General features: G+C 38.6%; 8 protein-coding genes and 1 non-coding gene across 13 annotated transcripts; 4 read left to right on the top strand and 5 right to left on the bottom strand.

The window, feature by feature from the left end:
- Nucleotides 1–17,735: 17,735 nt before the first annotated feature.
- si:dkeyp-72h1.1 (uncharacterized protein LOC799956 homolog) lies at nt 17,736–28,916 on the bottom strand. The gene is made up of 4 exons (XM_046836599.1): nt 28,716–28,916; nt 19,243–19,339; nt 18,097–18,262; nt 17,736–17,973 (listed from the first exon to the last, which is right to left on the bottom strand). The coding sequence occupies exons 2-4, from the start codon at nt 19,318–19,320 to the stop codon at nt 17,927–17,929; spliced, it is 291 nt and encodes a 96-aa protein (XP_046692555.1). The 5' UTR covers nt 19,321–19,339; nt 28,716–28,916; the 3' UTR covers nt 17,736–17,926.
- A 4,494-nt stretch (nt 28,917–33,410) lies between these two features.
- On the top strand, nt 33,411–33,492 carry trnas-uga. The gene has a single exon. It is a non-coding gene; the product is annotated as a tRNA-Ser (tRNA).
- Nucleotides 33,493–35,630: 2,138 nt separating this feature from the next.
- Nucleotides 35,631–92,359, top strand: cdc42bpb (CDC42 binding protein kinase beta (DMPK-like)). 3 transcript variants are annotated; one of them, XM_046836055.1, is made up of 38 exons: nt 35,631–36,657; nt 52,261–52,352; nt 60,900–60,983; nt 61,449–61,544; nt 61,704–61,852; nt 64,210–64,303; nt 66,883–67,083; nt 68,922–69,170; nt 69,466–69,709; nt 69,968–70,087; nt 70,315–70,448; nt 72,590–72,832; nt 74,421–74,531; nt 75,018–75,265; nt 76,351–76,456; nt 76,550–76,674; nt 76,797–76,902; nt 78,847–78,995; nt 79,139–79,236; nt 79,456–79,535; nt 80,207–80,257; nt 81,176–81,259; nt 81,708–81,785; nt 81,894–81,999; nt 82,099–82,235; nt 83,027–83,166; nt 83,245–83,326; nt 83,417–83,633; nt 83,723–83,785; nt 83,867–84,463; nt 84,552–84,649; nt 84,768–84,852; nt 85,809–85,929; nt 86,016–86,160; nt 86,622–86,816; nt 89,748–89,856; nt 89,963–90,033; nt 90,357–92,359. In XM_046836055.1, exons 1-38 carry the CDS (start codon nt 36,483–36,485, stop codon nt 90,483–90,485), a joined length of 5,412 nt encoding a protein of 1,803 aa, XP_046692011.1. In that variant the 5' UTR covers nt 35,631–36,482; the 3' UTR covers nt 90,486–92,359. The 3 variants fall into 3 exon arrangements, with proteins under 3 accessions (XP_046692011.1, XP_046692008.1, XP_046692010.1); XM_046836052.1 differs by lacking the exon at nt 86,622–86,816 and having other exon boundaries at nt 35,641–36,657; nt 86,016–86,133; XM_046836054.1 differs by lacking the exons at nt 80,207–80,257; nt 86,622–86,816 and having other exon boundaries at nt 35,644–36,657; nt 86,016–86,133.
- Nucleotides 92,360–95,062: 2,703 nt separating this feature from the next.
- On the top strand, nt 95,063–105,867 carry vipas39 (VPS33B interacting protein, apical-basolateral polarity regulator, spe-39 homolog). The gene is made up of 18 exons (XM_046836917.1): nt 95,063–95,167; nt 95,381–95,473; nt 97,310–97,412; nt 97,500–97,631; nt 97,713–97,739; nt 97,832–97,953; nt 98,970–99,062; nt 99,163–99,196; nt 99,290–99,392; nt 99,580–99,607; nt 99,991–100,064; nt 100,152–100,227; nt 101,444–101,566; nt 101,648–101,689; nt 102,685–102,861; nt 103,322–103,411; nt 104,989–105,093; nt 105,539–105,867. The coding sequence occupies exons 2-18, from the start codon at nt 95,381–95,383 to the stop codon at nt 105,557–105,559; spliced, it is 1,443 nt and encodes a 480-aa protein (XP_046692873.1). The 5' UTR covers nt 95,063–95,167; the 3' UTR covers nt 105,560–105,867.
- Nucleotides 105,868–111,928: 6,061 nt separating this feature from the next.
- LOC124377152 (BEN domain-containing protein 5-like) lies at nt 111,929–121,274 on the bottom strand. Its single transcript, XM_046836511.1, has 7 exons — nt 121,035–121,274; nt 117,144–117,253; nt 116,645–116,957; nt 116,373–116,509; nt 114,568–114,781; nt 113,804–113,934; nt 111,929–113,470 (listed from the first exon to the last, which is right to left on the bottom strand). Exons 1-7 carry the CDS (start codon nt 121,072–121,074, stop codon nt 113,429–113,431), a joined length of 987 nt encoding a protein of 328 aa, XP_046692467.1. The 5' UTR covers nt 121,075–121,274; the 3' UTR covers nt 111,929–113,428.
- Nucleotides 121,275–126,749: 5,475 nt separating this feature from the next.
- psma8 (proteasome 20S subunit alpha 8) lies at nt 126,750–132,106 on the top strand. The gene is made up of 7 exons (XM_046836867.1): nt 126,750–126,965; nt 129,308–129,434; nt 129,646–129,770; nt 130,012–130,134; nt 131,142–131,261; nt 131,348–131,410; nt 131,822–132,106. Exons 1-7 carry the CDS (start codon nt 126,864–126,866, stop codon nt 131,912–131,914), a joined length of 753 nt encoding a protein of 250 aa, XP_046692823.1. The 5' UTR covers nt 126,750–126,863; the 3' UTR covers nt 131,915–132,106.
- A 1,361-nt stretch (nt 132,107–133,467) lies between these two features.
- taf4b (TAF4B RNA polymerase II, TATA box binding protein (TBP)-associated factor) lies at nt 133,468–146,510 on the bottom strand. Its single transcript, XM_046835912.1, is given in 17 exon segments — nt 133,468–133,942; nt 133,945–133,976; nt 136,104–136,220; nt 137,064–137,120; nt 137,707–137,832; nt 138,448–138,578; nt 140,037–140,206; nt 141,392–141,414; nt 141,468–141,493; nt 141,988–142,114; nt 143,069–143,251; nt 143,335–143,424; nt 143,514–143,636; nt 144,882–145,019; nt 145,107–145,433; nt 145,565–145,698; nt 145,779–146,510. Coding segments are annotated over 17 exon segments (2,472 nt in total). The 5' UTR covers nt 146,356–146,510; the 3' UTR covers nt 133,468–133,851.
- A 1,457-nt stretch (nt 146,511–147,967) lies between these two features.
- On the bottom strand, nt 147,968–171,559 carry kctd1 (potassium channel tetramerization domain containing 1). Of its 2 annotated transcripts, none has more exons than XM_046835676.1 (5): nt 171,373–171,559; nt 156,287–156,474; nt 151,094–151,238; nt 149,689–149,994; nt 147,968–148,797 (listed from the first exon to the last, which is right to left on the bottom strand). In XM_046835676.1, the coding sequence occupies exons 1-5, from the start codon at nt 171,436–171,438 to the stop codon at nt 148,633–148,635; spliced, it is 870 nt and encodes a 289-aa protein (XP_046691632.1). In that variant the 5' UTR covers nt 171,439–171,559; the 3' UTR covers nt 147,968–148,632. The 2 variants fall into 2 exon arrangements, with proteins under 2 accessions (XP_046691632.1, XP_046691631.1); XM_046835675.1 differs by lacking the exon at nt 171,373–171,559 and adding an exon at nt 158,270–159,762.
- Nucleotides 171,560–175,193: 3,634 nt separating this feature from the next.
- On the bottom strand, nt 175,194–181,765 carry aqp4 (aquaporin 4). Of its 2 annotated transcripts, XM_046836922.1 has the most exons (6): nt 181,470–181,765; nt 179,920–180,346; nt 179,052–179,216; nt 176,660–176,740; nt 175,382–175,671; nt 175,194–175,253 (listed from the first exon to the last, which is right to left on the bottom strand). In XM_046836922.1, exons 1-5 carry the CDS (start codon nt 181,514–181,516, stop codon nt 175,408–175,410), a joined length of 984 nt encoding a protein of 327 aa, XP_046692878.1. In that variant the 5' UTR covers nt 181,517–181,765; the 3' UTR covers nt 175,194–175,253; nt 175,382–175,407. The 2 variants fall into 2 exon arrangements, with proteins under 2 accessions (XP_046692878.1, XP_046692877.1); XM_046836921.1 differs by having other exon boundaries at nt 175,200–175,671; nt 181,470–181,764.
- Nucleotides 181,766–254,192: the final 72,427 nt, after the last annotated feature.

Raw genomic sequence — 254,192 nt, 5'->3', positions numbered from 1 at the left:
TGTCAATATAGTCAGCTCCCATGAGTAGGAATAGGATACATTCACAGTTGTCTATTAGTCAGTAAAAAAAACAGCTTACATAAGCAGTTAGGCTATGCTGCCATGATTTTGCATAGATTAATGACTGTATCTGCACACAATGCCCCCCTCTTCTTTGGCAGTACAGCATGTAGCGACAGCTGAGTGTCGGTGAAGAGGGATTAAAGACGGGACTGATTCACAACGGTTGTAGTAACAATTTTGCAGATAAAAGAAGACTCACTTCAGTTTATGACATTCACTATAGCAGGAATATGATATCCACTGCATATGGATGAATGCACAAAAGAGCTTCCGATCTGGAAAAAAATGCTCACTTTATTTCACCCTTGAAAAGAAAAAAAAAGCATATTTATTATGACCTGAAAAAATCTATAAATAAGCAATAGTCCGAACATACCATTGATCATAATTACCAAATAAGTTATACATTTGTCTCAACTGTCTATTTAGAACTAGGACATTGTCCCAGAAACAATGTGGACCAACAGTTTATTTTTTATTATTTTATTTTGAACATTGTAAACAGTGAAAAACATTGTGAATTGCAGCGTTTCCCCCTAATCCCAATACCAGAACCTCATCCCAATTGTTAAATGGGAGCATCATGGATTCATTTAAACCTATTGAGGCATAAAAGTCCGATAACATAATCATTTCACATCACCAAGTGCTGAGAAGTAGACGAATTTTAGAACATTTTATAGTTTCCTATCCTAGTTTTCTGTAGTTACATTCAACCTTGAAAATTCATTTTTCATTTGCATATGCATTCTGTTAAATAATTAATGTTAGGCTGGGAGAAACGGAGGCAGAAGCCGTTTATGGTTGAGTTTTAACAAGGAAACAATAGCAATAGCAATGGTGGAGTGGTGAATGTTTAGGCTTGTTTTGCAGCCACTGGACCAATACAAATATTTTAGAGTCATATGTGATTAAATCTGTCCAATGGCTGAAGCTTGGCTGAAATTGGGTAATGCAGCAGGCAGTGAACTCAAGCACACATTAAATCTACAACAGGATAGCTAAAAAGAACAGAATCAAGGTGTTACAATGGTCCAAGTCCTGACCTCAACCTGAATTACCCTGACTTTAAAAGAGCTGTGCATAATTTTTATAATAATAATTATTATTATTATTCCTATTATTCTTATTATTTTTATAATTATTATTATTATTCTTTAATGAACACCAAACTGAAATCTTTCTAAACATTTACAGCATTAGCATTAATAACACATGACATATTACTAAATAATATTAATATTTTTTAACAAAAGGAAAGCAAAAATGGAAAAGCCATATTTAAAAAAAATGTACACACTTTTACTGTCTCCATAGGATTAAAGAGCATAAGTAGCAGCCAGGTGCTACTATTCAAATACTCTTCATTAAGTGTCAACAACTTCATTCATCAGCAACTGTGACCACCTCTATAAAAGCCCAGGTTTAGCAGTTTGCTGGTCTGGAACATTCAGGTGTGTGTTAACACAACAAGGATGAAAGACATCAGCAATCTTAGAAAAACAATTGTTGCTGCCCATCAATCTGGAAAGGGTTGTAAGGCCAGTTTCAAACAATTTAATGTCCATCATTTTAAAGTGAGGAAGATTATTCACAAGTGGAAAACATTTAAGGCAGCTGAATAGAGTGGACGTCCAAGGTCAGACTATGCAATGTTCAAAGAAATTACAAAAACCCAAGAGTTACATTGCAGACTCTATAGGCCTCAGTTAGCATGTTAAATGTTCAATTTCATGACTGTACAATTGTTCAAAAAAAACTGAACAATTACTGAACTGGTTTGTTTGGAAGGGTTGCCAGTAGAAAAACTCTTCACTATGACAAGAGCACAACTTAGGTTTACAAAGTTGCATCTGAAAAAAATTTCTGGAACAATGTCCAGTAGACAGCACTACATTCTTCTTCTTCTTCTTCTTCTTCTTCTTCTTTCGGCTTTTCCCATTAGGGGTTGCCACAGCGGATCATTTGTCTCCATACCCCCCTGTCCTCTTTCAAACCAACTACCTGCATGTCTTACTTCACCACATCCATAAACCTTTCCTCTCCTCTGCACGTCCAAACCAGCTCAATCTCGCCTTCCTCACCTTGTCTCCAAAACGTCCTACATGTGCTGTCCTTACAATAAACTTGTTTCTAATCCTGTCCATCTTCATCACTCCCAATGAAAATCTCAACATTTTCAGCTCTGCTACCTCCAGCTCCACCTCCTGTCTTTTACTCAATGCCATAGTCTCTAAACCATACATCATCGCAGTCCTATAAACAATGCACTTCACAACATAATTCACTTAATGAATTTCTTATACCAATCTTCATGCTCGGTGGTGGAGTGGTGAAGGTTTAGGCTTGTTTTGCAGCCACTGGACCTGCACATCATGCAGGCATTGATTTGGTAGTTAACTCCTCTATATAATATATTCAAATATATTATAAAAATAAATACATAAAAATAATGCCCACAAACCTGAATGAACTAAAGCAACAGTGTAAAGAAGTGTGTGCCAATGAGTGATTGATAAATGACAATGCTGCTAAATGTGGTTCTACAAGCTATTAAATAATATGCTGTACTTAATATATATATATTTTATCAATTTTGAATTGATCTGTATAACAATAAATAATGACAAAGGTTGTCCAAAAGTTGTATAGTTGTATAGTTGTCCTAATTCTAAGACCTGATAAGTAATGTATTTTTAATTTTCATATGACTGTATGTGGTTATTTATGGTTATTATTAGTTATATCTTTACGCTTTAAACAGTTTTGTCTGCAGCTTGTTTAATAGTTACACATAACATACACATTTTCCTGTCTACTGTAGGCTCCACCAGAATTAGGGTGTTAGTATTGTAGAATAAATACTGGTATTACTAAAACTGCCCCAAAATGACTTATTTTCTCACTGCAACAGAAAGCAGGGTCCCAGCTTCCCCTGTTATGATGATCTTGGAGCATAATATATGTCCCAGATCGCCTGTGCTCCTCCAGCCTGGACTCACACAGGCTGTACAAGGCTGCGTTTGGAAATCCCTCTTCTGGCTTGCCTGCTCCATAACAATGATAATTGCCTTGGTAACCAGGGGCAGGACCTAATCAGCCGTCCCTCGGCTCATCTGCAAGCCGGCTGAGACCGAATGCAAATGTGCTCATTATCACAGACCCATCTGAAGGACCTGAGCTCTATTCTCTCCCTGTCCAAACAGCATGACAGTGTTAGTAACAAATGAAGTTGTGTGTATGGGCTGTTTATCCTAAGCCGTGTTTTGCCACATTTCATTGTCAATATTATTTCCATTTTAGTGAATGGTGTTCATACTGGGTTTGATTGCTGAGTGAAACGTTGCACAGAGAGATTTAAAAATGCAATAGAGATTACAGGGTTTATCATATGTGTCCAATTTCATTACAATCCTTTAAAATGTACTATGCAGACATTTACAAAGGATTAATAGAACTAGCCTTTGATCAGACAATTGATTTAGTGTTCCAAAGTAAAAAATAAATCAAAATAAAATGAATGTAAAGTAGGATATTTTATAGTATAAAGAATTAAACCATAAATGTGAATACAATAATGGCTGTACAAGAATCACAACCAACCAACAACCAACCGAGTTCCACAATGTCGATATTGTCTTATTTTATTATTATATTATTATTACTATTTTTGAGGTATATGAGGTTAAAACAGACAAAACTCACAGGCAAATTTAACCCCATTTCTAAAGGCAAATTGCACAGTTGCACACTTCCAATTTCTACTTAGTTCTGCTTTTGTTTTCTGTCTCTTTCACTAAACTTACAAGGGATGTATTTCAATTCATTGCCTGCATGAACTTTCCTTACGTGCATAAGAGTTTTCTTCTTAAATTCTCTTTAAGCAAGATGGAGAAAGTCTTTGAACTTTGCATTGAATTTATGTATCAATGTGTTTCATATTTTCATATAACTCATATAAACTCCTTATATAAATAAAGGAATGATAATCACCTGAAGTTGTTTTCTCTGTGTACGTACAGAGGTAAAAAGTAATGCATGAGAGAGCAGTGAGAACAGCATGAGAACAATTTCAAAATGGAAATGCATCATAACACTGGTTTCAAGAAACACGTTTTACTGCATTAAACAGAATAGGTAATTCAAATGTTAGGTTTCTATTTCTGCATCATTTTGTTTTTGTTGATTTTGCAATATTTTGTGATTAATTCTGAAATGTAGGCTCTGTGTATAATGGGGACAAGAGCACTTTGCAGATTGCTTCATGCATTGTGATTTTTAGGCTTGTACACTCGTCTTATACTAACACTCAATAATTCATTTTCTGTGCAGAATGTGACCTCATTACACCTAAACTAGGCTCGGATGGCTCAGTACGTTTGGCCTAGTGCATAAAAGAAAGAGAGCAAATATATAAAAAGTAATAGTTTATAAAGAATAGATAATTGTGTTATAGTGAAATGGCTTTATATATGAATTAAATTTTTTTTGAGGGCACTGTAACTCATTGCTACCATTAGTAGATATGTAAGTTGAGGGGGGGTGGTGGGGGGGGGGGTGTTGGTTTGTAGGGAGAGTGATAGTGGGTTGGGTTAGGGGTGTAAGAATTTGTGTACGAAAGGTGACAGTATGTGGGTATGCTTGACATGGTTAAATTTAATGTTCTGATTATAGTGTATGAATTTTAATCTCGCCCAAGCGCTCTCTCTCTCTCTCTCTCTCTCTCTCTCTCTCTCTCTCTCTCTCTCTCTCTCTCTTTGCTTATTCCTTATATTTGTTTTTTGTCTTATTTGTTCACTGACTCTTCTACCGCCCAAGCACATGGGGTTGGGTATTGCGTCTTCCACTTCTGCGATATGAGTGTGATGAAGAAGCATGAATATCAATGCGTGGTGTACATACTGAAGTACTTCTCATACATGACCCTGAGCGTGCGCTGAATTTGTTCCAATCTGTTAAAACCCCACTTACAAGTGATCAGCAGATACATAACCACAGTGCTAAAATGCCACAGTAAATACCTAGTGCCTGGAAAGACTTATAATGAAGAGGATGCAAGTGGGCACTGCAACTCTTATGCAATAGGAAAGAATTTCTTCACACCCATTACTAGTGCCAACTTGGCTAAACCTCGGAAGCAAATCTCAGCCCTGGTGAGTGCTACTGCCACAAATATCAGTGAATACTATACTGCAAATCTGTTTTACGGATATTTACTACGTTGGGGTTTTGCCACTTTATATGCATCATGCTCTGATGCATATAAAGCAGTGGTAGACAGTAATGAAGTAAATGTAATTCGTTATTGTACTTAAGTTGATTCTTCATGTATCTGTATATTACTGAAGTATTTTCATTTTGGGACACTTTAACTTAAATTCATTACATTTCAAAGTCAAATATCGTACTTTTTTACTACATTTTGCTAAATAAGTCATTCCTTTTTCTTAATGAGTGAGTAATAACTTTAGCGGTCAAACACACAGCAAGTCACCAATGTTTTATACAGTGCTCAAATTGAGGGGGAGCTGGGGGGATCCGGGACCCCCATAAGGCATTAGGGGACCCCCCATGAAAAGTAAAAAATAGACTTAGGGGGTCCCTAAGATTATTTTATATAAAATATATGAATTACACATCTGATTAAATTCAAGCAGTTAGGATATGGTACATTTCATGAATTATTTGCAATCATTCATGCGACATAAGCATTTTTATTTAAATAGTTGTCATGTCTCTTTAAAATGCAAACACCCCCACATCTAAAAACCGCCATATGTGTGATATCATTTACTGCTTGTTTGGCGCTGTTATGTGACGCTAGCTATGAAATGGAGAGTAATAACCCACCTCTAGCCTATATTTGTGGAAAGAATTTGGCAAAAATCCAGTACATATTTGAGTTTGCACTCAAAAGATGGCTATCGGCTATCAACTGCAACCAAGACAGGAAGGCAAGCACAGACAAAACCAGACAGACCACCATGGTCTGTTCTAGGTGGAAAAGTTACGTAAAACATGTATTCTTTTCCTGACATCGCCTGATACTTTGCCATTCTTTTGATGTTTTAATTAATCAAAAAGGTCCTTAAACACTTTCACAATGTTTTGTGTTACATTGTAAATAGCTGAATCTGACAGAAAGACCCCCCCCCCACAAACCCACCCTGACAACTTATGGGGGATAAGACTTCACTAAATTTGAGCACTGGTTTTAAACTTGTTTTGATTGCCGCTTGGTGGTATCTACTTAGCAAGAAAATACAGTTCTGCCTCAGTTCAACAGCAAGAAGAAAATCTTTAGAGGAAGAAATGATGAGTGAAAATCCTATCTGTTAATATATTGTGTATATTGTGTAATATATAATATATAGTGTTAATATATTGGTGTGCTAAAAGTATCAGAGTCTTTTCACATAAACTGAGTTGATTAAGCAACAGAAATAATAAAAAGAAATAATAATAATCATATGACTTTGGATACTTAAGTACATTTAAAGGGAAATACTTTTTTACTTTTAATCAAGTGAAAGTTTATAGGGAGCACTTTTACTGGACTACTATTTTACTGAGTGTATCTCTACTTTAACTCAACTACATGGTTTATGTACTTCATCCACCATACCAAAGACACAGCATATTTCCATTCCACCCTCCACTTCCTCAGCCTAACCTGGAAAGATCCACTTTGAGAGACAATCTCACTCCATTTTTCTTTCTTTCCTTCTGATGCTTAACATCTCTATGATGAAACATACTTAAACGAGCAGACTTTAGACTTACTCAACAGCAGCGCAGCCAAACAAATTTCCACTCCATTCAAATAAATAAACTCTTGCTATCTTTATCCAGAGAGATGCCATGGATAGATTATAAGTGTTTACTACTGAAGATATTACACATGCCAGAGAATTTGCTCAAGGCAAATACAGTCAGTAGCAATTTTAACACCTATACCCCTGAATGTATTCAGGTAGCTAATCAGTTAATCATGTAGCAGCAGTACCATCCATGAAATCACGCAGATAGTTAGTGTATTATTTAATTAAATATCAGAACGAGGAAAATGTGATCCTTATGAATGTTTCCTGGATGTAGGTGCCAGCCAGGCTGGGTCAAATATTTCAGATAGTGCTGTTCTCCTGGGATATTTATGAACAACAGTATCAAAAGTTTGCATAAATATGTTTTAGCTAAGATAACTCCAGTGGCCACTCTTTAAAACAAAAGTCAAAAGAAATGCATTTCAGAATGCATAGCACACTAAAGATTTACTGTAAAATTGTAGTTTAAATGCATTAGTCAAAAGCCAATTTTTTAGTTAATTAATAATTCAATTATATTTTTTATATAATATTGGAATTATATTCATATTTTATTATATTTTTGTATACTTCACCACTGAGCAGTTAGTCATGAGAAGATAACTGCTGATATAATTAGACAATTCTCAGAAAACACAGGTTAAACATTTGATTGAATTTCAATTTATTTAAAGAGTAGATGGTGAAAAGATCTCCTAAAGACGATATTTAGGAAAACCTTAAGAGAAACCAGGATCAAAACGGAACCCAACTGCATCGGGAATTGCAATAAAATACTGCAATTATAATAAAAAAAAAATGTATCTATAGGTGTGCACTCTATACATAAAATCTAAAAATCCAGTTGGCTAATAAGCAAATGTATTCATTCATAGTTTTAATATTAAATATATTTTCCTGAAATTATAAACTGTTCAATGCTGGAGATTTGAGAGCAAAACTGTTAGTTGTATTTGTATTCGTAACCATCGTAGTAAAAAGGTTTGTATTAAATGCAGTCTCAGGCCATCTTCATGGATTCTATGTGGTACCTTCACAATAATCTTATATATTTTTAACCTGTCCATGTTTTTTTTATAATCGTGTATTTTTTTCACTTTCATAAGAAACCGAAGCAATCATTTTTTCATTTGGTACAATTTTGATTTCAGCTTTAAATAAATCCTCAGGATTCATCTGATTCTGATGGATGTGTTGTAAAAGCTGAATATAAGTACAAAGCACATTGCTACCCATTTAACCTTTAACATCAATTAGTCTGTCAGATGCATTCATACATTTGCCTAAGCATAAGTTTGGAAAGGAACTTTTAAATTACAAAAGGAAAGAAAAAAGAATCCACCTTTATTCCTAGGAATATATGATGAGTATTTTTTCTCTCACCGACTTCAGCAAGTTCTGTGAGTAGAGACACACAGCGCAGTAGTATTTGGCAGTTGCAGATGAAGGCAATTGCTGTATTTTTGGTAATGAGCTCCCCTTGGATTTGCATGAATAAAGAATGTCTGTTTGCTATTTTAAAGGTTGAGTGAATGAATGAAGTTAAAGCAAGTCAGTCAGAATAATAATAAAAAGCGACAATCTTTTTTGGAGTAAAGCACTGCTTGACCGAGATACCAGTTGGTATAGTGATAAATACACATGTGGACAGACAGTCATTGTTTGTGACAGTGTACTATCTTACAGTTTTCTTCCTCTATCTGTGTGTGTTTTAGATATTCTGATGTGTGATCTTGGACCCTCTTGTTCCTGTATATGGTCATCACAGATGATGTCTGCAGACAAGCACTAATTGAGGCCAGCATATCCATTTTCTCCATTTCATGGCTCACACACTTTCTGAATAAAGCCATGAGATGAGACAGACTTCCTAAGCGGGAGGACTGAATATTTAACCAAGCTCCCTCATCCATCTTCCACAGAGTCCTGTCAGAGGACTAATGGTGTCTAAAGATATCTGTGATATAAGTTAGATTCAGTATTAAACCAGGAACTGTTGGTTTAACTATATTCCCAGAAACCAAGAAAGGTGTTAGCCTATCTTGTTTACTAAAAAAAGACAGTTTCATTTCAGAGAACAAGCTATTATTTTCTTGTTTGTTTGTTTGTTTTTCTGAAATGCAGATGTGACAAGAAGGCTTATTTTTTAATTTTAGTTTAGTTTATTAAGATGAATGAATTAGTAAAATAGACAATAACGTAAATGTGAAATGCACAAGTTTACTAAATAAACTACATAATATTATAACATTATAATATTACAATTATTGGCAGTGACAACATATTTAAACAATACATGAAGATCAGTTGGATAAATATGTTTAAATATAATGGTAACCTGAACTTCAAATTAATTATTAAAATTGTCTTTGACTGAAGATGGATAGCATTATAAACTTTGCAGAATATTTTGATTTAAATCCTGGTTGCCTCTGTTATAAGATTAAGATTTTTTGTAAAAATGTTTTTAAATGGACATTACAGTCTCCAGATTGTGTGTAAACCAATGAGCTGAATTACAGAAAGTGCTTCACATGTTCAGACCTAAGAATATAAAGGAGTTTGAAATGTTAGATAATGCAGAGGATCAGAGATATTTCTGCAAGGGAGGCTTCACTAAATACTAATTATAGAGATTCTGATATATTCTAAAACATATACTATATGTTTAAGCCAATTGCATGTTATTCAATTGGCTTAAACATATTTAAATTCATTCATTCATTGAAACAGTTACTCGGTTATTAATCTTTAGTAACTATTTGTGATGTTTTACTATTTCAGGAGACCAATGGGTCTAGGGTGCTGTGTATATGAGAAAAGGTTGCCACAATTTAGGGTGTTGGTCGAGCAAATGATCAAATCACAAAATCCACTCTTAACATTTGACAGTTTACACTTGCAGTCTTTGCTTGCACTTATGAATATTAATTTACTGTATGCAGTAAACTTTGTATTTTATGCAGGCTTAATTTATAGTAAGAGACATAATGATGATTATGGTTTTTATGATATGGTCAATTCAATTGTATTTATTTATTTGTTTGTTTGTTTGTATAGAGCTTTTGGACATGTACATTGCCGCAAAACAGCTTTACAGAAAAAATAAAGGTAAAAAATCTACATTTTAAATTCATGATAGTGATGTTAATGATGATGATCATGAGGATGATGATAATAATGGTGATCATGATGATGGTAATGATGATCTTAAAGATAATGATGATGAGGATTAGGATTATGATGATGATGATGATGATGATAATGATGATGATGATGAAGAATAAGATCATGATGAGGATCTTGATGATGATATTTTATAGGTAAATGAATTGACTACACATTACACACAGAATCTGTTCAGTGTTAATCTGCAATGTGTTTTGTACTGTACATGCTCAGTGAAAGCCAAATACTGTGATGGATTTATATATGAAGTGTGTGAGGAGACACTCTGTGATGAACACAGTTTCCTCAAAAAGAAACTAAATAACACAATTGTCTTTGTGTCTATAAAGTGACACGAAAACTCACCTTTGCTTTTAGAGTTTGAGTTGCTTTAAAGTGGTTTAAAAACAATTTGCTGCATCCACTCATGGATTTTAACTGTCATTTCTTGAACAATAAGTCCACTCACCATTTTACAGCTACAGCTGATTTTACAGCTACATATTCACCCCGGCAGGCTACAATTGTATTGGGAAAGGACCCTGGTGAATGTTGCAGAACATTGCGACATGCCCAGACAGCCATTACATAATGCCCTCAGCAGTTTTCTATGAGAGAGTGTGTATGCATATTTGTCTGTGAGAGTGTGCGTGCGTGTGTGTGTGTGTGTGTGTGTGTGTGTGTGTGTGTGTGTGTGTGTGAGAGTGTGTGCACATATGAGACCCAGTCGGGGCTCATCTCAGCTGGAAGAAACAACTGGGTTTGACATTTCCACTGCAAATATCAGCTGTTATTTTAGTATGGCAGCTGGGCGGCTAGCAGGGAGGCAGGGTGAACTTTGACTCAGTATGCAGGCTCTGATCTCTGTGGGGCAGTGCACCACACACTTCCACAGTCACCGGAAGATAAAGAACCACCCTGGCAAACACAACCAATATTTTTGTGAATAGAAGTCGTCTTAAGATATTGATATGGTCACGTTTGGTAGCATGCATACATTCCATACATACTGTCTATGTGTTATGTGTTTATAGAGGTTTTTTTTTTTTTAATGAAACAAAAATAAATAAAAAAATGGGACAATGTAAAAAAGTTACAATATCCTCGTTGTATATTTATGCACACTCTTTTATAAATAGGGAATGTGTTATTCCATGATACACTTTAAGGGCTGCAGCAACAAAGTGCGCAGTGATATCACAAAGAAAAGGATGTCCCTCCAAATATATTAAAAACCTACAGGTTTGTCAAGATGCATACAGCAGGAATTTCTCTGAAGTACTGATTACTCTCTGCATGTGAAACAATATGTCATTTTTTCCATCTTTAGGCATTTGAGGTAGGGAGGCTAGACAGAAGCCTCACAAAAAACATCCGAGTTTAAATCACCCGAAATCCAGATGGCAAAATGTGTTAGGGTTGGGTGAGAACAATTCCAAATGATAGAATAATTCCGAAAAGGTATGTTTTGGTACAGCATGGTAGTGGCAGACTCATACTCAGCCAGATCTGGGTTTTTTTATTAAAACGAACAGAATTGTGAATAACTACAAGCATCGGCACTGGTTAAATAATAGCTACAGGCACCGATCAATTTCAGTGCAGAAACCACTAGGTGTCCTCTAGTGACTGTCAGCACAATGACCCAAAGTATGCATCCAAATCAACAAAGGAATGGCTTAAGCAAAAGAAGGTCAATGTTTCTGAATGGTCCAGCCAGATCCCAGAACTATACATCTGTTGGTTGGCCTGAAGCTGGGGGTGCAGAAGAGATGCCCTTACAATTTGATGGATCAAAAACAATCAAGAGAGTTGCAAATCTTAAAAGGAGTGAACATTCAAGCAAATTCACTCCAAGCTCAGATGCAATGCTCAAAGAATGCAATGTGCAATGCTCAAAGAACTTGCAAAAAAATAAGAGTTACATCTTAGAAATCTAAGGCCTGAGTTAGCAGTACAATTAGAAAAAGACTAAACAATTATAAGGGATGAAAGGAGAAAGCCTTCTGCAATACTTCTGGAAGACCTCCGGTTGTGTAATATGTCCTTTGGATGGTTGAGGTTAAAATGGAGATGTTTGGCCCAGTACAATTTTAGACATAACCAAAGGCAGCACATCAACACATATATCTCATACCTACTGTCAAGAACGTTGGTGGAACGTTGGTGTAAAGATTTGAGCTTGTTTTGGAGCCATTGGACCTTGGCACCTTGCAGTCATTGAGTGGGCCAGGAACTATGAAAAATATTCTAGAGTCAAATGTGAGACCATCTGTCTAATGCTAAAGCTTTGCTCTCATTGGGTCATGAAGCAGAAGCGTGATCCCAACACACAATCACATCTTAAACAGAATGGCTGTAAAAGAATTGGATCAAGAATATGTCTGGTGGTTTTATAATTTGAGGTTGCATCTACCTAATTCTGAGACCTGCTAAGGACCAGATGAGTTTTACATCAAAGTGCTACATCAAACCACATAATTGAAAGAGGAGTTCCTTTCATTTTCACACAAATGTACTGTATATAGGTAGTAATTTTTACACTAAAGATTCTTTCCCCGGCCATTTTGACTTTGATAAAAGGTGCACAAGTTGTGTTTACAGAAATTCTGTTTGTTTTAGTATGTGTGAACAGCACACACTCATATATACTATATAACAAGATGTTTAAAAAATGCTGTGGCAATTTCTTTTTCCTCCTATCAGAAACAATACGGTGAGTGTAGACTGTAAATTTGAAGGCAGTTTTACAATACCAGCTGAAACTCCATGCAAAAATTGTGTGAAATCTTTTTAAACCCTGACCTTCTTAGGATTATTTCTTACTTTTTAGAAACAGAACAAAGAATGGCATCAATTTCACTAGAAGTTCTTGAACTTTCTTACAGCAAACTCTGTTCCACCCACCCAGTCTCTCTTTTTCTCTAGGATTCTTTGTCTCACTTTCTTTCTGTGTTTTTCTTGCTTGCTATCTCTCTCTCTCTCTCTCTCTCTCTCTCTCTCTCTCTCTCTCTCTCACACACACACACACACACACACACACACACACACACACACACACACACACACACACACACATTCTGTGCAATTCCTTCTTAAGTGTCATGAGTAGGAGTCATCTAATTACCAACTGTAAAGTCTCTGCAGGTAAACTGTCCCATTCAGGGCCACAGGGAGTACAGTCACTATTCCAAATGTTTTAAGGGATAAGTGGGCAAAAATAGATTGATAATTCAGTCATTGGTTGAGTTTTATGGTCCCTAGTCAGATATAAGTAATTTTTTTGGGGGGGAATGTTTAAATATTAGGTTAATCCATGGTTAAATAAAAATAACATGGTTAAATACCATACTTCAAAAATGAAATACTGTATCAGAAGTTTAAAAAATATCTAGAATATACATATCTTTTTCCAGATATTTATACCCATTATATGAAGATTTAAATTGTTTTATTTAATTGTACATCAGTTTTGCTTTAAGCATTTGTTTCAGACACAGTACATAAACAAAAAAACAAAAAATAACAAGCACAATTACCTTCCAGGGAAATAAGACAATTGAAAAGTGTATCATACTGAGACATGTTATATTATCAATTTTCAACTTATCCACACTTGCAGTTTTTTTACAATGCTCCTGACTCACAGGCTTTCTGTCTCACAGCCGTGTTTATTTGTATTTTTTTTGGTACAGATAAATGTGTTTTTCAAATCTATGTTACATAAGAGTAGCAATTAATCTGGACACCTGGAAGAAAATAATTAAAAGACAACTGATAGTCTAGCTCTGTATGGCTATGTAAAAAGAGCAGGTAAATCATTAGACAGTAGAGTGCTTATGTCTTTAAGCAGCACTGCTTCCACAGCAGCAAGCATTAAGTGCATACATTTCAACAGACATTTCAAAGAGCTTGCTTGTCTTTGACTAAATACTCTGAGCGTGTATTCAGGAAAAAAAAAAAAAACGTCTTAGACTAACACTACAATCAAAGAGTCATTTTGCAGTTTTCCTCCTCCCAGTACCGAATAATGGCACTTCTAATGTGACAAGACACATGGGTTCTGTTTCAATAAGGGTGCGAATGTAAGAAGAGCGGGCAGGCTAAGCGCTCCAGCAGAGAGCTGCCAGTAGTGAGACACGCCGATGCTCAGATGACAATTCGGTTGCTGTGGCAACGCAAAGTGACGCCAGAAGATGAGTGCATTAGAAGGGCTCTCCAGTGGACAAAAAGAGAGTGTGTGAACATGAGAGACAGAGAGATAGAGAGAGAGAGTTTGTTCCTGCTCTGCTTTATAGTCACAGAGAGTCTTAATGAAGAGATGAAAATGGAGGTGGCTAGTGTGGGAGAGTAAAAAAACGCCAGGTAGTGTGTTCTTTAGAGAGAGCTAGGGACCTACTTCCTGCTGCCAGGCCTGATTGGCACAATAGGAAACACAGCTCCACGTCTCACCGGGCGTGGGTTTGAAAATCCTTGTTCCACCGAAAGGGTTGTGCTGAAGTGAAAGACAGACCTAGGGAGCCTGAAACGCAAGGCTAATTTAAGAACGGGTGGGGGCTGACAAATCACTGCAAACAATTGAAAGTATTTATACCTTCTCATGGCCTTGGAAGTCCTGCTTACAATATGCCAATGACAGGGAAAAACAAGCTGAAGTGTCCACCTACTTTTTTTTTACATTATCAAACCTGGAATAGAACTTGAGTGTATGTGGGTCTGTCTGTCTGTACATAGATGTTTGCCAGTATGCAGTGTGTAGGTGTGTATGTGATGTGGAGGGGGGGATTCTGAGTAAAGTATTGTGAATGTCTCCATGTACTGTAGGTGTGCATATACTGTATGTGGGGTTGAGCAAGCGGGGGTGTTTAAATGTGTGTTTGTGTGTGTGTGTGTGTGTGTGTGTGTGTGTGTGTGTGTGGGTGAGCGAGCATGTGTAGGAGCACTCAGAAATCAGAGCCCGACTCATGTGAGCAGCCTGGGTGAGCCGGTGACAGGAGAAACACTGTGCTTCTCCACAGTCAAGGCTTCTGACTCCTGTTCCCTATGGGAGCATCATGTTTATTTTCAGTACCTGCTCTATCAAAAAAAAGGTCACACTGATGGAAAAGTTCTCTTCTAGAGAAGAAGTAAAAATCATCTCGGGGCTGTCAGCTCACAGCTCCAGCACTATGTGACTCAACTTGGTAGCTCCTTATTTCCCAAGAGTCACCTGTGTGCTTTTAGGGCTCTGTTGAGAGAGTCTCCATCCATAAGGAATAACTCAAAGTGACAGCCTTCTATAGGACCTTTCCAGTGCATGAGAAGAAAGCACTGTGACTGTAAAGTTAATATGAATGAATAGAATGTTTAGAAAAAAAAATTTCATAGGAAGATATGAACCACCCGGCATTTTTATTACACCATCTCACTGGGATTAATTTAAGACAAGATTACAGTGGCAAGGGTGGCCATTTTGAGTGTGAAATGGACAGCTGGCAGACTTCAGACACAAAGTATGTGACAGCTGCTAAGATGTGTGTGTCGCCAGACTTACTGCTTGTCACCACTATTTAAATCCAATACCCCCATCATCTCTCACCCGACGTCTGTCCTTAGAAAGGGCACTGCCGATTCAGATCTTAACATAATTACATTTAATATGTTGGCAGAACCAGCAAGTTAGTGTCTTAATAAAGTCATCAAATTGTGTGTATTTTTGTGATTTTAACTGGGAATTTCTGAATTATCACCTCTATGGATTATTTAAAAAAGATTTTCCTATGAACGATATGACCATGAACTAATATATTTAAAAACAGATAATTTAGATAAATGTAATTATATATACACAGTTAGGTACAATATGTAAAAAAAAAAAAAATAAATACCAATTCTTTGTAAATGTAAATGGTTACTCTGGTGGACAAAGTACACAGTACACCGTGTAGTTGAGTTAAAGTAGAGAGTCACTCAGTAAAATACAGGTATTATTTCAGTAAAAGTAAAAGTGCCTCCTTTAAACCCTGCACTTGAGTAAAAGTACAAAAGTATTTGCCTTCGATTGTACTCAAGTATCCAAAGTATTATGATTTATTATGGCTATAATGTTCCTATTATCATTTTTGTCACAAGACTCTTTATTAATAAACTCAGTTTTTGTAAAAAGACTTATGTTACTCTTAGTACCACAATCTATTAACACAATGATATTTATGAGTCAAACACTGATTAATGTCTATTAAAATTATCCAAATAATCCAAATAAATGAGTCCAAAACCATCTTTTTAACTACTTAAAAAAATCACGGAAATAAGGCCACTGGTTTTGTGTGTTGGACTGATGCTGAACTGTATGTTGGTGTTAAGTAGATACCACCAAGCAAGTTCAAAACAGAGCGCATGCTCCATCCTGATTGGTGGTTTGGTGGATTGGTGGTAAGTTTTTATCCGCTCATTAATAAAAAGGAACGACTGATTTTACAAAATGTAACTGAGTAAAAAGTACGATATTTGACTTTGAAATGTAGTAAAGTTAAATTAAAAGTCTCTCCAAATGAAAATACTTCAGAAAATTACAGATACATGATAAAGCTACTTCCCATTTACTTTGTTACTGTCCACTATTGACTTTTACAACAAACCTGAAGCACAAGCATAAGAAGTAACCTGGTAAACAGAACTAATTTTTAATAATAATAAAATAAAAGAAAAAGAAAACAAAAAGCAACACATAAAAATGTGGTTTCTTTGTCATTCAACCAGAAAGCTGCTGCCTAGATATATGCAAAAATTTGTGCAGTTAGCAAAAATTGGCATGCTTTCTAAATAAGAACTGTGCTAGGGCAGCTGTCTACTAAAATAACTTATTTCCATATTTAAAGCCAATGCAGCATGCATTACTCCCCCTTATGCAAGCAATTCCATACTATTGTACAAAGGACATAATGAGCAGCAGGCATGATGGACCCAAATGTCAGAAAGAAATATATTTACACATGTAAATGAATTGTTATTCATATATAGCTATTGTTTGTCTGGTGTCTGGTGTAGTTTAACAGATATATCAGTCCATTGTACACATTTCAGAAGTCGTCCTGTCGTTCAAATTAACTAACTAGCATGATGCGGTGATGATTTTTGTAGCTACATTATGTGGCTTACTTATGACTAGCTTAGTTGGCCAGCTAGCTGTTATTCCAGAGAACACTAATTATGTATTATGATACTGAATGATGATCTGAACCGGATGTCTGCCAAGTTTCCCTTCCGATTAAAACACGGCCAAGTGAGGATAAAGTTACTAAGGCAGCTGCTTTCCAAATGGAGCACTACTTTAATTAATATCTGCTTTTGAATTGAATGAAATATATGAGAACACACTATAAAATATAATCTACTGTACATTTTAAAGGTGATGTATATTTAAGAAATCGTACTGCAGATAAACTATATATTTACATTGTGTGAAATGATAAGCTGTATAGTTATATTTATATAGAGTCAAATATTTAAGCTAATATAATATTTAATATTTAACTTTGGTCCAAAGCATACGTTATATATATATATATATATATATATATATATATATATATATATATATATATATATATATATATAATTCCAGTTTAACAGATCACTTAAAAACAGATATAATTGTACAAATTAATGCTAGAATTATAGAATAATCATTATTACCACTAGAGTATGGCACACGCGTTATTTCAGGAAAAGTCTTTCAGGCCTCAGCTCCCCCTAGTGGATTGGAAGGTCTATCAACAGGTGGTTCCTCTATTGCGGGTGATACTGTAGTCAGACCTAACTGTAGGAGCCTCCTGCTCATTCTTGTCCATCATTAAGACATTCAAAGTTATAGATTGGATGGGTGAGAGTCAGTTTGCTCTGCCGGCTTCCTCCACATCAGCTGCCGGATCCTCACCTGAAAAAAAAAAAAAATCACGCTGTCATAATTTGTCAGAGCAATTAGTAATGCCATGCTTCCAGAGTGAGCTTTCAACACCAATAAACTCAAACTACTAAAAGGATACATTTTGGCTCAAACCTGCTTTCTGGGCTGGAGGATCTCTCTTTTCATCTGTAGGGCTCAAGTCATCAGGAGGCCATCTCAACTCACCACTCTCCACTTCTCCTGTTTCAGTAGGCTCCACCACAATGGACGGCAAGCGTTTGGATAGCTTGGGGTATCGCTCGTGTGATTCTGGGAAAATCTGGGACATAGGAATCATTTGAGTAAGTTGTTTCATCAGTAGAGTTGTTTCATCAGTATGCCTACAATGTGCAACTTGGATTATTGAAGGCATCCGTTAGATTTTATTAGAGCATTTCACCATGTGAAATCGACCAAAATCTCTAGATGTAATCTAATTTCAGCTGTGAAGAGTTCAACAGCTCATTATTACTTGCGATCAGTTAGAGAAACTGTTGCATCAATGTATGTTTGTAACCGGTTTACTAGATTATAAAATTGGACTCCAGTCATCAGGCATTAATCATCAGGATTGAGAGATTATTCCTGGGGAAACTGGAACAAGTGAGCAAAAACGAGGAAGGTGAAGAAATCTGAGATCTAGATGAATAATAGAGATTGGAACAGAAAGGCTAGTCAGTCATAGAGTAGTGAGAAATTTCCCTGCTGGCTGTCAGCACAGAACAAATGAGAGACATTCAGCCTAAATGTATTGGCAGTGTTCATCCACGCACATGCACACATAAAAGGTAATGATGATAATTTCCTGAAAAGATTGTGACGTTTCAAGTCGCTGCCAAACTCACTAGGAGCGATCTGAATTCATCTGGTCTTTATGAGTGAACACACATCCAATTGGCTTCGGGAGCATTGAGAACAAAATGAAAGGGACAGCAATCAGGCTGAAGTGATGGAGTGGCATTCAGAAATAGATCTTGATGACAGAGAGCAATGGAGAGCCAGCCATCCTCAGGGCTGCTGGGGAGCCGGAGATGAGAAGAGGAAAGCTGCAGCAGGGAAGTCGCACGGAACATTCTGTGTGATCATGATGGTATATTTAGAATGTGTGTCGCTGATTTGACTGCATCAACCTCTATATTTACATTTTCCTCTATTAGGTCTGTAAGGATGCTTGTGATGGGCAGCCCCAATCAATAAAATGAAGTGTTATTATAGTTGCATGCATTTGTGTGCGTGTTTTATATAACATTTTAAAACCACCTGAAAACCGATCTTCTGGTCCCCAGATGCACCATATTCCCCCACAGTCGATTCGCAGGTGTTCATTACTTCTGTCATAATGTCCTGCAGCTCAGGCCTAAAATAAGAAGCAACAAGGAAGTGAACACCACAAAGCCATTATTGTTGCCATGTAAGACAACCCATGCACCCATGCACTCATTTGCCTATGAATGAGGTAGAGCCACATTCAGACATCCACTTGTACTAATGTCAGCTGAGCTCCTCTCTGCTTTCTAAATAAGTGGCTCCTATCTAAAAGATATGTCCCTCTTTCAACAGCCTCTACGCTAATTCAGTCTTGGCATGGCCCTTTTGACTGCTGCTGGATTCAGATCAGCATATCACTCAAACAAGATTGAAATTACGTTTGCGCGTTGTCAAGGCTGCTGACAGTTACAGAATTCAACACTTGTCTTGCGAGAATACATTTCAAATATCGTTATAATCAAAATGAATCGAAAACTAGTAAAAAAAAATAGATCTCCTTTTTAGCAAGCCAAGCTTGACTTATATAATAATCTTATAAAATACCCATAAACACACTCTTTATTGATTCAAAGGATGGTCTGTTTTCTTAAGTCCAGACTTCTAAAATATCATATAATATATATGTACAGTATAAATGAATTCAACACATTTAATCACCCTTATGTGTATATTATAGGGATTGAAAGGTACATGTATTCATACCAAAATATTTCGGTAAAGGGTGTATGGTTCAGTACACACCTGTACTGAATGCAATCCTTTTTACCTGCAGAACAGAATTAAAATCTTTCTTTAGGACATTTTTTTCCTCAGGAATGAATAAAGTGGCGGAAGGCAAGTTTGTTTAGTCTCCGCCTCACACTCTGAGCGCATTTTTAAAAAATTATAATTTAAAAACAAAGCCAGGGGTAAAAAAAAAAGAAACTAGAGTTAGTGTAGTGTGACTGCGGCTACTCACTCCATACCGGAAATAACATTTAGATTTTTTTAAGATAAGAATTTCTCTTTAAACGGAAACATTCTGACAATCCTGCATATTGAGGGAGTAAATGAAGGATGGAAGTAATGAAAACAGTTGTTAAAGTATGTTAAAAAAAATTTAACAGTAGATCAGTAGCAAATCATATATTTAGAAATGTTTATATTACACATAAAACACACACACACACACACACACACACACACACACACACACACACACACACACACACACACACATATCTGTATTACCCAAATGGGGTATAGCAATTGTAAACTATATAAAAAAAATCATTCCTTTGGACCACCTTTAGCTTTGATTAAGGCACCCATTCGCCATGGCATCGTTTCGGTAAGCTTCAGCAAAGTCACAGCATTTATTCCCGTCCAGAGTTGCAGTAATTCTTCACCAAGATCTTGCATTGATGATGGACCGCGGCACAAAGTCTCCTCCAGCACATCAGAAAGATACTCAATAGGGTTAAGGTCTGGACTCTGTTGTGGCCAATCCATGTGTGAAAACGATGTTTCATGCGCCCTGGACCACTCTTTCACAAGTTAAGCCTGATAAATCCTGGCATTGTCTTGGAATATGTCCTGCCATCAAGGAAGAAAAATCCATTGATGCAATGACCTGTTCATTCAGTATATTCATGTAGTCAGCTGACCTCATTCTTTGGGTACATAATGTTGCTGAACCAATACCTGAACAACTGCAGCAACCCCAGATCATAGCACTGCCCCCACAGGCACTAGGCATGATGGGTGCATCAGTTCATCCACCTATTTTCTACCCTGATGTGCCCATCACTCTGGAACAGGGTAAATCTGGACTCATCAGACCACATGACCTTCTTCCATTGCTCCAGAGTCCAATCTTTATGCTCCCTAGGAAATTAAAGCGTTTTTTTTCTTTTTTTTTCGATTTGTCTCACTGATGTTTTTTGGTGGTTTTCTTAAGCCTACACAGATCTTAGTCCCAATCTCTTGAGTTTCCTTCACATTGTGCATGTGGAAATGCACTTACTTTCACAATTAAACACAGCTGTGAGTTCTACTGTTGTTGTTTTAAGAATTGATTTCACCAAAAGTTTTCGCAGATCGCGATCAATCAGGATTTTTGGTCTGATGACACTTCCTCAAAGATGATAGTTCCCCACTATCCTTCCATTTTTTTAATAATGCGTTAGACGGTTCTTAACCCAGTTTTAGTAGTTTCAGCAATCTTCTCAGATGTTTTCTTTGCTTGATGCATGCCAATAATTTGACCCTTCTGAAACAGATTAACATCTTTTCTACGACCACAGGATGTGTCTTCCGACATGGTTGTTTAAGAAATGAGAAGCTATTTACTGCATCAGTTAGGGTTGAATAACTTGTTGCCAGCTGAAACAATCATCCATGCAGTAATTATCCAATAGGCTCTTACCTATTTGCTTAGTTATATCCAGGTGGTGACTTATTTTTGGACGGTCAGTGTATATTAGTATGAAAATTCTAGATTTTGACTACCTTGCACAGTATCAAACTGTTACACCTTTTACATTTGAATAGAAATATAATAACATATTCAAATGAAATGACCGCATTTTTCGGATTTAAAATTCAACATGGTTTGGCAGAGTGCATCTCTAGTTGCACATCCCTATTTGTCCCTTATAAAAGTCAATATTGCAAAATATTTCATGCAAATATGTATAAGCAATATAATAATTGCACACCGGCAATAGTTACATCACATCACATTACACCACAAGCATCCATCACATAGCGTTTATGTTTGTCATATGTTAATTAGACTTAAAAGTGCAGCCATGAATTGCATTTGATTAGGTGAAGGCATTCCCTATCAAGCAGAGATGCCCGAACTAGGGCCATGCCACATATGAGAAGAGGCAAAAAAGTAGGAAAAAATACATTGACACAAATCGTAATTTTTTATTTAGCGCAACATTTTTGTTTTGTTACTGAGCTGCACAAATCTGTAGGTCAGTATGTATTTCTGTGTGCAGACTTTCAGCCTGATGACCAAGTGTAAACTGAGAAGCAAACTAACTGACTCAACTACATAATATCCTGACTTTGTCAGTCAGCTGTAGCTGACTTTCATTAGCTGACTTTCATTTGCAAATGAAAATTGAACAATAAAGACTAGCTTCATGTCTCTAACAGGTTACTAATACATACTATTACACGCATATGGCTTTATTGTTTATAGCTTGAAAAGCAGTAAATAATAGCTGTATTAGGCACTGAACTGTATTTCACTGTAAATGGGATTGTTTTTCTGTTTTTATTGTATTATGTTTCACTGGAAAAAAAACCTTTAAAAATAAAAACATTTTGTATTAGTTTACAGAGATTACATAATAATTATTTATTTACAAAATTATGTAATTATAAATGAGGGGAGATGTGGCAACTTTCATTTTAATATAATACACTGTGGTATATTGCAAAATTTACTTTTGTCCCACAGCCCTCAGTAAACTTAGATTTTTGTCCCTTTATAAGAAAATGTTTAGAGTGTCCTTTGCAACACATATACACTGATGCCGAAAAGACATGCTGGTGTAATATTAGCTTGAGTTACTGTTAGGATTTGTTAATGCAGCTTTTACCGGCAGCACTAATATATAATACATACTGAAGCATTCGAAAAAGCTTTTCATTAGGGCTGTTTATTTCATAACCCGAGCATTCGAGTTGATGACTCATGCACTGTAGCTACTGAGAAATAAAGGAATATGTCTTTAATGGTTCCTTGACATCCATTTTTTCTTCTGACCAATGATAAAGCTGTGCATTATCCTGTGAAATATATAATCCAGATATTGCACTTTTTGGGATTTTTCCTTGAAATGTTTTTCCTACATGGGTTGGAAATAATTTAAATATTTATGTAAAGATTTAGGCTTAAATCGAAAGACAGGCCTTGTTCAAAAAGTAAGTTCAAATAGATTTAAATCAAGTTAGAATCTTAAACTCCATGGATTTTTGTTTTAAATTCACTTAATAGATAACATAATTATCTATCATTTGTTTGCATTGCTAGTTAACTAGTTACTTAAAACTTTAAGCTACACAGAAACACAGAAATTTTAAGATTGTTTTATGTATTGAAAATGGGCCAATTCCACTCTGATCCTAAATAAATACCAATTTAAAAGTGATTTGTTAGAATTTTAAAAAATGTTATTTATATAACACTACACTATTATGACACATTATGCAATACTGTTGAATCTGATTGGTCAGAAGTTGATTAACAGCAGCTTTGACAATATTTCCAACTAGAATTGAAACAATCATTCACAGAGAATTGTTGTATGCACCACATCTGTATTATCTGATTACAAATATGTTGTTATTTAACTAAAAATATATACCTATACATGTTGATAGAGAGTCTACCAGGATTTTGCACTAATTATATTGTGTTATGGCCACTTGAGACTCCTCGTGTTGCTAACTATATCATTGCTATCACTTGTTTCTTATTCCCGATTTGTCTGTTTGTGTCCTTGCTTGGTGTTTAGTTGTTCTGGGCCTGTTCTTTGTATAATACTCAATTCGTTGGATTTTATTGTTGACAATTTTACATGATCTGTGATTTTTTGTTTGTTTTTCGGAGCTCATTCTGGATTTGCTCTCATAGCAAAACATCTGTAAATCCAAACCTGCTCAGGCTTATTTCTATAAACCCCCTTGCTAATTGTATCATTACTATCACCTATGTCTCATTCGTCTTGTGTCTGTTTGTGTCCTTGCTTGGTGTTTAATTGTTCTGAAACTAGGGTTCTGTTCTTCATACATGCATTACTCAAAGCATGCATTTTATTTTTGCACACCTTAGTATACTTAAGAATTCTCCTGATGGTAAGCTTCAACCAGGAAATGAAGGTCATGTGACAGGAATTGAAAATGTTTTCACCACTGCCCATATTTCCGAATTGAAAAACTTTTGTAATTTCTTCGAGATAAGGTGTTTTACAAAAAGTAACAAAAAAAAACTGAGCATTGTTTTTTTTATGCTCATTCTAGAGCAAGCTCAAACCTGTTCAAGAGCAGGCTTATCTCACGTAAACAGGATTAGATCAAGGCTTTATAAGCAGAGATGATACGGAAAGTCTGCTACAGCCATGTTCTTGCTATTTTAATGAAAGAAACCATGCTGCAGAATGTGCAAAAAAATACAGAGAACTTTCCAGGTATAAAGCGTAATGCAGGATCGACTGAATTCTTTAGCAAGGTGCAATAGTTTCTATACGCAATATATGGTTTTTCTAATGAATCATTTACCTCTTTAAATTGTTGGACCTTTATATTAAAAGTTCAACTCATGAAGTACAGTATATGTAGTAACATACCATTTATACCAAATTTACCATGTTGTTACCAATTTACCAATTCACTTTTGTAAAGCTGCTTTGGGACAGTGTCCACTGTTAAAAGAGCTATACAAAATTTTATTATTTTTTATTTTATGTTTACTTGGTCCAAAGTACTTGTGGGTCCTGTGGTGACTTATTGTATTTGTTTATTTTTGCTAAACTGTATATTCACAACTATTTATTTCTGCAAAGCTGCTATAAGACAGTGTCCATTGCCAAAGGCTAAATATAAAATTAAAACTGAATGAATTGAATTGAACTGAATGTTTTATGGATTACCTTTCTGATGAGAATTTTATGAGTTGTGTATTTTTGTGTGTGTGTGTGTGTGTGTGTGTGGTTTTTTTGCCTAAAATATTTCTCTTTTGCCTTGGATTAGGTTCTAATTTGTTGTTTGATGTTTGTGTCTAATTTTGATATTTACCTGATTTAAAATGTTTTGTTAATGGTTGTTAATGTTGTTAATGGTCACTCATGGACAGTTCTTGGGTGTCAGAACTTTGTAACATTCTCAGGACAGATAAGTGTGTGCTTTCTGGTTTCTCTATGACATGTTGTGGGGACAGTTGATTATATCTTTTCATCACCGGAGTGATAACAAGAAACAAACTTGTCTTTCAGACAATGCATAACATAAAATTCAAGTATAAACAGCTTGGCCTCTTTTATTAATTAATTTTTAAACCACTGTTGTATATAAAGGAATATGAAGAATAAAGCCAAAAATGAGAAATACTGAAAAATTATTTACTCTGAGATGGTTATGATGCTCATCTACACATCAAGCCACATCACAATTGTCTTTGTTTATTTTCCTATAACAGCATGCTGCTTCTTTTTATATTCCATACATATCATAAGTTAAGGAGTATCGTGTTTATCAAGGCCTAGTCTCAGTTCTAAACAAAGTGCCTCTACAGCACACTAATCTGCTTGACGCGCGTGGATAACACATCTCTCTTATGTCTTACTGATGTGCGATAAGGCGACAAGAAGGCTGAAGCTACGTGTCATAGGCTTTGATGTTCTAAGCCCAAAAGCCCACAGGTTTTACAGGTGACAGGTGAAACAACAGAACCATCAGAGATAAAGTTCTACTTCAGCAGATTGTCTTTTGGGAAACTTTTATCCTAATAGCAGTATCACAGCTTATCTTCTGTGATACAGGTGTCAATGTAGCTCCATTTACTCAAAGGGAGACTGATATTGGGGGAAAAGAAAAAAGGGCGGTGGGATGCAGTGTGTGGGCAGATGAAAGAAGAGTAAAAGAGCAGTAATATAAAGCAAACAAGATTAAAGGACCAAAAAAATAAAAAGAAATGCTGTCTTTGACCTTAAAGTGGTCAGGATATTTCCATGGAATAAAGCTAGAACATAACAGGTAGTGAAAGAGGGAGGGGGCAAAATTTAAACAATTGAAGGGTATTATATGGTCTGTTACCTGTCATAAGTGCAACTGACTGTCTGATTTTAGAATTATATGTAACATGACCACAGGTATTGGGTTCCCTGAACAAATCAAGGGTTGTCTAAGGTTTTCATTGAGATAGTAAGCACAGATAATTCAGTGACGCTGCATTTCATTCCTTAATATTGCCACATTGATGTGGAGGCCTAATTAAAATCATACAGACCTAATTCAATACTGTGGTAATTGGAATAAAAATGAGATACTGTACTTCAGAAGGTGATTAGGAAGCAGACTAAGTTAAAAACAAGATGGAAATTTCTAGAATCCTTGTCTACGTTAGAAAATATGCAGGTGAAAATACAAATGTATATTTTTTTAATCAAAGTTTGTAGTGATCTCAGTTGTTTGACAGGACTGCATTCTGTCACTCACCAAGTGAAGATGGATTTAGATTAGTCTTTCATCAGGGAGATTAGACTATGATCAAGGGAACAAGAGGAATGGAAGCTGGATTAGCTTTAAGTGGAAATTCTTTGTCAAAACAAATTTTTTTTGATGTAACATTTGAACCTGTTGAAATGCTGGAAGCTGCGCTAGGTGAAACAGCATGTGTTACATTGAAAGTGTTGCTTACTTCTATGTCACATGACATTGCAAAACCAAATAGTATATAGAAGTACATATTGTAATAAAATGTCAGTGATAAATGACACAATGATAAAAGGGTTGATTATCACGAATAAGTTGTGTTTCTTTAATATTGCGTTAGTGTTGAATTCTGTACTGTTGTGACCAATGAATACATAAATGTGAGCATTTTTAAATTATTTGTAGTAAAGTTTCTCTAAAAGCATGCCTCCTCCAACCATATACCCCTTTGCTGTTCATCCTAAACATCTCTCTCTCTCTCTCTCTCTCTCTCTCTCTCTCTCTCGCTTCTCTCTGAAGGTGGTTGAGAAAATACTGATTATTCATGCTTGTTACTATGATCACACTGGCCAACACAGCACTTACAAATGCTGCGTTGTCTGTGGGCTCCCTTGTTATCATACAAGCCTTTTCATTGGTAAATTTGAGCTTCAGAGACAAAGAGGGCTTGAGTGAGGGATCAAAGCATCACACGTGTGTTTGGTGCCATTTATAGCAAGACAAAGAAACAGTCAAAGGCTGCATCTGTGCACCACCACACAAAACCTTCATTTTGGTCATCAAAATATTTTCAGATAGTCTGAAAATAGTCTGTGTAGTCTGCCAGAGATGATAAATTCACTGTGTAAGATTGTCTGCTTCTGTCTACATCAATTTCCTTCTCGGTGAATGTGAACAGTCCAGTGGAACTGATTCATAACATCTTGTTACTGGGAGCTTTAATTGGTGGAAGGTGGCACTCGGACAATAGAAAGGAAATGACTGATTTCCACAAACAGACTAGTTTTCTTTCAATTAATGGTGCCCCGAGGTGTTGCTGTGCAGGACTTGGTAGGCAAAAAATAGAGATGGTGCCTGAATAATTTAACGTCATTGGGTGCAAGGACAGAGTTCAACCCCCTCTTCCCCCTCCCAGCTGTATGGAAAATCTTATTCAAATGCAGGGAAATTATAGATACTGGCCTGACTTGCCTTGCTGCTGTCAGCAACCAATGGGAATTGTGGACACAGTGTCTCACAGATTACTAAGCATTATCTTTGCTCATACCAGGTGAGAATACAGAGGACTGAAGCAACTATGATTAAAGCAAACAGAACAATCTAAATCATGTGAATTGCGTAAATATACGGATATTCGAATGACACAATAGATCAACGTAAAAAGGAAAAAAAGGAAAAGTCAAATAGTGAAAAGAACAGCGTGTTAAGTGAAAAAGAAATGATAGAGGTGGAGGGGTTTTGCAATGTGGGGAAGTGAGCATGTGAAGGAGTATATATTTGATGTCAATCATTTTAAAAGTAATTATTCAACATAAAAATGATTACTCAACACAACTTGCTTTAATGACAGACAGTATAAAAACACCTGTACATGGTGTGCTATAAACATTGAAAGTTAAATGGTCAGGCAGTTAGCTGAGAGCACAGCTGTAATGATTCATGTCTAGAGGAGTTGCATGCAAGATCAATCTATAATTATGAGGAAGGTTGCCAGTGCAGATACATCCTTATTTTGGCTGCAAAAAGAAGCCAAACCCATTAATCTGCAGTATTACTAAAAAAGCTGATTTATTGCATGGTACTCTAAAAATAATATTTCTTACAAAAGCTTTTGGGTTATTTCAGACTGGAAAATGTTTAATTCCACAGCCATCACTACTCTCAAAATTGTCTGATAACATCTATCAAGGGTCAACAGTTGCTCATGTCTGAAATAAGGCTGCAATTCAATTATCATTCTTTTCATTTATCATTTTTCTTGCAATATCTATTTTAGACAATGTACACTGAAAATATTTCTATCACAATCATCATCACTCTCAATAAGATCAGAGAGCATGCAAGAGAAGTAGAAAGCTGTTTTGTGTCTAAATAATTGTAAAAATAACCTAAACTCAAACAATTTTTCTTTTTTTTTTATATTTCCATTAAAGAAAATATGATGTATATATGTATATGTGTGTGTATTCCTGAGCTTAATAATTCAAAGAGTTAATAGTCTATATATGGTATGTTTGAAATCATTGACTTACCTGTGTGCTGTGGTAAAACTGTAAAAGTGACCTCGTTTTTCAGATCCTGCTCAGCAGACTGATGTTAAATGCCTGTAGAAGATAAGGGGGAGTTTTTTCCTGCGCTCCGGCTGTGTGTGTAAACTTCACATAGAGGAGCACTGATCCTGAGCGTCTGCGACTACAGAATGACAGGAGGTGCGTGTGTGTGGAGTGTGCGTGTGTGTGAGCATGTGTATAGTGTAAAGGGGAGGGGAATAAAATTTGGCTGGGAGACATGTCCATCAGGGTTTCCTTCCTCTCTCTCTCTCTCTCTCTCTCTCTCTCTCTCTCTGCTTCATATCATGGGAGATCTTGCTATTAAATGATTTTAGAAAAAATTACTGCATTTAACTTTAGTTGTATAGATGCCTTGTAACAATAGATATTCAGGATGTAGTTTTAGATCCATAATGACAAAACAAATGATCAAGTAATTTCTATAGCATGGTCTATTCAGATCTTGTTGTTGCTAAATACTTTATATATTTTTGTGCTATAAACTTGAGTCAAAATAGCTCCCACTTCAACCTTTTTGAAAGCTTCTTCTATGATGCTGTTTACTCGTTATTTCAGCTCTGTGAGCTTTGCCTTTTTTGAAGTTTTCTGGGCGTCACCAAAGGCCAAAAAATATTAAATAGGGATAGTAAAAGGACAGTGAGAGGATACATCATTACTTTTCTTTAATTGTAAACTCAAGCAGTATCGAGTGTATACTGAGATACTGTAGAAGTTCTGATTTACGAATCCTTCTTATAAGAATATCTACTGAAAGCGAGGGAGCCCGTAGGACCATCCACAACAGCAGAAGATGAATTTGATTATCAGGAGTAAACAGGTAGTGAATTGACTGTTGAATTTATTCAGCACATTAATTCTATTTAAGTGATTTTTGTTTTCAGGAAGCATGTTTTAGCCATCTATCCAGAGCATGTTCTTTTGGCGGTATTTGTTTTAAATTTGTTTGATATTAACCGGTCCAGTCTGTGAAAATGCATTACAAGGTTAAAAAACCCTGGAATTATATATATACAGTACATGTGTATGCAGATGGTCCCCATAATTTTTCTATCTTACAATGCGATATGACAAAATTGTAAAATTTACAAAATTAAAGAAAAAAAAAAAAAACAGGCTTGATTCACATTGAACCAATGGCACAATTACCCACTATCACAATGGTTAATGTGTCAATGGCATAAATGTCCCCAAATATGCATTTAATGCTCACAGCACTCAAATGTCTTGATTGCCAATGCTCAGTATTCATTACATAAATGCACGCTGCAAGAGTTAATTCAACTCTGAGGATTTTGCTGTGCAAGGACGATTTATTCTCAGTCATGTATTTTTAATTAAATGAAATATAAATTTTTAATAAACTATTATTGATCATGTTACTGGATGAGACTGCCCAGCTGGCAGGTAAGACTGTAAAAGTGCTGATTACTATTTTATTAAGTGCAGAAAATTTCTCCAATCTTACAGGATGACACTGTGTATCTGAATGGAGATATGATATTGTTGTGTCTGGAAGTCCACAAAAGTGTTCTCATTGTGATTAAATAAATACTACAGAAACTTATTAACTGTTGGTATAAAAATATCACAGACAGATGAGGCCTGAACTTCTCTGTTCCCCATGTGCACTCACACACCCCCATACATACAGTATCACGCTTACTTCATGCTGTCTCTGTTGCACACATCTACTGTCGTACTGCTCACATTACACGCTAGGATCACACACAGTCAAAACCAGGGCAAGAGGTGAAATGTCAGAGTCAGTGTCATGCTGTGAGTGGCTCACGTTCCCACTGATTCGGCTTCGCTGGCATGGAGAGTAGCTAAGCAGAGAAAGGAGATGCTTCTGTTCATAGACTGCGGTGGTGATCGTCTCACCTCTCTCAAATGGAAAACTGTGTCAGCAAGTACACTTTTTCCAATGTATCAGTCGCTGCTAGAAATGGTGTGTTGACACACACACAACCCTGAGCTTGTAAATCTTTAAACACAAGCTGTCATTTTAGGACAACTGCCCTACATAATGCATACTATAGACAGACAGATGTAATGAAACATTTTTCATGGTTGTGATTCCAAAAAACCAGTTTTCCATTAAACTGCTTCATGGAATTTGGAAATTTGCTGTTGTGGAAATATGCGTTTATGGGTTTAAGTATTTGTACCAGCAAAGGCATCCTGCCAGTGTTTAGGTTTAAAAGTCATTCCTTTTACTGGGTCACTGTGTCACTGTCTTATATGAATAACTGTGTTGCATAGTTTAAGAAATGCTTAATTGAAATGACTGATGAACACAATAAAGGAGTTTTCTACATGCAACCTGTTGGGGAAAATTCACTCAAAACAATCAATGAAATATTAAAATGAATTGCAGTGTTCCAGCACACATTTGCAAATGGACACTGACCTACAGTACAAATAGCATCAGATAACGCCACTCTAGTTATTTTGAATGCCTCGGCTGCTGAAATATGCATAAATTATGTAATGTGACATATTTTTGCATTTCAAACACACAAAGTACCAAGGACAGGTGAGATTATAATCTATGTGACACCATGATTATGTTGTTAAGATGATTACTTGTGTCTAAAAATAAGCAAAGTGGGACAGTAAAAAAAAAAAAAAAAAAAAAAAAAGGATTATAATGATTTGATTAATCAGAGCCGAGAGCATAACTCAAATGCTGACAAAAAGGTCATTACTCTACAATCTGGGGGGTGGTTGTGAGGGGGAGCACTGATGGTGTTAATGAGCTTCATTCTACAGGTGTGATTTTGCCCTTCACATCAGCAGTATGTTTTTAGAGCATATTTTCGCTGAGGTGCTTCTAATTTGAATGACTAAATACTGAGTAATGAACCTCATCTGTTGTACAGAAGTTGGGTACTTTTTTAACCCCGGCCAATTATAATCAAACTTGAATAACTAAAATGGCATTAAAAACTGTCTTCACAGGTCTAGTGCTCCCTCTGGTGCATAGACATTTTATTAACACATTTAAAAAAACAAATCCGGCAATGCTATTTTATTTCACATACTATATATATATATATATATATATATATATATATATATATATATATATATATATATATATATATAAACCATCAATAATAAATAACAGCTTTAAAATCCAATATATTTTATCTTGTGCAGTTTGCTAAAGATCCAGTTTGTGAGCTCTGACTAGTGCGCTCTCTGACCCTCCAATAACAGGACATTAGATTCTGTTATTGCCTTGGTTCTGCCAACTCAAAATCTGATTGGGTAAAACAATATACTTTAAGCTACATGTACTTTACACTACAGGCACCCACACTGATGATTCTGAAGGCCCCATGGCAGATTTTGACCTTGGCAACATGTGATGTGATGGCTGAAATGTGATTGGATAGAAACTCTAACCTAAGCTTACACTATAGTAAACAGTGCAAGCGAGAGAAACACTATGGAATTAAGAGAATAGAGTATTGGGAGTGTAAGTAAGTGATTCTTGTAGTGTTTAGGCGATCAGAGAAGACCTTGCTGGCCCTGATGGCCCAACACTGGATGCCTCACATCTTGGATAGAGGTGTGTGGCTAGAATGTTCCACAGCAGTATAATTAGTATATACCATATACAACATTGAAATGTAATGGAGAGTAAGTTAGAGAAGTGAAGAAAAGAGTGCAGGCAGGATGGAGTGGGTGGAGAAGAGTGACAGGAGTGATTTGTGATAGAGTATCTGCGAGAGTGAAAGGGAGAGTTTATAGGACTGTGGTGAGACCTGCGATGTTGTATAGCTTAGAGACAGCGGCATTACGTAAAGGACAGGAGGTGGAGCTGGAGGTAGTAGAGCTGAAGATGTTGAGGTTTTCGTTAGGTTTATGAGGATGGACAGGATTAGAAATGAGCACATGTAGGACCTTTTGGAGACAAGGAGAGGGAGGCGAGATTGAGATGGTTTGGATATGTGCAGAGGAGGGACATGAATTATATCAGTAGAAGAATGCTGAGGATGGAGTCACCAGGAAGGAGGAAAAGAGGAAGGCCAATGAGGAGGTTTATGAATGTGGTGATGGAATTCATGCAGGTAGTTGGGTTGAAAGAGGCAGATGTAGAGGACAGGGGGGTATGGAGACAGATGATCCGCTGTGGTGACCCCTAATGGGAAAAGCCGAAAGAAGAAGAATATACCTGTTTATAAAATAACGATGAAAACAAATATTTCCCCAGATCAGGTGTCTGTAAGTTAAGCTTTTTAGTCACGCCAAAGTCAAAAGTGTGACACTTGTGACACTAGTTTTTTTTTTTCCCCCAGTGACTCCTAAATCCAGTGCAGTTTGATCAGCTCTCATCCAGCTTTTTTTTTTCTTAATGAAACTTCATTTTCGTGCGGGATTATATGAAGATAATTTGAGGATAGTTAGAGTGAGGATGTAAAAAGAAATGGAATGGACTGGTGTTGAAAAATTGCAACTTTAAGACCTACCTGTAGAGGGAACCATCTTCAAACTTTTCTCATTTTCACATAAGGCGTTCTCAGTAGACAGACCAAACAAGAGGGATTTGTTGTAGGATGCAGTTTGTTTTGACCTTAATGATATCCTGGGCAGAGTTCTTTGTTCCCAAAACTTCAGATTAACATGTAGAGAGCACTGTATGTAGCAGCTGCGATGGCCGAGTGGTTAAGGCGTTGGACTTGAAATCCAATGGGGTTTCCCCGCGCAGGTTCGAACCCTGCTCGCAGCGTGAGGCATAATCTTTTGATAATGATTGTTTCCTTGGACTTCTGATCTGAAGCTGAGTTCAAATCACAGCAACTTCAACCTGCCAGTGCACAAGGCCCCTAACTCTCCGCCGCTATACGTTTTTCAACATTTTTGAAAATATTTAGTTACATCGCTGAAAATTAAGGCTTACCATTATCGCATTTATTAGACTGTATAAAAAATATAAATCTCATGTGTATATGTCCGTCTAGTTTTGTGTTATCTTGTGTCAATTTATGTTGTTTTATGTTGGTCCTGGAGGAACATTGTTTCGTTTTACTCTTTACTATATCAAGAGTATATGGTTGAAATGACAATAAATGCCACTTGACTTGATCCGACTTAATCTAAAGCTATATCAAAACAGTGTGAGTTGATCAATGCATTCAACTAATTCTGTACTGTTCAGGAATGAAAAGCTCTGTGGCTCTGAAACAAAAGTATTATTGTATAAATTGAAATTAAATAAAAACCTGTGCTGTTAGGGGGTGTGTGGAATTTATTTGTCAGTTAAATTGGTCCCTGGATATAAGATTTTAAGAACTCCTTGGTTATTGTATTATTTAAAATCCTGAAAAAATCTCACACTAAACAAAATACCGAAATGAACTTAATCTGAAACATGCAAAGAGTCAAACAAAAACGTAATCTTTTACATTAGTGAACAGTTGATAAACTCAACATGGATGGAATTATAATGAATTGTTATTCAGTGTCACCCAGTTGAGGATGGGTTCAATTTTGAATCTGGTTCCTCTTAATGTTACTTATCCCATCTTATCTTTTTCATTTTATTTTTTTTGTTGAAAATAAACAGAAGATTTGACTATTTTTAAATGTTATAAACTGTCATTAAAGCAAAGAAGCAGGTGTACCAAATACAAAAAAAACCCTGAATTTATGTGAACATTGCAACACGTTTCATTCATTTTCTTGTCTTTCAAATCATTTGAAATGAAAATGGCTGGAGTCATTTGGAAATGAAAGCATTTACAGTATTGTTTTCAGACTTTTCGTCCACTTGGTACGTAAATGATGAACAAGTTCCTGTGGATCACGTGTCTACTGAAAATGTTGTCATGACCAAACACAGCCTTGTGTTCTTTGAATTCTTTGAACAAGGACCTTTTCAGTCCTGGGGTGACCATGGCCATTCAAGACCACCTTATACCACCACTACTCTCTAACCTACAAGACCAGAGTGGATTGCTGATATAAATTATATAAACTTTTTTTTTTTATATGTCTTTACACTAATGTAGTAGTGTCCTCCTTAACCCTAAACACTCAGTCATAGAAATTAGATAATTGTAACTTGCTCTGGATGAGGGTGTCTACCAAATATAATGATAACAATGAATATATGTAATAAATACTTAGGTTATATATAATATCAATACACTTTAATATTCTTATTCTTATTATATAGTGTATTATTAGTTCAATTTAATTCTTACTGTATTAATTATTTCTATAGCGCTTCAAAGCAGCTTAGGGTGTTCTAAGAGGCTATGCACTGAAATTTCTTTCTTTCTTGTTTTGTCGTGATCACGACTTCATTTTATCCATGCGCCCTCTACCACAAATAGTTATGGTTCTTATCCATGATGCTGCCACATGAACATGCTCTTATGCCAATGCACAGAAAAACAAAGTCGTGATCACGTGGAGACAATGTTATGTCAAGATCACGAGAAATTTTTATGTCGAGATTTTTATCACAAGATAATTAAGGCGTAATCATAAGAAAACAAAAAAGAAAAAAATATTATAACGCATGGCCTCTAAGGACATCCGTACCAGGGTGACTGTCTAGAGGAAAAACTCCCTTAGATAGTATGAGTAAGAAACCTTGAGAGGAACCGAAAGAGGAACCCATCCTCATTTGGATGATGCCAAGAGTGTAATTATAAATCATTAACACATTACAAACACTGGAGATTGAGAAATATTATTAACACTGGAGTGAGTAAAATCCCAAAAATTAAATACTATACATACTTATAATACACTATAATAATAACAATTCATGTATTACTCTTGAAATAAATCATACATTTGTGAAAGTTTTAGAAAATGCTCTGGCCTATTTCTTAGGAAGCAAATGAGCAATACATTAGGATCCTGCATGGGGATATATGTTTTGTGAGTAGCTGACGGAAGTGGATGATACTGTAAATGGAGATGATGAGGTCAGTGCTAGCTGGCTCCCAGTATGTGTCACTCAGGCAATGACGTCACATCTGCCTGGCGTTTCCGGTTTGGGAGGGGAGGAGGGGGTGGAGCTCTGATGTCCCGGCTCTGGATTCTTTACAGGGAGAGAGAGAGCGACGGGGCTGGACGCGGATGTGCAGCCATATTCGGCTCCTCGGACAAGCTCGCCGGCTAACGCTGGCTAAATAAATGAAAAAACAACCAACCGCTCTGTAAAAACGTGGAGTTTTATTATTATTATATTTTTTTTAATTAGAGAAAGTCATTTTCGGGATATTTATAGGAGAGAATATGGACGTCCGGCCAAGCTGATATTCGACGGGACACAGAAAAGCCTCCCTATCCCTGATTCCCCCCCTCCCAGTGAAAAGTGTCGGGATTAGCGCTCCAGCCAGGACACACAAAAAAGTCGAGGCTCCCATGGAAGCTGCAGGGCCTGCGGCGTGAAGAAGGCTCTGCCTCGGGAAGTCTCCGCGCACCGGACCGAGTCCAGCCGAGTTCACACCGAGCTGAGCAGAATGTTAGGCTTGTTTTGTAGGCTAGCTAGCTGAATGGCTAGCTAGCAAGTTGGAGTCTGTGACTTCAGAGCTCCACCTTGGCCCCCCAATTTTTTTTCCAGGTTCCTAACGCCCTGGTCGCCTGCAATCCGTTTCCGGGAGGGCGGTTTTAATATTGGCAGAATCATCATTAGTATTAGTATTTGGGGTTTTTCTTGTCCTGTGTTAGGAAAAGAGTGGTCAGGCCGCTGATCCTAAAATGTCGGCGAAGGTGCGCCTGAAGAAGTTGGAGCAGTTGCTGCTGGATGGCCATCAGAAGAACACGAGCTCCCTGAGTGTCGAGACCCTCCTGGATATTCTCGTATGTCTGTACAACGAGTGCAGCAGCTCGCCCTTGAAACGGGAGAAACACGTGACCGAGTTTTTAGAATGGGGTAAGTGGTGTGTGTTTGACAGTGCAATCCTGATTCCCTGCTGACAATCAGTTCCTTCCATCATGACACTCTTTGCAACTCCTGGTTAATTTTTCACTGATGCAGGTTTATGTTGCACCAGGTCACTAATGTTAAAACCTCCCTGGAGTAGATAGGGTTAATGCCCTTGCTGTGGAAGTGGTAGCTCAGTGGTTAGGGTTCTGGGTTACTGATCAGAAGGTCAATGGTTCAAGCCCCCACCACTCTTCGCCTCTTGAGCATGGTCCTTAACCTTCTGTTCTCCGAGGGCGCTGTATCGTGGCTGACCCGAGCTTCCTAACGTCACTGAGATATGTGATATGTGAGATTTTATCGTTTACCTTATTCACCAAGCAAACCTCAGTACATCACCCACACTGCTGTCATGATGCTTCTGATCTTCCCTGTTCCAGTATAAAATCCCTCTCCTATACTTCACCGCTGTTCACTATTACATTACTAATGTCCTTGCCCTTTTCCTACTTGCATTCCTTTTAATCCGGTGACTTAACGCCGGGAGAATTTGAGACGTTGCTGACTCGACGTCGCTCGATGGATGACCACTTCCAGGTCCCGATCGAAATTCTTTCTCGTAAACCAACGCCGATTGAAGGCCCGCGTGCACAGATTGTGTCTCTGAATCTTCAAAACAAGTCGCCGTAACAATAGCCGACAAAATAAATAAAGCGAGGGACGGGTACTCGCTTTATTTATTTTGTCGGCTATTGTTACGGCGACTTGTTTTGAAGTCTGTGGTGTTTTTTAAACACTTTGTCAGAGTCCACTGGACCTACGGGCTGCTACACGTTTGAATGGGGCAGGCGGGACAATGAGAGGATTCTCTGCAGTGTCAGTAACGAGATTACGCAAGTGTGTCTTGTGCTAGGAAAGATCTCTGGTGTCCTTGAGGAACCGTTTGCACCCCTGTCACGGCCTGGAGTGTGACTCAGGTTCCAGGAGGCAGGAAGTCTGTTTGGGTGCTGGTGCTGGCTGGCTGGTTTACTTCCTGGCCAGATCTCAAACCTGGTCATGCAATACTCACTGTCTTGCACATTAGGCTTTTCAGTGCTCGCTGAGTGATCTAATCAGCTCATTAACAACCCTGTCTGGGATGAAGTGGGCGTGTTAGAGCAAACAGTGAAATGTTCAGGGGGCAATTCAAGAACAGGCTTGGGGTGCAGTGTGTGGGGCCTGATTTTAGGGAAGTTCCTCTCATCGTTTAGGTTTTTTGAAACTCCTAAGAACATCTATTTAATATGTAAAGTCTAACCTGGTTGCATTAGTTAAATTGGAGATAAACCTGTAACATCAGTCCTTTACTGACATCCATCTGAGGAATTAAGACGAACAGAAAAAGTTATAAACGTTCGAGTGCCGCCTGTAGATGATTGCGCATTTAAGCCAACTAGTAATAGCTAAGCAGAGTCAAACCCTTCGGAAAAATGATCGACCAGTTTGTTCGCAATAATGGATAATTACACGTAGACACCCACTGTATTCATTGAGCATCTTTCACGGTTTGGCACACAGTGTACCAGCTGAACGTTTAAACCTACCTCTGGTGCTTACAGGTAAACAGTATTGAGCTTCTATTCGCTGAAGGCATGTTGCTGAGCAGGTTATGCCTCTTTCTTTCTGACCCAGAGAGAGAGAGAGCAGGGAGGAGGCATAGGAAACAGTGCTGCAGCTCTCAGCCTGGCATTTCCCCATGGGATCAGCACTGTTAATCTGTGCCAGTCTCAAACATCAAAGCCATGTTGTGCTGCTGCTAAGCCTGTAACCAGACGATGCTTTACCCCAGGATCCTTCTCTTTCCATTACACCAGATTTAAAGATGAGTTTAAAGTGAATGAAGGAAACGAAATACCTGCTCATTTTGTCACTCTTGAGCTTTTAGATTTTTAGTAACCACGTTCGCCTTGTGGCTGAAACCCACCCTGTTATTTTTCCGATAAGGAATACGTGGTATGTGTTAAACGCACTCTGAAACTAACCAGACATGAACGTAGACGTAGAACAGAATGCAGAAGTAGGGATTAGAAATAACCAGGAGGAAAAGTGCGGAAGTTTTCCAAGCCATCCAGTGCAATGATGGTGAAGATGCATTGGTAAAGGAATTGAAAAGATGACATCATAGTGATATCTTTATATTGCTGCAGAAAGACGCAGCTTTTCTAAATTTGCAGAACTAAAAATAGAAACGGTAGATTTTGCCAGTGCTAATCTTCACTCTGTTGTATTTTCATGCTTGTGTATTGCAATGATTCCCAAATTGGGGTTCGTAAAAGGAAAACTGGGGGTCTGTGCTTGTGGAAAATAAACCCACTGGTGTAAATTACATCTCAGTGAGTTATACAGTTTCTACTCATAGTTCTGAGCGTTTTTTTGACCCTTCACTCGAATTTGAATGGGTGAAATCCAGGGCTCAATATCTCAAAAACATGTAATAATGAATATACAGTGGAAGGTTCAGAAGGTTCAGGTTGTACATATGTAAATAGTAACTAATGGGGATCCCTGACTGCAAAAAGTTTTTCAAACTCTGTGTTTTTAGGTACGTGGTTGGTGGACATGTGTGTAAAATGTTATCTTGTAAGACTTTGATCTCTGGCATTTATATCTGCTTTTAGATTATAGTTCATCGTCAGCTCAATGTGCTATTCTAGGGGCTTTGTAGAAACCTTTTTTCGAGTGACTGGTGCTTAATGTAGGTCTAATCACGCTCTCATTAATGTGAATCTCGTGGGGTAAAGTGGAGTTGTAAAAAAGCCATTGCTGCTCAGAATGTTCCGCTGTGTAACTCGAACCCTTGTAAGAGTTTGCAGAAAACTGCAGCCCAGCACAGCACGATCGTCAATTATGTGCCGCGCAGCCGCGTCGTTTACAGCAGCCTAATAAACAATCCTTTACTTTTCTTGGCTAATTTGAACTTTACATTTTTGTGCACAGTGTAGCGATCGAAATTAATGCTGCGTCATGTAGCCTGGATTTACACCTCTATGGAGGGTTTTAATATAATTGCACTAGTTTCAGACAAGCGTTTTGCTTTAGAGAGAGTTTTGGGGTTGAAAACATACAGATTTAGCCTGAAAGCGATGACGCACAAACAGCTGACTTCATTAGTATGGCTTGTTTCCAGATGAACGCTTTTCCTATTCGTCCAGAGTTCAGCACAACGACGAACCTTCTTACGAATGATGCTTTTTTTTATGACTCGCTGATTGATAGCACGATCGTATCAATGCTAGTTTGACTGCATGGTAACATCGCCATTGTATTGATAGTGATCATCAATTTTTTTTATGACCTGATCAAGTGCCCTACTTTTAGTTTTGGGTCTGACTGGAACTCTGCAAAAGAACTCTTTTGCCACACGATTTTTCTGGTAGTGTCGTGGCGGCTATTCGAAGCACAGGAGAACATGATATTGGTGACCAGAACAAATCAAAACAGCTTAAATTTTTTTTTTTTTCCTTAATTTAAAAAGCAGTTCTCTAAAATATCTTTCTACGCAAGAATCAACAAAAAGACCTAAAAGGATTTTTTGACTCCCCACTATTTTTATATGTGTTCAGATACTAGTGAACCTGCGATCTTTGTAGTTTCGGTTACGATACTGTGAAAATGTTTAAACCATGACACCCCTTAGTCACTGGACACTTCCATAATTCACCGTTTGGGAGGAACTGCACAGGCTGCGTCACTCATTACACTGGAAATGTCTGCGATGGCGTCCACTACGGCTGTTTTTACAGTGCAGGCCATCATGGAGAGTCAGATACCTAGCTTCTAAACAAGGCTGGAAAAGGCTCTTGCTCAAACCGTTTACTTTTCCATTACAGATCGTATTTGCACAAGGGTTTTTCCCCCCATGCAGCACTGAAAGTTAATGCACCCTTAGTTTTTTATTTATTTATTTATTAATAGATAATGACTGGTTGATGTGATGTTGATTATAATGCACCAGAATGCATCTTTCTAAAATATTCTGGGTATCCTTGTTGTCTGGAGATCAGAATAGATTATATATATCATTTTATTTTTATAAAGCATCAGAAAATGAAGCAATGTTTATTGCTGTCTGACATGTGTTATGATTTTACTTTGGCAAAAGCAAACACACATTGGCTAAAACTTATAATTCATTTGTGAAGAAAATGTCAAGAATCATCAAATATTAAGGCTGTATTGAAAGTCACTGGGACACACACACACACACAAAAGTATCCATGATAAAAAAAAAAAAAAAAAGCATTTGTGCTGAAAACCCGAAAGCATCCAAAAGATCAGTTCATGCCCTCAATGTTATTTCTAGTCCGGAATCTACTGATTTGTACTTGTATGCGTATTCAGCGTATTTATTTTTTATTATTAGTAATGTACGTTTTTATGAGCCGCCTGATTTAACTCCATTAAATGGTCATCTTTAACAGTAAAATGGTCTCTCGAAATGTGCAACATAATAGAGTTTGTCGTGTAATCTGGAGATTGGCCTTGATTCCAAGAGAGCAAAACTGGCTATGGAGGCATGGCATTCTCTGTTTCCTGTCAATCACAGCGACTCTAGCCAATCGTAGGTGGACAGCACTTTCCTTCATGTGTGTTAAATGGTCCAGTGATGCAGGAAGAGCAGCAGATCTAAACGGTGCCTGGCAGGGCTTAACGCTTCATAAAGAATGCTTTTGCTCTGAGTGCCGAGGAGACTTTATAATACATAATAAGGAATTGGACTACATTAAGGAGAGTATTGAGTGGAGAGGGGGTAAACCGTGTTTAAGAAGTAGGTGTTAGCCAGTGTATGTGGTGTGATATGATTAATCGAACATGGTTTCCAGCATTATCCATAGGAGAGCACTTTGAATTCAGGTGGGATGCTGACTTGCAGCCCAGATGGCTTTTGGTGTGTGGCCAGAGTGTTTTGTGAAACTTTTGTGTGAGGAATGTAGTAAAAATAATGTTCTGGTAATCAATGTGAAAAATAAACATCATGGCATATAACTTTACCTTATAATTACAGCTCAGGTTCTAGATTTAGAAACTAGTTTTAAAGAGGATGTATGGGATGTTATGTAACGGCATAATGCATACATAAAATCTAATGAGCTTGCTGTAATGTAAGACTGCATCTTATTCTATTTAGCAAGCAGCACATTTATGCTGACCATTCACCTTGTGATAATGGTAGAACTATCTCACGTGCACATATGCATGATGAAGGAAAAAAAAAAAAAACTAATGTTCACATAATTTTACCCAGCTTGTTAACATTAAACAAAAATGAACGCTAGCTGGCCATGAAGGGAAAAAACCTTGGATAATGGCTGACTGATTCATCCCCTATTAGCATCTATTATCTACATTAGCATACTTTATTTCAATTCATTAGATTAAATGTTTATGCTGGATCTGGAGTAGGGATGCAGCTATCAAGTATATTAGTAATCGAGTATTCTAACGAATATTCCATCCATTAATCGAGTAATCGGATAAGAGGTACCTTCATATTATCGGAATATTCGTTTCTTCATCAAAGATCAACACTAAATATAGAAGAGAAAAATGAGATGGGTCTCTTAAAACGAACAAGTCATTTGTTTCCTTTTTAGAACATTTAACATGTTTATTGCTGAAATTCAATACAAGAATATCTGTGAAAACTTTTTCATTTCATTGTCATATTGCATCGATATGCAAATAAATATAAAATGAAAATTATAAATAAAAATATAAAAATCAATTTTAAATTATAAAAAAAAAAAAAAAGGTAAACTCTCTGTTTGGTGTAAATTTACTCTTGTTTTTATTTGATATGACCCCAAATTTCGCCACTTCGCTGTTTTCTCTCAGTTCCTCCGTTTTTCATTCTGTAGCAGCGGGAAAAATAACTAACTTGACTGGGGAAAGTGCACACCTGTATGTAAACCCTGAGCATACACACAATATGGTGAGAAGGAGAATTGACTGCGCAGATCGCGCGCACACACATTGCGTGGAAAGTGGTGTACGCACGTTTCCAGCCCCGTGTTTTTAGCGGGTGGTGCGTCAATAATAATGGTCCGTGGAGAAACACGGTGCTTCGTGTGTAGTTAAATGGACTAAACAAAGCATGCTTTTTTGTATTCGAGTTACTCGAGTTCCTTGAGGAATCGTTTCAGCCTTCAGCCTTTCAGCTTTCTAGTTAAGAGACTAATGGAGGTAATGAGGAATGAATGCAATCTTGACACTAAGATCTTACAAACTAGCATTAAAAAAAACCACACATGCAACACAAACATTTACATGGAAAGATTCCTAACAAAGCCGATCCCCACCCGATCCCCACACCTGGATATTCTCACATACTGAGAGTATAGTGTTGAATAATGCACTGTACCCAAAACTTTGGTTGATAAGCCTACTGTATGTACAAAACCGAATATTCCATTAAAAAAAAAAAAAAACAACACAGTGATGGTGTGACCTTCTTGCAATACGGATCGAAATTTCTTGTTTGCACGCGATGCTTGGGACTCTAAAAGGTAAATTTGGCCATTAGGTTAATAAAGCATCTGTATTGTCCTTAACAGTGAAGGAAATAGGGAGTCAGGACCAGGCTTGTCAGGAATGCCTTTGCAAACAAATAGCACACGCTCTTCTGCACATGTCCCTGCAAATGTACAGATGAGAACCATGTTGGCAAAGGGGTCGAACCCTTTTTTTTTTTTTCCGTTTTCTTTTTTTTTTTTTTTTTTTTGTTGACGCACTTCACTTTAAAACGTTGCTGTCCCCTAAGCGCCTGAAGTCACCTGACTTGGAGCAACGGCACAACTAAAGAGAATTCCATTCATTCCTGAAAATATCCTCCCCCAATCCAAAGGCATGTGTAGGCGGCCTCCCCTTCCCCCTTCCCACCCCTCCTCTGTTTTTCTGCTTCTAGGCACAAGGCCACAGGCATGACATGGATTAGCTGATCGGGACGCTTATATTTCTCTTAAATCCTGGCTCATGGGCCGAAACTGTCCCACCTACGAATCCACACCTTGGTGCTATGATTTTTGACATTTTTTCATTCCCTTTCTCTCAACACATTTTAAATCACATAGAGATGTTAAACACACTGTATATAATATTCAGCTTTTCAATACATGCGTGTTTTTTTTTTGTTTGTTTGTTTGTTTTTTTGCTAAAATGCCCTTGGATTGAGATTGCAGGAAGGAAATTTTAGCCTGTTCAAGTTCCTACTAGCGCACATATTTCCACCCATCATGTCCATACAGGCTCGATTAGGTGCTGTATCTAATCTTTAAACTTTTAGACCCTTTACTATAAGATGATTGGCTGTTAGCACATTTTTGCACTCCCTATTAGAATTTCCCAATCTCATGGTGTTGACATGATGTTCGAAATATCAGCTCCTCGTTTGTCTGCTTCCCAAGTGAGACGTTTTGTGAGCTCGTTCATAAAAAGACATGGGTGTGGTTCTATTATGCGTCCTCTGCCATAAATCCCTGTCATTTGAAAGAACCATTAGGGATATAAGCATGACTAAGTAATGAAAGTTGCAGAGAGTATGACCTTGACCCAAGCTGTGTTCTCAATCAAGAAATGTCACTGACCCTTTCATGCCTTTGGTGATTGTTCTTATTGTTCCTGTGTGGTGGACTACAGCAGCTGGTTTCCAACGAAGTACCGCAGAAGTAATACCATAGAGTTATCATGGAGGTGGTTTGCCAGACTGTATAATATTTAGTAAATGGTCTGATGCAAGACATGTTTTGATGAGGTGTTCGAATGTTTGTAGTATGTCTAGTTGTGTTGGTAGTCACACTATGTGTACCATTATACTCCAGGAGATATTGGAGTAAGAGCGTAATGAGGTACATGACTAAAAAACGTTCCTTCCATTTTGGTAAACTGAAAAATGGGAACTGACTGCAGGGAAAACGTGACGTTTTACAGAAGAAATGAGAAGCATACGCATTGTAGGAAGGCAATTATATAAATTATCACTGTACCATATCATTAACAATTTGGCAGCTTGCATATGCAAGTATTATTGCTTGTTGTTGCTGAATTTATTAATTAATTGCCACCCATCACTTTGTTGCTTACTAGAATGAACACCGGTTGAGTTTTGGTCATCTCTTTCATCTTTTTTAATAAGTTATGTATTCGAGGCTTTTGAAAACGATTTATATCCATTGCTGTGACGTGTCAAGCCAGAAAGCAAATAAACAGCAAATGGAAACAACGCAGGTCACCGCAGCTTAGGTTTCAGGCGCTTCAGTGTGGACGAGCAACTTTTGAGAAACGGTTGAAAAACTTTATACGGATTAGCGGAGACGCAGCTTTGGAAACCCTATTCCTGAAACCCAAGCTTCACTCTCATGATCAGGCAGGAACAGTCAACATGCGATTAGATCATAAAATATTGTTCAAGTGGTCTAAGTGTTGTAAACAATTGTCTATTATATTTATATGGTAAAGACGGTTGAATATGTGCGCATTAATAGTCCATAACATGTTAATGGACATCACATTGACCTTCTGGCATGCAGTAAATTGTGATTCCAGATTATATATGCATTTATGCACTTATTGCATTATTCATTGATCTCAAGTGACTTCATCACTCTACTCAAGGCATAATCTAGCTTTCCTTTTACCTTGAATATAAAGGAAGGGCAGACAAGTCTCTTGGTACAGTGTCAGGCCTCCATGAGCACCACACATCTCTGGAAATGTACTACAGGATTGTATACCGTTCCTCATCAGATATCCTGTCAGGTTTTTTTTCTATGGTGTTCAAAACATCAGTCCAAAATTTCCTCTTCATGTTTAGTTTTCCTCATTTTTTTTTTCTCACACACCATGATGTGAGGTCTTTATTGAGACCATGTGGAATAGGCCATTGTTCACCGTGAAGAACCAAAAGCTAATCCACCTTCTGACAGTAGGAAGAAACCGGAGAACCTGGGGAACATGCAAAACTCCAAACAGTCTGAAAAAATGAGATCGAATGAGGGACCCTCGAGCAGTGAAGCAGTAATGCTACCCACCACAACATTATATCGCCCTTCAGCTACACGGAAGGACCAAAGAGCAATGACGTCATAGCAAAGCAAACGATGGAGCAAAGGTTATTCATTACTTCAAAGTGTAATAGTGTCTCAGTAGTATGTGACCAGATGTTAGTGGACCTTATGTTTGGGGAAAACCACCATTGTTTGCATGCACATTTGTTTGCTATAAATAGTTAGTATGGTAATATCTTGACTGTATATCTGTTTAACTTTAGATGTTGGTTGAAGTTATATGGGAACAGCTGAGGGTTTTGGGGCTTTCTGTCTGGGTCATGCCTGTTCTATTCAAAACCACGGTCTACCAATAGGGACACTAAAACCAGTTAATTCTAAGGGTTACTCTTTAATGTGTGAATGTGAAGTCCTGCCTACTTTTTCAATAAGAGATGTGCATGGAATTGTTTTTAGTCTTCTGCATGCTTGTTCCTGACCCAGGCTTTCTCCTAGCACTTACAGATGCTTTTACCAATCCCACAAACTCATTCCGACTCTACTCAGACACATTTGAATGACTGGCCATTTTTGCATGAAGTTTGTCCAATCTTGCATGCTCCCATTTTATTCTTGTGTTTTCTGGCAAACTATCCAGACTTTGGGAAGTGTCAGACAATTACTGATGGATAAATAAAAACACTAAATGCATTACACAGAGCTGTGCAAGCATCATATATGCCCTGGCCTTAGTTTGTCCTGCCAATTTTATATCTGACCACCTGCTTCTTTCCACAAGGAAGTACTTGCATTTAAAAGCATGGCATTTTGGCAGACACCCTTCTACATTTTATCTCCATTCACACAACTGAGCAACTGTAGGGGCTTTGCTCAAGGGCCCAAAACAGCCTGTGTGGCTATACAGTAGGCAGCATTTGTAATAGTACAAGCTCCTCGTGTGCCTTTCTTTCTTTTATTGTCAACCTGGGTCCCGGGTTGGCAAGAGGATGTGAATTTACTGCCTTTTTAATGGCGTTTGTGGTGAGAGATTTTCGAGGCTCGAGGGAATGTGTCTCGTGTTCTATGTGACGGGATCAGGTCCTGAAAGACAAGCCTTCCTCTGACCCTCTCACCTTCAGATGATTGACTTATTCCTCAGCTGGTCCATGAGGAAGGTTATCCGGTTTCCCCCAAGGGACTCCCACAGAAAATCACAGATGACCCAGCCTGTCATTTCAGAGGCACAGCTTTTTCTGTCAAAAACCATGCCTAGTCCTTCCTGTCTAGTTCTGCTAAAGCAACCTGGTACCTTGGTGGCAGTAGGGCCAAGGTCAGCAGGGAGCTGCCTGTAAATGGCTGGTTTGGTGGGGGCTGTGTGTGTGTGTGTGTGGTAGCTGGGGCAGGATAATAGATTAACCCTGTGAAGTGCCCTGATGCTTTTACCAGCCAAGCCACCCCCTCCTGTTTCCACTACCAGCCTAAGCACTTATACCAGCCTCCACTCCCTGTCCTTCACTCACCAATATCCCTATTAATGTTTAATAAGCCCCTTGATAGTGCAGGTCTGCTTTATCGAATCATTTATCTGTATTACTTCAGCACTTACTCTCTTATATGCTATAGTCGGGTTTTCAGTTTATGAGGTCATTCTAGGAAATAGCTTGCATAATCGATCTAGCTGCAGTTCCAGCACCGTTTTATCAACAAACAGTGACGTCGACAGGCCTCGGTTCTTATTTTTCCTGAAAGGTGACATCAGCAATGTTTACCTTTAGTTCAAGCCTCACCCACAAGGAGTGTTCTGATTATCTTGTAACTACAAAACATTTACGGTGTGATTCTTAACATGGGCGTGCCAGGCACTGAAGTATGTTACTCAGGTGCGGTGTCTCTCTAAGCTTAACTACCACGCCTCAGGGCTGGGACTCGAGCGCTGCGGGCCACTCCCATAGCATAGGCTCAGTCTAGAGCAGAATTAGCAGATATTCAATGCACGCCATGGGAGAGTCCATAAGATGTGTATTATGATGAACAAGAATGAAAAATTAATGTTTATGGTAAAGTTATTTGGGTGACCTTTAGTCATATTATTCTTATGTTTGTCCAAAGGTTAAGCTTCCATTCACTCATGTACTGAGAGTAACCCAGGTTTGGTTTGTAGCTGTGGTTGCTTAGGCAGACTGTGTCTTTCCACTGTCAAGGAGAAAAATACGGAATACCCAGTTTTCATGCTACGACAATAGTGTCAAACATATCATGAACATTTTTTTACTGGTAATTTTTAAATACATTTTTGCAAATTTGCTCAACAAACACACTTTCAACATGTTCTGTGACTGGCACATATATTCCTCTTGTTTGTGTGTGTGTGTGTGTGTGTGTGTGTGTGTGTGTGTGTGTGTGTGTGTGTGTGTGTGTGTGTGTGTAATTTTTTTATTGAACAGTATAACTATATAATTCAGAGAATCAGAGCTGTAAATTTTCAGCTCTCTGCACATTTAATGTTAAATGTTATGGCACACTCTTTCAAACAAACAAACAAACAAAAAACCTGTGAATTTCATCACAAAATATAAGACGTGGTCCTGTGGAGAACTTCTGGAGCTTTAGAGATTGAGTTTGAGTTGGAGATTGATCCCAATTGAGTTTTGTGTTCCTTCTACTAGTTTCTTTTAACCTAAAGCCACAAAAATAATAATAATAGTACAATGTTTCTTAAAATTCAGCTATAAAGTGATATTATTCAGGGCTGAGAATGTTGTTCTAGAGGACAGTGTTCCTCCGAAAAAAATTTAAGCAATTTTTTATACACAAACAGATTAATGATGATAAATCGGCTGTTGTATTGTTGGCAGACATTTGCAGGTCTGCTGTGTAATGTATAATTCTGCTTTGGTCCTCTTAGCCTTTTCAAGACCTGTGCTGCATTATTCCAAAGATTTTACAAGCTGCTAATGTGGTAGAATATTTTTTGGTATTGAAAATATCATTATTGAGCAACCGTCTGGTTATATGGCGCTCCAGTTGGTACGCCGGTTGCGTAATATATGCTGATCTCTGACTTTTGCATACTATGAAGTCAAAATTATAAGTCCATACACCAGCTGCAGTTGTGTGCATTATGTGTCACACGAACTTGACCAGTAGGATGTAAAACAGTTTGGGAAAAAGTTAATCAAGATCACGATGCCCTCTGAAGGTTGGAAGCACAAATGTTGGCACAAGTGTTTCATTAATAAGGTCTTCAAACTCCCAAAATTGGCCAAGTGAACTCTGAGGACGTTTTTGCTGTTTTTTGGTCATTATGAGTTCATTGATTTTTATTTTATATATTTTATACAGCCGGTACAAACATCAACACAAAAACCTTCCAGCCATTAAATATAATTTAAGCTCTACTCATGGCCAGTGCCTTGTTTATCCGACATTTTGAACCATTAGTGAAGGAAAAACAGTGTGGACTCTTGTTAGTCCATGTTTGTGGACTGTTTCCTCCTCCCACTGGCCTGCGGTGCACAAAGAAGGCCTTCTCATTCCCTGACTTGTTAATCTTCTCCTGGTTATATGTGTTTTGGGATGAGGTGGGTTCTCCCTCCCGTGGTTTTCTCTCACTCTCTCCTTTTCTCTTTTTCACTCCCTCTTTTTCTTTGTCTCTCTCTCTCTCTCTCTCTGCTGTAATGACCGTCTCTCTGCTGTAATGACCGTCTCTATGCGCAGGCAAATGTCAACTCCGCACAGAAACGTTTATTTCACAGAGGCGTGTAGTTGGATCTCTTCCATACTTTCAGTGCTACATTCATTCAGAGCTCGGCTCGTTTGGCTCAGGCCGGTGTCCAGTCACTGCGGTGGGCCGAGGCAGCATGGTTAACATTTTCAAGTGAGCTCTTGTTTCGTAGCACGACTGGCTAAGTAAATATTTTGACTGCTTTTCCTTTGACATTCAACCTTCATTAAGAAAATACCAAGAGACTGCGAATAACTTTTGGACGAGTGTAATACGTCTCGATCTTAATCAAAAGCAAGGCTCGCAGTGTATCTATGATGGTGTGAATTGAAGATGATTCATGACTGAAGGGACACTAGACTTGCATGTGAAATTTTTTTCTGCACTATATATGGGCATTAATGGAATGACAGTGTGAGGTTCTATGTTTATGTATTTATTTTTCAATTAATTTTAATTTATTTTTTTATCCCTGCATCATGGGTTTAGATGTTCTTGTGTAATTTCATATTCTTTTCAAGCTGTGTTGTATAAAACAAGATGGTATAACATTATTATAAGTGCCTCCTCTGTCTTGGATTTTCTGATGAAGTTGCCTCAAGACCTCTTCGGGTTCCCTTTACGATTTGAACATGACGAAGAAGAACAACAAACCATACCTGAGCTCGTAAATGTACACAGTCATGGATATATGGGATGAAGCAGCTGTAGCTTTTTAGTCCAGCATTGGCTTTTGTTTTGTTTTTTTCCTCTGGTTTGCTTTCGCATGAATGGTTAAGCCATTTTGGCTTTGGTGTGAATGGGGTTGTTCTGGAGCAGCTGCAGTCATCTCTACATTCCATGAGACTCAACTTCTGTAAAATTTGTGTTCATATTTTCTGTCGGTTATCAGTTTCACACGCGTTCTCCACCACCTCCGTTTCTTTGTCATTTGTAACTCATCGTGATCTCATGGATATTCATTTGTTGGACATCATGAGTTATGATTCCAATTATAATACCTGACCTCGCACCATCATCTTGTAAATTCTTATTGTGTTGGTGCGTATTTTCATGTTGTAAGACATTGTAAGAAAATGGTTGATAAATGAATCATGTTTTCTAAAGTTGAACAGGAATGTGGTGTGTTGTAGTAGCAGTGATGCTGTGAATCTGTAAGGGTCTGTACAGCTTTATAGATTACCGACTTTAAAACTCGGTGCCGAGTGCCCGGCTGCGCCGCTGGAGCTCCACGTGAAAAGCAGATGATGCTCTTTTCACACTGCACTAAAAGCCCATCCTCCCCCCCTTACAAAGGGTCAAGGCTGTGGGGCAAAGCCAGCCAATGTTTAAAGCCAGTGGCTTTAGGAGTGATAAACGTCTTTTGTACACGAGACGCCGCACATGTCCTCATATGGCGAGCGCTTCAGGCCAGCTTAGTCTCGGCTTGGACGTCTGCCAGGCCCCTGCTGTGCCTTGTAAAAGATGGGAGGAGTGCTCGTGGAGGTGGAACGCTCTCTTACTTTGTTCTTCAGACAGTATCGTTTTTAAATAATGCTCTCATCAGTTCTTTTAGCTTTTTATGAAATCGCAGTATCTAATCATGTATCTTAATATGCTGATCTTATTCTCGAGGTTAAGGAAGAGTTTACAATAAAAATGAAAAGAATTACATATTGACTTATTGGGTAAGTAGTTAAATAAATAAAATATAGGTTAAACTCTTCTGTGAGTTGGACACTGTAAGCCATTCGGTTTATGTATTTTGTTTATAAACAAAAGTATTAGGACACCTGAGATTTCCAGCCAAATGCTCCTCTTTCCAAATTGTAACCACAAAGATGGAGACACAGTTGGATAGGATTTTCCCCCTTTACTTGAATTAGGAGACCCAAACCTGTTCCACCATGATGATGCCCCTGTGAACATTGCTGGGAGGTGGTAGCTCAGTGGTTAAGGCACTGGCACTTTGGATCAGAAGGTCACAAATTTTAAACCCAGCTCACCATGTTGGGCCCTTGAACAAGGCCCTTCACCCTCAACTGCTTAGTTGTAAGTTGCTCTCAACTCTTAAATGATATAAATGTAAACAAAGCCAGCTCCATGGAGATATGGTTTAAATGGGTTGAGTGGCCTGCTGTAGAGCTCTGAACTCAACCCTACTGAACACCTTTGGGATGAACTGGAACACTGACTGCACTCCAGGCCTCCAATCCCTACATCAGTACCTGTGACTAAATGAGCACAAATCTCCACAAACACACTCCAAAAACGAGCAGAATATTTTTAGACCATTGTGGAGGTTATTATAACTGCAAATTTGCACTACATGTAGAATTAAATGTTCGAAAAGCTTATACAAATTGTATGTTCAGGTGTACCGTAGCAATGAGAAACATCAAGCTCAGACAGCAAAGATGTGTTTTGCTATAGGACAACCTACACACTGATGTGCACAATCATTTGGTTTTTAAATTTTGGTAAAAAGAAAATTCTGCTAAAAAAAAAAAAAAAAGACACATAAGAACCACTTATAAAGCCGAGGAACCAACAGTAACAGCAGCAGGCAATTACATAATAATCTTGCATGCTAATTGGTTTATTATTTACCCTTTGGGTGGGGTAGTCCCTGCATACATCTCTCACAGGTGAAGTAAATGTGGTTTGACATTGAACAACAACAACAGTTATTTTACTCACACAGTAGGGAATGATACACCACAGCACTCTTTCTCATTCACAGCAATGGGAATTCCCTTCTATCCCAAGCATGAAGAACGATATTGTGGTTATGTACGGCGTTTTTGCTGTTTAAAAAAAAAAAACGATTGCTGTGATTGGATTCCAAGTTAACGAAGATCCTGTCTTTCTTTCTCTGTCTCTTTGCAGTCAAGCCGTTCACCACCACTGTAAAAGATATGCGTCTCCACAGGGACGACTTCGAGATGCTCAAGGTGATCGGCAGGGGCGCCTTCGGAGAGGTAAGCTGATCTGATTCTTCCTCGTGTGAGGGGGGAAAAACTTATTATTGAAACAGCAAGCGATTTTACAGTCCCGCAAAAAAAGCTCTTATCTACATCCCCAGGCTTGTTCCTTCCTCTCCTTCTTTTACTCCTTTGCCTCATTTCTCTTCCTCTTTCGTCCCGTCGGTTCCCCAGGGCTCTGGCCCTGGCTTTCCCCGTGCTGTTTTTGGGACAGGACAGATCTGGGTGTTTGAGATGGATCGTTCGAACTGTGGAATGTGCCGCTCCAGTACCTTTACTACATGCTCCCGGGTTGCGGCAGCGTTTACACAAAGCACGCACTTTCTTCTGCTCACCGTTTCTCGCTTGATTGATGGATAAAAGGGTGGCTCGGGTTTCTCACTCCCACTCTGCCTTTCTGCATATCACGTTTTAGCCTTTTCGGCGAGCCTTATTGAAAATAACAGCCGAACACTTCGCCAGTACATCTTCAGATTAAAACTCTGCTCCACCATTTCACACTTTTTCTTTTTTTTTTTCCAGTCTAAATCCTCTTGCCAAAAAGCTCAGCATTTACACAGTGGCCTTTTCTTTTTTTTTTTTTTGGAAGAGGTGAAACACATAAAAGCAAAACATTTTTGCCTACAAAAATTCTTTCACTGTTATTTACATTTATTTCAAATGTAAGACAAAGAAAGCAGGCATGAAATCAGTGTTCCGATCATTCCCAGTGAGCTTCTGTGCATTTGAGCTTTAACAGTATCGAGAATGATTTTCCTTCTCAAATGAACTGTTGGAAATGATGGTTGTAATGAGTTAACCATATTCGCTCTGCATCGAGCTTACATTATTTACTCTCACACACTTCAGCCTGTTTGTTACTCCTATGACGTGCAGCCAGTGCAAAGCTATGTCTGGAATCAGCCGGTTGTTGATGGATTACGTGTTGGACCGAGCCCCGCTAGTCCACACTGTATGATGCAGCAGAAAGGAGTTGGACTTCATCGACCAATGGAATTATCAATGTTTAGAGTGAAAGGCACTTTCAGATGTTTTTTTTTCCTCATAAAATCTCCTTATCCATATATACCATATACAGTATACACCTCCGATGCTACTGAATGCTGAACAGGAAGACTGTGGAACGTCTTGATTTCATATTCCTTCAGCCCAGATCTTTCCCGCTTCACAGCGCAAGGGTCTGTAGTGGCGCAGGAAGCAGGGCAGGATAGCACCGCTTTCAGGAAGGGCTCAGGAAGTAAATACCGTCTCAAAGGAGAGCCTGTTACAAAAATAGTGTTTCCCCTCACAGATAATACATTGTGAAGCACACACTCTCTCCAAGCAGTGTTTAGCAGTCTCTCTGTCATGCATGTGGTCTTTTCTGGGTTTAGGATGCGGCTTATTATGGTTTAAAGATGGTTGATTATGGTTGTTGTTGTTTTTAGGGATATTTCTGTGCGCATGAAAGCGTTCTCGAGACTTGAAATGAACAACTTTGTTATTCAGGTGACCGGTTTAATCACTTCTACCTGGAAAAGCAGTTCCTTTTTTTGAAATCCTGATTAATTACTGCTCTTGAATGAATTTCGGACCTGCTGGAGGAATCTGAATTCAGTTTCAGTTATCGGAATTTATCGCATTGTAAAACCACAATGGCTTAAAATAAACAGTTCGGACAAGGCCAGCGTGTGAAACAGGTTTCGGTTTACTTGCAAAAATTCTTAAAACGGGAACTGTTTTATTCATTTACAGACCACATCATTTTTTTTTTGGTACTCTCACTGTGTCATATTGTTTACCCTACTGAATGTGTGTGTGTGTGTGAATGAGAGGCTTCGCTCACTTCCACTCCCAGCCACTCGTTTCCTCTCGCTCGAACACTACAGGATGCATTTCCAGATAAGTCTCCGCATTTCCTGTGCATGACTGATGTATCCCTCTTCTGAACGAGTCTCGAGCAGGGAGATTCAGGACGGCTGAATATTCTTTATTGTACACCAGATTCTTCTCAGCACTCGGCGCCCCGTGCACTTTACTAGCTGCCAAACCGTCCACTCCCTCTGCCGAAAAATGTTCTGAATAAGTCTTTACAGGAGGAGGAGAGGAAAAGGGAAAGAAAGCAGAGTATGAAGTGCATGTGAGAAGTGGTAGTTTGCTAAAAGCTTTAGTGTTTGTTTGTGAATGTACAGAAACTGCATGCTGACTAGGGATGAAACCGATTTCAGGAACGACTGCAGGAAATAGAGCAACAAGTAACACTGATTTGCTGACAGTATGTCACAAAAGTGAGTACACCCCCCCCTACATCTCAGCAACCAGTTTAGTATTTTCTCCAGGGACAATACTATAGAAATTAAACTTGGATATATTTTAGAGTAGACACTGTGCATGTATAGCAGTACAGATTTACTGTCCTCCATTTATTTTCTGAGGACAATGCTATACAAGCTGCACACTGACTACTCTAAAATATATCCAAGTTTCTTTTCCATAGTATTGTCACTTGAGATAAATATCAATAATAAAATGGTTGCTGAAATGTGAGGGGTGTACTCACTATTGTGAGATATTATTTATTCGATTTTATGCCTCTTGGTTAATGTAGACTTTACTAATCCCAAAGTAAAGCATTATAATTAGTACAGTAAGAAAAATATATAGTATAATAATACAACACTAAACAACAAATCTAGACATACAGTTGGATGGATTCCTCGAATCACTTGTGTGTGTGTGTGTGTGTGTGTGTGTGTGTGTGTGTGTGTGTGTGTGTGTGTGTGGTCCAGCATTTTTTCAGTCCCCCCTCACAACTTTAGTTTCGACCCTCAATCAGCTTTTATTGTTCTTCCAGAATGGAAGAAGTAAGTGTGGTTTCTTTTCTTTTTTTTTTTTTGAGACATTTTAAAGAAAAATAGCACTTGGAAGGAAGAAGAAAAGAATGGAGAGATTGTGCCTCTGGTGAGGTGCATGGCCAGTACAATTAGCTAGTTTTGCTATTCTCCCAAACCCTAGCACGCTAACAATATGAGAGACAAATCTCAAGTGACTTCCCAGTGGTTTTGTTTTGGTTTATAATATTAAATAATCACAAATTAATCTAGCAGTGAGAAAATTGAAGAACACCGATTTACACTATTATTTCTTATTCTTATATATTTCTTATGTTATATGTGCTGCTTGCCTTGTAAACCACTGGACATGTACCACATGCTGCCCAGAAAATAGCAAGCAGCTGCACAGAAAAATAATGCATGTTAGGTGGAAATGACATTAAAAATGTTTATGCGGTAATATTTAAATATGCTGCATGAGGTTCCCTGATGGTCTAGTGGTTAGGATGCGGCGCTCTCACCGCTGCGTGCCGGGATCGATCCCCGGTCAGGAAACAACCCCAGCCACTCTTAGTGTCGGTCCCAAGCCCGGATAAATGGGGAGGGTTGCGTTAGGGAGGGCATCCAGCGTAAAAACATGCCAAATCAAACATGCGGAGGATCCGCTGTGGCGACCCCTAACGGGAGAAGCCGAAAGAAAGTTTATATTTAAATATGCTGCATGATTATAGTGTAATGTAAATGAATTCATGGTGCATTTCATGTGATCTTATTTATTTGTTTGCTTTTAGCTAAATTGGTGCACTCTACGGACAAAAGTATTTGGACACGTTATATGTGATCCTTCCCCCTACTTATTACCACAAACAGGGAGACACACAATTGTGTAGGATGTTGATAGCAATGTAGTAGCATTGCATTTTTACTTCACTTGAACTAGGAGACCCAAACCTGTTCCAGCATGACAAAGTCTGCTCTATGATGATATGTTTTACATGGGTTGTAGTGGAAGATCAACTCCACAACCACATTGTAAAGTGAAGAATGGAGGTTAATATAATAGTAAATGGGGAATAAATGTGGAATGTGATGTTCAAAAAGCACCTACAAATTTCTTGGTGAGGGGTCCACAAACTTTTGTTTATTTAGTGTATTTTTTTATCAGGTTTTGAAGTAGGACTAAACCAAAAAAAGGAGTCGATTGTAATCCACTGACTGTACGTCTGGTCCTCTTTGAGAAATCTCTGAAATCAGTAAAAGAAATCTGATGGTTGCAGCACATAGTTTTATTATAATATTCATTGAGAAGTTTGCATTCACTTCGCCTGTAAAATCCTGTTTTTTAGCACACTGCAAAGGGAAAAACTCTGGGATTTTTCTTTGATGTGCATACTCAGCTGCCAGACTAAACTGAGGAGTGATGCATCTCGCCAGCCTTTATTTCTTTTGCAATGTTTATCTAGTATCAGGTTTGTACAGTGAATCACTTGTGTCCTAGATAATAAGGTCAAAGTACGTTCGAGACCCAGCCCCATACATGGTGTCAGTACACACTGAGTGATTGTTGTGACTCTGATACTGATCCGGAGCTTCCCAGCCATTTTTATTCCACTGCTGGATTTAGCTTTTCTCGCTAATTGGTTCTGCAAAATGCTGAATGTTACGATTGCTTTTGAAGTGAAAAAATGCCAGAGCACACAGAAGCTGCAGCGTTCGATCCTTCGCGCTGACTGTGCATGAAGCCTCTGCCTTGTGCAAAAGTACGGCAAGTGACTTGTCCAATCATGCAGCTGCGCAACTCGACTGTGGCCACACGCTCCTTCCTTTTACACAGCGCCCCGCCTTTCCAATCAGGTCAGGCTAACTGGCTGTGTCTAAAAAAGGAGAGATAAAAAGAGGACAAGAGACACTTGGGGAGGAAGAATCGAAATGGCTCCTGAGCACATTGGGTTTGGTTTGTTTTTGTAATGAGGCCAGTTATCTGGTGTGGGTTTGGAGGATGTCTGATGCAGAGTAAGTGCTTGATTGACACTTCCCTTGCCCCCACCCCAAAAAAGTGTACCTTTTGCATACTTTACATGTGACGTCTACTTTACTGTGTTTCAACCTGTTTGGTCTGTCGTTCTTTGGGTTATCAGTGTATCCCTGGGTGTTTTTTTTTTTTTTTTTTTTTTTTCTTCTTTCCCAGTTCAGGTCACCGTTTTTAATCTGCCCTGGTGTGTACATCTGTGTGAGGTGTTTCTTTAAAGCGAAGGGAATGGACTATACCTCTTTAACTATACCTTTATACCCTGTATAACTCTACAAACACTACAGGATCTCCTGTCTCTAGGAAGTACCCAATTTTACCATTTGCAGTTCCTCAAGCATGTATAAGACCTAGACCTATAATATGAGCGACTGTCTGACCTTAAGAATATTCCCTTACCACTCTTCTAGACAATCAAGAACATTCATGATGCTTTGCACTTTTTCTTAATGTGTAAAGGTACACTATATAGACAAAGATATTGAGACACCAGACCTTACCAGCGACAGGTGGTTCTCCAAACTGTAACCACAAAGTTGAAGGCTCACAACTGTATAGGCTGTCTTTGGATGCCGTAGCATAAAGTCTTCCCTTTCATTTTCCCTTCATTACCCAAACCTGTTCCAGCCTGACAGTCCCATTGTGTTTAAAGCCAGGTTTTTAAAGATATGCTTTGGAGAGGAAAATCTTGAGAAGCATGCTGTAGATCTCTAACCTCAGTCCCATTGAACACCTTTGGGATGAATTTTAATGCTGACCGCATCCCAGGCCTCCTCACCTCACCTACATCAGTAGCTGACTTTACTTACACCCTTGTGGCTAAATGAACACAATTTATACCACCACACTCTAGTGGAAAACATCTCAGAAGAGTGGAGGTTATTATAATGGCGAAAGTAGGAATAATTGTGGAACATGCAACAACTGTGTGAAAATGTCATCATAACAGGAATAGCGAGAAGTAATGAATTTGTCCCATGTAACTGTTTTATATTATACGTGTAACGGGGTGTAACGGTACACGTATTCACACCAAACATTTTTCGGTACAGGGCTTTCGGTTCGGTGCACGTTTAGCAAATACATAGTTAAAATCCAAGTTCCCACGGGAACGTGTTAAGTGGCGGACCGCAGGTTTATTTAGTTTTGCGTTCTTATTTAGAACACAACAATGCCATGGGTTGCGATTTGTAGTGCGTTGGTTTGCATGCGTGAAATCACACCACTTCTGGTTTTACACCAGTCACCGATATGGAATTATTTACCGTTTGCTTCAAGAAATTCTCTTAAATTCTGACAATTCCACTTATCGAGGGAGTGAATAAATGAAGCCATTTGTTAAAGTAAACTGAAATAAGTTGAACATGTATTTAGAAAATGTCAAACACTCACTTATACACAGCTGTGTTACCGAAATGGGGTCTAACAAATGTAAAATATTAAATACAAATTTTCGATTTATTTAATTTTATTTAATCAATATAATTTTTGCTAATTTAATTGATTACTTAATGGAATCAATATAATAAAAAGTGTATTTGTTTAATCAGATTTATTCGATTTTATTTTTTGTATAAAATTAGATTGTATATTATGTAACCGCGCAGGAATTTTATTCAAAATTGTTTTAAAAATGTAAACTGTTGTTCACAAATATTATTAATAGTAAACTGCGGTAATAAAAAAAAAACGACAAGCAATTTTATTTTTCGCATTTCTTCCCTCAAACCGTACCGAAATTGAACCGAACCGTGAATTTTGTGTACCGTTACACCCCTAGTGTGTACTAAATATTACATTCATAATTACTAGACAAAAGCTAAATATATAAAAGAATGAATGGCTGAGTGAGACATGTGCAGCACACACCGTCTCTCAAAATTTCCTAGCGAAACATAGAGCAAGATCATCATGAATGGAAAAATTATAGGAGTAATAATAATACATTTTTATTTCATTTTTTGACTATTTTAATAGTTTGTTTTGGCTCAAAACTTTTCTGTAATAAAGCATTTACAGGATATTAAACCCTTTTTTGGCATTACACATCGTTCGTTTTAGAGCAGTTTATGCCTCGAATAGTGCAAATAAACTGTGTATGAAATAAATATATGTATTAAAAAAAAAATACCATTATGCAGTAAATATGGAGCTCCTCGTATCTTGGTGCTTTATTCTCACAGAACTGGAGTGCTCTCAGACACTTCTGCGTGTGCCCAATTTTAAAGAGCGTCCTCACGCCACCTGTAGCGGTTTAGGGTTATTTGTATTGTAGGAAGATTCTAAAGTTCCTCCTATTGATATTCCGACAGTAGAGTTTGCAGTGTGCTTTTGTTGTTGATTGGCTTTATTCATCGTAGGATGCATCAGAGCATTTTGTACGAGTGAGGAATAAATAAGTGATTTCAGGTTATACTATTATCAGTAGTAATGTACCATTAGTCCAAATGCATAAGTTTTATAATAGAGAGAGGTCTTGTATTACAGATGCCACCCAGAAAGCCTTTGGGTCAAGTATTACAAGTGCTTAAAAAAAAACTAGTTTTGGGCAGAAAACAGGGAATAAAAAATTGCATTGAGCAAAAAGAACTAATAATTCATATAAAACTTTTGTGGTTTAAGTGTCAAGAGTGCAGCATGTCCTTCCATGGTAGCTCAGTGGTCAAGGCATTGGACTTTGGAACGGAAGGTCACAAGTTCATATCCAATCACCACTGAGCAACCACTGCTGGGCCCTTGAGCAAGGCCCTTAACCCTCCCCCGCTCAGTTGTAAGTCGCTCTGGTTAAAGGCATCTCCCAAATGCCGTAAATGTAAAAATGAAAAGGAAACCAGCGTAGGTATCAAAGTGAATCAAAGTTTTATTATTTGTTTTGTTTTTTCCTCAAAAAATTGTCATTTTTCTTTTCACAAATGTGTTCAAAAAAGCTGCAAGAATCATGATCTCAAAGAAAATATCACAAATGGTTGAGCCCAAATGCAGCTAGTTTCTCTTATCAGAAATCAAAATGCAACATTTATTATACTATAAGCTCGTATACAACTAAGTGAAGCGCCTGAGTTAGAGACAAAAAAAAACACCAGTTCCCTGTCAATGGTTATTCATATCCCTAGCAACGTGACGCTGTTTGTTTTTGCTTTAGAAGTATCGTTATCACCACGCCGTCAGTCATAACACACACACACACACACACACACACACACACACACACACACACACACACACACACACACACACACACACACACACACACAGACAGAGAGTTAATCCCTCTCCCTGACATGCCCTCATCCATGCAGGGTGTGTCTGTCCGTTCCAAGCCAACAACATCAGTGACAGCCCTTTTCTCCTCCCTGTCTCTTCCTTTCTTTCACCGATATGCTGTTCTGGAGAGGAAGTCTTTATTCACCTTCACACGCAGCCATTGTCTCGTTGTCACCATGTTTCACCTTGTCACCGTGTTTAACAGGTGATTATGTTGTTGACCACTTCCCATGTTTCTTGCTCGTTCACTCCTTTGTACCAGTATGAAGTGCCTCTTTACCCAAGTGGTGTTAACCCAAGTAGGGCAAATGTAAATAAGTGATGAGAAAACATGCCGAATTATTCTTAGTCCCTTAATTGGGCTGCCTTCTAATTAACTTTTTTAAGGCATGTGCTAACCTTCCACAACCTTTTTTTTTCTTCTTCCTACTCCTTTAGGTTGCCGTGGTGAAGATGAAAAACACAGAGCGCATTTACGCTATGAAAATTCTAAACAAATGGGAGATGCTGAAAAGGGCTGAGGTAATGTATAAGCCCTGCCCCCCCTTTTTTTTTACACCTTTTGTAGACTTTTAATTTTTTATTATAATGTAGTTCCCAATCACACTGACTTCTATGGCACCTTTTGGAAACACAATGAAGCAAACAAAATGTGTTTATTTACCTTAAGCCCTCCTAATGCTACCAAGGACCTGAGCAGTGCCTGAGATCAAATCTGTTCATTGTGGTCTATAGCTCTTTTTTTTTTCTGCTTTTCTGCTTCATCTTGACCTAGTTTCAGCACAATGAGCTTTGACAGTAGCCCTGGGCTTTGCACATCAGGAGAGCTTTTGTCAGTGTGGCTAGTCAGGAAACCCACCCGGTTCTAGTAACACTAACATACATGCAAAGGTTTACTAGAATAGCAGAAAGTAAAATAGCTCTGTATTTGTCTACAGTACTGTTATTTATTTATTTTAATTTTTATGTATATATATATATATAAAGACTGCCTGTTTCCGAGAGGAGAGAGATGTTTTGGTGAACGGAGACTGCCAGTGGATCACGACCCTGCATTATGCCTTTCAGGACGATAATTTCCTGGTGAGTGTCTCAATCTGTCCATAATCACAATTAATCCGTGGCCTGAACTGATGAACGACACTCGCGCGCTGTCGCAGCGGTGTTATTGTTATTTTCAACACTGCCGAAGCTCGTTTCAGGCTCCATCTCATAAATGAATCGCATTGTCCTGTTCTTTAGTACCTGGTGATGGACTACTATGTGGGCGGGGATCTGCTAACACTACTCAGCAAGTTTGAGGACAGACTGCCCGAGGACATGTCCAAATTCTATCTGGCGGAGATGGTTCTTGCTATTCACTCAATCCACCAGCAGAATTATGTGCACAGGTAAATGGGTGGGTGTGTGTGTGTGTGAGAGAGAAAACGAGCAATACATCATACTGTAAAGATGCAGATCAGTTGCTTGTAGAACCGGTTTGCATGCACTATAGTGCTTAGTGGTGGACAAAATAGACCAACCATGTAGTTGAGTTAAAGTTGAGATACACTCAGTAAAATGTAACTCAAGTAAAAGTGTCTCTTTAAACTTTTATTTGAGTAAAAGTACAATAGTATTTGCCTTCAAATCTACTTAAGTATCCAAAGTACTACAATTTATTACGGTTATAATGTTTTATTGTCATTTTTGTCACTAGACTTTTTATTAATCAACTCCGTTTATGTGAAGACACTGTTGCTCTCAGCACACCAGTCTATTAATAGAAATCTTGGCGAGTTCAAGTCAGGAGATTCTTTCATTAATTCTTCCTCTCAAAATGTTCTGCTTGCTGTTGAACTGACGCTGAACTGTATGATGGTGATAAGTAGATACCACCAAGCGACAATCAAAACAAGTTTAAAACGGCGCACACGCTCGACCCTGATTGGTGGCTTGCTGTCAAGTTTTTATCCACTCATGAATTAAAAGGAACGACTGATTTTGCAAAATGGAGTTGAGCAAAAGTCCGATATTTGAACTTGAACTCTAGTGAAGTTATAAATACTTCAGTAAAGTACAGATACGCAAAATAGCTACTTAAATACAGTAACACGTTACATTTACTTCCTTACTGTCCACCACTATAATGCTTAGCAAGTCAACGGTTTGCTCCGTTTATACAAATGTGTGTGTAGATACAGGAATCCCTGTGCTCGCACATGTAGGCACTGCATGTCCAACTCCACAGAGTAATGAAAAAGCCACAGATGGCACTGGTCCGTGGCGGTGCAGAGGGCTTTTCCTGTCTTACCCGTTGTGCATAACGTGTACAGGACAGCTATCCTGTCCAGCAGAGCCCCTTTTCCTTCCTACCCCACGAGGGCTCGGCAGCTATGTGCTGCTTCCTGAAGCACTAACAGCATTCGCACCATTTCTAGCGCCAGTGACAACAAAAAGGATGAACTTCACCTGGTATCATGTTTCAGGAAAGAGTAGTCAGAGCCCAACTAGTCATAAAGGTCTTACTATATTTGTTTCATTATGAGCGACGTCATGGTGACATTTACCCAAATGTTCCCAGTCAAAAACATGGTTACAGTTATTTACTAACTGGTTTATAGAGACTTGTCCATGTGTCACTTTGGCTCTTAAAAAAATATTTTTGTAGTTGATAAAATAATAAACAGGAACGTTAAGTAAAACTGGTCTTTTGATATTATATCTTTTAATGGCTAATTCCAGCACCAACATTTCCAACGTTGTGTGGAATCAATGATCTAAGTAACTGAAGCTGTTTTGAGAGTAAAGGGAGGCCTTATCCAGTATTAGTATACTGCTCACCAAATATAAAACTCCAAATCCAAAAAAGTTGGGACACTGTAAAAGACTTTCACATTAAAAATAGCCTTATTTTGTCCTTAAAATGGTACACACAGATCAGGCATAACATTCTGACATTGTAACATTATGACCGGTGACGTGAATAACCCTGATTATCTGTTTATCATGGCACCCGTTAGTGAATTGGATACATTAGGCAGCATGTGGACATTTTGTCCCCAAAGTTGACGTGTTAGAAGCAGGGAAAATGGGCAAGCGTAAGGATTTAAGTGAGTTTGACGAGGGCCAAATCTTTAAAACTGCAGCTCTTGTGGTATGTTCCTGGTCTGCAGTGGTTAGTAGTATACAAAAAATAAATAAAAAATGGTCCAAGGAAGGAACAGTGGTGAACTGATGCATGTGGGGAGTGAAGACTGGTCCATGTGGTCCGATCCAACAAACGAGCTCCTGTAGCTGATGAAGGTAATGTTGTTAATGATTGACAGGTCAGGACTGTTTTGGCAGCAAAAGGGGGATCAACACAATATTAGGCAGGTGGTCATAATGTTATGCCTGATTGGTGTATATTCTTAGTTTGAACAGTTGATTTTTGTTTTATTGTGAATAGAATATGGACTTCTGAAATTTGCAAAGCATTGCATTTTGTTTTTACTTACATTTTACAGAGCGTCCCAACTTTTTTCGTATCTTCCATGGTTATTTGTACCAGCCATGAAGAAACAATTTGACTAATAAACAATGTGGACCTAATATGAATGTTTATACCAGGCATTTCCTTTGCTTTGACATCATGGTTCTGTATCACCTGTAAGAAACGATAGAGTGAAGATCGGATTAGTCCCGAGAACTGTGTTCTTCACACTTTCTTTAAAAGGCTTGAACAGGTATTGTTTTGTGCTATAACATCTGTCGTCTTCTTTCTCAGGGATATTAAGCCTGACAACGTGCTCCTCGATATGAACGGCCACATCCGCCTGGCCGATTTTGGTTCCTGTCTACGGATGATGCCTGATGGAACGGTGAGTGAGCCGCAGCCACAGCATACAGTCTGAGGTCCTGTGAAAAGAATTATTTCATTGTCCTGTACCTGGTTGCAGTTTAAAAAAGCATTGTTTCCAGACCTAATAGCAGACCCCAGCATCTTTTTAAAGTCAATGACTAGGGCTGTGGTGGCTCAATGCTTAAACATTTACTGGTCAAAAGGTTGAGGGTTCAAGCCCCAGCACTGCCAAGCAGGTCCTTTGATCAAAGCTCTTAACCCCCTCTGCTCTGGATGCACTATATCCTGGCTGAACATGCATTCTGGTATATAAGAAGCAAAGAGTTTTAGTCTGCTGTATTGTTTGTGACAAAGAAGGCTTTTTCTTTTTTCTTCTTATCAAACTGCAGAGAAGTTTTGTAGGAAAAAAATGTCCCCTGTCCTGCACCCAATCCAATCAGAGCATCTTATCAAATGTGCAAAATGCAGTTACAGAGCACAATCCCGATTAGATGCTAAGTAGATGAGATTTCAGCGCTACTCTACTTGTGCTTTTTTTTTTTTGTCCCTGGTTGAGTTCTTGATACCAGCTGTGATTGAATCAGTTTCAGGGTTTCTTCATGTGCTTTATCAGCCCAGATGAATAGATTAGTGAAATTAAGGCCCAGCTGAACAATTAGCTTTCATCACCGCAGGCCATGTGATTATCTCTTTCACTGATTAATTGTGTAGCTGTAAACAGTACTGATTGTTTCTATATCAACTCATCAAGCTAACTTTTCACTATTTTATAAAGTGCAATGTAGTTGCTTCATTTATTTCAGTTGAAACTATAAATAGGTATTTTGACACTTAAAAAAATATATTCTTCCAGTGCAATCACTTGAACTGCACACACAGTTACACAATCCATTTTTCCCCCTCCAGACATGACAAGCTAAATTATTACCAAAGAGTTTCAGTTTTGTTCATTTGACCAGAGTATATCGAACGAAAAGTGTTCAGAATTTTTATAAATAAACAAATGTAAAGGATTCGGTGCAGTTTATTGTTGTTTTTGTGCAGTTGTTGTTCTTGCTGCTTTTAGATTATCCTGCTGCTCCTTTCAAATGACTGTTGGCTGTACTTTATAAAATTTTTAATTTATATATATTTTTCCCCCCTTATCATTAGTCTGTGTGCGAATCTTGATTGTGAAATTTTGCATGTCACCTGCCCAAGAATGTTTAGTTGTGACTTTACGAAGTTTCCATCTGTGTATCATCAAATTTATTTGGTCTTTGGTATGGCTCTGTATCTTTTTTAACATTTTTCCTTGGTAATAATTTTCTAGAGAACTTTCCGAAGCTCTTTCATCGTAACCATGATTGCTTCGTGTTTATCACGAAATCTTGACTGATGGCAGCAGTTTTTATGAAACCGGGTGCAATCGGTATGCATAGCCTTTAAATACAGTAGTTTATGTAAGTAAGGGATGATCCAGTGATTTATCTATCTTTTCATCCATCCAATGGTGGGTGTGCATTACATGGGTTTATTGCCTGACGTGAAGGCAAAGAACCACCCAGCATGAAGCACATTTAAATAGTGGAATGCACATCTACACTGGTCACTTTCAAATATTGGCAAGGTCAAGTTTTTTGACAAGGTCATTGTTTTTTTTAAATAGTTATTTTAAATAAAAATCAGGCACAGATGCAGTGCGATAAGATTATATTTATTTAAATATTCCTTCTGTAATTTTTAAAATCCTTATATTCAATCTATATTAATAAGTTCAACCCAAAATCTTCAGCTGTACTTATAAAGTGACTTTTTTTTATTTTTTATGCACAAGTCAAAAGACATTGTGTTAATGACTTGACTTATATGTAAAAAATAAAAAGTTACAAAATGTAAAACCAAAAGTGTCCACATATCTATAATATTTGTGTGTGGCTTCTTGGAAGATTTCCATGTGACATTGGTTTTGATCACAGGAGGCTCAGGCTGTATTGATGCATATGTTGAGCATAACCATGAGCTCTCATGGTGGTAGTTGTGGTGAAAATTGTATGTTCCTGAGATTTTTTTTTGGCAGTAAAATGCTGGCTGTTCACCGAGAAGAAATCATCCCTCTTGACTGTTAAGTGGCTAGCAATCTGATAATCCTTTATCTAGATAGTTGAATGATTATAATTTTTTGGTGCTCAGTCACACTCAGTTACAGTTTGGCTCGAGTAAAACTTTGCATTTCATCCCGCACAAATTCCTTAGTCTTTGGCTAAGCTAAATGTTACTCTGAAGCAATTCCCATTCCACTTTTCTTCTCCTTAATATTATTCATTTGAGCTCTTTGGGATTCTCAGTTATTCATCAGTTGGAAAAATAACCCTACAGGCAGAGCAGTTTAATGGCCTATTCTTCTTCTGTCTTATCTCTTCCCATGGCTTTCATTTGATTTCTCCCTAAAATGTTTGCTATTTTTCTGTCTCCCGAATATTGTTTTTTTTATATTGTATTACTCCTCAAATTCTTAAATGGTTCCATACTGAAATGGTCTCTCTGGTGCACGTGTGTGTGTGTGTGTGTGTGTGTGTGTGTGTGTGTGTGTGTGTGTGTGTGTGTGTGTGTGTGTAGGTGCAGTCATCGGTAGCAGTGGGAACCCCAGACTACATCTCCCCGGAGATTTTGCAGGCCATGGAGGACGGCATGGGGAAGTACGGGCCCGAGTGTGACTGGTGGTCTCTGGGCGTGTGCATGTATGAGATGCTGTACGGGGAGACGCCTTTCTACGCCGAGTCTCTGGTTGAGACTTACGGCAAGATCATGAACCATGAGGTGAGTGCTGTAGTAGCGAGGTAGCAGCTTAACTAATAAGAAAATGTAATAAAAGAAAAATAAAATTGTAAATAAGAAAAATGCAATAAGAAAATGAAAACCTGTGAAGGTTTTATTTTATTTAATTTCTTAATTTATTATTATTATTTTTTTTTTTACTTTAACCTGCTGATAAATGTTCTTGTTATTGTGAATAATGCATTGTTATCTCAGGGCTTACATATTCCCTACTCAGTAATTGTGTTTGTAGTTTAAATGTACAAACACGAGCTGTGAGAAGTACTTTTGTGCCGTTACCACACCCTCCTTTGCTTCCTACAAACAGTAACCCTGACTAGCAGTTAAAACAGAACAGACAAACAGGATTCGGGTGAAATTTGCATGGGCACAATGTCCACAGAGTCTGGAATGCTGCGCCACTTTACTACCTGTGGGCCCACACACACCAACTGCTGGCTCTTTATTCCTTTACTGTGAAGTCTAGAAGGCAGTGTAAACTGCATATTAAATCTGCTTAAATGTCCAGGGTGACTTCAGACTGCAGATAAGGCTGTTAATAAAATATATTTTCAAAGCATGAAATCTTATTTACAAACACTTTCCCTAAATAGACATCTGCTTCTTTTATATCTGGGTCGTCATCACTGGTACAACTATTTCCTGAAGTAATCCGTCTCTGGATATGGGGCTTGGATGTTTACTTCTTTATAGTGTAGCTAAAATCAAAAGACCTTTTTTCTTGGTTACAGTGATGGAAATCACAACACACTCTCATTAGGAAGATTACAATTATTATTGTTTATGCAAAACAATACTTTGGGGAGGGGGCTTTGTGTTTGGTATTTATTTTGTATGCCTGTTTAGTTATTTATTTAACAGCTGAGGTGATTCATGGCTGAAAAAAATACAAATTACAATTTATTAATTTTTTTAGTTTATTCATATAGTTTTAATACATACTGTATTTTTCGGACTATAAGCCGCTACTTTTTTCCTACACTTTGAACCCCGCGGCTTAAACAACGAAGCGGCTAATTTATGGATTTTTCCTGGGATTTTCCCGGTTTCACAAACTTCATGCCAAAAAACTGAACCCCATAACATTAGACCAATGAAATTTCCGAACGGAAACGAAAAAACGCACCTCACCTGTGTTCTGATCTGCACTGCATCGGGAGAAAAACTTTCACCAGGTGATTTTTAAACGCACGACGATGCCAAAAGATAAACTCCAGAGAGAAATAGTCGTGAAAGGAAGGAGGAAGACAGTGAACAATGACTTTCTTGGTAGGCTACTGTTTAGATACAAGCCGTTGTAGCACGTTGAGTCTGGGTTAAGGAATAGCTCACTAACTCTAGTTACAACAGAAATCATTTAAGCACAGACGGGTTTCCAAAACTCATGCTTTTTTATTTTTCTTGGCAACAGCGTTACGGGTTAGTCAAAGAAACTTGGAAATCAGCATTAGAAAATAATAAGGACATAATCCTCGTCTTGAACACACGCAGTAATACTGGAAAAATGCAGTGCCAGGCTATTCCCAAAATACCGCTATGCTCCTAAAAGAAGCGCAACATATTTTACCCGTTACATCGTGTGTAACGTGTCTTTCATTAAATCCTGTATAAAGTACATCAGTACTGCGGCTTATAGACAGGTGCGGCTTATTTATGTTAAAAATAAAAATATTTGTAAAATTCAGTGGGTGCAGATTATATATGGGTGCGCTTTATAGTCCGGAAATTACGGTATACATGACAAGACAACATGCTTCACCTCGAGCTAAAGATTCCAAAAGCTTCCATGCCTATAGCCCTCCATTCTTTCTGTTCTCCAGGAACGCTTCCAGTTCCCTTCTCACATCACGGATGTGTCGGAGGATGCCAAGGACCTGATGCAGCGGTTGATCTGCAGCAGGGAGCACAGGCTGGGCCAGAACGGCATCGAGGAATTTAAGAAACACCCCTTCTTCTCTGGCATCGACTGGGAGAACATTCGCAGCACTGAAGCGCCCTACATTCCTGACGTCAGCTCTCCCTCTGACACGTCCAACTTTGATGTTGATGATGATGTTTTAAAAAACCCAGTTAGTATTTCTTCCTTTTTTTGTAACTGCATAATAATTCCTGCCTTTTAAATCTCTTTTCTGTTAAAAGTTTTTTCAAGAGAGGGTCATTTAAAGCGCTAAAACATTTATTAAAATGGTAAATAGCCCATATGCACATTGAGTGTATAAACGTTTTGGTTTCTACTTCAAGCCTAATCGGTGATATAATTTGGTTGCATGATTTAAGTCCCATCCACCCCAAAAAACAACCTTCCAAGGGATTGAACGTGTAATTGGCCGGTATTCAATATCCTGGGTGCTACTTTCTGTGCAGGACATCGCCCCTCCCATCTCCCACACCGGTTTCACTGGTCAGCACCTGCCCTTTGTGGGTTTCACGTACACTACAGAGAGCTGTTTCTCAGACCGGGGTCGGCTCAGGCTGGCTGCCCTGGCAGACGGAGGCTCAGGAGAGGATCTGCAGTCCAATAAAGATGGAGGTCTGCAGCTGGAGGCGTTCGAGCGGAGAATCCGGACACTAGAGCAGGAAAAACAGGAGCTCAGCCGCAAGCTTCAGGGTACGCAATCACGCACAGCATGAACCCGTGGCTTTAAAAAAGGTCCACTTTCACACCTATTATGCGCTGTGTTGAGTCTGAAGTAGAGTTATTTTGAGTGGAGAGTTTGTGGGCAGGATTTCATGCTCATAAAACAGAAATACATGGAATATATTGAACCTGAACAACTGGTGAATTTTTTTTTATTATTTATTTATATTTTTGTTATTAGTTGTTCACATTAAATAGTGTGCGCTCTTGTTATATTCATATTTCCAGAATCTACACAGGCTGTGCAGTCCCTTCACGGCTCTGGGCGTGGCACAAGCACGCTGGGCCGAGATAAAGAGATTAAAAAGCTTAACGAGGAGATCGAGCGCCTCAAGAAGAAACTAGCAGGTGAGATAAAAAACTGATGAACCATCCACAGGAAGCAGTCACATATACTGTTACAGATAATGACTAAACAGTTCGAGGATATATGAAGGAAATGCCAATTTTAGAAGGTTTATGAAATCAGGATAATAAATTGTGACCAAGTTAATGAATCATAGCTGAGGCCCATAAGTGGTAATACAGTCACATGTCTCACATGATTCACTCTGCTCGGGGTTTGTGTCTTTTAGACTCTGATAGGCTGGAGCAAAAGCTGGAGGAAGCGGTGACTTTGCGGCAGGACTACGAGAGCTCGTCTACCAAGCTCAAGGCTTTGGACAAGCAAGTCAGAAGTCTCCGTCAGGAGAAAGAAGACATCAATAAGGTATCAGTGCTCAAGCCGCCAGTCCATAACCATATTCGAGCTTAGAAAGTCTCTTTAAATGTAAGGACAGGCATTAAATAGTGCATAAAATACTGAGAAATTACATTTTATGTACTTGTTCATATACAAAACAAGACCAGGTTAATAAATGCAGGCAATTCTCTTTAAAATTAAATGTAAAAAAAAAAAAAAAACCAACCACAAGCATCTTTATTTAATTCATTTACAATCTGATGTCATGTTTGTTTATTTAACCTGGGTATTACATTTAAAAAATAAATAAATAAACCCACTGATCATAAGCTTTAATTACTTCTATATTGTGAGCCATTTGTTTGTTCAGTTCACAATCAGTAGTCAGTAGGGTTTTTTTTTTATTTACACCCTAAACACTTACCACTTTTATTCAATAAGTCTTGAGACCTGTTTTGGCCCTCACTCTTGTACTATGAACTGTACAGTGACGGTACGTAATATACACAGGTAGTTCCCGAGTTACGACGGTTCAACAGTGATATAAATTTTTTTTTATATATATATATATTTACATTTTAGATTCCATACGGAACGTTGGGACGCTGCCAGAGAGAGCATATGTTTTTGTGTTTTTTTTTTTTAAAGCCCAATTTTAGCTCTTGCCCATCCCTTTTTTATATCTGCGTTGCTGGACACTGAATCAGATCGCGAACTCGCAAACCGGCGCTGTGCACGTGCCTGCTTTCTCCTTTAAACAAATTCACTGATGCTGGGTTGTTTCTTTTTGTAAAAATAAATAAATAAAACAGCGTTTGAGTATGCAAATCGAGCATATATCGAGAATGAAAGGGAGAAACACAGCGAGGAAAAAATGCACTTGTGTACAAATGAATAATCATTTACTGAAAACCACAACAGTGACTAAAAATGTTGTCGTTTACTGCTGCTGTTATTTGCTGCTTTTAGATTTAGTGTTTGTTCGCACTGTTTTAATTGAATCCATCATTATGATGCGAGCGAACTGATTGTGCAAACATTTTCACGTGATGAGGATTCCAGTTCACAACTCAAGCATTTTTAATCATTCACATCACGATCAAAATCAAGCATCCTTATATGCTTCAGTGAAATACAATCCACAACCACAACGGTATTTAAAATGCGAGAAATTCAGATTAGGGTTTTTCGTTTTTTAATTGTAGATGCCCAATGTTCAAGTAAGTTCAGAAAGATGCTGATTTGAGTGGTTAATTAATTTCATTGTAGCATGATGTTCCACTAGTTCCTATATTCTTCTGCCTGCTGAATTACACACATTGACTAAAGATTTGTTCTGGCCATCAGTAGGAACTACCATGTATGATGGATAAGTGCAAACTACCATTTAATTCTGCATACAGCATGTCAACCTGGAGTATTCACCTGTACTGCATGATAGCTGATGATTTTATGATCTGTCCTTCGCTGCCATACTCCCATTTAGTGTTGTAATATTTTAACATATTAACATATGTTTGTTCTTCAGGCCTGTCTGCAATGTTATTGTGGGGTTTTATTTTTATTTTTTTTTACCCTCATATGGTGCATGAAGCTCAAGACAGCTTCTATTCCAGTCTAAGCTTGCCCTCTCGCATGAATCTTAAACCTTTATCTCTTTCCAGTCTGATGTTTATTCATACACAGTGGACCCCTCTATCATGATTAATGTCAGCACATTCTCACTTAGCCGGGAGCCAGGCTTTTGTCTATCCCATCACATTTTTACCTAATTGGATTTGTCCAGCTCCTCCACTGGAGCACCCAGTCTGAAGCATCAGCTGATGCATTTGGATGAACCGATAAAAATTCTCAAATCTTCATAACAATTTTTTTTTCGTCTTAAAGAGCATTGACGCAGTAGGTAGATAATGTACTCATTAACTGCAGCACGTCCTTCCCTTTATCAGATCTCCCAATTCTCTTGGCAATTTCTATTTCTCACTCGGCCTCCTTTTCAGTCAAATCTCAGCAGCAGCCCGGGCGGCTTCCTTCTCTTAATCATTCTTTCTCACTTTCACATCTTGTTTCTTCCTTCACTCTTTTCACCATTTTCCTTCTTCCTTTCACCTCCACTTCCCCCTTTAATCCTGTCCGTGTTTCATCTTGTATTGTGTCTCCGTCCCCAGCAACTTGTGGAGTCTCTGGATCGCCTGAAGTCTCAGACGAAGGAGCTGAAAGACGCTCACCAACAGAGGAAGCTGGCCATGCAGGAGTTCTCGGAGATGAACGAGCGCATGGCCGAGCTGCGCTCGCACAAACAGCGGCTCTCGCGTCAGCTCCGTGACAAGGAGGAGGAGATGGAGGCGCTCATGCAGAAGCTCGACGGCATGCGCCAGGACATCCGCAAGACGGAGAAGGCCCGCAAAGAGGTAAGGTTACACATAATTATCTTGATCTTGACACGGCTTAAAATTAATTGGCATGCCTTTAACTTTAGGGTGATTTTAATGTTTTATAGTGTGTGCCATCTCCCCCCAAACAGTCAGTTTCAGCCATGTTTAATCTTGCAGTATTTATAAGTCAGCCTAACACAGAGCTTTCCCTGTGGCAGAACACTACCAAACAACAGCTCAGGAATGCACTGCATTTTTGGCGATCCTTAGTGACACAACAGAAGTGCGGGGAGAAAGTAGAGCCTGGCCTTGCTTAAAGTCAGCAGGCTCAGATCTCCTGGGGCGACAGCAGGAATGTCTCAGCTCTCCCCCGCTCGCTGCAGGCCTCCTTTCTGACCCTCCGTGGACCTGCGTGGTTAACTCGAGCCAGATGGGCAGAACTGCCTGGCTAGAGTGAAGAAGAGGGAACACGCTTTGCTCACTGATCTTTCGTAGTCAACACACTCTGTTTACTCAGTTCGTTTTGTTTTCCCAACAGTGTGTATCGTATTCTTGCTTAATTAATCGACTGTGTCTCGCTCTCTTTCAACTGATTTCAGTATAGCGTCGTTTAGATTTAGGTTTGAGGGGGATATACAGTGGTGTTATTTTTGTTGTGGAATATTATAATAATATTCTTGTTTGCTTGTTCCTTGCTTATCAATTTTACCTCCTGAAGTTGGCATTTTCTGCTGTTTATAGTCTGAGAACTACAAGCTTCTGTGAATTCACTCTAGCATTTTAAAGAGAACTGCATTCAAAGATTCCATTTCAAGTGTGCTATGGATTATTCGCAGGTATTTTCACAGCTGGTATCTAAGAAATTAATTTATCAGGCTTACTGTATGTTTTTTTTTTTTTTTTTTTTTTTACTCTGCTGTGTGTAGTTATCAGTCAAAGCCTCACCATCTCACCGGGTGAGATTTCACTTCGCTGGCACTTATTAGACATCTTAAGTCAGGCCAGCTGTTGTTACCACTACAAGCAACTTACCTAAACAAATCTTTGAAGAAACTTAAAAAGGAGAGCAGGGATCTGAAAATAAAGCTCAGCAAAAGAAAGAGCAACCGGTCAAATACTACTTTTTGCGATTTTTGGAAAATCCAATTCCACATTAAGGTCCCCATTTGCTGTTCTAATACCCCCTCACTCTTCTGGGAAGATGTTCTACTAGATATTGGAGATTTGTGCTCATTTAGCTGAAATAGTATAAGTAAAGTCAGGTACTGATGTAGTGTGAGGAGGCCTGGGGTGCGTTCCAATTCATCCCAGCATTCAATAGGGTTGATGTCGGAGCTCTTTGTACACAGGGGCATTGGCACGCTGGCACACGTTTGGGTTTCCTAGTTCAAGTGAATGGAAAATGTAATTCAACCGCATCCAGAGACGTCCTATATATAGTTGTGTGGTAGCAGTTTGAGGAAGAAGCACATATGGCTGAAAAGGTCAGGTGTCCGGATACTTTTGTTCATGTAGTGTATGACCGATGAACACCCCCCACCCCCCATAAAAAATGAAATGGCAAGTTAAGTGATTTGGGACTAATTGTGTTTAATTGAAACGATGCTAAATCTGTGTGTTTTAGCTGGAAGCTCAGCTGGAAGATGCTCGTGCAGAAGCTTCTAAGGAGCGAAAGCTGCGAGAACACAGTGACGTTTACTCCAAACAGCTGGAAAGCGAGCTGGAGACACTAAAGGTCAGATATTAGCCTACACACCATCTTTTTCCATTTAAATATTTTTTTGGCCCAATTCCTCTGATTTTGTTTCTGTCTGCAGCCATTTCTCTGTTTTGCTTCCCTCCGAGTCTGTTTTACCTTTCTTCAAGCTGGATAGATCTTCCGACCTCATATCCTCCCCACATCATCCTGCTTTCTCCTTACACTGTCCTCCAGACACAGGGGATATCCTGCATGGATATTCTTAGTAGTGCTGTTTTTAGTTATTTTTTGTCGGTTATTTTTGTACGGAAGAATTGAGGTGGAAAGTTTTACTAGTGCCTTTAAATCAATGTTTCGTTTTATTTTTAAGTTTTACTATGTTTCACCATACAGTTTTTTTTTTTTGTTTGTTTGTTTTTTTTTTTAAATCACTCGCTAAATGTACATGCAGCCAATAATCCATTAATAACCAGACAAAATAAAACTTAAAAAAATGTTTATACCTACCTCTCTTTCTTTTAGATGAAGCAGGGCACCGGCCGAGCATCAATCGTGAGTGCTGAGACCCAGCAGGAGCTGACGAAGGTGAAGTCTGAGCTGGATAAGAAGATGCTGTTCTATGAGGAGGAACTTGTCAAACGCGACACCTGCCACGGAACGGAGCTGAAAAACCTCCGCAAAGAGCTGCACGACTCTGAGAGCCAGCAGGTTTCCCTGCAGAAAGAGCTGCTTGTGCTGAAGGACAAGTTGGAGAAAGCCAACAAGGAACGGTGAGTGTGCCTACACTGTGCAAAGGACTACTCTATGGCAGTTTAATCCATAGGGGAATGAGTAACTTGTTGGTCAAGACGTTGGATGGAGGGTCGATTTCTAATTGGAAGGTCCCGGCACCACCAAGCTGCCATGGCTGGGCCCTTGAGCAAGGCCCCTAACCATTAACCACTCAGTTGTTCAGAATTCGCTTTGAATAAGGTGGTCTGCCAATTACTGTAACTGTAAATCTAATAAAATGTGTTTAGGCGCAGCGTATGCACTCAGGATGTGAATTTATATGAAAAGACAGTGAAGTTGTGATTTTCGAGAAAGGAAATATGTGGAATGCCTCTACCACTAACATAAAAACTGTAGCTATATACTCTGAGGCAAAAGACTGTCTAGATTGTCTCTAAATGCCTTTGTAAGTGAAGAGCTTGTGTATCATACACAGAGCCCTGACCTCAACCCTGCTGAGAACCATTGGGATAAACCGGAATGCAGGCTGCACCTCAGGCCTGCTCACGCAACATGAGTGCCTGACCTCATTAATACTCATGTGGCTGGAATGAATTCTCAGTCACATTTCAAAATCCAGAGAAAAGCCTTCCCCAAAGCTCAGAAGTGTGTTGGTCAGTTCAGACATTTATGCTTCATTATACCATATTAGACAATGTTTCCTTGTGCTCACTATTTTGGGAATTCTTTTGCAAATCAGGCCAGGTTCTGTATCGTCAGAAGAAAAGGGGATTAGACAAGAGTGACTTGTCAGGAGTGGAGACATCCCTGTTATTCTGATCATAAACTTAAAAACAAAAACAAAAGAATAATATAGGCTTATGAGCATATCGTAGATTTTGACAAATAAGGGGAATTAAAGTGAAGTGTTTTCACTTACAGAAGCATCACTGATCTCCTTTTTCTTGTATGTAATATTCATGGCACATTGCCCTCTCTTGTAATGACCACACTTTCTGATCTACACTCTCCGATCAGCTCTTTTCAGACTCTCCATTAAAAATAGGCTTTCAACTCTTTTGAAACTGCCCCGAGTAAGCGGACACGTTCTCGCACGTAGATTTACATCTTCTATATCCGGCAGGCAAATGGAGATGGACGAGTCCCTGGGTTCTCTAAAAGAGAAATTCGAGCGCGAACGGAGCCTGCTGACCGAGGAGAACCGCAAGCTGACCTCCGAAACCGACAGGGTAGGTGATGATAAGGTTTTTGTATATAAGAGTGATGAGATTTTCGGTCAGGTCTAGGCACTGACCCTTGGCTCCTGTATCAATTCTGTCCAGCTGTGCACGTTTGTGGACAAGCTGACAACTCAGAACAGACAGCTGGAGGACGAGCTGCAGGACTTGGCCTCGAAGAAGGAGAGCGTGGCACACTGGGAGGCACAGATCGCAGAGATCATTCAGTGGTGAGGACATTGTTAACCAGGGATATTTTTGCGTTTCCTTTATTTCATTTTTAAACCCCACTGCCCGTCATTGTGACATCTGCTGAATACCGAGTGCTGATTTGTGTGCGTTCGCTTTGCAGGGTGAGTGATGAGAAGGATGCGCGCGGCTACCTGCAAGCGCTAGCCTCGAAGATGACCGAGGAATTGGAGTCACTGCGCAGCTCCAGCCTGGGATCCAGACATCTGGTACAACCTCATTCCATCCTAAATATAAGAACCTTGCTCTATATGCAAATCATTTAACCATTTGTGGTTTATACATTTATCCATGTGCAGGTGTTCCCCGAGTATATGTTAATATATCTGTCCTTTAATATGTCGAAACGAGAATCACCAGAACATCAAAATTTCTTTCTTCCTCCTACGCTTTTCTGTCGTCTGTTTCTTATCTTTAGCATCGTATCTCTCCCTCTCTCTGTAACTCCTCTGAGCTGTAACACAGTGAGGCTGTTATAATTAAAAGCAGGCTAAGTATCCAATGTGTCTAAAAATGGCAACTAATGAAACGTGATAAACGTAAGTGACACATTGCAGTGGTAGTTGTGAATGGAGATCACGTTCGATTTGAAATCCTTAACTAATGAGGTTAAGGGCGTGTAATGAGCGAGAGTGAGAAAGACAGACCTGACAGTTGTTGCCATAATAAAAATAAATTATGCGCCCGTTGAAGGACATCTAGTCGCTGACAATCTATGAAGAGTCAAATTTAGATGTGTATGTATCCGGTGTATATTGAACAGTGCACTTTAAATATCAAAAGCAGTTCATGTGAGGATAGAGTTAGTCCTGAAAAAGTGCTATAGATCTGTGAAGTATTGTTTTCTTACCTATTAACCTAGCAAGTGTCTGGATTGAGCACCCCTTCCCAGAAGTCTTTGCTGGCTCCTCGGAGCACAAAGCGGGTGAGTGCAGCGATCAAACGTCACAGCGTTGAGGATCCAGACACGAGCAAAGAGGATTGCTTTCATGGCTACGGTTATTCATCTGCCCCTGCTTCCATTTCAGTTTTGACCCCTTTCCCAAGTTGGACCTCAAATAGGTTTCTTATTTTGAGGACCGTGCAGAGGCAGATAAATGATTTATGTTCCATTGCTGAATCCTATCCTGATCCTGCTCATTCCCAGCTATTATCATCAACTGACTAAGAGACTTGCAGCTCTTTTTCCAAGATAATAGAATGTGTATTTGGATACGTATTGATGTGCTTTTTAAAGCAGCTGATCATTCAGTAGTGGTGTTTTTAACAACACCTAAACAGTTTGTTGTATTGAAAATGCTTTGAGTTTTTAAAGAAAAAAGCGAGTGGCGAGGAAGAGTGGTGCAGGTTTTCTTTGCTTGGACTGATGGGTGTGAAATGAAAGTAACAGACAAAGTTGTAGATTAGAATTGACCTTTTTAAATTTTTTTCATACAGATGTTTTGGTTCAGTTTGCTTGTCAGGTTTTGCCCAACATAACCCGATCAGCATAATGATTCCAGTAGTTTTGCTTCTCATTTTGTCAAAATTAGATCAGAGGTTTCTGAATGTTTCATTTCAAATTATTATTATTTTTTAATTTTTTTAATTTTTTAAATCTCTTAGGGTATTAAATTACATGGTGAGATTATTACATCGAATCCAGTTGTTAGTGCATGAATTCGAGGAACGTGGTGGAACCATGTGGTTGTCTGTGCTTGTAATCTGAGACTTTGTTATAGATTTTTGTCTTAAAAGACAGCATTTGACCATTTCCTGCTTTCCATCAGCTGAGTCATGCTGGCAAAATACAATACAGTTCTACCATCATTTTATAGCTGATATTTGAAATTGTTCATGCAAAACCTGAATTTCAGGCATTCTATTTGTATTCTTCACGTGCATGCTGCAGCTTCCTGCATGAAAATACCAGATATTAAACATTACACGTTTTTATTAACATAGTTTTTAAAGAGTTTTTATATATTAAATGTATCAGATGTTTTAAGTTCTCAAATCCGATTCCTTTCTCTAAATATAGTGTCAGCTGTGAGGCAGATCGCAGATAAGAACGATATCGTTCTAATAAGTTATAGTAGTAGTGGCTCATTTGGAAAACACAAATAAATTAAAGATCGTTGTGGATTCGATGACCGTTGTCCCTGTCGATGCAGGATCCCTTGTGGAAGGTACGCCGCAGTCAGAAGCTGGACATGTCTGCTCGTTTGGAGTTGCAGTCCGCTCTGGACGCTGAAATACGAGCCAAGCAACTGGTCCAAGACGAGCTGCGCAAGGTCAAGGCTACTAACATCTCCTTCGAGAGGTCAGTGCTTTCAGCTTTTCTCAAATCTTTTGGTGCGCTGATGCTGATAAGCAGACATCGCACAAGCCTTTTATTTATTTATTTATTTTATTGCATAACTTTTACATACGTCTCACCTCTGAGTCCTATTCTCTCATCTGTAGCAAACTGAAAGATGCTGAGGTGAAGAACAGGGAGCTGGAAGAGCAGCTGGAAAGCATGAAGAAAGAGCTGGAGGAAAGCCGCATACGCACTGACCGAGGTGCTCTTCAAGCACACTTCCTACTATTGTTTTCAATTTGACAGCTGCTACTCGCATCATCTCCAAGGAATCCATGAGCTTAAAACCGACGCTAGAAAACCGCAGCCCGATCATTTATTAGACGTCATTTATCATTTCGCGTTTGTCACAATGTGATTTTATAATATGATATTTATATTTGAACTCAAGTAAATGGTTTAATTTGCGATTCTGCTGCAGGTCTCAAACTTCCAGACTTCCAGGACTCCATTTTTGACTACTTCAACACTTCTCCCCTGGCCCATGACCTTACATTCAGAGTGAGTTTTGCTTTACGCTTCAGTCTATCTGCCTGTGCGTTATCCGGCCCTAACAAGCGTTCTCTCCGTTTCTACAGTCATAATAATGACATCCAGCCATCTGGGTGTGATTAATAACCTTTCCATTAAAAAGAATCCCCAGACATGAACTGAACGCTGAACTGTTTGATTGTACGTGTAGTCTAAATGAAACCGGGAACTAAAGCTTTGATGCACACAATCTGTGGAAGTCAGGCTGAATAAATCCGAGATGTTTCATACGTTCCCTCGAGGCACCCAGGCTCCAGTTGCCCCTATCTCTCTCGGCCATCGGATACGGCTGACAACGTGTATCCTGTAGGACCGTCTAATGACCAGTCATTGTTTCATTACACAGTTACATAGAAACATAGTCAGAGCCTACAGCTGACCATGAGCAAAAAAGCGTTTTTTTTTGTTTTGTTTTGTTAAAGACCTTCATGTGCTTTAATATTTACCTAGACATAACTGTAAAGCTTGTACTGGTCTCTCACTATGACTTACCAATACTTGATATCAGAATCTCTTTTTCTGGTATTATTTGAAAGGGGCAGGTTTGGGTTACAAATTTATAACACAAACGGTGGTGAGCTCAGGATAACAAAAACGGCTGTGTGATCTGTAATTTTATGTTTGTCCCTTCCCCCAAAAAGGACTCTGTCTCTTCCTCATCTGCATCCTCTCTGCTAGCATTTTGGGATGAAGTAAGTTGGCTGCTTAGAGCCCCCTCCTCCCCCCTCCATTTCCTTTAACCCATACGGTAGAGGAGCAGTCAGCAGACAAAAAGTGGAGCGCCTCAGCATTATTTAAGTTCAATAGATATAAAACACATGTGGAAGTCTGTTTGATCAGATGTTTTTAATTGCGTTTTATTTATAATCGGTTACACAATTTAAGCATCTATTATATAGATTCAAGGGACTCGAATGTTCTTTTTGTCTGCTGATGACGTTTCCCTGTTGTAATTCGGCCCATTCCAGATCCCTGCCAAGCTAATTCTACATGCTAAAGTTGTTGCATAGAGCTTAGCATTCTCAAGTTTGCATTAACCCCCATGTTGTAGCTTATCTAACTTCTTAAAGGGTTATCACCACACCTCATTAGTTTAGATTGCATATTCATACTGTAGTAATTTAATGATTTATTAACTGAGGAAGACAAAAGATTTTTATTTTGGTCTCTTTTTATCCCTGGTACTAGGCCAATAAAAACTAAATGAATTGCACAAGCTCAACCCTAACATTTATAGACATTTAGACTGTTACTATAGCAGTGAAATAATCTAAATCATCTCCAGATCATCTTTTTGTTTAAAATTATTTCTGTCTTTATGTGAACCATGAAAAAGCCTTGGATGAGCTGTATAACTACCATGGTAAACTCTCACCACATTCACGCTTTTATATATTGTGTGAACATTTCATAAAATACATTCAATGCAAGCCATTTGTGTCAGGAAAGTTTCCCAAACCCAGACCTGAATTCAGTTCTGGACTAAAGCACATCTTATTTTTAATTAATCTGTGTCCAGGTGAATGATGTTTGAAGGGCAGGATATGTTTGTTATTTTACACCGAAACACTGTACTACTTTTCACCTGAATGTTTCTCTCCCCTCTCCAGACTAGCTCAGTCAGTGAGGTCGATGCCACGCCTCAGAAAACAGACGTTCCCTCTTCCTCACCCTCAGCAGCTTCAGAGCAGGATGTGAGTATCCACCTTATACTTCCTCGAACATTCCAGCTTTGTGCTCACTTCCTGTCTTAGTCTAAAGTCTGCATGAGCAGGCCACAAAGCTATCACGTTTTTTCACTATCTGTACGATTCTTTTTAACTATTGTGAACAGCGAAGTGTAGGGGTCTGTGAGGCGATTACAGGAGTTGGTTGTATAAAGCTTTATCTACATCATTTTGTTAATAGAGCATCAGATTTTAACTGTGATGTTAACTTTTTTTAAGAATGATTAGTATTAGTTTATATAGTTTAGAAATATAAATATTTAGTTTTTCACTTATTTGCCTTTAAAAAAAAGAAGCCTATTTTGAAAATGTAAGATTATGTGGGCATTGCTTAGTAGTAACTATTCACAATTGACTTGTTTGTCTGTGAACATTTCCATATCTTATCAGTTTCTTATGCTGTAATGCATTTCAGGAGCCTGTGAAGCCCCCTGCAGTTACTCCAACTACCCCAACTCCATCTTATTCATCATCATTTTTCACAGCACCAAAGGTATTAGGACATGTTTAAAACAAACCCCAAACTGCATTTATGGCTATATTTATTTACCATTATCATTTGTAACTTCTTATCGGGTATTGATGCTGTTTCTTTCCCCAGCCTAAAGCTCACCAGCTGAGCATTAAGACCTTCTCAAGTCCAACACAGTGTACCCACTGCACGTCTCTAATGGTGGGCCTGATCAGACAGGGCTATGCGTGCGAAGGTGACTACACATTACATTACAGCCAAAACCTATTATGAAACAAAGCATATTCATGCTCATTAAGGAATGAACTGATGTTCTTTTTTGTTCTGTTTGTAGTGTGTTCCTTTATCTGTCATGTGTCCTGTAAGGACAACGCTCCTCAGGTGTGCCCTATTCCACCAGAGCAGGCCAAGAGGCCGCTGGGTATTGATGTGCAGAGGGGTATTGGCACGGCTTACAAAGGCTTTGTCAGGGTAAGTGTCTGCATTGTTGTAGTTCAAACCTCATTGTTATGTCTGACCGAATGTGCAGTGTGCACTCTCTTAGGGGTGTTTCCCAGTGAGATCTATCTATCTATCTATCTCTCTATCTATCTATCTCTTATCTTATCTATCTATGCAACATCAATGCAAATATATATTTACAGAATTTAAAGCTTCTTTTATTTACAACATTATCATAATTGGCTGTATATTAACTTATTGGTAGAAAATCTGTAGTTCTGTGTAGGGCTGCAGCTATCGATTATTTTAGTAAGATTATTTTGTTGATTAGTCGATTATTTTTCTTCATTAAAGAGCAATACTGAATATGCAATAGAAAATAAGACAGGTCTCTTTAAATGAGCGTCATTTGTTTCATTTTTAGAAACATTTACAATTTTATTGCTGAAATTGCTTACAAGAATATCTGTAAAAACTAAACTAATTTAGTCTCCTCGCCCTTCGCTGTTTTCTCCCCGTTCTTCCATTTTTCATTCTGCAGTGTCTTCTGTGTTTACCAGTCCACAGGGCTCCAGAGTGTAGAGGGTGGTGTGTCAGTAATAATGGTCTGTGGGAAAACAGTTTGTCAATAAATAAACTAAACAAAGCATTGGGGCAAAAAAAAAAATGTTGTATTCGAGTCTGTCAAATCAAAGTTCTCCTACCAAAGCATTGAATCTTTGACTATTCGGGGGTCACCCCTTTGTTTCTCCACATGCTATTTTTTTTTTTTTTACATTCAGATTTGTATGCATAACCTGAAAGTGGTTTCTCTCTGTCAGATCCCAAAGCCTACTGGAGTGAAGAAGGGTTGGCAGAGAGCATATGCAGTGGTATGTGACTGTAAACTCTTCCTGTATGAGGTCCCTGAGGGGAAGTCCACTCAGCCTGGGGTGGTGGCCAGCCAAGTTCTCGACCTCAGGTGAGTTATACTTATAACAACATTCCTGTTTATTTTATTTCTACACACACACTCACCTTTTGTGTTTCTTTGCCACAGAGACGAGGAGTTCTCTGTAAGCTCTGTCCTGGCATCGGACGTGATTCACGCTACCCGCAAAGACGTTCCGTGCATATTCAGGGTATGTCAGGACAAACATTGTACACATTGTATGTACAGTCTAAAAACCCTCCTACTCTTAGGTTTGACTCTTGATTTCTGACCCTCTTAGGTAACATCGTCCACATTGGGCTCTCCAGCACGGGCGGTGTCTCTGCTGGTCTTGGCTGAGAGCGAGTCTGAGAAAAGGAAGTGGGTGGGCATCCTGGAGGGTTTGCAGAGTATCTTGGCCAAAAACCGCCTGAAGAACCGAATAGTGCACGTCCTGCACGAGGCTTATGACAGCAACCTGCCTGCCATTAAAACCACACTCTCCGCAGCCATTATCGGTTAGTATGTTTCAGTGTTGTTTTAAATGTATGATATTTGTCTATATAAAATTCCACAGCACCTATAAACAATATTTTCTTTTTCCTAGATCGAGAACGAATAGCACTGGGCACAGAGGAGGGACTATTTGTTGTGGAGATTACTAGAGATGGTACGGACTGATTGCTCCAGCTTTGTGTAAAATAAGTGGTGGTGTCGCTCTTTCTTGAACGCAGCGGTATTTGTTTTGCAGTCATTGTGCGTGCTGCCGACTGCAAAAAAGTGCACCAGATCGAGATGGTCCCTCAAGAGAAGATGGTGGTGCTGCTGTGTGGCCGAAACCGACACGTGCACCTGCACCCGTGGGGGGCGCTGGACGGTGCAGAGCCGGCGTACGATGTGAAACTGGCGGAGACAAAGGGCTGTCAGGCTCTTAGCGTGGGCTCGCTGCGACCAGGTGGCTCCGCCTACATGATGGCCGCTGTCAAGCGCCAGGTGCTTTGCTACGAGATCACGCGAGCCAAGCCCTACGTGCGACGCCTGTGGGAGGTGCAGGCCCCCGGCGTGGTGCAGTGGCTGGGCATGGTGCGTGGGCGCGTGTGTGTAGGCTACCCGTCAGGCTTTGCTCTGCTGGCACTGCAGTCTGAGGTGGCCCCTGTGAGCTTGGTGAGCCCCGCTGATCCTTCCCTAGCCTTCCTCGCCCAACAACCGTTAGATGCTCTTCACGCGATGGAGGTGGGAGCCAATGAGCTACTGCTGTGCTTCAGCCAGCTTGGCATCTATGTGGACGCCCAGGGACGCCGATCCCGCACCCAGGAGCTCATGTGGCCGGCTACGCCACTCGCATGCAGTACGTATTGCTGTTTATATAGTTTCAATCGGTTTTATCTTTCTTAATTCAGATGATCACGCTTTACGCATTGTGTGTGTATTTTCAGGCTCAAACTCCACTTACCTGACCGTCTACAGTGATTATGGTGTTGACGTATTTGATGTCCACACCACAGAATGGGTCCAAACCATTTCATTAAGGAAGGTAAGCAGGGGACTTAAAACTGTAGTGCATGCCGCATACTATTAACTGAATGATTTTGCTTCGAGTGACCTGCAAATTCACTTCTGATGTGTCTCGTGTTTTTTTTGTGGCTTGTCAGATCAGACCCCTGAATGTGGAGGGCAGTTTGAACTTAATGGGCTCAGAGCAACCCCGCCTCATCTACTTTAACAACAACGCTCCAGGTAAACTTATTAACCTGTGATCACTCTGGATATATAGTAGTAGATTTATACACTATATTGCCAAAAGTTTGCGGACACCTAGTCATAAGTGCGGTATGTGCTTTTTGAGCATCACATTCCACATTTAGTCCCAATTTGCTCTTAGAACTCCTTCCACTCTTTTGGGAAGATGTTCCACTAGATTTAGGATTGTGCTTGTGGACATTTGTGCTCATTCAGACACAATGGTGGTTCGTAAAGTCAGGTACTGATGTGCGTGAGGAGGCCTGTGGTGTAGTCAGTGGTCACATTCATCTATAGCAGGAGATCTTTCACTCCAACCCATGCAAAGCATATCTTCATGAAATTTGTTTTGTGCACAGTGGCATTGACACGCCGGAACACGTTTGGGTCTCCCAGCTACTGCATCCAAATACACCCTGTACAACTGTGTGCCTTCAGCTTTGCAATAACATTTTGAGAAAGGACCACATATAGTTGGAAAAGTCAGGTGTCCCAATACTTTTGTCCATATAGTGTACATCTGTAAACAGTCACTGACATTGAGACTGATTGGTCTGTATGAGGTTAGTCTTTTCGGCTCAAAAGGTAAAGTTCAAGTACAGTTCAGTCAGTGTGAGTTTTACATTTCCTTTCACAGATTAAAAAGTCTGTCGTACGCTCAGTGGCACGTTTTTTGTTTTGGTCTCCTTAATTCGTTTTTTTCTCAGTCCTGGAAGATTACCCTGTTGATAATGGTACTTTTGTTTGGTAAACTGAAATGACCTCATTCATTACACCACCTCCAGGCTGCCAGGCATCGACTCCTTCACACACTGCCACTCTGAGCTGACTCCATGTGTTGGTCATCAAGAAAATCAAGTTTTACTTGATTGGTGCTTATCTTGTATCTTGCTTTTCTGCCTGTATTTGATTGTTCTCTTCCTTCGTCCGTGTGCTCCCTTATCTCGCTGCAGAAGGGTGCGATCTGACTATACCCGAGACCTCAGACAATATCAAGAAGCTGATGGTGAGAACGCGCAGCAAGAGAAAGTTCCTCTTTAAAGTTCCTGAAGAAGAAAGGCTCCAGCAAAGAAGGTGAGGTTAAAGTCATGTGATCACCATTTCATCATCATCATATTCATGAGAACCTCTGTGTAATCATGTCGTGTCGCGTCCAACAGGGAAATGCTGAGGGACCCAGAAATGAGGTCCAAGCTGATCTCCAACCCGACCAATTTCAACCACGTAGCCCATATGGGTCCTGGGGATGGGATGCAAGTTCTCATGGACCTGCCTCTGGTAATGGCTGTTTACTCAAAGCTCAAAGTCTATTAGAGGTGGCCAAAATGTTAGATACTTAGCATCTGAGCACTTAGAGCTAGCACAATGATCTGCAATCTTCTGTGATGGTGTAACCAAATAATTGGTATTAAGTTAGTCCACTTAAAACCCATTAATATGCCATATAAACCCATACCAGTATTTTGGTTATTTATTTGAACCGACATGCAGAGCTGTGATGTGTGACTGTAACTGTATTCAGGATTACATTGTGCATGATTTCATATCAACCTAACCTTCTTTTGCCTGATTTTACTGCACTCCTCTAAATCCTTTTTTTCCCCTGATGGCCGACCACTTTTTTGCTGCTTACTTTGTCTTCTATTTTTCCTGTTCAGTAGTAGCATCCTCTCTTCCATCCTCCTCATTTTTTTTTTCCCTCCTTCTCTCAAATTCACTCCTCCTCTTTTTCTCTCTGCACTCCTGATCTCTGGTTGGGGCGGAAGCAGTCGAGCGAGACTCCCTCCCCCTCTTCCTCTCGACACCACGCCCTGATCTCCCCTCCAACCAACTTTGAGCACGTCTATCACATGAGTCCTGCTTCTGCTGGGCTCTATCTGCAGAAAGAGGCTTCCTCCCAGCAGAGCCTGCCTCAGCTCTCCTCCTCTTCCTCCTCACCTTCCACCTCCTCCCTCGGAAGGGTAGGCTGGCAACCCTGCTCTCTCTCCCCTTTCTCTCCCCATTTGTTCTCACCCCACCCTGTACTTTACTTTCCTCTCTTTCTCTTTTCTGCTTTCCTCATATCATAAGGACAGGTCCTAATTCCTGTTCTCCTCCCTGTTTGTTGCTTTATGCCTGAATTCCGTGGTTTGTCCAGAGGTGTTGCTTGACTGCAGGTCGTGTTAAAAATGAACTAACATTCAGAAAGACTGGCTGGAAATGGGTTAAATTTTGGGACACGTATACAGATGGTCTCTGAGTTACGATGGTTCGACTTGCATATAGAGTGTATAATTTATATAGTACGTTTCTATAAATGGCTCTGTTTTGCCAAATTACGTACTGTATTGTGTTCAATTATTAAAAAATTACAGTATACCAGTGGTTCCCAACCGCCACGGACCGGTTTAATGCCGGACAATATTTTCACAGACCAGCCCTTAAGGTTTGGCGGATAAATACAACAAAATAAAATGATACGGCCGGTATAAAAACTGTTCTTTTCTGAATATAATAAACGTGAATTCGCTGTGTTGTATTTCGTTCATTTTGCTCGCTTGGGGGTTTGAATTTAGCTGTAATGTATTATGTGTTATCGGCCGGAGCAGCCCCTTTAAGAAGGTAGCGGATGTTGGTAAGACATGTGACCGAGGCATCATGACATGCATCAATAGTGAGTCATAGACAGATGTGGCGGAGAGAATCCGGTAATTTTCCAAAATAAAACGGAAATAATGTAGGTTATGTATTCTTTCTGTGTGGCCCGGTACTAATTGACCCACGGACCGCTGTCAGTCCGCGGCCCGCGGGTTGGGGACCACTCCAGTATACTACTCCATTGTGATCTCCGTTCTTTAAGACTCCTGGGTAGGCTAGGCCATGTCTCGATTTAAAATTTTTTCAAGTTACACAATATGTATGGGACACCTGACTTTTCCTGCCGTATATGGTTCTGCTCCACAAGGTTACAACAAAGCTGGAGGCACACAATTGTATAGGACGTCTTTGGATGCAATATACATTTTGCGTTCACTTTAACTTAGAAACCCAAACCTGCTCCAGCATGGCAATGCCTCTGTGCACAAAGCCAGGTCCATGAAGATATGGTTTACATGGTTTGGAGAAGATCATCTCCTGCTATAAAGCTCTGATCTCAACTCTACTGAACACCTTTGGGATGAATGTTAAAGCTGACTGCACCCCAGGCCTCCTCACCTCACCTACATCAGTAAATTAGATTACATTACATTTACAGCATTTGGCAGATGCCCTTAACCAGAGCGTCTTACAATTATCACATTCATACAACTGAGCAGGTATGGGGTTGAGGGCCTTGCTCAGGGGCCCAGAAGTGGTGACTTGGTGTTGCTGGGATTTGAACTTGTGATCCTCGGAGACAACGTAGAATGCCTTAACCACTTAGTTTCGCTATTAGATTAGATTCAACTTTGTCATTGTGCACGGTACATGTACAGAGCCAAGGACATGCAGTTAGCATGTAACCAGAAGTGCATAAGTGGCCAATTTACAATAAAGAGCAGTATGATGAATAGGGTATCTTCTAGATACCCTAGATACATGTTAGAAGATAATATACTCAAATGACATGATATAGTTATGTATGATACAGTATATACAGAATAAATATGGGTGGAATATACAGTAGTGCAGTGATAAACGTGAGTTATGGATGAGTGGATAAGCAGTGCAAAATATACACAGAAAACAGTAAAAAAAAAATATATATAAAAAAAATAAAAAGTGCAGTATTGTGTTGTTAGCGTTGTATGATGATCAGTTGTTCAGTGTAGTAGCAGTCACAGGAAAAAAGCTTCAGTCTGTTTCTGTGGCTCTGAGGTACCTGTAGCGGCTGCCTGATGGTAGCAGGATAAATAGTCCATAGTTGGGGTGAAAGGTATCTTTGATAATACCCCTCGCCCTTTGCAGTTTTCACAACCCTCTGAAGGGCTTTGCGATTTGCAGCTGCTGTACCACACTGAGATGCAGTTAGTGAGGATGCTCTCAATGGCACAGCGGTAAAAGTTCTCCAGACGGGAAGTTTGATGTTGAAGACCATGATGATGTTGCAGTCCGTAATCAGTCTCTGAGTGAGGGTCCAGATCCTGAGCTCATCCAGTTTGTTCGCCAGGGGCCGAAAATTTGCGAAAAAATGCTAGGAAGCGTTGGTCTATGTGCGTTTAGCCTTAGCTTAGCCTGAAGTCCTCTTCCTTTCTGTATATGACCTCTGCACCGGCGCCGGACAGATCCGGTTCGGATAAAGGGTTTGCTGTGCTGCGACTTCCAAACGAGCTCCGGTACTATCTGGTTAGAGGTGAAAATAAAGTCCGAAACATAGTTTGCACAGAAATGACCAATATACAAGAGTGACTGCCTGTCAAATGTTATACTGGAATAACTGAATCGCGTGAGAGCGCAGGACATTAGTGCATAAATAAGCACAAATACGGCAAATCTGGAGAGACGCTGAGCTTTTGAACGCCGCCAAAAGTGACTTTACCAACACTGTTGTGGCTGATGGACATAAATGGCCACAAGCACAATCCAAAATCAAGTGGAACATCTTGCCAGATGAGTGGAGGGAATTATAGGTGCAAATTAGGACTAAATGTAGAATGCGATGCTGAAAAAAGCACATACCACACTTTACAATACAGTGTACGATTGGGTCATCGGAACACATCTCCATCGTAACTCGGGGACTACCTGTATATATTGGCCTTTTGTTTATTAATTTTGTAGTAAAGCTTGTACGTAAAGGTTCTGATTAAATGTCAATTAAAGGCCAACAGTGTGTATTTTTGTCTGATTCTACAAGTAAGAATATTTTGAAGTACTTTATACTTTCTGAATGTGTATTTATATATTTATTTTTGCTTCCTGTTTGACTACAGAGCGTGATGCCGTCTTCTCAGGATGACTTGACCAAGGACAAACCACGTCCTCTTTCTAGTATTTCAAGGCAAACAAGGAGTAAGACCCACATCACACGCACTGCCTCAGGTGAGAAGTCCTCATTCTGTCGGCGTCTCTGTCCCTGCAACCAGGCAGTCATGTTAGCTTGGTTTTATGAGACTGCTTTATAATACCAAATGTTATTTTATTTTAGGAGGTGGCGAATTCATAGGAGCGGGGTCTTCTCGCAATATCTCAGATCCTGATCAGGACTTTGACAGAGAGGTAAGGGGGGGGTGCAGCAATCAGCTCTTCTAGTGCATCGTATAGCTCCTCTTTTGTCTTTGGCAGGCTAGACACTGGTAGACCAGCAATTCAAAGCATGATTCATTGCTAATGTTAGAAGGTTCGATCATGTGACTCGGCTTCAGTCCGATTTTGACCACATTGTTTTCTGTAATAACCATTCCAGTTCCTCAGAAAATGATCTGTTGCTTAATCACCTATTACAATTACTTCTATAATAAGCGCTGCTTTTTAAATAAAAAACGCCGTTAAGGTCATTACATCTTTTTACATTATTGCACGCCTTTTCCTGTTTTCCGCAGCCTGACTCGGACTCCACCAAACACTCCACCCCATCGAACAGCTCGAACCCGAGCAGCCCTCCAAGCCCCAACTCCCCTCACCGCAGTCAGCTCACTCTGGATGGTTTGGAACACACCCTGGATGGCTGATAGCGAAGAAAGAAAAAAAAAAAAAAAACAGCTCACATCTACAAAAAAACACTTCTTTACTTGATCATACTGTTCCTTCCATTCCCTTCCATTCAGTTAGGACTCACTACAAAGTGCCAAGACTCAAAGTGTCATCTTCCGTTCTTTACCCGCCCTGATATGATGGACAGCACAGCACTCTCTCTTTATCCTCCTGGATGCCAAACGAGCAAAATTATCCTCTGAGCGGATATGAGAAAATGGGTTACCGTCGGAAAGTCACTGCAGCTCGATGAAAATCTGAGCTACTCCTGGGTCTGGTCAGCAGAAGTGTGTCAAATCTGCCCCCTATTGGACTGTTTGAGGCAGTATAGCTAGCAGGGTGTATATTTTTTTGTTTGTTTTTTTTTTCTTTTTTTCATTTTAATTCTCAGCTTCGTGTCATGCTCATTTGATGTTGTTTTTTGATTTTTTTTTTTTTAAGATAAAAACGATTATCCGACAGCTGTCACATGATTAAAAAAATCACAGGAAATACAAAAGAATTACTAATGTGACTGATCATGAAACAAAATACTGACGTGAGGGAAAAGAGGCTGCTCTGGGTTTTTTTTTTTTTTTTTTAAAGCATATATGTTTGTGTTCACTCATCACTTAGGAACTCATGACTCCGGAGACTTTTTCCCGACTATTCCAGTCGGATCAGTAAGAACAAAACAAAAGGAAGAAACATTTTTTTTTTTTTTTTAAATCACTGACACTTCTCTCTGTCTCTGAGAGTCAGATCAGATTAGTTAGCAGACTGTGGGGATTTTAAGCCAAACCAGATGGGCACTTTTATTGTAATGTTTTCTTTTTTGTCATTTTTTTTTTTCTTTCGCCAAAATCTACATTTTTCAGCCAGCATTTGGAATATTGATGTTTTAACCTAGATGTTTGACACGAAAAGATTTAGCTGGTGGAAAAGAAACACTGCTCGTAAAAAAACGCTAAAATGAAAACAGAAACAAGACTTTCCATATAGAAACGTGTATTAATGAAAGAAATGGCACACGGCTAAAGGACCACACTATTCATAGGATTTTAATAGTTGTTCTGAAACTGCTGCTGCTGCTTTTGTGTGCTTTATAAAAAGAAATAAATATGTGATAAGTTTCTCATCCTAGCCAATGCTCAGTCCCCAGTTTCTAAACGGTTGCATCATGGACCATCTACAAAGCCTCTTAAAGGGATTATGTAAAATTTGGAATTGGACAAGGACTGTGACATGAGCTACAGACATGACTGGTGTGTTGTTTTTGTAATTTTTTTTTGTTTGTTTTTTGTTTGTTTTTTTACCCCAAGTAGTGTGCCTTCAGTCTCACAACACCTTGTCCTTTAAAGCATTTCAGTATTTTTTTTTTTTTTTAAATAGGTTATTGTTTTACTTTACCCTTCGCATTAAAAAGAAAACAACACTGTATACAACTTGCACACAAACATGTTTTAAAGTCCAATATGTTTTAAAGTCCCTCTTTACTTTCCACCTGACTTCTAAAAGCAGGAGTTTATCCTTAAAACACTACTGCTTTTGCTTAAGAAGAAAAAAAGAAATCGCAACGAAACCTTTGTAATTATTGAATTGTTAGTCTCATCAATCTGAACAAACAATAAACGAGTACCTGTGACACTTGTGTCCCCAAGCTGGTGTGTAAGAAGGGAGTGTCGCTGCAGTTCATGCTCGATTCCGATCACTCCACATCAGCGTTTCTGTACAGCGGTGCATTTTTCTATGTCTGGAGGTTGTGAAGAATTTTGACTTCTAGTACGTTATTGGAACTATATGAGCTCTTTGTATAGAGACTGGTCAGGAAGGAAATGTAATTGTGCTCTGCATTAAAGACACACTTAAAGCAGTTGAGGGTTTGTTTTGTAGTCTTTATTGATTTTGATTTTACACACTTTTGGGAAACGTAAAGCAGAGGATCCAAAGGGTCACTAACCAGTACTGGGATGTGGAAAAATTAATACATTCTGAGGAAAATTTTATATTATTTTATATTTATTATCCGCTACCCCTGAACACACGCCTAAACGGCCATGCACTGTTAAAAATGTGTGTATATATAATTTTTTCTTGATCACGACTTAATTTTCTTGTGTTTAAAAGCATGCTCAAGAGGCATCATGGATAATAACCATAACCATTTATGCGCACGTCTACGAAGAAATAAATATCATGCATGGCCTCTTAGGACTTCCATACGCACACGATATCAGCCGGTCAGCTAAAATATTTTCAAAATGCAACTGGTTTGTGGTGTAGTCGTGTACAGAAGTTTGGAGGCCCCTGATTTAAAGTAATGTGTGTGTTCTTTGCGTTCAGATAAGACCGTGTTTTGTATTTCTGCCAAAACACTACCACAGTGCTGCTGCATCTTCCATTTTGATTGGTCAGAAGGGGTTGATTTTTATTTTATTTTTTTTCTACACCAGCTGCTTTCACAGCAGTGCTGACTATTATTTAGATCACAGGGTAAAATCAGTGCTTTTTTTTCTTAATACATTGTCCTTCCTTCAGTCATAAAGGATGTAAATGGTGGAGTTCTTCATATAGGTCAATAAAAATCTTTTTGAAGATGGGGATTTTTTTTTTCTGAGATTTCTAAAGAATTTTGGAGGATGTCTCCAGGGTCAGCTTGTGTGTCTCTTTTTATTTTTGTATACTTGTGTGTGTGTGATGGTCTCATTAACTTCACAAGAAAGTAGAAGAGAAAGAAGCGAGAGAACAAGTGTTCATCCCTGACAGCAGGAACTAACTAATAAAATGAGACTATATGTCAATAGATAATGAATTAAATGGTAATTTCCTGTGTTGTACAAAGAATAAAACACTTCTATACATACATGTTTTGGAAAATAATCCATAGTCCAATTAATTAATTAATTAAAAATGTACTATTTTTTTCTTCTTTATTAGTGCACCCTGTAGTGTTGTATTCCTTACTTTGGAGATTCCCAACAATACCAAGAAGGAATACTGCTGCACTTCCTCCAATCAAGCAAATTGTTATGCTCACTGTTGTATGAGCCAAATGCATCAAATATCACACTTATTGACCATATACACACAGGATGTTGATTCTGGATTATATTTTTTTACCATCATTTAAAAAACAAAACAAACAAAAAACATAAAATAGCCTAAAATAAGTGTATTTGATGTGACTAAATTTATGTACATAGAATTTGCCGAAAACATTTGCACATTCTCACACCTATCTACTTTGTGTGAATTTGTATCAGATGATAGAAACATGAAACAAGTTATATCACTGACTTTCACCTTCTAGATCTGGTCGTACCTTGTCTTCAACACGGAGTGATATCAGGGCAGCCCAGGAAGCACTTCACACCTTCAAGTCTGAATGAGTTATATTCTGTTTGTGCTATTGTGTGCTTTAGATCAATCTACATACAAACATTAGCATGTAAAATGGACTATATAATGAGACTGACTATATACAGGCCTAACATTATGACATTATAACATTGTCTGGTGAAAAGAATAACATCTTTTCATCATGGCACCTGTTACTGGGACGGATATATTAGGCAGCAAGTGAACATTTTGATAACATTTTGTTTCAGCTCTTGTGGGATGTTCCTGGTCTGCAGTGGTCAGTATCTATCAAAAGTGGTCCAAGGAAGAAACCGTGGTGAACCGGCAACAAGGTCATGTGTGACTGAGGCTTATTGAAGGCTGGTCCATGTGGTTCGATCCAGCAGACGAGCTCCTGTAGCTCAAACTGCTGATGAAGTTAATGCTGTTAATGCTCGACAGGTCAGGTGTGTTTCGGCAGCAAAAGGGGGATATTAGGGAGGTGGTCATAATGTTATGCCTGATTGGTGTACCTACAGTTTGCAATTTTGAGGAAAATGCATCACTCATCCCAGTTGGAGGGCTTATTGTTAACAAAAGACAAATGTATAACATGTATCACTTTGTAGCTTGTAGTGGCATACCACTTCCGAGTTACACAGTTTACTGAAACCTGACCATCGCACCCATATGTTTTTTCCCCCCAAACTGTTGACACAACATCAGTGACAGCTCCATGAAGACATGGTTTGCCAACGCTGAAGTGGAAAAATTCGAGTGTCCAAATGAACTGATGGCACCCCAGACTTCCTCCTCATTAGTCCCCTCGTGGCTAAATAAACACAAATCCCCCCGAAATATATTTAAAAGCATTTCCAGAGAAAGAAGCATATTATAAGCAGGAATGACAGGGGCGTTTAAATGATAGGATATGATCCTATCATATACTTTAAGTATGGCTGCATACTTTATTCGCACAAATAGTGTACCAACCTTATGATGAAGCATGGTGGTGGCTGCATTGTGCTCTGCGGTAGCTTTTTTTCAATGGCAAAAACGAGGATGAGTTTAAAGGGGGTCCATAATTCCAAAAGGATGTAACCAGGCAGTGATGGAGAGGCTTTGGGTTTTTAAAATGTCTTTAAGTTCAGACTCGATCAGGAATGGAATGTGTAAAAAGCGCATGATGGGTGTGACGATCACGTGACTGCAAACCTTTAGTTATACAGTGTACGGCTGAACGCAGCATACGACTTTTATTCTGACAGACGATGACGTCAACGTACCCGGAAGTAAAGAAACCTGACGTTTGCGCCTCTGATTTCTCTTCGTTATCTTGAAGGTAAGACTCAGATTTGGTGTTTGTCATGCAGTCTGATCGTAAGATACATTATTTGTTGTCAAGTTACATGTAGAAAAGGCTAAAGTGAAGGAAATATCTGCAGCTGAATGCTCGGGTTGAGGTTGTCATGACATCCTGGAGCAGTCAGTAGATACGTCTAGGCTGTGTGAGGAGTATTTACTGTAATAACTCAGTCCAATGTGTTGCCTGTAGATGAATCGGGTTAAACCTGAAGATGATGAATACTGGAATAGCTCCAAATTCAAAGCTTTCACCTTTGAGGATGACGATGATGAATTTACCAAGGTGAGCTCAACACATATCACATCCTCCACAACAGAAACATGTGTTTTCGGTTGTATACTACAAAATGCTTTGTGATTTATTCCAAAAAAGTCTCAAAAACATTTCTTAGAAGGATTTTGGACACACCCTGCATAAGTTATTGATGTTGAATAGGAGCTTCATGAAAGCATCTTCATGGCTCACTGCAGTCCCACTCCAACAAACCTACAATGGGTGCCAATAGTTTTGCACACTTTATGATGTTGTAAGAAATTAGGTTAAAAATGCACTTGTTGTTCCTATTCGTCAATAATCACAAAAAGAAAGCGGGTTTTTCCGTTTTCATTTTCCTATGGTGGCGATTTTGGGCTGTAAACTTAATGCACTTAAGTTACAGTAGAGATACAGTCAGTAAAATAGTGCTCCCTTTAAACTTTCATTTCAATAAAAATACAAAGGTATCTGCTTTTTAAATGTACAAATATGTATTTGTCTTCAATGTCTTATGATTTATTATGGCTATAATGTTCCTATTATCTTTTTTTGTCACAAGACTCTTTATTCATCGACTCAGTTTATGTGAAAAGACCCTGTTACTCTCAGCACACAATCTATTAATAGAATGATATCAAGGAGTCAATCATTAAATTAATTCGATTAAAATTATCGTGAGCCCAAAACCTTCTTTTCAACTACTTCAAAAAATCGTGCAAATTGCGGCAAATTATTTATTACTCTCAAGATGTTCTGCTGTTGAACTGACACTGACCTGTATGTTGTTGCCAAGTAGAGACAAAGTCAACAAGCTGCCATGTTTTTATCCACTCATACATAAAAAGGAACAACTGATTTTAGCAAAATGTAGTTGAGTAAAAAGATATTTGACTTTGAAATGAAGTGAAGTGAAAGTAAAAAGAAGGTTTCCCAAATGAAAATACTTTAGTAAAGTACAGATACGTAAAATAGCTACTTTAGTATAGTAGCTAATTACATTTACTTTGTTACTGTCCACCACTTATAGCATTCCGCATAGCAACATTCTACAACCACCATGTGTCATCATAATGATGATGCAACATGGAACTGCATGTATGTAGCCACCTGACATTTCTATAAATGTTTATTGAACACCCCAATGCAGATTGAGCTCCCCTTTGCTGTTCTCCACTTTTTTGGAAATCTTTCTAATAGATTTTGAAGTCGGGATGTGTGAACATTCAGCCATAAGAGCATTAGTGAGATCAGGTACTGATAGTGTGTGAGGAGGTTTGGGGTGCAGTCAGTGTTTCAGTTCATCCCAAATGTGTTCATTGGGGTTGATGTTAGATCTCTGTGCAGGACAAACAAGATCTACTCTAACCTAAACTAATCATGCTGGAACAGGTGTATCCTTGTTCCAGTGAAGGGAAATTTTCACCATTTCTGTGGTTAAGGGTTCAGCCGTGAAAGCTGAATTGTTGTATTTTCATGCCAGGGAATATTTTTTCTTGTAAATTCAGTGTTCTTTTTAGAGCAAACAGGATGCACCTGTGCTCAGTTTGGTGTGTGCGAGCCAAAGGTCTGGATGCTCATTGAAATGAGCTATTTCAGTTTTGAGTTTTTAATCTCTAAAATATGCTTCTGTCATTTGTCATTATAGAACACTGTGTGCGGACTAATCGCCAGTAATGGACCTGAAAACTTTCCCAATCCACTGGTTTTCTTTTTTGGGATCAGTGAACATGATTGCTGGGATTACTAACTCTAACATTTTGTTGAAACTTCATTATTTTACTTACATTAATGTTATGGAATGTTTGGGATTGATGTGTTTTTAGTTGTCAATTGAAATTATGCTGCTTCACTTTCCTTGTTTAGCTGAAAGAATCCAAGCGTGCGGTGAACAGCATCCTGGTGGACGAAGATGACGATGATGATGATGATGTTGAAAAGGTCAGCTGGAGTGGAGAGCCTATTGGAAGTAAGACGCATCGCAGAAACATCACTTCCTGCCCCTTCCACAGAATGCATTTGACTTTGATCTTGACTTTTTTGTGTTGAACTTCAGGTATATCCTGGTCGGTCAAAGAGACTGCCTCCAGCATCCGCTCGGGTGGAGAACAGAGCTTTCCAAAAATCAACGCTGCCCCCTCGTTACCAAAACAAGGCTCTGTATACTCCTTAAGTTCTTTGTTCAGAGGTGAATATATTAGGTGATATGATGGATTCAGCAGTGTGTGTGTTTAAATGCTACTTATTGTATAATTTTATTCCCCCTCAGGAAAAAGCAGGCCTTCATTTTCTGAAAGTAAGTTCAACACTCAGGCATCATTCAGACTGAGAGTATTGTAGTTTAGAGGTGCCTGGGATGGCAAGCTGACATCGTTTTCTGTTTTTTAGCTTTTACTGAAACGTCTGCAAGAGTGTATGCTCCAGAATTACGCAAACCAAAGTCAGACTGTAAGGACTATATAAGTGATTGGAGCCCTGAAGAAACTATAAGAAGGATGCGGAAAGGAAAGGTAAAGTAAACTCTCCTTCCGAATGTGAGTACCTGCTGAATCCCTTTCTCTAATCCACCTCTGAGATCTCTCAAAAGCTCTGATTGGTCAGAAGACCTTTCTATAACAGCAGCTCTGACATCCAGCTGTAATTCAAACTGCATGAATATACCAATGCACCTGTGTCACTTTGTTATAGTTTTTACAGTCACATTAGTATAAAAAGTATTTAACAAATAATAATAATAGTAATAGTAACAATAATAATAATAATCTGTGGAGTCTTAGATGTTCAAGTTTCCCTCCAATTGTGAGTCTCTTTAATAAAGAGAATGTTGCAATCTCTGGTTTTGTTATTCACATGGCAATTTGCATTTGATTTACCTTGAGACTGTAACTGTTCTTGGGATACCACAACGTTGGAAGAATTGTATACGATGTCTTTGGATGCAGCAGCATAAAATGTTCTCTTCACTTGAACTAGGAGACCCAAACCTGTTCCATTGTAACAATACCCCTGTACACAAAGCCAGCTTTATGAAGATATGGTTTGCATGGGTTACATGGAAAATCTTGAGTGGCCTGCTATATAGCTCTGACCTCAACCCCTATTGAATACCATTGGGATGAACTGGAACATTGGCTGCACCTCAGTTCCTGATTTTACTAACACCCTTGTGGCTGAATGAGCACAAAATCTCCACAGGAAGCTAGTGGAACATCTTCCCAAAAGAGTGAAGGTTACAGCAACAGCAAATGGGGACTAAATATGGAATGGGATGTTCAAAAAGCACAAGCGAATCGTATTGTCAGGTGTCCACAACCTTTTGTCTGTATAGTGGAGCTGCTATAATATAAGTGATAACAGGAACTAAATAGTTTCCTCCACTTTAAATGGTAAAAAAAAGGAAGTGGTGTGTGCTCATGTGTGTGTCTGAGATAGAGAGAGAAGGATCTGTAGTTCCTATCCTACACATCAAAACTTTTCATATTTGTTTTGATGAAAAATATGACCAAATATATATATATTTGTGCAGGCATATTCCCTGGAAAGGTTTCGCTCTCTACAGGACAAACTTCTGCTGCTGGATGAAGCGGTCAGCGCTCACGACGGCAACATCATCACTGCTGTACGGGTTGTATTCTGATTTCCATCCACAATTTCGATTCATTTTGACAAAGAGCGTTCACACATCTGTGCTTTATCTGATTTGTATTCTTCTCTTGTAGGTTTTAATATATTTAAAGAAATCATTAAGTAAAGGTAAGTGACTATAATATTCCTTGTTTAAATGATTATTAGAAGAGTAGGCATTGCTTTACATTTGCCATTTTTTTTGTTTATTTTTTTCCCCAGAAATCCTTTTCCGGGAGTTAATGTTAAGAGAAATAGCTTTACGGCATTACATTCATTATCTGAAGGAAATGGGAGAGCAGAGGCTTTTGGTGGAGTTGATGAAGTAAGTGGACAATTTAGACCTAATATTGATTAGTAACTACGGTGTGGATGTAAGACTAGTTAATGGCTTTTTGCCTGTGTGTGTGTGTGTGTGTGTGTGTGTGTGTGTGTGTGTGTGTGTGTGGCTGTATTTGTATAACCCGCCCCAATCTAGTATAACCAACTTTTATCAAATGACTTTGTCATAGGTCACTCGGCAGAACAGAGGATATGGCGGTAGGTGCTATTTGAGTTCATCCTTCTGAATTTCTTGCATGTTTCTTAACTTCAAAAAGTTATGACGGAAACAAATGTATAATACGCAGCACAGATTAGCCTTTATATATATATATATATATATATATATATATATATATATATATATATATATGTGTGTGTGTGTGTGTGTGTGTGTGTGTGTGTGTGTGTGTATATATATATATATATATATATATATATATATATATATATATATATATATAATGTGTGTGTATGTGTGTGTATATATATATATATATATATATATATATATATATATATATATATATATATATATATATATATATATATGTATATATATATATATATATATATATGTATATATGTATATATTGCTATAGGTAATGCAGTACAAGGAGCATATGAGCATTAAAGACGAAGGCGATAGAAGAGACTTCCTCAAAAAAACTCTGAGGTAAACACAGACGGTACAATCAAGACACACATCATAGCTCATCCTTTGTAGCATTCATGAGAGCTGTTTCCCCTTGTTTGTTGTTAGTCTCCCTTTTTCTCAAGACGATGCCACCCATGTTCAAGACCACTACACACTCTTGGAGAGACAGATCATCATAGAGGTGAGAGTTTAATACACAGCAACCAAATCTTGTATATCTATAAGTATGGTTGTTGAGTGAAGACTGGTTATATACACTCACTGAGCACTTAATTAGGACAAATGCACCTACACACACACACACACACACACACTTATTCATGCAATTATGTAATCAGACAATCATGTAGCAGTAGTGCAGTGTATAAAATCATGCAGATACAGGCCAAGAGCTTCAGTTAACGCTTACATCAAACATCAGCATAAAAAGGAAAAAAATTGATATATGTGGTATTTATATGATTGCTAATGTCCTGTGATTTTCACACACAACAGTCTCTAGGGTTTGCTAAGAATAGTGCAATAAATTAAATAAAAACATCCAGTGTGTTGCAGTTTGATAGACAGATATACCTTGTTCAGAGAGATCAATGGAGAATGATCAGACTCTTTTGAGCAGACAAAGGTAACTCAGATAATCACTGTACAACTGTGATGAGCAGAAATTATCTCAGAAGACCATGTCAGGTTTCACTTCACTCTGCAAAGATCAGGAAGCTGAGCCTGTATTTGAGCACAGGCTCAACAAAATTGGACAGCTGAAGACTGAAAAAAATTTATCAAGATTTATCTTGATTTCTGCTGAGGCACATGGATGGTACGAAATAAGAACATGCCATAGACACAACCTGCCTACAGTCCACAGTTCAGGCTGGTGGAGGTAGTGTAATGATGTGGGGAATGTATTTGTGGGACCCCTTAATACTAATCAGATTATTAAAGTATTTTTAATGATTATTTGCTCCTCTTCGTGGCCAAAAGTGAAGAAAATTTAATGGGTAATATCAGCAGGTCACAAAACAATAGTTATCTTAAACTGATTTGCTGAACAAGACTTGATGTTCAATGTCCTTCAGTGGCCTTCCCAGTCACTGGATATCATTTGGATTTAATAGAACTTTGGATCTGGTAAAGCAATTCAATACGGATTCTCCGTAAAAAAAAATGCATATGAAAAAAAAAAACCCACAAAAACATTTGAGGAATTTAATCATTTGGAGTAATGGTGTGATTCAGTCATCTGAACCTGATCCAGAATCTCAACATCTTGAGAAAACCATGTCATGAAGAATTGTTCTGAAAGAGCAAGTGAAGTTTCTACTCCGTATTAGCACAGTGTGGAGTGAGTGTATATTCTACTAATATTTTATATACTCTATTCTGTGTGTTTCTTTTAGGCTAATGACAAGAAGGGTGAAGCTGAGATTTTTAAGAAATACCCTAGAAAAGCTTCTATTTTGAACATGCCCATTATCACTACACTGTATTATGCCTGCTTCTACCACTATGGAGAGTCAGAGGTAAGCACACTGTGGGTATTCACGTTATGGCAATTTTGTTAACAGTTATATATAAGGTTTTGCATCCATGTATATCTGCAGGGTACGTTCAGCAGTCCGGCTAACATCCGAAAAACCTTCAGGGTAAGCACATCTTCATATTTTTCAAGCTCTATCTCATTAACTAGGAAACCCAAACCTACATATGCTTTATATCATTAAAAGATCTTTAGTGACCTGCTATAGAGCTCTGACCTCAAACATATTGAACACCTTAGGGACAAATTGGAATGCTGACTGCACCCCAGGCCTCCAAACCCTACATCAGTACCTGATTGTGGCTGAATGAGCACAAATCTCCAAAAACACACTCCATAATCTAGTGGAACATGTAGAGGTTATTATAACAGCAAATGAAGACTAAATGTGGATGGGATGTTCCTAAAGCACATATGAATCTTATGGTCCGGGGTCTACAACCTTGTGTCCATATAGTGTATCATGTCACCGTGACTGCTGTACTAAGATTAGAGCAACGACCCAACAATATCTGGTCAGTAGTTTGAGTGGTGGAACATAAAACTTCTTGATTACAAAGATCAAGCTTAGCACCTAACATGACTGAACCTACCTTTTAATGCCTTTAACCATTAGTAATTAATTTATAGCCATAAATAGGATAAGTCGGCTTAAAGATTTTTGACTTGATGCCTGGAGAGATAATTGCAGTACTGTACTTTTATTTTAAGAGAAGGAACTATTTTTTGTCTAGTCATCCTTTAATTATTGCCAACATTATGTCAGCAACTTTTTCGCAAACAAGCCTTGCATTAAATATAAAATCTATGTGAACAGTTTTTCCTGACTCGGCAGACTGTCTACAGGTAAATAATCTACATGCATGTAATATAAAGAAGCCCGAAAATCATGAAGGTTCATGTTTATTTTGAGTATTTCGATCTGTACATAATATACAATGAACATGTGTTTACCTGCACATCACTTTTATATAAGCTATGTTGGTTTATCTGATGAAGTGACCAGAGATTAGAACATGCATAGCAGGTTTACCTAATTAACCGATTTAAATATTAAACATTTGCATTTGTTTTAATGGATGAATCCATCTTTGGTTTTAGATTTCAGAAAAGCAGTACATCCTGACGGCACTTGGAGCTCGGGCAAAACTAAAAAACTGGTTTGATGTGGACAGTTTGTTCAACACCAAGACCTGGCTGGGTTACACTAAGAAAAGATCCCCCATCGGCTTTCACAGAGTGGTGGATATCCTGCAGAAGAACAGCGCTCCTGTTCAGGTGAATCTCCTGCAGTAACTAGCTTCTCTCAGTAGGGGGAGCAAAACTCCTGGTTTTATATTTAATAAATAAATAAATATATATATATATATATATATATATATATAAATAAATAAATAAATAAATAAATAAATATATATATATATATATATATATATATATATATATATATATATATATATTAGTTTATTGTTTGATGTTTAGGTGAACTAAATGTGAACTAGCTATGTTATGTTATGGGCCTATTTGAATTAAAAGGTTTTGTTGCCTGTAAATGTCTGGTTTGGTGGGGGCTGTGTGTGTGTGTGTGTGTGTGTGTGTGTGTGTGTGTGTGTGTGTGTGTGTGTGTGTGTGTGTGAGAGAGATAATGTGTTTTTTAGCTTTAGTTGATTACAATCTCACCAAAAACCTTCTTGCAACATCAGTTTCTCAGTATGTATCCTCCATCTTCTTTTATTAGGTGTTGCAAGAGTACATAACCCTGATCGATGACTCTGAACTGAAGCTCGGTTTGGCTCAGAAGTATAAATGCCACGACGTTGTCATCGATGTAAGTACAACAGTTTTGAAGTGTAAAATACATTTTTCAAGGTCAGACAAATGATATTTGTATTGTGTGGCCCACTGAGTGAGTAGGCTAAGCTTCAATGTGTTACCCAGTTCCTTATTTTGGTTGCTTGGAAGCGTGTTAACGAAATAAAACATAAATCCTGCTTACACATTAAAATACTGTAAGTTCTATTTTTATTGTACATTCTTTTTTGTCATAGCAGTTTTTTTTATATTCCATTGAGAATATTTTATTATTTTTATATTGTTTTGTGTCTTTTTTACATTTTTAAAGTTTACATTTTATTACTACTCTTTAATTCTTATTTGTTCTCTTTTATTTCTACATTTTATTGTCCTACATGTGGACATTGCAAGCATTTCGATGCATTTTGCACTATGTGGGGGAGTGTATGAAAAATGTGAATTTGCTAGCTGATATGTAAGGAATAAAATGTTCAAACAATCATTACAGGAAAGGAATGCCTAAGGCCTAAGGCATGGTGCTATAACAGCATGTCCTAAAGTATTTTTTATATAAACAGTAGTTTGTTACATTTCATTGTTTATTCTCATTCTCACAATTTTTCATTCTTTACAAAGCATCATATTTATGTTTACAGAGTTTATAGGCTTCACTGAGTAAATGCTTTTGTAAGCCACGTCCAACGAAAAGATTTACAGTTGTGGGTAAAGCTGATACAGTATTCCCCCGCTTTACCACGTTTTGAATCTCGTGCCCCCCGGGTTTATCGCAGAATTGCATTTGCCACATAACTAATTAGTTTGGCTGATTTTCCCGGTCGCTCGCGGATAGCGCGATAGACCAATACACTTATAGGGAATTGTTTTTATGGAGTTTATGTTGAAATAATGACATTTATTAATACAAATATAATTATTCATTATAAAATGTAGTAAAATGTTAATACAGTACAGTACTGTATACATTAAGTAGCAATTTTGGGGTAGCGTCCGTTTATCACAGTTTTCCGTTTATAAACGGGGGATTGCTGTAATCTGTATACTCACATGAACACTTAAATGCTCTCCCCGTTTTTAAAATGAATAAATGGAAATATGTGCAATACCACATTTTACTAATCTAAAGCTGTACTTTTCTGTTCAATTATATGCTTTAATATTTTTCCTTCAGAAAAATTTGCAATAGATTTTTATTCTTTCTATTTATTTTCATTTTCTATTTTTTTTTTTAACATACAACTGTAAGCTTCTGTCACCAAAACAAATTCCTCGTAAGTGCAAACATACTTCGCAATAAAATCTCTTCCTGATTCAGATTCTGATTCTGTATATAGACGAATGCCATTTATCTATAAAGCTCAAAGCACAGCTGGTTTGAGGCAAAGCTCACAAATTACCATTTTTCAGAGGTTTAATTTGCTTTTATATAGAAGTTATTATTAGCCACATAACAGGAACAATAAGAAATCTGGGGACAAAAAAGGTGATGGGCCTTTGTTGTTGCTGCATGTCTGTTTTGTTCATTATTTGTAGTTGTTGTTGTTTGTGACCTAAATCCAAAATCACAAGGTACTTTGTGTTTTTTCCTATCAGACCTACAGAGACCTGAAAGACCGTCAGCAGCTGATTGTGTACCAGAGTAAATTGGAGCGGGGTTCGCACGAGTACAGGAGGATCAACGAGCTCATTAATAACACTGTAAGAGGAATCCGATCCAGAATTTTCCTATATTTTATTTTACCTTTCTTTAATTCTTAATGATGATCAGTGCAAAAGGTGTTAATTCAGTGAGTATTATATATGAAAACATCCATCTTTGAGGTTTTTTTTCCACACATTAGAGTAAACCTTCATTCTTTTGACAACTCACATTTTTTTAACAGAGACAGCGTTCATGTGGGAACAGCGGTTTATAGGCATTAAAACATTTAATGCAACTGGATAATGTAAATGGATAAAAAGTGCAAGGTGTCATCAGTCAAAAAAATTATGATTGCAAGCTGAATTGCAAAATTATCTTATTCTAAAGAATTTGAGAAATTGAACAGAAAGTAGCATAAATTTTATGTTTGTTAAATGTGATTTTATTTAATTTTTTCTTATTTCAATATTTTAATATTCCGACATATTTTTGAACTAACAGCAAATCCGATGGAAGAACTGACATTTGGAGAGAAGAAGAGATGTTTTATACGAACATTTTGATACGAGCGTGCTCAGAGGCTTCAGCTGACACAGCGTGTGCTTCAGAGGATCGTCACAGTGAAGGCTGTTACAGTAATGAAGCAGCCTCGGGTTTCAGCCACGATGCAATGAAGCACCTCAGCCATGGCAACTAGAAGATTTTTTTTTTTCATTTGTTGTTGTTTTTTTTAATTATTATAATTTTTGGATATTTTCCTGTAATTCATTATGGCTATTGAGGTGCCATGTGTCCATTTGCCAATAAATTCTGAACCTGGTGTACATATACCACACATTCCTAATCTGCAATTGGTTTACCATTTGGTCCATATTTAGTAGTCCTGATGAACTTGTTTCATATATAAATAATTTATATATAAAAATACAATGTGAAAGTTCAAATATTTAATAAAAACTTGGTAAATCTGTCAATTGAGTGATAAAACCACACGTATTTACTTTGCTTTTTTATTTCTAATTTCAGTTATTTTAAATAAAAGGTCCAAATAAGATTCTTTTGAGTAGTATTTCAGAGGAATGTATATTTTTTGGTTTTGTAAGGAACCATTTTTAAAGGGCAGATGTGAGGATTATAGTATATTATACACATTTTTTTATATTGGTTTTCATTAGAGCTGCACCAACTAATCGATAAATATTCGATAATAAAATTTGTTGTCAACGAATGCCATTATTAATTAGTTGGGCTGCTCAAGTTACTGGTGAGCGTGACTGCAAGGGGACACAGCTGACTGCGAAAATGGTGCAGGGTCAACCAGCAGCAGGAAAAAGTGTGCGTCCCAAGTCATCCAAGGCATGTGAGCATTTTATATTAAACGCAACAAAGAAAAATGTACCTGGAAGTTATCGCAAAGCTGAGCTTGTGTGGCATGGAAGTACCACAGTCATGCACGAGCATGTGAAAAGAAAAAAAAACTCACTAGTGTCACGGATGAAGGCGAAACATCAGCACGGTAAGAAAAAACGGAATAATCCTCATTATGTAAAAAATGGTACAGTTTGATAAAGTGCTATTGTGTAAACTGTAACTTCTGCACAGTCGCACTGGATCTGTTCTCGCATCATAATGATGGATTAAATTAAAACGGTGTGAACAAACACTAAATCTAAAAGCAGCAAATAACAGCAGCAGTAAACAACTACATTTGTAGTCACTGTTATGGTTTTCAGCGAATGATTAGTGCATTTTTCTTTCTTTTTTTAATAAAGCCTGTTAGTTTGCTGCATTTCTCCGTTCCATTCTCTTTTTATAGAATTTATCTACTACAACAGTAACTTATCTGTTTTCAAACGTGATTGACCGCGGCTCAACTACAGCGGTCAAATGTTTGTTTTTAATGTTTGTATAGATAATTTATGCATATGTAACTTAATTATTATACAAAATGTTTAATGATATATTCTAGATGCTTATATCTTCACAAATGAACAAAATATTTAAGAAAAAATTGTCAAAACAATGTAGTATATTTTATATAGATTTTTTAAGCATGGTTGTCCACTTGCCAACTGCAAAATACAATATAAATGTTGATTTGCACAAATTGATTCACCTTTCATACTCAAAATTGTATATATATATATTACAGAAACAAACAACCCAGCATGAGTGAATTTGTTCAAAGGAGAAATCCCTCGTACACAGCCACTATAAGCTTTAAAATGCCAAAATTAAATATAGTTAAACTCAATATGTGTATGTGGCTTTTGCAATTTTTTTTATTACACTTCTATACATAAATACCCTAAATTAGGGATTTATATAGTTATAATAAGCAGAACATCGAATAAAAAAATCATTTAAACAATCTGATTAATCGAGAGTGAAAATAACCGCATAATCATCAAAATAATCGTAAGTTGCAGCCCTATTTTTTTATTTTATTTTTATGGTTGATCATGTTGAGGGGATTATTCTCTCATCTGTAGCTATCATTTAGTAGGTGGTATTAATAAAAACCACATCCACATGTCCTAGTTATTACTGCTGGATGGATGGATAGATAGATAGATGTGATAGCTAGATGTGATAGCCTAGTGGGTTAATGTCAGTATCCCCACAAGGATGAGTTTGAGAGTTTGATTCCTGGTCGAGCTGGTTGCTGTGTTGGTAAATAAAACTTCTGGACCTTGTCCCCTCTGAAAACATTTCAATTCTGTCCTTTCTGTGTTGGATTGATTTCCTGGTCTTTAATGAAAGATAACTCCACCAAATAAAAGGCACTAATGTGGTAGCTCAGTGGGTTAAGGATTGTGCCTGAACATGGTCCTTAATATAGTCCACGCTGGTGATAAGGTTTCAAAGCCAGTCCTACATGCCTTCTTTCTTACTGCGCTGGCATGAAACAAAGTATGAACCCTCCAAAAAGCACAAATGCTTTTAGCAGCGGTCGCTCAGTGGTTTAAGGCTTGTGCCTCATCTAAACATGCTTCCAAGTCTGATCTCTTCCATGGTTGAGTGGGTTAAGGCTGGTGCCTTGCTGCTGGTGAGGATCAGGGTTTGAATCCTGCTTTCTGCCTGCTAGTTGTGATGTAGGTTATGTTCCTGCTTCCTAAATCTTTCTTTAGCTTTATATTCTTGTGTTGATGGTTTAAAGGTAGATAGACCTGCTCTAAACAACCTTCCTGGCCTATCTTCCCTGATGGTTCAGTGGGTTAAATCAGGTTTCTTGCTTTTGGTGGGCTTCAGGGTTCGAATCCTGCTTTCTGTCTGCCAGTCACGATCAGGATTCACTTCCTACATCTTTTTTTTGCGATATATTTTTGTTTTTAATGGGTTGAAAAGAAAGATAGACCTGCTCTAAATAAGCTTCCTAGCCTGTCCTCACCAATGGTTCAGTGGGTTAAGGTTGGTATCTTGCTGGTGGTGGGGATCATGGTTCGAATCCTGCTTTCTTCCTGTTATTTACAATGTGGGTTCAACTTGTGCTACTTACATCTGTATTCGCTTCCTACATCTTTCTTTACAGTTAAATTCTTGTGTTGATGGTTTGAAAAGAATGATAGACCTGCTCTAATCAAGCTTCCCATCCTGTTTTTTTCTGATGGCTTAGTGGGTTAAGGCTGGTACTTTGCTAATGTTGGTGGTCAGGGTTCAAACCTGGCTTTCTGTCTGCTAGTCATGAGGTAGGTTAAATTCCGGATTCCTACATCTTCATATTCTTGTTTTGATGGGTTAAAAAGAAAGATAGACCTGCTCTAAACAAGCTTCCCAGCTTGTCCTTCCTGATAGTTCAGTGGGTTAATGCTGGTGCCTTGCTAATGGTGTGAATCAGGGTTCGAATCCTGCTTTGTCCCTGCTAGTCATGTCATGGGTTTGCTTCCTACGTCTGTCTTTAGCATTATATTCTTGTGTTGCTGGTTTGAAAGAAAAGATAGACCTGCTCTAAACAATCATTGCAGCCGGTCCTTCCCGATGGTTCAGTGGGTTAAGACTGGTATTTCGGTGTTGGTGGGGTTCAGGGTTCGAATCCTGCTTTCTGTGTTTTTGTCTGTTCTGAATTTCTTGCTTTGAAGCCTGAAACAAAGGATAAACCCCCAAAAAAAAGAAGGTGTGTTGTGGGACTTGATGGCTTTGTGGTAAAAGCCTTGCCTCTGAGTTCAGAGGTTGCTGGTTCAAATCTGGCTTGTCCCCACACTGGGTAATCTGTGTGGAAAGTAGTGTCTGGTAAGCAATGAGGTAGTTGACTGTAAACAACCTGCTGCTTCATAGCCTCAGAAAAAGTGAGGGTGATAGGTTTTTGGCAGAATTTTTCCCTATATATGCAAAACTAAGTCGATACTTTTTTGAACATTTTTGCTTCATAACCCCCTGTTTTCAGCTTCTCAGACACCGGGGGGGCAGATGCCCGGATATTGCCCCCCTGCTTCAGGATACGCCCTCCGAAACCACATCCAACCTTCCACACAGCCATTTCTGACACCTTCCTTACTACGGCCACCGGAACCTTCCGCACTCTTAACTTTGAGCCCTGGCCGGGGTTTGAACCGGCAACCTCTCAACCCAGAGGTAAAGCTCTTCCAATTGAGCCACAGGATCTCCTGCAAGAACCTGATTTTTAGGACCTTTTCTGGTTCTTTTTAAAAACTTTTTAAACAATTTAAAGGAAATCTAAGGGATAGGAATCGAACCGGGAGAGTCAGAAAGTAGCAACCACTTCACTGACCATTACACCAACACAGGAGAGGCAAACAAACCTTTGCTTATTGGACTCTTGGCTTTTCTAAAGTTAGGAGACCAGTGTTTTCTCTTAGATCATGATGGTAGAGGGTCAAAACTTCTCCTTCCTGTACATTCTCTCAGTAACTCGAAGTCTATGAGAAGTGACTCAGGTACAAGAACCACATCTCCAACACCTGCACCACTGATATACCATGATTCGCCAGCAACCAATTTTAATGATCTTTCATTGTTCTGTTTTTAAAAACTTCTTATAATGTTCAATATGAAACTAGAGGTAAGAATCGAACCAGGAAAGTCTTTCATCATAGATCACTAATGGCATTACTTCAAAACTCAAAACTTTGTTAGACATGTAAATAAGCAGGAAAGACAGAGACAAAGACAAAGAGACACAGACACAGCTTTAGAAAGAGTGAGAAACAAATAGAGAGACAGTAAGAGAGAGACATATACAGTGAGACATTTACTAAAAGAGACACAGAGACAATTAGATAGAGAAAATAGAGAGACAAAGATAGCGAGATATACCCACTTCCTGTTGGAAGTGTTTATCCCGAGCGACTCTTAATGATCTCATTTACTAAATGAGCAGTAGTGAGTTAAGGGTTTGCTCAGGTGCCCAAAACTGGCAGCTTGGAGGTGTTAAACATGTATCATATTTACAGCATGTGATATATATGTAAGCATATGTACAGTGATTAAATATAAAGGCTATATCAGTGCAGAGACGTGTGGACATCATTTAGAGCCTTTGCTATGTTTCCACACGGACAGTTAATGAGGTGATACCGGAGAAAATGCACCTCTTCAAGTCAAGTCAGGAAGCTTATATATATATATATATATATATAATTATAGACATTTTACAGATTTAAATGATGTATTGTTTTATCTGTACAATCAATAAAGACAGTAATTTAAGTTTGTGTTGCCATTATGAGGGAAAAACCCACAAAACGCCACCCAGAGGGTAAATTGTGAGAATCATGGCGGATTTTGGTGTTTGATTTGAGATTCATAAATAAAACAAAAGTTTACTGATTAAAAATATTTTTATCTGGAGTTAATTAATTTATTTTATATCTAAATAAAGAAAGGAAAAAATTTCGTGCCGTTTAAAATAATTTTAATTTTGACAGCCATATATATATATATGTATGTATAAATATTAATACAAAATTAATTAAAAATGTTGTTACCTAATGAATGTGTGCAGGCTGAAGATCCACATATAGAACACAAGCAGAGAAAAGATGATGATGATCAGTAATGTGTCTGTTCTCAGTCATGTTCTCATCACTGACTCCCTCTGTCTCATCCACATTAACCCCAAACTTCTTACTGCCTTCTGTGGTGAGTGAGAGTCAGGACTTTATACACCAGTGGATTGAACGCGCAGTAACAGGAAATCGGTTGTTCGGCTGAAATCGGCGCGCAGTGAAAATAAAAAAATATTTCACCAAATCAATGGATTAAAACTAAAGTAACGAGTCTGTTTTGAAAATGTAAAAAGTACAGATATTTGTGTAAAAATGTAATGAGTAAAAGTAAAAAGTTGTCTGAAAAATAAATAGTGGAGTAAAGTAGTGATACCTAAAAAATCTACTTAAGTACAGTAACGAAGAATTTGTACTTCATTACTTCCCACCTCTGGATAAAAACATGCAGATATTTCATGTGTAGAGAAGTGAGACAGCTTAAGTCCACACTCCAGAAACTTTTCTACTACACTGAGCATTCGATGAATATGAAATCTGTTAAACTATTTTTCATCCCACCTCCAGAATTCTTTCATTCACTTTTATTTCAATTTTGTCTTCATTAGCTTTAGATGAGAGAGATTTTACACTAAACATTTTACTAGTGTATTTGTTTTTCTGTTATTGTTTATTGGCTTCTTTGGGTGTTTGTATGCAATATACATCTTCTGATTTCAACACTGAAACATTGGCTGGTCATCGATTATGCCAAAAGCCACAGGATTGCATCTCTCATTAGCCCCTACATGATCATTAGTCACTTGCTCCTGATTCAGATTCATTGCTGATCAGCACTTGGGTATATAGCGTCACCCTTCATAGCAGACTTTGTTTCAAGGTTGCCTGTCTATATTTGAGAAAATGAAATAATGACAGTAAGCTTAGATTTCCGTTGCATGTTGTGACATTATATTTGATCAAATTAATCTTTATAAATTATGAATGCTACCAAATTCAAAAGCTTCTGACTTGTGAACCTAATTAAATCATCTTGTCTAAAATGTGGTAAAATATACTATTCTGGATTACAAAGTAGGTAGGTAGATTCAAAAAGATAATAATTAAAAAAAAAAAAAAAAACAGGAACACCATTACATAGCACAATATGTAGACAAAACTGGGTTTACATAAAAATAGCAATAAAACTACAAATAAGGAATAAAACAACACAGTTTGTGTAGTTGTGTAAAGCAGGGGTTTTCAACCGGTGGTCCGCGGCGGCATTGCATGTGGTCCGCAGACTCTTGTCAGGAGGCATATGTATGATACACAACCCCTTATGAAGTTCTGGATAAGTTGCCAGACAGAATTTCCAGAGCTTACAGTAAAAGCATTGAGGTGTCTTTTACCCTTTCCAACTACATACCTTTGTGAGAGCGTTCTTTCCACACTGGCATATCTAAAGAACAAGTACAGGGCAAGGCTAGAACCAGAGAATGATATAAGGCTGTCAATGTGTACCACTATATTACCACGAATAGACAGACTGTGTGTAAAGTCACCACACCCAGAAATCCCACTAACAGGTAAGGAGTACCCCCCAACACACACACACACAATAGTGGGCCGTGGATTACTTGTTAGTCAGAATGGTGGTCCCTGGCACAGAACCAGTTGAAAACCCCTGGTGTAAAGTAATCATGTTGGCGCTCCTAAATTGACTTTTTTCCAGTAAGAGCCTGTCAAAAAGTGTTTTATTTCTCTAATACCACAGTAATTTGCCAAAAGCTTACAGTTTAGTAATAATTACCCCTTTATACCTTTCATACCTTATTTTGTTTAAGATTTTAGAATAGTCAAGACAAATTTCTGGTTATCAATTCATTATAGCAGCTATAAACCAGTTCACTCACCAGTCTTTCTTAAATTCCTCTTTGAAGTTACTAAGAAACCAAATAAATGTACGTTCTCTGTTTTATAGCAGAAACTGACCATTACAAAACAGTCACCCAAATTCCTTCAATAGATATTGAATAAGCATTTCCATACAAAAACCTCCACCATCAACAATTATTTAATTATGGAAATGTTTCTTTGCTATGCAACATTTTATATTAATATCTGTAGATTATTGTGAAGTGTCCTTCATTTCCTTTACTTTTTTTTATTAAACTACAGAAACTGTAGCACATTTAAATAACCAAATGAATATAAACCTATGGTCTGAAATACAGATGACACTATTGTCAGAGCTGTGGTTATATAAAAATTCATTAACATCTGATGACCAATCAAACTTGACAATTCATCAGCGTTGCGGTTCACATTTGATAACGCTGGAGTGTACAGACTGTTCCATAAGTGGGTGGAAAGTTCTTTCCCACTTTACAGTCATTCACAGTCTTTTGTAGATGTAGATCTTGTGGCACACTGTAGAAGAAAGCCTTCAGGTCTGTGCACCTTGTGAACTAGTGGAGGGGCTGGTACCCTGTAACAATAACGCAGGTGAACATCAGGCCTGGCTTCTTATTAGAATTTGAGCAACTGGGAATCCACTAATATCTTATATATTGCACTGAAATACTTATAACTAAATATCGGTATAGATGTAAAAACTCTCAATCTTAAAGGATCTAATTTTTCAACCTATTTCCCTGAGATTTTTTATAACATGTTTGGAAACATAGGACCCAATTAGGCTAAATCAGGCCACCACCAATAATCTGCTCAGTTACTATGAGGACATAAGCACAGGATCAGTCTCAAGTGTTGATCAGTGCATCTATAAGAGAAACACAATATAGCACTAAAGAAATCCCACCTCTATAGTTGTGCTGACTTTCCTTTTGATGTCGCAGATTTTCTCTGAGAGAAAACGCCGAACCAATCGCAGCTGCCCATCGACTTCTTCCTTCTGATAGCCACGCTGCTGTAGTCGCTCCTTTAGGCACTCTATTTCAAGAATATGAATACAAATATTACATTTATCCTCCGTAGTAATTACATGCTATTCAAAACCTCTGGTGGTTTGGCCATTTTTACATTCATGCCATTTTCCAAATTCCATTATGTTCTCAGTTTAGGGTTAAGAACCTTACTCAAGGGCCCAGCAGTAGCAAAATCTAACACCACAGAGCTACTACCTCCATGTTCAGATGCTGGTGATGACAAATTGAATATTGCCTATGGAGCTACTAACTGTAGTGGTAAGGGGAGATGGTGCAATGTTTGAACAGATGTGGAGGCCTGTTATGGAACATCTACCAACCAGTTACAAGAGGTTAAATTTATGGGAAAATTTGTATTTAAATAAGTAGTCTTTTTTTTTTTACTGAACAACGGTTGGTTTTTTTATACTGTTTGAGATGGAATGGGCTGAGGGACAAATAGCTATGTGATAAGGTCCATGATGGTCTGAGAATTCTATTGTAATTGTTTTTTTTTATTCTTTCGTGATGATCATTGGACTTAAATGAAATTATTTTGGTTTAACCCTTTGTTTCTATTAAGAGCTGAAAACTAATTTTAGACCAAAAAAAAAAAAAAAACATTAACTATAATATAATATTAACTGTAAGGAACTACCTCTAATGACACCAACTTTCTCTGGTGATAATGGAGGCTTCGCCACAGACCCTTTGATGGCATTTGATTTGGATCCGGTCACGCTCCTCTCCTTCAGCGTCTCAAGGCCCCAAATGGCTACAGCCAATGATTTACAAAACTTTGAATGAGAATCCATTCTTTGGATGGCCTTCCACTTTTGACTGTCCAAAAGGACCCCATGTCCTAAGTCGACCTTTAACAAAAAACAATAGAGAAAGTGCACATTATGTGTAACAAAGTTACATCAATCACTGTACAATTATGTAATATGATTATTTAATCCATCAGACATATGTGTGGCTTGGGAAAAACATGCAATTTTGTTAGCAATTTGCTAATGACCATTTTAATAGGGACACCTGCTCATTCGTGCAATTATACAATCAGCTACAAAATCAGCACAACATTTTTAGATAATGCTAATATCAAAAACCATAATATGGGAAGATATATGTATTTGTTGTTTTTCAAAAACTGCTGATCATTTGTTTAGATTATTTTTTTAATATAGCTCATTTTTAATATTGCTAATTTTTTTAATAGCAAGTGAGCAAAGGTTTTGTGAGTAGAAATGACTTGTTAATGATACAACTCAGAGAATAATGGACAGAATGGGGTGAGCTGACAGAAAAGGTATGATATATTGGCTAAGTATTCTTTACAAACATGGTAAGACTGCATATCATATCGATCCTTGAGGCAGATTGGCTCAGAGCAGCTGAAGCAGAAGACGAAGACCGCATCTGGTACCACTTTTATCAGGATGAGGTAATGTTTCAACTTTCAACTTTTCAACTGTCTGGTTTGACATGTTCACAATAAACCATCGAGATCTGACAGCTGCGTTTTTATTTTAAAACACTTTCCACCTACAGGTGTGCTTTTAAAAGCTTTCCAAAAAATTGCTCTCCTACCTGAAACATCTGTAAACACACATCCTGATAAAGTGCGAAAACAGATGAAACTTTGGCCTGCATAATTTCTGTCAAGTATTCATTTACTTCCCATCTCTTTAAATCAAATCAATTGTTAGTGGACATTGTCTCCTTAGAAAAAAATGCGGTATCATCCATCATCATGTTGAATGGGTCACGAGTGCATCACATGACTAACTACACCATTAGTTTTTAAATATCTCTACTTTCTCAGTTTACATTACAATGTAAGAACAGTTGTGAGAGTGCTTTTGACAAAAGTGCAGTATCTATGTAGATAAAAGGGTAACATGTAGGCAGAATATATGTTTTCAGATTTATCCAGATACACACTATAGGGACAATTTAATCAGGACACCTGACTTCCCAACTGTTTCCACAAAATGTAAGGCATATAATTGTATTAAATGTCTTTGGACTCAATAGCATTTAAATTTCTCTTTAATTGAACTAGAATACCCCAAACTGTTCCAGCATGACAATGCCTCTGTGAAAAAGCCAGCTTCATGAAGATATGGTTTATTTTGAAGTAGAAGATCTTGAGTGGCCTGCAATAGAGTTCTGACCTCAACCCTACTGAACACCTTTGGGATTAATTGGAATGCTGACTGCACTCCAGGCCTCCTCACCTCACCTGCATCAGTACCTGTCTTTTCCAACACCTTTGTGGATGATTGAGCACAAATCTCGTCTAGTGGAGCATCTTCCCAGAAGAGTGGAAGTTATTATAACAGCAAATGGGGACTGGAATGTTTGGAATGTGGAATTGGATGTTAAAAATCATGTGTCGCTTAAGGTCAGAATTTAATCAGATGTGTAGCTATAAAAATATTTGGTGTTACAACTTACCCTGCTGAAGTCCCTCTCTATGAGATCCTCAGGCAGAGGTTCTTTAAGTTCCTTTACTGTAGGAATCAATACATTGTCATAGTGCTCATATGAAGATTCTGTGTCTTCTGTGTAAATTGTGTGTTGTATCTGTGTTCCTGTGAAAATAAAAAAATATATGACCTTTACACATTCTTAGATCTAACTGTGACCACGTAAAAGATTAGATAACGAAATATATGCAACAGCAGATGGACAAGTGATCAAGATGAAACAGGAAATGACTTTCAAACCTTCTTCTTTTAAAAAGAGTTGTTCTTGAAGGCAAATATTTAATTGTCTAATTTTGTCCAGCTCCGCCGTCATCCTTTTGCACTTTTCGCTCAGCTTTCTAATTGCAGCATCCTTCTCTGCAATCATCACATCCTTCTCCCTGGAACGTTTCTTCAGCATTACGTAGCTATCCTGAAGTTCCTGGTACAGTTTATAAGACACAACAGACTCCTCATCACTGTCCAAGAAATCCATCTGTCTCTTGACAGTGATCTGTTTCTTCATGAGATCCAGCAGAGAGATTTTCGGTGACTCCACTGTGCTTTTTTCTCTCTGTCGACACGGCAAGAAAAAAAATAAGAGCCGTATACTGCTATATTTGATCATGAGCAATTGTATTATATTTCATAGATCAAATTCACGGATGAATTCCTGTTAATCAATACAAAATGGACATAAACTCACAATGCAATACATGCATAATGAATGATGCCAATTATGATTGTCCAAAAGTATTACCTCTGAGGTTTCACTTTGATAATCGCAGTCATCCTGCAGCAATCTTTCTTCCTCCTCGTTTTCCACGTAAGGAGCTGGAATTCTAGAAATCTCAAAGTCCATTTCATGATCTTAAATACAAACAATTTCAAAGGGGATGGTTTAGAAAAAAGAAATAATCTTGTTCACACAAAAAACACTCGTCATAACACAACATGTTGCTGTAGCTGAATCCTAGCAAACAACCAAAAATGGTTTAAAAATACACTATACGAACAAAAGTATTGGGACACACTGCTTAATTATTGAATTCAAGTGTTTCAATCAGTTGTTTACCTGTGTATAAATAAAAGCACCTAGCCATGCATTTACTGTGAAAATAATGATTTGTTCTGAACAGCTCAGTAAATTTAAGCATTATACTGAGATAGAATGTCATATTTGCAGTCACTTAAAATCTCATCCCTTCTAGATATTCCAAGGTCAACTGGAATGGTATTATTATTATTATTTCTAAGTGTTATTATTAGAAAGTAAAAGCGTTCAGAAACAGCAGCAACTGAGCCATGAAGTGGAAGACCATGTAAAGTCACAGAGCAGGGTCGCTGTGCTGAGGCGCATAGTGCGTAAAAAAAAAAAAATTGTGAAACCACCATCAGGAAACTGTGGAACAATATCCTAATGGCAGCAATCTAATGGATGTCAGTAAGAACCATTAGCGGACATCATGATCGAAAAACCTTAATGGAGATGGAGACCATTAGAGGTTTTTCTGCTTTCTAATGCATGGTCCATTTGATGTGCTATTATAATGACGTTACAACAGCAATCAGACAAACAGCATATTAAAGAAATACATCACTGACATGTAATGTCAGTCCTGGTGTAATAACTATATATATATATATATATATATATATATATATATATATATATATATATATATATATATATATACACACAGTGAGGAAAATAAGTATGCAAGTTCTCCCAATTTATTTGTATGATACAGCTGCAAATAAGTATTTGAACACCTGTCTATCAGCTAAATTCTGACCCTCAAAGACCTGTTAGTCTGCCTTTAAAATGTCCACCTCCACTACATTTATTATCCTAAATTAGATGCACCTGTTTGAGGTCGTTAGCTGCATAAAGACACCTGTCCACCCCATACAATCAGTAAGAATCCAACTACTAACATGGCTAAGACCAAAGAGCTGTCCAAAGACACTAGAGACAAAATTGTACACCCACAAGGCTGGAAAGGGCTACGGGAAATTGCCAAGCAGCTTGGTGAAAAAGGTCCACTGTTGGAGCAATCATTAGAAAATGGAAGAAGCTAAACATGACTGTCAATCTCCCTCGGACTGGGGCTCCATGCAAGATCTCACCGTGGGGTCTCAATGATCCTAAGGAAGGTGAGAAATCAGCCCAGAACTACACAGGAGGAGCTGGTCAATGACCTGAAAAGAGCTGGGACCACCGCTTCCAAGGTTACTGTTGGTAATACACTAAGACGTCATGGTTTGAAATCATGCATGGCACGGAAGGTTCCCCTGCTTAAACCAGCACATGTCCAGGCACGTCTTAAGTTTGCCAATGACCATTTGGATGATCCAGAGGAGTCATGGGAGAAAGTCATGTGGTCAGATGAGACCAAAATAGAACTTTTGGGTCATAATTCCACTAAACGTGTTTGGAGGAAGAAGAATGATGAGTACCATCCCAAGAACACCATCCCTACTGTGAAGCATGGGGGTGGTAGCATCATGCTTTGGGGGTGTTTTTCTGCACATGGGACAGGGTGACTGCACTGTATTAAGGAGAGGATGACCGGGGCCATGTATTGCGAGATTTTGGGGAACAACCTCCTTCCCTCAGTTAGAGCATTGAAGATGGGTCGAGGCTGGGTCTTCCAACATGACAATGACCAAGCACACAGCCAGGATAACCAAGGAGTGGCTCTGTAAGAAGCATATCAAGGTTCTGGCATGGCCTAGCCAGTCTCCAGACCTAAACCCAATAGAGAATCTTTGAGGAGCTCAAACTCTGTGTTTCTCAGCGACAGGCCAGAAACCTGACTGATCTAGAGAAGATCTGTGTGGAGGAGGCCAAAATCCCTCCTGCAGTGTGTGCAAACCTGGTAAAAACTACAGGAAACGTTTGACCTCTGTAATTGCAAACAAAGGCTACTGTACCAAATATTAACATTGACTTTCTCAGGTGTTCAAATACTTATTTGCAGCTGTATCATACAAATAAATAGTTAAAAAAATCATACATTGTGATTTCTGGATTTTTTTTTTTTAGATTATGTCTCTCACAGTGGACATGCACCTACGTTGACAATTTCAGACCCCTCCATGATTTCTAAGTGGGAGAACTTGCAAAATAGCAGTGTGTTCAAATACTTATTTTCCTCACTGTATATATGAGATGAAAAACCTTTCTACATAAAAATGTGGTGTATACAGACACCTACCTCAACTACATAATATTGCATAATAATTTACATGTGTAATGTACTTTTAGTTTTAAATGTCAGGTTTGCTGCATTTCTGGTATCAGGTAGCATTTTCTTCGGAACAAACTCTAGCCAAATTCTGTACACACACGCCACTTAAAACCCTTCAATCAACTGATACCATCCAACACCAAATGCAATCTAGAACTCTGCAAGTGTGCAATTAATGTAATACTGAGGCACTCTCGACTCAATAAGCAATTTCCATTCTTCACTGTGCAATTATGTAGATAATGTAGGTTTGTATCTATTGTTGTGATGCTGATGTGTGACAATGTGCAAGAAAGAATTTCATGGATTAGTGTACACTGTGCACATGACAACCTTTTGGAAATCTATGTACTTGCATTGGGGGTCAAATAAAAAAAAGTTCCTTTTGCATATATATATATATATATATATATATATATATAGAGAGAGAGAGAGAGAGAGAGAGAGAGAGAGAGAGAGAGAGAGAGATTTTAACAGTGACCATTGTAACAATGCAACTTGAGATATGTGTACATATTAGAAAGAAACTTGAAAGAAGGAACCAGACCCAAAAATGAACCCACCCTCATCCAAATTATGTCCTGCTATTGTGAAGACAAGCTTCTAACATGCAGGTACTCCTGCCATCTGATAGCTCTGTGCTCCCAGGATTGATCCTGAGTTCGACTGGAAGCTGGCAAAAACCAGAGAACCCATTATTCACCTGTAAATGTTGTTCATCCACACAGATGTTTGCCATGTTCTCCATGTTTCCTCCAGCCTTCCAAAACCATCACAACTGTACTGATTATTCTAGACTGCCCCTAAATGTGTGTATGTTCTCCTGGGTCTCATCCAGCAGGCATTTCAGCCTCATGCCCAGTATTTTCAAGATAGGCTCTGGATCCACCACAACCCTGTCCACCATGAATCAGTAACTAATGTTGAATAAATGAATGAAGGATTATATTCTTTAACTTATGCATGCAATAGTTTGCATTTAGACAATGCATATTTGAATAAATGCACAACTCAGCACTTCATCTGTCATGTCCACAAGCTCCAAACCCAATAGGTGCGTCTTTTAATGTAACATTGCAGGCCTGTATAATGATTTAATGTACATATATAAAGTAAAAGTCAAGGGAACTGAATTTGCACTTCAACCCAGCAAACACTGGCAGTCAGTTTGCCTTTTCCTATCAAGCTGTAACTCAAACTTTTGCGTTGAGAAAACAATAGAAACGATTTCTAACGTGCACGCGCACCGCTCTGACTCCCGGTACTGGGCGGACGGACGGAAGGACGGACGGAAGTTGGGCAGTGTTACAGGGACTATTTCCCCTTTACTTATCCCGTTCTATTAGTCTCCGTTCGGCGTTCAAAGCGTGCGCGAAGCTGTAGGTCTTCTAGCTTACCTTCCAGAGGACTCGGCTTTGTCTGCTTCCGTCGCGACATCTTAAAGTGTAATAAAGCAGATCTTCCGTTTGATACACGCGACCTTAAATAGTGTAGTAGCCGATCATCAGCGCGTCCAAGCCGCTGCCGTGTGTCTCCCAGTCTTCCTCCATCCGTCTCACTGTGCTCTCTCCCATTATACACACCACCCTAACATACATCCCATCCAACACCACCACCCTGCACACACTGTTTCAAGTCTTTACAGCGTACTGGGACTAAAACCTGTCTCCTCAATGTCCTGTAATGTTATACTGATGGTCTGTAATGGTGCACTAATGGTATTTAATGGTTCCCGATGGTTCCTAATGGACGGTCGCGTTTAATCCTAATGGTACGGTAGACTGAAAGAGCTAAGTTTTTTTTTTTCCTCCAGAAAAAAAGGATGACTGAAACAGACAGGACTGAATACATGGTATATGTTTATACTGCATACCCAAAAAGCACGTGAGATACCTAAAGCCTGTGAAACATTTATATATATTTATTGTACAAATCTATATTCTATATTAAATCCTCTATTCTCTATCCCTACTGAACCACAAGACACTGATGGGAGACGAGGTCTTATGTTTCCCATTAACAGTTAACATCAGTTTTCAAGCTTAATGGATCATGCAAACCCAAAGGTCCATTATTTTTCTATTTGGCAAAAGGCATTTTGGAGTAATCCAGGAAATCTTTTCTTTGTACTTTTTATATCTATTTTAAAATGTATACTCTATATACTAGACTGTGTGTCCCAAGAGTCTCCATACATAAGGGGAAATGAACACTAAAGCATAAATTAACCTTATTTTCAGAAAATCCTCCACGAAACTCTTTTTTTTTTTTAAATAAAACATGTCAGTATGCATGCAAAGGACTGGTGATCTTTGTGTTTCATATGTTCCTTATATACAATGGTGTTCCTCGTCAAGGTTCTTAAAGACATTTCTGGTACAAGTGTTACTATTGGGACAATATAAATGGCACTCCATGTATATTTCCATCACACCTGTATTCAAGAGACAAGATTCTAGTATTTATTGTCATATATATACATGACCAGTCTGTTGCACTATACAATGAAATTCCTACTGTGTGATCCTTCATGGAGCCTATGACATAATAGGGACATAAGGAAAACTAGAGAGAGAAAAAGAACAATGACAAAAGTTACAAATGTAGAAAGTTATGATGCAAATGCAAGAAAGAAGTGTGTGTGTGTGTGTGTGTGTGTGTGTGTGTGTGTGTGTGTGTGTGTGTGTGTGTGTGTGTGTGGTCTGTTAAACAGTACTTGAGTATTTTACTCATATTGAACGTAGGCCAAACAAGTCTTTAACAAAAGAAAAAGTATTTAAGCAATCTTTTAAGCAGGTGATAGATTTTTATCATGCCCAAACAAAACTTAATTCTTGGAGAGGTTTTCCATGCGATCTACGATGCCCGTGGTGCCTTTTCTGATCAGGGAAGAATCACACAGCACACAGATTGGCGCATATGTTCTTCTTCAGTTTAATGCAGATAACAGATAAGTTTATATACACACTGGAAAGAACCTAACCTAAAGGTGTGTCCTGTTGGGTAAGAAAACATAATAGCCGGAGAAGTGTGAGCCCAGATAAAGACTTCCTGTATACCTTACTCACATCTTAAAGATCCTATAGACACTGACCAGACAACGAAGGTCTGTTAAATGGCTCAAATGTAAATGGATGTTTTTAGAAAACTGGTGTGAGAACCATCTTAACACGAACAATGGCCACTTTCAATTATTTATGATTCAGCATCTCACACCATGACATAGGATGTTTTTCCTTGGAACAGGATTGGTGATATAAACTGCAAATGAAAAGACAAAACAAAAAAACAACCGATTTAACGTGCATATAATCCTTCATCACTAACACTCCAATCAAGAACTTTATGGCCTGCCTTACCATCATCATCAAACAAGGCAACATACAAAGTACAATCCCAACAATCAACATACAATATAACAATCAATCCTAAAACAAAGTAGTGTTCAACACTCGTAAATAAATTCTTAATCTTTTTAAAATAACTTTGTTCAGCGTTTTTTCCACGTTCTCCAAGACATCATGAGGATAATGCTTCTCAGTGCTTGTTCAATATGTCTATAAGCAGTATTATCAGGTATATACATAACAGTTTTCCCTCTCTAAATTATGTGTTTAAATAGAATAAGGAACATTTGGAGTGTAATTACAACTATGCACATATAGTTATAGAATTTAGACCTAGAGCAGGTATCAGGGTGAGCTAAACAAAACAGTCAAGTGAGTTACAGTAGATCTTCACCCCAGAGGTAGACCCCTTTCTACTATAAAGAAAGGATCTTTCCATGGGCTTTCAACTGTTTCAGCCCCAAGTACTTACTTAGGTAGGCTTCTTAGGCCATTAGACCAATTAGTGCACAGATTAAGGGGGTGCTGTTTTGATCCTGCTTGTGTGTATCCACTGGGGCTGATAATAAGTCAGAACTCCAGTCCTGGTTACAGCTAGAACAGTCGCTGGACCCAGATACTTCGGCTCACAGACCTTGGTAGGCTTTAGACTTTGTATCAGGACCTGCTAATTAGAATCTGATTTACATTGTTTAGAAGCCCAATACCTTATGTCCTCCTCAGTAGGCTGACTCTGAAGTGTTTTAGGTTAATATCTGGTATATTGGAGATATGTGTCATCATCAAGATCTCAGGGTTTGTATGTATTATGTCCAAATTTACCGGTTGTTTTTGCTGCTTCTTTAGCTACTTTATCCGTTAACATGTTTCCCTGAATTTCCTCTGAATAACCTGCGGCATGTCCTTTAACCTTAACTGTGGCCAATTTGGCAGGGAGTTGAACAGCATTTGATATCTTGCTGCAAAACTTACTCCATTACAAGTTATAAGTCTTAACGACTAAAATAAAATGTAGAGTATGTGATTTGAACAGTTAAAGTCACATACTCTACATTTTACTCAAGTCATACTGGAATTGGTTACTTATAACTTGTTGTGGTGAAGTTGGTTCCAATAAGCCGCAATCCAGACAGAATTACATGGTGTTGATGTATGGTAAAGAAGCCATGTTGGTTCATTAGTGGGAACTGGTAGCTCAGTGGGCAAAGCATCGGTTTATCAATCAGCAGGTCCCTTCAAGGTTAGGGGTTCAAGCCCTGACGTCTCAAAAGTAAATTATTTATTTCTTTTTTTAAATCTAATAGTTGGACGTCTTTGTGACATTAAACTGTAAATCTATTTGTCAATTAAAGAGACCTGTTGAAAAGATTGCTTTATTTCTTTGTCTTTTTTGAAATACTTGTTTGGGGTTCAAGCCCTGACATCCAGAGGTGGAAAGTAACGAAGTACAAATACTTCGTTACTGTACTTAAGTAGAACTATTTATTTTTCAGACAACTTTTTACTTTTACTCATTACATTTTTACACAAATATCTGTACTTTCTACTTTTTACATTTTCAAAACCGGCTCATTATTTTAGTTTTAATCCATTGATTTGGTGAAATGTCAATATTTCTTTTTATTTTCACTGCGCGCAGATTTCAGCCCATCAACTGATTTTTCAATCCACTGGTGTATTATGTCCTGTCTCTCACTCATCACAGATGTAGACTAGTTTACGAAGCTAAGAATAAGCAGGCAGAAAGCAACAAGAAGTAAAGCTAATGTGGACGAGAACAGAGACATTCCTGATCATCATCATCATCATCATCATCATCAACAACGACAACATCTTTTCTCTGCTTGTGTTCTATATGTGGATGTTCAGCCTGGACACATTTATTAAGTAACAAAAATATTTATTCGTTTTGTATTAATATATATATATGACAGTCAAAATTCTAATTCTTTTAAACGGCACTAAATTTTATTAACGCGCTATCAATTCAGCGCACATTTTTGTTTTTACCATTTAAAAAAATATATAAATACATAACTAAATATAAAAGAGGCAAAATTAAAACCTTCAGCAAAACACACATTTATTCATGACGTCCTTTCTTTACTTAAATATAAAATAAATAAATAAACTTCACCGGAAAATATTTTTAATCAGTAAACTTTTGTTTTATTTCTGCGCCAAGTCTCAAATCAAACACCAAATCCGCCATGATTCACACAATTAACCCTCTGGGTGGCGTTTTGTGGGGTTTTCCCTCATAATGGCGAAACAAACTTAAATTACTGTATTTATTAATCATACAGATAAAAACAATACATCATTCAAATCTGTAAAATGTCTATTTTTATTTGTATACACTTATAACAAAGTTTTTGTAAAAATAAAGTAAACAGACAGGGGGCGCCCTCTGCCATGTCATCTCTCTTCACAAACACAAATAAAACAACCTGAATCTCAGTGAATATTTGCCTCACAGACATAATAAATATATGTATAGAAACCTCAAAATGTCGTTTACATAAACCAAAAATAGTCTCTGAATTATGTAATAAGTATAATTACATAAATCAGTATTATTTATACCACAAATCCCATAAAACCATACCATAAATCGGTATGATTATGATAAAAGCTTCTTGACTTGACTTGAAGAGGTGGTTTCTCCGGTATCACCACATTAACTGTCCGTGTGGAAACATAGCAAAGGTTCCGTTTGGTGTCCTGATGATTTATTTTAAACCACCAATATTACTTTAAAACATTTACAATAATTTTTTTGTCTTCATGCTCAATGTTGCATCCATATTTCTACATGTCTATGTTGCTTAAAGTATTAAAAACAGGAAGTATTAATATATGGTACATTTAGATAGAAATGTGCGATTAAGTTGCGATTAAATATTTAATTTAATTGACAGCCCTAATATTAATATAATGTGAGGTTCAGTTACCAGCGTGACACTAAAACCGGTAGTAGTTATAACTACTTTTTACTTAAGTACATGTCAGAGCCAAAACTTCCTTACTTTTACTTGAGTAAAAAAAGTATAATCAGTACTTCAACTTTTACCTGAGTATTTTATAACGAGTATCTGTACTTCTACTTAAGTGAAGGATTTTTGCCACCTCTGACTATAAGTCATAAGTTGAACAAAAAACTGCATTCGATGAGCAGATTCTAGAGAATTAGTTTTCAATTTATTTCTATTCTAAATATTATGAAATCATAATTGAGGAAAACCATTTATTTTATTTGAGTTTTGTTTACAGTTCTTTTGTTTTTTTCTGTATATTATACAGAATGTATACTGGTCGGTGCTATTTTGTGTATCTGTCCTGTACTGATTTGCTTTGTCTGTTTGCACTGTATTTTGTCTTGCACTGTTTGCAATAGGTTGCACAGGACAACTTACTTTTAGTTCTTAGCTCTATGCTGTGTTATGAAGCTTTATGTTGTTTTATGTAGCACTGGGGTCCTGGGGTCATTTCACTGTACTGCGTCAGGTACGTATAGTTGAAATGACAATAAAAGCTTCCTAATTGACTTGACTTATTATAATACAGTTCGGTATCATGCATCTTTTACTTTCGGCCCTCAATCACCTTTGATTTTTGGCCTTTCACGGGGTAAACGTTAAGCACCTCTGGACTAAAGAAACACTGCTCACTGTTGACACAACGTGGCTAATCTGAGAAGTTGCCTCTATCAAGATGGCGGCGCTGTAGGTGCGCCCGGGTGCTTGAACTCCCATAATGCAGTGCGTTACCCCAAACGCGCATGCGATCTTAAATCCTTGGATCCCAAAGGCTGGCTAGTAAAGTTGGTGCATGTTGTTGAGCTAACGTTAATATCATTTTTTATCTAGTAAACAGAAAATGGCAGCTAGATACGACCGAGCTATAACTGTTTTCTCTCCGGATGGTCACCTGTTTCAAGTGGAATACGCACAAGAGGCAGTGAAGAAAGGTTCCACGGCGGTAAGGGTTTGATGAAGCGGGAGAAAAGGTTGCCTTATACACGCGGAATATAACTTTGCTTATTGTAGATATGTATATAGAAGTGTTCTGTTGCGGCGCTGTCTAATAAATATTTAGCTTATATAAATGGTAAAATATTCACAGTAATGTTTACAATAATCAACACTAGCCACAGAGCTAGCTTGGCTAACGTTAGCGCCATTGAATGAGAAGTCGGCTAATCATGACTTGCATGTTCTCGCTTATAGGCCAAGCTCCGAGTTGCAGAGTGAACCGATTCTTAAAATATAACGTCTATAAATAGGATAATCTCTTAAAAAAACATTTATAATGTTTAGCATCATTTAACGATGACGCAGTTATTTATAGTAAAGAGATTTTTTCTTGTTTAAAGAACAATGTAGAGTTGTCGGGGGCGCCTGTAGGTGGCGACAGAGAGACAGGTTTATCTTCGAGTGTTCCTGACACTTCAGGAGCATCTCATCTGATCACTGCAGAGAAAGTGAAATATTCTTATACAGCATCTGTCATTAATTTCATATGCATGGTCTATGGTTTAAATTTATACATTAGTGCCTATAGGTTTATCCCCAACGAGCGATCCAGTCGTGACAGGGGAAAAACTCCCTGAAATAGTATTAAGAAGAAACCTTGAGACGATCCAGAAACAGAAGGGAACCCATACTTATCTGGGTGACACTAAATGTCTATTCATTACAGTTCCATCATTGTTGAGGTGTTCTGTTCGGTGAACTGTTCACCGATAGGGCGCTTAAATGCAGAACTATTCATGCCAAATGCAGTCCTAAGCCATTATAGCAGACTGTTTGTGTTAATTACAGACCAAATCCATCCCCATAGTTCTCGAGTTGATGAGTAACGTCTTGGATCTTAAGGCTTTTGATGTTAAACCGTCCTCAGCTGGTAGAGAACTCCATCCAGAGGTCTAGAGCATCAGGTCGGAAACAGGTGGATCTGGAATGTAGAAAAGGGACTGGGTTTATGTTTACTGGTACCTCGGGAGCATGTTTAACTTGAGGTAGAGGGAGAAATTAGAAGGGTGATGGGGAGAAGCACTCATGATTTATTAAGTATCTCTATTGTTACATAAAAGTTAAAGACACTGTACAGGGTGTAAGTTGCTATGTCAAGTCAAAAGGTCTAGGGTTGACATGGTTGGCAGAAGAGAATAAAGTAATTGAATCATAATTAATAGTAATAAATTAATAATAAACTTTACATCATGCTGAATAATTTTCCTAGAACACACCTCCTGTTGTGTTTCATCCCAAACACTTGGTGGGCATTTTATCAGTGCCTACCATATTGGTACACTTTATAAAAGACTTATAAAACACACAAACACAGAAACCAGGTGTAACATCTGACCAGGCTTGATCAACATTTTTGTGAGCCTGTGAAGGCAATGACATATATTACTCTATATTCTAATAGAGCACGAAGACGGAAAGATATTAGTGAAGTGAACAACTTGCATAAACTATTCAGTTGTAATTAAAGTAAGATTTATTTTTTTTTCTTCCCTAAACTGTGACCACAAAATTGTAAGCACACGATTCTTTGCTTACCTTCACTGGAAGTAAAAGGCCTGAATCTGTTTCAGCATTACAGCACACCTGTGCACAAACTGAGCTCCATTAAGACACAGTTTGCCAAGAGCTTGAGTGTCCTGCACAGGGCAGGACCTCCGAACAGCTTTGGGATGAACTGGAACACTGACTGAACCTCAGACCTTCTCATCCAACATCAGTATCTGATTCACTAATGCTCTTGTGGCTCTTGTGGCACAAATCTTCACAGCCATTCTTCAAAATCTGGTGAAAAGCTTAAACAGAGGAGGTTATTGTAACAACAAAGAGGGAATAAACTGTAGATGGGATGTTTAACAAGCACATATTGCTGCGACGGTCGTGTGTGTACAAATGTTTGACCATATATAAGTTTGACCATAAGGGTAAGAACGGAATTCAAGAATGACCACAAGCTTGTAGGCTAAAATACACATGCCTTTAATCTCCCATGTTTCGTCTCTTCACGCTCATTCAACTTTTAATTACATTTGTATTGCGGAGCATTTCAGGGATTTTTAGTTAATCACTTCATCACACTGAAGGCCAACACCTGACATGATTGTGAATTGTTTTAGTGGCAGGTCTCACCTGCAGCAGATATAAGATCAGCATTGAGATGCGAGTGTACGCTGTACAGTGGCACTAATGAAACAGGAGATCACGTTGCCACTCGGTCTGTTTTGATACTATTTCGTGCTCAAATGTGCAGCCAGTCCTGACGTTTCCCTTTATTTTTGTTTCCTCATGCAGGTTGGAATCCGGGGGGAAGACATCGTAGTTCTGGGTGTAGAAAAAAAGTCTGTTGCGAAGTTGCAAGAGGAGAGAACGGTGAGGAAGATCTGTGCCCTCGATGAGCATGTGTGTATGGCCTTTGCAGGTAAGCTTACGTTGTTCCCCAGCACGACTCTATTAAACCGTGTACACCAGTGTGTGAAATCTGATCTTGTGTTTGATTATATCACGCACTATATTTTCTATTTTTTGTTAGAGTCTAAAGAAGCTGAACATTTTCTTTCGTTAACGACGCAAAGCTTGAGGTTGGAATGTAATATCTGAAAAGCAGATGTGCGTGTTTTGCTCTTGTTCAGGTCTCACGGCTGATGCAAGGATCGTCATTAACAGAGCAAGAGTGGAGTGCCAGAGTCACAGACTTACAGTAGAAGACCCTGTTACTGTAGAATACATCACGCGTTACATTGCTACACTTAAACAGGTACACCGGGTCTTATATTCCGATCTAACAATGTTCACAAGAGTTCTATTTAATAGATGATTTTGGAAAGATATAATTGAGCTTTCTGTACAAACACCACACGTATACCAGTGAAGTCCCTTTACAATATGCATTTGAGTTTCACTAACTGAATGCAATCATTAATACTAATTAATTATATAAATATTAGTTAATTATTATAGTCAGTAAAACAATATTATTGTTTTTTTTTTTTTACTAGCGTTATACTCAGAGCAATGGCCGTCGTCCATTTGGCATTTCCGCCCTGATTGTGGGTTTTGACTATGACGGGACTCCACGTCTGTATCAGACCGACCCTTCAGGAACGTACCATGCATGGAAGGTAAGAGTCTCAATCACCTCAGTAGAGCACAGTACCACAAATGGTAAATAAAAGAGGCATCAAAATGCACCATGTATCATTTTTCTACATAATCTTTAAAAGGGTTCGGATTTCTTTTTAGAAAAAGGTTTAGTTCTAATTTGCATTTTACTTAATAGAACCTTTTAGTTAAAACAGATTTATTTTAGGAAAATGTACCTTTATTACAAATATTTGGGTAGAAAATACATATTGCAGTTATTGGCACTGTTAAATGTATAAACAAAAGTAAAACATGTTCCATATCATTTTATTATTTAAAATGTTTAAGAATATCATCGATGACTGTTTGTGACGAGCTTCATAAATCAGAAAGGTGATGACCACCTTAAATCAGACAAGAACTGGTTTTAAAAAAAAGAACATAAAAATATGCATGTTCGTATCCTTGATTTGGACAATGATTACATTTAAACAAAACCAACCTCTCTGTAAGATGCAGATGCATTTTGCTGACACACACGTACACACACAGTAAGGAGTTTAGAGGTCCAGTGTTTGAGTTTGAAGCCTTCTCATTTAATTTCTCCAAGTCTGTGTCTGGAGAAGTGGTTGCTCAGTGCTTAAGGCTCTGAGTTATTCATTGGAAGGTCGCTATTGCAAAGGACATTGAATCTTTGAGGCTTTTTGAGGTACCAACATTTCATATTTATTGCTTGGCAGGAGGACAATTGTACTTGATTCATGTGCAAACAAATTGTATTGTTTTGTATAATGAATTTTAAATTATTCTAAACTATATTAATATATTCGAGCTATTATTAGATATCAAGTTGCTGAAATGTATGCAAACAGACAAATGTAGTTTCTTCAGCCAGATGATATTCATTCTAGTGGAGATTGATATCTCATTTAGTTTTTTTCCACAATGCTAGCGCCATCCATGCTACTATCAACACAATCTACAGGTGATTACCGTTTCATCATGACGATGATTATTAAATAACCTCAGATTCTTTCATCACTAGGCAAACGCAATTGGACGCAGTGCCAAAACCGTGCGGGAGTTTCTCGAGAAGAACTACACGGACGAAGCCATTGCCAGTGACAATGACTCTATCAAACTGGCAATTAAAGCTTTACTGGAGGTAATAAACAGATGCAGCAACATCAGCATGTTTTTCCAGACATCACGTTTATTTGTGTTTAATGGCGTTTAAATGCTGTTCCTCAGGTTGTCCAGTCTGGTGGAAAGAATATTGAGCTGGCTGTGATCAGGAGGAACCAGCCTCTCAAGGTAACGCACTCTTAATGTCTTGTCTCTGGTGCTAGTTAAAGCGATTAAATGGCTATTAAACATGACTTGCGTCATTTGTTCGCTACATTTCTACCTTTTTACTATTCACATTTAGCTGGTTTTGTCAAAGGTATATGGATGATAATCCTAAATTGTTCAATACATGGCCAAAAGTATTGCTATCCATTCCCCAGCCTCAATCTGTTACCACAATGTTTTTTTACTTAAATGCATGATTTGAGATGTAGTTGCAGGGTTGAAAATGGCTTTATGTCAAAACTAAACACAGCTGTAAAATGCCTATGAAGCAGGCAGTTGTAGTAGGTAGTAGTTGTTATTTGGCAGCTTCTTCACCATTAGAATATATTCTTGGTGTACATTACCATCATTCTGCTTTTTTATAATCAACAGATCCTAGAGTCCAAAGAGATCGAGACACTGGTTGCAGAAATTGAGAAGGAGAAAGAAGAGGAAGCTGAGAAGAAAAAGCAGAAGAAGCCTTAATAGGTCATAGACACACTCAATCTAACTTCCATATGCCGTTATTGTTTTTTCTTTATTGGCACAAGCACTTGGTCAACAGTTTGTCTCACCCCAGCCTCATTTTTCATCCACTGTTAGTTAATTGCACCATTGATACTTCTCAAAACCCTTTGGAAGTGTTACATTAATAATAAATCCCTTTTGATTACAAAACCTTTTGCATTGCTGTTTGTCATGGATTTAAAAAAAAAAGGTTTTAATGTCTGGTTTCATGTCCACAAAATATTTGATATGAAAACACCTTGGATTGTTTTGGATAGAATTTCTGTATCTAAACAGTCCTTTTTATACAGTGACTGGCATTTCTTTATTTTCTGTTAACAACTGCTCAGATACAGTGATGCTTTATCGTCAAATCACCAATACAGTTTAGGATTTTGTAAAGAACAACTCACCCAAATAAAGTATTGTGGTTTGTGTTCTCTAAGTCAGTGAATTCAATTTGAATTGTTTTATGTTAAAACCTGATGCCACAAACCCACTGCTTGTTATGGCATAATATTAAAAGTTGCTGCACAAGTATTCATAAACATTAATATAAATGAGAGAAACTGACTGTCATCTCACATTTACTATCTCATGTGGGCTGGGAACTGAGTGCATTTTCTTTCCTCCTGCCAACCAAGATGCAGATGACAAGGAACTAATTATTGATGATATAATTAATAACGTAAGTGTTCAAAATATTTTTTTGCCACCTGGGTGTTTATGCATTAGGCATGTTGAATACAAGGATGTCCAGTATGAAGACTGTAATTAAAATGAGTGATCTTTATGGGTTGGGAATGTGTGTGTGTGTGTGAGAGAGAGAGAGGAGTGTAGAGGTTACTGTAGGGCAGTGGGAGCAGCTGTGTGGAAATGCATTTGTACAGCTCACTGAGACAAACAGTGTGTAGATAGTCCTGAAAGTGCTTAAGGCATACTGTTCATACCTCCCAGTGTGACAGTCCTGCTTATTAAGAGGTAATAGAATAAGCAGACTCATGGGTCTGCAGAATGCTATAAAAGGTGCTGCATTCAAGGTCAGACATAGCGCTTGCTTTACTGTCCTCATAATAAAATAAGCTTTTGCATCAGTGTTTTAATACAAGATAGTACTATCCTGCTTTAGTCTTAATCAGTTGGTCTAATCCTCAGTAGCCAAGAGGCATTTAAAAGAAGCTAAAAACTGAATAGTTTTCAGAGTTTTATACAGTGTTGTTCAGCCGTGAGATTTGAGTTGATTTGTCCACACTGGTGTTTTGCCTGGATGCTCTTCTTTTGGCCCTATGGCTGTGTAGTTCCTTTTGGTCAGCCCGTGGGTCTAAAGTGACAGCCCCTTGTCCCAAACCCCTGAGGCTGCATCATCCCCTGATTGGTCAGTCTCTTTCCCTGCAGCAGTGCCCTACTCTGGTTGGACGATCCCAAATCCTGAGGCAGTATCGTGTTCTGCTCAGGCTTGGTGTCGTAGGGGGATGCCCTCGAGCTTGTTCCGAAACTCAATTGCCAAACTCATTGACTAAATTGCGTTAGAATAAAAAAGTAATTTAAGAATTTAATTGAAATAAAATAGTACAGCTGAGTAAGTAGAAATCCACAAATATTACTATGGGAAACAAATGGAGGAGTTGTTTTAAGAAATTAAATTGATTTCCCGGCCATCGTTCTCAACACACACACACACACACACACAAAGTGCAATGCTTAAGTGTTTTAATAATATAATGATCAAGTGGCAAAATTTTTCATTTCATAATTCCAATTTGAATTTTTTAAATTTTAATAAGTAAACACATATGATGAGAAATCAAACAGAAGGAAGCAAACCTTCTTCTGAAAACAACACGGTTCTTAAAGTAATATTCATTCTTTTATATAAGACACAGAAAATGAGTTTGGAATTGAACAGAACAGATTTTCTATCGTAAGAAAGCGTGGTAGAGTGTAAGGGAATGTCTGAGGGCTCGATCCTGTTCCATGCAGAATATCAGATCTCGGACAGTCACACGTTTTGAGCGGTTCTCTGTGCGCGGAAACCCAGGACCTTGAAGGAAATGGAGAACGTGAACTTAAATAAATGTATATATTAATACAACAGTGATGATCTTTTAGGAAAAGTGAGAGTGGTTTAGATCACAGGACCACCAGGATGCCACTGCTGGGCTCTTGAGCAAGGCCCTTAACCCTCAACTGCTCAGTTGTATAAATAAAAGATTAGGATAATTGGCTCTGTATTATGAATACAGTAAATGTGTGAGGTGCTGTGTACATCATCTTCCAAGTATCATAAATGTTGATAGTGACTTGATAAACAGGAAACCAATGTAAAATTTAGTGCTGTATGCATAAAAGTAGGAGGTGTAGCATTTTTCTCTGTTTCCCCCCTTTAAGAAATCTCGTCTCCTTTAAGTTTTTTAAAGCATCAGCTCTTAATGCCTATGCCATGACAACCATAAGAACCAGTAAGAGATAAAGCTATGGTTGTCATAACCCCTACCTACAATGTAAGACACTATCTTATTGATTTTTTAAATAGTACTAGAATGATGTTCCAAACCCCATTAAACATAACACAGGGAAACACGGACCAAATACAAATTAATATCAGCTTCACTGCAGGAATCTGCAGTTGTGCAGGGGAGTTTAAAATACTGCAATGGTTGATAAACCTGGTTATCACTTACATTCACATTCTCACAGACACAGGTGGAGGTACGGAAAGTATTCAGACCCCCTTTAATTTTTCACTCTTTGTTATATTGCAGCCAATCGCTAAAATCATTTAAGTTCATTTCTTTTCCTCATTAATGTACACATAGCACCCCATATTGACCGAAAAACACAGAATTGTTGACATTTATTAAAAAAGAAAAACTGAAATATCACATGGTCCTAACTATTCAGACCTTTTGCTCAGTATATAGTAGAAGCACCCTTTTGATCTAATACAGCCATGAGTCTTTTTGGGAAGATGCAACAAGTTTTTCACACCTGGATTTGGGGATCCTCTGCCATTCCTCCTTGCAGATCCTCTCCATTTTTAGGTCTCTCCAGAGATGCTCAATTGGGTTTCGTTATTTTAGCTGCGTGCTTAGGGTCATTGTCTTGTTGGAAGGTAAACCGTCGGCCCAGTCTGAGGTCCAAAGCACTCTGGAGAAGAATTGCGTCCAGGATATCCCTGTACTTGGCCGCATTCATCTTTCCCTCGATTGCAACCAGTTGTCCTGTCCCTGCAGCTGAAAAACATTGGACAGGCGATGAGCAGTGCCTGGTTTTCTCCACACATACCGCTAAGAATTAAGGCCAAAAAGTTCTATCTTGGTCTCGGTTTCTCATCATCTTGGAGTCCTTCAGGTGTTTTTAGCAAACTCCATGCGGGCTTTCATGTGTCTTGCACCGAGGAGAGGCTTCCGTCGGGCCACTCTGCCATAAAGCCCCGACTGGTGGAGGGCTGCAGTGATGGTTGACTTTCTACAACTTTCTCCTATCTCCGGACTGCATCTCTGGAGCTCAGCCACAGTGATCGTTGGGTTCTTCTTTACCTCTCTCACCATGGCTCTTCTCCCCCGATAGCTCAGTTTGGCAGGACGGCCAGCTCTGGGAAGGGTTCTGGTCGTCCCAAACGTCTTTCATTTGAGGATTATGGAGGCCACTGTGCTCTTAGGAACCTTAAGTGCATCAGAAATCTTTTTGTAACCATGGCCAGATCTGTGCCTTGCCACAATTCTGTCTCTGAGCTCTTCAGGCAGTTCCTTTGACCTCATGATTCTCATTTGCTCTGACATGCATTGTGATCTGTAAGGTCTTATATAGACAGGTGTGTGGCTTTCCTAATCAAGTCCAATCAGTATAACCAAACATAGCTGGACTCAAATGAAGGTGTAGAACCATCTCAAGGATGATCAGAAGAAATAGATAGCACCTGAGTTAAATATATGAGTGTCACAGCAAAGGGTCTGAATACTTAGGACCATGTGATATTTCAGTTTTTCTCTTTTAATAAATGTCAACAATTCTGTTTTTTTTCAGTCAATATGGGATGCTATGTGTACATTAATGAGGAAAAGAAATGAACTTAAATGATTTTAGCAAATGGCTGCATATAACAAAGAGTGAAAAATGTAAGGGGGTCTGAATACTTTCCGTACCCACTGTATATAGAGGTCAATACCTGGTTAGTTCCAGCGCCGGAAGTCTCCAGAGGTTTCCTTTTCCGAGGCCCCAGAGCCGCCAGTGCTGCCAGGTTAGCATCTCTGTGCTCCATCTGAGCTAGCTCCAGCTGCTGCATCTAAGTGTGTAGAACAAATTATTACAAAAAAACCCCACATTACAACAACCCTTCACAGAGCCCTGACACCAGCTTCCCTAAACACATACGAGATGAATTAAAACTTAGCCCCTTCTCCCCAGTGATCATTTTCGCAGTTTTACAATAGAAAATAAATAACAACGGATCAGTGGCCATTGTTTTTTGCAAGAAATATTCCATGGCCAAGTGTCAATATTCTACTGGTAGTATAATGCATAATAATGCCAACATATCTTCTGTGAAACGTCCATAATCCTCCACTGTGCTGTATGTAGGCTCCTGGGCTAAATATGACTTTTTATGTGCAAGGACATAAGTGGAGCTAAGAATTTTGGAATCTGTTCAGAAGTAGGGTTTTTTTTTAACCATAAATACATTATTTTAGAATTTAGTTCAGGCAGAAATAAAATGTTATATATTTTATATATGTTAATGTCCAAGCAGCTACTGTGGCATCAGGAAGTGTTATAAAATTAGACAACACCTATTGATGGTATTTGAAAGTACCTGCATTTTTTTTTTTAAAGGTTACAGAAAACTAATAAAATAAAAAAAATTATAAATATTACATAGATGCATACACAAGGCTGTGTACACAAATATACACACACAGGTTTAATGAGCGTTCAACTTTGCTTCCCGGACCGCTTCAGGCTTCAGTTTCTGCTCCAATTAAATAAAAATTAAAATTAGCCTCCAGTCAGGAAAAAAAACACCAGTCTAGGCAAGTGTTCTTGGCATATGTGTCCTAGGCTAAAATACACAATGTGTGTACACACTAACATATATGAACACACACACACACACCCCCAACTGACCAACCTCTTTTGCTCTCTGTTTGAGTCGAAGCTGCTCGGGGTCCTCACTGCTCGAGCGACTCTGAAGGGATAATTAAACAAGACATACTAAAAGTCTGGCCTGTATAGACAATATACACGGACCAAGCATTACGACATTACAGGTGAAGTGAATAACAATGATTATCTCTTTATCATGGCACCTGTTATTGTGAGGTATTTATTTGGCAGCAAGGGAACATTTTGTCCTCAAAGTTGACGTATTAGAAGCAGGAAAAAAGGTCAAGTGTAAAGATTTGAGCGAGTTTGAAAAGGGCCAAATTGTGATGCCTAGACGACTGGGTCAGAGCATCTCCAAAACTGTAGCTCTTGTGGGATGTTTCCAGTCTGCAATGGTCAGCATCTATTAAAGTGGTCCAAGAAAGGAACAGTGGTGAACTGGAGACAGGGTCATGGGCAGCTGAGGCTCACTGATGTACGTGGGGAGAGAAGTCTGGTCCGTATAGTCCGATCAAACAGACGAGTTTCTGTAGCGCAAATTGCTGAAGAAGTTAATGACGTTAATGATCGACGGGTCAGAATTGCTTTGGCAGCAAAAGGGGGACCAACACAATATTAGGCAGGTGGTCATATTGCTATGCCCAATCGGTATACACACACACATTCACCTTAGCGATGCGTAACAGGGTCTCCCTCTCCTCCTCTTCTCTCTTTTGTTTCTTCACTTTTTCCAGCTGCTCCAGGAACTTTAGTTGGGAGCGTGCGTCACTGATCTGAATGTTTCGCCAGTCATCCTAAACCCACAAACACAATATTTTGTTAAATAATTTACTTTTTACTTAAGTACATGTCAGAGCCATGTAAAGAACTTCTTTACTTTAACTTAAGTGCAAAAAAATAATCAGTACTTTAACTTTTACCAGAGTATTTTAAAACAGTATATGTACGTCTGTAAAGTATGTGTGTAGTTTTGCCACCTCTTTACTGATCAGAGTGTAGTTGGAGTCTGATTGTGTGTAAAGTACCACGTTATCTCAATAAAAATACATGTTGCTCCATACAAATGTTGCTGGAAGGCCAGAAGACAAGCGAGACATTAAAACGTCTGAAAAAGTTCCAGCAGTACACCAAAAAATACATAAATACAGAAGGCCCAAAGAAGCTCTGAAGCAGGTATAGCATTTAACAGAGCGTATCCAAAAAGCTGTTTACAGGATAACCAAGGCCCAAACACTCCGAAAATTGTGAAAAGAAAAACAAATCCAGAAAATCCTATATCAAAGTTGTTTGATAGTAATGCCAGGTGGTGGTAGTGCCACAGTGTTAGACTTATTTTAATTACTAATAAATGGATTTAGTTGGCCAGGATGATGTGTACGGTGTTTTGGTTCAGCTGTGTTTGCACATACCCTGTAAGAAACATAATGATGTTGTACAATAGCAGAGAGCTTTTCCAGCAGATCTCGAAGTCTTTCCTGTGTGGCATGAGAGAGCAACCCAAGCACATCTGTATTCACCTCTGTAACACCGAGAGAATTACCTATGTGAGACAAACAACAGTGAGCACTAGGTGTCACTTTTCACTTAGTTTTTTTGACAATGCTTTTTTTCCCCACTGAAAGGCACTGGTTAAGCACAGCTTAACATCGCTCTGTGCTTCAGATTTAGGTATAACCTCAAATAATGTCAGCAAATACTTTACACATTTTATTTACTCAAATAAACAATTAGACTATAATGTAAATACTTTAAATGTATTTTACTTCCTAAAAATATCTCTAGTAATAAAGTATATAAGTTACACTAGTTATTCTAGTCAGTGAGTGAGTTTCAGGGATGCGGATTTGGAGGACAGATTAAATTGGGTTCAGTTAAGTTTAAGTTAAATTTTAAAGTTAAAATCAATGATGCAATAAGCGACTTACTTGCAGTAAAAATTCAAAATCAAGTTCAAAATATGAAAGAATTTATAGTATTATATAATTCCTAGAATAATAATAAAAAATCATAGACACACACACACACACACACACACACACACACACACACACACACACACACACACACACACACACACACACACACACACACACAGAGTAATCCCCTGTTTATTGCGGTGATTACGCTCCAAAATGAAAGCCACCCCAAAAGTGCTATTTTATGTATACAGTACTGTTCTGTATTAACATTTTACCTCATTTTATAATTAATAATTATAGTTTTATTAATCAATTTTGTTATTTTAACATAAAACTTTATAAAAACAATTCCCTATAAGTTTTTTGGTCTTTCGTGCTATCCGCCAGAGACTGCGAAATCAGCAAAACAAATTAGTTATGTGTCAAATGCAAATCCATGATAAACCGGGGGCACGAGATTTGAACTGCGGTAAACGAATGATTACTGTATATACACAATATATATCAAATATGATCAAACAGACTAGGCTTAATCTTACAAATTCATTTCAGCAAGTATAGCCATAAAAGTCTAAATATCTCTGTTAGGCATTAATAGTTGCTTTGGCTTATTGTTCTGCATGTTGAACAGACACACATCTGCAAACACTCTAATTTTTCCTATTCTGCTGATGTAGACAGAGTTCTTTCAAGGCCAAGCCTGTCTCTTTCACCATCATCTCCTTGTCCTCCAGGCAAACTCCACCTTCCCCTACCTCTTTTTCTCACTTTCTATCCTTCTGAATGGCATGATTGAGAGGATTTCTGCCAATCTGGCAACTTCTGCACCACTGCATGGTCATTAGCATACTGATTAAGTAAAACAGCTTTGTCAGAGATACTGCTGATCAAAGGGAGGACATCTGCCTTCTATCTCACACTACCTGCCTCAACATGTTTAAAAACAAACAGTGTAAAGAGAGAGAAAGGTGTAAAACAGGTACACTTAATAGAAATTAATGATAGAATGCAAAACAATGGTAATACAACCCTACCCAGTAATTTTTTCCCTCAAAAAACAGGCGTGGAAATGCCATTACCAATGTGAAGCACTTTCTGTTGCAGTGCTGTGGTTTGCAGGAAGAGCTCGTCTCTGCAAGAGTGCACCACTGTTCCCACCAGCTCTGAACTGGACGCCAAAATGCGAGCATTCTCCTCATTCAAGTTCACACCGGCCATGGAAGCCACATCATTTATGTCATCATCATCACTAAAAGGCAAAAACGTGTGGACATATACATACAGTTAGAGACTCACTGAATGCATTTCTGTTTTTTATTGGATCATTGGTAATTGTATCATCAGGTTTAGTCTTTAGTTCAATGTTTATGCTGGAAGTATAAAATTACTGACTGCATGGAGCCTGTTAGCGAGCTTTACTCAGTCACTGGGAAAGCACCATCATAGGACCAGTGGTGGACAGTAAGAATTAAATGTAATTTGTTACTGTATTTAAGTAGCTTCTTCGTGTATCTGTATTTTACTGAAGTATTTCTATTTGGGTTGACTTTTACTTTAACTTCACTACATTTTAAAGTCAAATATCATACTTTTTACTTGGGAAATCAGTTGTTCCTTTTTATTTGAGTGGATAAAAAAAATAAAAAATAAAAAAAATAAGGTCAAGCATGCAGCAAAACCATCAATATGGGTGGAGTGCACACTGTTTTAAACTCGTTTGGATTGCTGCTTGGTGGAATTAATTTATCACCAACATACAGTTCAGCATCAGTTAAACAGCAAGTAGAACATTTTCAGAGAAAGAAATGCTGGAAGAAACTCCTGACTCAAACTTGCCACAACACCACTCGCCTTATTTACGTGATTTAATCAGAACATTATAGCCATAATAAATCATAGTACTTTGGATACTTAAGTACATTTAAAGGCAAATACTCTTGTACTTTTACTCAAGTGAAGGTTAAGAGGGAGCACTTTTACTTTTACTGGAGTAAAATTTTACAGAGTGTAGCTCTACTTCAACTCAACTACATCGTTTTTGTACTTCGTCCACCACTGCATAGGACCATCACTGACTGGGCGTTTTCTGGGAAATCATTCTCAGCAGAAGTAACACTCATGGGGCAGATATATGACTAAATGTGTGTTTTAATCACCATATTGGCTGAATTTAATGATTGACTAAGTAACATGTCCCGATACATTGTAGTAGTGATCCACCAACCAAATAATATCTAATGGGCGGTTGTCCTATGTTGGTCTCTTTCAGCTTCAAAATTTATTGAAATAACTGTAATAAAAGTCTACAACTGCTAACTGTATAGCAGTTAACCATGCAAAAGTGTACTGTATTTATAAACAGCTAGAGATAGGTAAATTTTCTACTGCACCAAAACACAACATACACACTAGAGCAGAGGATAGTTGTCATTACCGGAATGAGCCTGAGGTGCTGTCCTTGAAATTGTGCGTTTGTGCTGCTTGAGTTGGTCTAGAGGGGTTTTAGATGCCTGGAGAGGATACTGGCTCCTAAAAGCTTCGTAAAAAAAAAAAAAAAAAATAAATACTACAAAAAGTAAAGAATACAACAAATGCTCATTAGAAATAAAAATCACCAAGTTATAACTTTGGTTAACATCAGTTTACTTTGATGCTTCAAAGAAAATAGTCATTATATACACAGCTATGATGCTACCAGAGTTTTACTATGGTATTGCAGGGTAACCGTGTGGCAATGACAAAGCATAGCACAGCATAGCTCATTTTAAATGTGTTGGGTAATAAAATAACGTAAAACATGATGCGCTTTAGGGAGACTGTGTTGATGCACAGAATAAGCCATTTATATTATACAAAATTTTAGAGTAATAACTAGCCAGGACAGGTACACACAAATTATTTATGCATATTTCCGGGTCTGGCAGCGACATATTTAAATTCCATACTTCTCCTTAGCTATTTTTCTTTTTTTTTTGTTGTAAGAGAGACAACTAAACATTTGTTGTGAATAAAGAAGAGAACCATTTCCACCTGCTAACTGTGTGTTCGTCTGAATAACTGGCGGCTTGGGCTGTGTGTGGCTCTGCACTGGCTTCACAACATGGGGTGAGGAGGTTACATGTTGCTCCACAATCACACCTTTGGCTTGCTGGAGTACCTGGTTAAATATGAAACTTTAGATACCCATTTTCCATCTCCAACCCAGAAAGTCAAGAGTAAAATGCTATAAGTAAATGTCAAAAGTTGTTTCCGTGTGTGTGGGTGTTGCAAGATAAATGCAGGCCAACATTCGTGGAGATATTATTCAATACAAAACAAATTCAATAAACAATAAAATTCCAGATATTAGATTAAAAGATGACAAACGACATTTGAAAAGGACTGCATGCAGCCTGTGATAACAGGAGCTGATGGGATACTGGTGGCTTTAAGTGAATTATAGTGAAGTGTGGGTGGTAGGAAATAAACCAGTGAATAAAGATAAATTGGAGAAAATGTCATAAAAAGAAAATGAGTCACAATTCAGCAAAGGGACTCACTTTCATAATTTTGAACATAACTGAATTATAAAACTTGGACAGAAGAAAAGCATACAGTATTTAGCTGTTGGTCATATGTTCATAGGAAATTAAACTAAAAATATATGTAGAGTAGGTTCATTTAAAATAATTTCATCATAACAGAAATCCAAATTTAAAACCCAAATGAGAAACATTTTATTGTGCATACGTAAGTAACATTGAGAAGAATGAATCTCAAAAGAAAACCCTTATTTTTCTATATTAAAAACCCTTATTTGTAATGATGCTTTAGCGTAAATAAGTTATTATGCATTATACATTATAGAGTTTTGCTATGGAGCCTCATGGTAGCTGTGCTTTTATTTATGACAATAACATTAACAGGGACCTGATCATACAAGTCCTGCTAAAAAAAAAAAAAAAAGAATATTTTGGTTTTATAATAAAAAAAAGGTTCTCTAAAAAAGCTGCAGTTCTTGAAAGCATTGCTGAGAAATAAAGTAAAAAGCAAAGACTAAAACTTTCAGAATATTAATCCTAATTTAATATGAAGATATATTATATGAATATTTGTTGCATAGTGAGCTTACCATTTGTGGGGGTCTGGCAGGTGCACTGCCTCGAAGAGGCTGAGTGATGGTGGTAGAGGGAGGAAGACGAAGTTTCTGGGTGCTGTTGCAGATTGTGAACGAGGTGGAAGATTTGGGCTGCTCACACTGCTGGATAAAGAGCTGAGAGTTTGGGGTGAGCTGACGCACAGCAGGAAGGCTCCTCTAAAAACCAAAAGAACCTCTCAGACTAAATTCTCCATTCTCTCAATTCTATTGATATCACACACAAAAAGATCAGACCTTACTTTAAGAAAGGGCACCAGGTATGGTTGTGGGGATGATTTCAGCTCTATGTAAAGTTTTTCAGTGAACTCCTCAGCTTCCAGTCGTCCATCCTGATAAGAAACAATAAAACACATTAAACCAGGTGCACACTAATTTAAACAGAGTGGAAAGACAACATGAAAAAGATGTGATTTCCCACCAGCAGGTCTTTGACCAGAGCTCGAACGTTCTGTGCCATGTCAGGTGATCGGGTCCCACTTGATGCTAGCTTCATTAGAGTGATTAGGAAGTTTTTACACTTCTTTACATTCTCCAGTGTCTCCTGTCGAGAGCATAAAGAGATTAGTTTGAACTAATTAAGATGTAGTAAAAATGCTTTCCCCCTTCAAGGATTACAAATATACTCTTACTTAAAAAATCTTTATTACTGTAAAAAATACAGTCATACATCCTGGATTTTTCAAAACATTTCAGGAAATATATTTAATTTGCTAGACAGGTCCATTATTGCCCATATCGTCAAGATTTAATACTAGTATGACATATTTTCATCTTTAAGACAAAGGATTGGTCCAAAAAAATACATTATTGTATAAAACAAAAATAGAAACCAATCAGTAAATTAACCTTATGTATGATACAATCATATTTAATTTGCTTTGTGAAAACCCTGTTTCCTTACAGCATCAATGCTACTCAATTCATACTCAGCACCAGGCAGACAATCTATTACCCTTTGTGATAGAAACATTTCAATTAACTGTTTGCATCAATTATAATTTTGCCTTGTTAAACTACAGTTGTAAGCAATATGAGGTTAATAAACTTGGTCCAGGTGCAGGGTGAGATGCGACTGGGCAGGAGTGTGTGGGAGCGTGGGATTGAGTGCATGTGTGGAAGTTTGAGCCAAGCTGTGTATATTATCAGCTGGTGAGGAAGAAGCACATTGATAGATGCCTTGTGTGTTTAACTGAGATGTCTTCTGCTGAGTACAGAATAAACTTTATTCTTATTTATTAATCTTCTCTGATTTTATTATTATTATATAAACAGTAGAGACTTGCATTTCCATGACATTATCACCAATTTAGCTTTTACTAGAATATGTTATGTATTAGTAAAAAAAAAAAAAAACAAGAAACAAAATACACCACCAATAGTTTTATTTATTTTATATTTTCAAAACTACAGAAGTTTCTTTCTAGTCAAATATTATAGGAGTAACTACTTAGTGTTGCATTTGATAACTTTTCCTGCTGGGTTTAAAGAGAACCAAAAAAAGCAGACCTCTGTTTTTCTGGTTAGTGACTGGTCAAATGAATTGACATTCTACCAGAAATCTTCAGTCATGTACAGAAGTCTTCAGTAAGAGTGTCTGATAACCTAACTCCACTGTTAGGAGTAGACACGAAGCTAGTCCACCAGGGGACAGATAGTTCTGCGTTTAGTAACTGTATATGACACTGTCTGGCAGAAAAGAAAGATTAGATTATTGGACTCGCTTTTAATATGTAACAGCAACTTACACACATACACAAACATGAAGTGTGATAAAGAAATTACTCACAGCAGTGACAGGCACCTGGGTGGAGACTTTGCTACTGCTGCTGGTTTTGATGGGAATATTCGGGCAGATATTTCGAGGGCCACTACCAACTGGGCAGTTTACTTGATTAACTGAAGTAAGTGATGTCTTGTTAATAGACTGAACAAAAAACAAAGAAAATCGTTTCGCATTTAAATACCTTGCATATCAGACCCTACATGCTGAGAAATACAGACTTACACGTACCTTCACTATGGATGCCGAGGTGACATTAGTGCCAGTAATGGTCCTTTGGCTAATGGTACCTGTTGAGGTGCTTATTGACGGTTTCTGAACAGAGGTAGATTTAATGACAGTGGGCCCTGTAATAGAGCTTGGCTTAAGGCCAGTCCCTAACCCAGAGGGAGGTTTAATAATAGTGTTTCCTATACTGGTGGATTTGATTAACGCAGTGCCTGTTGTGGAGCTGGGCTTAAGAACAGCCTTTGGTGCCGAGGAGGTGGGTTTTACTATGGTGGCTACTGTTGTAGATGAAGACGGGAGAGAGACTCTGATAATAGATGGTGCTGCTGCCTGTGAATCACATAAATGAGTTTTATTGTGTGTGAGAATTTATTTATGTAATAAAACACAATAGTTACTCCATTGTATTGTATGTTGTTTCACAAAAGGTGCCACAAAATAAAAGTCAAATAAATGTACACCTGGGGGGCCTGTGGTCTTACAGCTGAAGGGACATTCGATGATTTGGGCACTAAGCCCTGTGCCTGTGCTTGAGCTAAAGCCTGCTGGGAAACCAACATCAACTGCCCACTGTCGCTGCGAATTAAAACCATACCTAGACAAAAGACAAAAAAGAGCAAGATGAACTACTTACAGAAAAAAACAACACCCTCAAGGCAACTCCCCAACACAAACCTTGTGGAATCTGGAAGTTGGCCGGCAGCTGGAGAGACGTTGTGTGAGAGCTCCTTGGAACTGTTGCATTCTGCTGCAAAATGGATGCCCTCGGTAAAGCCACAATCGATGCCCGGAGTGGAGCTTGGGCCACTGCTGGAGGTCTGACCTGGTTAGACATCACAGTAATTCCTCCAGGGTGTGAAGCTGAGCTCTGTCCACTGGCCCCAGCTGCTGTACTAGCCCCTGTCACCACTCTCGCCCCCACCACTAGCGGTGTGGCAGATCTGATAGGCGCAGAGCTCACTATGACCTTTGGTGTTGGAGGCATGGAAGCAGATGTTACAGTGGAGCTCACAGGTGTAGATGGAGTGGAATGCATGCTCAAAGAAGGAGCTTGAAATTCAGCAGGATCTTTTTTAAGTGTCTCAGATGACTCTGATGCCTGGGTTTTTTTTTCTTCGTTAGTAATATCGAGCGCATTGTGTTTATAAGACACCCGAGCGCACGCTGTTGCTGTTGCAGGAGTGTCTCCTGTTTCAGGAATTGCGTCCACTTTTTCTGCCGAATCGTCGATTATTCTTTCGCTTTCAGCCATTAGATATATTTCGAATGCACAAACAGCGTCGTGCCATTTCAAGAGGACACGCTCGCTTCATTTATCCTGTTATTTGTGTCAGCATGAACTGATTCCCAAACATCAGCGTCCACAAAGGAGTATTTAAACGAGCCCACCGCTTCAGTCAGCTGTGCTCTGAATCAACCACCACCAATCAGCTGAGATTTACGGAAGTCCTAAGAGGCCATGCATTATAATATTTTTTGTCGTTTTTGTATAGGGAGAAAATGTCATGATTTCCAGAAAATAACTTTTGTTATGTCGAGAAAATTAATACATGAACAAGACAAAAAAAATGCATATATATATATATATATATATATATATATATATATATATATATATATATATATATATATATATACAACCCTGGCAAAAATTATGGTATCACCCTCTCAGAAGATGTTCATTCAAATGTTTAATTGTGTAGAAAAAACAAGCACATATATGCCACAAAACAATTTTCACTCAACAATCAAAACTTCTGGCTGTATAAAACACTTAAAAAAAACAAAACAAAGAAAGATAACTATAGTCAATTACAACTGTTTTTACAGATCAAACAGAGGAAAAAAATATGGAATAACACAAAGCTGAGGAATTTTTTTTTCTCCACAATTAAACATTTGAATGAACATCTTCTGAGAGGGGTGATTCCATACTTTTTGCCAGTGGTTATATATATATATATATATATATATATATATATATATATATATATATATATATATATATACACTCACCGGCCACTTTAGCATTATAATGCCTTTTATGACTTCTGTAGATATATAATCTGCTCAAATTAAAACTGTTCCCTTTTACAGCAGTTTTAAGTTATGAAGTCTCTTTCTAAACATAAAACCATAAACGCATTATAAAATACTATAAGGTATACTCACCCTGTCAGTTTATTAGGAACACGTGCACACCGGCTCATTTAAATTGATCTCTCTGAAGTGGCATAATGGTTGGTGAAAGATGGGCTGGCTGAGCATTTCATTAACAGCCAATTAATGAGTAAGGTTGTTGTGAGTAAGGTCAGAAAGGACTTATCTGAAAGAGTCTGATTCACATGAACACTTTGCATAACATATCAAACAATCAGGTGGTTGGCCTACAACAGCAGGTTTCTCTCCTCTCAGTCAAGAACAAGAATCTGAGGCAGCACATGGGCACTGACTTGCTGTAACCATACAGTCGAAGACTTGAATGATTGACTAGGTGATTGTTTTTCTAATCTTCGGCTGTCCAGTTTTGATCAGTCGTTGTCCATGATGGCCTGAGATCCCAGTTCTGGATGTAGTCTTTTGCTGCTGTAGCCCATCCACCTCATGGATTGATGTTTTGTGCATGCTGTTTCTCTGCTAAACATGGTTGTAAAAATGCTTAGTTGTTATTTTCTTTCCTGGCAAATCTTATCAATAAGTGTTTCTGCTCACAGTACTGCCATTTGCTCAAAGTTTTTTGCACCATTTTGCACCAAACTCTAGAGAATGTTGAGAGTGAAAATCCCATGAGATTAGTTTTGGAGATCATAAAATACTCAAACCATGCAGGCCATTCGGCACATATGTCACAGAGGTTTTATATATAAAACAAACAAACAAACAAACAAACGAACAAAAAAGAAACATTTTTATTTTACAATAAACAAATTTTATTTAAATTCGGTCTAACTGATCAAAAGCCACCTCACCAAAACATTATTTACATATTTGTTTCCCTACTCTGGTCATGAGGTAATCCCTGAATAGCTTTATATTTTGTGAAAACACTTTACGAATGAAAGGAAAATGATTTTCTTTTGATTAACCAATTTTCTTCATTTGCTTCAACATACAAAAACCTTTTCAAATTATAATTTCCAAACACAGAGAGACTAGAATAAAAATAATTTGCATATTTCTTTATTTTGTGCTTTTGTGTATGTGCAGTGATTTCTGATAACATCATTTGAAAAAATTGTTTAGAGATCCTTCATCTAAGAATATTAAAATGATTGCATAAACACACAGAGGCCTGGAAGGGGGGTAGCTTTTGAGTTTTTGCTCTTTTGCTGAGACAGGAGGAGATGAATCTGGTAATCAAAGGTCAAAAAGTTGAACAACTCTTTGCCTTGTTGTAGTGGGATATTACCGATCTATTCTATTTTTTTTGCATGTCAACATTGAAAAGTTGATTATTGTATATACCAATTGTATATACTTGAAAGATTATGGCCTTTCCTTTAAAACAAAAAGTGGAAGTAATTTCCCACTAGTCCAATGGTTCCTGTTTAATTTGAATGACTGATGTAAGGACGTCACTTCGAACTTGCTTGATCTCTCTTCGTAGAACATATTCGCTAAACTGGGATGAGTCCACACCACCTCCACACGATGCAGCAATTTCAAATCCCTTCTGCTGGAGCCGCTCCAGAACCTCACACCACACACACACACACACACACACACACACACACACACACACACACACACACTCATTATTATTATTATTCTACAATAACAGGATATTAAGAAGACAAAAGAGGATACAAATTTCACTTAGATTGGTTTAAATTGGATCAGCCCTTTGACCTTAGGTCTATACATAAGTAATTTTATTTATATTATTTTATCAGTTTTTTTACCAATGAATTAATAAAGTATTGGGGACACCTGATGTTTCCATTCATATGCGGTTCTTGAATAAAATCTTACCACAGTGTTAGAGGCACCCAGACATGTGTTTGGATGTTGTAGCATTAAATTCTCCCTTCACTTGAACTAGTAGACCCAAACCTGTTTAAGCATGATGAAGTCCCTGTGCACAAAGCCAACTCCATGAAGATATGGTTTACATGGGTTGCAGTGGAAGATCTTGAGTGGCCTGCTCTAGAGCTCTGACCTCAATCCTATTGAACACCTTTGGGATGAACGGGTAAGCTGACTACAAAATATCTGTCTGTCCGTCCGTCCGTCCATCCAAAAGTGTGATTTTAAATTAATATTTGTGTCTAACAAGTTTGTTTAATTGTAAAAAAAACCCCATGAAAATGAAAGTAGTACAAAACAGAAGACATTGTATGTTTAATCAAATAAACTTAATGTAAAACTGTGCAGTTAGGTAGGAAGTATAACTGTATATATAACATGAATTTTCTAATGCATGCTTTTTGTTTGTCAATATAATTGAATTGAATTGAAAAATATATATTTTCCTAAATGTATTTTGGCACCACTTGATATTTTAGTAAAAATGTAGTCAGTGTTTTAGCCTAGACAACATTATAAAGCTCAAGTGTATGCTGCATGTAAAATATGTTCAACCTACTTGTACAGAATTTAGATGGCAGTATCCGTTAAGAGGGAACCGGATGATATGAGTGGAATCATAGTTCCATCCTGCGTTGACTGAATTGCACATGACATCTCCAATTTCAGGGAAAATGTCTTCGATGAGAGCCTTATCTCCACTCAAAGTGATTCTTTCGCCCAGGTCAGGAGCCACACGCATCACCACACATTCGCATGAGCGTGACACACACCCTGAGTCTCGTTCTGAACACCAGCGCTCAAGCTCAACTTGCAGTGGCTGCAGCTGAAAATACTGTGCCTCCTCATACAGCAGACAGTAATCCTGCTCAAACACATAGAAAAATAGAAAAATAATACTTTTTATTACCAGAAGTAAAAATTCTGACCTGTTTCAGTATGTGGTGAGGAAGTGGTAGCTCAGTGGATAAGATATTAGACTTCTGATTGTAAGGTCATGGGTTCAAATCCCAGCACCACTAAGCCTCCCCTGCTGATCCCTTGTACAAACCTCTTAACTCTCAGTTATTTAGCAATATAACTAAAAAACTTTAAGATGCTCTCGATAAGGGCATCTGCCAAATGTAAAAATGTCCTTTTTATTATGCATGTACACCGACCAGGCATAACGTTATAACTACTGACCAGGCATTACTTGTAGGACCACCTTCCTAATATTGTGTTGGTCTCCTTTTGCTGGAAATACAGTTCTTACAATTTGAGCTACAGGAGCTCATCTTTTGGATCAGACCGCACAGACCAGCCTTCACTCCCCACCTGCATCAATGAGCCTTGGCCACCCATGACCCTGACGCCGATACACCACGGTTCCTTTCTTGGATCAACTTTGAGGACAAAATGTTCACCTGTTGCCTGATATATATCACACCCACTAACAGGTCCCATGATGAAGAAATAATTATTGTTATTCACTTCACAGATCATAATGTCATAATGTTTTGCCTGATCGATGAAAATGTACATCTTGCACATGTTATCTTTACACTTAACACTTGTTAGTGTTCTTATATGTATGTGACATTTTCTAATGAATTTTAAACACAAAATTAGTTTGGTCACATGATCCCAGTACTTATGCACACCTCTTGCCTTATACCCTCTATACTCAGTTAACTATATTCTGGTCAAGCTTTCAAAAAAAATATTTCCTCCTGTTTGTTTCTATATAAATAATTTTTAAAACATTTTCTGTTCATTCTGAATAATGCATTCAGATTATGGATACACCCCAGTAATATACGTACACGGGATTATCCACTAAACTTTAAATCACAATATCAAAAAAATAGATGAATTAACAAGTTCACTAGCTGTACTGAAGTAAGCAGTGGATACATGTAGCTAGGAATAGCATTAATTAGAAATAAACACATATACAGGACTAGAGGAATAATCAAACACACCTTAAAGTCATCTGGGACCAGCAATTTGGAAGTCCTGAGAAAGTTAAGGATGTAGCGAAACATATGACCGTCTCGATCGATGAAATAATGCTGCTTTAGGCTGTCTAGCACGATGGGCTCTGTACCATCAAACAATCGACCAATCCTGTGCATAAGAACAAGAGAGAAATAGAAAAGAGAAAAATAGATGAAATCTGAGGTTACGTGTGAGGATGTAAAAAAAAAGCTTCTGTAGAGGACACCAGTGGGTGTGCATATTAGTTCCCCTGTGTATATGCATATGTGTTACGTATGTGTCTATTAACAGGTCAGCCTTACAATGCACCTCATGCTCTACAGATGCAATAGAGGCACGTGAAGCTCTGCAAGTGCCTGAGAGTATGCATACACAAACACACACCATCATGAGTCATAGCATTTATGAGTAGGAGAGTAGCATTACTGGGGGCGTTAGTTTGTTTAAGCTCAACACTGTTGACAAAGCTATACATGTATGCAGGAGTAAAATAAACCACTACTACATATGTCCTTATCAAGAATACACTTTTCTAAAACCACACTCACTGTCCCATCTTGACATGGACAAACGTTTGTGGCCATTTGTATGTGCTTTATAAACATTCAACATTTTAACCCCACAATATAAAACCTGCACTCTTCTGGGAAGATGTTCCACTAGATTTGTATTAATTCTGCAATAGGGCTTGTTAGTAAAGTCAGGTACTGTTATAGAGTGAGGAGACCTGGGTGCAATAAGCATTTTAATTAATCCTAAATGTGTTTAATATGGTTGATGACACTGTGTAAGTGTTTTATATTGTGTGTAAATGTAATACTGTGTGAGAGTGTATGACTTCATGACACTGTGTCAGTCTGTATATTGTGAGCGAGTGTATGACACTTTGTGAATCTGTACAATATTGTGTGGCAGCGTAAGACTTTATGGCACTGTGTAAGTCTGTGTATTGTGAGAGAGTGCATAACATTATAATATTGTGTGACACTATACATCGATCAGGCATAACATTATGACCACCTGCCTAATATTATGTTGGTCCCGCTTTTCCTGCCAAAACAGTTCTGACCTGTCGAACATTAACAGCATTAACCCCTCTTTAGCAATTTGAGCTACAGGATTTCGTCTGTTTCATCGGACCACACGGGCCAGCCTTTGCTCCTCACATGCTGTCACCGATTCACCACTGTTCCTTTCTTGGACCACTTTTGATAGATACTGACCACTGCAAACCGGCAACAGCCCACAAGAGCTGGTTTTGTAGATGCTCTGCCCTTGTTTCCTGCTTTTAACACATCAAATCTGAAGACAAAATGTTCAATGCTGCCTAATATTTCCCACGCACTAACAGGTGCCATGATGAAGAGAGTGGACTCTTACAAATACCTGGGTGTTCACCTAAACTACAAACTGGACTGGACAAACAACACTGAGGCAATCTACAAGAAAGGGCAGAGCAGACTCTTTCTGCTGAGGAGACTAAGGTCTTTTGGAGTACAGGGAGAGCTACTGAAGACCTTTTTTGACTCTGTGGTGGCCTCAGCCATATTCTATGGAGTGGTCTGCTGGGGCAGCAGCATATCTACTGCAGACAGGAAGAGACTAGACAAGCTGATCAGGAAGGCCAGCTCAGTCCTGGGGATTCCCCTGGACACTGTAGAGGAGGTGGGAGAAAGGAGGATGGTAGCAAAACTATCATCATTGCTGCAGAACGCCTCCCACCCCCTGTATGAAACCGTTACATCGCTGAGCAGCTCTTTTAGTGACAGACTGATACATCCTAAGTGTCTGAAGGAGCGATACAGAAGGTCTTTTCTCCCTGCTGCTATTAGACTGTACAACCAAAGCTGTTCCCAGTAAAACCAGTCACCACCATACAACACTGCTATTACTTTTTAAGCTGTGCAATAACATTATCTGTGTGAAATATTATTACACGAATCAGGTACAATATTATGTGCAATATTACCCGCAATTTACGTGCAATACTACCTTAAAATATGACTTGAAAAGCGTACTTTAGTTTTTTCCTATTTGTATTGTTACATTGTACTGTATATATACTGGTATTGTAGTATATGTATATTATTTTTCAGATATTTGCATTTATTTTTATTTCTTTGTTGTTATTATTATTATTATTATTTATTTTTATTTCTGTTTTTATTTTTTTAGTATATTCTTCTTTTATATATATATATATATATATATATATATATATATATATATATATATATATATATATATATATATTTGCATCTATTTTTATTTCTTTGTCTTGCTGCTGTAACATAGAAATTTTCCCACTGTGGGACGAATAAAGGTTTATCTTATCTTATCTTATCTTAAGAGACAATCCATGTTATTCCTTTCACTGTTCAGAATGTTACAATGTCAGAATGTTATGCCTAAACGATGTATGAATTCATTACTCTGAATCTGTATAATATTGTGATAGACTGTATGACACTGTTTGTATAATAGTGTGTAAAATGATGCAATACTGAGACTGTGTGTATCTGTGTGGCAGAGTCAATGTAAGACTGTATTAAAGACAGTGTTAAAGAATTGTACTCCTGAAACTATACAAGACTGTGTAAAGCTGCATGAGCCTATGTGTGAAAATGAAACGTTGTGGAAGGCTGTATAGTTTTGTGTCAGTATGTATGAGCAGTTTTAAGGCTTTATGAAAGAAAAAGATGGAGACCCAGTGCTGCAGGCTCTCTTCTTTGATGTTTGTCTCAGTCAGCAGCCAGGAGACTTTAACACTCCCTGGCATTGCAGAAGTGTACTGGTCAGCAGGATAATAAGCATAGACAAGACAAACACACACAGACACACACACACAGACACACACACACACACACACACACACACACACACACACACACACACACACACACACACACACAGGGAATGACAGGAATGGATACATCTAATGTTACTGATTTCCAGAAAAAGTGGTCCCTTTAAACTTTGACTTGATTATAAGTACAAAAGTACTGTATTTGCTTTTAAATGTACTTAAGTATCCTTAAGCACTATTATTAATTATGGCTATAATGTATTATTATCCTTTTTGTCAAGACTGTTGCTTAATCAAATATGTGAAAAGACTCAAATGTTACTTTTAGTACATCAATCTATTAATAGAATGATATTAATGAGTTAAACATTGATTGATATCTAATAAGTGATCATGAGCCCAAAACCTTTTCAGCTACTTAAAATAAATTGTGCAAATAAGGCCACGGGTGCTGTGGCAAGTTAGAGTCGGGAGTTTCTTCCATCTTTTATTACTTTCAAAATGTTCTGCTTGATGTTGAACTGATGCTGAACTGTAGTGTTAAGTAGATATCACTAAGAAGCAATGGTGTTTCGAGCTTGATTGAGGCCCCCAAGGTGAACCATGACCCATGACCCATGACCCAACGTCTCCCCAATTGATTAGTTTCAGCTTTAAAAAACACCTCTCTGCTTCAACTACCATGACTATATGAGTAAGACATATTCCCAGAGCAGTCCACAAATTTGGATACATTTTGAGAGCTTGCTTTCATGTATAAATATCACTCTAAATGCTTTTATTGCACAATTAAATACACGTCATTGTGCACAATTTATCAAACTCATAGAACCAAGCACCATACAACTCCTTGGCTAATTGTAGCTATAAGATACATACAACATCGATATCCTTGTAATATTTATCTTTTAAATTAGTTGTTTAAGCTGTACTGAACAATCACAGGAAACCTTTATGACGTTACCTCAGTTAAAGGTAATAAAACCAATAAGTGCTAAGTACTTTCCAATTTGACTAGTTACGTTGTAATTGTTTTGTTGCAACACACATTATGATAAACTATATAAATAATAATGTTATGCAGCTAAAAGACATACTGTTGCTCTATGTAAAAGCATAGCAGGCAACACAGTATAACCTAAGTGATATACAGTTATTAGCCAATTTCATGAAATGTATTATCCTTTACTATCCTCATAACAAGATGAGGACCTTTATCTTCTGCACGTTTACCCCCTATTTTTTTCCTATTTTTTCTGAATTGCTCTCCTGAGGGTTTCTACATTTTTTTGTCATCCATAATTTTAGTTTGGGTTAAGCTCTCCTTACTGATGTGACGTCAATATAAAATACAGATACGCGTAAAAACACTACTTAAGTACAGTAATGAATTTCATTTACTTTGTTACTGTCCACCACTGTCAGTTTCTCTTCTACTCCACCACAATCATTATCATTGATTTTTCCTGAGGCTGAGGCTCCTCCTACTTCTTATTTCAGAAGCTGATTCCCTTCATGTATGTTGATAAATTATAACAATGCATGCATGTCACAGCTGATCTACGTTAGGTGATGCCCACAAAAAAGACCAAGTTTATGAAGTATTTGTTTTAGGAATAAAACGATATAGATGTAATCCATGCTACCCACAAAATGTGAGGTAAAATAATTTCAGAAACCAGAAAAATAGGAAACATTGTTTCCCTATTCCGATGCCTTGTTGTAGAGGTTAGTTTTAGATGATTTGTGTGCTTGGATATAGTTAATGATTATAGCTCTTCAATGAGCACCTCATAGACTGTAAAAACAGTGAAGGGAAACACACTTGCTGAATCAAATACAGATGAACAGAAGTATATGTGAAACCGCAATCTGCTAGAATTGTATGTTGGATGACTTTGTTGTTAACTCTAAGCTTTGTAATTAATAATTAATAAGTCACTATAGAGTAGAATAATGCATTTGCTTATTAAGTTTGACAACCTCCAATCTTGATTTTTTTGAGGATATCTTGTTATTGTCACTTTACCCACCAAACCTCTGGTCATGAACTCCTTCAGCCAGACATATGTGAAACATGCAAATAATCACTGGATTTCCAGTGACAAATACTTGACAGTATTAAAGTACAGTGTAACTAAAAAAATATTGTACTTATATAAATCACAACTAGTGGTATGGCCCAAGCACTAAAGCCAAGTTTTAACGACATGCAAGTGCAGCTTAATTAAATGGTTTGGTATCTCTTAAACTTCATCGTGTATACTCTCAATCCTAATTTTGATGTACAAACGAAACAATTTAGGTATCTACAATCTACACAATGCTGATAAATACTGTCTTTGGTTTTAAAAAAGTGTCTGTATCTTACCGAGATTCGGGGTATTTAGTGAGCGTAGCGAGACTGCTGGTGTACATCTGTCCTCCCACATCGATGTGTACCGGAGCGTTCCCCTTGGTCAGCTGGGCTGGTGTTGGGATGCCAGCTGTACTCACTGGAGAGACTGGAGACTGTGCCAAACAAGGTCGTGTTGACATGGCCACGCTACTGCAATGCTCCTGAGGTCCAGACACATACAAGAGCAAGGTATGAACAATACTTTGTGTATAAATCTAGTATATTTTAACCATGTTAGCATTGATCTGTTTTTGTGTGTTTAGATCATTATTTGCATGTATTAGAGAGAGGGCACCATCAGAGAAGGAAACAGTTGGATAGAGACGCCCCAGGGGCAGTCAGTGTGTTCCTGTGGGAGTGAACTGGATGTCCAGTACAACTAAATAGCTCATGCATTTATGTGGTATGAGGACAGTGCTGAATGTAGGTCACAGTCCTGATAAATGAGTGTGCTAAAAAATAAAACAAGAAAAAAAAAACATAAACCATATATTATACTAATCAATGGAAACACTACTAGTTTAGCAAAGAATACTACATTCTGTACTAGCAGATAATGAAGATAATATAATTATTGCAGCAGAGCCACAACTTCTGTCCCTAGCATATGTTCCAGCTTTGAGACAATTTGTTTGCACTGTACAAAAGATATGAGCGAAATCAGTGGTCAACATTTATTTATACACACTGTGAAACATTGGGGAAACTACACAAATAATGTGAATACAAACTTCAATGTGATTTAGAAAATTAGAGGATAACCCTTTTTTTTTTAAGGAATGTGTACAGGTGTAAGTGTTTTATTTTTGTGTGTGTGTGTCTAATACAATTGATATCTTCTGACTGGAAAATGACGTGAAAATGTTCAAAGCTTTGACATGGCACACCTACAAGGCTTGAAACTTTCCTTAAGTAAAAGGATAAATTCTTTACTAAGGGGAACCTTAGTAATACTGTATATGGTAATGATTTTAATTAGAAATGCTTGACAATTATAATTTTATAAAACAAAAGATATTATACAGCACATGCTGAACTGCATCAATAATCTGTTGTTGTGTGTTTGGAGAAATGGCACTCTTTTCTTGCTGATTCTGCTGTATCGCCACAGTGCTTAAACAATTCATACAGCGCACTTCTCTTAAATTCATTCTTCATTTTTAATTTCATCCACGTTCCAGAATTTCTTCTTGTATTTTTATGCTGAATAAGACACTCGTGACGAGTGGAAGAAATGCTAGAGCACTTCTATCTTTTCAAAAGTTATTGGATCTTTAACATATCATCTGCAACCCTTAACCATGCCAACTTTCATGCTGTGAAGATAAAATGAGGCATCACTGAAACAAGCACAGCAATAGAGAGTGAGCTACAAACGCATAAATGAATCCCACAACCAAATGACAGAAGACTTGAAATATTTGTCAGACAAATATTTCTGATTGATCAGAGATGAGACAAGGATGAGACCACAAAGCATTTGATTAGTTTATTTAGGTGTTTAATGGATTTCGAAAGGAAACATTAAATGCATTTTTATACAATGATGCTTTGAGAGATATTATGAACATGAGCACAAACAGATGACACCTTGTTTTTTAAACAGTTTTATGAGCATAGTTTCTGTGAGAGAGGAACAGTAATGGCAAACGCTCACACTAAACCTGACTTTCATTGATTTTTCAAGTCAAACACTTACTGAAGCTGCTCAGGTTGCTAATGAGGGACTCATGCACATGTACCCAAATGTGTCTCTTAGGACGGGTGATCCCTGCGTGACCACGTGACCAGCAGGGTCTATAATAATAATGCCGAATAGGGTATAGTATCTGGCCGCACCGTAAAAACACACTTTATAAGTCAAAAAACATCAGTCTGCATTTTGAGAGCAATAAAACTTGCACCGATTTCGTCTCGTTGTAAACATTCGCTCGGAATTACACCTGAAATGATTACCTGCGCGGACAGCACGAGCGCGGGTTCCCCTTGGTGCTCGAGCGCAGTCGGGGCGACGGGGGACGCGGAATCCGCGACCGCGACCGGAGGGCTCGCGTTCTCCGCACCAGGACGAGCGCAAAGCCTTTTCGGTGAAGAACCCGTCGTGGGCACGCTCGCGGGATCAATCACCGCCCGAGGACGCTTGCACATTTTGCGCGCCTCGAGGCTTCCGTTGAGAGTTTCCGGTGCGCTGGGCAGCGGCGCCAACTTCGAGCCGATGCCGGCGACGCTGTGAAGCGTTGCTACGGAGACGGCGCCAATGCAGTGGTTGGTGTAGGTCTTGGAGAGCTTAGCCGCGCGCGAGAGCATCTGCATGCGCGTGCCCAGCAGGTTCTTGCCCACGGCTTTATTCTCGTACCACGTCGCGTCGTTCTCACCGCAGTGGTCGCGCGGACGCTGGAAAAAAGCCCTGCACGCGGGATTGCGCTTTGACAGGTACTTCACGAAGCTCGCGTAAGGGCAAAACTCCGTGCCGGTTTCATACATGCGCGGGAGGTTTTCCTCATCCAGGTCTGACCTTTTCCTGCTCCAGGATGAAGAGCGGGACTTGTGGTACGGCCCGAGCGCTTTGAAGTAGACGAACCTTCTCCCGTCCTCGTCCGCTGCGAGCCCGAACGAGCCCTGCTCGAGCTCGCGCTGGTTTTCTCGCCCCCTCGTGCAGAAGTACATGCACGTCTCGAACCAGACTTTATTGAGGAGCCCGAAGGCGGTGCGCGCGCTGAACGCAGCGGACGTGTAGAGCCTGCGCAGGTCGGCGCGCGTGATCGCCTGCTTCTGAACCACGGGTCCGGCGCCCTGCTCCTCCAGACGACGTATGACTGCCGCGAGCGCCAGGTTGGCACTGCGCAGCTCCGGGTCCTTGGTCAGGTCGAGCGTGCGGCAGAAAGGCGGCTCGTTGAGGTACCGGTTGAGCGAGCTGCGTATGCTGATCAGCGACGACTTGCTGTAGAGCTGGCCGCTCTTGGAGCGCGCCTCTGAGTAAAAAGCGCGCAGCACTCTGCAGAGCCCGTGCTTGTCCATGCTTTCGAAGTTCGTGCTCTGCGCCGTCTCGTTTAAATACTCGCGGAAGATCCGAACCGCATAACGCGTGGCCAAGCGCGTGTTCTCGCTCAGACGCGAGCGCTCCGAAGCAGACAGATGTGTCGCATCTTCCTCATCAGCATCTGGCATGCGCACGTCGTGCACCCCTTGCTGCTGGTCTATATTTCGCATAAGGACCGCTTCCTCGCTTCCTTCGCAGTTCTTGCGCTCCAACTCGCTTTCTTTATTCTCGCACTCTTCACCCTCGTCCACTGTGATCTGGATCTCCTGAATCTCTCCGTCCTCTCCGTCCTCTCCGTCCTCCAAGTCCCGTTCCCTTTCTCCGGACACCGGGGTCGTGTCGTCGCCACAGCAGTAGTGCCCGCTGCCAGGCATTCTCGCCATATTGCGGTCTGAGAGTGTATGAGTCCCGGGGCAGTGCGCATGCGCTATATTGGACCGCAGAGCTTTTTTCTTTTTTTTTTTTAAATCGTGCTTTTTAATGACCTTCAGCTATGAGCTCAGGCACGCAGAAGCTCTTAAAGGTGTAGCGAAAAGGGAAGGAGCATTCCCAAAATCAAAACTTACCCCCACTTATACAATTATACACTTTTGCATACACAATGTTTTAACTGGATGGAGGGGAAACTAAAAGCAATAAGGGACTTCTAAAAATTCACGAAAGAATCTCATTGAAGCACTGTGCATGTATCTTCTCAGCTTCTCAGAGTGTGACCAGGGTCTATATAATTTCCATATAATTGTACAAACATACATTTGTCTATATATTTATATGTCTATATATATGTCTATATACATTTCTTTATATATTTAAATTTAAATAAATGAATGCATGGGACAGGTCATATGGAAGTGATAGCTCATTGGTTAAGGCTCTGATCTGAAGGTCAAGTCCCTGTATCACCAAGCTACCCCTCGTTGGCCCTTGAACAAGGCCCTTAACCCGGCTGCACTCCAGGGGTGCTGTATCATGTATGACCCTGTGCGTTGACCTCAGCTTCCTAACATCGCTGGAATATGCAATGAAAGAATTGAACTGTGCTGTAATGTACATGTGACAAATAAAAAGGACCTTTACCTTAGAATCCTATGAAAATTTCCACCAGAAGCAGCTGTCCACCTTACCAAAAAAAATTAAGAACATATATTTCTTTTAGTTACATATTAAACGATACATATGAGTCGTAAGATCAGTATAATGCACTGTACCACTGTGCTCTTTCTGAAGCAGTGATACCTTAGCAATTCTGTAAAACTGACTAGAAGGTTGTGAGGTTTAAATCTCATGACAACCAAAGAACACTTGGCAGGTCTTTGAGTATGACCCCTAACCTTCAGGTGTATGGATTTAGACAAATGTTTTTAAATGTAGCAGTAGACTTCATCTCATTTAGCTTTTGCAGAAACATCCTGTGAGGTTTCAGTTTAAAATGAGAAGTCTCTATTGCTTTGTCTCGTTCTGCTGTTACTGCCTGCAGGCATGTCATCTGAACCAGCAACAACATCTCTTAAAGGAAAGCGGAAAAAAGTGCGAGAGGGTAAAATGTTTCTTGTCTCCTTCCTATTTTTAATTTCCCTTAGAAGAACCTATTTCACACCTAGATACTCAATTTGCAATTATCCCAGCTTTAAAGTAGAGTCCTGAGCTGGGACCCTGATCTGGGCCTGATTTGTATGCACTTTGTGCAGATGGTGATAAAAGAGAGTGAGAGGCAGAATATATTTATAGTTTTAATTTCAATTTCATAATCATTTGCATGGCAGGGTAGCCTGTGGGCATGAGGGAAAATAACATGCCTGCTCTTCAAAAGCTACATCAGACTCATTACATGGCTATGTGGTGGATTGGAGGAGGGTTTTTTGTGTGCAGGTAGATAATGTGTTCCCTGAGTAATTTGTGATCATAGAGAAGTTCAGAAGAAGGACTTAAAAAAAATCTGAGCATATGCACCACCGTAAATGACTTCTCCCTCTGAGGCTCGGCATGGAGTTCGGCAGAAATGAACACCACAGTGCGATCAAACTGAAAACACCGCCGGAGCCCTGGGCTGCCGCAAAGAGATAACGCTTGAGTGTATAAAGGGACTGGGGAATACGTAAGGAAGTTAAACATAAGTGTGTTGACATTAAATGACAATGTGAGAAATGTAGCATATTTAACAAGGGTACAACAGGATACTGTGATACAGCAGTTCTGTATCACAACCTGCAAAAAACATGATGGAAAAAACAACTATAATCTTGTGATGCATTACTAAGGCAATGTTGATTATTTTTCTGTAGCATTATGTCCCTATGTGTTTTATGACACTTACTCCACTGCAATAGAAGTCTACATCATATTAAACCAGTTATTAGCATTTAATGTTTCTGTTATTTCCTGTTATCTTTTATGTTGTAGCATAAAATGTTTTTTTATATATAAAGCATTGTTCCCTCACCAGCCTCTTATAATCTTTGTCTTCAAGCTAACCATAAAAGGAAATGCAGCTTCATCAGAATGAGTTCCTGAAAAGTACAAACATCTCTGTCCTGAGGAATCTCTCATAGAAAACTAAAGTGACAGCTACAAAGCTTTTGGAAATGTTAAATAAATATCTCCTTACTAAAGAAATCCAGTTACTAATAGGCTTAGGCTGTGTGGATCATCTGCCATTCAAGTCTAAATTAATTAGCTGTTACTGGGGCTGTAAAGAGGGGTGTTAATGGAAAATTCGAAGCAGAAAATGTATCCAACAGTCCCTGATATGGCTGCATCAGTTCACAAGTCTAGATTCTGTTGAAATTGAAAGAACTTCATCTTCTTCTTCTTTCGGCTGCTCCCATTAGGGGTCGCCACAGCGGATCATCTGTCGCCATACCCCCCTGTCCTCTACATCTGCCTCTTTTACCAGCATGTCTTCCCTCACCACATCCTCTTTAATTTTTCTCTTTTCCTCCTTCTTGGTGGTTCCATCCTCAGCATTCTCCTACCAATATACCCCATCTCCCTCCTGTGCACAAGTCCAAACCATCTCAATCTTGCCTCCCTCACCTTGTCTCCAAAACGTCCTACATGCGTTGTCCCTCTAATAAACTTATTTCTAATCCTGTCCATCCTCATCACTCCCAACGAAAAACCTCAACATCCCACCTCCAGCTCCCCCTTCTGTCGTTTAGTCAATGCCACTGTGTCTAAATCATGCGACATAGCAAGTCTCACCACAGTCCTAAATCTTTTCCTTTTCACTTTTTTCGATACCCTTATATCAAATCACTCCTGCCACTCTTCTCCACCCACTCTACCCTTCCTGCACTCCTTTCTTCATTTCTCTAACACATTCTCCATTACTTTGCACTGTTGACCCCAGGTACATAAACTCCTCTATTTTTACTATCTCTTCTCCCTGCAACTGCACCACCCCACTGCCCTCCCTCTTATTCACATACATGTACTCTGTCTTACTCCTACTGACTTAAATTCTTCCTCCAAAGTTCCCCTTCTCTCCAGTGCGTACCTCCACCTCTCTAGGCTTTTCTCAACCTGCTCCCTACTTTTACCACAAATCACAATATCATTTGCAAACATTATAGTCCAAGGAGATTCCTGTCTGACCTCTTCTGTCAACCTGTCCATCACCACTGCAAATAGGAAAGGGCTCAGAGCCAATCCTTGATGCAGTCCAACCTCCACCTTGAACCAGTCTGTCGTTCCTACTGCACACGTCACTGCTGTCACAATGTCCCAATACATGTCCTGCACCACCCTCACATACTTCTCTGACACACCTGACTTCCTCATACTATACTACAGCTCCTCTCTCTGCACCTTGTCATACGATTTCTAAATCCACAAACACACAATGCAGCTCCTTCTGACCTTCTCTATACTTCTCCATTAACATTCTTATCGATCCCAATTCTGTTTTGGTAACCTTTTTCTCCTTATGCTCTCCTGCACTTCCTCATCCACCCCACCACCACGTCTCTTTGCCTCCCTACTATTTCCAGATGTCACACCAAGTACCTTTCTAGCTGTTTCTCTCATCACTTCTGCAGTAGTTGCCCAATCATCCAGCATCTCTTCATCACCACCAAGCCTCTGTCTGAACTTTTCCCTGAATCTCATACTACAATGTTCCTCCTTCAGTTTTCACCATCTTATTCTTCTTTCTAGAAGCTTCGGAAAAACAGTTTTGCGACCTACATGCAAAGCATGCACAGCTGTGAGAGCGGAAAGCGGCGCTGGAAACATCCTGGGCGGACGTTCACTTGTCTCAGGTAAATTCCCGGGTTGAACCTAATGCTCCCAGCACCTCAACTCACGAATATAAGTAGTAGTAGTCATACTACTAAGAAGTATAATAGTCATACGCATGCCCTCAAGAGAACAGCCCCTACGCTAAAAAGAAAATGGAGGAAAACTAAATTAGAGGTATTTAGAATTGCGTATAAAGACCGTATGCTCAGTACAGTACAGCATCCTGAGGTTGCTCAAGCCCCAGTTATGTCTCACCTCATATGATTGTGGACCTTTAAAGAAGTAGATGCCAACCCCGCAAAGATCCCAAACCATCTAAAAACTTACCAGTGCCAATTGGATCCCAATTCATGATTTTGGACATTGGAGAGCCTTGAGTGTTTTCAAGGCTCTGGCATGGAGAAGCCGAGTTGGATCTATGATGATTGCAAATGTTATTTTATGAGTTGCTCAGTAGCTCCTAGTTTATAACCACAAATGACTGTAAAAGACTGTAGAAAGAACACTACTCATAATCTTCCATTTCAGTGCTCATGTTAGTTCTCACTCTCCCGTGTTCTGTATTGTTTAAAGATTTATAATCACACTCTTGATTTCACCCAAATGAGGATGGGTTCCCTTTTTGAGTCTGGTTCCTCTCAAAGTTTCTTCCTCATAACATCTAAGGGAGTTTTTCCTTGCCACAGTCGCCATGGCTGCTCATCAGGGATAAATGCACACCATTCACCTTAACTGTTAAATTCTGTAAAGCTGCTTTGAGACAATGTCTGTTGTGAAAGAACAGTTTAAAGTCACCTCAAATGTGAGGTCCTGGCCTTACTCTATTTCCACTTGGTCTCCTAAACACATAACATATCTACCTTTCTCCTCTCCATCATATCAGCTAAAATATCAGCTATGACTGGTCCCTTTACCAACATTTAAAGTGCCCACCCAAACCTCCACTCTCCTACACTTTTCCTTTCCCTGCTGTCTCTAGAGATGTCTTCCTCCTCTTCTTCTCCTCCTTCGGCCAACAGTAGCCCAATTTCCAGCAGTACCCTGTTGGCTAACAATACCTGTGGCGGTCGTTGGTAACCCGGGCCTCATCCGATCCGGTATAAATTTCTGATTCCTGATCCGCATATTTGATTTGGCACGTTTTATGCTGGAGGCCCTTCCTAATGCAACCCTCCCTTTTAATCCAGACTTGGGACTGGCACTAAGAGTGCACTGGCTTGTGCAACCCTAATGTATGGGTTGAAATAGAAAAAAAATGAATTTTATAATCTAAAAGGCCAGAATCTAATCATATTGGTTTGGATCTGAATACTACATACTCAGTAGTGATTTAAAGTGTATTAAGGTCTATTAACCATGCGTATCAATATGTATAATGTATAGTGTATAATTTTTTTATTTCAAATTACTATATATCAGGAAGATAAATATACAGAATGACACTCCACTTTCTTATCTGTAGTTCTTTGCATGAGTGGTCGTTTTAAAAGGAGAGAAGTGAGAGAGATTAGTAATTTGTGTTTGAAATGTTTCCAAACTCACATTAACACCTTCAGTACTTGAGGGCAGAAATTTGAACCCTACTACTGACTATGGACATGGAAAAAAAAGTGTAGGTGGAATAAAGAGATGGATTAGACAGTGTCAGTGAGTGTGTGCACATATTATTAATGACGTTAAGCTCTAGTGTTGGCCATAGCACTGCAAATTCTCATATAATACACTTGTTTCAATTCACTGGCTAATTATTAATTCATTTACTGGTTGAATGACATGTGTTAAACAAAAATGCTATTTAATTGTATACTTCTATCATACTGCATGGATTTTAGCCCCTGTTTATACCATTTATCAGTGTAAAGAGTCCAAAATAGGGCTACTACTGTTAGGATATTATTTAGGTGGTGTACTGTACTTAGCAATGTGTCAAGTATAAAGAGCAAACAGATTCAAACTGAATTCAGATTCAAATCTGAGTCTAACAGTTTTTGGCAGCAAGTATTGTTCGCAATCCAGTTTGAAATAAAAAAAGGAAACAGTTTTGAATGAAAATAAAAATGATTCTGCCAAAGAAAGCAATAGAGAGTGTGGGAAAGAGAAACAGAGACATAGAGTGTATATTTGATTAGCTAGTGGAACTTAATGATAATAGTGTCAACATAGATGCCTCTGCCACCAACAAATCTGGCCCTTCTCATTTGAAATTTGTATGCCAAAAATAACATTCCAGGCTTTAAAAATTTGATCTTGATGTTTAGACCAAAATTTAATCAGTGGCCGTGTAATAAAGGCATACAAATTCGGAAAGCAGTCAATCTCAATAAAAAACACAAAAAAACTGCTCTGAAACTACATTAAAATGCAATTGTAAGGTAGGTGTAATGAATAAACTGGCAAGTCAGTGTTTTTAAGTCTTAAACATTTGTCGGGCAAAATTACTGGTTGTAGTATTTGTGCATATTTTTCAAATTACATTTCAAATTATTTCAAAATAAACATCAAGATGCAAAAAAAACCAAAAACAAAACACTTATCTTTGACCAACACACTTATACGGTCTTTACGGATCTTTGTTTCCTTGAGAAATGAACAACCTGTCATGCTTTCCTCAGGTGATAAAGGACCTGTCACCATTTTCTTTAATAAGCATGCAGAATTAATTGCACATCAAATGGATTACCCACAGTCTACTGTCTCAAACACCCACACATCACATGAGCACATATGTTCCCATCATCAACAGAACACTATACAGTAAACAGATCTCTTGAAAACTGAAGATGTTTGTTATGTGGTAATGTTGAGGATAAACTGCAAATGATTAAAAGTTTTTTAAAGTGATAAACAACTGTTCCTTAAAACATGCACAAATGTAAACAATACCAACCAATTACATATGTTAAAAAGCCCAAGGATCCATTCGATTAAGGCTTAAACGATTCCTTGAGTAACTCGAGTAATTCGATTACAAAGATTGCTTAATATAGTCCATTTACCTACACATGGCGCACTGTGTTTCCCACGGACCATTATTACTGACGCACGACCCGCTAAACTCTGGAGCACTCTGGACAGGTAACATGCTGCAGAATGAAAAATGGAGGAACTGAGAGAAAACAATGAAGGAGAAAGAGAAGATTCAGACCAAAGAAAATTCCAGAAAGTTTACAAAGTTTGGGATCATTTCAAACTAAAACATAAAGAAAACACTGTACAGTGCAGGTACCGTTTTTAAAGTAATTTGAAATAGATTTTTATATTTTTATGTATATACAGTGCATATAAAAAGGCCCTCTGGCGTGGACAATAAATACACGGATTTAGTGCGTGGAAAATTTCAGCAGCTTTTCTGGAGACAAGAAAACATCACGATTCTGTGTGAGATTTAATTAATACATACATGTCGGAGAATAATAGAGTTTTATTAAATAAATATTTTCCCATAACCTACTCTACACAGCCACTCTGAAAGGACTTTTGAAACCCACTGTATTTGTATTTTGATGTAATATGGCAATTAAATGCACTTAATGGGTTTAGTTTTCACAATTATTCTTGTATTGAATTTCAGCAATAAAAATGTATTTTTTAAGTACTTTTAAGTCATTTTAAGAGACCCGTCTTATTTTTTTTCTCTCTTATTTAGTATTGCTTAGTACAGGGGTCACCAACTTTTTTAACACCAAAAGCTACTTCTTGAGTACTGACTAATGTGAAGGGCTACCATTTTGATACACACTTCTGAAATAAAAAATTAGCTCAATTTACCTTTAATTATATATTATTATTAATAATTAATGATATTCATCTATATCAGGGGTGTCAAACTCAATTGCACAGGGGGCCAAAATTCAAAGCACACTTTAGGTTGCGGGCTGAACAGGATGAACATTTATTGAACACACTCAATTCCTTAATTACAGCCACATTCACTCCACTAATAAGGCACACGTGTTTACTGGCAGTGTCAGTAAACATATACTCAGAATCCCATCGGTTGAAGCCCCTTCGCCATTGTGAGGGGCTTCACAATAACTTTACAATAGGGTTAAATACATCAACAGAAGTTTGACTTGATTGACGCTGGAATGTTCCCAGGTATTCTAGCAGTTGGTAAGGCAGCTGAAGCGCTGAATTATGGGATCTGTAGTTTGTGTTATCAGCGCTTCATATCGCCGAGCCATTAATAACAATAATAATAGATCTTTATAAAATCATCTCGCGGGCCAGATATAATTGTACGTCAGGTTGGATTTGGCCTGCTCCCTGAGTTTGACACCCCTGATCTATGTGCAGACACTGATCATGTTAATGATTTCTCACAATAATTATCAACAATGATTTAACAAGGTAGGAAACAACTATTTTTATAAACGGCCCGCGGGCGACTCATGTGGTCCTTGCGGGCGACCTGGTGCCAGCGGGCATCACGTTGGTGACCCCTGGCTTAGTACTTCTTATCTGATTACTCTATTAATTGGTGGAATAATTGTAAGAATACTCGATTACTAAAATATTAGATATCAGCAGCCCTATGTAAGTTTGGTGTGGAAGTTTAAACTCACGGCCCATGAGAACAGATTTGGATTGAAATTTGTGTGGGTGCTTTGCTACAGAGAACCCAAGAATTTCCAAGAACGGTTTTATCATTGAAGCACTCATCAGTGAGCAGTTGATAACAAAGATGGAACTATAATAAACAGACATTCAGTGTCACCTAGATGAGGATGGTTTTCCTTTTGAGTGTGGTTCCTCTTAAGTTTAAGCTTTATGGTTTCTTCCTCATATCATCTCAGGTAGTTATTTATTGCCTTGCCTTTGGCTTGTTCTTTAAGAAGAAAATTATAACGACTAATATTTAATGCAAATATATGCTAAATATCTATTTTCAATCTATTTAATTCTATAAAGCTGCTTGGAACAATATTAATTATTGAAAGTGCTATACAAATAAAATTGAATTGAACTGAATTGGAAAACGTTGTTGTCACACTCCTTGAGCATAAGTGATTATGAGTGTGGAAAAGAAGCGCTGTGGTGCACAGTACAGCCAGCTGGAATGTTAGTCATATTAAACGCTCTATAAAAAAAGATACTAGGATACAAGACCTAGCTCTAGGATCAGCACGCACAAACATTAGTACTACCAGTTTTATTGTCATGCTGGAAACTGGACGGCACATCATATTAATATATTACTACCAAAGAATTAAAAATTTTGTTATCTAATGAATGTATCCAGACTGAACAACCACCATATAGAACACAGAGAAAAAATGATGATGATCACGTGATCAGGAATGTCTCTGTTCTCAGTCATGTTTACATCACTGACTCCCTCTGCCTTATCCACATTAGTCCCATACTTCTTGTTGCCTTCTGCCATGATCATTTTTAACTTCATAAACTAGTCTACTCTACATCTGTGGTGCATAATGGGCAGAAAATGATACACCAGTGGTAGATTAAAACAGCCATGCAATGACAAGAAATAGGTTGATCGGCTGAAAACGGAACGCAATGAGAAGAACAAATATTGATCATGTCACTAAATAGAATAGTAACGAGTCTGTTTTGAAATTGTAAGAAGTAGAAAGTAAAGATATTTGTGTAAAAAAAAATTTAATGAGTGAAAGTAAAAAGTTGTCTGAAAAATAAATAGTGAAGTAATGTTCTAATATCAGAAAAATCTACTTTAGTATTTGTATTTTATTACTTCTCACCTCTGAAGGTGGAAGACAACGTGGTTAAGAGTTTATTTAATGCTACATGCATCAACACAGGAGTATGTTGGGTTTATTATTAATAATAATAATAATAATAATAATAATAATAATAATAATAATAATAATACATTCTCTCTGCTTTGGGTAGCCTGCCTCTAGTCAGCAAATTTTTAAAGATGGATGAGTTTTTCTTTTCCCCGTTCTGTTACAATTAATTAAATAAATGCATTTCCTTAGCTGGATATTCTAACACATTTGTCAGTCAATAAGGCACCAGTTATTGAGTATTAAGTAATTTTATTAATATTATTATTATATATTGTATAATGGATGGTTATATAATTATACTCAATGTCATTTAATGATTATTTTTGATAAGTGGCTCATCATGTTTTTTCAATAATAGGCAACATTTACCAAAAAGTTGATCAAGTCCCAATTAAAAATGAAATTGCTTTTCAATACAGATTGTATTCTTTTGCAAATAGTTGAACAAGAGACCCCAACAAATCTTGTCTGTGGGTCATAAAGAGATGATAATGCATGCGTAAAACATAATGATGCAATAAGTTAAACAAAACTTAGCCAACTGCACACCGAAATCATAAAAATCACCTGAGCATGGAGAACATTAACGACAACACATTACTGCAAATACAGCATTTTTGTTGTCATTTTATTTATCTGTCCAAAACTCCAGAACATATCACATTTCCACAGGATTTCACTTCTGTCCGTTTGCTTCATTTGTGCCTCTGGCTCAGTTTCGCAGCTTACATCAACAACGGAAAAAAAAAAATTGTGTCAGAAATTTAAAATACAATAGTTTAGATCACCATGTTGATTTGGATTGAATCACTACAATTTAGTCATGCCAGAGATTGGAATAGAAATGAGACCATCTACCTCAGATGCTCTCCGAGTCTGACCCCTGACTTCTCACCTCAAATGGACGTAATGCTGCATATATTATAGAATGCTAGCCAGACTCAGCTGTTCTCTTTAACACTTCAGTTGCACACACTGGTCAAAATGTAAGTTTCCAATATAGTATGAAGGTCCAAATTGAAACTGTCTTCAACAGTGGACAGTAACAAAGTAAATGTAATTTTTTAATGTACTTAAGTAGCTTTTTTGTGTATCTGTACTTTACTTAAGTATTTTCATTTGGGGAGACTTTAACTTCACTACATTTTGCAGTCACATATCTTTTAAATATTTTAAATCAGTCATTACTTTTATTTATGAGTGGATATAAACTTAACTGGTCAAGCATGCAGCGAGCCACCAATCAGGGTAGAGCATATACTCTGTTTTGAACTTATGATGGAATAAATTCCTGACTCTAACTTGAGACACCTGTGACCCTATTTGCATTAAGTCTTGTAACAAAAATAATAATAGGAACATTATAGCCTAAGTAGATTTGAAGGCCAATACTTTTCTACTTTTACTCAAGTGAAAGTTTAAAGGGAGCACTTTTACTGAAATATTATTTTACCTAGTGTATGTCTACTTTAACTCAAGTGCATGATTTGTTTACTTCATCCACCACTGTTTCTTCCACACCAAAGCTGGCAATCTATATTAAACTGACAACACTTAAACAATATCTTATCTTCAGTAACATCTTTATCATGGCCAGAGATAAATCTAAGCCTATCCTGGAGACACTGGACCGAATCCTTGAATACACTCCAATGCTATGGCACCATGCACGCATGCTTTCACACCTGGGGCAATTTAGTGTTTTCTAAGTATTGGCATCTTTTTAAGATGGGTGGAAACAATGCAGAACAACACTGAGCATACAGAGAATCTGCAGATAAACCATGTACTAACCAATAGGCCAATTTTGCATGTATAATTTTGTTGTAATAATACAGTTATCACTGAATACATAATTCCGCACAGGTTAAACAATAGCATATGACAAGGGACAGGATACATTTTAATGCTAGCTGACTGACACATTCACTTCCTCACTCACATGCACATGCACACGCACACGCACACACACACACACACACACACACACAAGAAGAAGCTCTCACCTGTAACATGAAACTTCCAGGGTTCTGTGTCAGGGTCCAGGGTTTTTCTTGTCCTTGCCTGCACATACGTCACTACAGAGATTTGGCAAATCTACAGGGTCTTGAAAATCTCTGTCCTAGAGACCTGAAGTGAATTGGGATTGCAGCAACAAGCTACTGGCAGTGCATGAGCTCTAACTACTATCTGAGGAGCACAACCTTTTTCTGAATAAAAAGACTTAAAGCAATTGCTCTGGTTGTGTTTTTGCTTTGTGGAACAGCCGCCCTCCTCCATCTCGGCTTGCTATGATGAGTTGTGATGGAGCATTGCCTGAGGCTGTTCCTGCGCGCAGAGGGAACCGAGCATATCGCATCAGCTATTACACACACACACACACACACACACACACACACACACACACACACACACACACACACACGGTTGTCTTACTCTCCTTGTCTGAACTTTCCACTGACATAATTATTAGAGCAGCATATTACGGCTATGCACCACCTAAATCTAACACATTTCCTTAATCTCAGTAACCAAAAGAACCCTTTTATTAAAAAAGCTACAAGCAAACCAAACTTCCAAAGAAAATCAAATCTGTCAGATATTCCTATTATAGATAGATAGATAGATAGATAGATAGATAGATAGATAGATAGATAGATAGATAGATAGATAGATAGATAGACTGACCAAAATTATAAACACAACACTTGTTTTTGCCAGTATGATTAACTTGGTTTTAACAGTATGATTATTGCACAGGTGTGCCTTAGGCTGGCCACAATAAAAGACCACTCTAAAATGTAGTTTTACTGTATAGGGGAAACCAATCAGTATCTGGTGTGACCACCATTTGCCTCATGCAGTGCAACACATCTCCTTCGCATATAGTTGATCAGGATGTTGATTGTGGCCTGTGGAATGTTGGTCCACTCCTCTTTATTGGCTGTGCGAAGTTGCTGGATATTGGCAGTAACTGGAACACGCTGTCATATACGCCGATACAGAGAATCTCAAACATACTTAATGGGTAACATGGGTATGAGTATGCTGGACAGAGGGGCTTTCACCTCATGAGCTGGCCAAGTTATGTAGCTTGGCTACGGTGCAGGTCACAACCCCCGAAAAATTATTCTTTTTTTTTTATCACAAGGAGTGAGAGCACCCCCCTCGAGGAGTGCTCTCCGGGAATGGAGCAATCGCATAGAAATGCAAGCAGTTCCCTTGGGAACCACCCTAGCTCCATAGCTTCTCGAGCCTAGTTTGCAAAGCATGCCCATACCTCATCCTCAGAGGAATAGAGGCAGAGCTAATTATCTCGTCGCAGGGGGATGAAACCACCGAAAGGCGTGATTCTGAGCTTGTGAGAGAGTGCTGGACCGAGCAGGTGAGGTTGGAGAAAGGGGCAAGCCCATTTTGAAACCCTCTGCGAAGTCTATATGCGAGACCCAGGAACTGGCATGCCACTCCGCCTCAGCGGAGTTTCTTTGATGAACATTTCAACACATACACACAAAGTAAGTTTCTGTAACTTTTTTTAAACTCTCCCTGATTCCCTCTCTTGGCCATTTTGTTTTTGTTTTTGTTTTTGTGTTTTTCTTATGTGGACTATTCAGCCTGTGGTTGTTAGTTTTCAGAGACTTTGTTTTTGTGTTTGTTTTTTCATACATGGACTATTCAGCCTGTGGTCATATGTTTTCGGACACTTTGGGTTTTGTTTTTGTTCTGCTAGGACTCTGTGTTTTGCCTGAATTGGTTTTTGTGATTAAAGATTTTGAATATATACCTCGCTTTCTGTGGACACCAAAATGGCCATGGAACAGCCAATGGCCCTAGTGGTCTCTTTGGAGGCCCTAAGAGCTAGTTTGGAAGCCCAGCAGAGCTCACAAATTTTCTGACCGCCCAAGGTCTCTCCCATGTTCAGCTCTCGCAGCAGGTCTGTCTGGTAGGCCTGCAGCACAGCCATGGTGTGCGTTCTCCCTAAAGACTGCCTACCAAGCAGGTCACGCCGCAGCACCCGGGGAGAGAGAGATGGACAGCCAGCATCTCTTCAAACTGGGGCATCGCCTCATAACTGCTCTCTTTCATTCCGACTATGTTGGAATACAGGGAGACTTTGAGCTGAAAAGGCGAGCCGATTAAGGGTTAACCTTGCCAACCCCAGGTCCTTGAGAGCCGCTTCGCCTCAGCGAGAGCAGGGCCAGAGCCATGAAGAGTGGGAGCACCCTCCTCAAAGAGTGCTCTTCGAGAGCGAAGGGTTCGCAACACCATGCAAGCGCAATCTGCACAGTCAGCTCCCTTGAGAACTGACCTAGCATGCTTTGCTCCTAGGCAAGCGACACATAGGCTGTGCGTATCTCTCCCCCGTAATAATACGGTGGCAAGGAGGAACACACGGTCGAAACAAGTGCTTAGACTTTTTAGTTGCTTTCATTTTTCTTTTTTTCCCTTTTCTTTTTACTTATTTTTTAAACGCAAACACACACACAGAGTGCTTTCTGAACAAACATAAGCTAGCGCCGGCTTCACACCAAATGCTTTTTATAGCCTCCTGGTTGTGACGTCACCCAGCCGGTGATGCCACGCTTTCCATTAAACTGATTACACAATTGATTCAGAGCATGGACAATGCTGAGCATTCCCAAAGCATAGTTGGCGCACTTCGAGTTACTCAAGGGGAACTTGATTGGTCTGCTATAGAGCTTGATTCAAATCAAGACCTAATCAAGCCACATTAAAAAACTACTTTTTGAATGAGAATTTTAATTTTATACATGGAATGTAACAAAGACTAGCACTATACAGTATAGTTTTTTTAGAACATATTTTATTTGGCATTTAGAGATAACAGGATAAGATTTAAAAACTAGTAGTAATATTTAATAGTCAGTTCTAAAGAAAACATAGCAGTAATGTTTAAACTGGTCTGTTTCCCCACCTCTTGGTCTAGATAAAATAACTGCAGGTGTAAAATTATAAGTCTATCTTGCTAAGAAAGTTTAGAAAGTTGCTGGTCTTTCTCTGCTCCATGTAGAAGGAACCACTAAGGACCACTTAGGTAGAAGATTATTACAAGATTTCACTTCAGAAAATACAATATCCTGCTATATGAGTATCGGGTTCATAGTGGTTCCTAATGCCTTGCTGGATGAGGTGAAACTTGGTCAAACTAATGCTTGGCAAATAGGTTAGTGATGTCTGCCCTCTACTGGAGCAAATCAGCGAAATACAGCAAAATATTGTTGTCATAGAGGTGGATGAACTGCTACCGGGAAAATTCTAATTCATACAAACATAATCAAGTTATAATCGATTGGAGGGACAACATTTATTTATTTCACTTTATTATATTTATATATACAAATGTGTTAGTTTTTCGGTAATTATAGGAAAGAAGATGTAGGAAGTAAAACACTGGAGAAAAATCAAAAAGATAAATAAAAATGTAAATGTGACAAAAAAAAAAAATTCAATTTTACAGATTTAATAGTTTTATCTGTAAAGCAAAAAGAGTTCAGTTACTGTATGCAAATAATTCAAATGATAATTAATTTACATACACACTAAATAAATAAATTACATTACATTCAATTAAATGTTTTAACCCAGCCATTATGGATGCACAAGCCAGTGCACTTTTAGTGCTGGTCCCAAGCCCGGATAAATGGGGAGGGTTGCGTTAGGAAGGGCATCCAGCATAAAACGTGCCAAATCAAATATGCGAATCAGGAATCATAATTTCATACCAGATCGGTCGAGGCCCAGGTTACCAACGATAAATTGTTAGCCAACAGGGTACCGGTGGAAATTGGGCTACTGTTGGCCGAAGGTGGAGAGGCAGATGTACAGGACAGGGGGTATGGAGAAGGTTGATCCGCTGTGGCGACCCCTAATGGGAAAAGCCGAAAGAAGAAGAAGCTTGGTGTGTCAATGCCCTTACACACACAAGCAAACACACATTTCTATATCGGTTCAGTCTCTTTAAGCTGGCTCTTGGTGTAGTGTATAGAACTCAACTCTTTTTCCTCAGTGCACCTTAATTGTCACACAGAGGACAACACCTCACAGGCTGTCTCTCTGTCCTTCCTCTCAGCATGCTCCACTGTGAACGCTGGCTGCTTTATCATCAACTGAGTTTGGTCCCTGGAGAAAGTGCCTGGCTCCATGCCTTGGTACTGAGCAGTGGAAAAAGAGGTCCTAGAGATAATGCTGGCATAGTGTTTCTTTAGATCAGGATCTGGACAGAACAGGTAATCATATAGGGCTGCTGCCAGGACACCTCCCATTAACGGACCCAACCAATACACCTGTCAGAGGAAGTGTTTGAGAAAGAGACACTTTTAGAAGAGCACAATGATGTTTGTACACAATGTTTGTAAGGACATTCCTTGCCATTGGTTTACGCTAGAATCAAAACTTAATTGGCATAAACAACCAAAAGGAACCTCTCTGAAACTAGCACCAGTGTACACAGGGGTCTGTCCAATAAGTGAAGTCTGATCAATGTAGAGCAATATAACATTCACATATTTTGTCTTTAAAGACCACAGTCTTTACTGATACCCTAAAGTCCTTGAGAGTAGCTTGTCAAGCATTGCTTTGTAATTTCTTTGCCTTTTACCACATTCTTTTCTGAGGAAGTCGTTATTACTGACCTTCACTGTCAAACATGTGGCCTCAGAATAGAAGCTTTTTGTTCCTCTTCACTCCTCTCCTGAGTGTAACACCCTCAGACAGAAGCTCAGCACACCACACATACATATGGCTCAGATCCTTATGTAACAGTGTCCTCAAAATGTCTGCATGATGAATCTACCTCAGACTAACCTTTAATAAAGGGTATCTCAAAGTCTCCATTTATAGGGCATTTAAATTATTATTATTTAATTTATTTATTTTTTAGCAAAATGTAACTTTATTTACAAAATGTCCTTCACATGAATGTAGTTTCTTTGTATTCACACAAAGTCATCTCTTCCAAATCTGGCTCCCAGTCTGCAAACAGTGTTGTGTGTGATGTGCTTGGCATATATCCTGTAAAATTCTATTGCAACCTCATGATGCCGTCCCGATTCAGCCATAAAAACGATTTCTTCTTTTGTCAAAGGCATTCAATCTGGACAAATATATAATCTAAACTATGCATGAACAATTTTGTGTATGCATAGATAAATTTATTACACAATTTAGAATCAGAAAAATAAAACAGAAAAGCCTCATTGCACAAAGTGTGCATAGTTTAAGTTTGCATGTAGTACATCATGCTGGCAAACAAACAACAACAAAATAACACACCCAGTGGTTTTCCCAATGTCCTGTGATGACTGCAGGACCAAATGAGCGAGCAGGATTCATACTGGCACCGGTGTATGGGATCTAAAGGGCCGTGCACAAATACACAAACATACACACACACACACACACACACACACACACACACACACACACACACACACACACACACACACACACACAGAGACAGTTACACTTGAGCTCCTGAACTCAAACTTTAAAAAAAAATGTTTTATTGGGTTATCTGTGGACTGACAGTGTATCTAATTTTAGTACATTTCTATTTTACAGCATATTATTTATTATTATTATTTTTTTTCCAGAAGATTTCATAAGAACACCAGTGATCTTTACCAACATCTGTCAGCTGATGCATTTTATGTCACTTCTCATATAAAAAAACAAGTGGTGGTATATTCCTGTACATCCTACAACTAAGAGCGGTAGCTCTCAGTTTAAGACATTGGAGAAATCCCAGCGTCAAGGCCCATAACCCCTGAATGCTCAGTTGTATAAATGAAGCTCTGCTAAATAAAGGCACCTTTCAAATTCCATAAATATAAATGTATGTGAGTATGAATACAAATTGCAGTTGAATACACTTAAATGTCTTAACAAACTGAACTGTGGGAACTAAATTGTAATTATTTATACAATTCAGAGTTTCATTCTACTGGAGAGAAAAAAGTAATTTATTGCACTTTAAACTGTAGTGAAGTAAAGGTAATAATAATTCACAATAAACCTGCATTAAAATTGATTTGAACGACACACTTGCTTGTAATGTTGTTTGCAGCCATGAGCACATCAAAGTGAGTACACTCATGTGACTGTTGTGTGGTGTAAAAAAAAAGTTTGTAATTTTGGAAAGTGGGTGATAATATAGAGGATTTTTCTAACAGCTATAAAATGCTCCAGGTACAAATTTCCAAAATTGCAATATTGAAGCATCTCCTTAGTGTCTAATAACCAACAAAGTTCAAGATAAAATATTTCTACAAGGATAGAAATATGTAATCCTGCTATGCATGACTATAAAGAGAAAATGAGGGCAACTTTCATTCTTAGCAACACCCTTAGGTGCAGCAAGCACACATGCTATCCCCTAAGATTTTCTCATCATAAACCTGATATGAACACTTGGCAGCAGAGCTAGGTTACGATTCTCAAGGGAAGAGGGCTGCTTTGAGACCTGAAAAACACCTGCCACACTTAGACATGTTTAATAAGCTAGTGAGCTACTAGTAGCAACTATTGCCTGCTTTACCTATGTAACACTGTGTGTAACAATACAGTGGAACCCGCTTATCTCGACCTCGGTTAACTCGACAACCCTATTAAGTTGACGTTTTTGAAGTGGAACCTCCAAATTCTTGCTTTGTCTAAGTATTTTTCAATCGGTCGCCGAACCCTAATATCTCGAGCACAAGGGGGGAAAAATTTACCATTTAACGTCGGTGCAGCTGCAGAAGAACTCGCAAAAGTGGCGGAAAAATCAAGGCTTACAGCTGCTACAGGTGTTGTATTGTATACTGATGAATCTCTGCTGTTAGTTAGTGCACATATGCCTTTTGTTGTTAAATGTTATGCGATGAACGGGAGGCGAAAGTAGAAGCGCGGCGCTGAACAGCACACGGGAGAACGTGGGATGAGCAGCAAAAGCATAGAATGAACACTGGCAGGATCGGGGGGAATCCGCGGTGCGCTTTGGGAAGAAAAGAGCAGCCGTTGAGAGAGTGCTGGTGGGAAGGCACGTACCGGGATACGCATGAACGATAACAACGACCGCCGTGAACCAACATATACCAACAATAACGGACGGTGAGAGTGTGGAAGTTTAAATAGGAGCTGGTGATGATGATAAACGAGCACCATATGTGCGCGATTGAAGCCGGGAGCTTCAGAGAAAGCGGCCGAGAAAGCACCTGACACGCTGAAGGGGGCCGAAGGGGGTGTGGCAGGTGGATTCCTGACAGATAAACATGTACTGTATGTACTTTTATAGCATGCCTTCATCAAACAAATCACGGCAACGCTGTTGTGTAAAAAAAACCCTTCAAAAACATGTGCATGCACATTCTCATTTATTAACGCACATCATGTACATAAAGAAATTTCAAGCACGTTAATATATTGCCGCCATTTTGATTTTCGTTTATCTCGATTATTGGTTATCTCGATGCTTTTTGGCAACCCCCTAGGACATCGACATAACCGGGTTCCACTGTATATTTAGACATATGCCTCTACCTCTCTGTGAATCTACAGTCTATAAGTATAGATTAATATAGCTGTAATTATTGCTTAATGCAGAATACTAACCACTATACAATTTTCTGTCATGCTTTTTAAATATTTTGTTATGTTAGTTATGTTAGTTGACTTAGAAACTTACAGCAAACAGGTGGCCGATGCACACTGACAGGCCGATAGCCAGGGCTGCTGAGCCCTTCAGATCAGTGCGCTTTGGGTCGCAGGTAGCAAAGATGGTGAATACAAGCTGAAAGGTGATGAAGAGTTCAACCACCAGGGCATGACCAGCAGATATATGAGTGTTGACCTAAACAGAAGTATTACAGCAATTAGAAAGAAAGAAGAAACTGAGAAAGATATAAAAAAATTATATCTTGAGCTTGACTGAACAACATGGATTCCTCTTTGTGTTTACAGATTAGACCTTCATCGGATGTTATTGTTTCTATCAGTTCGGTTTTGTTGAATTCATGCCTTCAGGTATAATGTGGCAATGTAACAATGGGATCAGAAGAAGAGTTTGCTGGTTACAGAAGTGTAGATCAATTGGGTGTGGGATTATATTTTTGTTATGTTTAATTAGGCAATTCAAAATAACTCTACATAATCCATACATTATAAGTCATATTATATCATAATATTTTATATAGTATTATACATTTCACATATAATAAATTTGATATCTATGCACATGCCATGTTCAGTGACTTGCTGCACATTCAACAGTAAATACTTTTTACATTACAGCTGTACTTTTGTTCACTGTGCTAGAAAATCGAATGTACTAAAAATAGAATACACTATAATACTACTAGAAGAATATGGAGGCCATATTGTTAAATTTAATCTTTTTCAGTGAACGCAACTAGGACTACATTTGCATCAATATATTAGCAATATACTAGACACTTATTATATGCTTGCCAGCTTTCCATTTATATACTATATGGCCGAAAGCACCCTATATGAGCACCTGATTATGACACAAATATTAATGGCATCCAACTGACCGAGGTGACCCCTAGGTTCCCTCTCACAACAGGAGGAGTCACACCATACAAGATAGCTGCTCCCACTATTGCCCCAAAACACTGTGCTCCCAAATAGAAAATGCCTTTTGCCAGACTGAGCTTGCGGGTTGCCACCATGGCCACCGTGACTGCTGGGTTAATGTGGGCACCACTGATTTGATTGAAGCACTGGACGAGTGTGGCTATAGACAAGCCGAAACAAAGAGAGATGAGAACAAGGTCCGGAGGATGAGAGCTGTCCTTTGTGGTTGCTGCCCAGTTGATAGTGGACCCCACGCTGACCAACACTAAAATCAGCATGGCCAAAAACTCTCCGGACACTGCTCGCCAAAAGCCCTTTGTCCAAACACCCTTAAAGGCAGCCATTACTTGATCACATGTGCAGGTGCACGAGGATTCACACCTCCTGAGAAGAGAGAGAGAGAGAGAGAGAGAGAGAGAGAGAGAGTGAAAGAAGGATGAAGAGACTATTTAAATAAATGAAGCTTGCAACCCTATTAAACACCTTTGGGATGATGTTGACTGCACTCCAGGCTTCCTCACCCTACATCAGTACCTCACTTTACTAAAACCCTCATGGCTGAATGAGACAATAACTCCACAACCACACTCCGAAATCTAATGATCTAGTAGAACAACTTCACAGAAGAGTGAAGGGTAACAACAAATGAGGAATGCATGTGGACTGGAATGAACTTTTGTCCCTATAGTGTCTGGCAGAAGTTGTGTCTTATTGGAAACTTCACCATACAACAAGACAAATAATCAGAAGAACACATCCAAGCTCTGTAAGCATTGTGTAGAGAGCAAACAGTCGTTTCTAGTGTTATTTATCATGGCATGGCCTGCCCAGTCACTGTACCTATATTCTATTGAACTGCTCTGGAATGACGGGATCACAAGGTCAAAAGGAAATATCCAACTAGCAAAGAACACTTTTGGCAAGTTTTACAAGAGGAATTGGAAAATATTTCAGCTGAATGTTTGGAGAAACGAATTGTCCGGATGCCAGGAATGTGTAAAGCTGTTATTAATGTTAAGGGAGGATTTTTCAATGAAAATCAAATTTTACATCAGTACATTTCTTTCTTTCTTTCTTTCTTTCTTTCTTTCTTTCTTTCTTTCTTTCTTTCTTTCTTTCTATCTATCTATCTATCTATCTATCTATCTATCTATCTATCTATCTATCTATCTAAATCAATTAAACTGATGCTAATATGCTACTTGTTTTAGGAATGCTTTAAATCTACCAGTCAGATTGTCTTATAATTGTGATGATTGTAATAACAAGCAGTTGCTGATCATAGCATGAACAAATGACATAATTGTTGCATTCTACATTAAACATATTTGATATTTGGTTTGATTGAAATACATTTTTTTTGTTTTCCATAGCCTGTAAAGTTGACATGGTACTCAGAGACAATATGTTTTCTGGGCAGTTATAAAGAACAAGTGCACCCTGTACTGGATACATATAACACAAAAACAGGTTACTTACTGGTGGAAAGTGCAAAGACCAGACTTACCTTAAACAACCACAACATTTGGTTTGGTTAGAAAACTCCTCTCTCATCCCTTGTTGAGCAGCATTCTCTTCATGAGAATATGTAAAGCAAATATCAGATTAGCCTGGTGATCATTTATCTAAATGCAACTGATGTGACCAGCAATGTGCTCTCTTAGTAACGTGTGCTTCCCCTGTGCATGCATGTGTGTTTTTGTGCGTCGTGTGTGTGGGTGTGTGTATGTGTGCTTTAATTAAGTAGGAGGAGAGCAACATCTCCTCTAATAGAATGAGGGCAAACTTTTACCCTAAACAACAAACTCTGTGCTGCTCATTTGCCATTTGCCTCAGTGGTGACAGAACAGAGAGAGAGAGAGAGAGAGAGAGAGAGAGAGAGAGAGAGATGTACACTGTTGTTAAGTTGATTTTATTGTCTCCATGGATTTCTTAATAGTAAAGACCCTAAATATATTTTTTCCTAAAATCTAAATTTGAGAAAACATTCATAGATGAACTGTACATTTGTAAATTTACACTGTTTAAAGCATTTAGTAAATGTCCTTATTCAGAGCAAATTATAGACTTTTATAGCTGGCTGATGAGAACGCATCAAAAAGTCTTTGGTAAATGTCAGTAAATATGAATGTAAATGTATTAAGGATAGTCCTTAAATACATGGCATGCTGGCATGTATAAACCAGCTACATTGCAAAACCTGACTGAGAATATTTATGAAGAGCTGTCTGTCCAGGCAGCAGAGGAGGATTTGTGAATGTTAGAAAGTGATAGAACATTACAGAGAGAGCCATGGATATGTGAAGCAGCACATATAAAAAATTAAAACTTGCTCTTGAAACAAGCTGTGAACCATCCTAATATTCACCTCAAATTGTTACTAGGGACGTATGAGACTCCTAACAGTTGTATGAAAGACACAATAGTCAATAGTCACACTGGAAGTTCAATAGACATAGAAATTTGTTAATATTTGTGATTTAAATGTACACAAAACAGACAAGTGTAAAAGACAATGGCCGACAGATACAAGTTTATACATTCGATTTCTTCATGTGTCCCTCATGCATACATTTGCATTAGGTAAGAGATCAGGTTTGATGCTGAAGGCTGCATTTAAAATACTTTTGAGACATAATAGGATACAGCTATTAACTCTTTGCACTGATGTGTGAAACAGGATACATTTAAAAATGGTTAAATTAACTCAATTGTCTACACATTTACATGCCAGCTCCATGCGGTGCTTGCTGTATAATTTCTGCACTTATTCCATAAATCACAGACACTCCAAAACTTTAACTAAACAGCATGTGTTTGTGGCCTGGTGCTATTATGTTCTCATTATCAGTAGGCTTGCAAACAAGCACTGCTTTGTTTGCAGGCAAATCGGAATCTTCACGCAGGCTTAGGCAATCTGAAAATGTGTTCTAATGAACTTCTTTTCTTATAGTGTACACACAGTTCTCTTTCTTTTTGCAAGAAAGACACAAATTATCCTCTAACTTTTTTTTTTTCATAATATAAAAGATTAGAACGCCCTATCAACTCATTATCCGTTGTTCTGGAATGCAGGAAAAACATTATGTAACTGTTATATTAAAATGTCTTGTCCTCTTGTGCAACATGGCTCAATGTGCTTAGTGTGCTAAAATGTGGGTCAAAGAGAAAAATTAGTGTTCAAAATAGAACACAGTAATAAAGCTAGTGACAAAGAGATAAGGCAAAGAGATAAAATGATGTTCTGAAAGACAATTTTTAAGCTTTGGTCACTTCTGTCTTTGTGGTATGTAGTTTCACATGTTTTTTCTCTAAATCGCAGCAAGCTGTGAAGCACTGTGAGTTCCAACATCTTTCTAGCATACCAGTTTCAAACAATATCAAATTTGAGGATGGATTCTGTACTTGCAACCGAATATATCCGACTCATTGGCTGGTGCTATTGTAAAGAGATCAACACAAATCACACTGGATACGGAGAGTCACAAACTGAAAGTATATATCCGCTCGGGACGAGTAATCCACAGATGCGCTTGGGAAAGCGTGGTGCTGGGCAGGAACCTAGAAACTTAATCCACACCGAGAACACAAATACAGCCGTACCGGGAGGATCGGGGTAATCCAGGCATACTATACACACGCACATGAACCTACACGAACATGCATGAACATATAATAACGGACCGGAAGTGTGGGTGAATGTGGGGTTTTTATATGAGCTGGGGAGAAGCGAGTAAAACGAGTCACAGGTGTTCCACATGAAACCCAATTGCAAGCAGCTCCATGCGGGCGGGGCACGCACGGGAGAAGGAGCGAGGTGCTTTGGGGAAACCCGAAGTTTTACAGCCGCCGAAGGAGGCGTGGCAGGGGAATTCCTGACACCCCCCCCCAAAGGGCCGGCACCTGACGCCCCGAACCCACAGCACGCCTGGTGGGCCAGGGCACTCAGAGGAGGGCCCCAATAATCTTCTAGGGTCGAAGGGGACTCGGCCGGAACCGCCACAGAGCCAGGAACAGCCAGGAAGGGCCTGAGGCGGAGACACCACCCCTGCGGAGAGCCGGAATGGGACAATGACCCCAGCAGGGTCCCGGACCGGAGCACAGCCCAACTTGGAGACCAGAAGCGGGGCAAAGTCCTCGGCGCAGACCGGAGGCGGAGAGACGGCCCTCGTAGAGACCAGGAGCGGAATGAAGCCGCCAGCAAGCAGAGGAGACCTGGAACTGAGAGACGGTCCTGGCAACAACCCGAGGCTGGGCGGAGTCCTCGGCGGAGGCCTGGTGCTCGGAGACGGCCCCCGCGGAGACCCGGAACAGGATGACGCCCACGGCGGGGACCTGGAGCGGAGCGATGCCCTTTAGCGGAGACCAGAGGCGGAGTGCTGCCCTCAGCGGAGACCTGGTGCGGAGCGACGACGTCGGCGAAGGCCGGAGGCCGGAGGCGGAGCGACGCTTCTGGTGAAGGATAGGAACCCAGCAGCGCCCATCGTGGAGTCCGGAGGCTGAGTACCGTCCACGGCGGAGAGCAGTGGCCGAGATACGTCCTCCACGGAGACCTGAAGTGGAGTGACGCCCAAGGCGGAGACTGGGAACGGAGCCACGCCCTCAGCGAAGACTGGCAGCTGAGTGACTTCCTCTGCAGTGGTCTGGAGCTGAGAGGCGGTCACCCTGGAGACCTGGAAAGGTGTGACGTCTCTGGCAGCGACCTGAGGCTGAGCGATGACCACCCTGGCGACCTGGAACGGATCGACGTTACCCAGGAAGGTCTGGAATGGAGCCTCATCACCCACGGGGACCTGGAGACCTTCTGGATGGAGACCGGAGATGAAGCGACGCCCCTGATTGAGCACAGAGTGATGACCTCGGCAGGGTTCATTGGTGCGACGTCACCCTCCAGGGAGCTCAGGGGCGACCTGTCACCGTCCAGGGAGCTTGGAGGCAGGATGTCGCCGTGAGAGGGGTCCTGAGGCGAGCCTTCAACGAGGGAGGAGCTCATAAGCGAGACGTCGCAGTGGGAGGAGCTCGGGAGCGAGACATCGCCGAGGGAGGAGCTCTGTGACGTGACTTCGTCTTCTGAGTGCTCGTGGGGCGAGCCGTCACCTTTTGGGAGACTGTGGGGCGAGCCGTCGCCTTCAGATGAAGCCAGTGGCAGTGGTTCGACATCCCTTTCGCAGTCTAGGAACCAAGTTGAGAGCTCTGGGGATCCCTTGGGTGAAGCAGAGCTCTGAGAGGTGGTGTCGCGTTCAGGGAGACTGTGGGGCGAGACGTCGCCTTCAGTGGAGCCCGGGGGCAACGGGACGACTTCCCATGCGCAGTCTCGGAGGTGAGTTAAATGCTCCGGGATCCCATTGGGTGAAAAGGTGTTCTCAAGAGCGGAACCGAGCTCTCCTGGAGACCCTGGAGCAGAGCGGAACTCTCCCAGAAGTCCTGGGAAGGAACCGAGCTCTCCTCGGGAATCGGGAGCGAAGCTGAGCCCTCATCGGGGACCTAGAGCAAAGCCGAGCTCTCCTCGGGGACCTGGAGCAAAGCCGAGCTCTCCTCAGGGACCTGGAGCGAAGCCGAGCTCTCATCAGGGACCTGGAGCGAAGAGGAGTTCTCCTGGAAGCCTAGGAGCGGAGAGGAAGCCGCCTGGAAGCCTAGGAGCAGAGAGGAGCTCGCCTGGAGACCCTGGAGTGGAGAGGAGCTCGCCTGGAGACCCTGGAGCGGAGAGGAGCTCGCCTGGAGACCCTGGAGCGGAGAGGTCACAGGTGTTCCACATGAAGCCTGATTGCGAGCAGCTCCGTGCGGGCGGGGCATGCACGGGAGAAGGAGCGAGATGCTTTGGGGAAATCCGAAGTTTTACAGCTGCCGAAGGGGGTGTGGCAGGGGAATTCCTGACACATACAATTGCTTTAGATGAAACATGATGTTTATGGCACACATTAATTTATTAAAATTTTCACTATAGTAAAGTAGGTTAATTGAAAGCAATATTTTTTTTAGCTTGTCAGCCTCAGTAAAACACAAAATAATCAGTCGAGAAAAAATAATTGCCTTCAGTTATAATTAAAAGTCATGATTTCAAATTGACTTAAAAAAATTCTGAATGAATTTTAGTAAGAACATGTCTTTTGCAGTGTGACGGAACCACAGTCCCAGAGCACAAGGAAGCTCGCCAGGAAGAGCCTAGCGTAAAATACTAGCGTCCCTATCCAAGTGACCCAAAAGTCTCCTGGCTCGTCTGGCATATGTCATCTTTCCAAGTTAGTAAATGTACAGTCATAAACTCTGGCCACTACATAATGGATTCTGGCCATGGATAGTGTATGGCACCTAAGGGAATTGAACTTGGCATCCGACACTGAGCTCAAAACTCATGTGTCGGCACTGCCTCAATGACCTGGGGCTAAACGATATCTGCCTAGTCTGTTAGGAATTTGACAAGTATTCATAGACACACACACACCTACACACACACCTACACACACACACACACACACACACACACACACACACACACACACACACACACAGTGCTGGTCGAGATTGTTTTTGTGTAAATTTTTTAGTGAACTCTTGCAAGTCGCAGCCCTGCACCAGACTCCTACATGAATTCCCCCCATGCTTAGATAAAACAGTATTTATGCATGTTTGTATGGCCACACACACTACTGATCTCACTATGGTGTGGGTGTTCCAATGCAGGGCCAACACAGGACATAACTTCTCCTCACCAGCAGAGGCTGCAATTGACAGAATTTTAATGAGATTTTATGAATCAATAAACTTTTGGCAATCAATAAACTGGGTAAATTTTGAGCTTTTGTTTCAACTGTCTGTCCTGAATGTATTCGAAACCTGAGGTAGGTATACAAGGTGGTATCAAAAGTTTCAAAACTAGCTATGTTTACAAGAAATGAATCTACAAACCTGATTCCAAATAAGTTGGGACACTGTACAAATTGTGAATAACAACAGAAGGCAATAATGTAGGAGTTTCAAATTTCAATATTTTATTCAGAATACAACATAGATGACATAACACATGTTTAAACTTGTTGTCCCATTCTTGTCTAAAACAGGCTTCTAGTTGCTCAACTGTCTTAGGTCTTCTTTGTCGCATCTTCCTCTTTATGATACACCAAATGTTTTCTATGGGTAAAAGATCTGGACTGCAGGCTGGCCATTTCAGTACCCGGATCTTTCTTCTATGCAGCCATGATGTAATTAATGCAGTATGTGGTCTGGCATTGTCATGTTGGAAAATGCAAGGTCTTCCCTGAAAGAGATGACGTCTGGATGGGAGCATATGTTGTTCTAGAACTTAGATATACCTTTCAGCATTGATGGTGCCTTTCCAGATGTGTAAGCTGCCCATGCCACACGCATTCATGCAACCCCATACCATCAGAGATGCAGGCTTTTGAACTGAGCGCTGATAACAACTTGGGTTGTCCTTATCCTCTTTAGTCCGGATGACATGGCGTCCCAGTTTTCCAAAAAGAAGTTCAAATTTTGATTCGTCTGACCACAGAACAGTTTTCCACTTTGCCACAATCCATTTTAAATGAGCCTTGGCCCAGAGAAAACGCCTGCGCTTCTGGATCATGTTTAGATATGGCTTCTTTTTTGACCCAAAGAGTTTTAGCCGGCAACGGCGAATGGCACGGTGGATTGTGTTCACCGACAATGTTTTCTGGAAGTATTCCTCAGCCCTTGTTGTGATTTCCATTACAGCAGCATTCCTGTATATGATGCAGTGCCGTCTAAGGGCCCGAAGATCACGGGCATACAGTATGGTTTTCCGGCCTTGACCCTTACGCACAGAGAATCTTTGGATGATATTATCCACTATAGATGATGATAACTTTAAACTCTTTGCAATTTGTCTCTGAGAAACTCCTTTCTGATTTTGCTCCAATATTTTTCGCCGCAGCATTGGGGGAATTGGTGATCCTCTGCCCATCTTGACTTCTGAGAAACACTGCCACTCTGAGAGGCTCTTTTTATAACCAATCTTGTTGCCAATTGACCTAATAAGTTTCGTATTGGTCCTCCAGCTGTTCCTTATATGCACATTTAACTTTTCCGGCCTCTTATTGCCACCTGTCCCAACTTTTTTGGAATGTGTAGCTTTCATGAAATCCAAAATGAGCCAATATTTGGCATGACATTTTAAAATGTCTCACTTTCAACATTTGATATGTTATCTATATTCTATTGTGAATAAAATATAAGTTTATAAGATTTGTAACTTATTGCATTCCTTTTTTGTTCACAATTTGTACAGTGTCCCATCTTTTTTGGAATCGGGTTTGTATGTTTGTATCTCCTTCAAAAAAGCCCCCTTGCACAGCAATATTTGCATTCAGGGCTCCTGCCACTTCCTGGAAGTCCTCTTTTTGAAGCGTGTCAAGCACGAGTTGTGCTGGATCTCTACAATGATGTCAAAACGGCAACCTTTAAACCGGATCCTCGTCTTTGGGAAGAGGGCAAGTCCGCAGGAACCAACTCTGTTGACATAAATATTATTTCTACACATTTATCTTTGCAAGTCTCACCATATCCCTTTTGCAGAGCATTCAGAATGCTGTTGCTTACTTTGCTCATAACCTCAAAATGTTTTCTGCTGAGGTTATTCCACTGGCACAATAATCAAATTCTAAACACTTGTCTTTGCATTTTAGGCATCAAAGATTGCTGTACCACATTATCCATGAACTCATGACCTGACCTGCATGCCAACAGAGGTCTTTAACTTAAATGCACTTGCTGTGTCTTTTTCCTAGTTCACACTCCCATTTCCTTTCAGACTAGCACTGTATCATTATAAAAGGTTTTGTATACCCTTCTCTTCAAACAGTATCTAATTTTCTATACTTGATTTGCATTAATAAAATTTTTATTACAGATTTTTTTTTCCAATTATGTGTATAATGTGTATATTATTTGTGCTCATGGACTTAAACTTAAAGTTTATGCACTTATGTACTACCTAGAGCACTCATGCACTTGTACAAACTATAATTAATCTCTTTCAGGTTGAGTCTTTGCAGAGGCACTTCATAAGATCTTAATGACACTTGCTTAGCTGCATAATTATTTGGTAAAGGATATAATAGCATAGCTGAATATAAGCCACAAGGTGGTAAAACAAAATATCATAAAGGTGAAATTAAATGTATCTAATTCAAATTCTAATTAAATTTTCATCACATACACAGCCATCCAGAGTAAGTAAAACTTACTTAAAATGCTGTATAGTACATTCACAAGGAATTAAACTTTAGATAATATATCCTGAACTGAACTACAACAGTTTTTATACAAGTCCCCAACAATCAGTCTGTAATCATTTCAATCAGGACATACAACCGTAATCTTATAAGGTAATTATAGCATTATAGTCTAGACACGATGAAGACACAATTCTCCCTATTTATAGTGATTGAGGAAGTGCCGTAGGGGGGCAGCATAACTAATGAATGAATTTGTTTGGCGTTATGAAATAATTATAAGGTTTACCTCTCACTGTTATTTCTATGCTGCTGATTCGAGAATAATATTCAGCCTGTTTCAGGTACCAGAATTGAATAGGATATTGTAAATTATTATATTAGTGACTTGTGAAAGACACTTTCTGTGAGTTTTTAAATAATGGATGACGATAAATGTAATATGAGCATGAACATTTTCCAGGCCTGATTTCCTGTTTGAGGTTGATCATGGTTATGTTCTCTCTCTACTCCCTTGCCCTCATCTGAATAATCATAGGATATTAATGAGAACGTACAAAAGTAGCTCAAATGGATCAGTGAAAGTTTAAAAATTATTTATTATTCTTCAGTTACTATGTCTGCATCATTTGCAAACAAATAAGAAGCGTTGATATTCAGAACTTTTTACATTAATGACATTCACTGTGTTTTTAGACCTTGATGGAGATATTCCCGTTAGAATAGATAAATCAAATTATTTTGCCATTGTGAAGACATTGGTCAGTTTTCCACTAGAAAATGACTTTCCAAATGAGATCTTATACTATGAGGGTTAAGATTATTAGAAGGCGTAGCATAGCATTAATTAGCTAAAGAACTAATTATCAATAGGTGTTAAAACATGTGCATGGGTTTATGGACAGAGGTAATTCTTACTGGTCAAAAGAGATAGATAGATAGATAGATAGATAGATAGATAGATAGATAGATAGATAGATAGATAGATAGATAGATAGATAGATAGATAGATAGATAGATAGATAGATAGACACCTTTAATTGTCACATATAGATAAAAGCACATGAAACTCTTTCTTCACATGTCAAAATAGTTAAAACCACAGTTTTCTATACTTTACAATTATCTATACTTTATTTATTTGAAGGCCAGTCAAGCAAGAGACATAAATAGGGGGGAAAGGTGCAAAACTAAATTTGTTACGGAGATGACAAGATCACATCATTACATTTAAAAATTTAAATAAATTAACAAACAGAAGCAAAACATATATTTATTTTGCAAATAATAATGTTCAATATTAATATTATTTATTTTAGGGATAGTATTAAAAAAGTAATAAATAAAATAAAAAACTATGCATAATGACTCCCAATAGGACACACACAAAAATAAATCATCAGTAAAAGGCACGTCTAAATCCTGAGATACGAAAGCCATTCATCAATGGAGTATGAAAAAGAGCAAAACTGCTTCTGTGAGGTAGGCATTTCTCTTACATCATACTCACGCATATGTGAGCCTGTGTATGGGGATAAAGGAAGTAAGAAAATTACCAAAAGCCCAACTTGAGTCCAAATATTTTTTACTGAAAAAAACAAACAAACAATTAAAACAAAACAGAACATTAATAAATTGGTTTTGAGCACACTGCTATTATTTATTGCAGACAAATTTTAAAATAGGGATGTAGAAATGTTCGAGTAAGTTAGTTTATTAACTTTTAATTATATCAGTCATTATTGAACTTAATTTGTATTTTTATTGTGATTCATTCAATAATTGACTTATTTATGTCCTCATCTTATCTTGACACAAATGTCTTACGCGTTCAGTTTAGTTATATAAGTTGACCTGCAGGGGGCAGCATTACACTGTGACAGATATAGCAGGTGCTTTTTTGTGTGTGTGTGTGTGTGTGTGTGTGTGTGTGTGTGTGTGGTGCATGCGTGTGCTCGTCTGTGGGGGAATGGCACATGAATTTATTTTATTTATTCTTTATTTAGAAAAAAGAGATAAACTAAAAATTGTCTTTTAGTTGGGGTTAGATATTGATGCAGGGATATAATTAATTAACAGAATGAATAATTATGTCAGTAAAAGGTTGTCTTAAGGGTAATAAAAACTGTTTGAGTGAGTGACAAAGAGGGAGAAAAGGAGAGAGAGAGAGCTAGAGATAGAGAGAGGGAGGGAGTTTTTCACACATAGCTTATGCTCTTCAGGAGACCTTTGGAACTAGGAGGGCCTTTCTTTACTAGGAGAGGCTAAATCACTTTCTGAATAATCATGGATGAAAGTCCAAACATTGAATAATTAAAAAATGGCATAATAAATTTTAAACCAAGTCTGGGCAGGGGATTGATGATAATGGGGTGGGGTTTGATGATGGAGTTGATTGAAGAATACAAATAAGAGCTGCGTCATTCAGCTAGGTGGAATAATACCTTTGAGCCAATTTTATTTAGCTTTGTTAACAAATGATCAAATGGAGTGTATTAAAATATTTATTTGTTATATTCTACTACACAAGTATTTACCACTATTTACTTTGACCTTTACTTCCTGCATCTGGCATCCACTTCTTCTATACACACATGGCCGAACATTTTACCATGCAGATCTAACTGCACTTAGAGGCATTTCTCTGTCATAATTAATCATAACAATAGCAATAAAATGACTCAGGGTTTAAACTGGGCACCAAATAATGTTCCTGCTTATATTACATAAAGAAATACACACTCTACTGTCTGAAGTTTATTCTGTATTCACTACTTGAGGATTACTTGTACTTTCCAACAGTTGTGTCACAGCATCACTTATGCACTGAAAAACAAGAGAAACTTAATCAAACCTAATCTCTTTGTGTGTGTTTGAGTGTGTGTGCGTGTGTGTGTGTGTGTGTGTGTGTGTGTGTGTGTGAGACAGAAAGAAAAACCAAGAGAACATGACACTGACAGATGTGGTCATGAGATTTTGTGCAGTGAAGCACAGAGAGCTCACGCAGGGGTGTTGAGAGAAGAGGAAAGAAAGAAATCACCAAATCAATTAAATGATAAATGATAACTGCTGATGCCCTCTGCTCTGAAGAGCTCTCAGAAAGCAATATATCGAGAGGGAATGATGGAAGAAAAGGGATAATTAAAGAACACTTTGCAGAATTTAACTGCTTACACCGAGGAGAAGCGACACAGCAAGCATGGGAGCTTGTATTGTTCACTAACGTCTGCGTGTAATTGATTTTCAGCTTTACAGGAAAACAGTTTGATCAATGTGCTCAACAGTTACACTGAACACATTCATCAAGCCTCTTCCCAACAAAGCGGAAAATTATTTTCAAAAAAAGAAAAAATTCACAGGTTTGCTTCTGTTTCTTCTCTAACTTTGTGGAGGTGCACCCCCTGTTCAGCCTCTGCTTGGACTTCAGCAGCTTGACACAAGTCATAATCAAACTGATTTCATAGTGACAGAACAAGCGGCGTTTTCCCAAGAAGGCTAAGCAGGTGACTGCTGCTGAGGCTGATGTCCTTTTTCCCAGCATCTTCATCACGCAGTCTGTCTGTTGTTAGCCTGTCTGTTGCTATGCTACAGAAGGACACTAATGAGAGAGGAAGAGGAAGTCTGTAGGAGGCCCAGAGATAACGAGAGCATGCGAGAAGAAGAGAGAGAGGGAGAGAAAGAGAGAGAGAGAGAGAGAGATAACTAAAGAAAGAAAGAAAGAAAGAAAGAAAGAAAGAAAGAAATAAAGAAAGCAATTGGGTTGAACTAAATAGAAAGCTTACGTTTAAGACATCTATAGCTAAATAGAAAGTGGGGTGAAATGGAAAGGACCAGAGATGAAAAGCGAAGCAGGGAGTGATTGCGTGGCAGACTGAAGCCAGGGTGTGAACTTTCTAGCCGTCTCTGGAGACATAAATGAAACACATGACACATATAATGCGACAGACTGGGATTTAGTGAGACATTATGAGATGTAATGAGAAGTAGGAAGTCACACTAATCTCAGCAGGAACAGCAAGGGGTCTTATATAAAGCTTTACCAAAAGGGACCATTACCCAGCATGCTCTCTATGTAATGGCATCATTAAATATGATAAAATTAGAAGCAAGAAGTTTCCAGGACTGAAACAAGTTGCCCTGTGTCATGTGTGCTTCATGCAAACATGTGATTCAACGATTCCAGTTCTTGCCTTAATAAATGTTTTAAAAATACGTCAATTTGCAACATTTTGTCACTGAATACAGAACTGGCTGCTGGTAATTACCATTTTTTATTTTAGTTCAATGTTATGTAAGTTTAATGCTTAATTTCTAACTGCATTTTAAACTAGAGGAAATTTAAATACATTTAAATGATTACTTTCCCTCCATGAGTAACACTGTTCTTACCACATGTATGCTGAGAATTCCTCAGAAATACAAGCATCCCACATCAGGTCTAAATCTCTCATTGCCCTAATTATTATAATTCCATTTATGATATTTGGCAGACACACTCCTCCAGAGACATTTAATCTACCTGGAAAACATACTGTATATTGATAGTGCATATTGGTTCGAGCCTAAAAATCCCAACAAGCAAAATAGCAGCCAGAAGTCAGTGTTCATATATGCTCTGAAGGGTTATGAGAATATTGGCTTGTACTTTTTTTTAAGCATTTGAGAGGAACTGCCACAGTTTATTTTATTTTTCATCTAAAAAAGTGGTCTATTATCTAATACAGTATAGGTTGCTTTATCAGAGAAATATCTTAATACCGAATGTACTGTATATATTTGTATATATATAATTTTTTTAAAGCAGAATTCAGAGGTTATGAAATAAACATAAAAAGCTCTGGAGAGAGTTCGCCAGGATTAAGTCCATTTCCTCCTGGTGGACAGGCAGACCATGGTTTGTGGACCTTATAGCCGTTCTCGAGCACCCTGTAAGATCCCTCTTAGTATGGATCTCCTCTCTTAAGCAGGTTCACCCCCGCCCAGAGTTGTGGAGGCTGTGGCTGTGGCCCCGGAGATTCCGGTTTCTTCACATTGGCCATTCTCCACTCCAGAGCTCCCTCTATGAGGAGTTTGTATGCCGCGAGATGGCATCTGTTCAGTGTATGGTGCGATCTGCACCAATTGGATCCAGTTAACTGCCTGGTTGGTTCAATGCTGGAATTTTTCCAGGGACACTACACCAAAGGGTTGGTTCCGTCCACCTTTAAGGTCTACGCATCCGCCATTTCAGCGTATCATGCCCCTGTGGTGAGGCAGCCATTGGGCAGAGAGTTTTTTCTGTGCCACCCGAGGCTGATCCCTAAGGTGCCCTTGGTCGTCCCACAACCAGTCAGGCTCCAGGAATTCTATTCTCCTTCTTTTTAGTCCCCAGACCAGGAGAAGCTCAACCAGCTGTGTCCAGTGCGAGCACTGGACACTTACATCCACACGGTGAGTCTGTGGAGAAAGTCGGAACAGTTGTTCATCTGCTATGGCCCTCCGAGGAGAGGCCTTCCTACTAACAAGCAGATTCTAAGCAGGTGGATTACTGATGCAATCACATCCTCCTACGTGACCTCTGGTCGCCCCGCTCTATTGGAGGTCAGAGCGCACTCGACCCCGAGTGTGGCAGCCTCTGAGGCTTGGTCCAGTAGAGTGTCTCTCCAGGACATCTGCAACGCTGCAGGCTAGTCCACCCCACTGACCTTCATCAGGTTCTATAACCTTGACCTGAGTGCAACTCTTGGCCTGTCTGTTCAGCCTAGCTGTGCCCCCACACACTAGGCAGGGATTGGTTAGTCTGGCGGTATTGGACTCTCTTTCACAAAGCATTGTTGACCCAGCTCGAATTCCTGAAAGGGAACGTCTCCAGGTTACATATGTAACCCTGGTTCCCTGAGGGTCTTCATGCTACACTTCCGGATTCCCTGCAGCGCTTCCTTCTCTCTTACAGAAGCTAGCACCGAATTCTCTCCACACGCTTTTTATAGCTTCCTGGTCATGACATCACTCCTCCAGTGACAGTGCGCTTTCCATTGGATGGATTACACAAATGATTCAGAGCATGGACCACACAGAAGCATTCCCAAAGCGTTGTTGACGCAGCATCTTGTTCCATCAGGGAACCAGGGTTACATACGTAACCTGGGGACGGTCTCAAGCTGCAATGTGCCATATACACCCTAATGTTTACTTTCTATGTACACATGCTTGATAGCATCAGAAAGTGTAAGATTTCAGGCAGACAGTCATCAAGACACTCCACACTCCACTCAGCTCAAACTACAAAACAGTTCAGTTTCTCTGTGTGATATCTTTGGCATCTCTGGTCATCTGGGTACTGAACATGCTTTGCCTACATCATACCTTTATTTCACCTAATCTAATACACACATCTAATTGACCTTCTCCTTTAACTGGGCTTCGGATTTTACCTTGTCAGCTGATGTAATGTGATTATATAATGCATTTTTATTGGCAAAGACGCAAGTGAAAATAGCTTCCACTTTTAGCGCTGAGAAAGTCAGAAAAGTTTTATTTCAGCACTATGAAATCTGACATTTATGCACTTTTTTAAATTTTTTATTTGCATCACCAAATTCATTTCAGCTTTGCTATCTACATACACTTTATGGACAAAGGTTGACGCCTGACTATAACATTTGTATGTGCTTTTTGACCATCTTATTTGACATTTAGTCCCCATTTGCTGTTATAATACCCTCCACTCTTCTGGGAAGATGTTTCACTAGATTTTGGAATGTGTTTGTGGAGATTTGTGCTTATTTGTTCACATGGGTGTTAGTACAGCCCAGTCTTACAGCAATTCGTGATATTGTAACAAAATGTAATCTATTGATTTCCCTCTTTTTATGTGTCACCGAGGATGATGTATGGGTATGTATTTCAATAGGAATAATTTTTGGTGCCATAGTTTTCTTTCTGCCACTGGATACCACAGACGCTATATTGTACTTCAATCCGTTTGTTATAGATTTTTTTTTTAATCTTCAAGCACTAGTACTCATTTAACATTTAAGCAGGAGATTATATGCTTGTTTTTATTGCTTTATATTCGGTAACTATTTAACCCAGCCATTAGGGTTGCACAAGCCAGTGCATTCTTAGTGCCGGTTCCAAGCCCGGATAAATAGGGAGGGTTGCGTTAGGAAGGGCATCCAGCGTAAAATATGTGCCAAATCAAATATGCGGATCACAAAAGAGAATTTCATACTGGATCGGTTGAGGCCCAGCATACCAACGACCACCACAGGTATCATTAGCCAACAGGGTACCGGTGGAAATCGGGCTACTGTTGGCCAAAGGAGGAGAAAGAGAGGAGGAAGAGGACTACAGAGAGTAGGAGAGTGGAGGTTAGGGTTGGTACTTCAAATGTTGGTACTATTACTGGTAAAGGGAGAGGGTTAGCTGATATGATGGAGAGGAGAAAGGTTGATATGTTGTGTGTTCAGGAGACCAAATGGAAAGGGAATAAGGCCAGGAAAATTGGAGGTGGGTTTAAACTGTTCTATTATGGTGTGAATGGAAAGAGAAATGGTGTAGGGGTGATTCTGAAGGAAGAGTACAATAAGAGTGTAGTGGAGGTGAAGAGAGTTTCTGATAGGGTGATGAACATGAAGTTGGAAGTTGAAGGTATAATAAATGATAATAAATGTCATCAGTGCCTATGCTCCACAAGTGGGTTGTGAGATGGAGGAGAAATAAAAATTCTGGAGTGAGTTAGATTAAGTGCTAGAAGGGGTACCTAGGAATAAAAGATTGCTGATTGGGGCAGATTTAAATGGGCATGTAGGTGAAGGGAACAGAGGTGATGAGGAGGTGACAGGTAAGTGTGGCTTTAAGGAGAGGAATGGGGAAGGGCATATGGTTGTAGATTTTGGTAAAAGAATGGAAATGGCAGTGGTGAACACTTATTTTAAGAAGAAGGAGGATCATAGGGTGACATATAAGAGTGGAGCAAGGTGCACACAGGTGGACTATATTCTATGTAGGAGATGCAGCCTGAAGGAGATTGGAGACTGTATAAGAAGTTGGACACTAGGGAAGGAGAAAAGGATTTGTACCGATTGGCCAGGCAGAGGGACCAAGCTGGGAAGCATGTGCTGCAAGTTAGAGGAATAAAGGATGGAGATGGAAATCTGTTGACTAGTGAAGAGAGTGTGTTGAGAAGAAGGAGGGAGTATTTTGAGCAGCTGATAAATGAGGAAAATGATATAGAGAAGGTTGGATGGTGTGGAGATGGTGAAGCAGGGAGTGGATAGGATTAGAGAGCAGCAATTATGAGGGGTTTTAGGGTTTAAAGTCGGTTGGACCAGATGACATATCAGTAGAATCATGGAGATGTTTAGGAGAGATGGCATTGGAGTTTTTAACAAGATTGTTTAACAGGATTTTGGACAGTGAGAGGATGCCTTAGGAATGGAGAAGGAGTGTGCTGGTACCGATCTTTAAGAATAAAGGAGATGTGCAGACCTGCAGTAACTACAGGGGAATAAAGTTAATCAGTCACACCATGAAGTTATGGGAAAGAGTAGTGGAAGCCAGGCTGAGAGAAGAGGTGACGATCTGTGAGCAGCAGTATGGTTTTATGCCAAGAAAGAGCAGCACAGACACATTATTTACTTTGAGAATGTTGATGGAGAAGTATAGAGAAGGTCAGGAGTTCCAGTGTTGGTGGATTTAAAGAAATCGTACGACAGGGTGCCGAGAGAGGAGTTGTGGACTCAAGATCTTTCACTCCAACACATGCAAACTTCATGTAGTTTGTTTTGTGCACAGTCATGCTTAAACACGTTAGGGTCTCCTAGTTCGAGTGAAGGCACAATTAAATTCTATCACATCCAAATACATCCTTTACTACTGTGTGCCTCCAACTTTGTGGTAACAATTTGAGCAAGAAGCACATATGGGTGGAAGAGTCACATATCTCAGTACATTTGTCCCTATAGTGTAAATGGTAATTTATGGGTAGCATTCATCAAAGTGCATGCAATGTGCCTGTAAAATCATTGCTTTCAAACCTTTTGTCAATTTGTAGGAAATATTTATGAATGAACAATGTAAATGTCATTATGGATGAAAGAAGAAAGCATTTAGGGTATTTCTCCTCTTGATAATTTTTATTCAACATTAATTAGTCTATTTCTTGGAGAAATTCAGCAGTTGAACATACTGCATTATACTTAAGATGATTGATTGATTGATTGATTGATTGATTATTTTATACATTAACTCATTGTCAGTTTGAACTACATGCTGTGTAACTAAACCGATCGACCAACCAATATCACTGTATAGACTTTTTTTTTGCTTTCACAAATGTTGTGAAATTTGCAGGGAAAAGGTAAATCACGTTTACCATATTCTCATACCAAATTGTTATAAACCTCAATGTCTATACAAAACAATTCTGTATTTTAACTTTTATTTATTAAAATAAAAACTCGGAGGAAGGCTTTCTTCCATCATGCACATAAACCATGCACACACTCATACACTCCTACACACACACACACACACACACACACACACACACACACACACACACACACACACACACACAAAGTCACTCTGTTTGCATTTCTTGCTTGCTCTGACAGGGAAGACAAGTTGTTGACAGTTAACAGGCACACCCGTCACTGACTTCATTGCACTCTCACCTCACATTCTATTTCTCTTTCTTGTTCCCTCCCTCTCTTTTATTTTATCTTTTGCTCCCTCTCCTTTTCTCTGTGCCATGTTCTCGCCTTGACTTTCTTCTCACTCCTTCTATCACCTGCCCCAGTTCAATCTTCTCTTTTCACTCTCTCTCTCACTCTCACTGTGCCTTTACTTGAGAGACAGACAGATTTACCACATCTATAAACAGAGCTGCAGAGCTGGCAGCATTCTTTTTAAATCTAACAGCAATCTGTCAGAGTGAACCCCCAACACACTCTTGATCAGGAATGACCTTTGCACAATGAAAACTTTGACAGTTTGAATATTCCATAAGCTAAAGTGGAATGAAATATTCGCCTATATCCATCAAATGTTCTTTAAGTGTAGGTAGCGAGAAAACATTCTGAATATATTTTTTTGATGTCAAAAACTTCTGTGGTCAGAATCCACGACAGCAAAATGTCATGCTCTCAGGGAGAAAGGTATAGCATTACTGTCTCTCCTCTGTCAGTTATAGTGTCATTTGCTGTGACATTGTGGCTATCTGTAAGCTTGCATTTATGCAGAATAGGGAGGATAGTGCTTTCCTCTGTGTGTGCTACACTTCACCATGATGCAGCATGATTATCAGTATAAATAGATGCAAAAATTGCCATTTTGTGTCTCACAAGAAACATATGTTAGCTTATACCCTCTCTGGTTGGTTGTTGGGGTGTAATATGATTATGTGAAAACCTTCAAAACCACATTTGGGAAAAAAAGAGGAAGAATTGAGGGGGAAAAAAGCTATATTTATAATGATAAGTCAACACAGCTCTGTTTGCAACTCTGCTATTTTAAAATGCATCAAATCAGAGCAATAATGCTTCCCTGGCACATACTTAAGGGATTAAATCATTAAAAACTTTAGAGATAATTATGCCAGATAATCCAGTTTTGAAATAAAAATCTATAATCGCCTGTATGAAGTAATTATTTATTCATTATCATTACCAGATATAGAGCAATACTTTATAGTGTGCACACCCAATGACACCAAGGGGAAAATTAGTATAGTCAATCCAACCAGTGTTTTTTCTTGTTCAGATTCTGAAAGCTAGAGATGACGCACAGGGACATGTAGAGAACATAAGATGCCCACATTGATGTAAATGATAAACAATGATTAGTCTTACAGCTAAAAACAAATACTTTCTGAATACATTTATTTAATTGTATTTTAAGAATTTCTTTTAAAGTAGAGAGCTTTAGAAAAAGAAAGAAAGTAAAATTAGCTGTGACCATCATTACCTAGCTCATTAACTAGCTCTACTGACAAACCCAGATAATTCATATGCTGTATTGTTTAACTATCTTCACAAACTTACCCTGCCCACATCTATTTTTTAGTAGAATTATATACAATGTATATAATTAACATCAACACAAAAAACTATTTATTTATTTATTTGGATTTTTCTGTTCTTTAAATGAAAAACAATCTGCTTATTACTCACCTTGCAGCATGTTTCTCTGATACTGCAATAGCAAATGTAATAATTATCCTTCATTGTGTATGAAAAAACTTAACAGTTTATCTGTTTTCTCCCACATTGATTACCGTAATGAACTCCTTAAATAGATAAATATGTCTTCTCAGCAGCTAGAATCCTGACTAGGGAAAGCGATCATATTACGGTACTCCTATTTGGGAATCGTAACACTGGCTTCCTGTCAGGTTTGGTTCAGGTTATAAATCTATGTATGGAGTGGCTCTCCAGTGTTAGTGTTAGATCCTGACAATGTACACTCTAAAAAGGTAACCTTCATTCTTCTTAGTCAGGTTTTGTAATTTTACCTCAGATTGATGTAAAGTCATGAAGTTTTTACTCACTGAGTGATAGGGCTTTCCCTTCTTTTCTTTTTGTAGATTAGCTTTATCTTGACTGCTGAATTATTTTATAGAGTAGGTCTTGTTTTTTATGAAAATTGTGTTTGTTATGTAAAGTAAACTAAGAAACTAATTTGAAGGTGCTTTATAAAATGTGGAGTGCATGTATGTATATATACATCTATATCTATATTTATATACTGATATATATGTATGAGAGAGAGAGAGAGAGAGAGAGAGAGAGAGAGACAGAGAGATGATGGCATAATGCAAGCTACCCTAATATATTATCACTATGTCTCCCGGTACATGCACACTTTCTTTCCTAAGCTTGCTAGTTCCCCCACAGTGATAATTATCTAATAGGCCATTATGTAAATTAGGATTTCTATCGGCTATTTATTCTCAACTTACAGGAGCTTAGCTAGGCAAAATGTGAGAAACACCTTATAGGTATTAAAAGCTACCTAAAAGACAACAACCTTATTTGTAGCATCCTTCCCCCTCCCCTCTTGCTATTTAATTTCCAGTTCAAAAAGCCTGGGCTGAATTGCACACATGACTCATACACACATCGATGTTTATTCATCGTGTACAAACAAGTGAGCACATGTAATGACGTTTGAACAAATCTGTGCCAATTTAAGAAACGTCAAATAAGCGGTGATTTGAATGCAAATGATGAATCAGCTTCAGCTGCATGGAAACAAACTCCTACTGGATACTGGTCCCTTATGTTATATGTCATATTCATGACATTCAATGATCCAGTTTACCTTCATATACTTCTCATTTACATGAAATAATAAGCTAGACAGTAAGCCAGTGAAAGGAAGGCATTCAAAAGGCAATCAACTAAAATCCAGGGTAGGTCCAAGAAAGCCATTTAAGGTTTGTGTAAAGAACAAAGAAGCAACAATGGAGAGTTAGAATGCTTTTGTATTAGGTTTCTGCAAATAAAAAGACTATTATGTGAGAGTACTCTGATTAAAAAACCCATTATTAGAAGGGAAATTCAACTGTTTTCCAAGTTTAGCCAGAAGTAAGGTACATTTTTCTTATAACTAGATTTTTTATTAACCTAGGCATTTGACTTAACAGAAGTCAGATTTACCTGCATGCTTGTGAGCCAATGTACAGTATATGTTTCATATGATCACTAAATAACAATGAGATTGAATGCAAGTGGAAAATATGACTTTTATTATAAAGAAAACAAAATATCTACAAACACAAAAAATTGCATTAGACAACAGCTGATTAGGAGTGAAGATGAGGCACAACAGAGTGCTTACAGACAAGTGACATGTCATGTGAACGTGCCGTGGCTGATAGGAATCATAGTCCAGGCCCACATATGTATATTTTGTATAAAACAAGATTGTGGGTGTGTTTGTGGGTGTTTGCCAGAGCACAGATGATTACAATGTGTCAAATAACATCAGTTTGCATAGGAACCGCACTTCTTTTTTTAATTATCTGGTTTAAACTCACTTTCGAAAAACATGCCAGCAATTTCATTTACATTTACATTTGCGGCATTTAGCAGACGCCCTTGTCCAGAACGACGTCCAAAATTGCTTTGAGTCTCTAGCAATGAAAAAATCTACACTGGTATGCTAGATTGCAAACGTAATATTCCAATGGGTGTCAATGAGTGTGTGATATCTGTGTCATGGAACAGCTCCCTCTCCTGGGAGTCTCCCTCTTCTCATGTTTATTATTCCTTGGATAGGCTTTGGTTCTACTGCAACCCTGTCCAAGAAAAGGCCATTATTGAGTGATGCTTAGAAAAGGCTCAATGCCTTACATATAACTGATCCAGATGTCAAAGGAACACATTTTAGTGTTTAGTTTGTTTCAACACATTTTTTTGGCTACATGCTACTATGGCGAGAAATAGGTTTAAAACTAAAATGTGCATTTTTTTCTGTTTATGTTTAAAAAGCTTCTAGACAATTAACTAGCTATGCTATGAAAGCAATTTTATCCTTGACACACATACACACACACACACACACACACACCAAAGAAATCATTTGGTTTTGAAGTTTTGTTGCTCTTTGGGGGGCCGACTAACAGCCCTCAAAAAGCTACAAATTGCGTGGCACTCTCCACACTGGGTGTCTCCTGTATCCTGTCTCCCAGCTGTCTGCGTGTTCCTGCTCTGCTGGAGCTCTCCAAACCATTATCACTCTCTTATTCAATCACACCTTCCTTCTGATATTACCCAATCATCCTTTCATCTCTTTCTCCAGGCCGTTTCACAAGTGTGTGTGTGCTTGTGTGAGCCTGTGCGCGCGTATGTGTGTACTTTAGCTCAGGTTCTGTTTATCTCTGGAGTGTTTGAATGTGCGCGAGGACATTAGCATCTGTAAATGCCCAAACCACACCAATCCTCACATGCACTTACTTCTGTGACTCGTTATCTGCACACACAGGCATGCGCGCACACACACACACACACACACACACACACACACACACACACACACACACGCACACACACAAATGCAAAATACACATAGGCCACTCACCATTCTATCTTTCCAGCACCACTAAACCAAACCACTCACACAAGCAACACACACTAGTTTCCTCCATAATTATCAATCACTGAGGTTGTGTGTGAGCAAATATGTTTTGTTTGTATGTGATTTGTTTTATTCAGCTCTGGTTTACAGTGTGCTCTGTGGGCCTGGCAGAGGACGTCGATATTGTGTTGATAGCTGTTGATGAGACAGCGAGGTTGCGAGCAGACTGAGGCATGAATATATTTGTGGTTGTGATGCTGATTGAGCTTGGGCCGTGCCTACCCAGGCTGGCTTGGTGTTAGATTAGACCTGGCCAGTGCTGTATCAAAGTTCAATACTCCATTAGTTTTGTTTATGTCTACTGGCTTCTACCATTATTGAGGTCACATCAGGCTTGCAAAAGGCACTCAGGCCAATCGCAAAACAGCATGATTTATGGTGAACTGCTAACCCACCAAGCGAGGCACAGGTAAATATTCCACCCACTGCAGCAAGGGCACACACACACACACACATGTATAAACACACACACACACACACACACACACACACACACACACACACACACAAATACTCTCATACACACACATTCATGCTGGCTAGCTTACATGGGCGGATGTCTGCATACAAGCAGTTTAAATGCCACTCTCTTCGTGCAATGTTGGTGAGCTGAGAATAGAGATAGAAAAGAGAGGGAAGTGTCTGAGGGCACTTTGGCATAATGATGGGTTTTAATGTCATATTATCACTTCACTGATAAATACCCTGAAAATCAGCTTTAGAGCCCAAATAGCTAATGTGAATATTTAGTAGTACACTCTGACTCTGTACACACACACACACACACACACACACACACACACACACACACACACACACACACAGAAAACAGCCTCATGAACACAGGAGGCCATTGTCAACTCAAAAAAGTGAAATTAGATCTCAGGCGATTTCGTCTGCAGTCTCTGTCTCAAATCAAACAATGGCACCATTAGTCATGAAAGACAAAATGCAAACTCTGCTGACAAAATCTGATTATTTGATTATGTCTGATAATTTGCTGCGAATGGATTTGTCATCGTTTTGTTTGTTTGCTCAATTCTGGGTAAATAAAACACCAATCTGTTCATATTTACATTCAATAAAGACTAGCTGAGACTGGCAGATGAGGATGGCATTTTCCACTTCTGAACAACACACTGACATTTTATAATGTCTGTTAAAACACTGATATTCCGAATTTTGATAATTGCTGCTGGATATTATTAAAAAAAAATTACATTTTAATAGAAAAAAAAAGTCCAAAACTTTTTCCACTTTATTGGTTAAACAAAGTAATTCTCCTGACTTCCTCACACCTGAGGAGCCATCACATCTGTGTGTGTGTGTGTGTGTGTGTGTGTGTGTGTGTGTGTGTTAGGGGTAGGATAAAGGGACGAGTAATTTTTTTTGGGTACTGCTGTCAGAACAAGTGCATCACACCTACACTGCTCCAGATGGTCGTCTTTTTTAAATTATTTATTTATCTTATCTCAAGTTCTCAAGTTCTCAAGCCTTAAGTCATTAAAGTTCCAGGAACTGAACAAAGAAATTAAGCAACATTCACACGGACTTCCATCAGCACCCTTCTGTTGAGTGAGTCACAAATGCTGTTTAACTTCAAAACCCAAACACAAAAATCAACAGCGTGTTCAATCAGGTAAAGCTAAACTTTATTATAAACCTAATCAACAAAACAGGTTTTTTTATTATAGAAAAACATATACACTATATAGCCAAAGGCTTGCAGACAGCTGACTATCACACCTACATCTGTTTTTTTCCCCAATCAGTTTCCACAAGTGAAATTTCCATATTCCATCATTTCTCTCTTCACAGGAGGCCCAGTTCTGCTCAACAATGCCTCTGTACACAAAGCAAGCTTTATGTACACATAATTTGCTAAAAATGTGTTTGGTTAGGTGTCCACAAACATTTGGTTGTGTGGAGTAGTTTACAGTATAGTTTAAACTCTTTCGTAAAAATTATCATTTTGTCATTTGTTTAATTGTGTAAAGCTCTGTTTGGATAATGCTTCAAAAATCTTTTAGTTTTTCCTTCAAAAGTGTTTTGAGGGAAAAAGACAAAGATAAATGATAAGTAAATAATCCACCTTGTCCGCCTTTATTACACCCTTTATTTCACTTACACCTTCTTATTTTTCATTGATGCTGATGCCGTGTCGCAGGAGTTTCAAGGGTTAAAAACTACTAATTCACATAAAATATGGGTGAGGCAGATTTCATTCTGTACAATCACCTGCACAACTGTCCCTGTTAGTCTGTTTGAATCTACACACTGAACAAGCCCAGCTAACCTATTTACATCAGCCACATCTGGTTACAGTAACATTAATAAAATTAATACAATGTATATTGAATATTATGATTCTAATTGTTACCACCCAAATATTCTCAAGCGAATGAATTCGCAATTCCTGACACTCTAAAACTTAACCAGAGGCTAAAGCACTACACCAGACTGCAGAAAATCCCAGTGTACCATTTCACATTTCTTCAGGCATCCAGAGAGCAGGCACCATACTGAATAGCCTGCTTGAACAAAGAAGAGCAAAAGAGATTAGTGTAGTGTGAGTGTGTGTGTGTGTGTGTGTGTGTGTGTGTGTGTGTGTGTGTGTGTGTGTGCCATCAATGTAGAACCGATGTCCAGTCTTGCATCATCTAAGCACTAGTCACACATGAGCCTTATTCAATCATAACATAGGAGTTTTCTAAAGTATGTGATGAATGTAAATTATTACTATCAAATTATATATTAAAAATTATTATTTAATATTATTCATTTATTTATTCATAATAAACTATATATAAGTTTTTGCTAATAATTTATCTAATGGGGTCTAATGAAGAAATAATAATAAGAAATAGTAATATTTGGTTTGTACTGTATCTGAATTTTTTTTTACATAGATTAAATTAATTGAACATGTTAATGGTTTATTAAATTGTAGATTTGTGTCAATGGAGAAAAAAGACAGAGAGCATCAATATAATACAAGCTACATAAGAAACAAACAAATTATGAGAATGGTAGGTGGTAGTAAGGTGAATGACAGACCAAAATCACCAGAAACAGTGTTATATAAACTGGGCAAAACAGTGGATCTACTAAACAAACTAATTCTAAATATATTAAGAATATATATTGTTCTGATAGTATCTCTTTGACTCAGTGGACACAGTTCTGGTCAAAACATGGCTTCAGGATTTGCTTTTGCTGGTTTTTTTGCGAATGCAAGCTTATGACTCTGTGTGGACGGATTTCATTGTGCCAAAGTCAACTGAGGGTATAGCTGAAATCATAGAAAAGGCCGTATCATGCACAGTATTTCTAGTGAATATCAAACTGAAGGCCCACGGTCTTCATGTGTTTGTGTCTTGCACCACAGGCCCCCATCCACTGAGCTTTAAAGGGCAATACATTTACCATCTCATGTAGACAAAAAATAGTTTATATAAAAAAAGAAGTGCCTTCCTAACTATGAACTGAGCTTTCTTGGTAAGGTTAATCTCAAACTATTCAAAAGCTCAAAACATAGAAGCAAGATAGCTATTATTATAAATGTTAAAATATTCATAAGGAAAATAAAAATACAGACCGGATACATTGTTTGGAAACACTAAAATAGCTTTACATCAAAAGTTTAATCCCCCCACAAACAATTAAAACAAAATCATTTAGTCATTTAGTGTCATTACCTACCAGGTCTGGGCCAGTTTCATCAACAAATTGATTAAAATACAACTAAAACTAGAATATATTATTATTATTTATAATATTATGCAAAGATGAGCAGTGTCGCTCTGAACAAGACCAGCCCCATGGCAGCAGGTTTGGACCACACAGTAAAAGTCAGTACTAGTGAGAAAGCAGGACTCACACAGCCATTTGGACAGTCCAATGAAGTGACTATGAATGGCTCAGCAATGGACAGATATACTAAGAACAAACAAAAGAAAAAAAAGCCCAAACCTGCAATAACCATCACAACTCAGCTTGGCCAAACATGGAAATCATGCAACTCTAAGCTGTTTTTGTTCCCTGAGGCAGAGGTATACCTTCCTTATTCCTTCATCACCTTGATAGCCAGTCCTTCTTACTGAGTACTAAATATTAACAGCAAACTTTTTTTTTCAATGTTACATTTACAAACTTGGACTAAAGTTAATTCCTTAGAGTTCCCCTTCAGTTACACAGACATGTCTTAAGTTATCTCAGCAACATCAGAAATGGATGCTGGCTTACAAGAGACGAGTGTCTGGACAAATGTCTTCTGACAAACTTCACCAGCTTTTTTTTTCATCCTTATGAATAGAGGCATTGCATTTAGAAAAGACAGTTGAGATTAACTTTCAAGAACGGAATTCATAAGTGATTTAGTAAACAATAAAAAAAAAACTTTTTCAGTGGTTGCTCAAAGATCTGCCAAGCAAGTTAGTGAAAAATGTTTAAAGGAGTAGAACAAATATGATAAAAACATGGAATCTTTTTGAAAGTGACATAAACAAACTTTGCTGGAATGCATTCATTGGAGGTGTAACTCATTAGTTTGGTTTTACAGACAGTTAGGCAGATAATAGGCAAAAGAAAAATGTTCACACACATGCACACAAATATGAATGTGCGCACACACACACACACACACACACACACACACACACACACACACACACACATATGAACACAATAGTAAGTTCATTATATTGGCAATAATTCAGTTGACGAAAGAATTCACTGAAATATTAGTTGTTGTTTTTTTCTAAAAGTGAGTCATTAGTTTAAAATAAAAACAAAAGCTCTGTGCTTTAAGATGAGAAACTAAAGGTGCCTGGTAGAAATATTAAGAAACCTGTGCACTTGTAAGTCAACAGGGAAAAAGTATTATTCAGTATCAGGTCTGATTGTTTGAAGCTAAACGACTCCCTGATAGAATTTCAGTCAAATTGATATAGTGACAATAGACAGGGAAACTTAAATTACATCAAATTTTTACAGAGGAGAGTGGCAAAATGCTGGACTTTATCAGACGAGTGGCTGCAGTCCTCAGGTACAGAAACAGATTTGATGAGTAACTGTCCCTAAGGGACTGCTTATTTTTCAAGTCAAACAAAATTAAAGGGAAGCTGCTTTGGGCTGCACCTTTAGGAGTCCACAGTGAAGGCAGGGCTGCCAAGTTTATAAAGATTTTAAGTAAGGCCAAGGACCTCAAAGGCAAACATGTTGGATTTCAGCAAGCGGTCTGAAAATGTTCTGACCTCTCTGAGAGAAAAGACCTTGAGTTGTTGACCAAGTTTTAAAATGCTTCCTTGCTTTGAAATTAAATGAAAAAAAACAGCCTTTACTTTGATCTTTTTTTGTGTCATGTTCATAAATATATATATATATATATATATATATATATATATATATATATATATATATATATATATATATATAAATATATATATATATATATATATATATATATATATATATATATATATATATATATATATATATATATACAGTGAGGAAAATAAGTATTTGAACACCCTGCTATTTTGCAAGTTCTCCCACTTAGAAATTATGGAGGGGTCTGAAATTGTCATCGTAGGTGTATGTCCACTGTGAGAGACATAATCTAAAAAAAAAAAATCCAGAAATCACAATGTATGATTTTTTAACTATTTATTTGTATGATACACCTGAGAAAGTCAATGTTAATATTTGGTACAGTAGCCTTTGTTTGCAATTACAGAGGTCAAACGTTTCCTGTAGTTTTTCACCAGGTTTGCACACACTGCAGGAGGGATTTTGGCCCACTCCTCCAGACAGATCTTCTCTAGATCAGTCAGGTTTCTGGCCTGTCGCTGAGAAACACGGAGTTTGAGCTCCCTCCAAAGATTCTTCATTGGGTTTAGGTCTGGAGACTGGCTAGGCCACGCCAGAACCTTGATATGCTTCTTACAGAGCCACTCCTTAGTTATCCTGTCTGTGTGCTTCGGGTCATTGTCATGTTGGAAGACCCAGCCTTGACCCATCTTCAATGCTCTAACTGAGGGAAGGAGGTTGTTCCCCAAAATCTCGCAATACATGGCTCTGGTCATCCTCTCCTTAATACAGTGCAGTCGCCCTGTCCCATGTGCAGAAAAACACCCCCAAAGCATGATGCTACCACCCCCTTGCTTTTTGTCTCTAGTGTCTTTGGACAGCTCTTTGGTCTTGGCCATGTTAGTAGTTGGATTCTTACTGATTGTATGGGGTGGACAGGTGTCTTTATGCAGCTAACAACCTCAAACAGGTGCATCTAATTTAGGATAATAAATGTAGTGGAGGTGGACATTTTAAAGGCAGACTAACAGGTCTTTGAGGGTCAGAATTATAGCTGATAGACAGGTGTTCAAATACTTATTTGCAGCTGTATCATACAAATAAATAGTTAAGAAATCATACACTGTGATTTCTGGATTTTTTTTTTTTAGATTATGTCTCTCACAGAGGACCCCTCTATGATTTCTAAGTGGGAGAACTTGCAAATTTTTGTTTTATATATATATATATATATATATATATATATATATATATATATATATATATATATATATATATTTTTTTTTTTTTTTTGTAGAATATATATATTTGTAGAATATATATATAAAATGCAGGTTACTCTATAGAACAGTTAAGGACTTCAAAAGCTTCAGAAGTGATTCACTGAGAATTCAAAGTCTCTTTGGTTATAAATCAAGTTGACAAACTTGAGAAATGTACAAACTAAAACAATTCAAGTCTATTTTGTGGTGATCCTTTCATGACTGTCTTTTCTTTTCTCCTTACTAGTTTGTTATACCCCTTGCTCTTGTTTGTCATTCCGATCACCTTTTTATTCCCACATCTGTTCCTACTGTCATGTTGAACCAGCATGCTCACTAGAGACAAGCGTGGCTAGATAACGTGGACATCTTGCCTCCTAATGCGAACACAGTGTAAATTGCCTTGGCTCTGAGGTGACAATTTGGCATGCATTTTAATGCAGAGTACATTGTACACAGTCATTATTTAAAGAAACAAATCAGTGCTCTAATATTTGTTGCTGTTCGTTCTACCAGATGAGTACAGGGATCTACAGTGTGGTAGGAAGAAAAGCTCATGGAGATTTACTGCACAACCACATGAAATTCTGCCAAATTTAATTGGCATCTGTCCACATAGTTTCAACACACTGGGAGACTAAACTAAACAATGAAGTTATTGGACAGCTGAGGATTCAGGTCTTCAGAGTTTGAGAAAGAGAGAGAAAATATGTGAACTTTTTTCTGCTGTTCATATGCTATCAAACTTTAATGGCATTGGATTACATTATGGCATTCAATATTAAAATATATAGATTGCACCATTTAACACATTTATTTCAGATGTGTTATTGTTTTTCACCAAGTGTTCCTAGGATAGGATCCAGATCCATAACATTCCTGACCTGGATAAAACAATTATGGATGTATGCAAAGTTGGTAACTGCAGTTCAGAGGTTATAAGAGTATTCAGGAATGATCGCACAAATACAATGTGATGTTCAACATATTTCCAGATTATTTAGTATCTGTGTGTCATTTATGGCTAACATCTTTTTAAAAAGTATAATCTAAATAATCTAAATTATTTTAAAAATAAACATTTCCTTAAAGACTAAAAAATGGTACCAAAAATAAACTAAAAAAAATTCACAATTTTATTTAGTAAAATTTAAGATCCCACATGGTAGCCAGCATGATAATACCAGAACCTGCCCTGATAGATAAAATTGCAACCTAGCAACAGATTATGATGAGAGCTATTAGGCCTCATTACTTAATAAATATAATTATTAATTACAGCCATTTAATCCCATGTCACATTTAAGATAACACAGCTGACAATAAAAATGTAAGCATACTTTGATTCATTAATCATGCTGTGGTGCAATAAGTTCTCACACTTAGAATCGGTGACTGCTTGTGGAACTAAACGTCTGCGTTTCACTGAGCTTAGCCTAAATTCATTAAGATATTTTTACAAAAACACTGTTAATAGAATGATTCAACTTAGTCAGCTAGCTAAAAAAAAAAGTAATTTAAATGCACTACACCAATAAGAAAAGCAAAACAATCACAAGAAGTAGTAATTAGAAACAAATGTGAGGATTAATGTATATTGACCTTCTCAAAAGAATGAACCTCAGTATACAGTCAGTGTTATAGACTGAACAAATTATTACACAGTATAGCTACTTTTGTAGCTATACTTTTGTAGACTAGTTGACTTGAATCTGGAGTTGAAAAGACCACCTAAGCAGATATTACAATTTGATGGTGTGTTTTTTTTCCTGACAGGATAATACAACTGTAATATTTCTATCCTAATAATTTCTATTCTCATTTTTATCATAATCCTAATATTTCTTTCCTAATGATTTGCTGTTAGCTATTGTCTAAAGCCAGCTCTTTTTTGATGTGTTTGATGTGTTTTATATAGGGTATTGCTTTACAGTGTATGCGTGATGTGTTTTTGGAGCTCAGTATAATTCTGTGTGTGAAGTGTATGAATTATATATTTATGGCTTGTGCCTTGGTAGCCTTGGCTTTATGAATTAGTAAACACACGAATCTATGAGTTCTCCAAAATGGAGCATTGATGTTTCTTTCCAGGTTACAGGTCAAGACAAGGGAGAAATGATTTTAAACTACAGTATAAGCTGGGTCATACACGACTATGAACCTCCTACTCGAATCCTTCATTTTCTCTGCCCCTCTCTCCTCTGCAGCGGCTCTTAAAAGAAAGGAAAGGAAAATCAAGCTCAATGGCTAGCCTCCTGTTCCCTGTGGATACCATGGATATTATCACTACGGAAACTGGTACTGGCTGCCTTTTCCCTGGAGCACAATCCATCCTGTTAAAACCAGAGCTAGCGCAGTGAAGATAGAGAGCTTTGTGTGTAAGCAAGAGAGAAAAAGAAAGAGAGCAAGATGGTGGGGAAAAGAGAGAGAAAAGAATGAGTCGGGTTTGCTGGGAGATAGATAAGTCCTTTTTTTTTTCAGCACCATCTTACACACACACACACACACACACACACACACACACACACACACATATACTGTTGCTAGTGAAAATGACAGCTGAATGTATGTCTGTAGCTTTGCTCTTTCCCTGCCTTTTTCCAACCCCTAATTATTACAGAACACAAAATAATTCATAAAGGTAGCAGCCACACACACATACACACAGTCTAATTGGACTTCTTGCATGGGAGAGAACTTCAGTCTGACAGTAATTAAAGTCAGGAAATAAGGGGCGACAGAGATAGGGAAAAAAGAGAAAGGAAGATCAGGCAACACAGACAATGAAAGATGGTGGCAGAGAAGAAGTTGAAGGGAGAAAATTTCCCTTTAAAACGGAGAACATTTCAGGTCTTAACCTTGTCATAAGAGCTGTGTGGTATATGAATGATCAACTCAGTTGAAATCACTTGTTCTCATTAGAAACTAACTGTAAACTTCTGTTCTCATAGGACACTCTTCATTAAGTAAGGAATAATACATGATGGGACATGCTGTGATAGGAAAATAATCAGTGATGTTTGGGAATCCTGCTGCCTCTTCATGCTGTTTCATAAGTGTTTGGTTCCTTGTTTACTATCCAAAAACTACAAATCTATCAGTGAACAACATTTTTACCTGTATTTTTCCTGCTGTGGAATTCAATTCAGTCCATATTCAGCTTTAATGAGCAAACCAGTGGCGACAGTGGCAAGGAAAACCTCCCTGAGATGGTATAAGCAGAGATGGCCAAATACATGGTTCACTCAAGTACATTAGAAGTGCAGATACTTACATGTACAGTATGTTTTAAAAGACTCTGGCAAAAGTTAAACTACTGAGTATAGTTTTTTACCTCAAGTAAAGAAGTGTGGACTCTGACATGTACTTAAGTAAAAAAGTAGCCATTACCACTAGCTGTTTTAGTGTCACACTGGTAACTAAACCTGACATCATATTAATATATTAATACAAAAGATTAAAAATTTTTGTAACCTAATGAATGTATCCAGACTGAACAACACCATATAGAACACATCGGAGCAAAGATGAAGCTGATCAGGAATGCCTCTGTTCTCAGTCATGTTTACATCGCTGTGTCCATCGGTTATCTTCATAAACTAGCCTACGTCCGTGGTGTGTGAGAGCCAGGAAATGATACACCAGTGGTAGATTAAAAAAGCCATGCAATGACAAAAAATAGGTTGATGGGATGAAAACTGCGAGCAGTGAGAAGTTAAAATATCGATCATGTCAACAAATAGATTAAAACGAAAGTAACAAGCCTGTTTTGAAAATGTAAGAAGTAGAAAGTACAGATATTTGTGTAAAAAATGTAATGAGTGAAAGTAAAAAGTAAAAAAAAACTTATAAAAAAAAAATAGTGAAGTAAAGTACTGATTCTCGTAAAATCCACTTAAGTAACAAAATATTTGTACTTCATTATTTCCCATTTATGGGTATAAGCAAGAAACCTTGATAGGAACCAGATTAAAAAGGAACCCATTCTCATCTGGGTGACATCAAATGTCCATTCATTATAGCTCTATCATTATTGGGGCTATTAACTGTTCATTAATGGACAGTTGAGTGTTCATGGCAATTGCAGTTGTAGTGGTCTGTAGAATATGTGAATTATTATTGTTTTTTTTTTATAAGACAATTTCCTTGAGTAGTTCTGACTGCAACATAAATAACAAAATAATAATCAATAATAATTATCACAAGCTACTTCATGAGAACTATGCACTAGTTAAATTTTATTGTTCCTAATAATAACAGTGCATTGCAGAGGACTTGTGACATAGCAGATGCTGAACAAAAACTAAGGCTAATAATAATTGATTTAAAAAAAGAATTGTTGCTATAAATAATCACTTATGTGGTAAAGTTTTTCATTGGGAGATGTTTATGTAACAGTTATGAAACAGATGTCAAGAGTCAGCGATTGTAACAGTAAGTAAAGCCAGCATTAAGATAAAGTATGCTTTTTTGCTTTCTCAGTAGCATTACAAGCTGCATGTTTTTGTCTTATTGACATCAGGAAAATAAATAGAGGAGAGGCTGGTGAGGGAATAAATGTTTAATTATGTTTTTTGAAAATTCTATAAGATTAAATTGAATTGTAAACAGTTAACAATAATGTTGTGACATTTAATAGTAACTTTTTGGGAAAATTGCATTGTTTCAGACGATGCAGTTATAAAAATACTACACTTGTCAGATTATATCATACATTTTTTTTTTTGTGTGTGTGTGTACCCTGCAAACTTCTTGATGGTGATGAGTTTATAAAGTTTGTTGTGTACTATGATGGAACCCTGTTTATACCATATTAAACATGTTGAAACCATGACATTTACACAGCAAACGCTTTATAATCTCCATTAAATAATACTCACACACACACATATATATACACATACACACATACATATATATATACACATACACATTTTGAACACCCTGCTATTTTGCAAGTTCTTCCACTTAGAAATCATGGAGGGTTCTGAAATTGTCCTCGTAGGTGCATGTCCACTGTGAGAGACATAATCTAAAAAAAAAATCCAGAAATCACAATGTATTATTTTTTAACTATTTATTTGTATGATACAGCTGCAAATAAGTATTTGAACACCTGAGAAAGTCAATGATAATATTTGGTACAGTGGCCTTTGTTTGCAATTACAGAGGTCAAACGTTTCCTGTAGTTTTTCACCAGGTTTGCACACACTGCAGGAGGGATTTTGGCCCACTCCTCCACACAGATCTTCTCTAGATCAGTCAGGTTTCTGGCCTGTCGCTGAGAAACACGGAGTTTGAGCTCCCTCCAAAGATTCTCTATTGGGTTTAGGTCGGGAGACTGGCTAGGCCATGCCAGAACCTTGATATGCTTCTTACAGAGCCACTCCTTGGTTATCCTGGCTGTGTCCTTCGGGTCATTGTCATGTTGGAAGACCCAGCCTCGACCCATCTTCAATGTTCTAACTTAGGGAAGGAGGTTGTTCCCCAAAATCTATCAATACATGGCCCCGGTCATCCTCTCCTTAATACAGTGCAGACGCCCTGTCCCATGTGCAGAAAAACACCCCAAAGCATGATGCTACCACTCCCATGCTTCACAGTAGGGATGGTGTTCTTGGGATGGTACTCATCATTCTTTTTCCTCCAAACACGTTTAGTGCAATTATGACCCAAAGTTCTATTTTGGTCTCATCTGACCACATGACTTTCTCCCATGACTCCTCTGGATCATCCAAATGGTCATTGGCAAAACTAAGACGTGCCTGGACATGTGCTGGTTTAAGCAGGGAAACCTTCCGTGCCATGCATGATTTCAAACCATGACGTCTTAGTGTATTACCAACAGTAACCTTGGAAACGGTGGTCCCAGCTCTTTTCAGGTCATTGACCAGCTCCTCCCATGTAGTTCTGGGCTGATTTCTCACCTTCCTTAGGATCACTGAGACCCCACGAGGTGAGATCTTGCATGGAGCCCCAGTCCGAGGGAGACTGACAGTCATGTTTAGCTTCTTCCATTTTCTAATGATTGCTCCAACAGTGGACCTTTTTTCACCAAGCTGCTTGGCAATTTCCCCATAGCCCTTTCCAGCCTTGTGGAGGTGTACAATTTTGTCTCTAGTGTCTTTGGACAGCTCTTTGGTCTTTGCCATGTTAGTAGTTGGGCAGGTGTCTTTATGCAGCTAATGACCTGAAACAGGTGCAGGTAATTTAGGATAATAAATGTAGTGGAGGTGGACATTTTAAAGGCAAACTAACAGGTCTTTGAGGGTCAGAATTCTAGCTGATAGACAGGTGTTTAAATACTTATTTGCAGCTGTATCATACAAATAAATAGTTTAAAAATCATACATTGTGATTTCTGGATTTTTTTTTAGATTATGTCTCTCACAGTGGACATGCACCTACGATGACAATTTCAGACCCCTCCATGATTTCTAAGTGGGAGAACTTGCAAAATAGCAGGGTGTTCAAATACTTATTTTCCTCACTGTATAATATATATATATATATATATATATATATATATATATATATATATATATATATATATATATATACACACACAGTATAGTCTAATAAAACCTTAAAGAAGTGTAGAACTAAGTTCAGTTTATTATTATTATGGTTATGATTATGATTTTTTTTTTTTTGTATAACTGCTGGGTGAAGTCTGCAATTGTCATTTAAGGGATGGGAAGTGAATACAAGTGCAGATATTTCTTCAACCAAACACCAAGTAGCTGTGCCTAGTAGATCTGCAGCCTGACCAAGAAGCCAAAGTCCAAACGTGCTGTGAAAGGTGAGATGTATATACAAGTGCCAATTACACGAAAATATGATTTAGCTGTAAGTGATAAGTATAATATACAGTAATGATATACAGTATAAGCATCTTTGCAGCTATAATCATAATCAGTGATAATTTTTTATGCATAGTAGGGTGGCTGAAGGTAAACAGTGTATTTATACAGAACTTCAGAACACAAAAAAGGGAGAATCATTAGTCAAACTGACACTAAATCATCTTACACTCGTCACCACTTCAGCTTCAGACACAGACTTGACACAAGATTAAGATGCACGAGTCAAGACATTGCTGGGTTAAAGCCATTTACTATGTAAACATGGATATTTCTCTAATTTCAAAAAGAAGACACAGATATCAGGATGAGATGTTTTTCTGCTGCTGGTGGAGTCGATTAAGAGCTTTAATCAGTGAGTCAGTGGATATAATTAAACCCATGGGATTGGAGATGAATTTATGCTAATTAAAAACACTTGTTTCACACATTGCCAAAGACACTGTCGTGTCTCTCACTTAGAAATGCACACAAGAAACATACACAGTAAATACAATAATAATAATAAAAAAATAAATAATAATAATAATAATAATAATAATAATAATAATAATAATAATAATAATAATAATTGTGTTTAAATAAAAAGCCAAGGATTAAAAGTAGCACTGACTGAATGAGAATGAGGGCTCAATCATGCAGGAAGATGTTGAAAGGAAGCTTGGTTTATTTTACTAAAGAGAAAGAGGGACAAAGCACAAAAAAGCTGTGATCGCCAAATATGTTTGCTTCTTTCCTGTGACACTGATCAATATCCTGATCCCACAGCCTGACCAACCTGCATGAACAAGACATAACCTTTAAATTCTCACACACTTTCCCTGCCAGTAATACAAGCTACCGTAGCCTAAACTTCTCATTCAGACTGCAAACATTCTGGTGACATTTCAGCTGCGAGCAATGCCTTTGTTCTACCGGTGTGTGCGCATGTGTGGGAGCTGTAGCCACCCGGTCTATCAAAGTCAAACTCCAGAAAGTCTGGCCTGTTCTCCACTTCGTGCTTGGCCCATTAGCAGCTGACATTTGGTGTTGGTGGGGCAATCCAAGAGCATTGATCTGAAGGAAGGATTGAGGGAGAAAACGAGAGAAAATAGACGAAAGAGAAGTGAAGAAAGGGGACGATCAATAGACTTTGTGGAGCTGAGGGGCTGGAGGGCATGCAGGTATGGCGTGGGCCGAAATCTAAAAGCAGGACAGAGAAACAGATGAAACGCTTGGGTAGATTTACAAGTTCACCCAACAGAGCTAATGTTAGCTGGAAGAAAGAGAGAAAGAGAGAGAGAGAGAGAGAGAGAGAGAGGGTAAGAAAGAAAAGAAAATTCTGGGTGAGAATGGGAGACAGAGAACCTCCAGCATGAACACTTGATCCAATCAATAATCATTTAGTAATTTAGCATGACTGCAACAATGTGAGCTACAGAAAATGATGTGTTACCATGGCAACATACCATCCAGTACCAGAAGATGTTTTAGAGCTTTTTGCAAGTTTGTGGATGTGTAAGTGCATGTTCAAGTATTTGTTCTTACTCACACATACACACATATGACAATATGCACACACCCCATAAACCACATATACAATGTTATAGCTAATAAATCAGTTAATTATTTTCACAATGACTAATTAGATTATACAGTACAGCATTTTTAGTGCATGCGTGCGTACATGTGCACTAAACCAGAAGAACAGACACGAACATTACCATGGTATGAATAACCAATGAGATAATTTGTCTGCCAAAACCAGTCATCTTCAAAACTGAAATTAAAAGCTTTCTAGTCTCCTTTTTTCTGCCTCAGTCTCATCATACTATACTAAAATAATCAATACAAACAAAGTGGAATAAATCGACAGTAACAACTGTCATGTATAGGCTTAGACATTATTGGATAATTATCTAACCACCAGGCTTTGCTTTATTTATTTATTTATTTATTTAAATGATTGCAAGATGATGAAAGTACTGCTCAAATTGACAGAAGCTCTACAGAAACCCTATTCACACTGAATTATTCTATAGGGTGAGTTATTTTTACCCTTATATTTCAGTGGCAAAGAATCCAAGACTATTTGTATATTAGGTAGATAATAATACCAGTTTTAAAATAAAATATGTTTCTTCATTTCTCTGTCCTTCTACATAGTTTATAAGTGGGTGAGCATATTTCAGATGAACTGCAAAGTCTGTGTAATATAAAGCCAATAAAATCTACTATGAAGTATCAAGATGAGAAAAAGAATGTTGTCATTTAATTTTGACATGAGATAAAAATTCTGGGGTCTCCAGGACAACAGTCACAGTTAAAAAGAACTGTGTAAATTTTTTTAAAAGAGTTTCTGTATATATTCCATAACAAACTATTTCCCTATCAGGATGTAGAATTATTTTTTGCAAAAAACACTTAACTAACCGAAGAACTGTTAATTTCAAATGCCAAACATGAACTGGAGTAGATAGCATGACTTTGAGCAGGTTTTGGAGCAGCACCTCAGCACCTTCTGAGTCTGTAAGTAGAGCAAGGCATGAAACGTAAGGATTTTGACAATTGGTCAATAGATGGTTGTCGTATGTGGCAGGACAGCAGGTGCAAGGTTATGGAAAAAGGTGATGGGGTATATATTGGCCAAGCATTCCTGTCATTTTAACAGATCACTCCTACCCCTTCTTTTGAGGCATCTACTACAATGATTGATAGGAATTTGGGTGCATTAGGATAGGAACTGTAGTGAGTGCTTTTCTGAGGGCTTTGAAGGCTTGATTAAACTATACCAATGCCAACGATTTTTGTTAAATGAAAACTCTCCTCTTGACTTCAGACACGAAAGACCTTATACGTTTGGGTTTCATTAACAGAAACATTTTTTGACCAGTCTTTGCAGGACTCTTTTGACATGTTGAATGTCAATGTGGAAATATTAAAATGCCATCTGTGTATGACATGACAAATTTACACAACATACAGTGGGGTTGAAAAGTCTGACAGAACATTAGACATCTGGGATATTTTGAATTGGAAATGAACAGAAGTCTGCAGAATATAGAAATATTAAAGATATTTAATAAGATTATTTCTGCATTATCTCAATAAATATGAACATATATAAATATATAATCTATAATCTATATAAACATAAACAAATGATGCAATGTTGACCATGTGAACTACTTTGTACAAAAGATTATGATTTTTCTTATGTCTATTCTCTACTACTAAAGTCTTTGTCCAGAGATGAGAAGGATAGGTTTGATCTAAAATGGATCATATGGTTTTGGAGTCCATGCTGGAACATTGTTATTAAAGTAAAAAGAGGATATATAATATCCTAGAAACTGTATTGTAATCATTATCCTTTAACTAAAATGGAGAATTATGTACAATATAAACATTTTCAGACTTTTTAACCCCATATTTTTTAAATCCTGATCAGATTAAAGGCACTTTTAAACTCTTTTAAACTTAATTTTGTGAAGCCAATAGCTAATTTCAATTGTGCAAGAGTAGAGCAAACACGGACTGATGAGTAACAATTTTTAACTGTGACTGGGGCTGTGATAGTCGATACATTGCCAAATCCCTTTTTTTCTGAACAAAGAAGAATACTGCTAAAGCTGGTTAGATGGAGAGTCTAAAATGGCCTTTTTGGAAACCCTCTGTTATATACTCTTCCTTGTCCTGGTTTACAGTAGGGTACAAAGGATAAATGCATGACCCAGGGGGCAAGGGGTTAGACACTAAGTCGATAGCACATTCGTAAGACCTGTGGAGAAAAAGAACACATGCCTTAGTCTTGTTGAAAGCCTGTTTGTATCCAGAGCTCCACCAAGGGGGTCTCTAAAGAGGTTGATGCAACAATAATATGAGGATGAGAAATAGTACATGAAATTGGTAAAAACAAGTTAGTATTTCCTGTCCTGATCTGGAGATTTGGTGGTTATAGTTTTGGCAGGCCCTAGTCAATGGGGAAATTTAAAGGGTCATGAGAAAAGATGTCATCTCACTGTAAATGTCACTAGCATTAACTTAAAAGGGAATAGTTGGAAGCCTAAAATTGCTGACTGGCTTTGACATCTAAACCATTTTTATTTTCAGATTTTTCAAGAGATTGATCTGGATTTAGATCTGTGAGGTTTCCAGCTGTTTCAGTGTCCATTAGTGCTAGAAATTGAAAGGACTAAATGATCGTACTGCATCATAACAGGACTGAGGACAGGTTTTTTGTTAATAAGATTGCAATCCACTGGTTGAACAGAAAAGACTTTTGAATAGACAGGGCACAGACCCTTCAACTGCTATTAATTTGCCATTGCTGACCTGCATGGGTTCTCTCAGGTTTTCTTCTGAGTAAGTCCAAAGACTTATAACTTTGCACTCCAGTTTAGGGACTGGTTGGTAGCTCAGTGATTAAGGCACTGGGTTACTGATCGGAAGGATAGTGGTTCATGCCACGGTATTGCCAAGCTGCCACTCTTGCGCCTTTGAGCATGGCCCTTAATCCTCTGTTCTCCAGGGTCACTGTATAAAGGCTGCCCCTGCGCTCTGAACCCAGCTTCCTAACATCACTGGGATATGTGAGGAATTTTCACTGTGCTGTAAAGTACATGTGACAATTATAAAGCGCCTTTCTTCTACATTTCTTCTAAGCTACCTACAGAAAAGCTGGCTGGCTCCAATATATTATACACAATAAATTATAATAAACCTTGCCATAATGTAGGCATTGCTAAGCACTCCCTTGCATTTTTTTTTTTGGGTGGAGTTTAAATACATTATGGAATACTGTAAGTCATTTGCACAGATGACTAGAAACACAAGGAACAGATCCATAAGACACTAACAGTTGTAACTGTAGCCAGTAAGGTCACCTAGCATGACACCATTCTAAGTGATTTAGGGTTGTCAGAAATTATCTGGGAGCTATTCAAATTAGAAATTCTTCTCACTAATAGCTTTTCCACATCTGATATTTAAGGTTCCACAAAGTTTCTTCTATCATGGCTGTCTAAATTATACACCGATCAGGCATAATATTATGACCACCAGCCTAATATTGTGTTGGTCCCTCTTTTGCTGCCAAAACAGTTTTGACCCATCGAGCATTAAGAGCATTAACTTTTTCAGCAATCTAAGATAAAGGATCTCGTCTGTTGGATCGGACCACACGGACCAGCCTTCGCTCCCCACATGCATCAGTAACCCTTGGCCCTTGGTGAACCATGATCCTGTCACCAGTTCACCAATGTTCCTTTCTTTTACTACTTTTGATAGATACTGACCATTGCAGACCAGGAACATCACACAAGAGCTACAGTTTTGGAGATGTTCTGACCCAATCATCTAGACATCACAATTTGTGTCTTGTCAAACTCTCTCAAATCCTTGTCCAATTTTCCTATTTCTAACACATCAACTTAGAGGACAGAATGTTCACTTATGGCCTAATATATCCCTCTCTCTAACAGGTGCCATGATGAAGAGATAATCAGAAATTAATTAACAGATTCAGACACACACACACAAACACACACACACTCAACAAACTTCAAAGTAAAAAATTAAGCAAGCATTCATGTTCTGTCTACAAGGAAGGTTTGAATAGTCTCTTCGCTGTTGGCATCGTCGCTTCCCATGAGATGTGAAGTGATCCGGGCCGGATGGCGTGCACTCGGATCCTTCCTAACTCCCTGTGCACTGCTCCTCCACATGGCTCTTGCTCCCAATTTTAATGAGCATGCGGCCTTATCTATAAACCCGTGGGATTGGCACAGACCATGCTGTGATTTCCCACTGGCAAGCGACAGAGAGACGTGAGCAGGAGCGAGATATGATAAGCCATGTCGCTTTAACAGCATATACCATACAAGGAACCAAAAAACAATCAAACCCTCCTGTCCACTACCTATTTCTTATAAAGTTATCTCACATTCTTTTCACATTCATTAAAATGCTGCGTGACTAGAGGTTTTTTGTCACTGAGCTGCATTGCATTTCAATTCACGGGCTTTCAGAGATGATGAAGTAAAAAGGTGAAGCCTCGGGGCTTGGCTCCAGCTCCATAGGGTTGCATATGAGACCTTCTGCACATGGATAAGGCAAAATTGGACATGGGCTCTGGCTCAGCCATGCGAAGAGGTGAAGAGTGTGAGCGGTTTAATTAATTAAGAAAGAAAGACTCCTTGTGTAGATACAGCTGAAGTGAGCTCTGTGTAGCTTAAGGGTCTCTTTGTTAAAAGGTCTCTGTATTGATTCAGCAAGCCTATAAATTCACTGTGAACTAAGTGACCGTTCCTTTAAAGCATTAAACGCTGAACTTGTGTGGGGCTAAATTGCTCTAATTAGCCACTAGAACAAGATAAATGTTACAGCACCCCCCAAACACACACACACACACACACACACACACACACACACACAAGTAATTGGACTTCAGATGAAGTTGCCCAAATGGTCCAAACTATTAATCACTAAAAGTTTAAAAGGTTAAATCTTCCATCTTACCAGTCACATGATTAAGCCGTCATTACACATACTTGAGCCTTGCATGGATCTTTTATACAACAATATAATCTTACATTTTTATACATTTACAATACAATCTTGAACACTCACACACAACAATTGAGAATTTTAAGACTGTTGTGCAGGAGGAGGTCTGAGCATAATTTGACCTATAAACACATATATACTTTCACACACTCAACTAAAAATATATATTTTAGATAATTTACTGATTGTCATGCTGTGCCTTTCACAGAAATATGCTCTTTTTGCACCCTTTTTACTATCAGAGCCTTTAACCACAGGCCTTTAACATTGAACCTCAATTTACATACTTTTCAACTGTACGCTAATTTCTTAATGGCCTAAATCTGATTTAAAAAAAAGGGGTAAACACATCTCATTTAGAAAGTTACTGTGCTTCTAAGTAAAGCGTGTATGTTGTCACACTGCCCTCTATGGAAAGAAACATGAAGTACTTGTTTAAAAAAAACCAGGCATGCGGTCTTTAATATATAGGGTTCAAATATAGCTTCTATTTTATGAGCAAACAATCAAATTATATAGACGATGATAGAGATGATTGAGATGAATTCTACGCAAAGCCCTGCCTCTATATCTCAAAGAACCTAAGAGGGCAATCACAAGCAACCTTGAACAACATGTTAAAGTCTGTTTGAGGTAAAGCTGAAGCTCTGTAAACACAGGGGGATAGATTTGATGTGAGCATGATGTCACATCCAGGAGAAGAAGAACAATGCTGTGATGTATACATCAGACTCTCAAACTGCAAAAAATACACATGGCCACAGATGTGTTTTATCCTATTTTTATTAAAAGGTAATGATTTTATCATTTATATCAGTTATGTACATTTGAACAGCGCCTCTTTCTGCCCATGAGACCTACATTCAGTTGTTTACTAATCGAGTAATGAAAAGACTAACTGTCAAGTGGCATCAATACAAACATCCCCTAAACCACCTGCACAATCTCTCTTTCAGACACACACCAACATAAACACATAAATACTGTTCTGTAGGTAAAAGAAAAACTGCTGCAGGACAGTGTGTTTTTTTATAGGGTAAGTGAATGGAAGTGCTGCCAAATCACATTTGGTTACTAATGTGCATGTAACTGTTAATTCAAAACAGTTGCATGCATTTATGGCATTTGGCAGACACTTTTATTCATAGATATTACAATTATAATAATTATACAACTTAGTGTTTAGGGTCTTGCTCAGGGTCCCAGCAGCAGTGTTGGATTAAAATGTACAACCCTCTGACCATAAGAGTTTTAACCTCCCACCTTCCATTCCTCTCTGCAGTTCCTGCAGTGTTCCTAGCTAGTATATGAAGCTTATCTGTTTACATGACACATTAATTACGAGCAAATGCAGAATGAAAATGTATATTTTGCCACATTGTCAATTAATAAGACTGCGTGTTCACTGCCAGACAAATGAATATGTCATCCATGTCTTGTACTGACTGACAAGCAAAGAAATTTATTTTACAGAACTTAGAAGCTGCCACACTCCAGGTTGAGTGCGCTTTGACCCCAAAAGGAGTGGGCCACCAGAGGACTCGTAAAAGGATGCAATTGCATCGATAATCCACCTGCTTAGAGTCAACAGAAAGGCCTGTTAACAGAAAGGCCTCTCCTTGGAGGGCCATAGCAAATTAACAACTGATCTGACTTCCTCCACTGACTTATCCTTTGGACATAAGTGTCCAGCGCTCGCATCAGACACAGCCAGTTGAGCTTCTCCTGGTCTGGGGCCTGAAAAGGAGGAGGATAGAATGCCTGGAGCCTGATATGTTGTAGGATAACCGAGGGCACCTTAGGCATGTAACCTGTTTTAGGGTACAAAAATTGGCACTGGCCATGCCTGAAGTACTCTAGAAAAGTGGGGGTCACTGAGATGGCCTGTAAATACCCTACTCTCCTAAGAGAGCAAATTGCGAGGAAACATTGTCTTGACTGTGAGGTGCCTCAAAAGTACCTCGGCCAACAGCTCAAAGGGGGGCTCGGATAGAGCCTCCAACATGATGGCCAAGTCCCACACAGGCCTCAGCCTCCGGTTGCCCGTCACTAGTGGGTCTCTGCCCAAAGTCTGCCCCACCAGGAGGGCATGATATGCTGAAAGGGTGAACAAGTGGACCTTGAGGGTGGAAGGAGACAACCCTTTGGCAAACTGTTCCTGGAGAAGTTTCAGCACTGAACCATCCAGGTAGTTAACTGGATCCAATTAGTGCAGATCGCACCATATACTGATCAGACGCCAGCTCGTGGCATACAACCTCCTCGTAGAGGTAGCTCTTGATTGGGGAATGGTCTCTACCACCTTGGTGGAGAGACCGGCATCTCAGAGCTGTGCTCCTTTAGGGGCCACGGCCACAGCCTCCACAACTCTGGGCGGGAGTGAACTATTGCACCCCCTGCTTAAGAGAGGTTATCCCTCCTGAGAGGAATCTCAAAAAGGTTTACCAGGTCAGCAAACCATGGCTGACCTGGCCAGCAAGGGGCTACCAGGAGGAGATGGACTTTATCCCGGCGAACTCTCTCCAGAGCTCCCGGGAGAATCACAACGGGAAAAGCTTACAGGTGCAGCCTCAGCCTTCACAGCCTGGACCATAGCGTCCAGTCCGAGAGGGGCTAAGTGAGTGAAGAAACCACAGGGGACAATGCAAGGTTTTTTGAGTCACAAAGACGTCCACTTGTGGTCTGTAAAACTTCCTCCATATCTGCTCCACCACATCCAGGTGATTAAGTTCTGGTCTGAGCATTGTGGGATTCTATTATATTAAGATATTGTAACTTATTGTAATAGAAGATATTAAATGCTTCAGTCTATAACAAGTAACCGCATATAAAAAATTACAAATCTGATCATCTTCCTGAAATGCACACAACTTCATTTACATTTTAAATTATAATAAAACTGACAAAACTTTTGCAACTATAAAAATAATTGGTATCTTGTTAATATCTTGTAAATTTTAGGTTTTAAAAACACATAGTGTATCTGCTCCCAGCATCCAACTGAGTATTTGCTATTAAAAAAGATTAATGCTAGCCACCAGATGTTTACAGCTGGCTACAGTTTACTGTTCTAGGTGTCCAATTTATATGAATTTAACAAAGAAAGAATTAAAATGTTTCCTACAGGCATTGTTTCAATCTGGGAACACTAAATGTGGCTTGCTAGTTTGCTTATTGTACATTTTAAATGATAAAAATAGCCAGAAACGTGATGATATAGATGAAATAGCCAGGCATTGTACTCATCCACAATGACAGACATGACTCCATGTCCTGCAGTCTCAGTAAATGTTAGAGCAGAGGAGAAGAATACCAAACCATCCTTTTGCAGTGTAATACCAGAGCCCATACCAAGCATGGTGCCACTAAAATGAAGCTGTATTTCCCTTCCTTTTGCATGCACACAACCCACGCGCACACACACACACACACACACACACACACACACACACACACACACACACACACAAAGCTATAAAGCCACAATACAAGGCAGTACATACACTATATGGACAAAGGATTTGAGACACATAACCATAAGATTCGTTTATGCTTTTTGAATTTCCCATTCCAAATTTAGTCCACATTTGATGCGATAGTGGAAGATGTTCCACTAGATTCTGAAGATTGGTGTGTCAAGGATTGGTGTGTCAAGATTGGTGTGTCAAGGGTGTCAGTAAATTTCCCTTTCAGGAACTCGAGCTGTGTCGAAACGCTTTGGGAAGGCCTTGAGTTGTCCAGGCTCTGAATCACGTGTGAAATCCGGCTACAAAATGACTGAGCGATGGTAGCAACATTAGCTTCTGATTGTTCAGGTAAGCGCTTTGTGTGTGAATCTGTGAGGCCATGAGCTTTAAATTTCGACTGTGTTGTTTTCTTAGCTTAGGAGCATGCTTAGTCGGCTCTTGAGAGAGTCAACTGTTAGCATTTTTAGCCGCTCCGGTATTGCCTACAAAAGCCAGTTCAGCTCTAGGAGGTAGGGCTTACGTGGCGACAGGTCAAGCCGGGGGTTGCCTCCACACAATGTGTGTGTTGCAGGCATACCAGTCTGACCGGCTATGAGAGATGGACGAGGGATTCACCTTGTGTGGTGCCCGTACCCCCTCGTCACCACCAGTAGGCCAGGCTGTTAGAAGGAGACCCGCTGCCTCTCAGGAGGCCTCAAAGGCACGGCTCCAGCCACTCTGAGAAGGTCTGGGGCCAGCCCTGAGGGGTTGATTCCCCGATCAGATGCCTTGGCACAGGAGGCCAATCTGTTAGCCCTCCCACAGAATGTGCTTTGGGGCACAACCTCCCTCCAGCGGGTGTCTCCCTCCATCTCCGCCCGAGAGATTGCTGCGGATGGAGAAGACCCGCCACCTATGGTCAGAAGCCAGCCTCGAGGGGCTGGTTCCCCTGAGAGATTTTTCTGGCAGCTTATCTTGGTGGGTCCTTCCTACGATAGAGAGGGGCTACTCGATTCATTTTGTGTCCTCTCCTCCCCGGGTAAACGGGTTGTGTCCCACCCTGGTGGGACCCAAGCAGTCTCTGGTCCTGGAGCAAGAGGTACACACACTCCTGAGGAAAGGGGCCATCGAATTGGTTCCTTCCTCAGTCAGAGAGTCAGGATAATACAGCCAGTACTTAGTTGTTCCGAAAAAGGACGATCGTCACGATAGATCAAAGGGAAGCCTACTTCAACATAGCCATCCTTCCTGCTCACAGGAGGTTCCTGAAGTTAACTTTCAGGGGCGAAGCTTACCAATATCTGGTCCTCCCCTTCGGCCTAGCACTCTCACTCTTCACAAAGTGCATGAAAGCAGCGTTAGCCCCGCTACAGCTTCAGGGCATCCGCGTTTTGAACTGTATAGATGACTGTTGATATTAGCTCGATCAGATCAGGGACTCAACCGTGTTGCGGGCACAATTGTCTCCCGCCCGGATTGCAGCCATCTTCACAGCAGCTGGGAAAGTAAGAGAAGGCCAACCACTCACTGTGAAGCAGTTGCAGAGGCTGCTGGGTCTCATGGTGGCAGCATCCAATGGGATTCCACCTGGCCTCCTCCATATGAGACCCGTCCAGTGCTGGCAAGAAGGTTCTCCCGAGGGGGCAACCCACTCCATACTATCAAGGTCTTGATGCGAGCTCTTTGAACCTTAGATATATGGAGAGAACATATGTTCCTGTCTCAGGGCCCCATCTTGAGAGCTCCTTGTTGTCACGTAACGCTAACGACGGATGCATCCCTCACTCTCACATGACCGCTCCGCACAAAGTAGGTGGAATGAGCTACATCATTCAAGGCACATAAATTGCCTAGAGTGATGGCCATTCTTTTAGCATTAAAACACTTCCTCCGAGACAACACGTTGGTGGTTTCGTACATCAACCACCAGGGGGGGTCTCCAATCTCTCCTGTACAAGCTGGTGCGGCAGAGGCTCCTGTGGTCCCTGGGGAACTCCTCTCATTGAGAGCAGTTTACATCCCGCGCCGGTTGAATTGGAGAGCAGACGCCAAGGGCTGAGGCCCGGGGAATGGAGGCTCCACCCCAAGGTGGTGGAGCGGATACAACAGAGATATTACAGAGCCCAGGTGGATCAGTTTGCGACTCTGGAAACTTCGCACTGTACCCTCTGGTTCTCTGTCTCTCACCCAGCCCCACTGGGGCTGGACGCTATGGTGCAGATGAGGCGGGGCTACGTCTGTAGGCATTCCCCCTATTGCACTGCTCCTGGAAGCTCTGGAGAGAATCCACCAGGATTAGACCCAGTCAACTGCTCGGTTGGTTCAGTGTTGGAGTTCTTGCAGGAACAGTTTGCCACAAGGTTGGCCCCATCCAACCTGAAGGTTTATTGTACCCCGCCTGCGGAGTAGTCACTGGGGAAACACCTTCTCGTGACAGGTTTTCTACGCGGCACCCAGTGGTTGCAGCCGGGGATACAACCCAGAGTGCCTGTGTGGGATTTGGCCATTGTGTTGTCGGCTTTATCTGAACCCCTCTTCAAGCCTTTGGCTAAGGTGGCCCTTAGGTACCTGTTGGTAAGGACCGACTTTTTTTTGGCGATATCCTCCCTTAAGAGGGTCGGAGACCTACAGGCTCTGTCTGTGGCCCCGTCTCTCCTGGACTTTACTCCTGGCCAGTTCTTTTCTCTACCCTAAACCTGGGTATGTGCCTAAGGTGATTACGACTTCCTCACGCCCCATCATTTTTGCAGGCATTCTGCCCCCCTCCTTTCCTTGCCCTAAACCAAGAAAAGCTAAATCGATTGTGTCCAGTGCGAGCACTGGATACATATAGACATAAAGAGTTGGAGGAGCTGTTTGTCTGCTATGGCCCAAATAGGAAAGGTTTTTCTGGCAATAAGCAGACTCTCAGCAGATGAATAGTGGATGCCATTACCACATGTAATGAGTCCTCTGTTGTTATGACAACCCAGAGTATACCCTCTATGGCCTGGTCCGTGGGGGTTCCCTGACAGGACATATGCAACGCTGCGGGCTGGTCCACCCCTTTGACCTTCGTCAGGTTTTATGACCTCGACATCAGAGCCACTTCTGGTTTCTCTGTCCTGCACGCTGGTGGTGCTCAGACACACTAGGCAGGGACTTGTCGGTATGGTGTGATTGAACAATTGTTTTTCAAAGTGTTTCGATGCAGCTTGAGTTCCTGAAAGGGAACGTCTCTAGGTTACATATGTAACCCTAGTTCCCTGAGAGAACGAGATGCTGCATCAACATCAACTTTTTTTTCAGAAGCTAATGTCGCTACCATCGCTCAGCCATTTTGTAGCTTCCTGGTTTACGCAACGCCGGCTGCCAATGACATCGCGACTTGCCTATTGGCCGGATTTCACACGTGATTCAGAGCGTGGACAACATGAGGCGTTCCCAAAGAGTTTTGACGCAGTGTCTCGTTCCCTTCGGGAACTAGGGTTACATACGTAACCTAAAGAAGTTATGTACTGATGTATGGTGAAGAGAGCTGGGGTGCAGTCAGCGTTCCAATTCATCCCAAAGTTGTTGAATATGGTTGAGGCTGGAGCTTTATAACAGGGCACTCAAGATCTTCCGATCAAACCCATGTAAACATAATCTTTATGGAATTCACTTTGTGCACAGGGGCATTATCATGCTGGACCAGGTTTGTGTGTTCTAGATGAAAACTTTCTTCTGGATGCCCTTCCTAACGCAAACCTCCCCATTTATCCGGGCTTGGGACCGGCACTAAAAGTGGCTGGGGTTGGTTCCCTGACCGGGGATCGAACCCGGGCTGCAGCGGGGAGAGCGCCGCATCCTAACCACTAGACCACTGAGGAACCCTGTGTTGCAGATGAAGTGATGGGAAAATATAATTATATGACATGCAAAGACATCCTATACAATTGTGTTTCTCTAACTTTGTGGTAACAATTTAGGTAGGAACACATCTAGCTGGAAAAGTCAAATGTCACAATACTTTTATATTTATTTTGTATATTTAAATTTAACTTGCTTGGAGGAAATTGGTCAATTGGTCAGTGTGCTTGCGTTATGTGTTGCATATTTTAAAGAAATAGTATTAGTTATTAGTGTTATTTCCTTTACCTTACCTCAGGCAGATTTGTTTTTATCTGCAAAGACGATTTTAGATGTTTATCCCAATATCTTATTCTTCCTAATCTATATGTTATCCCTTTAGTCCAATCCATATATTATCCCTATACTCCAACCCGTATTTTATCCTTATACTCCAATCCATGGCAGCCGAAAAAGAAGAAGACTCCAATCCATATATTATCCCTATACTCCAACCCGTATTTTATCCCTATACTCCAATCCATATATTATCCCTATACTTCAATCTATATATTATCTCTAAACTCCAATCCGTATATATTATCCCTATACTCCAATCCGTAGATTATCCCTAAAAGCTCCTTTGTGTTTTGCGATTGCAAGATTTGATGATGCTAGTGTCCTTTGCATGAAATGGCCAAATTTACTAATTGAGATACAGTGAAAATCAAAAAGCCATAATACACCCATTCTTTATAAAACCTTGAATGTCGCTAATTGTAATTGTAAAAATAACAATATTGAACACTGCATCAAAATAGATGGTGTAAAAGCTTTTTAGTTTACCACAGTTTCAGTAGTCACTGCTTTGGACTGCTTTGTGGCAAATATTTAAAAAATTACAAGACTTTAATTAAGAAGATTGCAATTATAAGAACCTCTATGTTAACTATTGTACATTATGCAGCACAAAATTGTACAAAGCAAGAAATTACAGAGATACAGTTCAAGAGCTTCAGTTAATATGCACATTAAACATTAGAACAGGCATGGTTGTTGGTGCCAGATGGGCTCTTTGGAGTATTCCAGAAACTGATGATCTCCTGGGATTTTTCACACACAACTGTCTGTTGAGTTTACACAGCCTGGTGGGAAAAACCACACCAAAAAAAAAAAAACATCCTGTGAGCCGAGAGTCAGCAGACCGAAACACCTTATTGATGAGGACAATGACCAGAGTGGTGTAAGCTGACAGTTTGAAAGTCTCTAAGCTGATGGTCTAAGCGTGAAAGTCTGTAGTAACTTAAATAAGCACAATGTATTAAATACATTTCTTTGTATGTTTTTTCAGTGTAGGTTTTAGGCATAAATTAAATTTGTCTTACAACTCCTAACAAAACTAACAACACAATGTAAAGAAAAACATGAAAACTATAGCAAGACACATCCTTGATAACATAACGCTTTAAAAAAGAGAGACAGACAGAGAGAGCTTTTTGGCTTGTTGGAGAGGCTGTGAAGCTCGGCTATAAAAGCAACTTGAACCAGGTGGTCAACAGCAGGTAGAGCTGAAAGAGAGGCAGAAGAAGGACCACACAAGCCTAGTGAAGCTGCAGCACATGAAAAAGTGTGTGAGAAAATGAGAGCAAGTCAGCAGGGAGAGGAAGTATACTCAGGGAAAAAACTGAGGGAGTGAAATAATTACTATCAGGCAGTTACTCTAGAAAAGGGGGAACAATCTATTGATAAAAAGAAAACATGTTTCATTAAAACAGCGGTGTCTGGGCACATTTAAGGGATCATTATGGATTAATGTACAGTGAGGACATGTGAGAGTATATTGTCGATGTAGAGCATGTGACGTACACAATGCTTTATTGTTTTCTTATTGTTTTTTTTTAGATCTAAATATACAAAATGTCAATGTACTGAAAAAACCTTGCTTCTCAGTGTCCTTCTATCACATGAATATACACACTCATGAATACACAGGCTGAACGTCATGGCCCGAACTTTCACCCTGTGATCCCATGACATTAAACTGCTGTCAAACTGATCACAGGAGCTGTAATTACACTGACATATTCACAGAAAAGGAGAGATGGAGAAAGTGCAGGAGAATGTCAGCAAGATCAGGTATTTTGGCTTTTATCTGGCCTTCTAGGCTAATTAGAAAAGTCTGGCAAATGCCCCCAATAACTCCGTCCACCCACTCACACACACACATAGAGAGCTAGAAAAAAAAAACAGAGAGAGAGAGAAAAAGAGAAAGAGAGAGAGAGAGAGAGAGAGAGAGAGAGAGAGAAAGTGAGAGAGATTTTAATAAGTTTTAATTAGAGAGCCATCAATTAACCAAGGGGACCCTATATCCCTAGCTTTAGACATGATTGCCTGCTAGTGTAGCTGATAATCTTAGCAACTAGCCTTTCTCTATCTCCATACCTTTCTCTCTCCATCTTCTTTCTTATCTGTCTATGTGTTTGTGGCTGTTAGCTACAGCATATGACTGATAGACAGTGACATGCATTACACAGCTTGCATATCCCATGAGGTCATTCATAGCCCTGAATTTACTTAACATTCAAGCACACACACACACACACACACACACACACACACACAGTGTGAGTGTGTGTGTGTGTGTGTGTGTGTGTGTGTGTGTGTGTGTGATGGACTGTGCACATGTTTGTATAGCCAACTAGCCAACCAGAAATAGGCTGGCATATCTTTCCAGCATGTGCAAGTTTGTGTGAATGCGTTTTTGACACTCTGTGTTGCGTGACCACAGAGCTCATCCAATCGATGCCCATTTTCGGGGCATGACCCTGTTACCACAGTGCAGACAAACTGTGAAAAACCCAAGGGGAATTTTAGATTTAGCTTCACCATTTTCTGTGTGACATAGGAGGAACATTATTGAATTATTATTTTTTTTTATAAAATTACTCTTAGAAAATGCCATGCATGTATGTACTGTATTTTTGAAAGCATTTTCGTAATTTAATGCTCAGATTTTACAACAAAATATTTTATACATACACATGAATACAGAACGACTGCAGTGGCTGTTGTGACAGAAGGATTATAATATACAGTAACACAGACATGTTTTTCATGTCAGATGGTAATTTTCTGAAATGAAAATGAATCAAATGAAACAGGACTTGGGATCCCTGACTCTGTAAACAAACAGTTGGTTTGCCTCCATACACAGCAGTCCACAACATTTACACAGAATGGCTCAAAAAAAAAAAAACCAAAAAAAAAAGTTAAGCTACAACAGCAGAAGGCTAGATGATCAGATTCCACTTTTCAGGACTTTTAGGTTCTAATTCACAGTTGATTATGGCAAATTGAAAACCTGAAGATTCGTGCAAAAACATTTGATGTCCAGTTTTTTTACTAATTTTGAGTGAATGCTTTATCTTGGTGAAGGTCAGGGTAAATCCATTGGGTGTGATTTGGGAATATACACCAGGCGGGATACCAAGCCATTGAAGGGTTACAGCCATACAGCACATTCTCATAATCATTTACATGTAGGGGGCATTCATTTCAGCCAATCCACCTACTGGCTTGTTTTTAGACAGTGAAAGGAGGTGACCGACAATAACCCAAGTTCAAGATCGAACAAAGCACCTTGGAGATGCAAGATGGCAAACTACCCATTGATTCACCATGCTGCTCCTGTTGTGTTCTGCTGAACTTTTATAAATAAATCCACTGGCATCCAGTATTACCTTTCATTCTTCTTTAGGATATTTAAATGTAGATTAAATTAGTGGCTTCTATGTTTTTGTTGGCTGCTGTAGTAGATTGTTAAATTGCTATAAAATTAGTTGAACTCTTGACTGAATGGCAGAATATAGTGTATGGATGAAGTGGATAATTGAGAACAATGTTAAACATGTTTAGTTTGTTAATTTGCTTAGTTTTGAAATTTGACCAATAAGCAATATTGGTATTTATTGATTTACATGAAGTTAATTTGTATGTTCCTGAACTTTGCTCCTTAAACTGTAGGTTGGCTTTTCTTGCACTTGAACAATTTAACAATCTACTGCATCAGCCAACAAACATAAAGAAGCCACTAATTTAATTTACATTTAAATGTTGGAAAGAAGAATGATAGGTAATATTGGATGACAGTGAATCTTTTGATAAAAGATTACCTGGATCTGACAGGGGCAGCATGATGGATCAATTGGTAGTTTGCCACCTCACATCTCCAAGGTGCTTTGTTCAATCTTGAACTCGGGTTAATGTCTGTCACATCCTTTCACTGTCTAAGAGCATGTCAGTAGGTGGATTGGCTAAAATGTATGACCCCTATATGTGAATAAGTGTGAGAATGTGGTGTATGGCTGCATGTTGCCTTGTAATGGATCGATTTTCCATTAAGGGTGTATTCCCAAATCGGACCCAGTTTTCCCAGGACAGTGTTCTAGATTCACCCTGTCTTTAAATTTAACGAGGATGATTGAGTGAACTGGACATCAAATGTTTTTTTGCCCCAATCTTGAACTGTCTAATGTGACAATCAACCATGGATTCATCCATAAAAAAGCTAATTTATGTTTTTTGACTAAGAGTAGAATCTGATCTAATATGTGTATTAAAGCAGCACATTCCCAAACCAATACCAAATTACATTTCTCCATCTCTCTAAAACAATTGTTTTGTACACTGCTTATTTACAACTCCTGAAAATGACCATGTCCCACGTATTGAAAAGTCACTCTGGCTCTCTATAAAAAAATAATAATAATACAGTTAGAGAACCAGGTTTTTAATATGTGGGACATGGTCATTTTCAGACAGTGTAAATAAGCACTGTACAAAACTAGGCCTGCTGTACAGTGTTAGCTGGAAGGTGCGACTAAAAAAAATCCAGCTGATGCAAGCACATGAATGCACACTGAAGCTTTGCATGTAGTCCTTTTAATATCACGGTAGCATTAGTGTGGAAGGTGTACTCATTTATTTATTTAATGCTGACTGCAGTGATTTTTTTTATATGTGATGCATTTCAAGTTAATCTCCCACTTTTAATAACGCCACTTCAGGTTTTTTGGATATTGTAATAAATGTGGACTTTGATGCAGCAGAATTTGTGAGTGAGTGTGGCTGTATGTGTCTACAGCTGCAGTTTACCTGCTTTTGATGTGATGTGATGTGCTCCAGATGAACAGAGAAGCTAATTTTAAATGGAAATCTGCCTCTTAGATACAGCAGGAAAATCTGATTAGTGAGTGTGACAAACATTTTCTTCTTTACTGGCTTTCTTGCTCCAGTTAGTTTATTTCTCCCCTCCTCTCTGTTATGAGTTTCAGTGACCTTTTCCCAGAAATGCACCTGTGCACCTTTCGCTCTCTCCCTCTCTCTCTCTCTCTCTCTCTCAGAATTTTAAGATAACATTTAAAACAGTATCTATTTAGAGCCTCAGTTTTAGTTCTGATATCATTCTGTATAGTTTGACTGCAAGAGCACAGACATGTTTGCACAGTGTTCTCTCTTCCTTTTCCTATTCACTACATCTCCTTTTCATTTCTGACTTCTTCATATCTCAGATTGTGTGCTACCACCCTGTGCAAAACAACTCAACACTTATCTCTTTGAACACACAATTATGTATATCATCCAATTTTCATTCCAAGCGGAAGTTCAGCCATAAATCATGTGTCAATAAAATTCACTTCAAATATATTTTTAATATTTTATGGCTTTTCCACAAGCAACATGGATCACAATCTTGAAAGGTCATCAATGAACTAATGCAATTTTACAAATACGTCTACAGGTTTGGTGCATCAACACATCAATACTATTGTATAATGGCACTAAAGCAGAAAATAGCTCAAATAGCTCAAAAAATATCAGCGAGCCGTAACGGTGTGATTTTCTGCCAATACCTCAACTCATGTATCATTAAACTCTATTTCGGGTGAACCTTACACTTGAGTTCACTTTAGCTTTTATTACATGACTCAGAGGGTTGAGCGGTCTGTTTCTTTTTTTCCCTGTCAGATGCAAAATGAGGCATAAAATGATCAGCTTCAAGATTTAGTAACTAGAAACTTAAAAGGTCTCAATAAACAGTTGGAGAATTCCACATTCCAGCTCATCAATTCCTTAAATTATTTAATTATTCTTTAAAGAAATGTTTACAGTTTCTTCTACTGATTTCCTCTGGTGTGTCAGTGGCTCCTGGATTTTATTTTACTTGTTTTAGTAATATACTTGCATAATCTGATTTGATTCCCCTTGGTACACAGCATTGCCTTAGGTAGAATAGGCTGACATTTCTGCTGAAACTAGGTCCACTCATCTACTTTATCAGAATTTAAGGCTGAACTGTATAATTCACATTGGAGTTTGACCTGTTCAAGGAAGCAAGAGACCCAAAATAGTATGAGTGGTTTATCCATGAGCAGCAGAATAGACAAAGGAACAAATAAGGGGACATATTCCTGTCACTGTGTCATTATTCTTCATATAATATCATTAATTAATGCTAAAATAAAAGGCAAGCACACCTAAAGGGTGTTTTCACATTCAACCTGAATACATAATTCTGTATCTTAGATGTATTCTGGTTTTATTTTGGGAAGGGCAATCTCATGAATATTATGATTATCAATTCTTTAACTAACACAAGTAAGCTATATATTGATTGTGCAATTTAACTGTGCACATAGCTAAAAAAAAAAGAAAGAAAGATGATTTGCCTAATTGTAGTGTTTTTAAATTAAGGTTTAGCTAATTCCTTTTAACCAAAACATCTTGCACATGCCAAATTATTGTTTCGTATTGTTATTTAACTCTGTTTGTATTAAATTGCTTGCTTAAGCTGTCTCTTTGTCTACACATTTCTCACTGTGCAACTTGAACAGGAAATGAAATGACAAATTAGATTAAACAAATTATTTGATACCTGAGCACTGTGAGCAGATTGCTTTTTATTTAAATTTTAAATTTTATTTTTTTTACACGTGTAGCGGTCACCAAGCAATTGCCCTTAAATAAATTCCACACATGACATTTTTCATGTTTGGTTTCATGTGAAACCAAAACCTTAGTGCAAACGACCTTGAGTTCAGAAAACAGCTCAAGTGTGAAAACATCTTACAAATCAGCATATTTTGTCATGTTAAGTTTGAAGCCACAACAAACTGACTATGCCTATATTTGAGTTTTGTCTTGCCCCCCATGGCTTATGTTTCCCACCTCTGATTGTGTATGGCTTATGAATCCTGGGTAGTTTTGATGGGGAAATTTTGAGCCGTTGATTAGCATTAGATTCCAGACACAGCAGGGGTTTGTCTGAAGAGAGCTGGACGGTTAGCTGGCTGTAGGCTCTTGTTAAGTGTGTGTGTTAACACTTCTGATTAAGACCATTAAGCAGACAGGAAGATCATTTGGAGCTTTTCACAAAGCTGCACATCTTAATAAAACTTAGCTAGACTCAGTGCCACTGTAAAACAATCACCTTAATAGGTATGCAGAGAGAATTCAGAAGCATATTTCTCTTACTACAGCAGCACTACTGAGACCCAGTTTGACAATGTAACCCGTTTTCCTCCTGTCATCAAATGTGAAAAAAATGTGAAGAAACAATGTGCTGCCTGATAAATATGAGGCGACACAAAGGACAAATTACTTTAGTCTTTCATCAATATGGGGAGGACTAGAGAATACACAAATTACACTGAAGCCCATTTTACCCTCCCACACGGTGAAGAGGACAAAATTATTTTAGAATCACCAAGTCTCCAACACTTAAAATAGATACCACCAAGACACAAATTATATTTTGAAGGGATACAAGAAGACAAAAGTATAAAGTGCAAAGTACAAAATAAATGTCTGGAGGTAACTAAAAACTACTGAAATTTTGCCTTAAGCTGGGTTTATTGTTTATTTGTTACTCTTGGCAACACACATAAAAAGAAAGATGGTTATTGAGCAATGAACTTAATCTGCACTGTTACGTATGGTAGAAGATCTGTGAAGATATCAGACTGCTCATCCTGCAAAGGCCCCTGAGAATCTTGTTAGGATGCACACTATCAAACACTATATCAAATAACAGGAAGTTATAAATGAATATCAGGCTGCCTCCAGAATGAAAAATAAGTCAAGGTTTAATCTTCCGGCAGGACAATGATCCCAAAGATATCTATGTCTACTTCAGCTCAAAAATGGTCCAATAAAACCAATCCTCAGTTCCTATCGTCAGGCTGTCACATAATTAGAGCAAAGGCAAATGGTGATCATTTTATTATGGTACATACAAAAGGAACACAAAATAAGAAGGAAACTTTAAACTTAACATAAAGATGAGGACTGTGTACAAATAATAATAATGGAGTGACAAACATGAGACAATGTGTGCTGTGAAAGGTCTATATACAAGTGCTAATGAGCTGTGAATGTGATTCAGGTGCACAAACCATTATGTGTTATGGTTCAGTGAGGTGCAATGGCTAAAGGAAATGTAAGTCCAGTCCATATTCCTGATATTGATCTACAGTATGGGAAAGACAAACACTAAATAGACAAAAGTTTATGGACACTTAACCCTCAAACATATAAATACACACACACATTGTATGTATATACATAAGGACAAAGACAGGCATCTTTTATATATATATATATATATATATATATATATATATATATATATATATATATATATATATATATATAAGATGTCCTGTTTCAGCATGACACTGTTAATGTGCACAAAGCAAATACCTTTCGGGTGACATGGAATTCCAATTGCGCACCAGACCTCCTTATCGGACATTAATGTCTACTCAATAATGCTAAATGAGCAGCTCACCAGCAGTGTTGATGTAAAATAAACACTAATAAACGCAAAAGCAAATGCAGTAAAACAGTATTAACAGGCAGACATTTTACAAATTGCCATGCAAGAAGGATCATCCAAAAACAGGCAAACAGGAAAACGTAGACAGGGCAACATCAAAAACAGAGAAAAGGCAGAAACAAGTTCGGTAACAAAGTGGCAAAACAACTTCAAAGACCTGGTAATGTCAACACCACTATAGTGAATCACTTTACATCAAGTAATGGTTTGCCTTCAGTCCACACTGAGATGACATTTTTAGTCAACGGAAGCGTAGCTTTTTAAAAACGCTCTCCAAATTGGATACATTTAAAAACGTCGCAGTGTGGACTGTGAAAATGGAGGCTTTTAAAAACGATGATGCAGTTTTAGTCATGTGATTGTGCAGTTCGAAGCATCTTAAGTTGTGCTCATGGGCAGTACAGGGACATAAGCATTTTCAGACTTTTCAATGTGGATGAGCAGCTTTGGGAAACAACTGAAAATGAAAGTTTGGACATGGAGCTTTTTAAGATGAAAACAGTTTTCAACCTTATCCAGATTAGTGTAGTGTCAAGTCAAGTGTATTTCTATAGTGCTTTTCACAACAGACATTGTCTCAAAGCAGCCTTACAGAATTTAACAGTTAAGGTAAACGATGTGTATTTATCCCTGATGAGCAGCCATGGCGAATGTGGCAAGGAAAAACTCCCTTAGATGTTATGAGGAAGAAACGTTGAGAGAAACCAGAAGGGGAACCCATCCTTATTTGGGTGACATCAAGAGTGTGATTATAGTCTTTAAACAATACAGAACACTGGAGAGTGAGAACTAACATGAGCACTGGAATGTAAGATTATGAGTAATGTCCTTTCTACAGTCTATACAGTCATTTGAGATTATAGAACCAGGAGCTACTGAGCAACTCATAAAATAGCTCAACAATTGCGATCATCACAGATCCAACACCTGTTTCTCCATGCCAGAGCCTTCAAACACTCAAAGAGGTCCAAACTCCACATTAAGTGGAATCCAAATGGCTCTGGTACGTCTCTAGATGGTTTGGGATGTTTGCGGGGTCGGCATCTACTTCTTTATTTACTTCACAATCTTCATAAGGTGGGACGTGATTGGGGCTGGCGCCACCTCAGGATGCCTTGAGATGGGTAGAGAAAGAGAAGCAGTCATCAGATCTTTAAACTGTGTGTATGAATATGTGTGTGTGTGTGTGTGTGTGTGTGTGTGTGTGTGTGTGTGTGTGTGTGTGTGACTGTGGAATTGGTAACACCTGTTCACAATCAGTATATGTGAGAGTAAGAATATAGTATAATGTATAGGTCTCTGTCTTGGGAGCTGGAGTTGTCCTCCTTGTTTGGCGTGTCTTGCTGGCTGAGAGCTGACAGATGTAAAAACCTTCACAGAAGAGTGGAGGCTATAACAGTGAAACAGGGACTACATCTGGAATGGGAAGTTCAAACAGCATATATGAGTAATTGGTCAGGTGTTCTCAAACATTTATTTCTAAGTTTAATTTTTAACGGACAATATGTACTTCTATACTTCCTTTTCCACATAGGGATGCAATTCCCAATGGTATGATGCATTTTATTCAACAATAAATATATAACAGTGTAGCACTGTTAAAGGTACTTTGCATCATTACATAGCATACACAATATATTGTATTTATGCCATAACATTGGTGAATTCCTAGTTCGCTTTAATTTTTTTTCTGAAAAAATAAAGAAAACTTCCAGGCCTTCAGGAACGTATTCCATGCCATTTGTAGATCTTCCAATGAAACCCCAACCAGGCTTATAACTGCTTGTCTAACAGGTCCTGGTGGCAAATGAAAACTAAATAGGGTATTTCTCTAAAACTGCATGTCTGTGTCTAATACACTAGTAGACAGCAGGTATACTGGATGGCCTACGCAAGCTGTGTTGTGATGCATTAGGCTACATGTTCTATGATAATCCAAACATTCTGGACCCATAAGTCTCTACAACACTGTAACCAAGGAAACCATTGTAACCATGGGAATGAGCCCTCTATTCAAATGCCTCACTTCAGATGCCACCTTATTCCCTCAAATTCTTGTCTTGTCTTATATTTTTCTTTCTTCAATCTCTTCTGGTTTTTTACAATGCTAATTATGTATTCTTGAATTTTTGAATGCCCGAATGGACACTTTGTGTCAATGATTTTATTTAATTGTTTGTTAAAAACCTTTGTGCAATCATATAAAAGAAATTGTTTTCCTCGAATGGCTGCATATCTGGAAGATAGAATGAAAGAAAGAGAAACAAGACTGGTGGACTGGAAGAAGTAAACATGGCTTATTTGTGAGTAGATCTTTTTAGTGAATTAGCAGATGACGGTGTTCAGCATGCGCTAAGAGAAACAGTGACCTGTGCTTTTTTTTTTAACCATGTTTTTTTTCTGCTCTAGCATTTTGAAGAGTTTCTGTAAAAATTGATCACATCATTGATCTTCCTCCTGGGCCTTTTACATTTTGTGTGGGTTTATGTGCACACATTTTTGGCATAGAACTTTAATAGGATTTTATTGCATGGCACTCACACTTGTTTGGTTGATGTTTGGCCCATTAGCTTTGCTTGCTTCAGTTATGCCTTTGCTACAGTGATAATTAGCAAGATTAAAAAGCATTAACCCTAGCCATGGCATGGAGAGTAAAGACTGCAGTAATGAAACTCAATGGGAGGCCAAGGCCTATACTGGGGCTTCTTCGGCCTCGGTAATGACTTAATGACCACTTTACTGCTGTATTTCTCCTCTCTGCTGTCAGCCGTCTCACTAGCCTGGAGCAGAATGAGGCTTTATCAGCATCTCGATGAGGCACCAGGCAAGGGCTAGGAATGCGCCTGATGTGTTAAGGGGAGGGAAACCTGCTGAGTCACCATGGTCCTGTCATATTATAGCCAAATAATGAGTTGACTTTAAAGAGTTCTGCAATAGTGATAATACTGCCAGTGAACAAAAACAGTACAGACAAGCAATAAACTTGGGGGAAAAAGTATGGGGGTACAATAAGACCTACTATATAATGTCAACATTTCAGCTTTTGATTTCGTGTTTTTTTTCCCCCTCTCTTGGTTACAGTTTGCCTAAAGCAATGCACCAAAAAGGGTCATGGGTTTTGAAATTACTGCACAGAGTTAGGTGCTGATGGGAGCCCTATCAAGAACCATGAAATTAAGTCTGCAATGAATTAGTCTTTTTATATTACGTTAATCCATTGGCTAACCCCCCATGCAATTAATACACTAATCTAACCATTATTTCTCTATGTTAATGATGGCAATTTTAACTAATCATTGATAGGATGAACATCATCAGCAATTGCTCTTGCTCTTCAAAGCTAAAAGCAATAAATACATCTCTAAAAATAAAATAGACGGAGACATCAATGTGTAGGTGGGCTAACTGCTGAATTCTTCCCACTTCACGTCTTCCTACAACATATTAGCACAAGTGCCTAGCAATGGAGAATTAGGGTCATGCTGTATTATTCTAGCTCTCAGTGCAACTGAGAAGAAACAAAGAATACATTTATAGACAGTACTGTTAGAAGTGATTGTACTTTTTAGTAAACATGTTTTATGTAGCTAGCATACATTAGCATTAACAACATGTTTTATGTAGCTAGCATACATTAGCCAACTATTTGGTCTGTGGTTGGATTGTGTGAGGTATGACAGATGGTTTGTCTCTGCATTGTAAGTCTAAGATAGTTAATGTGTACTGTATTTATTTATTATATATTTTAATACTGCACACAGTTACTCTCTTCTTGCTGTCTCTTGTCATAATGGAATGCAAAAGGGATGCAAGTGCAGATAAATTTAAAAATAAAAGATAAATCATGTGCAAATGTTTAACGCTAACGAAATAAAAACAAAAACAAAGATAGACAAAATAGCACAGACCACAACCTGAACATGGGAAGAAGGACAACAATGCCAATAATGGAATGGCAAACAATAGACAAAGAGTGCAGTGAGGCAATATATAAGTGCTAATTATCAAATGTAAATCAGGTGTAAAAACACACAATGGAACATGCAGTCTTTGTCAATTGGCATAATCCTGATACTTATTAGTTATGCTACTTGCTTGTAGTAAAATGCTGCACTTGACTTTTGTGTAGTGCCAGCAGTGGAATGTTCTCATATTTAAGGCACAGCTAAATATTTAATCAACTACTCCATACCTAAGTTACAGTACATAGAAGAAAAAATTACTTTAATAAGATACCTAAGTGAATAAGTAAGGAATGTTAATTCATGTCAGCAATATTTCACTATTAATCGTTATAGTCCTACATGCATCTGTGTGTGAATTTGCAACTGAAAACATTTTTTTCACCTGTAACAACCTCAACACTTGTCCACTCCATGCCACCCCCATCATCCTGGACCAGCTTATCTACACAAAGCACACACAAACTCTTGAGAAGATGCTGCAGTGAGGGAAGCTCCTATCCAATATAAGGGATTTATTTGGTCTATATATTGCAAGTCAGAGCTCCAGGAGTGGATTTACATGATAACAAATCTTAGACAGTGCACAATAAGACACACAATTTCTGTTTTAGGAATGGTGGGGTAAGAAGGGAGGGTGTGATACATTGTGGCAGCTCTCATCATCTGTAATCGACATACAGTAAGGAGCACAAAAGCCTCTCGTTAGTATGGACTGAATTTGCCTATCTGTCTCATTCATAGTGGATTTGGTTTCAAGCTTGCATTAAGCTCTCAGCGCTTGAATAAAACAGCTGAGGAAAGTTGGGGCTGTCAGTCAGGTCTTGTTGCCCAATGACATCTTACTCAAAATAGTTAGATCACAAAGCAGCCCTTTTGCAGCAAGAGTTCCCACATACCTCTTCAACACATGTGTTTGAATAACAGCAGAATATAATCTAAAAGCTGACACAGCTGTGTTAGCTTTATATATTTATGTAATATTTTTTCAAAGAATTAAAACCAAGTATTCATTTTGACAGTGGCGGGCGGTCAGGGCCAGCAAAGCCGTCTCTGCTGGCTTAAACACTATCAGAAACACTGACCTACATTTACAACCTAAATTCTAATATTTGTTCCATAAAATTTTATTAATTTATTTCCAACAGTTTATTCTCTTAATTTCATAGCATTTCTCTTGGCTGCACTGCTTCTTATACATGTATGTGGATGTTAGATTTTTTGTCCAATCTGATTTCAGCCTCTATGTGCTGCCATGTCAATCTAATCTGCCCAGGGCCTGCAAAGTCTGTTCTGCTGGCCTTTTTACCATTGAGAATATCACCAACAGGTCTGTTTCCTGAACCAACCAATCTGAAATCTGATTGGTTAAAGAAACAATCTGAAATTTGATTGTACCACTAGCTTACAGCCTCTGAGGAGCGGTGCAAATTACGAGTACGCATCTCTTGTGAGTAGGTTGTATTTTATTTACATTTTTAATGCTTCTGTCATGTTATTAGACAAATATTGATTCTGAACTGCTCCAGATGATATAGGTGCACAGTTGCGGTTGTAGTGTAGAGGTTTGGAGCTTGCTTTAGTTGGAGCTTGCTTTATGTTAAATTCCTCTCTCTCTGTAAGGCCACTCATTGTTATTTTGCATTTTTGTATAGTATTGATGGTTTCTATAATTGGGACGTGATAGTGATGGTATTAAGAATCTCAACAAACCAAACACACACGTACACACACAAGCCCTAATGTATTAAAATTCACTTCAACTTAATAATTGATAGGAAACTATAGTAAAAACATGATACATTAATCATTTGCCACCTGTAGCTAATACACTCTTTCCATTGTAAAGTTGGAAGAACAGTAACATGCTCATACACACACACACACACACACACACACACACACACACACACACACACATAGACATAATATAGGGCAAAAAAATTACATCTTGAAGCTATTGAACTGAAGCTGAATTAAACCCATAATATTGTTTGTGTACACTCACAGACAGACAGCAAAACACCATGACCAGACCCTGCTCGGTTCCCACCAGGGTGGGACAAACACTGTCGAAATGGGGTGGATGAGACCTGGACTGAATCATATAGCCTCACTCTACAGTGCACCGGACCCATTGTGACATGTCTGGCAGAACTTCCCAGGCTGCCAGGTAGTCTCTTAGTGGTATCAAGAGCCTGACCTCCGGTACACCTAGGGCCGGGGCGATGCCTTGGTGCAGCTTTAGTGGCATCAAAAAAGGTGACGAGTCACCCTGGGTCGCAATAATGCGGGGCGGATACCGAGGAGGGTGGGAGCTGGCTGTGCCCTGAAATACGTTCCGTGGCAGGGTTAACCAAGAAAAGGGGTGCTACATGCCCTCCGGCCACCCCCCCAGAATATCCCGTCAGGACTTTTTGGTTTAAGCCCTCCTGTTGAAAATGACAGACCTGAGATTTGTCTGATCTGTCTGATCTGTCCTCAGATCTTCCGATGGGAGGTGCTGGGTTGGGGTTGGGGCTGCACCTGCCAAGCAGCCCCATGAGAACGACATGGGAGATAACACTGGAATGCCGCCAATTGTTTCTTCGCCTCCTGAAACCTTTAGACTTCCATTTCTCTCAGCAGGTCGTCTTGGTACGCCTCCAACACTGCTATACGCAGGGGCTTGGTGAATGACGTCTTGGGGCTGAAGGGTTGGGCAGAGAAATGCTTTGCCCAAGAACCAAGAACCAAGAACCAAGGTGTGCAGGTCAGGGAAAAATGGGAGACCCCGATGTGGAGGTTGCGACTACGGGAGCAGAATGTGCTCTTCAAGCTTACTGGATGAAGGGCTTTCCGCTCATCGGCCCACCACGCTAGATCCAGCTTCTCAACAGCATGTATCACAACCTTCATGAGATCCTCGCTCTAGGGCTCGCTAATCGCTGAGCCCCCCCCTTCTCATGGGAAGAAAGGCGGAGCTGCTTGCTCTCATCGCAGGTGGAAAAAAACGGCAAAAGGCGTGCTTCCGAAGCCTACAAACAGGAGCTGGACTGGGCAGGTGAGGTTTGAGAAAGGGACAAGTCTGTCTTGAAACCCTCCCTTCTCCAAGAGTGCCCACCAGGAGCAATCGCATAGACATGCAAGTGCAGTGCACACAGTCAGCTCCCTTATAAAACCGACTTAGTGTGCAGGCAAGCCACACAAAGGCTGTGTGTATCCCCCACCCTGCCGGTGATGCCACGCCTTCCATTGGACAGATTACAGACATAATACAGTGCGTGGACAACGTGAAATCATTCCCAAAGTGTTGCGATGCAGTTAGAGTTCCTGAAAGGGAACTGGGTATAAGAGAGGAAACACACAACTTGCTTATTATTCCAAATCATTGCGTTGTGTGTTTCTCTCTTATACCCAGCCTACAATAATTATTTTCATAATTCATTATAATATCAAATCAAACGAAACTTAAAAGATTATGTAACTGTTGCCATGAAACGGACAAAATCAAGTTTTTTGCTGCAAGGTAATACTCAAAATGTGGAAAATAGATGAGAGCATGAATAAGAAAAGGCAAAAATAAATAAATATTAAGCAGGCACTGGCCATAAAAGATAATAAAACTTCAGAAAGTAACACTGAGAGTCAAGGTTATTTAAAGCAAGTATAGTGACTGCAAACAGCTGAGATGGATTAACAAGCAGGTGACTATAAGGATGGATAGGTGTTTGATTGGAGGTTATGTGACAAGGTTGTAGGCTGAGGGTTATGAAAGCGTGTGGGACAAAGAAAGTCTATGCTTGTTAACCTGAATTTGTGGTACTTAACAGTTGAGTTGCCAGGATTGAATTTCAAAGGAAATGTCACGAAATATCAAACTATGATCAGTTCAATTACTGTATATTCATAAGAATAACATGTTTAAGTATATTGGGTGGATGGATGGATCTGGCAATATTAACAATATTCCCATCAAATAGCTTTATGACAGTTCCATAAAAATGAAGATAGTTGTACTTCAGATTAGACAACTAGTTTATATATATATATATATATATATATATATATATATATATACATATATATATATATATATATATATATATATATATATATATATATATATATATATATATATATATATTTAAATTCTACACATCTCTATTAAATACCTTCCATCTACTTGGCATTTGTACCCAAGTTTTTTTCTGAATGCATAATAAGTTTCAAATTTCACTTTTTATTTGAGCACTAGCACAAAAACACTGTTATATACACTATATGGCCAAATGGAGGTGGAACATGACCATTAGATGTATATATACTTTTTCAACATACCATTCCACATTTAGTCCACATTTGCTGATAAAATAACCTCCAATCTTCAGTTCTGTGATGTATATTGAGTAGGACTGGGGTGCAGTCAACATTGCAAATTATCCCAAAGGTGTTCATTAGGGTTGAGGTCAGAGCTCTAGAGCAGGCCACTCAACATCTTCCACTCTAACCCATGTAAAGCATATCTTCATGTGCTTTGTGTTTATGGGCATTTTCATGCTCAAACAGGTTTGTGTCTATTTATTCAGATAAATAGGAAAAGGAAAAATTAAATGCCACATTCAAAGAAAGCAATTGTGTGCCTCCAACTTTGCGGTAACAATTTAAAGAAGAAACACGTGGCTGGAAACATCAGATGTCTCAATACTTTTTACCGAATTACTGATTCAAAATTACAATTAAATGTTTTTTTTTTTTTTTTTTTGGTAAGATGCTGTATAAAGTTTTAGAGCAAGCAAGGAACTTTTAATATGATGAATAAAATTAGCCTGTCAAAAATGTGTAATACATGATGAAAAAAAGGCATTTAGTAATGATATAAAGGTACCATGATTTGTTTTTCTAAATGAAATTACACCAGGCTGCTAATACACTGAACTTTGCAGCGAAAAATCATCACTGTTTTAGATTTATCATGTTTGAAAAAAGAGAAGAATTAAACTGTTGAACCCAGTTTTTGCAACCAGCTGTCTAACATGATTAGTGCAGAAAAAAAATTCTTTCAATAGAATCTGAATTTGTTCTCTCAACCACACATCTATTTAAAATCCAAAATAGGAAATGGAGTTTGACTTTGTTCTTAAAGATATACCCTGAATTTCAGTAAATTCAGTAAGTAAACTTTCCAGCACCTGCTTTCTTTCTCACTTTCCTATGAAATCCATAAGGTAGCTAAAATGGTTTAAAACTTTGCCCCAATTCTGGAGCTACTGATTTTTTCAGCCATTGTGGGATTAAGGGATTCTTGAGCAAAAGAGGAAAAAAAAAATGTAATCGCTAAGTCTGACCTGTAAGTGTGCTTAGATGAACCACTGTTTGACTCATTCTCTCAGAGTAAGTGGATCAGAATGAAGTTCATGTCAGCTGACCTGAGGCCAGTGTGTAGGTGCCATGTGCTGATTGCCTCTTCACTTAAACTCTCTCTGCTGAGCTGACAAGAATGTGAAGGTGCAACATAAAAGAACTGTATCTAATAGCTCACTATAGTCTCTCACATGAACAGAGGATAGTTTTTTTTATTAAAAGAATACAATAATTCTTCTTCTTTTGGCTTCTCCTATTAGGGGTCACCACAGCAGATCATCTAAAAGTTTCCAAACTATCTCAATATATTAAAATATTTTTTTGTTGTTGCTAATTTCAAATATTTATTTCTGGAAAGAAGCAAAAGTATCTGCTAATAGAAATACACAACTGCATCATTTGAAATGATTAATGTATTAGTTTAAATGAAGTGTTTAGAAGTAGGCTAAATAAAACTTTTATTGTCAAGTGTCATCTTATTACAACAAAAAGTAAACTCCTGGCCAAAAGAATGGGCCAAACCAAAAATTGCAAATATTAACCTTTTAATGGTTTCAAGAGCAAATCAGACAATTTGCAAGAATGAAACAAATACATTCTGGAGATGTTGTGTCACCATTTGGGCATGTTCTTTTACTGCTTAAAGGAAAGCTAGAAACAGGAAAATTAACTTACCATATATCATAATTTCCGGACTATTAAGCGCACCCAAATATAAGCCACACCCACTGAATTTTACAAAGATTTTTATTTTGAACATAAATAAGCTGCAGGTGTCTACACTGAAACTAATGAACTTTACACAGGCTTTAACAAAAGACAGTGTCTGTTACACGGCTTGTATCTAAACAGTAGGTTATTAAGAAAGTCATTGTTCACTGTCTTCCTCCTTCCTTTCACAACAATTTCTCTCGAGAGTTTATCTTTTGGCATCGTTGTGCGTTTAAAAATCACCATCGTTGAAGCTTTTCTCCCGATGGCGTGCAGATCAGAACACAATTGCAGTGCGTTTTTTCATGCCCGGTTGTTTTCAGCGTGACGAATGAGTCGCTTTTCCTGTTAAAAGTTCGAGTGAGCGGCAGGTCAAACGTCAGAGGAACCTTATCTATATTTATGATGTGCTGTGGCCCGATTCAGTGGGAGCGCACCTGATTTAATATAAAGAGTTTCATTGGTTAACCTGAACCCGTTCAGCAATTTCATTGGTCTAATGTTATGGGGCTCAGTTTTTGGCTTGAAGCTTGTGAAACCATAAATTAACCGCTTCACTGTTTAAGCCGTGGGGTTCAAAGCGTGGGAAAGTAGCGGCTTATAGTCTGGAAAATACGGTAGTCACTTACTTCCTGTATGAAATGGTAAAATGATGATATGTTTGAGGTAAAATGTATTATTTAAAAAAAATTAACATTTTGAATGAACATAATTTACATCTCAAATATTTTAGGAAAAAATAGTAAAAGTTATCTACACTATTTGTTTCATTATTGCTAATTTCCTGACCAATGATTTGTTATTGGGCCCATTTTGTTGCCTAGGAGTGTTGATCAATCAAAATGTGCAAGATGTTTTCACTTGCTAAAATTTCATTTGTAAGTCAAACCTAAGAACTGTCCCATCTGTCTGAACTGTAAACTCTCTATTTCCTTCTATTCATCCTCAGGTGATATTTCAATACTCATTTAGCTCTCAGCTGAAATTATACTATCAACAAAGCTATTTACTTATTCGTAAGCTGACCTGAAATCAAATCACTGAATCTGTTTGTTTTCACTGTTGTGTATGCCCTTTTAGCTTTCAAGTCAGCAGTTTAAGATTTGACTTTCGTCACATTCACTTTCTCTGCAGAGAAATGCGACAGATCTACCACTTTATCTGTTACATATTTTATTCATTATATTTCTCTTCTGCAGTATACAAATACTAGCAAAAATGTTTGAAAATGCTACAGAACAAATGCTGCAAGATAAACTGATAAAAAATAAATTAAAAAAACTAAGCGGAAAATATGCCAGTAGTAGTAACAGCAAGTAGAAGTGTTAAAAGCTAAACAGGTGGGTTTAAAAAAGTTCTGTAACTGACTAGGTGCATTCTTAAGTTCTTCAAGTAGAGTGTTAAAAAACAAAAGGCACTATCTCCTATTGTTTTTAGACTGGTATTTGGTGGGTTTGTGTGAATATATTGCTGGTAAAATGATCAGTAGATCATTCCTCATGCTGTAAATAAGTTATGTGATGTACAAAGGAAACAGTTATTGGAAAGTCAATGGGATCAGAGGCAGTCACAGCTTTAGTGAAAAACTTCAAGAATCTGTGACACTGTTCAGTGGATGGGGAGGGACTACTGGTCTCTTACCATCCAATTCTGGAAGAAAGATATTTTAATTCACTGTGTACTGTACCAAGTGTGCAAGACAATAAAAGCCACTTGACTTGAAAAACTGTAGAAGATATGTTATCCATACATTTGTAAATGAACAAATCTTTGTTCACAGACCCACGCCTCCTGTATTGTCTCAGTAGCTAAGATCTTTGTCTTTAAGTGTGCATAGATCTTTCACATGCCAAAGAGTGGAAGATGGAAGATGCTCTTTTAGGAGAACAACCATGGCAGATAATATCGCAGAAAGACCAATTTTGTAAGACTCAAAAGAAACACTGGATTGATGGACTTTATTCATCCCAGAGGGTATTAACTAAATATATACTAAAAGTTGTTTAACTAATATTAATTGTAACTAATATTTATTTAACTAATAAGTATATATATATATATATATATATATATATATATATATATATATATATATATATATAAGTATATATATATATATATATATATATATATATATATATATATAGAATAGGATAGCAAAATCCAAGCAAATATATTAGAAAGCTTGCTAGCACAAATATTTGTGCTCAGGGCACTAATAACAGTTTAGGTAGTTTAACTGCAAGTATGGGGTTATTGCAGTGCAGTTTAAGAGCTAGGCACTCAGTGTTACATCATGCACATCAGCTGGAAACACAGCATGATAAATAACAGCACAACAACCACAAAAGCCAGTGTCCTTGGGCCTAGGATGGTTTTCATATCTAGGAAGAGTACACAGATTTAGATTTTAATAAGTCACTTGTTTGGTGGGCACAGACTTACTAAAACTAAACATTAAAAGACTGTAAAATGTAGCCCGGTCTGATGAATCCTGATTTCTCCAGGATCTCAAAGATCACAGATGGTAGGTATAGAATTTGATGCCAACAGCATGAATCCATGGATCCAACCTGCTTTGTCACAACAGTCCAGGCTAATGGAGGTGGTGTAATCATGTGGGGAATGTTTTCTTGGCACACTTTGGGTCTCTTTGGGCCTTGCTCCATTGCATGAAAGCTACAGCCTATTTGAGTATTGCTGACCATAATTTACCCATATTTTCTAATAATACCTCCTTCCAGAATGATAATACACCAGTTGAAAAGTTGAAAAACTTCTTTCATAAACATAAAAATAAGTTTAGTCTTCAACAGAGACTATTTAAAAATATATATATATTTTTTTTACATAAGTATTCACAGCCTTGCTCAATAATTTATTGAAGCACCTTTGTGACCGATTACAGCCTCAAGTCTTTTTTTTTTTTTTTTTTTTTTAAAACCTCTCAAACTCTCAAACTCAAACTTCATCAGGTTGGATGGGGGACGTCGGTCCATGTTAAGATCTCTCCAAAGATGTTTAATCAGGTTTAAGTCTGGACTTCAAGGACATTCAGAGAGTTATCCTGTAGCCACTCCTTTGTTATCTTGACTGTGTGCTTAGGATCGTTGTCCTGTTGGAAGATGAACTCTGACCCCAGTCTGGGGTCCAGAGCTCTGGAACAGGTTTTCTTCAATAATGTCTCTGTAAATTGCTGCATTAATCTTTCCCTTAATCTTGACTAGTCTTCCAGTTTCTGCCGCTGAAAAACATCCCCAAAGCATGATGCCGTCACCACCATGCTTTACTGTAGGGATGGTATTGTGCAGGTGGTGAGCGGTGCCTGGTTTCCTCAAGATATGATCCTTAGCATTCAGGCCAAAGAGTTTTTTTTCCATGGTTTTTTTTTTCATGGTCTGAGAGTCCTTCAGGTGCCTTCTGGCAAACTCCAGGTGGACTCCTTTTTACTTAGGAGTGGATTCTGTGACAGGCCTGATTGGTAGAGTGCTGCAAAGATATTTGTTTTCTGAAAGGTTCTCCTCTATCTACAGAGAAATGCTGCAGCTCTTTTCAGAGTGTCCATCGGAATCTTGGCCACCTCCCTGACTAAGGCCCTTCTACCCAATTGCTCTTTTTGGCCGAGCATCCTGCTCTAGGATGAGTCCTGGTGGTTCGAAACTTTTCCTAAAACAGGATGATGGAGGCCAATCTGCACGTTGGGACCTTACGTTGGGACACATTTTCGTGTACCGTTCTCCGGATCTGTGCCTCAATACAATTCTGTCTCAGAGGTCTACAGACAATTCCTTGGACTTCATGGCTTGGTTTGTGTTCTGACATGCACTGTTAACTGTGGGACCTTCTATAGACAGATGTGCATTTCCAAATCATGTCCAATCAATTGAATTTACCACAACTGGACTCCAATCAAGTTGTAGAAACATCTAAAGCATGATCAGTGGAAACAGGATGCACCTGAGCTCAACTTTGACTTAAATAAAGATTTCAAACAATCTTCTTATAGGTTGTCATTATGGGGTATTGTTTGTTGAATTTTGAGGAAAAAAATGAATTAAATCAATTTTGGAATACGGCTGTAACAAATTTTTTTTTTTTAAAGGGCTGAGAATACTTTCCAGATGTGCTGTAGGTCACTGGCCTTAAATCAACTACCCTTGAAGCAGTCCATGATTTAAACTGAACATCCAGTGTGTTTAATTACCAGAAAGACTTTACTCCAGATTCAGCTTTTGAGAAAAACACTCAGGTTTTGTTTATCTGTAGAGTGGACAGGTGGTTGAAGTGTTAGCTGGATGATGGGCTTCAAAAAATGGCTGAAAGCTATTTGGCAATTTCATTTATGTTGTATGCATTTTTGAAAGACAGCTGTGAAAGTTTTAACTAAAAGAAGAAAAACACTTGCTTTGTATTAACTCTAATACCAATGTGCAAAAAGATTCAATTAAAATTAAATTAGCTACCAAATATACAATATTATGACTTTAGCAGAAGGTGGATGCAGGTGCAAGCATTTACAAAAAATAAAAATAAAAAAAAAAAAACGTGAGAAAAGAGGAATAAAATAGTCAAAGTTACAAAGAATTCAACCAGGAGCACACAATTGCAGATAACTACTAACATGTCCACAAAATAATACAAAACAAAAGCAACTAGAGAGGAAAAAACTCAAAATTTATAAAGGGGAACAAATCAAGGGAAAGGCAGTTGTGCACAGGAAATCAGTCAACCAAAAAAAGGAATAT

The sequence above is a fragment of the Silurus meridionalis genome, chromosome 23, assembly GCF_014805685.1.
Source record: "Silurus meridionalis isolate SWU-2019-XX chromosome 23, ASM1480568v1, whole genome shotgun sequence".
In the NCBI taxonomy this organism is placed as follows: domain Eukaryota; kingdom Metazoa; phylum Chordata; class Actinopteri; order Siluriformes; family Siluridae; genus Silurus; species Silurus meridionalis.
This window is presented reverse-complemented; position numbering and strand designations above follow the sequence as displayed.

Bases quoted from the DNA above. Each gene is read 5' to 3' on its own strand.
- psma8 (XM_046836867.1), top strand. From the start codon at position 126,864: ATGGCAGCTAGATACGACCGAGCTATAACTGTTTTCTCTCCGGATGGT. The intron at 126,966-129,307 runs GTAAGGGTTTGA...TTCCTCATGCAG, and splicing joins TGAAGAAAGGTTCCACGGCG to GTTGGAATCCGGGGGGAAGA. The intron at 129,771-130,011 runs GTACACCGGGTC...TTTTTTTACTAG, and splicing joins ACATTGCTACACTTAAACAG to CGTTATACTCAGAGCAATGG.
- aqp4 (XM_046836922.1), bottom strand. From the start codon at position 181,516: ATGAGAGAGGAGTTTTCTAACCAAACCAAATGTTGTGGTTGTTTAAG. The intron at 180,347-181,469 runs GTAAGTCTGGTC...CTCTCTTCTCAG, and splicing joins AAATGTTGTGGTTGTTTAAG to GAGGTGTGAATCCTCGTGCA. The intron at 175,672-176,659 runs GTGTGTTATTTT...TTCCTCTGACAG, and splicing joins GACATTGGGAAAACCACTGG to GTGTATTGGTTGGGTCCGTT.
- cdc42bpb (XM_046836055.1), top strand. From the start codon at position 36,483: ATGTCGGCGAAGGTGCGCCTGAAGAAGTTGGAGCAGTTGCTGCTGGAT. The intron at 79,237-79,455 runs GTGCTCTTCAAG...ATTCTGCTGCAG, and splicing joins CCGCATACGCACTGACCGAG to GTCTCAAACTTCCAGACTTC. The intron at 86,817-89,747 runs GTAGGCTGGCAA...GTTTGACTACAG, and splicing joins CCACCTCCTCCCTCGGAAGG to AGCGTGATGCCGTCTTCTCA.
- LOC124377152 (XM_046836511.1), bottom strand. From the start codon at position 121,074: ATGTCGCGACGGAAGCAGACAAAGCCGAGTCCTCTGGAAG. The intron at 113,935-114,567 runs GTAGTTCCTTAC...TTCTTGAAATAG, and splicing joins GAAAGTTGGTGTCATTAGAG to AGTGCCTAAAGGAGCGACTA. The intron at 113,471-113,803 runs GTGGGATTTCTT...TTATTGTTACAG, and splicing joins AAGTCAGCACAACTATAGAG to GGTACCAGCCCCTCCACTAG.
- kctd1 (XM_046835675.1), bottom strand. From the start codon at position 159,736: ATGGCGAGAATGCCTGGCAGCGGGCACTACTGCTGTGGCGACGACACG. The intron at 149,995-151,093 runs GTGTGTTTGATT...GTGTTTGAGCAG, and splicing joins TGGTCCCAGATGACTTTAAG to GATTACTGTCTGCTGTATGA. The intron at 148,798-149,688 runs GTAGGTTGAACA...GTGTGGTGTGAG, and splicing joins GCCATCTAAATTCTGTACAA to GTTCTGGAGCGGCTCCAGCA.
- vipas39 (XM_046836917.1), top strand. From the start codon at position 95,381: ATGAATCGGGTTAAACCTGAAGATGATGAATACTGGAATAGCTCCAAA. The intron at 97,413-97,499 runs GTAAGACGCATC...GTTGAACTTCAG, and splicing joins GAGTGGAGAGCCTATTGGAA to GTATATCCTGGTCGGTCAAA. The intron at 100,228-101,443 runs GTGAGAGTTTAA...TGTTTCTTTTAG, and splicing joins AGAGACAGATCATCATAGAG to GCTAATGACAAGAAGGGTGA.
- si:dkeyp-72h1.1 (XM_046836599.1), bottom strand. From the start codon at position 19,320: ATGACAGAAGTAATGAACACCTGCGAATCGACTGTGGGGGAATATGGT. The intron at 18,263-19,242 runs GTGGTTTTAAAA...CCTATGTCCCAG, and splicing joins ACCAGAAGATCGGTTTTCAG to ATTTTCCCAGAATCACACGA. The intron at 17,974-18,096 runs GTTTGAGCCAAA...TTTTTTTTTCAG, and splicing joins TCCTCCAGCCCAGAAAGCAG to GTGAGGATCCGGCAGCTGAT.